General features: G+C 40.7%; 24 protein-coding genes across 41 annotated transcripts; 11 read left to right on the top strand and 13 right to left on the bottom strand.

Moving 5' to 3' along the window:
• Nucleotides 1-6,769: 6,769 nt before the first annotated feature.
• On the bottom strand, nt 6,770-41,311 carry LOC133151673 (B-cell lymphoma/leukemia 11A-like). The gene is made up of 3 exons (XM_061274895.1): nt 40,713-41,311; nt 37,914-38,303; nt 6,770-12,026 (listed from the first exon to the last, which is right to left on the bottom strand). Exons 1-3 carry the CDS (start codon nt 40,765-40,767, stop codon nt 10,024-10,026), a joined length of 2,448 nt encoding a protein of 815 aa, XP_061130879.1. The 5' UTR covers nt 40,768-41,311; the 3' UTR covers nt 6,770-10,023.
• A 3,822-nt stretch (nt 41,312-45,133) lies between these two features.
• On the top strand, nt 45,134-57,128 carry cep170ab (centrosomal protein 170Ab). The gene is made up of 19 exons (XM_061275594.1): nt 45,134-45,259; nt 46,977-47,121; nt 47,219-47,308; nt 48,377-48,455; nt 48,597-48,655; nt 49,011-49,170; nt 49,341-49,466; nt 49,585-49,962; nt 50,031-50,371; nt 50,455-50,583; nt 51,213-51,342; nt 51,426-52,841; nt 52,962-53,196; nt 53,652-53,760; nt 53,861-54,004; nt 54,511-54,599; nt 54,963-55,056; nt 55,730-55,781; nt 55,954-57,128. Exons 2-19 carry the CDS (start codon nt 47,017-47,019, stop codon nt 56,187-56,189), a joined length of 3,972 nt encoding a protein of 1,323 aa, XP_061131578.1. The 5' UTR covers nt 45,134-45,259; nt 46,977-47,016; the 3' UTR covers nt 56,190-57,128.
• Nucleotides 57,129-58,010: 882 nt separating this feature from the next.
• On the top strand, nt 58,011-67,279 carry pld5 (phospholipase D family member 5). Its single transcript, XM_061274769.1, has 10 exons — nt 58,011-58,363; nt 63,712-63,848; nt 63,927-64,110; nt 64,261-64,369; nt 64,434-64,561; nt 64,751-64,948; nt 65,450-65,601; nt 65,770-65,935; nt 66,039-66,129; nt 66,360-67,279. The coding sequence occupies exons 1-10, from the start codon at nt 58,205-58,207 to the stop codon at nt 66,590-66,592; spliced, it is 1,557 nt and encodes a 518-aa protein (XP_061130753.1). The 5' UTR covers nt 58,011-58,204; the 3' UTR covers nt 66,593-67,279.
• Nucleotides 67,280-68,360: 1,081 nt separating this feature from the next.
• On the top strand, nt 68,361-87,444 carry ccdc88aa (coiled-coil domain containing 88Aa). The gene is made up of 29 exons (XM_061274762.1): nt 68,361-68,423; nt 68,486-68,577; nt 70,031-70,136; nt 70,883-70,952; nt 71,170-71,228; nt 71,358-71,441; nt 71,568-71,708; nt 71,910-72,088; nt 74,933-75,014; nt 75,108-75,266; nt 75,707-75,853; nt 75,943-76,087; nt 76,269-76,907; nt 76,975-77,180; nt 77,264-77,458; nt 77,578-77,708; nt 77,775-77,916; nt 77,985-78,158; nt 78,266-78,427; nt 78,528-78,805; nt 78,915-79,058; nt 79,215-79,401; nt 79,501-79,646; nt 79,816-79,908; nt 79,988-80,187; nt 80,354-80,434; nt 80,642-80,878; nt 81,069-81,131; nt 86,234-87,444. The coding sequence occupies exons 1-29, from the start codon at nt 68,361-68,363 to the stop codon at nt 87,250-87,252; spliced, it is 5,424 nt and encodes a 1,807-aa protein (XP_061130746.1). The 3' UTR covers nt 87,253-87,444.
• An 868-nt stretch (nt 87,445-88,312) lies between these two features.
• On the top strand, nt 88,313-90,374 carry mettl26 (methyltransferase like 26). Its single transcript, XM_061274442.1, has 6 exons — nt 88,313-88,679; nt 88,784-88,946; nt 89,616-89,675; nt 89,779-89,846; nt 89,975-90,053; nt 90,127-90,374. The coding sequence occupies exons 1-6, from the start codon at nt 88,486-88,488 to the stop codon at nt 90,181-90,183; spliced, it is 621 nt and encodes a 206-aa protein (XP_061130426.1). The 5' UTR covers nt 88,313-88,485; the 3' UTR covers nt 90,184-90,374.
• Nucleotides 90,375-90,623: 249 nt separating this feature from the next.
• wfikkn1 (WAP, follistatin/kazal, immunoglobulin, kunitz and netrin domain containing 1) lies at nt 90,624-93,456 on the bottom strand. The gene is made up of 2 exons (XM_061275031.1): nt 93,020-93,456; nt 90,624-92,374 (listed from the first exon to the last, which is right to left on the bottom strand). The coding sequence occupies exons 1-2, from the start codon at nt 93,287-93,289 to the stop codon at nt 90,857-90,859; spliced, it is 1,788 nt and encodes a 595-aa protein (XP_061131015.1). The 5' UTR covers nt 93,290-93,456; the 3' UTR covers nt 90,624-90,856.
• A 942-nt stretch (nt 93,457-94,398) lies between these two features.
• LOC133151729 (ras-related protein Rab-40C-like) lies at nt 94,399-97,540 on the bottom strand. The gene is made up of 6 exons (XM_061275002.1): nt 97,387-97,540; nt 97,245-97,305; nt 97,104-97,164; nt 96,628-96,705; nt 96,193-96,415; nt 94,399-96,093 (listed from the first exon to the last, which is right to left on the bottom strand). The coding sequence occupies exons 1-6, from the start codon at nt 97,538-97,540 to the stop codon at nt 95,789-95,791; spliced, it is 882 nt and encodes a 293-aa protein (XP_061130986.1). The 3' UTR covers nt 94,399-95,788.
• A 451-nt stretch (nt 97,541-97,991) lies between these two features.
• Nucleotides 97,992-100,798, top strand: zp3c (zona pellucida glycoprotein 3c). Its single transcript, XM_061275001.1, has 8 exons — nt 97,992-98,784; nt 98,871-98,977; nt 99,459-99,562; nt 99,811-99,988; nt 100,057-100,174; nt 100,265-100,353; nt 100,428-100,498; nt 100,621-100,798. Exons 1-8 carry the CDS (start codon nt 98,236-98,238, stop codon nt 100,776-100,778), a joined length of 1,374 nt encoding a protein of 457 aa, XP_061130985.1. The 5' UTR covers nt 97,992-98,235; the 3' UTR covers nt 100,779-100,798.
• A 2,220-nt stretch (nt 100,799-103,018) lies between these two features.
• On the top strand, nt 103,019-105,571 carry LOC133151203 (calcium homeostasis modulator protein 1). Its single transcript, XM_061274022.1, has 3 exons — nt 103,019-103,147; nt 103,570-104,157; nt 104,766-105,571. Exons 2-3 carry the CDS (start codon nt 103,612-103,614, stop codon nt 105,273-105,275), a joined length of 1,056 nt encoding a protein of 351 aa, XP_061130006.1. The 5' UTR covers nt 103,019-103,147; nt 103,570-103,611; the 3' UTR covers nt 105,276-105,571.
• Nucleotides 105,572-107,430: 1,859 nt separating this feature from the next.
• On the top strand, nt 107,431-115,314 carry zgc:175214 (uncharacterized protein LOC557610 homolog). Its single transcript, XM_061274023.1, has 6 exons — nt 107,431-108,700; nt 109,937-110,090; nt 111,116-111,158; nt 111,471-111,512; nt 113,411-113,493; nt 114,474-115,314. Exons 1-6 carry the CDS (start codon nt 108,676-108,678, stop codon nt 114,592-114,594), a joined length of 468 nt encoding a protein of 155 aa, XP_061130007.1. The 5' UTR covers nt 107,431-108,675; the 3' UTR covers nt 114,595-115,314.
• Nucleotides 115,308-128,666, bottom strand: pdcd11 (programmed cell death 11). 6 transcript variants are annotated; one of them, XM_061274021.1, is made up of 36 exons: nt 128,614-128,666; nt 127,174-127,291; nt 126,890-127,036; nt 126,555-126,719; nt 126,272-126,433; nt 126,073-126,193; nt 125,809-125,984; nt 125,562-125,669; nt 125,174-125,386; nt 124,964-125,088; nt 124,825-124,885; nt 124,558-124,704; nt 124,209-124,460; nt 123,654-123,779; nt 123,161-123,355; nt 122,854-123,024; nt 122,530-122,743; nt 122,223-122,372; nt 121,639-121,751; nt 120,875-121,377; nt 120,708-120,770; nt 120,503-120,599; nt 120,325-120,414; nt 119,945-120,047; nt 119,691-119,868; nt 119,496-119,552; nt 119,290-119,412; nt 119,049-119,171; nt 118,074-118,242; nt 117,688-117,960; nt 117,465-117,605; nt 117,141-117,391; nt 116,603-116,771; nt 116,312-116,465; nt 115,890-116,055; nt 115,308-115,767 (listed from the first exon to the last, which is right to left on the bottom strand). In XM_061274021.1, exons 2-36 carry the CDS (start codon nt 127,270-127,272, stop codon nt 115,593-115,595), a joined length of 5,580 nt encoding a protein of 1,859 aa, XP_061130005.1. In that variant the 5' UTR covers nt 127,273-127,291; nt 128,614-128,666; the 3' UTR covers nt 115,308-115,592. The 6 variants fall into 6 exon arrangements, with proteins under 6 accessions (XP_061130005.1, XP_061129999.1, XP_061130001.1 ...); XM_061274015.1 differs by having other exon boundaries at nt 122,223-122,375; XM_061274017.1 differs by having other exon boundaries at nt 122,223-122,375; nt 128,556-128,658.
• A 108-nt stretch (nt 128,667-128,774) lies between these two features.
• atp5md (ATP synthase membrane subunit k) lies at nt 128,775-129,731 on the top strand. 2 transcript variants are annotated; one of them, XM_061275030.1, is made up of 4 exons: nt 128,775-128,882; nt 129,245-129,345; nt 129,428-129,532; nt 129,579-129,731. In XM_061275030.1, the coding sequence occupies exons 2-3, from the start codon at nt 129,259-129,261 to the stop codon at nt 129,515-129,517; spliced, it is 177 nt and encodes a 58-aa protein (XP_061131014.1). In that variant the 5' UTR covers nt 128,775-128,882; nt 129,245-129,258; the 3' UTR covers nt 129,518-129,532; nt 129,579-129,731. The 2 variants fall into 2 exon arrangements, with proteins under 2 accessions (XP_061131014.1, XP_061131013.1); XM_061275029.1 differs by having other exon boundaries at nt 129,609-129,731.
• On the bottom strand, nt 129,712-134,166 carry taf5 (TAF5 RNA polymerase II, TATA box binding protein (TBP)-associated factor). Its single transcript, XM_061275028.1, has 11 exons — nt 133,734-134,166; nt 132,906-133,137; nt 132,512-132,827; nt 132,164-132,327; nt 131,917-132,052; nt 131,698-131,818; nt 131,412-131,541; nt 131,146-131,310; nt 130,875-131,052; nt 130,589-130,766; nt 129,712-130,190 (listed from the first exon to the last, which is right to left on the bottom strand). The coding sequence occupies exons 1-11, from the start codon at nt 134,140-134,142 to the stop codon at nt 129,976-129,978; spliced, it is 2,244 nt and encodes a 747-aa protein (XP_061131012.1). The 5' UTR covers nt 134,143-134,166; the 3' UTR covers nt 129,712-129,975.
• A 16,105-nt stretch (nt 134,167-150,271) lies between these two features.
• On the bottom strand, nt 150,272-154,348 carry inab (internexin neuronal intermediate filament protein, alpha b). The gene is made up of 3 exons (XM_061274029.1): nt 153,274-154,348; nt 152,710-152,834; nt 150,272-152,582 (listed from the first exon to the last, which is right to left on the bottom strand). The coding sequence occupies exons 1-3, from the start codon at nt 154,315-154,317 to the stop codon at nt 152,306-152,308; spliced, it is 1,446 nt and encodes a 481-aa protein (XP_061130013.1). The 5' UTR covers nt 154,318-154,348; the 3' UTR covers nt 150,272-152,305.
• A 1,641-nt stretch (nt 154,349-155,989) lies between these two features.
• nt5c2b (5'-nucleotidase, cytosolic IIb) lies at nt 155,990-170,684 on the top strand. 5 transcript variants are annotated; one of them, XM_061274024.1, is made up of 18 exons: nt 155,990-156,220; nt 158,461-158,578; nt 160,262-160,335; nt 163,656-163,773; nt 163,929-164,024; nt 164,165-164,256; nt 164,341-164,398; nt 164,944-165,037; nt 165,667-165,720; nt 165,836-165,919; nt 166,090-166,131; nt 166,315-166,422; nt 166,684-166,750; nt 166,821-166,991; nt 167,520-167,571; nt 167,800-167,860; nt 168,437-168,613; nt 168,794-170,684. In XM_061274024.1, exons 2-18 carry the CDS (start codon nt 158,478-158,480, stop codon nt 169,040-169,042), a joined length of 1,698 nt encoding a protein of 565 aa, XP_061130008.1. In that variant the 5' UTR covers nt 155,990-156,220; nt 158,461-158,477; the 3' UTR covers nt 169,043-170,684. The 5 variants fall into 5 exon arrangements, with proteins under 5 accessions (XP_061130008.1, XP_061130010.1, XP_061130011.1 ...); XM_061274025.1 differs by lacking the exons at nt 155,990-156,220; nt 158,461-158,578 and adding an exon at nt 159,341-159,457; XM_061274026.1 differs by lacking the exons at nt 155,990-156,220; nt 160,262-160,335.
• Nucleotides 170,685-171,216: 532 nt separating this feature from the next.
• On the bottom strand, nt 171,217-197,928 carry cnnm2b (cyclin and CBS domain divalent metal cation transport mediator 2b). 2 transcript variants are annotated; one of them, XM_061275440.1, is made up of 9 exons: nt 196,292-197,928; nt 195,751-195,792; nt 178,504-178,647; nt 176,759-176,896; nt 175,975-176,144; nt 175,170-175,263; nt 174,564-174,623; nt 173,186-173,364; nt 171,217-173,089 (listed from the first exon to the last, which is right to left on the bottom strand). In XM_061275440.1, exons 1-9 carry the CDS (start codon nt 197,793-197,795, stop codon nt 172,829-172,831), a joined length of 2,592 nt encoding a protein of 863 aa, XP_061131424.1. In that variant the 5' UTR covers nt 197,796-197,928; the 3' UTR covers nt 171,217-172,828. The 2 variants fall into 2 exon arrangements, with proteins under 2 accessions (XP_061131424.1, XP_061131425.1); XM_061275441.1 differs by lacking the exon at nt 195,751-195,792.
• A 941-nt stretch (nt 197,929-198,869) lies between these two features.
• Nucleotides 198,870-202,921, bottom strand: LOC133151603 (arsenite methyltransferase-like). The gene is made up of 11 exons (XM_061274772.1): nt 202,784-202,921; nt 202,519-202,552; nt 201,972-202,099; nt 201,748-201,898; nt 201,385-201,521; nt 201,206-201,275; nt 201,036-201,117; nt 200,832-200,963; nt 200,546-200,685; nt 200,353-200,475; nt 198,870-199,593 (listed from the first exon to the last, which is right to left on the bottom strand). The coding sequence occupies exons 1-11, from the start codon at nt 202,798-202,800 to the stop codon at nt 199,486-199,488; spliced, it is 1,122 nt and encodes a 373-aa protein (XP_061130756.1). The 5' UTR covers nt 202,801-202,921; the 3' UTR covers nt 198,870-199,485.
• Nucleotides 202,922-204,031: 1,110 nt separating this feature from the next.
• Nucleotides 204,032-209,296, bottom strand: LOC133151602 (arsenite methyltransferase-like). The gene is made up of 11 exons (XM_061274771.1): nt 209,123-209,296; nt 208,799-208,832; nt 208,453-208,580; nt 208,219-208,369; nt 207,392-207,528; nt 207,236-207,305; nt 206,572-206,653; nt 206,359-206,490; nt 206,098-206,237; nt 205,900-206,022; nt 204,032-204,731 (listed from the first exon to the last, which is right to left on the bottom strand). The coding sequence occupies exons 1-11, from the start codon at nt 209,137-209,139 to the stop codon at nt 204,621-204,623; spliced, it is 1,125 nt and encodes a 374-aa protein (XP_061130755.1). The 5' UTR covers nt 209,140-209,296; the 3' UTR covers nt 204,032-204,620.
• A 501-nt stretch (nt 209,297-209,797) lies between these two features.
• wbp1lb (WW domain binding protein 1-like b) lies at nt 209,798-218,747 on the bottom strand. 2 transcript variants are annotated; one of them, XM_061274571.1, is made up of 4 exons: nt 218,348-218,745; nt 214,914-215,016; nt 213,860-214,021; nt 209,798-212,876 (listed from the first exon to the last, which is right to left on the bottom strand). In XM_061274571.1, exons 1-4 carry the CDS (start codon nt 218,429-218,431, stop codon nt 212,113-212,115), a joined length of 1,113 nt encoding a protein of 370 aa, XP_061130555.1. In that variant the 5' UTR covers nt 218,432-218,745; the 3' UTR covers nt 209,798-212,112. The 2 variants fall into 2 exon arrangements, with proteins under 2 accessions (XP_061130555.1, XP_061130556.1); XM_061274572.1 differs by lacking the exon at nt 213,860-214,021 and having other exon boundaries at nt 218,348-218,747.
• A 3,695-nt stretch (nt 218,748-222,442) lies between these two features.
• Nucleotides 222,443-229,231, bottom strand: poll (polymerase (DNA directed), lambda). 4 transcript variants are annotated; one of them, XM_061274676.1, is made up of 9 exons: nt 228,987-229,231; nt 227,238-227,388; nt 226,866-227,160; nt 226,559-226,670; nt 226,147-226,476; nt 225,887-226,060; nt 225,544-225,672; nt 224,037-224,205; nt 222,443-223,952 (listed from the first exon to the last, which is right to left on the bottom strand). In XM_061274676.1, exons 2-9 carry the CDS (start codon nt 227,350-227,352, stop codon nt 223,591-223,593), a joined length of 1,686 nt encoding a protein of 561 aa, XP_061130660.1. In that variant the 5' UTR covers nt 227,353-227,388; nt 228,987-229,231; the 3' UTR covers nt 222,443-223,590. The 4 variants fall into 4 exon arrangements, with proteins under 4 accessions (XP_061130660.1, XP_061130658.1, XP_061130659.1 ...); XM_061274674.1 differs by lacking the exon at nt 228,987-229,231 and adding an exon at nt 228,135-228,206; XM_061274675.1 differs by lacking the exon at nt 228,987-229,231 and adding an exon at nt 228,135-228,170 and having other exon boundaries at nt 227,238-227,384.
• dpcd (deleted in primary ciliary dyskinesia homolog (mouse)) lies at nt 228,536-232,097 on the top strand. 2 transcript variants are annotated; one of them, XM_061274681.1, is made up of 6 exons: nt 228,536-228,791; nt 229,141-229,210; nt 229,291-229,415; nt 229,521-229,654; nt 230,068-230,170; nt 231,225-232,097. In XM_061274681.1, the coding sequence occupies exons 1-6, from the start codon at nt 228,789-228,791 to the stop codon at nt 231,327-231,329; spliced, it is 540 nt and encodes a 179-aa protein (XP_061130665.1). In that variant the 5' UTR covers nt 228,536-228,788; the 3' UTR covers nt 231,330-232,097. The 2 variants fall into 2 exon arrangements, with proteins under 2 accessions (XP_061130665.1, XP_061130664.1); XM_061274680.1 differs by having other exon boundaries at nt 228,540-228,791; nt 229,130-229,210.
• Nucleotides 232,098-233,388: 1,291 nt separating this feature from the next.
• On the bottom strand, nt 233,389-238,575 carry fgf8b (fibroblast growth factor 8b). 2 transcript variants are annotated; one of them, XM_061274679.1, is made up of 5 exons: nt 238,027-238,575; nt 237,889-237,925; nt 237,204-237,384; nt 235,552-235,658; nt 233,389-234,156 (listed from the first exon to the last, which is right to left on the bottom strand). In XM_061274679.1, the coding sequence occupies exons 1-5, from the start codon at nt 238,083-238,085 to the stop codon at nt 233,866-233,868; spliced, it is 675 nt and encodes a 224-aa protein (XP_061130663.1). In that variant the 5' UTR covers nt 238,086-238,575; the 3' UTR covers nt 233,389-233,865. The 2 variants fall into 2 exon arrangements, with proteins under 2 accessions (XP_061130663.1, XP_061130662.1); XM_061274678.1 differs by lacking the exons at nt 237,889-237,925; nt 238,027-238,575 and having other exon boundaries at nt 237,204-237,567.
• A 9,098-nt stretch (nt 238,576-247,673) lies between these two features.
• On the top strand, nt 247,674-250,356 carry LOC133151689 (lysozyme g-like). Its single transcript, XM_061274931.1, has 6 exons — nt 247,674-247,784; nt 248,779-248,827; nt 248,911-248,988; nt 249,608-249,804; nt 249,954-250,092; nt 250,161-250,356. The coding sequence occupies exons 2-6, from the start codon at nt 248,824-248,826 to the stop codon at nt 250,295-250,297; spliced, it is 555 nt and encodes a 184-aa protein (XP_061130915.1). The 5' UTR covers nt 247,674-247,784; nt 248,779-248,823; the 3' UTR covers nt 250,298-250,356.
• Nucleotides 250,357-264,942: 14,586 nt separating this feature from the next.
• slc2a15b (solute carrier family 2 member 15b) lies at nt 264,943-276,626 on the bottom strand. Its single transcript, XM_061274761.1, has 12 exons — nt 276,491-276,626; nt 275,467-275,565; nt 273,095-273,255; nt 272,873-272,997; nt 272,583-272,728; nt 272,385-272,517; nt 272,024-272,211; nt 270,053-270,163; nt 269,804-269,905; nt 269,652-269,727; nt 267,511-267,638; nt 264,943-265,435 (listed from the first exon to the last, which is right to left on the bottom strand). The coding sequence occupies exons 1-12, from the start codon at nt 276,533-276,535 to the stop codon at nt 265,220-265,222; spliced, it is 1,530 nt and encodes a 509-aa protein (XP_061130745.1). The 5' UTR covers nt 276,536-276,626; the 3' UTR covers nt 264,943-265,219.
• Between the last annotated feature and the right edge of the window lie 5,171 nt (nt 276,627-281,797).

Consider the following 281,797-nt stretch of genomic DNA (forward strand, 5'->3'; position numbering starts at 1 on the left):
TGCAACAGCTGGAGTGGCTCAAAGAGCTCTGCTGGCCCCAGGGAGGCCAACTAGAGGCGCGTACACCTTTAATGTGCGCAGACGTAACAGGAAACACACCCGTGTATCACATAAATAAAGAAGAGGTAAACATTATTTTCAAGAGTTTTAGACTCATTGTCGCAAAACAATCAACGATAATCATCTACAAGCACATCCATTTCTCGAAAATCACATTTCATCTCTGTTTATGTACTATTTGTATGTGTGTAGTTGATAAGAGTCGATATCAGCCTTATTTCAAAGTACTCGCGACGTTGGCCATTATCAGCCGCCCTGATGTGGCCGTTTTACAATCAGGAACTAGAAATTAAAAGTTAGAATAATACAAAATAGCCTTTAATTTCATGCAATTTTAAAGACGATTGCTATAGGTTGTTTTATTACTGGGTATATTTTCCCAAAATATTTGGGAACATTTTATATGTAAAAGTGGTGTCTATGCTTGGTATCGGTATTGACAAGAATTTAGTACTCGTACTGGTATCGGTCGGAAAAAAAAGTGTTTTATATTGGCAGGTTTGAATAATGCATAAATGCATTCGCTGGACGCAACATGTCAGATTCATTAATTATTTTTATCTGTATTTGTTTCAGACTTTTACAAAATCTATATTGCATGGTAGAATGAATCCATCCCAGAAAAATAAAACATTTTCTGGCTACAACTTAGTCAAACATCAGCCACTTTTAGAATCCTGATTCAGCAACATTTGACAAGTCCTATACAGTAAATCGTATCTGCTAAATTACTGTCCAGCCCTGACTAACAAAATGTCACCAAAGGAAACAATGGCCTCCTCAGTAGGACGGTTAATGAACTTTGGCTCTTTATCGACAGGACACTAAACAGGTGCCTCAGTGAACAGAGTTGAAAGAATCTTCCTCCATGTGCACGGAAAAGAACACAGGAGTCAGAGAGTATAAATGATATGACCCTGTTTTACAAGTCATATAAATGCCGTCTTAAGTAGCGCACATGAAGGACACCCACGGCAACATGTAAATATCACCGTCTGAATAAAAAATACATCCTTACCCACATGTTATAGATTATCATGCACACACACACACACGGATATACTGTTTTTAGCCGTGACGGTTTTGGCAGTTACAGCACTCCGAGCAACAGACCCCAAGGTCAAATCTGATGATCTGTGGAATCCACTGGCCGGGATTTGGTTCACCTTACTCACACCTGAACCTCACCTGTCTATCAACAATCTCTGATATGAGACACATTTGGTGAGCTATGGATGAAGCACATGTACAGCACAAAAATGTAATTGGAAATTAGAGCACTCCTTTGAATGTACACATTACTTTCCTGATCCAGTATGTTTTTGAATGCATAAACCCTTCTTCTATGGACTACACTGCACACCCTATTTCAATACGCACTCCACGTGTATGTCAGGAATATTATATTGATGTTGGTATCTTTTCTTTGTGAATTACAATACTGCGTGAATTAAGAAAAAAATATTGTGACTCACTGTATAGTAATCCCAAGGCCAAACAATCCGTCCTACATGTTCCTCAAAATGCACAGCCATACATCAACCAGGGTCAAATGACAGAAGGTTTTAAATTATTTCCTCTTGAGGCTACTTTCACTCTCAGAGATGAGATCTCTGGAATTGTTACTTTTTAATGACTTAGTATTTTGGAGGGGAGATATGGCCTGGACTGATCAACGCTGTATCAAGCTGTTTAGTCCGAAATCTGAATTTTACCTTTCAAGTAAAAAAAACCTGACCGTTGTTTTTGTTTTGACTGATACATTTCCTGACCTTTCTGGACAGGATTTCAAGGTGCCGCCAAGGTATTGGAGGGGTCGAGTTTGGTGACTTCAGTGTTACATTCCTGCTTTTTGCAGATGATGTGGCTCTGTTGGTTTAGCAGCAAAAAAGTCCGAAGCCCTTCACAGAGACTGAGCGCTCGAAAAGGAGTCAAAGCCAGCCGAGAAAGGAACCAACGTTGGAGGTGGACATTGACTGTGACAGATGAAGGTTGAGCAGGATCCGCAGCATGGCAGATGACAAGAGCTAGCTGAGAGACAGAGAGAACTGGCTGCTGAATGAGCTGCTCTGTTTGTTTGAAATCTGCCTGCCTTTTGTAGTTTACAGTGTTTGGTAAACTCCACAGTAATTCTGGTGGTAATTCTACGTATATCACTCAAAGTAAAGCCAAGTCTCCTGCAAATGCCTTTGTACAAAGTACCATGATCCGTAAACAAAGAGCTCCTTGGTAAGGTGGCCATGTCACAAAGTGAATGTGAACCTTATGGCTACTTTATGAACTGAATGACAAAGAACTGAACAATGCGGTGAGAAGATTTTTTGAACAAACTTTTTAGGGCATATTTATATATTTTATTCATAATTTGTGGCTTCTTTGAAATATAAGGCTCCTCAGAGATACTATGTTGACAAGCACACACACGCACTTATACTCTTGCACCGGAAAAGCATGCCAAAATCTGAAAATTAAGAATAAAACCCTACGGCTGACTTTTGATTGCTCATGAAACGAAAATTGTTCCGTCAATTTTGGTCAGCGCATACTCAATGCATTCCTTCAGCGTGAAACCTCCACGCCTTGTCCTTCTATTTCAGTGCGAGGTCAAAGTTTTCACCTTATCTGGAAGCCATCAGCAGTACCAGTCCCACCACTGCGACTCACTGAGTTGAAACTGTTGCAGGTTGTTAAAATCTTACCCTTCTCTTGTTTTCTGAGGTGTTGAAATGACCAACATGCAAGGAAATCCAGATCAAAGTTATGCCACTTATTGTCTCAGCCACGACAATGTAGTGCGGGAGGGAGGTTGGAGAGGGGGATTTTTTTTCTCTCTGGGATCTAGTTTGCTATTTTGGCCGAGGCTTTCTTCTCACTGTGTGGTCATGTGGGAGATCAATGTTTCTAGTAGTGTCTGAGGACACTGGTTGATTGCAGCCTGACACAGAAGCTACATAGGCAGCGAGAAAGAGTGATGCAGAGGGAAAGAGTCAAAGCCAAGCTGAGCTATAGCATGAAGAATGCAGGTGAGGCTTTTCCGGTTCTTTTTATTCTTTCATTGTCCAACCTTCTCAACATCTCCCTCCTTGCACTTCAACTTCATTCTTGCCAAACTTCAAGTTCAACCATCCATCCATCCAAGCTCCTGTCTCGTCTTTCGCCCTCCCCCTTTCTCACTCTCCTCAGACAGACACAGCTACCCTCCTGGACGTTTCCTTTCTGCTGGCCTGCCCCAACAAAGGTGCTCAGTCATGTGAAACCTAATCTCAAGCCCCCCAAAACCTGACCCTTGACCTCCTCAGTCTTCACACAGCCAGAGGGGGAGGGGAGCCAGGGCAGGAAAGGGAGGCTTTTGGGGAAAGGTCACATTCCCGAAGACACTTTTGTGTATGCACGTGTGTGTGTGTCTGTGTGTGTGCGTCTACGTGCATGTGTGTGTTTGTGCGCGTGCGTGCGTGAGCGCATGTCTGCTTGATTATGTTTCCGCTCCAAATCTGCATTATATGACATTTAACTTACGGCTGCTTTATTTTAATGGTGATCAGCTTGGCCAGTAAACTCTGTACATAAATTGAGTCTCATGTGAACGTGTTTGTGACTCGGTGTACTGAATGTGCGTAGGTGCATGTTTGTGTGAAAGCATTTCAGCCCCGAAGCGTTGCTGCCTATAGACAAAACACAGACTTTGTTTTCTTGCTGGGCCAGACCTGCAAGTCTTGTCTGGGCAGAGCTCCTCTCCTTACACCCTACTGCAATCCTTAGATGTGTGCTTTTGTGTGTGTCCATTGTGCTTGCATGCGTGTATGTGCATGGCACTGAGTGTCAGCTGTCCTAGGTGATTAGTCCTTTTATATTGTTCCAAGTAGTCCGGACGAGGCCCCCTTCTTCAGTGCTCGACCGCACAGCTGCAGTCTGCCTCTCCATCTCTGCTCTTCAGCCTTCCTTTTCTCACTGACACTCAAAAAGCAAGACCAATACAGAGTCTAAAACTAGAGGAAGAAGAATGGAGGTAATCAGAAGAGCAGCAAATAAGGACTAGGGTCATCTTATGAGGATTAGAGAGGGGATTCAACACAGAGTTTCTCCTGGACAGGATTTCCTCAGCTATCCTTGGGAGGCCTACCTTGCTTTAAACACACACACAGGCAAGTCAGGACAAAATGATAAAGTAGGAGAGCAAAAGAGGGAGGGTGGTCCGTATGCAGTATCTTCCTTTTTTTTTTTTTTTTCTAGAGGAACCAACATATGTGCATCCCCCATAAGAACAACCAAACAGCAGCATAAAGTCATTGAGTATTGGATTTTTTTCAGTCAAAGAACAGTTTCTGTTCATACTGTGTAATTGGTTGGGTTAGAAGCAAGGTATGTGTTGTTGCTGCTTTAGAATTTGTGAGCTGGGCATTGTTGGGCTCTTGACATTGAACTTGGAAGATGGGGAGGGTGGGGGGGGAGAAAGCATACAAGGCAACAATTCCTCTCCCAACACTCACCCGACCAGTCCCACTTCCTTACAACTCTGCTTTATCTTAACTGTCAACACCTGGCCTAAGCAGGAACCTCTTTCTATCTGTGAACTTTAATCTGGCCCTGCTAGGCAAACAGCACCATGGCTAGGACAAGAAGAGTGATTACTCAGTCACAATGGCCTCCGGTGCCTCAGCAGACAGGAGAGGAAAGATGGGAAGAAAGGGGATTTGGAAATGGGAAGATATTTATAAAGTTGAATGCTGAATATCGAAGGAAAATGGACTGGCACATGATGTACGTTGAAACACAAAAACAAGCTGATTAAGTGGTGTGGCAGCAGGGAGGACAAAGATGAGAGCTGAGAGTGGAAGAAACAGGATGGAATAAGAAAGGCTCTGCATACAACAGATACGATACTTAGGTAGCTTGACATGAGAGCAGCTTCCTTTCATGAAGAATACGGAGGGTTTTAAAAAAAACAAATTCAGTTCTTAGATTGAATATAAGCAATTGCTTACATTTTGACTTGTTCATGTTAGAAATTTACTTAATCCAGCAAGATTGTTTAGGAGGGGTGGTAAAACATAGAGAAGAAACAAATTTCAGCACGAGCGATATATTGGCTCATTATGCATTTCTGTCGTTCCATGTGAACAGACAGCATTGTTACACTCCCAAACGTTTCCAAAACACAAAGTAGCATCAGCTCAATTTTACTTGATGTTTTTTTATTTTATTTTTTGTAAATGGAGCTCTATTTTCGTGACCAGCATAAATACTGGTGTATCCGAGCTGAGCCAGGTTGGACTCCATGGTGGTAATTTAACAGACAAGTGCAGGCTGGCAGATCTGTGAGACGGAGGGCTGCACCGCTGTGGGAATAAAAAAAAAAAAAAAGAAATTAATTAGAAGCTTCATAATTCACTGTTCTCAATAAAATCCATTCATTCATTTAACAAATTAGTCATTTTCAGAGCTACAATTAAAGCAATGCTTTTCATTTCAAATGCATTTCGGGCTGAATTTTGACTAGAATGAACATAATAAATCATGACTGTTTATTCCCCATCATCCTAAACACGTATTCAACCTGCATCTTAAGAGGACGATAATCACAAAGCTTTATTGACTGCACGTGAAAGTAGTCACTGTTTCTTGACTCAGAATTCAAATTCACCTGGCCCACAATAACATCAACATTTTTTCATCCTCTTATGAGTTATTTGTTTGACAGGTTGGACTTGGAATAGACGTCTGTAGCGATCTGCACACATGAATACATTGAGTGTTTGTGGTGAATTTGATGTTGTATAGTCCCATATTTTGTGTTTTTGCCAAGTTATTTAATTCTAAACTGTTCCAGACATTGACATGGCACAATGGTATTATAATTCATTTCTGATGGTGTGTTTATTTACAATGTGACTCAGCAATGAACAGAACTGGAATGTGAATGTCATGATTATACAGTGTGTTTTTGCCACTTTTGTGGTTGGGATTGGTTTAAATTAGTTTTGATCAGATCATGTTCAATAAAACACACGTGATTATTGTAACTAAGCGCATTGGGTTCAATTGATATAAATATTTCTATTGTGATGTGCCAAGTTGGAGCAAGATGTTTTTGACTATTTGCAACATTGCTTCTTCTGAGAATGTCCATTTAAAAGTGAAATTGGGACTGGAAATGTTTTGGGAGCTTAAGATCAGGGGATGCTTTGAGAATAACTGTCAATTTCTGTCTCTGTGAAGCCCTTTGAGACTGCTTGTGATTTAGGGCTATACAAATAAACTTGACTTGACTTGACTTAACTCAATTGAAAAACAAAGTAAATCACGAATCAAATTAGGCTCTAATCATATATGGCTCTACTATATCACAAAAAAATCTGTCCTCGCCCACCTGATCAGGATCTCCTTCAAGCTCAGGTCCTCTACCAGAGTCCAGGCAGCTTGAGGGTTCTGCGCAGGATCTTCTGTTCCCAGATTTGCACTCTTCTGCGTGGAGATGTCCGATGTTGTTCCTGGTATCTGCTGGAGCCATCCATCCAGCTTGGGGTTTACTGCCCACAGTGCCCCGGATCACTAGTGGCACCACTTTTGCCTTTACCCTCTCTAGTTATTCTTTCAGCCCTTGGTATTTTTTAAGCTTTCTGTGTTCCTTTTTCCTGATGTTGCTATCATTTGGCCGACTGAATACCGCATAATATATACACACACACACACTACAAGAGAAAACCAGCAATGTATGTATGTCATACGTTTTATTTTATCCCAAGACAAAATGGCTGAGTGAAGAGAAAAATGCAGGCAACAGCTGAAAACAGTGGCATTTCCATAACTGAAAAATAATAACGATTGTATGCTGAACGGGAACTCTTAAATGTTGATCTGTGACCTTTTGGTCATCAAAGACAAAAACCAAGCCAACAGAATTCATCACAAAGGAAGGGCTGGCGGTGAATAAACAGACGCATTTTGGGTGACGCTGTTCTCAGCAGAGCATATACTGAATGTGGGTGTACAGTCATAATAAATAATGTCAACCAATGTCAACTTCAAGTTCACTTGAGAGCAGATAAGAGTACAGAACACAGACTGGGATCAGAACCATCTGCTATTACAACATGGAGCAAACCTCTTTTTCATTCATCATTTTCTCATATTGACAATATAACTTGCATATGGTATGACATGTACCCTATGTAAATCAAGCACGGTGGTTGTTTTGGCAAAGTAAAATACAACAGGAAATGAATTCCAAATAACAAAATTCAGCAAAAGAAAAAAAAATTGCTTTTCAGATTTATGATGGACTGATTGCATATAAAAAAAAAACACGTTTCATTAACAGCTGGAATGTTATCAGGTGGTACATGCTTAAGGACAGTAAAAAGTTGGCTAACAATAAAACCCAACAATAGCTTGTATTACTGCATATAAAATGGCAGGAGAAAAACATAGAAAAAAAGGATATGTACAACCACCTGTTTTTACCTCATTGTGGTAAGTCCAGCAGGACTGCCTGAAAAAGTCATCATATGACCTCTCACCCTTGAAGAACACCACAACATTTTAGTTTTGAAAAACATTATTTTCAAGCATACAAATTATTCACACTATATTATCCTGCCAAATTAAGAAAATATACGGTGGCAGCTTGTTGGGATTTTTTTTCACTACAGAAAAAAAAGGGTACATTGAAACTTTTAAAGAGTACAGGCAAAACCATTAAAAATACAGGCTCCAACATAAATACTATAAGTGCCTACACTAAGTGAACATTAATTTCAAATGCAATTCTAAATACAAAAAAGTCAACCATAAATGTATTTTGAACTTAGGAACTTACATGAGTGTGCATCTTCCTATGTGTTTAAGTTCTCTCTATATATTTATTTATCATATATTTCCCCCATTGCGAAATATTTTGTTCAACCTGAAGATGCGTGTACAGTAAAGGCAAAAAAATTATACAAGCCATGTTCATTACAATTCAATACAGAGTGATCAAGTCCTGAATGTCAACAAGACAACAAAGAGAATCAACAACACAAATCAAAAACACAATTTAAATAAACTCTTCCCGTAAGAAAATTACATGTACTTAAAAAAAAAAATCAGCAATACAAATTATTTTGTAAAAAAAAAAAAAGAAGTACGTTTTTTAAGTTTTTACTGTACTGAAGGGTATATTTTAAGGATAATATAATGGGACATTTCAATAGCATTTTCTGCATCGATACCCAATTCAACCAGAGTTAGGTTTTGCTGTCAAGACATATTTAGCAAAGCATGTTCAACTTTGTTTAGTTTCAATTCAGCTTAGTTCTTTTTAGTCTATTTTTAAATGACACCACAGTTACTGCATTGATCAGCACAAGAGCCAAGTTTTTCCCGAGAGCATCCACCTGTAAACTGGGGAAATGGAACAGTGCACGTAAATAGTCCGGAATATGTAATCCGGTCCTCATTTTATACTCAACCGACTGTACCTCCGATTAGAGAGACAGATACAGACTGTAGGCAGAGTGACAAGTGCTATAATCATTTTTTAAAAAATGGCAAGGTGGTGAGAGGAAATACTACAATTAAAATGAGTTACAACGTTTAACTAAAAAGAAAAAAAATACTATGTGTATGTGTGTGGAGGAGGATGTATAATTTATATTTTAGTTGTATGACCAATGTGATTTTGAAAAAAATGTTGTCAAGAGAATTAAGAGGGCATAGAACTTTTGAATTGTAGAAACATCTGGTTATACCATTCCCGTAACCTCGAACCACACCAAGTATCCCCACCATCACCAAAATCAAAACCTGCCTGATGTGAAAAAGACTCCAACCGATTCTGTGGTCTTCAAGTTAATGATGGCTACACAGACTGCCCAGATGACACTAAACAATTGTGTTAAACACCACACAAAAAAAAAATAAACCAAGTTTCATTTTCAAAGAAAATAACCACTCTGGAAAATTAAGAGCTTCACGTTGGTTAAAACAACTCTACAGAGTACCCTCTCAGTATGATACACATGTACCAGAAAACGAAAACCTCCACAAACCTTTTTGAGCATGTAACATGCCAGTAAACAGAATGACAATCTGAAGAATGAAAATATACAGTCAGGCAGATAAATGATTGGCCAGAAAAAAAAACACAATCTTTTTTTTTTTTTTTTTTAATCTTTTCAATTTTGTTTCAACTGGTTTCTTAATGCTCTGCTCAGTCACAACACGGCAGGGTTGTTCAGGTGCTTGATGCAAGGACCTGTTTAATTCCATATGTGCACAAAATGTCCTGTAATCATCTACATCTGAAACGCCGAGTTTATAGCAAAAGGAGGATTAACTAATGAAGGTAAGATATCCAAGGCACTCTTTGTTGTCATTTTACACCATAGTATTATTTTCATTGTTTGTTAAAAGAAATAAGTCATGGTGCTAGTGCCTAGCATTTCATAGGCAGCCCAATCCTTGTAGATATATTTATGTACATATAGGTATTTTACGTCTATTTCGCATGGAAAATCGTTAACAAAAATCAGTTTTAAACATGACCCTGCTTTTTTTGTTTGAAGTTTGAATAATATGACACTGTTCCACTATGCTTGGAAACCAAACTGTACATGATATGTTAAAGAGTATGTACTTTCCGCAGCAAGGGTTCCAAAATGTTGGCTAAATCAAAAGGATCAACAGCAACACGAGTACAACCAAACCTACCAGTCACTGATAGTTTTCGAGTAGCCATGAATACACCGAGCATGCTGTCCAGTTAGAAAAAAAAAATATAAAATGTGTAAATTATTGCACAATAGAAAGGCTCAAAACGTTTTGTTTCATACACGAGTATTGCCCCAGTGGTTGGGAACGATAACAGGGCTGTACTGTGTACTGTTGTCTGACCCTGTAGTCCATTCCGTTCATCTGTTGGCTACATATCCAGGGTTGAAATTTTGCCAAAGGAGCTGAGAGAGAAAGCATGCTGTTCTTTGCCTACTCAGTCTTGATGTTGTTAGCTAAAGGACGGTCACTGTGCCACTTCTTCATGTGTTTCTCTAGAGTACTGTAGACAGTGAAAGGCATGTGGCATATTTCACATTTGTAAACGTCTTTCCCCATTTGTCCATGGGTTTTCATGTGGCGTGTGAGCTTGGAGCTCTGGGCGCAGGCGTAGCTGCACAGCTCACACTTGTAGGGTCGCTCTCCAGTGTGACTGCGTCGGTGCACAGTCAAGTTGCTGCAGTTCTTGAAAACCTTCCCGCAAAACTCACAGGTGTCGCTCCGGCGGCCGTCCTTGGAGCTCGGCCTGCCGTTCCCGCTGCCGCCGTGGGGTGTGCTGGCCCCGCTGCCCGTGCCGCTGCGTCCCGAAGCGGCCCGTTCTCCATCGAGCTCACCCGGCGGCGTCGAGAAGCGTAAGCTGCCGTTCTCGGACGAGTGCTCCGATGAGGAGGCAAAGGGCGATTGTCTGGAATCTCCACCAGTGAAGTTGATGAAGGGGTCCTTGAGTTGTCGCGAGGCAGCGTAGCCTGCTAGCCACTGGGAATACACGTTTTCTGAGTTTGCGATAGTGGGTGTCGGGGGGTCTAGATCCTTTTCCACCTTGATACGTTTAGACAGAGGACTCAGGGAGCCTGGGCTAATAATGCCTCCGCCCAACAACTTCCTGGATAGGCCGTCAGTGGATAAGGGTGCCAGACCATTCATTGTTGTCGTGGTCACGTCATCGGTCCGGTCTGACTCCATCGCTGAGTCATCATCAGGAGGCTCCTGCGAGGAGCTCCGACGCCGAGGGTGCAGGGCCACACTGTTCTGGTGATGGCGGGCCCCTTCTAACCTCAGGCTGAAGCGATAGTCATTCCTGTCCTCTTCGATGTCTCTAACCACAGGCTTACCTTCCATCTCCTCCTCTTCACCCTCTTCTTCCTCCTCCTCCTCCTCCTCCTCTTCTTCTTCCTGTTCTTCCTCCTCTTCCTCCTCTTCCTCCTCCTCCTCATCTTCCTCTTCTCCATTTTCAGCCATCAGACCATTATTTTCACTCTTAAACTTGGCTACCACTGACTTGAGAGCATCAGTGGCACTGCCCATCAGCTCGCTGGTACCAGGCTCAGGCGAACTGGCTGTTGAAAGGCCATCTTCTGACTTGGTATTAAGCACCAAGGACTTATTCTGACAGTGTGTCTTCATGTGTCGTTTTAGCTTACTTGCCTGGGTGCATGCGTGGTTACACAGATGACACTTGAATGGCTTTTCCCCTGTGTGGCTACGTCTGTGCACAATAAGGTTACTCTGGAACTTGAAAGTCTTCCCACAGAACTCACAAGACTTTGCCTTTAATGGTGTGCCTGGTTGAACTGTGTTGGATGTGGCGTTGGGGGTAGACCTCGAACCAGAAGGTGACTGAGAGGTGGAAAGAGGTGGGGTTGCAGAGAATGGAGGCTTTGAACCTGGCTGGAACGGTTGAAGAATGCGTTGCATAGGGTTGGGCCGATTCGGGGAGAGAGGAGGTGAGGCTCCCGTGGCATTTCCAGCTAGTTCACGGAGCCTTCTGGAGAAGTCCATGTTTGGGGGAGGTTCAAGTGGTATTGAATTGAGTCTCATCACCCTGTCAAAGGCGCTGGGATGGTGGGTTGCCAGGGCCAGGTCATCAGGACTGAGGTGGTGACGCGGAGGCGGGCTGAACAGGGGTGGGGTCCGGGGATAACGGCCCTCTCGAGGAGTGGATACTGAATCTCGTCCGGACCCAGAACCTGGCATTCGCAGAAGGCTGTAAGGACTACCTTCAGCCAGGTGCACGGCGTGAAGGGGAGGCTGCGACGTGGCACAGTCACCCCCCATCCCTGGAGCAGCAGCTACACGAGGGGTGAGGGGACTGCCTGGCTCACTCTCCAGATAGATGCGGAAACCGTGGGTGTTCTGAGCATGCTGGAGAAGGAACCAGGCACTGGTGAAGGGTTGCTTGCATGTGGTGCAGGTATAACTGCTGGGCTCATCTTTATCTGCCAAAATAAATAGAAAAATGTTATTGAGAATGTAAAAATAGGGATGCTTTGAAGGGTTTGTACATTAGATATTGGATGATTACAGAAGAGCTACGTATATCTTACAAATGTCGATTTGATGCTGTGAAATCAATTGTTAAACTCAGTCAGAGAAGCAACTACTGACAACTAATCGATCCCACACTCCCAGCACACAAGTCAGCTGTGTGTACCCCTAACCCATCAGCGACTTTGAGGTTAAATAATAATAAGTAATTTTAATTATAATTAATATTAAAATTATTAAAAATATTTGTTTAAGCACTACACATCTAGAAATTCATCTATTGTTCTTAAAGATGTTAATGAGTTGCCCAAACCAAATGTTCAAAAATACATTATAAGTACAAAAATCAATTTAATATTATTTATGTAGCGCAATAATAGACACAACAGAAGTTATCACAAAACACGTACATGGGGAGATGGTTTAGAAGCACACACTTTGTTCAATAACATACTGAATACCAAGTGAACCTTGCATGAGACAATACGATACTGGCGGTCAGCGAGGCAACAAAAAACAGAAGTCTGAGAATAAACCAATACGAGGATATTTGGACAAGATAAAGACGCTGGATTCTGGGAAAAATTAATTGATATATGAAGCATTATGCGATTTGTAATGGAAATGCAGTTAGTAGCATATTTAACATTGTTTGACATATAATTCGAGAACTAGTAATACTTATTTTATTTTACAACTAAATATACCTTTTCTATTAGACCCAAGAACCTTTTGAGCCTACTTTGACACGAGTTAATTGTAGGATGAAAATGAATGATTTGAAATGGTATACATTTTATAAAATTGCTGAGAGGCAAACTACAATGTGGGGAATACTGTACCATACAATAGAATAATAGACAAGCAAGAATTCTAAAGCTGCAAATACAAATACGATATTTTCTGCAATGAGTCCTTGTACACAGACTTGAGGTTAACCTGACAATGGACTCCCAATCTTTGCAAAGCACACTCACCCACCTCTCGGATTTTTTTTTTTTTTTTTTTACTGAGTAAGTGCACACAATGCTATTGAATGTTGAATATTAACGTGAATATAAATACAAGGCCACATGTTATTAAAATATAGCAGCAGATCCTCCCAATAAGCAAAATGGAAAATTGTTACTAAGGATGCACTTTTCAAAATGCATTTCATGCATTGCTTTTATATCTTCTGCTGTATGGATTTATTTAAATCCTCTCAGGTGAATCAAATAGGAGAAGGTGGGGAAAGCAGAAGTGAGAGATATGCTAAATAAAAAGCATCCGCCACTTGCAAATGTGCAACGTCTTTCATCTCTGGGCTTGCCTATAATCTTTTTTTTTTTTTTCCACTGGGGGACTAGCTACTGAAATCATTTGCAAAATAAAAAACAAAATGATTGTTGCACGCTGGTGGCCAAGGAGCGGTACGAGGCATACTTAAGATTGCCCGAGTGTATGATTGTGCGTATGAGCAATCCCTAAGATGGTGGACAGGCTTGCATGTTTTAAACCCTCCGTGGCAGCGAGACAAAGAGGTGAAGATGGGGCAGTAAGAGGAGACTGCCGCTGAGAGAAAAGAAGCATGTTGTGGATGAGTAATAATGGGAACCGAATGGTGTTTAGTATGCTTCCTTTCTATCTCGTGTGTCCATAACCGTCGTGGCCCCTTCCGAACAATCTCACTTAAAGACCAGAACATGGCATAAAATGTGCACCCAATCAAAGCGCCATGCAAACCTTTTTCTTCTGAAAGCAGTTGGAAGGGGGTATACGGGTAAATTATGGATCATTACAATCTGAAAAAATTACAGTTAATTGTTGCCACCTGCAAGGCGCTTTGACCCACTATGGAATTTTCAGCCATTTGTCCATACATGATTTCTCTCCCTCTGTCCCCAGCAAAAATACAATTTTCTCATAACATTGACTTTGGCTATAGATACGTTTCCCGAGACAGTGTGGAGTTTTATGGTTTATGGCTGCAATAACCTGACGTCTACTGTTCACTTCGATTTGATTAGCAGCCTGCATATATACGTATCTTCGCCCAGTGTGTGAACAGATGGCGTATATGCATGAGGAGGAAAACAGATATTTTTTTTTGTTATTGCAAACGACAAAAGATATATCGCAGGGAGCACGGAGGGGCGGGAGACTTGGGAGGTGGCTCCTCTGAGACACTTTGCAATTGACAAAGCACTGCAGGATTTGGGAAGTAAAAGAAGGCAAGCAAGGAAGGCGGATCAGAGCAAGGAGAGAAGTGTGGCGTGAAGGGGACATTCCTAATGACACGTTTCTGAAGGACACAACTTCCATGTCGCTAGTGAATACATTTTCCTGTGTGACAAACGCTGCATGTCTTGTGCAATCACAAAACCATCCCTGGAATTAGTCAGTGTTCATGTCACAAGCAACAAAATAATTGTTAGTCTCGCAAGGCAGTGGACACACTGATGGCCATGAAAAAAAAAATCGAAACCAAAGCAGGCCCAGCTGCATGACAGCGGATATCTTAATAAGCCCACTTTTTCCCCTATAATAGCTGTCCTCAAAAAGACGGAAGGACAGTTTTTAAAAAGGAGAAACATTATTCTGACATGCCGTTTGACGGTCTCGAAGGGCTTTTTATACCATAGGAAAGTAGTGAGATGTATGAGGCGAGAATGATCTTATAAACACATCTGTCCTCTAATGGAATAAAGAAGTACTCATTCTCTGTCTGGCTCTCCCCTTCCAGTATGTGGTGAGTTAGAAGAGCTTGGCCTAATGCTGGATCTCTTAGTCCCTTTGAAATCGGATCAGCCGAAAGGAGAAGCCACACTGACAACCCTGTAGCTACCATTTCATGGCAGGGGCTGAGAAAAGGGTCTTGTAATGGCAAAGAAGCCCAAGTTAAAAGTGGATAGAGAAAGATGGTGGATATGGAAGAAAGAGGAAACAGTATGAAGAAAGCTACGGGGCAGAGGACAGATATAGAACAGGGAATCAAGTCAAGTCCTGCAAAGTTAGAATTGTACTACATTGCACAAAGAAGTCTACAAAATGTGCGTGTCCTGGTAATTGGGAGAGAATATGATCCATAATGCCTTCTAAAATGTGCAAACACTGATTTATTTGTGTACTCCGTTTTATTTTAAACACTACAAGAGTGCAAACTGTGAAGGTTTGACACCTGTGTCGTTGAGTTGCCAATAATAGCCACCATCGTCCGAGGAACGGCGTTGGCACAGTCACAAATGTCGTGTGTTTCTCCCACTGGGCCATTCCGGAGACTTTAATTTATCGATATTTTTCGAAAACGGCATGAGTGAGCACATCACATTAAGGTGTGTCTGTGCTGCTTCAGTGTGGTTTTGCTTTCGCGGCAAAAACAAGGAGGAGGATAAACAGTTTTTTAGTGGACTGGCATGCAAATGAAAAAAATGTAAAGTATTTTGCAGCTCTGTGTGAATCAGGATCATTTTGATGACGTAATATTTAAAAAAAACACAATAAAACAATAAATTGTCACAATGTCATCTTATTGTGCCCTAAAACACGAATGCATACAAACAATCGACACAACAAATAATAAGGTGTAACCAATCGAAAAAGTACACAAGGTTAGTTTTTTCATCCAAGTCGTCTAACTTGATAGCCAAGTCCCAAAAAGTTTTGACTTGCTTTGACCTCCACGTCTTGTTTAGTCCTTCAGCACACCTTGCAGTGGGGTCTGCTTGTCCTGGTAAGGCCACATAGCTCTCAGTGATATTGGTCATTTAGCTAATGGAGGAAACAGCTAACAGGATTATCATGCAGGTCTTCCAAATGGAGAAGGAAGGCACCAGCAGAGGAGATGATGGGGACATCACATGTCATCGCCATTTCAAGTTATTAGTCGCCTGAGCTTGGGAGCACTTGCACACCTCTAAAGTGATTATGCTAATAGCAGGTCTTTGCCAATATTCAAAAGTGTTTATAGGTGTTGGAGTTTGTGCCTTGGGAAGACTGAGGGCTGTCAATACAGTGGCTCTTAAGAGCACCTCAGCTCTTATGCTTGTTAATGTGATTACTCCTCCATTTATGTCATTAGTGTATTCACAGGCAGGGATTGGACAGAGGTGAAGGGTGAACCAACACGGGGGTATGTAGACAAAGAGGAGGAGGATGCTATTAAAACTTTTTTCAATGATTTTTTTTTAATTGACATGACTTTCACATGACTTAGCCAAACAAGTGGAAGGTTGTTGACAAATCAACTACTGTAATTTTCGGACTATAAATCGCACCGGAGTATAAGTCGCACCAGCCATAAAATGCCCAAAAAAGTGAAACAAAACATATATATGTATATAAGTCGCTCCTGAGTATAAGTCGTCCCCCCACCCAAACTATGAAAAAAACGATTTATAGTCCGAAAATTACGGTACATTTATTCATGGATGTGAGAAAAGCTCTGTCTTTACAAACTTGGCTTTTATTTTTTTCTATCGAGGATTCATTTGAGGACGAAAACATCTAAGAGCTCTGCAGAGTGGCCTTGTTACTTATCTTTCCCCTCCAACAGACTGAGCCTGTATTTCTCTGTCCTACTACTACACACACACACACACACACACACACACACACACACACACACGCGCTTGCACACTCACTTCTTTGTCACGGGCCAAAGTCGGTGCGGCGTGCTGAGCCAATGGCCGCAGACAAAAGGTTTGTTTGACCAACACTTGTTTCTAAGACAAAGCCGGATACAGGGAATGCTGTTTACTAAATAGAAAGCCAGCCAGCCGACCACAGGCCTGAATCCAAGCCTTTTACAAGTCTGAAGTGGGCTGTAATACTGGATGTTGTTAAGAGTCACACACACACTAGACAGAAACCGACCGCAAACCACAACATACGCCACACACATAACAGTCGAAAGAGGGAGTACCAAGATGGTAAATTGTAGGAAAAGAAAAGTTCTACTGGTATGGAGGAGCACGAGAGGCAATGCAGATAAACCTGCATGGTGGTTATGAAGGGCACAGGACCAGGATAAGCAATATAGTCCATGTAATTTGCTAGCTGCGGGTTTTTATCCAATCGATTACCACAGTCCTTCACCTGTCCCCTTCTCTTTCTCTTTTGTATGTACTTTTGTACACACCGGTGGAGAATTCTCAAGTATTTTGATAACTTTACCAACTGCCATAGGTGTGTGGGGGGGGGGGGGGGCAGATATGGCCCGCAGCATCATCTAATGTAGCCTGCAAAGACAAATTGTGCATCAATTTCATGTGTCAATACTGAAATTACAAATTGTCTTTTCGCCAATATTTACTACCATTCACTTTTTAAAATATTTGATCAGTTTTTACTCATCTCTGATTCTCTGACAGTCATAATGGCCCTCTGAAGGAAACAATGACTCCAATAAAAATGAGTTTGACACCCCAGAACTAAGTGATGTTTTCAATCTATCACATATCCAAAGGTGCAAGCAAAGTGTGGATTTAAGGTGATTAAATAAGAAAACGTGTACTTTTGATAGATACACAAGCCACAATAATTTTAAAACAAGTACCACTGACTGCTTACTGTCTAATATTTTTGGGCCATTGAACCATGTTTGAACTGACCATCCATCCCCTCACATATTCATTCCTTCAGCCATCCATCGCTAAACCCTTTTCCGTCTATCCATCTATTCAACCTGAGCTCAGCTGGGAAGCATTGCGTTCGGGTGCCACTCGGTCCGATAGACCTTGTAATAATCTGGGCCAGACGTGCCTCATTATTTGTTCTCTGCTTACCAACAACAGTGGGAGGCTGGACGTTGTTGTTTCTCATCGTTGCTCTAATGGTACACTAAAAAAGGCCTCTGGGCCTCAAAGCTTAACTCGTCTAATTAAATGGACCGTCACTTATGCGAGCATCTGCAGAGATTATTTATTGAGTCGGGATGCGCTTCACAGGATCAAACCGCTGTCAGATGAGACAACCCTCACTGGAGTAGGCAGTAAAAAAAAAAAGACTCAAAGAAACTGCCAATTGTCAGTGGAAGCAGGTACATCGTAGACTTAATCAAGCAAGAGTATTTTTGGACTCGGGTAACATCCCAGATGGGCAAGCGGTGTCGGAGAACATCAGAGGGAATATGTGAAACGTTTCGTCAGATAAAGATGTATTTGAAATAGTGCATATTAACCGAAGCAAAGCCCATTAAAATACACTAACACAAACCTTAGAAAGAAAGTCACACATGATTTTTTTTTTCTTTTTAAAGCAGCATTCAAATTATAGAATGCTGCCTTTTTCTTACAAGCGAGATCCAAGTGCGGAGAACAAAGCCAAGATAGTCTCCGTATAAGACATGAGGCCAACAGCAGAAGATTCACTATCTCTGCATAGCGCAGCTTATGACAGGCTGGCATCCCCGCAGAAAGGATGGAGGGGGACCAGGAGGTCGGCGAGCTGCACATTTCTGCATAAATCTCTAGACAGATAGCATCAGGGGGGTGGAAACAGAAGAGGGAGGAAAGCAAGCAGCAGAGGATGATAAGGCCCCCGGGGCAGGGCATTCGACACTGTCAAAACTGTTTCGTCTCTGGCTATTGTATGAGTAGCACACGTTATGAGCCTGCATACCATTTGCCGGTACGCGATTCAGCTTCACGGGAGTATCGAGGGCTCTGGATCTGACCTCCCGGCTTTAGCTCTCTTCTGTCTTCACTGACATGTGGGAAGATAGACAGAGTAATAAAAGAACCCCATTCTAAGAGACTATGACGAGCTCAAGCGAGCATGTTGTATCAACAAGGCCAAAATGGTCAAGTTCTTCAGTTGTGAATTCTGAAAACAATGACAATGGTTCAGGCAAGGTGGTTAGGTTAAGACCCAATGCAAAAATAATTTGACCATACATATATATTCATTCATTCGGGCCTTTACACAAAGAATTAAACTTCAATTGGTCATAATTAATTCATTCCGTGGCTATTTTTGCTACTGCCTATAACATGTAAGGCAAAGCCAAAGTAAGGCAACGTTAATGTGGCTGTTTTAAATACACATGTAATTCTTTTTTGTTTGATGTTTCGTGGAACTTCAACTGGTGGTAGCAAACAAGACTGCTTGAAGCAAACATTTGGCCCCGTTTTTGGAAGTTAGCCGCTTCCCTCCAGCATTTCTTTTCACGTTTTTTCTCGAAAGTCAAAGCAAAAAATAAATAAATAAATCATTGGAGCAATGACTTGCTTTCTGAAAAACCCATTAGCTGGGGGCCGGGGCACGTGTCAGTTGAGGTATCACAGTACTCCTCAGATTTCCTCGTGCTGATGTTGTTGGATAAGTTTTATTGGCTCTCAAAATAAAGCTTTCCATACAGTTACCAGTAATAATACACAATAAAAATGCAAAATTACTCAGATTGCTTCAAAATATCACCTATGCAAGGAAGAGAAAATTCAGCAATGTATAGTTAACAGTAACATCAACTACATATGTTTCTTCCTGAACATGGTCAAAGTGGACCCAGAAGTTCTTCAAGGCATACACGGGCTATCATTCCAATTCAAGTCAACAAGAGCTGTTTTAACATGTGGTTATTTTTCACCATGTCGTACCACCGGCCAGGGCATGTGAGCTTGGGCCAACCATTGCAGCTCATTATGCGGGCCAGCCTTAAGGCATTGTGGTAGTACATGGAAGTTTAAAACAAGAGGACTTGTGTGTACCCGTGTCCCATGGCCCAAAGCTGTGGCGACTGAGGCTTTAACACGCGTCCCATCTGGTGTGTATGACTGTGCACACGGAAGTTGAGTGGTTAAAGGACAAGGCAACGTGGCCTTGTATTTAACCGTTACGATGGAACGGCAACTCAGGGTCAGAAAAAGCTCCCAAATGGATTCCTGTTGCAAGAGTGAATGTAAATGGACTGCCCAAGACTGGACGATAGGTGACACATTAGCTGCATCAGAAATTACATTTAACAAACCCGTAACAGTGACGCAAAGAGACCTAAATGCCCTCAAACGACTTCCATCCAGCACTCAACCAGTCCCCTCTTATTATTAATTAATTGAGGAGAAAGCATTGTTGTGCCACTTCCTAACCCAGTTACATTTCAAATCCTGATTAAAATTGCAAAATGGCCTCCTGTTCAGCTCCTTAAAGACATTCTGTTGAACACAGGAAGGGACATTGGCAGAATGAGGTGGTGGTCACGTATCGAAAGGTTCCTTTGGAGTTCACAGATTTGTTGTTGAGAAATTCAGTAGGCTTGATATCATGCCTTTAACATTCTTTAAGACAAATATCCGTTAACAGAATAATCTGCATTTGCCTTACTCGGTGTAAGAGGCAATATTCTTCAGTTAGCCAGCGATTAACTACAAGCAATGTTTACCATCAATAACTATCCATAAGATGGATGGCCCATATGTTTGGCAGTGGCAGGCCACACTCCACACAATTCTTCATCTTCGAAGCTCGCTGTGCCAGGTTCCTTGCCTCTAATTGAAGACATGTGGCATGATTAGCCACTATGGCAATCCACGGGAAGCATGTAGAATGGTGGACAACAGCACCTATACTTCGTAATTACCTCACTGGCCGTCCTTTTTAAAAGAAGGCTACGATTCTGTCTGTGTTTCCGAATGACAAGACTACCTGTGCCTATTTAGTTACACTAGACATGCATCCGCACCATTGACACGATGTTAAAAATACAGCACGTGGACGCTTCCGCTTATCCTACCTAGAGATATGCCAGGAACATACATAGAAGTCTAAGCAGCAGCAAGCATGATATTAATTAGTTATCCAAGCTGTAAGTTCCTTTGTACCCATCTGTAGAGCATAAATCAGGCTCTTAACAGGGCTATGGACTTTAAGATCTCAAACCAGGCTGGAGTACTACCTTCATGCCAAGAACCTGTCTTGGTCTTGGCCTCCTATAGATCGCTATGTTTATAAGGAGGTATAGCAACCTAGCCCAGGGGGGATGAGGAGGGAAACGGGAGGAGAGAAGGGAGTGGCAAAGTGTGTGTCTGTGTATGAGTGTGTATTTGTGGCTCGGGTGGGGGGGACTTATACAAGGGGGGCAAATGCTATTTCTATTGGGTCATCAGGTTTAAGCTAACATATGTGGTGTTGGCGTGGGAGTATGTATGCTGCATGCATACATATGTGCCGCACCACCGAACCATAAGGGAGGAAAAATAAGTAAAAATACAAAATTATTAGAGGACCAGTTTGCAACAGGTAGAAACATTCCCAATCTTGGAATCATCTGCACCACATATTTGTTCCCTATCCTTAAGACATGTCGGAGACAATTCTTTCGACCTTGGAAACGGTGAATAGGATATGCGCAGAAGGCTTGTGTGCTTATGGTGACAGAAGGATTTATTCACAGCCAGCTGCAAGTGAGGACACACGCATGTGCAGATGGATTGGCTTGCGAGCTGGCTCTCTGGCTTGCTCGTCCAACTAGAATCCATCGTTTCTGTACAGAGAGGGTCAATGAACTCAACATTCCTCAACAAGCAGTGACACGTCACAGACGCATATATACAGTAAATCCAGCCAATGTGTTAGTATGACGTATATGTATTTGCACTCAGCACTATTTCTAATGCCTACACACTAAAGGAGTCGGATCAAGCAGACACATTTTCTCAAGGCTGTCAAATGCATGTTACACCTAACGAACCGTATTCTTAAATGAATAGGTGTGTGTATAAATGTGGATGAATGGCTAATAAGAGGATGAGTATGAGGCTAGTGTCTCAACTCAAGCTACATTCTGCTTCAACAGCACCTGAGATTTATGGGCCAGATGTTTATGCCGTTGCTTCTCTGATGTGCTATAAAAGTTAATTTACAGTCGGAAATGTCTGGTTCTCAATGTAAAGGCTCGGGTGCTTGAAACTGCAACCAATTATAATTTTGTTGCTGGCCAATGAAAGACATGAACAGAACCGTGTTGTTTTACGGTAGTAGGAATGCCTTAAATAAAATACAATCTGGTATAGTGGACCAGCTTTTTGGTGAATAATATGGCCTTCAAAGAAATTGTTTGAAGTTTGAACTTTTATCATGTCACATGAATCGCCAGTGCAACTCGCTAGACCTGAGTTGAGTTGTCTAGGACCTGATGTCTGTTGCAGCTTTTCTTATCTTCAATAAAGAAGCTGACAAAAAGCACAGTCAAGCTGATTTCAGCCAGCACAAAAGGATTAACTGCGTGTGCGTGCGTGCGTGCGTGTGTGTGTGGTTTTCCACTTTGACTTATTTTAAGTTTTGCCCTGACAGTACAATGGTGGAAGAAAAAAAAAACTTAGACTGGAAGTTCCTGTGAAGTGGACTCACACTCTTGGAGGTGATCATGTGGAGGACTGATCAGATTATATTTGACAAGAGTGATGAGTAACAATAAAGGATGATAAAGAGCCACATTTGGACTAGTCGTCTGTTATTCAAAGTAAAAATGTAGAATGTTCCACATTAACAGTTACATCAGAATTACAATCGTTTTCTTTGCAGTATACATTGTGCTTGATTTAAGGCTTAAAATATCATCGGTCAATGACAACCAGCCAAAGTGCTACTGTATTCTTTTTGTTGATTTTCAGATAAAAAGAACTAGTTTATAAAGTAGAACCAAATCAATATTACTCATCTTTATATATCCCTCCCCCTTCCCCCCCCTCACCATTTTCCAATGACAGATTTGACAGCTATGAGCTTGCAACGTGAACTCAGGTTCTGGAGATGCATTCTGAAAGAAGTTGACAACCCTTGACTGGCACAAGGGTCACCGATACGTCCACTGCAGTGGACATCTTAAGTTGCGTTCCGAGAAATGTACCGAGCAGGGCAAGGTCACAAGATTCTATATGCTCCTTCTATCCATGTCTAGATGACACTGTGAAGGCACACAGAAATATTTTAAAGCTGCGGCATCAGTTATCCTTTGGATCTTTGACACTGCTGCAGCAATATATGTTGAAAAACATTCAAATACCGTAATTTTCGGACTATAAGTCGCGTTTTTTTTCATAGTTTGGGTGGGGGGGGCGACTTATACTCAGGAGCGACTCATATACATACATATGTTTTTTTTTTCACTTTTTTGGGCATTTTATGGCTGGTGCGAGTTATACTCCGGTGCGACTTATAGTCCGAAAAGTACGGTACATGTTTGCCCTTCGAACATATTGCATTTATTATTGTTTTCATCACCTTTTCAGCATTGGAAAAAAATCTAATTTGTAGAGAAATGAGGTTTGGAGGGTGTCAAGAATGGCGTGAAAAAAACAAAAAACAAAAGAGTACTGGACAGCTTTACATTGCAGCAACCTATTGTAGATTACATTAGTGGCAGCTGCTCTCTTTGTGTGCTTTTATGGCCTGGCCCCAAGAAAAAGCTGCTAAAATGTCCTTTAATCTGCTGCAGAAACTCAAGTGTCTGCCAGCCACTCAAACAATGGTGCCTAAAAGCACAATGCTCTCAGATAACTAAGGCAAAAATAACGCTAATATCCCTCGGCGTGGCCATGTGGGCAGACATTTTGTGTAACCAGAGAGGCAGCTCGTGCATGGGAAACTGGCCCTTTCACCCTGTCCACGGGCAAGGCCTTAATAGACAACGTCTCACTTCTTGCCTCCTTTTCTCCCCCTTTATCTCCACCTCCTGTTCATCTTTCCAAGTCATTAGATTATGTTAATCACCAAAACAACCAAGACTGACCCCCATTTTCATTTAGTACGCCATTGTAGAGCACACCAGACGATGACGCATCTGCTACTGTTGATTTATTAATGTGAAAACATTTTATGTCCGAAGCCTGAATGTAATATTTCTCCATACAATGCAGACAAGAAACTACAAACCTCACACCAATTTAATTTGTCCTCTCTTCACCTCCCTCAAACTGAACTATATTAGATTATACCCGAACAAGTTGGGTTTGTGACTAGATATCTTTCATCAATTCTATTCATTGTGATTATCGAATCAATTCCGATATCACACTGAACAGAAAAATGCTTTGCGGAGAAGATGTGCCACATCAAAATGGTTTGACTTCACATTTTAGACCATAAAAAAGGGTTGCATTATGTTTTGGCTCTGTTGCCTTAAGACGTTCCATCAATAAAAAAAAAATGCAGTTTTCCCTTAATCATATAATCACTTATTATACCTGAATTACGATTGAAGGCAAATTGTAAGAACTATAATTAAAATGGCACTTAGTGGAGAGCAACCACATGCCAAGGATGAAAAATCCTAACTTGGATGAGAACCAAATAGTACACCCATTAGAGTTCCCCCGCTTTACAGGTTAGTTATTAAGATTTAAGCATTTTGTCCCAGAGCTTCTTTCTTGGATGATGCTCGACCCCTCTAGAAATATTGACTTTTTTTTATAAATCAAACTAACAAACAAAAGGACTCGAAAGCATTAACAACAATAAAAAGGTTCCCCCCAAAAAATATCCCTGGATTCACCTTCACAAGCAACTGCCCTCTCAATATCCTTCAAGTAAAGATACCTTCAAATAAATATGAATAAAATTTTGCTGGCTTCGCTAGCCTGACACAGAGTGGGAGTTATGTCAGCAGTGGCAACAGACGGAAGGCAGCACCACAGGCAGCGATTAGGGGAAGCTTCCTTCCTGAGCTTTAGCTTCACAAAGAGCCCACATACATTTTATTCAGATAAAATGTGTGCGTATATGTGTGTGGGGGTGATGGGGGGCAGGGTGGATGAAGAAGGAGATGGGGATATTTTGCCTTGTGATGCCACTTCAGTAGCTCAACGAAAAAGGGAGATGAGCAAGAAATTCACAGGGCCCTTTTCCATCAACCTCTAACTATGAAACATTTTTCTTTTTAGTTTAAAATGGACTACCTGACCTAAAATCCTGCATTGCAATGTGACCAAAGGGAAAATTGTTTTTTGGTCATTTGAATAATAAATCTTTCTTGTGGCAAATGGCACATGCTAAAGATTGTGGCGGTATTGTACCAAAACCATATGGCAACTAAATTGTGATGTCATTTGTTTGCTGCCATGGATTTAAAATTTACAGTACCAAAAGGTGCAATAAGTGCAACCGGATTCTATCTTTGGACACGCTAAATTGACTAAAACAAGAACCCCTTTTCAATAAAGCACAGAGCAGGGCTTCAAATGAGTGCTAAATGAAGACACTGCAAAGCGTTGGTGGTGGTGGGGGGGGGAACATGCGAGGACAAATTAACCTTTTTAATTGGAGAACGGTCGCCTTCTTTGGACCATGCCGTTGAATCCAAAGTGCTGACAGATGATGAGAGGGAAATGGCAGGCTTATTACAGGCAATCTGGCCCTGCAACTTGGCAGACCAGAGCAGTGCCAGAGCCTGGGGAGAACAGGGCATGTCCAGCATGAAGAAGACTTGCTGCCAGACTGCTTATTGGCAGAAAAGGGCTTGCCTCAATAAAGATATTAACGAGTGAACTGTTATCATGGCACTTTGAACTAGGTGGCAAAATGATGTCATAGAAGAGTCTGCTTTCTTTCTTGATAATAGAACTGGATAAAAGAAAAAGAGGCCAGCTTTGGTTTTATGAAAGACAGAGACAACCAGTTTAAGTGGGAAATAAAAGAGGAAAGACAATCAAGGGGGGGAAAAAACACTCAAATATATTTAATTGCTTGTAGGACTTTACATTTATGCTAACCCAAATCCTAAAGATCTATGCAGTATTTATCAACGCACGAGAAATTAGACATGGGAGAGGATAACTTCCTTGCTTGCTGTGTCTGAATGCGCGAGCCGTGTTTATGTCTGTGGATACAAGGAAAACAAACATCAAGGTCAGAGAAGCTGGACTCGTTCCAATAGATAGCCCCTTCTTAACGAAGCTGTAAGCCTGTTTCAACATACAGCCGTAGGGGAATAATAAGATTTGGAAGGGACTTTAAGGCATGTTTTGTATTAAACCTTATTGGATCTTCCTTACCCTCTGAGGTGGAGACTTTTGACCACTCACTTCCAAGAGAAAACAAAATGATTAAATTGCTGTACAGTCACTGTCCAGAATATCAGCATATTTTCACAATAAGTCATAGTCGCACTTTGTGTTTTTCCCGGAATGTGCAGCAGGAATAATCCTGATGCCCACTCTTTAATGCTGACCCCATTAGCCATACGTCCATGGCTATCTTTAGGTCATCGGCACTAAGACAAAGAATTGCCCATGCGTACAATCTAGTTAACTAACTAACAAACCGTATTCCCATGTCCCCTCCTGCCCCTCCCTTCTCTTTCTCGTCCGTCAGTCAGTTCGTCCAGCTCTCTAGCTGCTTACCCTTTTTTCCTTTCTTTGTCCCTCTGTCTTGCATTATGTATTCTAATGCATCTGGAACAAGACACAGAAGACATAGCAAACCGCACTGGGTGGCTTTTACTCACGATATGCAAACCAATCTGTAAGTACAGACAAGTCTTGAACTCCTCAAGTGTGCACGCAAGTACACACACACACACTCTGCATCAGCATTTCACTTTCCCGCACAGTCTCACTTGCAAATTTCTCCCTCTCTCCGTCTTTGTAGCTGTCCCTGTCCATAAACACACCCACACATACACAGCAGACACATGGCCGAAGAGAGCAGACTACCATCTGGGAGTGGTGGCCGGCTTTGTCTGGGAGGGGCTGGGGGTCTCAAAGTGCCAACACAACCCCCCATCAATGTGCGCACACACATAAACAATATACACGTTGGCCTCACAACACCCCACCTTCACACACCCGCCCAACTGCTTTTAAGTGTGCGAGCACTTCTCATACAATCTGTACATATACATATGCAAATTTACTTGAGGCCTTATTTAAAAAAAAAAAAATAATGCACACAGAAGCAGGAAATGTATTTGGAGAGCACAATTTTTTGAGAACTACGGCAAGATCTGAAGCGCCGCAAGGAAAAAAGCAAAAAGACTGCAGATAAAAGGATGAATCTTTTTTATAAATAACAAATGAACGTGAGCGTGTGTGAACACATGCAAATGACATTGCATGCTTTTCCACGGGAACACATAAACACATGCACACAGCCATGCAAACATTCATTATCAATGTTTGCCCTACAGCATGCATGTGATGAATTCATAAAACTCCACCCATCCGTCAATGGTGGCATTTGACACCCACTAGCAGCCTTTAGAATCTCGCATTGGTGCTTGCGGGCTACGAACACGACAATGCTCCTATGAGCAGCTGATTCGATTTAGATACGCACGGCAGGTAAACATCTTGACACACAATGAGATCATTGTGTGATAAGAGTTAACATTTCCGGGCCAACCACTTTCATATGAAATTTAAAATGCCGCGATCTTTGGATAGCACTTGAATCTGACTGCGTATGATTCAACAAATATAAAAAGGACAAGAGACTACAATTCTGTCAGAAATGCAGAATGTTAAGGGGTGCTTTCCGCTGATCTAAAAGATCGACAGTAAGGTTGCTTGATAAATAACAGCATTGCATTTCTCATCTATATGCATCTTTAAGCCAGAAAATTTGCATTTTTTTTCCTTCATTCCTTCATTACACATAGTCTATTGTTTGAGCTTGGGGATAAAAAAAAAAACATTCATAATATTCAGAAAATATGTGTTATTTAAATCCACTTGAGTGGTGAATAATACAAATATTTTAACGCGCAATATCTTATCACTCATCTTACTCTGTCCACCATAGTCTATTTATGGCTAAGAAGAGACTAGCAACACCAAAGCAATACGTTTACGATGCCTTGAATTAATTCAACAAACGTTCATGATGCGTCAGATCTTTGCAATTTGACATCTAAAGGTCAGCTTTGCATTACGCGTGAGCTGCAAGCATTTGAAGTGGAGTGGTTAAAGAGCTAACAGTCAAAACTCAAGGGACACATGCGAGTTGTAATTGCGAGTTGAGCTATATCCATATTGTATGGTGGGAGACATAAATGAGGAATAGGGAAAGATAACGCTACAATTCATTACTCCCTCAATAAGGATTCTCTAACGTAATTCATCATCCGCCAAACTAGCCCACACACAATGTTAACTCCCGTCGTGTTCGCTGCAATGTTTTCAGTACACAATAGCAGAGATGGTGTTGTTGCCCCATCAAGAGGAGCACCCCAAACAACGAAACCCTTTTCCCTCTTATTCCAACCCTGATTTTGACAGTCTGTTCTGCTCTCATTTTTTTTTCCCATGCTTCCTCACAGTTTTCTATCACTTCGCATTGTCCTGGGCCCTCAGGTTAGAAGTTATTTCTTTATTTCCTCCTCTGAATCTGAAAAAAAAAAAGAAGAACAGGACAAGAAAAGCTGAGGAGGATAAAGAGAAGAGAAACTGAGGAGGGCCGGGCGACCACTAGACCTGTCCGTCTGCCTACTTTCGGTTGGCTGTCCAACCGGTCTGAACTGGTTCTGACATAGGTAAACCAGAGCAAGTCCTTTTTCGCCTCTGGACAGAAAAGAACTCTGGTGGCATTCCAACCACAGTCAGCAGGTACCAGGGAAGTGTGCATCCATGTGTGTGTGAGCAAGTGATTGTGTGTATGCCCATCTCCCAAGACCTTTGAGGCCTGGACCATTGCCAAGTTCATCTGTTAATGGACAGCTACGAGGAGACATACCCCACCCCCCTTCTTCCTATCCTCCAACAGCCATGCCTGCTCAGGATCCCCCCCCCCCCTTAACCTCCTCAACCCCCAGCCTGCCCTGCCCGGATACAGACCCTAACTCAGCCTCCTCCTCCCCTCCTTTTCGCTCCCTTCCTCTGAAAGCTATATCATTCCCTTTCTCCTCCTGCTCACTACTCCCCCCCCCCCAACACTCTGTACGTCTCCTATTCAAGATAAACACAGTGCTTCAAGTTCAGGGGACACCCTGGGACCCTTTAACAAAGCCATCTATCATGCTGTCTTCGTGAGATGCCCTAGAGCAGGCTCTGCTACCTTCTTCTCCGAAAGCACGTGAACATAAGCACATGCAGACTGGACATGCTGTACACGAGCCGTCCAAGCTTGCGACTTAAATTCCTTAGACTGAGCTAGAAAAAATTCTTGAACTCAACCTTGTGCATACAAAGGGGGGGGGGGATGACCTCTTTGAGACTGAGGCACATCACGGAGCAAAGAACAGTACATACACCTGGCCTTTTTCTTTCCGTGCCTCAGAGAAAGCATCTACTGACCTCTTTGTAATTCCCCTTGAAGTCCAAGCGCGGGGCGATTAACCAAACTGTCAACGGTTTAATAGTCTGGGAATAAGAGGCTGACTGAAGACCTCAGAACTGCAGAGATTATGAATCCTATATGTGAGTAGGACAGGAGAACCAGAATCACTTATGACTGGATTTGTGAATGCAACTTTATTTGTCATTTACATCGAATTTAAGTGGCGTTGAAGCTAATCTAATCACCGCTTACAAAATGTTGATAATTACCATAAAGGGTTTCTCAACTGTTTGCTCAGCAGTTAGATGTAGGGGTGTCGCACCAAAATCTATCAACCCAAAATAAATTGCCATGAAGGGCCCCTCATTGATGTGTGAGGGGTCAGTGCCCCCCCATACCACCAATGACCGGCAGACAGATATTTTACCGATCTGAAATTAGTTTCGGGAGGAACTCATGTGGGTGCAAAACATGCGTGGGTCTTCCTAGTTCCCAGCCCGAATAACGCCCCTGTCCAGATATATTATAGCAGGCTAATCCATTCATTTCTACACTTCTTATTTTGGGATGTGGTGGGCTGCAGCCTATCATGGGGCTAGTGCTACTCTACCGATTTAACAAAACCTTGGCATATACTGATGAGTGCCTGGCTATCCTATTTCATCGCAAATTATTTGATGGGGCTAGTGTACGGGCAGTTATATTCTACAACAAATTGATCCAAATATGTGAAATGATCTTGAAAGATTGTTTCCCTAAATTATTTTGAAAGCGTAGTTCAAAATGTTGTGATAAATTGGATAAATCAGATTTAAGGGCAACTAAGGGCCTATTTTGACATCTGACTGATAAAAAGGTTATGTTCTAATACTTTTGCTAATACATAAACTTGTTCTGTGACACAAATGTTATCTTTGTTCCTACTTCTGTTAACACGTAGAGAACAGATGACTGCAGGGAGTGGGAGTGCATTTAAGTTGAAGAAGAAGGATTTTTTTCATATCTTAACAACTGTGACAAGCTCTGCCTAATCAACTCTTGACATTATAAAGTTCACTCTGGGCACTAAAGTGGAGCTTCTAGTCACGCCATGGTCAGACACTTTGCTTCATTCCTCCTTTTCTCCTGTCCTCAAGTCTCCCTGTGACACTCAGTCAAAGCAGCACCCCCCCTCTCCAAAAGCCCAGCAGCTGCTGTCCGCTCCATCCAGCTAGAGAAGGGAACCAGCCTGCCGGTTTTAGTGCGTTAAATTATCCATTAGATGTTATCAAGTTGTAGCAGGGGCCGTGCCATTCTGCTAGGAGGCATCAATCTTTCATAAGTCCCAGGCACGCCGAGCATTGGGATACACCACCAGAAGTTCCCAACCACTCCCAGCACACCAGCAACCTCGCTTAACTCACCCGCCTGCACGCAAACCTGGACATGTACACACAGTCGGACGGGCAGCCATGCACACAATCAACAATTACATATGCTGACATAAATGAAGTCAGGTACACGTTCTTGCACTCAAGTGCTGGGGAAACAACCAGGATGAACCTTATTTAGAGTACATTCGGGCTGGCAATTTTTGTTTTGTGTCTCTCAAAAGTCACTATTGTTCCTTCCTCAAAACAAAACTTTGAATTCTGAGGAAATACTAAAAAAAAGCTTTCAGCCTATTTGAAAAAAAATATACATATATATGAATTCTGAAGAAATATTAAAAGAAAAAGCTTTCAGCCTTTTAAAAAATAATAATAATAATAATATACGTATATATCTATAAGATTTCACTACTGCTCATATAAAGCAGCAAACTAACAAACAAACGAGCATGCCCCCTGTGCACTCCCCTTTTTGTTCTCTTCAACTCATTTCAGCCTCTTGTCATGGCCTGGCAGGCTGGCAGGGCAGACATGTTCAGAATGCGCTGCAGTAATGGACTAATCAAAAATGCAAAACAATTGGCAATTACCGCACGGGGCCCTAATGGTCATTAGAATTTACAACAAGGTAATGAACTGAGAGTCAGCTCAGACCATGCATATTCATAAAGCAATCAGGCCTTTGAAGATTAAAGAAGCGCTTCAAATTTAAATGAGGGCACCAGCATGTTATCAGTGAGATTCAGCCTGCTAAAGTAAAGGGTGCCTGGGATAGTAGGAGTGTGCTTATTATGTTTGCAACAACGGTCATTCTGGTGTGGGAAACTGGATTCTTCACTTTGCCAGTATGGTGTTGTGTGCATGCGTATTTATCTCCTTTCTGTGCCAGTTTGTACCTTTTTTGGTATAAAAATGCACAAAAAGAAGTGCAGGGCAACCTTTAAAATCATTGCAAGCCCAGTCTTGTGATCATCATTTAAAAGACGTCGGTTTCGAGGTTAAAGATAAAAAGTACGGCTAACTTTGAGCCATCACTGGCAATGAATGGGCTTTTGAGAAGAACCTCCCCAGAGGAAAAGAGCATCTATTGGTATATAGTACTTGAAGCAGGAGCATCAGATACGGTTTGTGCACGCTGAGACGCTCTCTCACAAACATTCGGAGGGAGGACTGTGAGTTTTCACAAGTGTAAAGTCAGACACAGGGGCCCTCTACGCCTCATATCTACAGCATGTGCGATAAGAATGGCAAGACACAGCTGTACAGACAACCACCCGGTCAAATGGAGACACATCGTTACAGCACATATTATCAAACGTACACACTCAAGCAGAGAGGCCAAAGCCGGTCCTGAGACTTGCAGTGAAGAAGATAGGGGAGGAAGAAAGACTAAAGACAGATAGTAACCGGGATCAGTGGGTTCACAATAACACAGCACCCTCAGCACATTGATTCTCTGAAGGCCTCGGCATTTGAATGCCAACCAGGAGGAAGACAAAGCAAAAAGTGCCGCAGACCAGCCTGAAACTACACTACAAGGACACAATAAGAACAGAAGGTGAGTAAGTGACAGGCTGAAGAAAAACAGATACCAGAGAGACAAACTACCATTTTCCATCTTTAGTCTGAATGATCGCAATTGCATCCAAAAGTGTCCGTCGTATCGAATCAAATTGTCAAAGTTTCTTTCTGCCCCAACCGATTGAACCACTTCCTTTTTTTGCTCACATCTGCCGCTTCCGGAGGTACAGCTGTATGAAAGTCACTTTTTCATCTTCTGTTTCTGTTCCGTCTAAAAATAAAGTCATTAACCTGCAGGTGCTGAAGTGTGACAGGCTCGATGCTTGTCAGATGACCCCTGCCCCTGAGATATGACTGTCTGCCACGCTATTGACAGGACAGAGGCAGGACAGTCTTTTTTTTTTAAAGACGTTTTCACACAAGGCGCTTTCTGTTGTGTACTTTTGTTTGACAGCTGCTTGACAAGATGGATGGATAGAAATTGTGCATGCGTGTGTCTTTCTGCCTTGCTCCCTCGCCAGATCTGCCAAAGTGCTAATGAGCCGTAGAGTTAATTTTAAGAGGTGCGGACATGCTAATGCTTACCACTTCGTCGAAGTCGAGCAAGAAACATTTTGCAAAAAGGGAGGAAGGGGGGTTGAAATAAAGATCTCATCTGTGGGACCTCTGCCAAAACACATTTATGACAGACAAACAAACTGGTGGTTTACATCATGTGATGCGTGTGTGTGCGTGCACATCTTTCGAGTAAATATAAGCATTGTTGTCTTCATAAAGCAGCTGTGTGTCAGTGCACATTTGTGGGTGAGTGAATGCATTTGTGAGTTGCTGCTTTTTATGTGTACTGTATGTGTGTGGGTGCATACTTCAACTAGCCTCCACCTGAATGCCCTGGGGCTGTGGTACTAAGGTTGTTAGAAGACAAACAGAGACACAGGAAGTCCAATTCAGGAGCCCTGAGGACACAGCACACACACAGACATGCACACATTTTGTGGCATACCTACCCATAAGTACACATACGCTCCCATTGTTGGATACACACATGCACAGACACACACACCTGCCATTTTGCCATAGGTTCTGCTTCTTTAGCCCACTAAACATCAGTTTAACATACGGTATACACCGTGCCTCCCTCCCCTCCCAACAAGCATTTAGGCCCGCCGCGTCCCTCAGGAACAGTTCTCTGGGCCAAGTCTGGGCTGGCACAGTACACAGAGGGTTGTCCTCTGGCAAGGCTTGCCAAGTCAAAGACCCTTTCATGTTCAGCCTGCAGACCCATGGTAGTAAAGCTTTTTTAACAAACATCCCTCTCACACATGCGCAAGAAGCTATAAACTGTTTAAGTGGTCAAAACCGCACCTGTACACAAACTTGCACGCATATGCACACATTTTTGTTAGAAATCAGATTCTCACACTAGATGTTAATATACACGTCACTTTCCAGTGTTGCAACACCAACATCTGTGGGCACAGTGAGCTTGGCTTTGCTGAGGAAAATTAATCTGCAATTACTTCAATAGTTGCATAGTGGGAGGCCAATGCATTTTTCTAATTATAGAAGAAGCCTGAAAAGTCACATACACACTTTCTTAATTGCTAAAGGGTTCTTCCAAAAGTTGCAGGAAGAAATTGATTTGCTGCAGCAGCTGTGCACAAGTCTGGAAATGAAACATTTTTGAGGGAATTGAATAATCACATTGAGTACAACAAAATGTTTTCATTTAAAGTGGCAACGTAAGATGGCTGCCCTCTGGTTTCAAGGGTCCTATTGTTAATCTGTTCATCTATACTCTATGTCCGTGCATCTTCCACACAAGCGGCGGACTGATTTGCATTTTGCTTGCTGACAGCCAATCAGCGTGCTAACCATTTTTTATACTGTAGTCGATGCTCATACAAATTATAAAACGCAGAATGACTCTTACTTCTGTACCATTATAGAGCTTTATATTTAGGTTTGTTCCAGTTTCACTTCTCAGTTCTATAAAATATTATATTAAGCCAAACAAAGCGATCAGAAGAGATTGACTAGACCAGGGGTGTCAAACTCATTTTTTTCACGGGCCGCATTGTAGCCATAGCTTCTTTCGGAGGGCCATTATGACTGTCAACCCAAATAAATGTATGAGCACCTCATATTATTTACAGGAAAAGCTACAAAACAAACTGACAAATAACTCGTTTTCAAATAGGACAAGTAAAAACTGGTCAAATATTTAAAAAAAAAAAGATATTAAAAGTGAAGACAATTTGCAATTCTAGTAATGACACATATTTGATGCACAATTTGTCTTCGCGGGCCACATAATGATGTGGTGGGCCATATCTGGCCCCTGGGCCTTGTTTGACGCTAGTGGACTAGACTATATGCTATGGATATAATTTAAACTGTATTCTACTAATACTATACACATAAGATATGAGTATCTCGTAGTATTATTTCTTTCCTGCCCAAATGCAATGTATTGCAACCCCAGCCACTATATTTGAACTGAAAAAAGTTACATTTCCATAGAAATGTAATCTGTACGCTTTTACGGCCCCTACAGTGCCTGTGATTTTATTTTACAATATAAAACCAGTTCATTTAAAATTTGATTCCCAAATAAAGTAGACCAAATCAAGTAAAAGTAGGGTTTTTTTCAGTCAATATAAAATGATCACAAAAATTGAAAGTAAGAATACAGTCAATAATTTGTTAAGTGAAAATAAAATTCTGGGATACAGCGCTTGCTAGAAATGAAAATAGGAAATGATTTAGCCCGATTGTTTGAACTCAAACTGTGTGCAAAACTGCAGATAAGAGTCCCAACATTTTCTTCTTTTTATTTTAAGAATGGAGCACTCTGCATAGGAACACTCCAACTCCCTCCACTGCACCCCGTGTAATCAGTTTTCCTCTCATACTTGCCAAGAATTTTGGCTTTTTCGATGCCCCTGCTGTTTACCTTTATTAAAAATTATTGGAGCCCGCAGCTAAAAATAGAAACAATTTTTTATCAGAGCATGGTACAACTGTAGGATCTAATTATCATCAGTTTATGCGGACAATGGAATGAGTGTGCTGAAAATATTAGCTGGTGTACAATAATTACAATAGCATGCATCTGGGCCTATTCAGTATCAATTAAAGTGATCACCGAAACAAAGCGCCATATGTGAACTTGCAAAGCGACCCGGCAACACAACCCTGACCATACGCGTGCATGCACATATACACACACACGCACACACACACTGACACACAAACACCAGCCACAGGAAAAAGATGTCACGATTAAGGAGTCTTTTCATCCCCCAGCTCCTCCACATGCACACACACACACACACATTACTCACCCCCAGTTCTCCCTGAGAGATACCCAGTGAATATATGTGTATGGTGGTGAAGGACATGGGGGCTGGTGGTTTGGAGAAGATAAGTGGCAAGATGCCAATTTTGTGCCAGCTAAATACCTTTGTCTCCACAACACAGACACACTGTACAGGCAAGATGCTGCAAGAAGACGCACAAGCTTCCTAGCAATATCACAATAATGTTTTGTTACATATAAGAAAAAGTGTGTAAGGGGAGGTGGCTGCCATAATTACCTCAGTATTGATTCAGAGTCAAGGTTTCAATTGAGCAAGAGTATTGAAGGGAGACGGAAGTGGGAGGTGATGTTCGATTTTGCTACAGTGGCCTTATTAAGACACTAGTAAGGATAAGGTAATAAATGCAAATGGTGGGATGGTTAAATAAATGGGCCACAGTAATATTGCAATACCATCTTTCTTTCTTGTGTACCTCCTTCCTCACAGTTGGTGTTACTACACAGGGAATGGCATGAGTGAATGTGTGATTGTGTGGTGGTGCTTCTCAAATCAAAACAATGGGAAACACAAAAGAAATCTGATTTGCATTCGAGTTAAGATGAATGTAAACAAATATAAATCTTCGCTAATATGCCACTTTAATATTAATTGCATCATGTGAGAGACCTAATTTTGTATTTTTGTGTGAGAAACGGTCATCTGCTCTTTTTCTGGGCCATCCATAATCTGGAGACAAGCTACGTTGTCGCTATGCATATCTTAAATTGTTTATCATGCAAATGATGGCGAGCAGGCTGCTCTGCCCTCTTCTAACGGCCCAGGGCTCCAGACTGCAGACCGTGGCCCCAGCTGCAGCCATGGGACTTCCCAGACAGCCTCAGCTGTCTCATTGACGTACAGCTCCAGCTCCAGTTCTGACTGTTTTAGACACCATCATGACCCCCACAACCTCCAGGTTCAATCATCATTCTCACGCGATTTCAGTTTCTACGCCAGTAAATCATCTGTGTCAAATTACATTTCCAAAGATGCTGTTTGCTGCAAGATCCTCATTGGGAATATTCATATAGTATAACACCATCCAGTTGGATTTGCGTAAGGAGAGAATGCATGGAAATGCCTCATCTTTGTGTGTCCGCCTCGAGCTGAGTAGGGTGAGCGAACATGGCAGCGACCATATGTGGTAAGGGATGGTGCACTGGCACTGCCAGGCTGCATCCATCAATCACAGAGCGCAACAGAGGTGGAAGGAGTGCTGTTACTGCATCTGAATGGTATGGCGCCTTTTTGACACCGTAGCTGCGTCTACTTTTTACACTAAATGTTTCTCACTTTAAAATGACTTTTTCTTTTACCAGCAGAACTAATCAACCTAGACAGCGTGTGTCTTTGCACAGCATTCAGATGTTATAAATAACTCTCTACCCCGAATGCAAGCTCCTGACCCTACGACATCATGTGAATTGTTTTGCATGAGGGTCTAAATAAGCAGAGAAAAGCATATTCGAGCAGCTGACAAGGCCAAGAGGCAAGTGAGCTTTGTGCGTGCGTGCGTGTGTGTGTGTGTGCATGTGCGTGTGTGCGCACTCACACAGAGGGCAGATGTTTTGCAAACTCTACACTAATGAACAGTGGTCACTCTGTATAGCTGTAACTAGCTAACAACTGCTAAGAGACTTGCCATCTGCAGAGCAGCAGTTCTAACTAATAAAGGACAGTATCTCGCATTGTTGAATGCTGCTCTCCACATTTAGCTTGAATTGGCTCCGAAATGTAACTAGCCTTTTCGAGTTAATCTGGCCAAACTGGCACGAGGTATTAGGGAAATTAATAAACATCAGAGTAAGCTTTGCTGGTCAAAATCAAACCCGATAATGTAAAACCAGTCATAAGAGAGTCACGCTTGTTATCACAACAGGCCCATGAAGTCCCAGTGGACTGCCAATAAACCAACCAGCAGTATTAACAAGTCCTTAATTACTCAAATCGCAAGACAAGCAGATAATTAGAAGCTGCGCCTCTCTTAAAATACATGATTTTCTTCGAGAAAAAAAATGCGTCCATAAAACTATCGGTCTGTAAGGAGTGAGGCTTTCTTGGCACAGGTTTGAAGAAGCACGAGACGTGACAGTGGAACAATCCTGGGAGGGGGAGCGTTGCATCTCTCACCACCACATGAGGGCAACGGATCTGTACACATCTGTAATCCATTTTTTCTTTGCATAATCTGTGTCTTTGTGTGACTGCCTGTGCGTCGTTTTTCACTGAAATTGTTTCCGTTCCTGGCGATAATTGTCAGGATGGTTGCTCTTTATGTGAGTTCAGGGCTCTAAGTGAAGGACATTCAAAGGCCTTAAACGCGGCAGCAGATATTTCAAATACCACCCAAACTATACTCCCAGACCTCTTGCTTAAGCCTTGCGTGGCAGCCATTTACCTGTAATATTCTCCTGCTTGGGGATTATTCCTTGCAAGGGTGTCGATAAACAATCCTCGTCCCGCGGCGACACCTGAACGGCAACCTCCACCGGGCGGCATACCCTACGTGGGTGGTGGTGGTTCCTTGAGTGCGAGGATGACGTGGAGAGGGGCGAGGAGAGAGGCGAAGACGGCGGCCTGTCGAGGGGTTTGTCCGTACAGAGACTCCCGTGGCACTGCCTTCGTTTATGTTCAATGAACAGCAGGATGTCAGCCAAAGGGAAGCGGGACTGGCACTGGCCGCACGTCAGCAGGTCCTGGTCCCCTTTTAGGGGTTCGCCCTGAGCAATACTCAGCCTAGGGGACTCCTGACAGTCCTCTTCTGGTATAACGCCTGATAGGGGCTCAGCTGTGGGGGAGCATACAAAAAAACAGAATGTGAGTTACACTTCTTCAAGGAGACGGACAAACTACGTTACGTAAGCAGACAGCTATACCGATCAGCGCCAGAAAGAAAGAACAACAAAAAACAAAGACTGAAAAGAAATCAAGAGAAACAGAATCAACAAAGAATAAAGATTGAAAGACACAAAGAAAGAAAAGAAATCAAGGGAAGCAGTTAAAAAAAAGAAAACTTTGATATGGACTGCCACGCTCAGCTTGCAGGCAGCGGACAGACAGCGACATAGTTGCTTGACCCTCTTTATTGTGGTGCCAATCTCACTTTTTAATGAACCTAACACCTCAGAGAATCAAAAAATAGATTCTAATTTGAGTTCAAGATGATTGGACCCCATTTCGTTAAAAGTGCTGGGATCTCGTGAACCACGGTTAGACATGGAGGGGTTGGATGTGGAGTAGGTCCCTGAAGTACCAACAGAGAGACAGAATTCATCTAGCCACGTGGTAAATGACATTGGACGTTCCAACTGGGATGTCGAGATAAGATGTGATGAATTCTTGCCGCCGGTTCAACCTTTAATTCCATGTCAGGTCAGACAAGAAGGTGATGGGGGACTATGCAAGATAGGCCCGGCTATACCTGTATGTTCGACTACATTAAAGATGAGGGAATTTGCCGCTCTTTTGCTGAAGCTTATCTCGACCAGCTTATGCCATGGACATCGCTGGAGTATGTGAGGCTGAGTTAAGGGGAAAGATTTCCCTTCAAACTCAAAATAATCTCTTTTTTGATTCCAAGCACGAGTGAAATGAATAACTTTGAAAACTGTCATTTTATCTTTTTCAAACAACTGACTGCAACAGATTTCAAAGTGGTTTGGGTTTATGTAGTGAGGGGGCAGCGGGCAGGGAAGTGTTTGAGTATGACAAAAATCGTTTACGGAAAAAGATAAATAATAATAAACACGAGGCTGTCACTAAATCTTGGCACAGGAAACACTAAGTCGATGCTAATTATTTGAGAAATATAAAAATACATACAACGGCATCAAATACTGTATGTGGATATTTATTAAAAAAAATATATAAATTACAAACACACCTGTAAATTGTGGACATAAACAATTAAACGGAATAGAAAGGTACCATACTGGTGATAAAACCAGGAACTATGCAATTAGGTACTAGAACTACAACGTCCTCACACATTGGGTCAAGGTAATGTCTTAAATGATTGACAACTATTGAATTAAAATTATTATTCAAACTGCAGTGATGACATATGTTTCAAATGTGCTTAATGAGATGATTGAGTTGAAATGTTATTCAATACATTTACACTGGTGTTAAAGACGTACAAGAAACCAGGTCTTTAAGCACATGCGCTCCGCTCTTGCTTTCCTCTGCCATTTTATATTTGCATGAAGCATTACTTTTCTACGCATAAAAGAAGAATGTGGTTTTAACAAAACGATCAGATACAGTCGCTCGGTAGGTATAAAGTAGATCAAGTTCAAGTTCATAGGTGTCCTACAGGAGCACAATCATTGTACGCCCCCTACTGGCGAATCCATTTGTATCACACTCACTAAAATGAAGGCACGCGTTCTATGAGAGCGTCATTGGTTTCAGCCAACACGGAAGAAGCATGGAAACGTTTATATAGATCAGATTTAGGAAACAAAAGCAATATAAAATAATGTATGAACCAACTGTATCATGCATACTCTATACTGTATTGGAAATTTATTTAGTGCCCGAGCCATACAATTGAAGTGGCACAAAAAGCATCTTCAACGCCACATTTCTGGATGCATCCTGTTAAAGTTGCAGTGCAACGTCAATGTCTTTCAAGTCAGTGTCTTTGACAACACATGATCGTAAAGAGTTGAATGTGTTTCTTCTCTTTGAATCAAAGTGTGCCCTTTTAAAACGCTTTGAAATGGATTTATGGGATAGCGCCTCACTTTTACTATATGAGCCTTCCGCGGTAACCGCGCACACGAGGTCTTTGCGCTGCGGACAAGTGTGTATGTAAACACCACTTCCTGACCAAACAGCCTCTAACCTCGGCAAATTAAACTCTTGACAGCACGAAAAAAATGATGCTGGTTATATATTTGTATTCACTGCTTATGCAAACTTATCCAATTGATGCAGTCGGCGGTGACAAAGCCTATGCATGCTCTTTGATGGCAAAAATAAATTTACAAGGCACAAGACACAACGCGTTAACCGCGTTAAGTTGAACCTCTGCGCCGCGTTTGCAATAAAGCCTACTGTTTTGAAAAAGCGCTCCATGTAGCGAGTTCCCACACACAAGGACCATCTTGCAATTGAAATTCATCAAGGAAGTCCCCATTTACTCAAATAAGTGGTTCCATGGACAGCAACGCAACCGTGGACATGTACTTACGCGAAAAGTCCCGTTTGCTCAAGTGCTGGGGTTTGCCTTGTTTGCGGCGAGACATGTTGGCTGGAGTGGCGGCTTCTCAGCGGAGCTCACATTGGGAAATCCAGGTAGACTCCAAGTGAAAATCTCCTCATGGATGCATCTGACGTCCGTAATAATCACGCGCCGCGCGAGTGAGGCGCTCAAAACACACGCAAAAGTGAAGTGCGCGGATCACACGCGCACGAGCGAGGGGGAGTAACGCGCTGCGGGCTGCGTAAAGGAGATCCTCATGACTTTTAGCGCAACGGGAGAGTGGCGACGATGATGATGATGGTGGTGATGATGATGGTGATGATGATGATGATGATGGAGGTCGCATGTAGTGAGAGAAGACCCCGCTCCTCCTCCTCCCCCTCATGCCCTCCCCAAACCCTGAGCTGCAAGTTCAAGTGCGGACGTGACGTTCCAGCGAACTTGAACGTCAGAAGATAAACCAAAGTGAGACCTCGGAAACGTGGGCAGGGCCAAGGCGGTGAGTGGGAGGGGGCAGCCACTATAAACACCAATGGACACTCATTATGGACTACCTATAGAAACGGAGAGGGAACCCTGAGATGACACGCCAGAAGACTGAGGAAGAAGGGGGCTGGACCGAGAGAGAGAGAGAGAGAGAGAGAGAGAGAGAGAGAGAGAGAGAGAGAGAGAGAGAGAGAGAGAGAGAGAGAGAGAGAGAGAGAGGGCTGGACCGAGAGAGAGAGAGAGAGAGAGAGAGAGAGAGAGAGAGAGAGAGAGAGAGAGAGAGAGAGAGAGAGAGAGAGAGAGAGAGAGAGAGAGAGAGAGAGAGAGAGAGAGAGAGAGAGAGAATGTAGGCCTTTATAAATTATGTATTTCTACAACATAAGTGTATTAATAATAAAGAATTAATTAATTAGTACAATAGAAAACTACTGGACATGTGATAATGTGGTATATTGAATGCAATGGAATGATACACAATGCCCTGGAATGAACTGAACTAGAAATGCTTTGAATGGGTAAATGGGTAATACAAATATGGAAACTGGAGGTGATAATCACAGACATTTTGAATTTTTGGCCTTTGAAAATGTAATTTTTGCTAATGAAAGTGAACATACACCTTTAGTCAACATGTACAATTTGGTACAATTTGTAGTGCTGGAATGTACCTAATATTTTTTTACATATGGGCGCCTCATTTGGTACAAGAACTAAGATGTACCTAATATTTTGGCTAATATGGCCACGGCATTGTGGACAACCACACACATGGATCAAAGTTGTACCTAATGTTTTGGCCAATATGGCTGCCCCATTGCCCAGGATCGTCTCATCAATGGGTCAACTTACACACAAGAACATTCTGGTTTGTCTGAATTTTTGGAATGTTGAAAATCCTTCCCAAGGTGAATGAGCTGAATGTTTTGAATACCAAATGGACATTGGAAATGAATGGTGAATTTTTAGTTACAAAATATTAAATCGGAAGGAATGCATGATGTTTTTGGAATGGGAAAAATGCAAGCCCAGTAGGCATGAATTTTGGGAAGATGATACAGATTGATTGGAGAGAATCTGTAAAAAAAAATGTGGAAGGAGCAGAACACCAGAAAAGTGTGAGGAATAAAACAGCGGATATAATAATAATAAAGTTAAAGGTGTAGAACAGCATGTGTGGCCTTGCACTTCACACAATTATTCATATACTCAGGGTAAATCAAATGATTTATTTGAGGACAGTCACATGCCAAATACAAGACTGATTGTGACTGTTGAATACAATATGTTTCATTCATAGTCACAAGGTATCTTTCTCTTCATGTAAAACTTTGTATGTACACTATTTTTTTTTTCATTATTACACACATTCACTGATATGCGAGTGACTTTTGGAGCATACTGAGCTAAATTGTTATTGTGGAATAAAATAATTGTTCTTTATGGTCATGGCATATGTTACAAATAGCTACAGCTATTTACATTTATTTATTTAATTGATTTATTTATTATTTACATATATGTAAATAAGTTAGAATCATACAAGATCAAAGCATGGCATTTTTGTCATTGCTTGATTGCTTTACTTTGGAGACACATAGCTTATCAAGATACCAAATATTTCTCCTATTTTGGGCAGTAATTGATACTACAAAGACTTATTGGTTCATGGTTACCAGGGAGGTGAGGTAATTAACATGCAGCGTGTTTGAGTTCATATGATGAAAGATATTTAAGGGGTGAAAAAAAGCAACTTTCTGCTTTCTGTGTAAACAGTCAGTTCTGAGCAGAGGTTAAAGAGAACACTTACCTTCATCCCCCTCATCTGGTCATTTACGTCATTTCCACAAAGTGAATATTTAGATTTGTGGTGATCGTAATAATTCAAGGATGCAGATGGTTATGTGACATGCCATCGTCTATTTGTTGCCGTCTCCATAAAAAGATCATCAAGGAACGACAGTTTCATTTTTCCAAACATTTGGGATCTCCGTAGGGATGTGTTAATATGCAAACAGACAGAGGACAGACAAAGTCAGAAGTAGAGAAATGTTTTGAGCCCACAGTTCCATTATCATCATCCAGGCCCAGCACTACCAATTCTGAAGCCCATGAGCAGATCAGATTGACATTGGAGCGCATAGATACTGAAATTTGATCGCATTAAAAAAAAAAAAATTAGTTTTGCACCTTCAAGTTAACAAGTTAACAGCCCCATTTATTAGCCTGTCAAATACAGTATATGAAAGTGTACTGAATGAAATTAAAATAAATATCGTCCACTTTTCTCATCAAGATTGTTTACGTCAAACACCACTCCTCAATGTTTGGTTCTGATTAAAATCTTCCTTTCATTCTGATATTTATTACGTCAGTGAGTTCAGATTGTTTTCTTTGTTTTTATATAGACCAACTTCATAAAATAAATTATCAATTGATTTAGGGATTTTGAATGACAGGCAGAACAAACATAGGACCTGAATAATATTCAAATTTTGAGTGAGCTGATTTTTGTGGGGGAAAAAATGCACAAAATGAGTTCTTGCACAGTTTACTGTTGAGCAGTTTTGTGCTGTCCTTGAATGGTATTTTTTATGCACGAGAGCGTTTATGTAGTTATCTTTTTATTGTTCAAACCCTGTGTGGCTGAAGGCTGGATCTTTTATACATGAAGTGAGCATGTAATTTATTAAAATACTCTCATCTAGCCTACATTGGAGTCTGAAGGGGGGAGAAAAACAGACATTTGCATGTATTTTCTCCACTTTTAAAATAGCATTTTGGTCACACGTCTGGTTATAAATGTGAGGTCCTCTATGCCCCTCCATTAGCGCTGATGAAAAACTGTGGCCGCCTCCATCATTTAAATTGCCATGGATTAGACTGTTATGTGATGTACGCCTCTTTACCAAATGGATCTGATGTAGATTATCCTCAATGAAGAACTATTGTAGGATGATATATGATATATATGTATATTGTATCCAAAACTATGCAATGCCAATTCACTCAAGTGGTGTTTTTTTTTGCACACTCACCTACAATAATTATTTTATTAAAACCGTCACAAGTAATGTTGATGCTTATTGATGAATTTTTGCTGTGGTATTCAGTTGGATTAATTGTAGGTAACTTTAACGCTGTGTGTGGAGCTAAATAAATTATCAAAATATAACAAAAAAGAATGCACTTCATTTGGTGCAAGTCTAGTTGTCACTCTTCCAAGCTCACTATGAATGAGGGAAAAACTACACAAACAACAACTACAAGTACTGCGGTAAGTTTCACAGCGCATTACCTCAATCATATACTTGCCTCGATACTTGCAAACAATTCCCATCCAAATAGAATTAGAATTAGTATTGTATTATTTTGTGAGCGCTAGAATCGATTCCGCAATCGAGTGTGAGCAGCAGCCACTCAACAAGCTTAATACTTTGGCGTCATCTAGTGTACAAAATTGGGAAATCAAAATTCTTACGATAATGTACGGTATATTTCTAAAGACGCCTTTAAATTCCTACGCCTGCTGGGTTAAAAACTAATTTGACCCAACCTCATGTTTTTAACAACAAAATTTGGGGTTGTTATGTACCACAAAATGGATTGTTTTGAGTAAAAGGGGGTCCAATTTTAACCCAAACTGGGTTGTTTTCAACCCAGCATATTATTTAGTAATTTATATCGTCACAATTTGTGTAGTTTGCTAACCACTAATTCCAAACTACCTAATTAAAACACCATTTCAAATGCATGTTTTATTTTAATTAAGCACTACATTAAATAAATAAATAAATAAATAAATAAATAAATAAATAAATAAATAAATAAATAAATAAATAAATAAATAAATAAATAAATGCACTTTTTCTGCAATGTCAAGTAACCATGTATCGTGTTCTCCAAGATGAGCACACACCGCCACCGTGAGGCGAAGGCGCTATAATGCTTACTGGGCTTGGCGGCCAGCACGGAGAAAGAAGCAAACAGCTTCAGCTTGGTCCATAATTCTAGTGCGGTAAATTGGATGCTGATCGCCGTGGCAGAAGCTGGTGAGTGACATGTTTGCTCCTCCCGGTGTTATTTGCAAAACCCTGGTGCCCTGGTCCTGATGCGAGGGGCTGGTTTAGTTTCTTCAGAGGGATGTGGTTAAATGAGCATCGTTGTGTACGCGCATTATGAGAAAGCTAGCCTTATATGTCGACCATACTAAGATAATGCATGTCAGCTCCAGCCAACAAATTCCCGTTTTAAAATAATTGACGTTTGGACCAAACGAGGATGCATTTACCCTCATGGAGCAAGTGCAAAACCAGGAGGTACGCACTCGGATCAATGCTGCAGATCCGGGTCGCTTCCGGATAAAACACCGCTATCAACGCTCGTGTTAAATTCTAAACTACGTATAAACAGGTTATTTTAGGTGATTAGAACATCGTTTTTTCTCTATTTCTCGATATTATATGCATCTATGCGAACGATGGCCTAACTGGGCTAATTTTCAGGCGTTGTCATTGGCTGACTAGCCATCAGCTGCCTCCTCCCATGCAAGCCTCATTGATGTGTTGTCATCTTCAGAGAAGAGTTTCTGGACATGATCTCAGCATGAATGTGCAGTCAAGCGTCTAAACGGGGCAAACAGGCCACTGTAGCCAGGGCACTGCCACACCTCCCCAAGAGGGGGGGGGGGGGGTGTCAAATGATGCTCTATCTAAAATAAGACCCAGATAAGCCTACTGTATGGACAAACTTGGCTTCATCCCATTAATTCAGTCGTGAGTCAGCAATGAGGCCTGTGTGTCTGTGACGCTATTGCAGCATTCAGGGAGTCCAGCTGATTATTTGAGTCAAAATAGAAGCTTTTTTTATATATATAATGCTGTTCATAGGAGAGCTTCAATGAGGGGCATTCCTGCCTCTCTGTGGTCCATGTGTTCAAATGTTTGTTTGATGGACTTTCTCTGACTTGGCACAATATTCAGTCTTACTAAGCAGCTGTTCAAATGTACTATTTTTCTGAGTCATCTTCTCCTCACGGCCGTTGTTCGCGTATCTGAGGAAGATCATTTTTAATTTTAGTGTTACATTTTTTAGTTTTGTTTTAACATTTTGATTATTTGTCTAGTCTCAGGTTTAAAAATATAGGGGGTCACTAAGTAATAGTAATGAGGTAATAAAATAGGGATATTACTACACCAGGGCTGGGGGTGGGGCTATAGCTCCCGTCAGGAATAGTTTAGACCATCCAGTATTTTATTTGTTTCTGTTAATAAAAAAAAAAAATATATATATATATATATATATATATATATATACATATGTATATATGTATATGTTGATTCTTATCTCATCATGCATTGTTCAAGTCTCCAATAGCCATGGGAGAAAAATAATCCTAGCGTCGTTATAATTCTCAAATGCCCATCTTTCTATTGTACATACAGCAATCCTGAAAGAAATACATAACAAATTCATAGTGGTCATACCTGACAAAATAAAACAAAATGTTTTTGACCTAATAGATGAAAATTAACTAAACATTTTATAAACGCAAAAAGACGTGGAAAAACATACAAACCCCACAGAGTGAATAAAAAAACTGAGATTCGAACCTTGCACTTCAGGCGAGCAATGCTCTTTACTGTTTTTTGTCAAATTAAAAGATCTGATACTAAACATACACAGTTTTGTATTTGATACAGCTTTTGAATTCAATGTTATTAAATCGAGTAGGTATGCGTGTAGATTTAACTTCTCTTTCATTTTCAGCAGGATGCATTAAAGATCAAGAAGATCTTGAAAGGCAGCCATGAGTCTGACGTCCTGGTTCTTAGTGAGTGGTGGTGGGACACGTCATCGTCTTCCCAGAGAGATGATCTTCGTGGGGAGAGATGACTGTGAACTCATGCTGCAGGTACAGATTGACTCTACTGAGCTATAATTCCTGTATTATAATCTGACTGGGAGATTATGTTGGCTAACACTGATTGCCTGGATTTTATGTGATTTAGTCGCGCAGTGTGGACAAACAACATGCTGTCATCAACTACGAAGCGGCGACAGATGAACACAAGGTTAAGGACCTGGGCAGTTTAAATGGGGTAGGTCCCTGGTTAGTTGGCTGTTTTATGTCATGCTGTGATCTTTTTCATTTGAGATGCATGTCATTTGACTTTGGTCTATGGCAACTTTGATCTAAATATAATACACACACACGCACACACACACAATAAATACTGTAAAAAAGGCTGAACTGATCTAATGATTATTAAAGCCACTGAGTAAAAAATTGTCTTTATTTTACCATGGACAAGATTTTAAATATAAATTATTGTATGATTTTGCTGTACAAAACATAAAATAACAAAATTGCACCCTCGAAGCACAAAAACCTGCACTGGACTCAAAAGACGAGCTGTCTTTATTTTACCATGGACAAGATTTAAAATATAAATTATTGTATGATTTTGCTGTACAAAACATAAAATAACAAAATTGCACCCTCGAAGCACAAAAACCTACACTTGTCCAAGTTGATGAAGTTTCCCAAAAATTTGTAGTAGCCAAACGATCTACTACTACGACTATTGTGACAGTTTTTCTTGACACCGTGAGAAAAGTAAGAATTGAACAGTATATTTGTAATAATTTCTATTTGTGTTGCACTACACCCTATTGAGACCTGTTTGTAATGCCTTGGTTATTTATTTCAGGGGTCACCAAGCTTTTGGAAAGTGACAGCTACTTCCTGGGTACTTCTTATTGATGGGCTACAGTAGTACAGAAAACACTAGTCGTGTTTTCTCACAATAATTATCAACAATGAGTTGGCAGTGTTTTACTTCCCTGTCGTATCTCAAGCATTTACACTTTCAAATTAGCACGTATACAGCATTCCTAGTAAATCACAATGTCCGATCAGGTGTGAGCTATTTTTAACACAGTGCTGTGGTCCTTGGGGCCGACCCGGTATCCGAGTGCACCATGTTGCTCACCATTGCTTTATTATGTTAAAAATATAATCACAATAATTTTAAAATGTAAAGATTTATTTTTATACATTTGTTATCCTTATAAAGGTACACGCAAGAGCTCACAAATTGGATCTGTAATGGCTTGTGTTAAAATGCTGTGTGTAGTATTGGCTCAACTTTGTTGTTTTTTTGCAGACCTTTGTCAATGATGTCCGAGTACAAGAACAAATGTATGTCACACTGAAGATCGATGACAAACTGAGGTTTGGTTACGATATCCTTTGAGCGTGTTCTGTTGGGCAGTAGAGCAGAAGCCCAGTGAATTTGGACAACTCTGAAACATGAATTACTCTGAATATAACCACATCCCTCTCATCATGAAATATTTGTTGTCTTTCACCTTAACTTGTCCCACATACTAACTTGTTCACTGTTGTTCGTGGAGAGCTACACATACCAGAAGAGGCTCTAAAGGTGAGACTGCCTCTCTTTGTGAAGAAATCATGGACCACTATTATTATTATTAATAATAATATTATTTCAGTACCTGCTTTGGGTAGAAAGTTAAAAGTGTACAGGGGTGGTACGCTCAGTGGTCACTTTAATAGGCACAATGTAACGATATCCAATACCTGAGCCAAACAGTATTAATAAATAATGCCTTTTAATAAATTACAGTCTTCTAATTCTCCTTTATTTAAATCTCTGGCTGTTACTGGAAGGTTTTTCACTAAATTCTTTGACCTAAATACATGTGACTATCTCCTAATACTTGGATGTTTTTTTTAACTTATCTCCTCACCTCTTGTTGCTTTTCCACTTCTTTCAGCATGAGAAATTTAGCAGCCAGCTTCAGCTCAGCCAGAGAAGGCCTCTGGAGGGCGAGTCTTCAAAATCAGAAGGGAAACCCTCTGAGGCAGCTGCACCAGTGAGTGAGGCAGCCTCTGCTAAACCCACAGAGCCCAACAAGGTGGAAGAAAAGATGACAGGTTAGTTACCTGGACTCTGTGCAAGGGACTCATCCTGCAATGCTGCCTCCATTAGTGAATCATCAGTATCACTCATTTCCATTCCAGATGTCTGCTTGTACGAGCCCTGCTTTCTTCTGTTCACCCATGCAAGCCATGATGAAACATGCAATTTTTTGTTGTTGTTCTAGATGTTGCTGTTTTGAAAAGGGGAACACCCCTTTATGGACAGCCTGCCTGGTGGGGCGATGGAGATGATCACTCTGGAAGGCCTGAAGAAAAGAATTCAGATAGGAATCGTGAAAAACTTCAAACAGGTTCAACACATCTTAAATGTCCAAGTTCGGTTACTTGGATTGATGTCAAAATATACATTACAATATGACCAGTGAGTGTTACTTATGAACCACCATGCCATTGTGTTTTTTCTAACAGACACAAAGAAGAGTGCAGGAATGTCAAAGTCTGCAAGTGGTGAGGCCACATCAAGAGATCAAGAGGCTGGTGCTTCATCTGCTGCAGAGCCTGCCCACGGTCATGCATCCTACACCATTGAATTCGACCCGGGCGCATCTGGCAAGGTGACGGTCAAAGATCGAGTGGCAAAATTGGGCTTAGACACAAAGCCACGTCCAAAAAGGGGAGTGGGTGAGGAGCTGAGTCCACTTCAGACAGCTGTGATGGCAGCAGAAGTCAAAGTCGCTGACTGGCTGGCCCAGAATGAGCTGCCTTTGACTGTCAAAGAAAGGGTTACAGAAGATGGGGGGGAAAGTGTGAAGAGTGACGTACCTGTTCAACTGAGGAGTCTTAAAGGTACTGCATGTGCGTACGCCACCATTAGCGTAAAATAAGCTTATTTGTCATTTTTATTTCTATGCCAGACAGCACACATGAGGATGGCACACAGAGCGACTCAGAAAACGCACTTGGAGAACAACGCAAGGCTCTGGAGGAACGCCATTTGGGGCTTTGGGGTGTAAGAGGAATGAAGATCAGGGAAGCCCGTGCTAATGTGCCTGAGGGGCTCTTTGCAGAGGAGGAAAGTCCAGCACGCCGCCGGAGGTCTTCAAGTACAAAAGTGCCAGGTAGTTTTGTAGAAAGGCAACAGAGTCATGATGAGTGCTATCAACATGGAGATGATTGTAGCGACAGAGGCACATACACCATTGAGCTTGAAAATGGAGACCATGAAGAAGAAGAGGCTCGAAAAATGATTGACAAGGTGGAAATGAAGAAACAATATTTATCGGAATCATTTTAACATTTGCAGCGCAAATGGTTACTTTTTTCCTCTTTGTATTTCAGGTATTTGGTGTAGATGAATTAGAAGCTATGCATGTTTCCAGAGTTGGGAATGCGGACCTGAAAGAGAACCTCCCCTCCCAGAGGTCTGCTCCTAGAGAGAGAGGAAAACCTTGCTTCATGGAAACAGAGGTGCACAAACAAAGTTCTTATGACAACACTAGTGCTGAACCAAAAGAATATCATATCAACAGTGAATCATTGTCGTCATATTTTTTCCAGCTGGAAATTGGATCTTAGACAAAGTAGAGAGCATCATTGCACAGTTCCAAATACCACTTGGTGTTTGCTTACACTGGAAAAAAATGCTGTGTTGAATTTATTCAATTGTATTTCATCAAGTCGTTGCACAAAATAAGATTATGTGGATCCACCCTTAAATAAAATGTGACTGAATCCAGATGATTTTATTTCGTGCAACCACTTGACAAAATAAGTTTAATAAAAACCTTTTTCAGACTTCGGTTAGACAGAACTAAAATGTCAGGAAAAGCCAAGTAGAGCATTTTAATATTATTTGAGGTCAATCAGAGGCTTTTATATAGTGGTGAGTAAATGCTGACGTCCATTGAACACGAGTGCATAAGAGGGTGTGCACACTTGCGCAACCACATTATAAAAATAGCTAATAGTTTGAATGAAGTTTTGTCATTTCAGTATGACTCAAAGTGATACTTAAAATGAAAACTCCCATTGTAATTTCAGACTGAGCTATGCCATAGAATCCTGTTTTGGAGCTTTTCCATTCTGTCTCTTCCCAGGTGTTGCCTGAGGAACTGGAGGTCGGTGGTCCTCGCTGGGTCTCACAGTGGGCTATCCTCGCTGCCAGCCACATAAGGACAGACCCTGAGGGATCTGGAGGCGAGAGTCAGAGTTTGGTTTCTGACAAAGGTACCGAAGTGCTTCCGAGGAGAACATTACGCTTCATTAAAATACATCGACTCATTTGAGATCTAATTTTGTTTTTTCACCAGATGGAAGTGAATCAAGCCATTACTTTGCTTCATCTGGTCAAAAAGAACGTAAAAGAAGAACTCTGCCTCAGTTGCCTGGTGAGGAAGTTCCTCAAGAAAGGAGGACCCCAAGTTCTGTCATGCACACAGACATGGGAGAGAAACAGGACACAGAACTGCAAGAGAAAGAGAACAAGCTACCAAGAGGGGAGAATTTGCCCGCTCACAGTAGCCCGAGTCGCTCTTCACCAGCCAAGTCACAGGGCAGCAGTTACGGGAGCACGAGACAGACAGGTACGATGGCAAAGTTACCCCCTCGGCCAAAGACGAGTCGAGAGAGGAGAAAAGAGGAAGTGCAGATGAGGAAAAAGGAAGAGAAAATCCGAGACAGTAGTGGAAAACCCATTTTGAGACAGGAGAGCTTTACTGTGGAAAAACCAAGCTCCAACGTACCCATTGAGCTGATTCCCCGCATTGACGGCCTCACCGGTAGCAGACCCCCTAGTAGGGAGGCTGCCGTTGACACTGACACGCTACAGAAGGACTCTGAGGCAGTGGCAGCTTTCTTGGAGACCACTGTATCAGACCAAGGTGACCCGCCGAGTCAGTCCATCGAAGGTTCTGTGTCACCAGAGTCAGATGTGGACACAACTAGTACGGTAAGCCAAGCTGACGGAGCAAGGAAAATGGTTCAAAAACGGAGAATTCTTGTAGGACAGCAGAGAGAGAAAACCATTGTGTGCTCAAACAACAAAGGCCCAGCCGCTGGTCGAGAGACACAGGACAAGCGGGTTAAGACTAGACCACAAAGTCTTCAGCAGCCTTGGACGTCTCTGGATCTCACAGATGATGATGTCAATTCAAACTCGCTTCTTTCTGATACTCAGTCCACCACGCAGCAAAGCAGAGGTTCACGGGCCAGAACCCAAACAGCAAGCACGGCCGTGGGGGCCAGCACCAAGTCCAGTCGGGCTAAAATCAACCAAACCCCCTCTCCTCTTCCAGCCGCTAAAACCCCAAGTGCACCCAAGCCAAGGCCCACGAGGGCTTCCATACTGCGAAGAGCCCGACTCGGTGACTCAACCGACACCGAACCTCCAGATTTGGACAGGATGTCTGTGGCCTCTGAGGCCTCGACAACTAGTTCCACATCCAGGACAGGTCTGACAAAAAGAGGAATGTCTCGGATAGAGGCTCTAGCACAGCCAAGGAGACCAAGGGTCGGTTCTCCTTCTGCACAGAGTGACTCTGAAGCCACCGTGACCAGGAGTAGAGGATTGGGAGCTCGAAGTACTGTGGGTGATTATGCTGTTAGACACGGACTACGAGGGTCTAATGTGACCTCTGTCTGTGGACCCAGAGCCCGGGCGAACAGTGCCTCTAAGCTTCCTGACAAAAGTAAAGCCACATCCTCATATGGACCAGCCGCACCAGCAGGTACTCATTTGATGCTGAAATTTCACATCCTTCTGCTTAGAAACACTCATTTTAGTGGTATTGTTCAAATCCTTGAGTGTTTAAATTCTCAAAGATGGTCGAATTCTGCTTTTTCCATAGCCAGCACTCGATGGCGCCGCGTGCCCGTAGAGTATGCCTCCACCTCAGAAGACGAGTACGGTTCCAACCGCCATCTGTCCAAACGGGGACAGGCACGGCCTGTTCCATCCACACGAGTGGCACAGCTCGGAGGCTCGGGGCCAACTGTTCCTAATTCGGCAAGCTTGAAGCCAGCGTCAAGGGATCAGGATGAATATATGAGAGACTGGACAGCACATAGTGAGGAGATAGCCAGGTATGTAGATGGAGTTTGAAAACATTAGATGATTTAAACTGGTCATATTTTAAAGTGTGAAAACGCTTTTGGATTACCAATAAGAAATGGAAATATACGTACATAACGGTGTTTTATGATGAAGGGTATCAAGGTACAGTTCCATTTTATATTTGTCGGATCACAGGACACATCTCCAATTTTCTTTTCTTTTTTATGTCACACACAGCCCTTGTTTTACTGTCTGTGGATAATGACACCTTCTTACCGGTTTCAGGCAGCATCTTCAAAAGGATGTTTTTGCTTTTGTTCTTTGGTTGATATGCACATTTTAGATATGTTCATATCTGGGGCACCAACGTCTCCTTCTTGAGCGCCATTTTTACAAAGTTTCTCCCTATTGTGTTCTCTATATGATATCAAATTATTGGTTGACATTTTAGAATTGACATTTGGTATCCATATTTGTTCAACAGGATTAGCCAAGACCTTGCCAAAGACTTAGCAATGCTTGCAAGAGAGATTCACGACGTAGCTGGAGAAATTGACTCAGTGAGCCCTGCAGCCACTGACCCCGGAGTTGTGGTATTGTCCAAATATTTGACAGTTGCAAAATGTAGATATAGTTTGAATGCAAAATAAAACAGCAGCTTCAAATAACTGATATGAGCTGAATTTGTTACAGTTGGAGGAATGTGATGACAGCTTGGAGCAAAGGGGTTATAGCAGTGCTCTGGAAGCAAATGGGAAGCCAGTTGAAATGAGACTGAGGTCCTCCAGTTCACAGGCATCTCGTTCCATTCGTCGACAAACATGGAATCAGGATGAAGTGAGTCTCCTTTTGAAACTAAAAAATAGTTCATCTCCAGTAAAATCTAAATACAGTGCTGAAATGTATTTTGTCTTCAACCCATTAACAAAGCAAGGACTGCCCAAATATTACATTATGAAAATTAAAGTTTATTTTCCCCCTCAAAATTACTTTTTCATTTTTATGTAAAAAATGTTTCCTTTAGAAACGAGTTAATTGATTTGTTGTAAATAACAGACGCCTTGTTTGAAGAATACTGTACATACATACTCTAAAATAAACTGACCGCTAGAGGAAGCACTCACAAAATATACACGCTAACCTTAGGGCAGAGAGCAGGTTATTTGCCACTCACAGTTAATGAATGAATGAATGAATGAATAAAAAAAATGAATGAATGAATGAATGGTTTCTAATCAGAAAAATGCCCAATGGAAAGTTTCAATTTTGTTTCTTTCTTTTTTAAGATTTAGTTGTACTCGTGATGTAGCCGCAACAATTACATTAATGTTTTCATCCTCCAGGCACTGCTAAATAGTTTACTCCTCCCATCTGTGAATCAACTCTCAAATCGAATACGAAAATCTGTCGACAAAACAACCAGCAAAATCAGGTGAGTCGCATACTGCATCACAATAAACACTGATTATTGTTTAATTTATTGTAGAAAGCAGGATAGAAGATATTTATAACATCTTGAAATGTGCTTATTTGGATTTACCTTAGATTTTATTTTTTTATTTGCTAAAATTAGGCCACCATTATGAGTGACAAAGGCTCACGCCAATAGTCAGCAGCAAATCGGACCCATTATCACACGCAGAATGACAACTCACAAGCTTTTTCATTCATTAGTACCACAATGGGCATCACATTAATATAATGATGTATTCAATAGTCCAGTGGGATGGGCAATATAAAAAATTCATTTCATGTACTTTGCTTCTATCTATTTTTACCGCTTCTCAAACGCAAGGATCCTTTTCAAGGATAAAGACCGGAAATGGGAAGAGATTGAGAGCAAGCTTCAGGCAGAGCATGACTCCTTGCTGTTGAAGAGCTCCAACAAGGTGATCATCCTGTCTATTCACAATTTCATTATTTTATTGCAAAAGCAATTCATTTGCAAGCTTTGTTGTGAAATACAACCATGATTTGCACCAACACTGTAAAGACAAGACAGTAAGACAGTTTAATGTGTGTTGTCTGGTATCAAAAATGACGCTAGCAATTTGTTATGGCTTGAGCAATGCGATATGTTGTTTGTAATCTCTTTACAGGAGTAATCCAATTCCATTTCACTGAATGGAATTAATGCCATTCAGGAGAAAATCCATTCCCTTTAATAGTAAACACAAAATGCTGGATTACTTTTAGCGGAAGTCAAGGAAAGTGTTGACGGAATACATTTAGTATGTTGGAGGACAGATAGAAAGAAGGGTTTGCTAAATTCCTGCTTAAGAGAAGAGAGAAAAGCAGACATGTGATGCAACTCAAGTGTCCTCCTCGTCAGAGCTAATGCTACTCTAAGTGACATGGTTATGAATTCTGCCTTGACCCAGTCCAGCTGTCTCATCTGCTCTACTGAAGTGGTTTGTTTGTCTTGCTCGCAATGAGAGGACTCAAGGAGAAAAAGCATAGACGATGAGCGTGCACTTATGCACAAAGTGCTATTTTGCATGCAAGATTAAATAAACTACAGTCGTCACAAGAGTTAATATTTGCTGTTTATTTTTTCGCCAGGAGATTTCCACTATCATTCAAGATCTAAAACGAGTGGAAAGACAACTGCTGGGTATGGATCTAATCAATCATATATTTTTACGAGAATGATGGAAAAACGATTATATTCAGTTCATTCCGTTTACATTCCTTTTTGTTTGAAATTGACTGATGTCATGCATAACTGTATTGAACCTTATTTGCAAGCATGCCATATTAAATAGATGTTTGTTGTCCTTGGCCAGTGATTGATATGATGGTCGACCCAGACGGCACTCTGGATGCTCTGACCAGCTTGGGCCTCACCAGCCCACTAGTCACTCATCAAGTAGAATCAGCTCTTAGTACCTCTGGAGGAGAGGCTTCTTCCAGTGTATTGTTGGACTCAAGGCATGAAGTCGCCCCCGGTGAATCACATGGACAATCGGAGAGTTTACAGGAAGCAGAGCAAGTCACAGGGTCTCCCCACATCAGCGGATAATTGACAGCACGTGTCCATCATATTGGACTTGTCCAGAAGTGTACACATGATCTGTTGGATATCTATAAGTGACTTGAACCTTCTCAAAATGTACTATGCTTTACATATTTATTCTGTTGTTGATGCAAAGCGATTTCCTTTATATTATCCAAAGTCATGTATGTGATTTATAAACCTTTGTCTATTGTCAATGTAAATAAATAGTGTAACAGTAAGAAACTGTGCAAAGGTGTCCAAAAGAGAATCTCCTGTACAATGATATGATTTTTTCCTCAGTTTTTTTTTTTTGTGTATGAAAAGAATAACAAAGTACTTACCTTATAGGTGTTTCTTACAGACAAATCCCAAACTACTACATGCCTTTTACCCTGTGAAAATACAATGTGCAAACGTAGCGCTGAGAAAGATTTTCCTCTCCCTTCAGTATTTTGTCACAAGTGCCCTAACCCAAGCAATTATTGCAGGAAAAGAGTAGAAATAAATAATAATATAAATAATATGGTGAGGGAGTCATCAAAGTAGTTGCTTTGCACATGATGAAGCTGTTGTATGTTGATATTGGTATATAAAGGATGAGAAAATCCCTATTTATGGTGGTGGTTTGGCCAAAAAGTAGGCAAGAAAGGGAAAGGTTTGGTTCAATTATTTTCTTTTCAAGTATTGTGTTTGAACCAGCATATATACAGGGTTTACCTCCGAGTCCTGCGGTGGCATGCTGCAGTGATGCAAAGGAGGGATGCTTCATCATATTATTGTTTACACATGAATGTAACCTGATCAAATTCTACCCAACAAATGTATTCAATATTACTAACTGCGTGTTGTGCTCAGCACTTAGTGAAGTATATTTGTTGATGATTTTCAGATGATTTTGTTTGGATAATAATAATGATGATGATGATAATGGTTTGTAAAAGAAAAACATCTTTTTGAGGATTTTAGTATAATTGTTAACTCCGCAATACCTGTGTATTGTTTGCCTTGTTTCCAATAAAATGCATGATAATACAACTTTTACATTTTTAACTGAGCCCCACAAGCGTGATTGTAGTGGTTTATTTACAAAGATGTAACATAAGGTTACCACAATGTTACTGGAAGCAGAAACCATTCATTTCCAAAGTAAATTTTGCTGTTGGCAGTAAATAGAACACACCTAGGTAAATAAATAAATATATAGAAAAGAAAAAAAGTCACTGCAATTCTCTGGGCTGTCACATCAATCCAGCAAGATGTATGAGATATGTTCAAGCAGTAAAAGAAATATTCTTGTCTGCTGGAATTGAAATCTGTGGGGGTTGGCCGGGGGGGCAATGAGTGAACAGGGGTGGGGTGGCGCTGCTCTATCCCTGCATTTCACAAACACACATATATGTATATGTATTCTTATAAACATCACAGTTTATAGCGATCTGCCTACACAGTGTACTAAAGCCAGCAAGTGCCTCTTACACCGGCACCTTTTCGTAGCGATAAATAATGCAGGCTGTAAAAATCTCAAACATCCTCAGCAGGCATATGGTGGGTCTTGCTGCAAGATTTTTGGAGATGAAGTTTTCCTTGTACATTCTATTCTGTATCTCGGTATCATGTACTTATGTATGTTTCTGTCCGTGTCTAATATTCCTATCGGATGTTTCTCAATCAGATTAAGATCCACTTTCTGCGACTAGAGCCTCTCCTGTTGCATTTTCATCATGTCCAGAGGCCCACTCCACGCCCCTCCCTTTCTGCTACTAGACCAATGAGATACACATATAAACACACACACATACACACACACACAGTGTCCCTCCCTAACAAGCATGAGTAGTGTGAGAAGGCGTTGGTGCTCTGGCCACAAACAGAGCGAAGGGAAGCGCTGCAGCTTGCGAGTCAGATGTCTCATAGAAAGACAAAAAGCAACCGCAGCTCTAAATGACAGACAGAAAAGGACGTGTCAGCATCTTAAGGTAGCTTGAGGCAGACTGTCTGTGGCCCTGCAGGCAGGACAGACACAGACAAACAGGCCATCAATGGAACTGTCAAATAATCCAAGGTCGAGGGGGCAAGAGGAGGCACCCCCAACCCTGCTGTCTGATCTGTCCCAAGTGAAAAACAACAGCTTCAGTGCTGCCCAACAACAGGGCTACTCTGCAAGCATCTTTTTGCGCCGGAAAGACAAACCAGAGAAGGTAGGGCAACAATTCAAACTTTTTTTCCTCTTGTTTTTGTTTCCTTTTTCAAATGACATTTCATCAAGTCAATCACTTTTAAAATGTTTCTGAAATTGTGCATAACATAACCATTGGAAATTGTGTTTGTAAGAGTATCCAATTGCAAAAGTGTTTAAGGCTGGAAAACACAAGAGAACATTTCAATTAGTATCAAAGTGCAACATGGAATCAGGTTTATATCCATTGGAAGTGCGCTTAATGTCGGTGCTGCATCAAATTCAGCACAGTAGAAACACAAGATAGAGAAGGCTGAGCTCTGTCACAGATGAGTATTGATCACTAATTTCCTCATCGCTACCAGTGCACGCACGCACACAGACATATATGCCACACACCCCCTATTAAAGATGCCATGCCATATTTTTTATTTTGTCAACCTTTGATATCCTTTCATTGGGTTTAAAATATATTTCGGGTTGAATATGAGAAGTGCGGCACTTTGAGCTATTTTCTTGTGATTTTCAAGAGTCGGTGTTCCGTTTGGGTCTCTGGGGTTTTTGATTAGCAAACTTTGATAATTGCTTTCTTCTGATTGGTAGCAGCCAATGAGTGGGTGTCTTGTTGCCACTCTCTTCATTGTGCTGGCTCTTTTAGATTTCGGAAGGCCAGAATTGTGTGTTGTTGGGTATATTTTGTGGAGGATGGAAACCTCTGCTTTCACATACGCCCCAAATACATATGAAAGACGGTTGACTTCATGAAGTCATGCCGTGCTATTTCTGAAATGCTTTGGCATTTCTCCAAAAATAAACACTTAACTTAGTTACTTTAGTTTATTCCAGTTCTTCATCTTCTCATATGGGCTGTGATGTATTTTTCGATTGATTTTATTTTGGTGATGATTGGTGAAAATGAGATTCAGCTACCCATGAATCCTGAGGTATTACATCTCCCAGCTGAAGTAAATACAATAACTGTAGCCTATAACATAAATTGATCTGATGTATCCAATCCAATATTTGCAATACCCTCCACTAATTCAAGCATTGTTATTGTTTCTGGTGCCTTAATGTGAGGTGGTAATGTACAGTCAAGCTCATAAAAGGCTTAATGCATTCCATTAAGCATTCTACGTGAAATATTAATCATGTAACATGTGCAAAGAAGAAGAATGTAGCAACTGATAATTCACCCCCTGTTCTCCATTGGAGCGTGAAATGACACATAGGTATTCAATGGTACTATTTTGTTGCCCTGCTGAAAACCGCTGACATTTTTCACAAAAGTCATTAAAATGTAAAAAAATCAATGGTCAAACTTGTGTGCATGGTGTCGAATGCTGTGCTCATCCGACGAGAGTGAACATCAAGATTGATGGCTGCTTTCAGTAAATCGAGCTGACTGAAAGAAGCCTGTGATGGTGGTTTTCGCTGAACAAGTCAGCTGTGGCCACTCACTGATGGAGCTTCCTCAGACAGACAGACAGACAGGATCTTTTTTATTTTACTCCTAGATCCAAAACTCAAGCATTTGGCTCATGGCCCAGCAGCATATTAACATGGCATTGTGCCCAGTCAGCCTTCACTTGATACATCATTTTGACTTTGATACTCCGGTAACATGGACGACCCAAAAAATTAAATAAAAACAGCTAACACTTGCAGCGATTGCACTGCAACCAGCCACTGAGCCTCCGGTGTGAAGGTGAGACACCAACAGTGAAACGTCCTTCACTGGCATCCTCCAAGGTGTTTTTTGATGGGAGGTAATTAAGCGCTCCTCTCCAAACCAAGTTAAAAGCCAAAGTTCAGAATCATCATGCTGAAAGATAATAAAAAAAATATTATCTTTTACTTAGTCAATTTTAGACTGAGCAAATGTCACGATAAAGTTTACTGTATATTTGTAAAAGTTGCAGGTCTAGGTAAATCGTAGAATAATCAAAATGGCTTTGTAGCTTTTTGAAAAAGAGCTCTTGAAATGCAGAGTTAAATAAATTCCAATCAATATCTTATCATAATAGTTTTATTTTAACTATTTAACTGAATCTTAAGAATAATATAAAAAACATGGAATGATAAGATATTTGTCCCAATCTAGTGTTTTGTCATCAATCCAAAAAATGTTTTGAATTTGTAAAATGCTAAAATGTAAAAAGATTTGGAGTGGTTGTGTATTCATCTGGAAGAGCAGCCATCTCCCTCAGGATGTGACTCAGACATTTCTAGTCTCGCTCTCGCTGTCCTTTTGCTCTGTCACAGGGGAAAGAAAACGCATTAAGCAGCTCAAACGTTCACAGTAAAATGTGACATTTCCTTGTGCTATCTCACACAGTGTTATAATGTTCTTATTATGGCTTTGTATATATTGTTCATACACATTTTATCTGTTAACACAAAGAAAAGGTTGATGTAATTTTCAAAATAATTGGCCTATTTTTGAAGAATTTATTCACGATCGAATCGTATTTACGTCAATTCCCACGTTGCTTAAAGTTAAAAGGACATAAAATTGAAGTCCCCCCACACCTCTCTGTCTTGATGGTGCTCATAGGACTCCTAAAACAGCTTGCTGTCGGCAATATATTGTTGCAAGCTGTTTCCTGCTATTAGGTAACTATTCATTTGTGAGATGGGTTGTGTTAAATAAAAGCATCAAAGAAAGTGTTTGCACTTTTTATGTTGTTCCGCTGAGTTTGCTTAATGAGGTTCTGGGATAATGTGCATAAACATAAAACGGTACGGTAGTCTTTTTGAAAATTTCCCACAAAAGCCACAATTATTTAAGTGCTAGAAAGGATCACATACAGTAGATATGCTAGTTTAGTTCACTTGTATTTTATTATATGTTTTTTGTGCCTTGCCAATGACATGTTTTTAATTGATGATTTTTAATTTTAAATGATTCTTGTCTTGAATTCATAAAGGAGCAATAAGAAATGAAAAGTCATCATGTAGCCCTCTGAACACATTGAGGTGGTAATCACTCAGTGGTGAGGGAACAGAAATTATTATTATTATTATTATTATTATTATTATTATTATTATTATTATTATTATTATTATTATTATTATTATTATTATTGGGAAACATTTCTTTCATTCAATTTGTACCAATAGCAGCAATTATTTGACTGTGATTGGGCATCTATGCAATCCATAAATTTGATCCCAATGACAACAATTCATCCAAAAAATATATAAATAATATCACCAACCAATCACCGGGGATTTTCTCAAACACTCGCACTTAATAAACATGACATCAAGTAGTCAAACAGATTTTATTTTGGTCCTTTTTTGTTGTTGTTGTTTTTCCCTTTTCTTGTGATTACTGTGATTATCCTCAACCCAGCATGTAGAATTAGGTGCTGTTCAAAGTTAGGTACAAAAGGCATTCACATCCAGCATCCTCACCTGTGATTGGGTGTTTGTTGGTGGGAATATATCACTGCAGACAGTTTGTCAGTCAGCACACAGCACGTATCAAAGGAGAAAGATAGTTGACGAAGCTTGTGCCAATTTGATTTGAGGGGGCAAGGTCCCCTCTTGCACCCGCGTAAAGCCGGCCCTGGTTTCTAGAGCCTTCCTTGCAGGTGTATAGCAATTTAACTTGGATCATGGTGTAGCTATCGTACAAGATTAAAAAGCAATGCATGGGGGAGGGAGTCAGGGAAGGAGCGACTGGGGCTTTTGGGATTCAAAACAGCAGCTTTGCATTGGTGGCTTGAACAAGAGGGTTTGGTCTGTCTCCATCTCTCCCACAGCCTCAGTTGAGTCAGCATGGAGCTGCATACTTGCTCATTCTTTATCACACACACACACAGACACACACACTCTTCAAGCTGCAAATAAGATCAGGACATGAGATGCAAACACATACAGAGAGAGCCTCAGGGTGTCAGTGAGACATATGAAGTGTGAAAGTATGCGTATGGAGCAGAGCCAACTGAGCGACCCAAACGGACTGATGAAGCAAATGTACTGATGTCAAAGAAGTTTGAAGTGCAGCTATCATGGCAGGACCGACCACAAAGCAACCAGTAAAGGTGACGTTCCAATTCCCCGCCTTCAAATATGCATGGATATGTAAAATCTCGATTCCATTTTATTTTTGTAATTTTCACTGAGAATGTCTGGGCTGTGTTTTGAATATAATGTAACTTTGTTTCACACGTTCAGCAACTCACATTTATTTCCATAATTGATTTCTTTTCGGTGAATTTTGGATGATTCAGCAAAAAAACCTTTCTAACTTCCCAGGGCTCAGTGGAACTTTTCTTCAATGGCAATATCTGCATGTCAAGCACGGTCTGGTCAGACTAATGAAAATCCCCGGGTCTCCGTGGATTTAAAAAGGAGCGTACGGTACACAGGATGTGCTATAGCAGCCTAATTAACTGAGACATGAAGAAAGAGTAGACAATTAAACAGTAGCCTTACAGTATTGTAAGGAATAGAAATGAATAAACATCTTCAAACACAGCCAAAAAAGGAATATACTCCCATCCGCCACATTGGGGAAAATATTTGATTTTAAATTATATTGACGTTATTCTAAGAGCGTTGTTCTTGTTATTTTATTATTCCGATTATTTATAGTGATAAAATGCTCAGCCTTGATGCATATTTATTGTCATGTTAAAAAAGTATGACGCAGTTGAAAATTAAACAGTGAATTAATGTAATCACAATTTGTCAAATGGATTTCATTAAATCATACACAACAACCCAAAGTTGTGATTAGTGACTATAAACTCTAGCATTTCGGTAACTCATAAAACCGTCAAAGACAGAGAAAGGAATGATGAAAGTGTGCAGTGCTAAGCAAAACCAAAGCGCATCACTGCATTTTAAAAGCGCAAAATCAAGGCTTTTGAGACAGCGTCAGGACAATAGGGATGTCTGACTCTCCCACACCTTTAATATAGCCACAATATACACTCAAGTACACAAATAATATATATCTTTATTTTTCCAAGACATTGGCCTGGAGCTTGAGACAGAGATCATAAAAACCCTTTCAAGGGGGACATGCTTGAACAACAAAGCTGGCAATATACAGAAAAGTCAAATATTCTGAGCAATGCATTCTGGCTACCTTCAGTGTTGTAGGCAAACGTGTGATTTTCTGGTGTCCTATTGCCATTTTTTCAAAGCTGCAGTATTGCTTATCCGATATAAACACGCAGCGTTGTTTATTGATCACAAAACCTTCCTTCTCCCGGTATTGATTGAGGAAATTAACATTTATGGGGTCATTACTTTTCTTTCCCAAGGCCTTATAATAAATTACCAGGTTGTTGTCTTTTCATTCTGTTTATACCTTTGCAGTTTGTTGACTATAAGTTGTTGTTTGTGTGTCAGACTCAGCAGAAGTGCATTGCCATCTTTGCATTGCTGTGCTGCTTTGCTGTGCTATTGGTGCTTATCTTCTCTTCCGTGGATATATGGGGGGACGATGAGGATGGAATCACAGAGGAGAACTGTCGCACTGACTGTCGGTGAGATAACCAAGAAATTGAAAGCATAATAAAAGGACATACGAAGAATGTTGATTTGTTAATGCTCCTATATTGCAGCATTGTCCTTATGGAGACAATCCCAGAGGATCTAAAAGGTCACTTGAATGGTAAACGTAATTTGCCACTCTTTGTTGGCTTTCACACATTGCTGGACATAGCGAAGCACTCAGTCCAGGTAGTGTCACCTGTTTGGAACTTGACGCCCCCGGAAAAAGAAACTATGCCAAACACAGGACGGCAGGTACAAAGTCATCAATGTACCATTTGTATTTCCCAAGTGCTCCGAATGAAAAAAACTAATTATTTTGAAGATTACCTCCCCTTTTAATGAGTTTTGACCTGCTGAGCTGGAGCTGAAACAATGCCTAAACACTTATTACCGCTTCCGCAGGGTCAGCTTTTATTCCAGAGATTGCTCAACTTGAAATCCCGTGGGGTCAAACTAAAGATTGCTAGCAGTTTGACAAACTCTGCAGAACAGAAGATTTTGGCAACGCACAGTAAGTAATTGGCAAACTGGCATTTAGTTTGACTTTTAAATCATGTCTGTCTCTTATTGTCCAGATGCAGAAGTGCATTTGGTTAACATGACAGCTTTTACCAGAGGAGGACTCCATTCTTCATTCTGGATTGTGGATCGGACACACATCTACGTTGGCAGCGCTGACATGGACTGGAGGTCATTTTCCAAGGTAACATCAACATTTTGCACGTGTGGTGCGAAAAAATAATTGGAGGCCGTTATAGCATCTTTGAACTAAAGACTGAACGAGGATAAAAGAAGCATGAGATACTTTTATTCGGGCTCGATGTTGTGTTTTCACAAGCTCAACTTTCTTGCTGTATCACTGGTGGCACTGTTTCTTTTCGACATCCCACAGAGAAAGGAGCTGGGCCTGATGGTGTATAACTGCAGCTGTCTGGCTCTGGACCTCCACAGAGTATTTTCATTTTACTGGCAGCTCCATGAGAGGGACTACATCCCCTCAATCTGGTCCAAGAGAGTTACAGCACTCTATGGGAGAGATAAGGCCCTGGAGCTGGAGCTCAACAATACGCCTGCAGTTGCATATGTGTCTGTAAGGCTCTTTAGTATTTATTGTTTTGTTTTTTTAACCAGAATGCAAAGCATTACAAATGGAAAATTGCTTTGAATAGCAACTTAGTTTTCAAATGTGTACCATTATTTAAGTGACAAAGACCTCCATGTACAGAAATGTATTGTTGCTTTCATATTAGTACTACACATATCTGCACTAATGTCATGGATGGTTATTTTTTTTTCATCAGAAATGATTTGCACTGATGGCTGTAAAAAAACATCACAGGGTTACATCACTAAAAATAGGTTGAGAACTACCGGTCAGGTTAGCGTGTTACAATGCGGGGTGATTATTCATGTTATTTGCCCTTGTAGGCCGCAACCTGCTCTTGAGACCTCTCTGTAATATTTGCAAAAAAACTAAAATAGTTTTGCCTTGTAATTTCTATCACAACCAAAATTAACCATTTGAGTTTGCTTGACTTGTAAACTGTGTATGTGAACAGTCAGTCACTTTAGTGGTGTATCTTCTCTGCAGACCTCCCCTGATCTTTTCTGCGCTAAAGAGCGCACGAGCGATGTAGACGCCATCGATCAAGTCATGCAGAGCGCAAAGACATTTATCTTCATTTCTGTGATGGACTACCTCCCTCTGGTTAGCAGACGCCTCAGAGGAACCTCGGTCACAAGGTACTGAAATGAAAACAGATGCTTCATGTGACTCTTCTATTTCATGCCTGTTTTTGATGCTGTGAATTCACTTTGACTCACCTTGCTGGTTGTGAAAAGATGTAATGAAGATGGACTTGCTTCGTCCAAGCAGGGAGGAAATCCTCTAATTAATGGCTTCATCATTAGGTACTGGTCACCACTGGATGAGATGATAAGAGAGGCTGTGATTCTGAGAGGGATCAAAGTTCGCCTGCTCATCAGCTTCTGGAAGAACACTCACCCTCTCACCTTTAACTTTGTAACCTCTCTCAAGTCGCTGTGTGTTCAGCTGAACAACTGTTCTCTGGAGGTGGTATGTGGAACAGCTCCTTTTTCACTGTCTGGACATTGTGCTGATTAATATTTATGATGTCGAATTATTTTACATGATTTGCATTCATTCAATTATCTTTCAGAGGTTTTTCAGTCACAAGGAGAAAAAGGATGACATTCAACATGGACTCAATCACAACAAGTACATGCTGACTGATAATGCTTTTTACATTGGTAGGCAATGCATTTAGCATTTTTTACATTTTTAGTGTATTTTATAATAGTAATTTTCATAGATACTGTTTTAATTATTTCATCATTTTGTATGCTCAATTTAGAATGACTGCTTTGGACAATGATGATTTATAAATGCCGCTACAGCCCTTTGAGTTTATCCCCAAATGCGCTTTGTGAAGATATGTACACAAATTGTCATGATGACATTTTCTGCTTTACCTTCTCAGGAAACCACAACTGGGTGGGGAATGATTTTTCCAAAAATGGTGGAGTTGGGTTGGTGGCCCTGATGAAAAACGATGGAGGGAAGATCATGGAACAAATGAAAGCTGCTTTTGAAAGAGACTGGATTTATTCTAAAAGCCTGCTTGGAAACAAAGATCGATTCAACAAATATAGACATCAGCACCAAGCGGAGACTAAAGAGGAGGACAATTGGAATGACCCTTTGTCTTTGTAAATACAAACGACCTTTATGCAACTTCTATATTTAATGTGGAATTGCTGCACTATGCATTGCTATGAACGTCTTACACAGTACTTATATTTCCCAGTATCCAAATGAATTTATTTACATCTTGATGTAAGAATTGTAGCTGACTGCATCTTAAAATTATTATGCGAGTTGATAATGACATTAATGTACAATGCTGCATGAAGTATATTAGTCGATATATTGTCCGAGTCTATATTCAAACCAAAAAGACAGCCGTATTCAAATTATAGCCTACTAAAAAGTAGCAATATGTATATGCATGTATATGAGCGTGCAAAAACCACAAAGAAAGACTGAGGGTGGGACTCATATCCAGAAATGTGAGGCAGATGGGCTACCCACTAGCACACTGCGCTGCCCAGTGCCAAATTCCATCTCAATGTATGGTGCAAATTGAAAGTTCTATTTTTTTTAAATATGACCATTCTCCGGAAGTGGTATGTGTTCTTTTGGGGCCCATGATATGAGATTAAAAGATATCAATTTTTAAAATGACAAATTCTAATGAACAAAAGTTTTTTTTTTTAAAGTGTAAGCAAAAAGTGTCACATGCTCTTAATTAAACACAAACATATGAATGTCATAAGATTCTTGTTTGAAAATGTTTTATGTTGTTACAGGATATGCAGCAGTGTGTCCATTTAATTTCCCCTTGAGGAAGATAAATTGTTAATGAACTAAAAAAAAAAAATTGTCATACTGTTTCTATTTAGAAATTTGCGGTAACATTACTATTTTTTTAGCTTTGTCACCAATAATTTATTTATTTATTTATTTATTTATTTATTTATTTATTTATTTATTTATTTATTTATTTATTTATTTATTTATTTATTTATTTATTTATTTATTTATTTATTTATTTATTTATTTATTTATTTATTTATTTATTTATTTATTTATTTATTTATTTATTTATTTATTTATTTATTTATTTGACTAGCTTCCTTGAGAATGAGCATTGAGAAGTGACTGATTTGTGCTACTTGACGTGGAGTTCCCGGTCCTCAACACGTGGTGGCAGTCTTGGGCCACTAGAGGTGTCCCGGTCCAGTGCCAATATATATAGGTCAATATTCACTTATGGGACACTGTTCACGTTTTTAGAAAAAAATTAACAAATTTAAAGAATGTCGTGAAATGCATCTAAGGTGATCTCTTGGAACAGTACAAGTGGGTATACAAAATGAAAACAACCAAAATAGATGTCAAAAATAGAACGATCCTGACTATTAATTAAGATAAATGTACTAATCTGTAGTCCAGTGCTGTATTGAGAGAAATTTCTGAATGTGGAGGAATGTTGGTTGAGTCCGCATAGTAGATTGTGGGAAATGATATCCCAGACTACATTAACATTTTTGCTGCTGTTGATGCTGCTGTTGGTGCTAACTGAGCAGACCTTCAGGAATTATCACCAGTCTGAGGGTGAGCAGGAGGGGAGGGAGCTACACAATCACTAGTCTGAGGGAGAGCAGGAGGGGAGGGACCTACACAAGCCTTTGCAACATTTGGATCAGTGGAGGATGCTTGGTATTGTATCTGAACTGTTTGCTGAAGACAACAGACGATGTCATCGCTGAAGATGTTGAGGAGAGAAAGAACCAGGTGAACAGGCAGGCCTTGTCTACAATCTTAAAAAAAAAAAAAATTGGATAGTTCACATGTAAGAGCTAGTTAGACAAGTTGGGATTTTACAGTGGATGTATTTCTGACAAAACTTTGGGTGAAGATGGAAAGCGTTTTTTTCCAGCCCATCCTGGATCAGTTCATGATGAGCCCACTTGTCACCTGGGTATGTAATTTCAAATAAGCGAGTGATGATGGATTTTTCTTAACTTGGCCGCTTCTCTGCAGGTGAGGACTTTTGCTTCTCATGACGAAAGCCGTCATGCGGACTTCAATGAATTGTTGGATGGAGTCTTTTTGAATGAAGTTATGAGCCAAATGTAAGTAATGTTTTGCGTTCACTTTTTAAATGAATGAATGGTCCTATAAAACAATGTTTGAACTTTGGGGTGTGGTGTTAATTGACATTTCTCCATACCAGTAGAACACTTTTGGCAAACTAGTAGGACGACTACATGATACTAGTGAGGCAAAATTTGTGCACTAGTTGATAACTGCATGCTACTACGACTGCCTTGGGACGTTAAGAATACTTGTTTAATTGTCAATCAATCGATCATCAAATAATCAATAATTATTTAGATAATCAATTAATCACTAAGAGCACAGCTGTCAAACTCAAACTTCTTATCACAATCCAGTCTCGCCGCATCATCTCATGTGGCCGATGAAAGTAAATAATGTTTTTTAACTTGCATAATTCTTGCTAATATCTGCACCAAAATTTTAAATTGGCAAGTGTAATAAACAAGACTATTGGAAACCGTAACTGGCTCAGGACAGAAATGAATTTAACCCCCCCTCATTCAGAGCCATCCTGTCCAAATCCTCTGACTTCTGCCACACATAAGTAACTATTCTCTGACTTCTGTAATCCGTCATAAAAGCAGAATGATTACCAGGATAAACAGTTCTTACTAATTGTTTATCAAAAATTAAAGTAATGTGTACTAGTAGCACATTAATGTCCACTATATTGCACAATTTTGCTTCATTTAGTAACACGTGGTTGTCCTACTAATGTGCCAAAGTTGACCTTCAAGTGTGCAGAAGTGGGGAAAAAACTATCAATACGACTAACCCGTTCAATTTGTGCACCTTAGTCTTTCGACCAGTGCATTGATTTGCTTCTACTGCTGTTATTCATCAAGTTTAGATAAAATCCTGCCAAAACTGATGAGCCATCATAAATTTTATTGGGATGCTAGTTAAAGGATTATGATTTGAGCACCGTATGTTCAAAGGGAATTATCCCCACCCTCAAAAAACTGTTGTTAAATTATAGCAAGTGACAAACTGGATGCTTGATTCATGAAGGGTAAAATGGACAACGCAGGAGAGTTATGGAAAGCTTCTATTGTCTACCATTAAGATACAATTGTTCATTTATTCATTTTAATCAACCAGTCTCATAATAACCAGTTCTTTATGAGTACCAGCGCTTGAGTGGTAGGAGGGGAGGGGGCAGAGGCGGGATAATCTCTTGGATTGGGAGAGCCTCCGAGATTAAAACTGTGTTGCTGGTGTTTAGTGGCATTTGGACACAGATGGGATAGAGGAGCGAGGGGGGTCGCACAGAAATGGGGCACTAAAAAATGGGCGGGGACAGAATGACTGAACAGTGTGATGACGGAGCAGCTCACGGCATTTTTTGTATTGTGTATGTTGAGAGTGTCAAATTTGCATCAGCATTATTGTTTATTTAGGAGGAAATGCAAGCAAACATTTGGAAACTCTATTGTTGAACATTTCCTCTGTCATTTTCCACATCAGACATCCTCCAGCCGTACTTCAAACTACAACCAAAATGAGCAAGGATCCAAGTCAGCGAGTCCAGAACTTGACCTTTCTTGTTCAGCAAATCAAAGCATATTATCTGGTGAGTGAGTTTCCCCTGCATCCATCCAAGCTACATGCTGCTAAACCCTTTCACAACACCGGGATTATGAAATGGGAACATTTGCTTTGGATTTTTCAATTGCACCTCAAGTTTGCAGACACGCACCGAATATGTAACACGTGCAAACTTGACTCCTTGATCTGACTCATTTCCTCACAGATCGAGCTCTGTCTTATGATGCATGCCCTTAATATCGCCCCTCTCGACATCTGCGCAATCAGCACAAGATCAGTTGGAACGCAAGCGCCAAAGCTGCAGTCTGAGCCCCGACAGAGTTTTAGAGTCGCACATTTCAAGCACGAGATGCTGTGGCACACACCACTGCAAATAAGGCTTGGACTTTCCTCCTCTGTCAAATTAATTAACCGCAGTTTGAAATGTCTTCCATTCAAATCTGCTAACATTTATGAATATTACATTTCGATTTCAGTGCTTACGTTTGTAGGGTAAAAAAAAAAAAAAAAAAATTTAAGTGGTTCTGTTCAGGCTGGGTTTAGCTTTTTATCTTATAATGTTAATAAAGATGCTTTACTCCATTTGGATTCACAGAAACATTAGTTCATGATGGAAAATGGAAAGAGCATTGTGTTCAATATTTGTTTCTAATACATTAATACAGACTGACATACTGTATGAGGATTCGCATCTACAGTATATTTAGCCATAAGTAAATATTCTATCTTTATCCTTCCTTTCATCTATTTGGTTTGCATTTTATTTTACAGGAAAACCTGAGACAGTTGATTCTGATTCCTCTTCCAAATGTGCTGCAGCTTTCGAGAACTCCTCACACTGGTATGCCATCCATCATTTCTACAGTGTTTTTATTTTCACAGACTCGAAGGTGAGCTGAAGCAATCCTAGCTAACTTTCTGCAAAGAAAAAAAGAATGAAACATCTCAAATCAAATTTGGCACAAAACCTGTTTGCAAATAATGAATGTCTTTTGTGACATCAGTCCTGGATCTTTTCTTTATTTAATTATTACCTATTTTATCTGTTCTTGGAACAGAGCAAAGTCTGGTGGAAATGAAGAAACTATTGTTGTTACTCCTGGGATGTGCAGTTCAGGTAAACATTCAACTGGCATCTAATATGTACCATACCGCCATATGTTTTATGACAATATAGTTGGCAAAATAATCCCTTATCACATTACCTAAAGTGGAAAGCAAGAACTATTTTATGTTTCATTTTCAGTGTGAGAAGAAAGAGAAGTATATTGAAATAATCCAGGCGCTTGACTTTGACACAAAAGCAGCAATAGCTGTGCACATTCAAGAGGTATCTATATAATTTGTTAAATAATATTTTTGTATTGAGATTAAGATCACTTTTGCAAGAGCAACCTAACAAGAAATAAGTAGATCATTGATAATGTCCAAATGATCAAACCAACATATTCTCCAGCTAACCCACAGTCAAGACAACCTGCTCGACCTACATTGGTTGGAGTGCAGTAACATGCCCGCCCATGAGCTGGAGGTTGTAGCAAAGACCATAGCTGCCAATCTTCAGCACTTGCTGGTCCAGAGGGACTCCCATCTGGAGGTGAGGCATGATACGATTTGGAAATGTTGTAAAATAGCTGAGAATACCAAATATGTAAATGTACTTGGACTGTGAATTGTAAATGGTTGTAAATAAAATAAAAATACAACCATTGTCAGTAAAAGTATGAATGAAAGTGTTAGGATCCATTTTGAACAATCAGTCAATCAAATAACATAGGACATGTTTTCGTTTCTTAAGACGATAGCAGAGCTAACACAAGAAAGGGAAGGTGTGGTTCGTGTGCTTTGTAGCTCATCCGGCCCGCAGTCGGCCGTCTATCCTGCCATCATGCAACAGCAGCAGGCGGGAACTCAGCAACACTTGGTGGTGGAACTTGCAGACTCAAAAGCCAAGATTAGACGACTTAGACACGAGCTGTGAGTACGACAGACGACAATGCGTAGACAAACTACACTAGATATTTTCTTACCTACACAATTTTTTGATACGAACTGCCGTACCTTGGCAAACCTTTTACCTTGCAAGGTAAAATTAAGAAATAGATCACCGGTCTCGGGTGGAATCCTGAAATCTACAAAATCATCCCTTTTCAGAAGCCCACCCAAATGTTAAGTTTGTTGAACCATTAACATTTAATCGTAAAAAAGAGCAAGCCACTTTCAACACTTTGAATTGGTCAAGAATACGTAAAAGTAACACGAACATATTTTGACTAACCAGATTTTTGAAAAAATACAAAATTGACCAAAATGTGACTTGTTAGATTTTGGCCCAACACCAGCAAATACAATATACCGTATTTTCCGGCCTATAAGGCGCACCGGACTATAAGGCGCACCTTCAATGAATGGCCCCTTTTAAAACTTTATCCTTATATAAGGCGCACCGGACTATAAGGCGCACCATTAATGCATCATGTCAGATTTTTAATCCAAATCAAATCATTCTCCATTTTATCTTTTTTATTTCAACTTCAAACGGAAACAAATTACTTTATAATCATAAAATAATGATCCATAGTCTTTTTGAGTCATGATTCATAGTCTTCAGCGGGCCACTTTCATGACACAATGCTTTGGGCCAGTTTAAATTTAGGAATTTGGTCCATATATAAGGCGCACCGGGCTATAAGGCGCACTGTTGGTTTTTGAGAAAATTTTAGGTTTTTAGGTGCGCCTTATAGGGCGGAAAATACGGTAATTGTTTTTCTTTTGTGACGTCTTTTTTAAAGTTGTATGATTTCTTCCTTTTGGGGTCAATTTCAATTTTGAGCATCCATTTGAATCATCTCAAGTTTATAGCTCAGGGGTGGGCAAACTTTTTGACTCGCGGGCCGAACTGGGTTCTAAATTTGGACCGGAGGGCCGGACCAGGAGCAGATGGTATAGGCGTTGTGTGAAGTCATATAAGCGACCTGTAAAGGTCATTGCATAAAAGATCTTGGCCTTTAGTAGGTAGTAAAGCATGGATATTCCAAACAAGTTTTTTGAAAACAAATGCATTCATTAACAGCATTAAAAAAAAAAAAAATCACTAAAAAACTGCTATCAGTGATTCTCATAAAATACGACACTGTTATTATGAATAACAATCTCCATCACTTCAGTGCCTGCAGGTCAGATTAATGAAAGATGTTTATCTTATGGGATCACATCAAACGGCAAACATTCTGACCAAATATATCATCTTGAAGAATCGGTGAAAGCATACATCCAAATAAAGTAATCAAAACAGCAACACGGTGAGGGGTATCTGAAAATCAGAGCAGAGTTTTAACTCGCAAACACCTGGTAACAGAGGTGAGGAAACGGGAAACACTTAAGAACTTTACAGGTTAAGATTAGTCGCAAATAGGTGGTGCATCAATGTCCTTGAGCATCCTGCATTGTTTGAAAATGAGAATGGTCGCTAGTTTCAATCCCTGCTATGTGTACAAATCATATTCAAAATGCATTTTTTTACAATAAACTTGAGAGCCTCCCGTTCATTTTCAGTGGGAACAGTGTTGTTGGTGTCCCTTTTTTGCTAGTGCGTCATAGTCTGGAGTAAAATTTGTTGTGGCAATTCTTAGGCGAGATCCGAGGTGTTGGTCCGTTTACCTTGATCTGTGACGGGTTGATGTTGATGTGGCTGAACGTCACGTCGCGTACGTCGAGCCAAATCGGCCACTCTTTTTTAAACACTCGGCACTCACTTCTTTTTTTCGGGCCACTCATTTTAATGGAAGGATTCCAGGGGAAGGTTTGTGGGTGGCTTTAGCGCAAAACTGCATCTGAAAGCTCAGCGCGCGAATTATAAGAATGCTGTCGTCAAAGCCCACGCTCTAAATTCGGGACTGATACGAATAGAGCGAGAGTGCGCCAAGTCCGTACTACTGAGTACGTACACGCACTTGTGAGTGTGCACCGAGCTTTCTGACACGGCTTCCGGTAGTAAATGCGCAGGCGAGCGCTTCGCCATCTACTGGGAAAACGCAGTCATTGCAGGCAAAATGACCAAAAAAAAAAAAGTTTAATAATACAATTTGTTCAGGGTTGGCGGGCCGGATTAAACGGTCCCGTGGGCCGGATGTGGCCCGCGGGCCGTAGTTTGCCCACCCCTGTTATAGCTACATAAAAAGGTTACTTTTGTATACCATTAAAAAACAAGACCTACTACATACAGAAGTAGAAATGAAGACTTTGTAAAAATAAAATGAAATAATGTGTCTTTTGCATGGAGCATTAGTAGCTGTGAGGTACTTAAATGTAAGCTGTCCTCTGGACTCCCTCCAGTAGCTTCTGAATGATGTTACTACAGGATCAGAGATGCCCCGGGGAGTTTGGCCCACATTAATGCCTGCCTGGCAATTTCAGTGGTTGCACTATACCCCTGACCCACATTGGCTCTGTGCTCGTGCCACTCATGTACGCACATGCATACTAACCCCGATCTGAAGACCCTCTAATAGCAATGTTGCTGATAATCGCCCTCTCGCGTATTATCCTTGCTTGCAAGGTCAGTCGGACAGTTCCTTGAAGAAACACATTTAACCAATAATGTGTTTATTAATTTCTTTTTTTTTTCAATGGCCCTTGAACCAGTTATTTCATCTAAGCGGGTACGCTTTTGAATTTAAGTTTGCCCTTTTCAGCTGAGGCAGAACAAAATGTTTTGTTTCAACAATGCCCATAAAAAACCCATAAAATGTTATCATTATGGCATAAAAGATGTTTTGCTAATTGTGTCTGTGTCTCTCTGTACTGTATCCCTTCCTTCAGAGAAGAGAAGAGTGAACAATTGCTGGACAACAGACACGACCTGGAGAACATGGAGTCAGAGCTCAAGAGGATCCAGCAGGAGGTTTGATAAGACGATAAATTGACAGTAACACATAGTTAGCATTCTCTATTTTTTTTACATTCATTTGCTGAATCTGTGTGAATTTTTCATCAGAACTTGAAGCTGCTTGTCGATGCCCGAGCAGCCCGTGCCTACCGCGATGAGCTGGATGCTCTGAGAGAGCGTGCGCTCAAAGCTGATAAGCTGGAGTGTGAGGTCGGACGCTACAGGGAGCAAATGCACAAGATGGAATTTTACAAGGCCAAAGTGGAGGTTAAAACAACTATGAATACCATTTTTCACATACACACACAAACACACACTAATGATTACTTGATTAATAAAATAGTTGTTGATTAATCAGATAATTGATTAGTTGTCGATTGATTCGACAGCTCTATAATTGTCACCGATTTTTCTGCGTCTATTCTAGGTCCGAGGTTGGTAACCTATTTGGCGGACAGAACCATAGATGCCCATTTTTTACAAATAATTTCCCATGAGCGCCGTACCATTTAAAACAAAAAAACTTTATTTATTATTATTTTTAATAACGTCACCAAAAGAACCATATCTGGCTCGCGAGCCATCGGTTTCCGACGCCTGCTCTAGGTCATCTATAATATCGTACAATTACTTGGAAATGGGAATGTATTTTATTATGGTTGATGTCATATCAGCATTACGCAAATGTTTTTCCTCCTTGACTTCAGGAGCTCAAGGAGGATATCAGAGTGCTGCAGGAAACCAAAGAGGTACTAGAAGATCAGCTGGCAGGCTGGAGAGCACGCTCAGATCAAATCCACCAGCTGGAGAAACACAGCCTGCTACTGAAGGCCCGAATACATGACATGGAACAAGTAATTGACATTTTGAACGTCGTAAAAAACAGTGGCGGAGATATTGATTTCAGTATCTTCAACTTACCAATCGTGCATGCTCACTTTAGGGAAGAGATGCAGATCGTAAATGCATTGAGGAGCTGCAGGATGAAAATTTGACTCTGTGTTTAGCACAGAGGAGGAGCATGGAGGAGTCCCAGCACCTGGGATGGGAGTTAGAACAACTTTCCAAAAGCACCGACAACTCTCAGGGTAAGAGCTGGCCAAATAACATGAGAATTGCTTTCCACTGATGCGGTGACACTCACAATATAAAACATGTTTGAAATTAATAAATGAACCATAGTCCATATTTCCCATCACATAAATGTTTATTCCTACAATGTCAAGGTCTTGCTGTCGACATTGATCACCTCTCTGTGTTCGTCTAAAGGACAGCAAACTTTAAGTGAGGAGGTGAATGAGAGGATCCGAAGTCGGCTGTTGAAGTTGGAGAAGGAGAACCAAAGTCTCCTGAAGACCATCGAGGAGCTCAGAAATGCCTGTCTTCACCACAACACGCATTCCGACAAACGCAGCCACTACAGCGAGAAGGATCGTGTCCGGCATGTGGTCTGTTGCGCCGATAAATGGACCTCAGATGAAAACAAATCATTGACTTCCTGCTCACGTGAGCAAAACTGCAGAAATGCATCCAACCTTGGTACAATAAAAGACATTCTTAATACAGATGCTGAAGATCAAACACCAGAGCAAGACCATGCAGGCCTTTGCCAATCACCTAATACATTCAGTCATATTCAGGAGAAAGGAAAGTTAGAGGACAACAACAGCGGAGCACATTTTAAAGCAGCTGATTTGGAAGAAAATATTTCAAACATTGCTCATTACGCTGTTGCATCACATAATCCCTCTCCTGGTTCAAGAAGCAGCAGTTCCAGCCATGACGGCATTTTTATTAGCCAGCCAACACGCTTCACTCACGCCAACAAGCACACGCAGCATCTGGAGGCCAAATGCAAGGCACTGGACTCCATTAATCAACAACTGCAAACTTCCCTTGGTAACACAGGTATGTTTTGTAAATGGGGAAGGTCACATTTTGTTAGAAGACGCTTCTAGAAAATCTTCCTCTTTAGAGCGAAAAGTCCACCGATTGGAGACTGAGGTTCAAGAACTGGAGGCAGACAACCAAAGCCTCCAGGCCACATTAGAGGAACTCCGGATTACTGCACGCCGTCTGGACCAAGTGGAAACAGAGAAGCAGAGTTTGGAACAAGAAACAGCAGCATTGGAAAAGGTTAAGAGACAACTGGAAAAGGAGACTCGACGATTGCGCCAGCAGGTAAGTGCAGGGTTGCCAGTTTTGAGTACCGTTTTCATCATGGCTGAAACCAAAAGTAACAGTTGTTACATTTTCCATGTCAGGCTGAAATTCAAGAAGCCAACTTAGATAGCAGTAATGTCTGCATGGCGAGCCTGGAAAGGGAGATGCGCTGTCTGGTGAAAGAGGTGGAGGAGTTGAGGGAGACAGCTGAAAGGGTCAAGGGGCTGGAGAGAGACAACAGAGAACTGGCCAAGCAAGCTGCAATTGACCAAAGGACCTTGGACACCCTTAGAAAGGTCATAAGGAGGCTTAAGAATCTATTTGTTCTGACCTTGTCCCACTTTTTTTTTTTCACTTAACAGCACCGTTTTTTTTTTTTTTTGTCAACTAATCCTGACTTGTTGACTCTTTTTAGGAACTTGTCAGTGAGAAACTGAAGACCCGGCAGAAAGAGGATGAACTAGCGCGTCTGTCCCATGAGCACGAGATAAGAATTCTCAACAGAGAGAATAAACAATCTGTGGAACTCGACACAGCCGAACGCAGGTCTGCATTGTATTGTTTTGCTTTTAAAAATAAGGATGAAATATTGACATATATTTGTCCATGCAGAAGGTTCAATATGCTGGAGTCAGAGTTGGAGTTGTCCATGAAGAAGTGTCTTCAAATTAAAGACGACAAGTTGGCTGTGCTGGAGTCCCGTCTACAAGAATCCTCAAACCTTAACGAGCATCTTCGCCACGAACTCAGAACTGTGAATTACAAATCTCGTTTTGTAGTTTTGTCCAGTTGCAGGTGTTTTAACTATTTTTCTCCACACAGGTGAAAGTGCGCTATGAGGCCTTGCAGCAAAAACACGAAGAGGAGGTGACTGAATCATGCGCCACCCCTCTGAAAGAGAATGGAAAGGAAATGAGTGAATGGTTGCGTGAAAGCCACGAAGCCACCAAAGAGCTCCTGAGTATTAAAGACCGACTGATTGAAGTAGAGAGGAACGTAGGTAGCATTTTATTGCTGAACACGTTGTCAAAGCAAATAATGACATTTGAATTGAAGCAAATTATGGACCTCGTCAGCTCTTTAAACTCTTCTCCTCTTTCTAGAACGCAACACTGGAGACAGAGCGTCAGGCTACGCAGTCCCATCTGAAGCAGCTGGAGAGTCAGTCTGACAGTCAACAGGCTCAGATCCTCGCGCTGCAGAGGCAAGCTGCCACCCTGCAGGAGAACACCACCACTTTGCAGGCACTCAACGCGGACTTGCAGGTAAAGGGATGGATGAGAAAATTAAGCTGGGTGCGCATTCACGTGCATAACAACTGTATTTACTTTTTGTTTAAATTAATTAACCATCTTGCTTTTCCAGGTGGAAAAATCCACATTGACCTCCCAGAGTGCTTCCCTAATGGCTCAGAATGCTCAGTTGCAGCAGCAGCAGGTGGGAACAGAAAGTGAGAGGGACAGTGCCATACGGGAACGCGAAGAGCTGCGAGGTGCCCATGAGCAGCTATTACGGGATCATGAGCGTCTGGCGGCTCTCCACGAGCGGCAAGCCGCAGAGTATGAGGTCCTCATGGGGAAACACGGCTGTCTGAAAAATGCCCATCGGACGCTGGAGCTCGAACACCGCACACTGCAAGACAGGTAAGAGAAGCAAATGTGAACAAGCATTAACATAAATGTTGCTACCAGGTAGCCATCGTTATTATTATTATTGATTTGTTTCATGTTTGATTTGGCATATTTACTGTAGGTACAACAACCTGTTGCAGCAACGGACCAAATTAGAAGATCTGGAAAAGGCCCTGAAGGAAGAGCAGATGAGAATGAGTCTGGAGAAGGAACATCATAGGACCGCTGCCGCTGAATGTTGCAGGCTTCGGGATGAGAAAGACTGGTGAGGGACGCAAAAGGAGAACAAAGGCACATGAACAATTAGGCAAAGGGCAAATGTCATCGCAAGCAAAAATACATGTACCGTATATGCCCACAGGAATTTGTGATCATCATTATTACTCTATTATTTACTGCATACCACCCTTTTTCTTCACAGGCTGAACCAAACTTATTGTCAACTTCTAAATGACAATGAGCTGCTGAAAGCAGATCACAAGCAGCTGAAGAGCCAACTAAATGAGAGCAAGCTGGCTCACACCTGGCTGGAGGCCGACTATTCCAAGCTCAAAAAGGAGTACCAGCAACTTGATATCACCTCCACAAAACTCACCAACCAGTGCGAGGTGGCTGGCCATTCTATCTTAAAACACAGATCTTCTGATGGTTGCAAAAAAGCTTATCATCTGATTTATTGGATTGATTTGCGACAAATGTATTATTAGCTGCTGAGCCAGTTGAAGGGGAACCTGGAGGAGGAGAATCGTCATCTTCTGAGTCAAATTGACACACTGATGCTGCAGAACCGGACTCTGTTGGAACAGACAATGGAGAGCAAAGATCTGTTTCACATAGAGGAACGACAATATATGTAAGCAATGAGAACCACTTACAAACTACATAATTAAGTGGAAGAAGACACATTGGATAAGAGAGAAACAAATTGAACAGATGGATTTGTTGGAATGCAAGTTCTTGTTTGCTTAAGAGAATAATTTAAAAACTAACAACTTTTGTCAACTCTCTCATTGTTTGTTTAGTGACAAACTTAATGATTTGAGGAGACAAAAGGAGAAGCTCGAGGAGAAGATAATGGACCAGTATAAGTTTTATGAGCCCTCACCTCCTCGCAGGTGAGTTGCTTGACAGGTACATCATATTAAGAAATAATTTCTTTTCATCAGTCCTTTAATAAATGTTCATTTTCAACAGGCGAGGAAACTGGATCGCTCTTAAGCTGAAGAAATTGATCAAATCGAATAGCCGTGAACAGGGACTAGAACATTCACTCACACCGACACACTCGGAGGCTCAGCTCTCATGTCACGATAGCAGCTCCTTCATTAGTTCAGATGGCTCTGCAGGCTCCACCTCCACATCAGTAGGTGACATCATACCATCACAGCCTAGCAGTGAGTATGGGCTTCCTGACTTGAACTTTGGATTTGTGTGTCCAATAACTCATTCTTCATTTTCCACCGCATGCATCAAAATGTCTCTCGTTTGGTCTTGTTTCTCTTCACTCCCTTTTGCCATTTCACAATTCAATCCATCACATGGATGCTGTCTGTTCAAAAGCCACACGGAAAGTGTTTCCCCATATGAGAAGCAAGCCGAAGAACAAAGATAAACTGAAGTCTCTCATCCAACGTTCCTTGTGTAAGACAAACTGTGTTTGAGTTTGATCTGTTCTTTATAATAGCCTTAATTCAACTACTAAATAATAAATCAGAACCTGCAGTACCAATTAAAAGTAATTCTAATTTACTGAACATGCATAAGATTCAGACTGCATCACATTGGCTCCTCTACATCCTCACCCCTCTCCATCTCCCCACCGTCCTGTTCTCTTGTACAACATTGCAGCCCTGAGCAGCTTGCTGTACACCTCTGCCCCGTTGGAGCAGAAGCAGTTCACATCCAGCTCAGAGGAGTTGGAAGGCTCTGAAGCTGATGTGCAGGACAGGAAAACAATATCCACCTCATTCCTAAGCACATCTATCCTATCCACACGACACTTGAATCCCACTACTGAACTATTCATGCAACTCCACGCTACAGCCAGTGACACTGATGTCCCAGATGTGTCACAGCTACAGCTAGGTAGCAAGCCATTCATTTCACCATGTCTTTATTTGAAATCATTTAACTCATTCACTGCCAGCCCAGTTAAAATTGATCTTTGACGTCTATGGCTGTTCGTGGCAGTGAATGAGTTAAGAAGTGTAGATTAGGCTCTTGAATCCATGGAATGTTAATGTACGTCTTTTTATCAAATATTTGTGCTCCGCAGATAAGGATTCAAGCAATAGTGCCACACCATCTGGTTTGGAGGACGAAGAGCTGCAGCATCAGGGTAAAGCTTTTTGAATAGCCGTTTAGAGGATTCAGCAAATACAGATGTATTACCCTTGCAGGAATTAGAGTAAATCCATCAAATCGCTATCATGACCTTGTTTTGTATTAATCTGCATGCTGACTACAGAGGCAAAAAAAAAAAACAATGAAGTGTGGATCTGCTGCCCCCTTTCTATCATTAACACAATATGATACTTTTGAAAAGGCACTGTTAAAGAAATAAAAAACTAACCTGAAAAGATGGCAAACGTTTAAGACGGTGTAATACAGTGAATGGAGCTGGGCGACCAAATGCAGCTTGGACCAGGGTTTATTGAGGGAACTCAAAAGACAGACTATAAAGGCTCGACTAAAGACGAGAATAACTTAACAGACAGACAAAGACAAGAAAGACCAAACGAGAAACAAGACAAGAACAGACAAGTGACTAGCGAAACAAGAACAATCCGACAGGAGTGACACGCAGACAGGACTTAAATACATGACAGCAGTGACATGCGGTGAGGTTCATGACTGGCGAGGCGTTGCAAGCCTCCCTTGCCTCTTCTGACCCCACATCCCTGGCACATACTTACCCCCTGAGTCGCCTTGACCCTTTCTTAACGCCGCTAGGTATCCCAGTCAAGCCACTCAGGGCAGAAGAGCTGAGAACCAGCCGCGGTGAACCGCTGCCTTTCTCCTCCGATCGGGGTTCGAGGGCACTGGAGCCAGCCCTGACTAAGCAGTGCCTCCCCAGTGCTCTCCTCCCGGTTGTACCTACAAAAAAAAGGCTTCTTTCTTCTTGAGCAACCTTCTTTGTCCCATGTCAACGCACGACCTAAGGAGATGCTGGATCCATTCCTCCAACTTTGCTGTGCTTCCTCCATCGCGAGACTCCAGGGAAGTCAAAGTAACTAGAGGGAACTCACCTGTATTGCAATACCTGTGGAGGGAATGGCTGAAAAAGAAACCCTACTCTACATCGCCTAGGTCCCGGTGCATCCTCGGCCTAGTCACCTAAGCTGGACTAGGGGACGTGAATATTAGGGGCAAGAATTTAGAACCTGTTCCAGGTCACCATTTAGAGTTCAATTTTAACGTGTGTGGTGCAATGTGCTGTTGCATGAGCAAGGCTAACCCTCATAGAAGACTGAGCCTCGATTAAGGTCCTTCCGCTCTGGACCACCACACCCTGCGTGCATTGTTCCAAGAGTCGGAACTCAGGGGGGCCGCATACGTACCCCCTGAGTCGCATTGACCCTTCGTTAACACCGCTAGGTTTCCAGGTCAAGCCACTCAGGGCAGAAGAGCTGGGGATCAATCCTCCCCAATCAGAGTGAGAACCAGCCGCGGTGAACCGCTGCCTTTCTCCTCCGATCGAGGTTCAAGAGCACTGGAGCCAGCCCTGACTAAGCAGTGCCTCCCCAGTGCTCTCCTCCCGGTTGTACCTACAAAAAAAAAGGCTTCTTTCTTCTTGAGCAATCTTCTTTGTCCCATGTCAACGCACGACCTAAGGAGATGCTGGATCCATTCCTCCAACTTTGCTGTACTTCCTCCATCGCGAGACTCCAGGGAAGTCAAAGTACCTAGAGGGAACTCACCTGTATTGCAATACCTGTGGAGGGAATGGCTGAAAAAGAAACCCTACTCTACATCGCCTAGGTCCCGGTGCATCCTCGGCCTAGTCACCTAAGCTGGACTAGGGGACGTGAATATTAGGGGCAAGAATTTAGAACCTGTTCCAGGTCACCATTTAGAGTTCAATTTTAACGTGTGTGGTGCAATGTGCTGTTGCATGAGCAAGGCTAACCCTCATAGAAGACTGAGCCTCGATTAAGGTCCTTCCGCTCTGGACCACCACACCCTGCGTGCATTGTTCCAAGAGTCGGAACTCAGGGGGGCCGCATACGTACCCCCTGAGTCGCATTGACCCTTCGTTAACACCGCTAGGTTTCCAGGTCAAGCCACTCAGGGCAGAAGAGCTGGGGATCAATCCTCCCCAATCAGAGTGAGAACCAGCCGCGGTGAACCGCTGCCTTTCTCCTCCGATCGAGGTTCAAGAGCACTGGAGCCAGCCCTGACTAAGCAGTGCCTCCCCAGTGCTCTCCTCCCGGTTGTACCTACAAAAAAAAAGGCTTCTTTCTTCTTGAGCAATCTTCTTTGTCCCATGTCAACGCACGACCTAAGGAGATGCTGGATCCATTCCTCCAACTTTGCTGTACTTCCTCCATCGCGAGACTCCAGGGAAGTCAAAGTACCTAGAGGGAACTCACCTGTATTGCAATACCTGTGGAGGGAATGGCTGAAAAAGAAACCCTACTCTACATCGCCTAGGTCCCGGTGCATCCTCGGCCTAGTCACCTAAGCTGGACTAGGGGACGTGAATATTAGGGGCAAGAATTTAGAACCTGTTCTAGGTCACCATTTAGAGTTCAATTTTAACGTGTGTGGTGCAATGTGCTGTTGCATGAGCAAGGCTAACCCTCATAGAAGACTGAGCCTCGATTAAGGTCCTTCCGCTCTGGACCACCACACCCTGCGTGCATTGTTCCAAGAGTCGGAACTCAGGGGGGCCGCATACGTACCCCCTGAGTCGCATTGACCCTTCGTTAACACCGCTAGGTTTCCAGGTCAAGCCACTCAGGGCAGAAGAGCTGGGGATCAATCCTCCCCAATCAGAGTGAGAACCAGCCGCGGTGAACCGCTGCCTTTCTCCTCCGATCGAGGTTCAAGAGCACTGGAGCCAGCCCTGACTAAGCAGTGCCTCCCCAGTGCTCTCCTCCCGGTTGTACCTACAAAAAAAAGGCTTCTTTCTTCTTGAGCAATCTTCTTTGTCCCATGTCAACGCACGACCTAAGGAGATGCTGGATCCATTCCACCAACTTTGCTGTACTTCATCCATCGCGAGACTCCAGGGAAGTCAAAGTACCTAGAGGGAACTCACCTGTATTGCAATACCTGTGGAGGGAATGGCTGAAAAAGAAACCCTACTCTACATCGCCTAGGTCCCGGTGCATCCTCGGCCTAGTCACCTAAGCTGGACTAGGGGACGTGAATATTAGGGGCAAGAATTTGGAACCTGTTCCAGGTCACCATTTAGAGTTCAATTTTAACGTGTGTGGTGCAATGTGCTGTTGCATGAGCAAGGCTAACCCTCATAGAAGACTGAGCCTCGATTAAGGTCCTTCCGCTCTGGACCACCACACCCTGCGTGCATTGTTCCAAGAGTCGGAACTCAGGGGGGCCGCATACGTACCCCCTGAGTTGCATTGACCCTTCGTTAACACCGCTAGGTTTCCAGGTCAAGCCACTCAGGGCAGAAGAGCTGGGGATCAATCCTCCCCAATCAGAGTGAGAACCAGCCGCGGTGAACCGCTGCCTTTCCCCTCCGATCAGGATCCAAGAGCACTGGAGCCCCTGAGCACTTACACCCTGAATCACGTTGACCCTTCGTTAACACCGCTAGGTATCCAGGTCAAGCCACTCAAGGCAGAAGAGCTCATCAATCCACCCTGATCAGAGTGAGAACCACCCTACCAAAGTATGCTCATATATTCTTGAGCAATCTATTATGTCCCATTCCAACACATGACTTAAGGAGATGCTGGATTTAACTTCCACTTCCCTGTGCTTCATACACCGCAAGGCCCCAGGGAAGGCCAACCTGTTGTTGTAGTTGTTGCCAGAGGGTCACTATTTCAGAAAGTTCTTACACTCACGGTTCCCATTCATTCAGGTTCCTGGTGGCTCCCTCTTGTAAATCCCTTGTGTACTACCTCTCATCCTCCAACAGTTACTCCAGGTAATTTGGATATAATTTCGAGCGGCCCTGAGTGTGGCTTTATTGTATTTCCGATTATTAGTCAAAACCTATTTTAATATTCTCAACCCTGAGTAGTGTGTCTTCAAGTATGACTGCATCCTTTGTCCCTGTTGAGTACAAAAGTTGCTTATACATTTTATACCATTCACTATCTTAGATTTTTTTATCCCCTACACTTTTGATCTCATTGATTTAAATGTTCAGCTGTCGATTTTATTGATCAATCACTGTTTATCAGTATTGTACTTATACTTTAATTCAATCATCTAACCATCATATTCCATTATTGTACTTAAGGTTTGACATCTTGGGGTCACATTGGCAGAGTGTGCCATTAGCGGTGATCTCTTTGGATCACTGCAATTTCCATAGCATATGTTAATGACATCTGCTCTTACCTGAAGGTCCTTATTTTTGGTGTCCCTTACACTCACGGTGCCATGATTTTTCCAAAATGGCCGGTCATCCTGGTGGCTATCCCTGGCATTGCGTCCGATTGAATTTAGGTTGGTAGGTTTATTTAGATTTTTTAAGTAGTTTTTTGGGGGGATTTAATTCTTTTTTTTTTTTTTAAATTAGGATTAGGGTTAACCAAAACTAAATTCAAATCGATCATCCCTTATTTAGAATATTATTGTAATAATTGCACATTCACAATATAAGAATACAAGAGACGTGCGGTGAGGTTCATGACTGGGGAGGCACTGACGTCACACACACACCTGGGTAATATTTGTCCAACTGAGTCACAAAAATGTTGGGGAAAGCTGCTCTAGTGTGGCTTCTTCATTATTTAATTTGAACTATTTTAATTAAAATCTCATATCAGCAGTCTTCACACATAATAACACTCAATAAGACACATGGAATCAAAAACTTGTTTTCGATCGTGCGTACCACTCCGTTCCGTTATCTGATGATAATGATGATGATGATGATGATGATGATGATGATGATGATGATGATGATGATGAGGATGAGGATGATGATGATGATGATGATGATGATGATGATGATGATGATGATGATGATGATGATGATGATGATGATGATGATGATGATGATGATGATGATGATGATGATGATGATGATGATGATGATGATGATGATGATGATGATGATGATGAAACTTTATTCATCCCACAGCGGGAAAATGTACTTGTCACAGCAGCATACAAGAGTGCAAGAATACAAGTGCCAAAATTGTATTCTTGCACAATAATCTCATGACATTGTGCAGATGATGAATATGTAAGTGAATATCTCTGTTTAAAAATCTACATTAATTTTCATCCCAGGGCTCAATGTCACCCAGAGTCGAGCCGAAAGTGAGAGCAGCGGTGAGTTCAGCATCAGCCTGGATAATGAGCCCTGGTCAAATGGTAGCAGCCCTGTCCAGCAGCCACTGTCTCGCCACACCTCTGCCTCGTACCATCCGCCAAGAGACACCTCGACACCCCAACGCACACAGCAAACCTCCTCCACAGCGCACAAACAGAAAGCCTTGACCATCCCTACGGCAAACAGCCAGGAATCAGAGCTCAAACTAATTCATCAACAGAAAGAGCCTACAATAAGCCACGATTTCTGGCTCGCACGGGGAACAAAAAGCATCAGAAGGGGCTCTAAAGGAAAACGTCGCTCATCAGATTCAGTGGCCACGTTAAGCACAAATTTAAGATCCGATACTGATTGTACCCAGACTTTAGCTTGTTCGCCAGTTACAGTGTTTTATGTTCAGGGCAAGTCATCCTCTATGTCTGGGTGTCTCAATTGCTTCTCTAATCCACTGGGAAAAGAAGGGCGACTCAAAGGCTTGTCGAAAAGTCTTCCTCGTGCCAGCAGTGTCATTTCCACAGCCGATGGGTCATCTAGACATCCCACCATCACCAATGACTGCAGGGTGGTAGTGAAGACTGAGACACTTCCTGGTTCCATTTCAGATAAGCACAATATCCAGAAACAAGAATCAGCAGCAGCATCCAATCAGCAAGTCAGTGAAAGCAGAGCGCCTGAGCTCAGTCCTCCAGTCAAACCTCCAAGAGACCCAACAGTCCGTGTTGCCAAAGACCACTCGAAACCCCCTGTGCAGGAATCAGATTTAAATCCCCCATTTAGTCTTAACTCTGTCTTCTCAAACACAATCTTCAGCGATTCAGAAGGGAGTCATATGGATGCTCTTGCGAGGAACAACCTGATGGATATTTCCCTCAACAAGTCCACCTGCAAAGCAAAACTGCACTCCAGTGAGCCACAAGTCTTCTCAACACAGATTGCAAAAACTCAAAATGGAAAAAGTGAAGAATCACAATCTTGAGATGAGGAGCATAGAAAGAAGTATATCCGACATCTTTTGTCACTGCATTATTAACATTACCCATTTGTACAGTATGTAACAGATGTTTTAGTGATCTATGTTTATTTCTTTATTACAAGGAATCTGCTTAAATTAATATTAGTTATATGTTTTCATATTTTGTCTATACTTTTACAGGAAATGGGAGGGACAATTGAGTGAACCCTTGGATATTATAATTGGTTGAGCCTCATTTAGCAGCAATAAAGTCAACCAAACACTTTTTTAGCTGCAGATGAGCTCACACAAAGATCAGGAAGATCCATTTACTTTTTCTTCCATGTCCGGTGAATATTTACTTGTTATTTTAAATTCAAAACAAAAACCGTGAGGTGAGAAATACGGTTGTTTGTGTGGTATCACTCTGGTTTGAATCAGATGTTTTTGTTTATTGTTTTTTTACAGCACAAATATCAGCACAAAAATTCAACACATAAATGTCATGATCAGTATGTACAGAAATTTAAGAAAGTTCAAAGGGTCAACATGCGTTGTCCTCCCACTGTGGGTTAAGACATTCTAAGCAAATACAGAACAATAAGTTATTTTATTTTTGTTTGTTTGTTTGTTTGTTTGTTTGTTTGTTTGTAAACGGGTAGGTGGTAAAGCAATTTTTAAGTAGCTATGTTATACTTTTGCCTATCCCACAAAAATTGACCTGCTGAGATGGTATGTCATAGTTTCAACACCTCTGTGAAGCTCTGTGATGCAGCTATTTAGCTTTACTTCACCTTTCAGGCAATCCTTTGTTTTGAATGTTTTTTTAAATTGCCAAAATATTCCTTATCCTGTAGTTGTGCCCTGGTGCTTTTGACTTGTTGTGCCCAGAGTTCTATTCTATTTAAATGTGAACCTGAAAGAAATGTGATGTTTATATGTGATATCAGGTGTACATTATATCAACTATACCGAGGGCGACTGTGTTTTCTTCCCTTTAATAAAGAGAATTTATAAGGAAAATAGATTTGCGTCTTATTTTGAAGGTGACTACTTTTTCCGCCGCTCTCATTGGATACTGTGCTGACCACGTGACTAGTGACAAGCGGAAGTTGAGTGTTTTCTAGTGAAAAACAAAACATTCGAGGTTACGCTCCAGTTCTTCTATTAGGACTAACAAATCAACAACCAGGTGTCCTGGGGTGGCTTCGTAAATTCTGGTGTATTACCCGACAACTGTACCCAGATTTAAGCAAGATGCTGAATGCCGCGGCTGCGGAAAGAAACAAGGAGCCCATCCTTACGGTGCTGCGGGGATGCGTGAACACCGACAGAAGGCTGCAAGCGCTCGAGATCTCCTCCGGTACAGGACAACATGTCATGCATTTTGCTGGGGCTCTAAAGAACATTACTTGGCAACCATCAGAGTACGATCAGCGGTCTTTAGCCAGGTATTTTTTTTGACTTTACACCAATCACGAGCGGTGCTGATGATGTAGGCATGTGCGTGAGTTGTTAGACTAACAATACACCCACCGTGATTCTCTCTTTTCAGTATAGAAGCCTACAGAGCTCACTATCAATTGAACAATGTGAAGCCTGCCATCCACCTGGATGCTTCTCAGAATCATGATTATTGGGGAGGGATCCAAGCGGAGAGCCTCGATCTGGTCCTCAACATCAACATGATCCACATCTCTCCCATGGCTTGTACAGAGGCAGGTATCTCGGTGATGGGTCTAATTTTAGTTCATGGACTTTTCTTGCAATGACTGTACCCGTGCATACGCCCACCAGGCACTTTGCACCTGCATGATCTAGTAAGAGCTTTTCACAAAATTTTGCTTCGGCAACAGAAAGGAGACTATCCTCTCTTTTCAACAAATTTGTTAAAACGTACAAGGAATTTGTCCCCAGTAGTTTAGGTCACTCTGGTGCTTTCACTGAAAGACAATAATAAAGACATAAATCAAATGGTAAAAACATGCATGACAAAGTATTAGCAAATCCAAGTACTAAGTGCATCATTAATAAACGTATTGTTAAAAAGAGATGTCTGGAGTGGCTGACCACCCAGTGGTACCTTTCCTTGACTTATAAGCTTAACTTGTTCTGTCACCAAACTTGCAAATCTATTTACTTATACTATATGTGCAGCCAGTTTTGGCAATTGAAATATTTCTAAGGTTACTAAAAATAACATTGCATTTTTTGTTTATGTCTTTCATAAAGTAGAAAAGCGGGTTAGAAGAAAAAATATGTATATACCGGTAAAACCAAAATTAAATAACATCAAACACTGAACTGGTTAAATTTAAATTTAAAATAAACTGATTCATCTGCTCTTTGCCTTCCAACAATATAAGTCATGTTTATTTCCCTTCTAGGGTTTATTCAAAGGGGCTGGAGGGGTGTTGAAGCCACAAGGTCTACTCTTGACATATGGGGTGAGTTTAAATTGATTTTATCGAATCATAAATCTGCATTTCATGAAATTATGGCAGCAAAAAACAAATCATTATGTGATGCAATATCTTCTGCCATCTCCAGCCTTATGCGATGAATGGCACCATCACGCCACAAAGCAATGTTGATTTTGACTTGAGCCTACGACAAAGGTAAGTTAGTTGACCTTTCGTCTTCGTGGCCACTGTTTTGTGGGATTATGTCAGAGAGAATTATTTATTAATCATGTTAAATGCACTCGTGCAAAGTAAGTTCAGGAACAAAACATTTTCATTTACAGGAATCCAGAGTGGGGCCTCAGGGATATTTCCCTCCTCAAATCACTTGCAGAAATACATGGTTTATTCCTGGAGAAAATTGTAAGCTAGCAGTTTTTTCAAATTGATATATTTTTTTCCTGTGTATTATTAATGGTGATGTTTTCTGTGTTAGGTGGATATGCCAGCCAACAACAAATGTCTCGTGTTCAGGAAAGAGAGTTTGGTGTGACGTCCTTCTTTTGCTGAACGGATCACACCAGGATGGAAAAAAAGCGCCTTAAATTAACAAAACGCTCAAACGTGTTGCCAAATTCCTACAACTAATTGGACATTACGTTAAATAGACAGAATGATTGTATCATATATTGAGTACAACTATATTCCTGATTGCACGCAACAATAAAAGTGACTCACTTCTTATCCTGATTTAGCTCATTTTTGCTTTTCTCATTGTATAAGCTTTGGTCATTTAGCAAAAACAAAGGTTCAAATCACTTGTTGAGAGGTTTATAGGTGATATTGTGCACATTAGACATACATAGATAAGTAAAAGATCACTCAAAATATATATATCTATATATAAAGACAATTTAAGTGACATTATGCAAAACAGTACAAGTTGGACAATATAAAGATATTTTTCTGACAGCTCTAAAAGAAATAATCGTGAATGCTATCATACAAACTGCATGTGAAGGGAACAAGGACTAATCGACTTTGACTATTGAAATAATAAAACACAAAATAAGACCTCACAACACACTTCAAATGTAGTTTAAGTAGCGCTAGACGCCATGAGTGCTCCTGTATAATTTTTGTTGGGCTAACGTCCACTTGGGTGATAAATGTTTCACAGTGCCATTTGTTCCTCCAGCCATCTGTGTAATAGCAAGTCTGCAGTTTTACGATGTCCGGCAGGTCTTTTTAACCACAACCTCGCGGAGCTTTTTAAGTCTGCGATCGGTTATCGCTCTGACGTAACTGTCTGACTGGATGATGGCCATGCCGTCCTGCACCACCCCCATCACCAGCAGAGGGTTTTCCTCCACGGTGATGTTTGGGCAAGGACAAGTCCAGTCTATCTTGTCAATGGTCACCTCAAGGTGCTTGGTGTTGAGGAAAGTCAAGCCCATCTTTTCATCTCTGAGAACCTCTTCCAGGCTAAAGCGGGCCAATCCCGAATCCAGATCCTCAACGAGCTCGGTCAGCCGGCCCACAATGGCAAAGTCACTGCGACATAAACTGGGCACCATTTTGCCCTTAACCCGACACGTCTTGCAAGGTTTCCTTTTGGGCGTTGGGCAGTTTGCTTCACACTCCTTTTTGGTGCCAAAGCTGTTAGCATTCCCGTGGCAGCCACCGTAGGCGAACGCTTGGCAGCGTTTCATGACAGAATTCCAAGCCCAACGCACTTCCCAAGTTTTGCAGGGGCCCTGCACCGAAGGTAAGGAGCATATCCCCATCCCCTCTCTCTGACAGGAGGCCTTGCATTCCTCATAGGTCTCGAATCGGTTGCGGCTATCCTCGCAGCCGCCGTTGCTGAAGGTCACGCAGGAGCCCAGCTTGTTGTCGTAGTACCAATCCACATGGCGCTCACCGCTGCATACTCTCGTGTCCACTTCAGCCAGGCAGTCTGCCGGTGAGAAGGGTCTCCCCATGGGCATCTCTGGATCCTCGGAGAAGTCATCGTCAGACCGACGTATGACTGAGAGAGGGTAGTCCGCACGGAGAACCCCAGCGGAATTGCGTGCAACGCAAGTGTAGATACCCGTGTCCCACACTTGAGCGTTGTAGATGACGAGCTGTCCGATGTTGGTGATCACCACGTTGCCGTACATTTGATCCGGCCTCATGACGAGCCTTTCACGCCGCTCGCTTTGTTTCTCCCAGGTGACGTCGGGTCTGGGGATGCCAATGACATCACAGTGGAAGCTGACCGTGCCTCCAACATAAATGGACTGGTGGTGAGGGTTGGAGTACAGCGTGGGTGGCATCGGGTCCTCCTGAGAAGATGTTGGGGTGGGATAAGCAGTCGTGTCCTGAGGCAGCGGACTCGTGTGGGGTCCTGCTAGGTAGAATCGGCAGGTAACCACAGTAAGTGTCACCCCGCGGATGCAAGCCTCCGCATCCATGTAGCAGCGGTTGAAATACGTGAGGCCATCCGACGCGCATGTAAAGTTGGGCTCTTTCTCGCATCGGTCCTGACACTTGCAGATGGGCTGGCCGTCCCAGATGTCACAGGTGGCTCCCTGCTGGCTGCAGATAAATCCATCGCAGGTTGCCGTGGAGCCCGGGGCGGTGTCCCCTTTCCCTCCTCCAAGACCATCGGGCTGGGCGGTGGTGCCATCGGAGAATCGTGCAGCTACACAACTGTTGAGGCCGCACACGTTGGTGCAGCACTTCTCAAAGTCAGCACAGTCCTGCTCATACAATACAAAGCACAAAATACAAATTGACAGAGGTGGCAAAAATACTGACACCTAGAAGAAAAAAATATATGTAAAGAGGAAAACAAGTACTGAAATGTATTCACAAAAGTAAACAAAAAGGCTTATTATCTATTAGCTTTGGCAAATTGAGACATGCAATTAAAATTAAACAAAAAGATAAATATGACAAAACATAATTTGTGAATGCCACAAGCTTTTAGGCAAAACCCAACAATGTCAAACAAAGTTCCTAAAATTAGGCTGTGGATGGCAATTATCTTGTGTCTCAGAATTTGTTGAAATTTCGTTGTATCCTGGTCCACGCTGTCTCTTATGAGTCAACAAGATCCCAGTGAATAAATCAACCATCAATCTGTATGTGTCGTTTGTACAGTCATCTCTAAATGTTTTTGATCCAATTTTCAATTTTTTTTTTTATATATGTATGCCTTTTAAAATTGTGCTCAAGTAAACATAAAAATAATTCACTAAATGTATAGATACATGAAATACAGTATGCAGTGAGAATACTTGTACCCGTGTATTTTCATGTACAGATTCTCGGCTATATATGTATATATGCATATTTTTAAAACAAATAACATTGGTTAGGCTATAAAGTATAAATTACCTCACCTCATCAATGTTGCATTCTCTCTCGCAGGTGCTTTGTGCATCAACCCAGAGATTTGTGTTGATTTTATTGGGACAAAGTCCTTCATGTTCCACTTTGGGTGCTGACACAGTCGCACCCAGAGGAAGTCTGAATAATTGGCAAAGCAGGAGTGTTCGTAAAAACACATCAATCCATCCCAGTTCTTGTCTCCTAGAGTTGCGTGTATGACACCAAATTGTATTTTCCTTGGCGCATCTACAATCCAAAAGTGGTCGGTGGGTTTTATACATTGTTGCTCCTTTTTGGTCTTCGTCCTTTGATGATTAATTCCATATCTCATTTAGGTCAGGATAAGGAAGTAGGTTCTTGGAGCTTTTCAGGAGAGGTCTGGTTTGTGCGTCAACAATGTGCAAGTCAGTCGTTCTGCTGTGCGTAAAGACTATCCAACCAAGCTACGCGCGCCACGAAACTTCTGAAGCTACTCCAGCAATACCTTACGTAAATGTATTTCGATTCCAAGTCTTGATTTGTTTCCTTAGAGAAAAAAAATGCGTGTCAGTAGACAAAGTTTCGCCGCAGGCGATTTCACACAACCGAGAATTGAGCGATTGAAAAGCGCACAATGAGAAAGAAAGACGCAACATCAGGCTTTCAGAGCGTGAAAAGAGAAGGGGGGAAAGGGCAGTCCCCTCAGGCCCCCCCCTGGCCGTCCGGCGTCTCAAACTTTTATGAAGCACTGCCATGCGCTCAGCAACTGCACAAACATTGTAAAAACATCAAAGAAAACAAGCTGTGCCAACATCCCCGTGAGAAGTCTAACGTTAAAAGTGTCCAGACAATTTATTGCGGTGTCGTCTGCAAACAGCCAATCAACTTTTTTGATCACTCAAGTGGAAGTTTCAGCTTATTTGGCACGTTGTGTGGTTAATACAACTATTGTGCAATAAAGTTTGGAAACATTGACAAATGATGGCAGTGAGGAATTAATCTTGCAACATGTGCATCAACATGTTAGGAATTCCAGTTGAATACAACGTTATTAAAAATGCCATTTGTTAAAAAATACGTGCCTTCCCATGCGTCCAGACTTTAGGGACAGCCTTTGCATTGTCCCGATTCCGCTGCGAGACGCTGAGAAGCTGCCCCCCAAATCTTTTCATGACCAGTGACCCCGTAACCTTTGGGTGACTTTTGACCGCTGCATTCATTTTCCGGTTATCCAAAAATGGCCAAGACAACGTTAATCAATTCAACACCCCCTCTGGGTTTGAAGGTTCCTCAGCACCGCTGGCCCCTCAACACACAAAGGAAAGCAAACATATTCCCACAATGACCTTGATAAATGTTTGAATAAAGGTGGTGCAAAAAACATGGCAAATGATACACAGGGAAACAAAGATAGCTTTTAACCTTTTATTTGTCAAGGGAGTCTTAGTTTTCAATGCAGCCGGATGAGAAGGGGAATCATTGGTTCTCATCCAAGTCTTTACAACACAGCTACGTCAAAAACATCAACAGATTGTGCTTGAGAGTTTAGTTGGTCAATTAAGTCCAATGCACTGGTCTCAGTAGAGCGCAGTTACATTAAAAAAAGAGGCAGCAGCAGAAAATGTGCACAATTTTAATTCCTATCATATCACCACACATTTAAGTATTATTGGGAAGGTAACATCATGACTGAATTCAAATGGCAGACATTTATGCAGATTACAAAGTCGCTTGTAGAAAAGTTGTGATGAAGCATTTCGTGCTCTTACTGAGCTTTGGCTGTAAACTTGACATTTTACACCTTTTGTCAATTCTTTGACTGGTTACAAAGTGAAGGGTGCTAAATGTCACCAGGAACCGTGCACTGCTTGTCATGTGCCTACTTTCAAAGAGGCTGAAAGAAGGTCAAATAAGCAAATACTTGAGGCAGCGACAAAACATTCCACTGGTCCTCCATGGCCACAGAAAGGTAGCAGGTTACTGAAATCTTTACATTCATAAATACACAGCATGTTTACAAAAAATCTAAAAGCAAAAAAAAAATTTACAATTTTACTATCACAGTAAAAAACCTGTACATTTAGCTTGTACTTTTCCTCATCAGCACCACATAATTTCTAAAATTTTTAATGTAAAATATAATTTCACTTAATGGGCTAAAAGGCCAAAACAAAACATCCAATAAAGGATGAAACAGAAGCAGCAGATTAGGACAGAGAAAACGACATTACAAAACCGAAACAGAGCAATGCTGGTTTTAGAGGGCAATTTTGCTCACCTCTGTGCAGTTTATTGACCGCACCTTCCCCTGATATAAAAACGAAAGGAGTCACATTTCAAATGCAACGAAGCGTTAACCACAGATTTGAAAAAAAATAAAATAAATTAGACGAGTCTTCCTAAGGTGTCAAGTCCCAACAGGTACTTATGGCTGACACGTTAATTAATACAAATTTAATTTTAAATATAAGGCTAAACAAATAAAACAATTCAAATAAACTAAACTGAAGACCCCTTCCTTTTGTAGTGTCGGACGGTGAGTCACAATCCACAACTTAACTATCGGTTCAATGTTTTGATCAACTCGATCTTCTTTAATAAAAGTGGGGACAAAACAACCTCCAAAAATGGCACCAGCAAGTGCATTAAAAAGAAACAATAGTAATCCACCGGATTAGGCCAAAGTAAATTCAAGGTAGCATAACGTTTTTGTCTAGGTATCTTATTTCCAATTGCTGTGGCCTCGAGAGGCCTCTTGGAGCAGCGACACCCAAATACACAGGTTTCAGTGCACGCTTTCACTACGATATCTTACAGTTGCCCTTGGACGATGAGGACGGAGAGGTTTTTGGCGAACTCTGTGCGGGCCTGAAGGACTTGGAGCGCTTGATACTGTTGGCCTTGCTTCCAGCACTCGTGACGCCCGTGGCGGCACTGTTAGCGACCGAGTAGGAGCGCCCGTGCATCATGACCGCATTCATGCCGTTAGCCATGGAGAATGACTTGAGGTGGGATTTAATGGCCACGGGGAGAGGCAACTTGTCGATAAGGTGCACGGGCGTGCAGGAGACGATGGAACGGCAGCACAGATCTTGGAGGCTAAAAACTGCAGTAAAATTGTGAGTATGAATTTTATTCCCTGGTTTTGTGTGCAATCTAAAGCTAAACTCATTGTGCAATCTTTTTTCAAACGCAATGAGCTCACCTCTGTTGGGCCTCCAGAACTTCTCCATCCCGTGCCTCATCAGCACGATGCGTGAGAGTTCGGTGAAAGACTCGATGACATTGAAGTTGCACAGAGGGCTGACCTCAAAGAAAGTCATGTTGTTTTTCTCGGCATAAGCCCTTGCTTGCTCTGTTGGAACCTGCCGCTTGAAAGCCAAGTGAAGTCGGTTGCCAACCAAGATCCTGGGCACACCAGGGGCATGCTGAAAAACGTAAAAAAGAAAGTGTTTATTTATTTATTTTCCTTTACTGTGTAGAAATTGTGACATGCAATACAATAGAATTTTATTTATATAGCGCATTTTACTACAGCAAAAACAGCAATTTTAGCAAAAAGTACTAAATCGCTGAAAAGTTGGACATGCACATTATCTTTTGTTTTGAGTTGTGGATTTCTTAAGACTAAAACACTGACCTCATCAATTTCTCGAATCCAGCGGTCAATGCCATCGAATGACCAGCTATTAGTGATGTCATAAACAAGGAGGATGCCCTGTAGGGTAAAAATCTTTATGAGCACAGGTACACAATTGTTGGGACTCCTCTGCTGATGAAAGACAAACACTGATTGCTAAAAACAACCTTAAAACTGAAAACAAAAATAATAAGTTCTCCAAAATGCACCTAGTGAAAATTAGGTATTTTTTTGTTTCTGTGGTCAAACAGATTCACAATATTAATTCAAATAAAAAAAAAGACATGGACAAAAACAATGGACCACAAAAACAAAATAAGCATGTTTTTGATGGCCCAATTATCATTACATTTTTAAATTATTTTTGTCTGTTTCAAGTTATTTTAGCAATTATTGTGGGATTTTACCAATTAACAGAGGGTTATAATTGTGTCCAAGTGTTTATGGCAACACAACAAATAATCAGTAATGCTCACCTGTGCTCCTCTTGAATAAGATCTAAAGATGGTGCAAAATCGGCCCTGACCAGATGTATCCCTGAAAGAGAACCACATAAAGTATGCTGTTGTTTTTCACCCTACAGATATTTTGTAGCCATCACTCCAACTCCCATTTACCATAACTCTAATTTCACTCTTCTTCCATCCAGCAGTATTGTCGTTGTCTTGTAATCTATTCCTAAAATATCACATAATTCAGATCACTTGATGTTAGCCAGTTTGACGCATTTTAAAATATAAACCCACAAGAGCAACTCACCACTGCTGTAGGCAAAGGGAGACTCGACCGAGCCGTCCTGTAAACTGTCCAAAATTTCTCCCTTCCCGACGTCACTGTCTCCCACCAAGAGAAATTTAAGGAGATAATCGTAACTCTTGACAGGACTACTCTGGCTGCCCATCATCCCACGCATTGAGGCCGGGGCTCCCGGGGAGCTGGTGAAGCTCCGCCACGCTTTTGCTAGTTATGGCAAGGGACAATCAGGCGGCCCCAACAAGTAACTAGAACTACCCGTTTCTTAGCGCTTGCAAGATACACTGTGCTAATCGCACTCGCAAATATATTACCATTTGATCAAACTCGGGAAATTATACAAAATTAGTAATACGCACCACCACACACACCGACGTCGAGGCGTCAAAACAACCAAAACATTAGCTTAGCCACAGTAGCTGCCGTGTTAGCAAAAACGCCTGCTCCAACCTTTACCAGATTCAGATCACATAAAGTCTAAAGTTGTCTCCAAATACAAAGCAATATGCTTAAGCCCGTGGAACATTATATTAACTTAACAGATGGCAAGTTAGAGAATGAAGCACTTAAGCGCGCACGGCTTCCGTAAGGACGCTGTTGGATTTTTCCGGGTATGACGTCATCGAAACGCAACGTCCTCAATATAAAATAGAAATGTAAAATCCTCTTTACAAAACACACATCTTAAATTGTATAAAAATAATTCAAGATCATAATCATTTTTAAATTTGTTCAAAACACATGGCTTTGAAAAACATAAATACCTCTCATTGATTGCGCTCTTAGCTAATTCACTCCAGGTGTCAAACTGATCAGTAGAGGTAAGCGCAGCAAGAGCATTAAGGTGCTCAGAAAATGGGGTTGATGCGGATGTGGGCTTTCTTGCTTCTCATTTACTTTGCCAACTCTAATCCACTGGAAAGTGTGCCAGAATATGAAGATGCAGAATTAGAATGGGAGAGTTTGCATCCAGAGCTGGAGAGCGAGATGGATAAAGTTCCTCCAGGCCTTAAATCCAGATCATCCATGTTTCCTGACAGATTGCCCAAGAGTAAATCCTCACAACCTGTCATGTCTTCATGGCATAGAATTGTCTCTTTCTCGCAGGATCCAAAAGAGCTATTTATTCCAGAAAAAGGTGTTAGACCTCTCCCGGATTCGGTCAAGAAAATGCTCCTTGCACCACCTCCCACTGTTGCCTCAATTGGTGGCGCAGCCAAATCTAAGCTTGTTGAGGTCTTGTGCCACATTGACCGCATGTACGTGAAAGTAAGCAAGGAGCTTTTCTCAACGAGAGATGCATTCAAAGACTTGAAACTTGGCAAGTGTCCTGTAAACGAAGGCACTTCGGAACATTATTTCCTTCTGTACCTTCTGAATGCTGACTGTGGATTCGAGAGAGAGGTTGGATTATGTCAAGTTTATTTTATTTTATTACATTGTTTTGCCATTTGGCAAACCCACATCTTGTAAAAATGTCTGTGTCCTAGAGTACTGATGACCATTTGTTCATTAGTATTGTACTCCACTACAAGCCAACTACTCCAGTTGTTCGAGAGATGCCATTTGATGTCCTCTTGCAGTGCAAATACCCAAGGTAAAAACACGTTATATTTTTCCATACATAATGCTAATTGGGATTATTGCATTGTTAAAACTGCGAGCTAGAGCTATGAATATCACCAAACAAATATTTGGACCTGGCAATTTGGCCTTTGAAAATACTGCAGCGTTCAAAAAGGGTCAGTGAACGTACCGTGAAACTATGCTTTTAGAAAAAGTTACTTGGCGAACTCCAATGTTGATTATCATTGAGCTTTTGCCACCCTTTGAAAAATAATTGAAGAATCAAATCTTGACTTCTAATTTTGAAACTAATAATCTTTCAAGTTCTTGTGTATTATGTAATAATGTGATGAGATAATTTGGTTTCACCGTCATAACGACCGTCCGAGGGAAGTAGTAACTCGAAAGTGGCTCACGACAAAAATGAGTCTGACACCCCTAGCGTCATTACAACACGCTAATCTATTATTTAAAACATTCCATTAAAGTGGACTATTTTTGTCCTGTTGCAGGCATTTCCACTCATTCCATCCTGGTATCTTTATCAAATTGAGAAGGGGCACGGTTTACAAACCACTGCGATCAAAATATGCTTACGTCATCACTCCACAAGATGGTATGATTTTTCAAGAAGTATTGCATGTTGCCAAGATTATCTGGTATGACAAATGTTGACATTGCTTTTAAGACATTTTATACATATTGCTAGAAATGAGTTATTCCTGTTCAAATGATTGTGCAACCACTAGATTTGTCACTTTGCATTGACTTAACTTAAAAACTGCATTCATAATACGAGATAAATAAGTGGTAAATTTGTAATTTACACGATTCTTTACCAATTCACCCTTCTTGAATTATCAGCTTCAGGAAATGAAGTTGTTGGTGATAAAACGTTCATCCTGGGGCAGCCGATGTACTTTGTGGTGAAACGAGCAGACGACGCTTCTTCGGACCAGAGGCTTTACATCAACAAATGTTTTATGACTCCTCGCCAAGATCCTTACTCTGAACCAAAATATACAGTTATTGACAACCAAGGGTAAGACATTTAACTAGGTCAAAAGCAATATGGCACAGTTCATCACTAATTTCTTTCCATTTTTTCAGTTGTATGATTGATAGTATGGTGACAAAACAGTCCGCGTTTCTCAAGGGCCCCTTAAACATTCAAAAATTCTCAGTGAGTGCCTTCATTTTCAAAGACACGGCTGTTTCTTCATCATCGGTACGCTCAGTGCAATGCACTACAAACTAGATAACGTGGGATATACGTATCTGTTGCACTAACCGCTTTTAAAAAAATATATCTTTTCAGCAACTCTATCTGCACTGTGAATTCTCCATGGGTGATCCAACACCAACGTCAAGCTTAAAGGCTTGCAATTATCATCGAGCAACCAAAAAGTGAGTCAACTGTGACACACTAGATTATAGCAGTTTAAAAGTGCTCTTGGTTAGTGAAATCTTCTGTTGTTCAGATGGAAAGAGTTGCATGGCAATGACCGCGTGTGTGCCTGCTGTGAATCCTCCTGCTTGCCACTATCGAGAGGTGCAGTTTGCTTAAACCATTTTTTTTCTATGTCATGAAGCATAAGCAAATGTTTTAATTGTTAAAAATATATGGAACAGAAAATTTAATGCAATCATCTGAGTGAATTATCTTTGCAACAGCGTCTGTCAACATGGTCTCAAGTCCGTCTTGGAAGGTCAGCTTCAAAGATGAGGATGGAAAGCCGGACTTTGAGCTGCAGCCGAAATCTGCACTCTGGGGAGCCCCCAGCTTTGAGGACATGACTGAACATAGTGACTTCCTTAGCTATTGGGAGTAATTATTGAATGTCTTGTAAATAAAACCGCCCCACCTCTTCTGTGTTGTGCTGCAGTCACTATCCACCTATGTGAAACGATTATTATTGTTGATACAGTTTGGTGCATGAATCAGGTACAGTAGTATCTGCCTTTCTTGGCATCGCATACTTAAAATGTATGCATGTTTTTGTACGTGCACTAATTCACCACAAGAGGGTGGAAGAGATTCACAGTTTTGAAAAGACCCGATGCGGCAGGGACGGTCCACACAGCAGAGCATTGTATAGATCAGGGGTTTTCAACTGGTTTTGGCCAATTATAAACAAGGAGCAACTCTTGGACCACTGCTTAGGCGGAATATTTCATTTCGTACCAAAGAAGGATAGACTTATACAGGCTGTTTATTTGCCTCCGTATGTCAATTTTGGCAATCTCTGCTACATTTGACATAATTTGGATGGGTAAATGATTCACAAAATAAGCTTGAAAATGAATAAAATCTAAATAATTTTATTTTTACAAATGTTACCATTATTTTCAATTTCCAATTTCGCGGACCACCTGCAGTACCACTACAGACCACTAAAGGCAGCAGAACACCTGTTGACAATCGCATCTATGAAAAATATCAGGGCCTCCTGCACAAAAATACCAATATATCTACTTGTAATGAGTATAAAACAATAAAACTTGGGGAAAATCCGTGACTTAACTAAAAATCGATCATTCATTTTTGTAAGCAAATATTTTGTAAGTGAAGTCCACAAAGTACAGAAGAGATCAATACTTGCCATTTTGCGACATCATTAATGAAAAGGGAAGTTAATTGTATTTGAAAGAGGTCAAAGAAAGGTGTCACAAAAGTTAGCAGAGTTGACTTTTGGAATAGGCTCCATGCATGTCATCATCTGCATCAGGAGACTGTCAGTGGCACTTATTTTGAATTCTATTCTCCACTCCGTTTAATTTGACCCCAGACATCCTGCTCTGGAATCAGGTCAGCAACTTGCTTGTTCAAAAGTGCACACTCAGAGCTGCACAAATGAGGCGGGGTCAACAAGACAAAGACCTCATTGTCATCTACAAAATGAATATCCACAGTTCTCTTTTGCTTGTCATCAGGTCATAAATTGGCAGATGAAATTGTCTTGCTCCTTGGGGTTGTCTCTTGGATACTTGAGTAGGCCAAATGTGACCACAAACAGAAGTTGCTTTCTTTGCATGTCTGGCCCTCCTTGCAAATCACACATGATGCAGTTTTTATTTATTCTTCACAAAGTGCACTATTTACTTAAGTCGATCTATTTTCCGTACAGCTTATTCTGACTTTGGGCAAAAGGTCAAACACAGGGCTAATATAAAACTACCAAATTAGATAAATGGTAATGACAATGTGGCATACTATTTCCACAGCAAGGTGACTCAAAGAAAGAGAGAGGAAAAATCTGACTTACTAAATCTGATGTAAATCTTAAAGTATGTGCACCTCCAAGACACATTTCCTCATCTCACACCTTCTAGTAATACTGTCGAAATAGTTTTGATGTAAGTAACAAGACTTAACTTAAGTAGCCTCGGAACTTGCGTGCTATTTTAGATTGAACTTTGTTAAGGACTTATCTCCTGTGACTCTTTCCTGTTTAAGATGTACAAAAAAACCACAGCAACATCTTAGTGTAAAGTGATCTAACGCATACGTATACAGTGGGCCGACATATCAATGAGCAGATCTCAAAGTGTAAATAACTGATCTGAAAGATTACACGCAAGGCCACAGGGCAAGACACGATCCAAAAAGGACGTGGAAATGTAAAAGTCCCCCCTTTGCCTTCTATTTGATTGTTGATTTGAAATTCTAGGACTGCTTTTGTGCAATGTATTTTTGGACAATTTCAAACAATGCTTATTTGTATTTGCAGGAAGCTAAGCCTTGTCTGTTCTGTGTAAATAATCTTTCTCTCTTGGCTATCGAACACATTTTTTTCTCAAACAAAGCCACAGACATTTGAATGCTTTGTGAACATTTTTGCATGTCTCAGTTGCTCTGAATCCTTGACACATACACAAATAGACTACTACAATATAAGAACAAATAATTAAACTCTCAAATTGCCGTGTAAGTGTGTGATGAGAAATATTGTCTTTTTTTCAAGTCATACAATATGTGGTGAAGGAGAATCTTTTGTGACGTCACCATCAGCCCAGGTGCTTGCGAGGGGCGGGACCGAATAACCAACAATGTGGTGGACTGAACAATCCTACAGAAGGTTTGAGAAGCACTGTTCCATCAGTCTGAGACACAACGTGTAAACAGACCAAAAGGATTGCAAATGACTTCAAATGGGCAATTAAATGTGTGCGATTTCCATCTCTTCCATCTTTAAAGCAAGTAAGTGCTGCTATTTGCGTTCATTTTGTGCTCAAAATGGATCCACTTAAAGCCTATTTTCCGTAGTCTGTCTCACATTGAGCCTGAAGAACATAGGGTGAGGCTTTCCAGGCCAAACCACATCAAGTGTTGATGATTTTATCATCACTTAATAGCGCTTAAGGCTGAATATAACTTTAGGCTGTGTCTGCTCAATCTTTACTGTTCAATTTCAACTCAACTGTAACAGATTTTAGACAATTATCAACGGAAAATCACTGACATTTACAATTACAATAAACTTGCAGCAAAGCCATCACGGTAGTATTGATCGCCATAGAACTTGTGTTTATAACCCATTAAAGAGTTCATAAGACAGCTCATATGACCTTTTTTTTGTATCACCCATTTTTAAGAGAACTGTTTACATCCTCATTTCACAGATTGTATCACTTTGGAGCTGAGGCCTTGATATACACGCAAAGATGGATAAATTGCGTATGATGTTCCAGTTCCTTCAGTCCAACCAGGAATCCTTTATGAATGGCATCTGTGGTATCATGGCCCTAGCCAGTGCACAAATGTACTCTGCCTTTGAGTTCAGCTGCCCGTGTATTCCGGAGTACAACTACAGCTATGGGATCGGGCTTCTGATCATCCCACCTCTTTGGTTTTTCTTATTAGGATTTGTATTGAACAATAATGTGTCTGTGCTAGCAGAAGAATGGAGACGACCTACAGGAGAGAGAACGAAAGACCCGTCAATCCTTCGTTACATGTTCTGTTCAATCGCACAGAGATCTCTGATAGCGCCCGTCGTTTGGGTATCAGTGACTCTCATGGATGGCAAGAGCTTCCTCTGTGCTTTCAGCATCAATTTGGATATTGAAAAGTTTGGGAATTTTAGTTTCATCAAGGGGATGTCCGAGGCAGAGAGGATAAAACTGCTGGCAAAGATTCCATGTAAAGACTTGTTTGAGTATCAGGAAGTGAGAGTAGCGGCATCCCGATACATCAAGTGCATATCACAGGTATGCAGATCTTATTTTTCTTTTCTTCATAATTTTATGGATGTTAACATGATGGCTAGTTTTTTACTTTAGGGGACTCTTGTAAGACAAACTATTACTTCCTTAAATATTATTTTTCCGCATATTATCCTTTTATTTTATTTATTTACTTTTTTACATTTTATTTACTTTTATTATCAATTTACTTTATTTTATATATTTATACATTTTATTTTTTAACATCATGAGCTGATATTGGCCATCCAAGATAATGTTACAAGGTTGTTGGCCCAATGTTGGAAACATCTTCATTAAGTTTATATGATAACTAAAAAACAAGCCTCCATTTTATTATTCATGTAACTGAGGCCTCTTTCCATCCATCCAAAACACCCACTCTGTTTTTCTTTTTTTGTGTGCTTTGATGCCCTGAAGGGAATGTTATGATTTTAAAAGAAAGATAGAAACACATTTGAATGGGTCAGCATAAAATGATGATTCTTTCACGAGCAGTTATGAATCATCCTCATTATCAGAAACATTAAGATGCCAACTGGATGACAGCTCTTTACATACTTTAGATAACGTGAAGACTCAACCTTTGACTAATGCAAGTGTGTTTCCCACAGGCTTGCGGCTGGATGTTTTTACTCACGATGACCTTCACGGCATTCCTCATTCGTGCTATTCGACCTTGCTTTACTCAGGCTGCTTTCCTCAAAACCAAATACTGGTCTCATTATATCGACATTGAGCGTAAGATGTTTGATGAGACCTGTAAAGAGCATGCCAAGAGCTTTGCCAAGGTATGCATCTATCAGTACTTTGAAAATATTAGTGGAGAGATGCGCAACTTGCATCATCACTCCAGCAAGAATGACAGCGACGATGAAGATGATGATAAGAGAAGGAACGAGGAAGACAAGCTCTTGGGTATAAGGGTCCAGGATGACATGAATAAAGCTTTGTGCAACTGGCATACTTGCAAACCAGCTCTTGCACTGAGAAAAGAGCAAGTACATGGCCAAAACAATGACATACTGCATCAAGAAGGCAGTGGAGCAGCAAATGGCTTTGCAAATGGACACACCCATAATGTGGAAAAAAAGGAATGGGCGGTGTATTACAGTAAAGTCTGACCTCAAAGGGACAAAGGACTACATGTTTGAAATGCCTTTGGTTTCCAGAGAGTATCAGAATTAAGTTCATATGTAGTGACTTCATTTGCAGGATGTTAACAGACTTGTGTAATATTTTGTTCATACTTAATGCAAGCCAATGGAAAAGCAATGTACACAGTCTGTGTGTGTGTGTGTGTGTGTGCGCGTGTGCGTGCGTGTGTGTGCGTGTAAAAATGAAACTTGCTTATTGTGTACAATGACATGCATGTGGAGCATAGCACATTAAAAATGACAAACATATTGTTAAATAAATAACTGGCAGCATCAATCATAACTGAGCATCTGGTGGTGTGTGTTATTGTGGTATTGCACATTTTGTACGTTGTGTCAGTGTGGGTTGGTAGAGTTCTTTATAAATTTGGCATACATATGATGCATTACATACAGAGATATTACAATTACTATACTCATAAAATGTTTAAATGTATAGTCCAACTACCGTAATTTTCGGACTATAAGTCGCGTTTTTTTTCATAGTTTGGGTGGGGGGGGGCGACTTATACTCAGGAGCGACTTATATACATATATATGTTTTTTTTCACTTTTTTGGGCCTTTTATGGCTGGTGCGACTTATACTCCGGTGCGACTTATAGTCCAAAAATTACGGTAAGTAAATGATGCCTTAAGTATTAGCAAAACTATCATGTCTTACAAACAACAACTACAGCTCTAGGGCAACAAAACATTCTGCCTGTCCAAAAAAGGTTCTGAATGAATGAATAGTTGATAAATTAATCAATGATGACGCTTAAAATTATATTCCCTAAGGAGAGAGACCACCATAAAAAGTCCTGTGAGAACAGGACTGAGCTGTGCATGTTGAAATGGGGGCATGTAAACAAGACTCTGAGGGCAGCTAATGCTCCAATGGCGCCACATTTGCAGCCAGGCAAATGTGTGATTTATGCAAACGAAATGCTTGTTGCCATTCACCTGCTGCTTAAACATAAGGTCAACATTTGCATCTGTCTATCGCCCTTCTGTTCTTATTTAGTCAGGCAACTGGTTGAGCACTGAAGGAATTCATCATGTGTATAAACTGATCAGCAGTTTATATGCGCCCTAAGACGTCAGCATGAACAACAATGCTTTTAGCGTTTTACTCCAGGCTGCATGTAGTATGCACTGGGTGGACCATCCAGCTGTTCCTCTGCAATGACATTACCAACAGAGAAGGACAGGGAAGAGGGAGTTGAATGAAAATGGCTTGGTTGGATCCCATTGTTGTCCCTCCCTCCCCCTTGGGGATTAGTGGAGCAGCACTCCCCTTGACCGTCTGACAGCTCGCCCACTATCCCAGCAGCTGTTCTCCCCCTCAGAGGACTGGCACCAAGGGTGGCTGCCGGTGTGGGGGGGGTTGCTACTAAGCGCGTCTTTGTCCAGCTTGCGATTTCGCTATCAGAGGTTATTCTCTCTCACGTTGACACCTTCATGCATTGCTGACTTTGTTTGTCCTCTGCGACAATGATTGCTTGTATGCTCACCAGCCACAACGTTAAGGAGAGCCTGTGCATTAGTCTTATTAGAGAGTAGCAAACTATTTTGAAAGAGCTCTCGGCATGATGTAGAGCACAAGAAAATAAACGATAATAAACATGCTGTATTGCACTCGTGAAATAAACAATGTATTGACATTTAACATGGATGCTGAATTTGAATGTTTTGGCTCTCTCAGCTAAAATGGAAGATGATGGTAATGCTAGAAGACAATGCAGGAGGCATAAATATAGACTGTAGAAAGCACAATGCATCACCTCAAAATAGACACTTCGCTTGAATTGAATCAATACCTCACCAAGCATTGATTGTGTTTATCATTTTCTCTGAAGCTACGGTTGTTCTCACTGGATTGTATCCGATAATGGCACAGAAGTGAATTTAGATCAAATAAAGCCAGCTTGAGAGAAACTCACCACTAATAAAACAGAGAGAAAGAAAAGGGTTTTGTATGCGATCTGGTTGACGCCCACTTGGCAGAAATGACATTGTTTTGTTTGTCAGGACATCAGCCATGCATGCTTGCAGCTGACCGAGGCCTCCCTCGCTTGACTTTGCTGCAAGAGCCTCTTTGCTCTCCCTTTCACATACATGGGAGAGGTGTACAGACAGGACACATCAGCATGCTTGCAGGCGTCCCATTTGTCAGCGTCTGGCTCATTCTGCCTTCCTTCTGCCTGCAGATTGGAGGAGAAATGCAGAGGGAGGGCTGAGGCCGAGCAGAGTTGCGAGGCAAAACGGATGGTCACATGAGCACAGATCTGTTTACAAACCCAAGGCAGAGCAGAGCGGAGCGGAGCAGGAGACGTCAAAAGGCAGACTGCAGGCTTACTCTTAAAAGCGTTATGGACTGAAAGAGGAAGAGGAGAACCGTGTCATGACAAAGCCAGATGGAGGTGCGAGAGACTGACTGAGACAGATACGCTCTTCGCTGACACACATCGCCTTTGTCCATTTTTGTCTTCTTCTGAAGGAGCAGATGGTTGGAGGAAGAGGACCCCCATCTCCATACAAACACACAAAACCACACATGCACTGAGTGAGGAAAAAAAACACTCAGCAGCAATAAGGGCAATGCCAGCTTCAGGACTGCTCTGCTGTGGAGCTCTCCTCACTTTGTTTGGCCTTTGAGGGGTGCACATCTTGTGGAATACCCTCTGCAACATCAGTGGAGTGGAGGAGGAGACGGCAGAGGACATGAGAGGGGGGAGAATGAAAGCCGCCAAAATCCTCTGTTAAAAAAGCAGCTTTGGAGGGACAAGACAAAGCAGACTAAAGCCAGATTATTACCTTCATTGATCGACGACTGTCATTGTGATCGGCGGATGACATTGGAGACGATCCTGCAGCCAAGAAAAACACAAGTCAGAGAGGGTCTTTGTCTGCTTTGAGTGTAAACAACGACTGCGCTGTTGATGATGTGTTTATGACTGCGGATGATTCACATTTTGACGGTAACTTGCAAAATAGCCCAAGGTATGAGGCAAGTGACAGTCCAAACTACACAACAAGATTTCTTTGTTTTCTCTGATGACATCATTCATACTGGCATCCAGGAGCACATGAGGATTTTAGACGCGGTCCAAACTCTTGTCCCAAATATTCCAATCTTAACACCAAGTGCTTAATCCAGATTTGGGAATGCACAGACTGCTGAGCCAACAAAACCACACCTCTCAAGGATTTATGGAAATCTGAGCAAATCTGAAAAACTTAAGGCTTGTATTTGGAGGAGCTCAGCACACAGTGACTGATCCCAGGCTCCAACCACGAGTCCAAGAGTTTGGCCTCCATTCAAGCTCAGCCTTCTTCTTCTTAAAGGGTCTGAATTTATTGCTGCTGGGCCAGGAATCAAATTTCATGCAACCATTCCAATGGTGTAACGGTAAGTGAGTGCATTTCTCTGCCATCTGTTCAATACTAAAGACTAGGCCCACCATGTATTCAATCCATCCGTCCGTCCATCCATCCATCCATCCATCCATCCATCCATCCATCCATCCATCCATCAATCCATCCATCCTCATACACAATTAGCATCCACACTAAGTCTTGATCCTTCATCTCTTTCATCAAGATATTTTTGTCAGTTCTATGCTACCAAATTTGTGTGTAGAGTTTGGTTAAGGCAATGTTGTGTCCTCACATGACACACAAGGTAAATAATAATGGAGGAGTTTGGTGTTGATGAACTTGACGACTCATCAAATAACTTTGGTTTGGACCGGGATAGTACTTTTTATTTTTCAAATCCAGCATTACTAACCTCACACGATGTTCTAGGTCAATGATCGTAAAACACATATTTTTAAAAAACAGTCTTCCTAAGAAGTGCGGAAGTTGTTTAAGATGCAGAGTAGGGACAACCCCTTATTTCATTCCATTTTTAGTTCCTGTATGGCCTGGTATCCATTTTGCCCAAGCAGTTTATCTCTCATTAAGTTTCCCTGCCCCACCCCCTTCTTTCAAATTATCATACCTCCCACACAGTGCAAGCTGTACCCATTCATTGACTCTGAAGAGAGACACATGGACATTTAGAGGCTGGCAAAGAGCCTGCTTGCTGCAAATTAATAGGGTCACACGTAGCTAGTGGAAGTGAGTCTTCCGTTGCTTTTGTTTTGTCAAATGGCCCTTCGGTCACGACTTCATTCTCGTTTTAAATATACTCCCCTACTCATACTCCCCATGCAAACACACAAGTTTCTTTTCAAACAAACACAGCCATACACTGCACTACACAACTCCTCAACCCCCAAGTGGTGTCGCACATGCACACACTTTTCTAGACTACTCTATTTAGTCTGGGGAACAGATGGTGGTGTGTCGGTCTCCGTTGGCTGTGTTTGTCTACTTCACAGCCAATTAACGGGTAGCCCAACCACTGTGGGTTGCCACCACTGTGCCTCAGCCACATCTCCATGGACACATTTGCATCACCAATTTTTTCTGACCAAACAGGAAAAAACACTCAGAGAGGCTTTAGAGTAAACTAATTTAATATTCCAAAGTCTCTCTGAGTTTTCAGTTCCAGATATCCCTGCAATGGCCTGAATTTGATTTGACTTCAATAAATGTACATGATACAAGCATGATGATCTCTTTTTTTTTTTTTTTGCAGGATGCCTGTGCGGTTTGAATTCTCTTAGCTCTGAACACGACTGCAGCATGACATCTGACATGTATCACCTGCCACTCAATGTGTATGTCATTGTGCTGGGCATCGGCCTCTTCGTCTTCATGCTAAGTCTCATCTTCTGCTGCTACCTTTTCCGGTAGGTACGAGGGATGAGGGCCGAGCCTGTTCTGTATACCGGGAAAGGAATCGGAGAAGGGAATATCTAAGCGAGGACTTGAGACAGCAGTGCAGTCTCGCCACATAGCCACATATTTATAGTATGTAGTCCTATTGTGAACATTTTTTACTATACTTTATCCTATAATTAGAGTATTTTTTCCATTCAAAAATATCACAAAACCATCCCTAACATCAAATGTGACAGAATTTGAATGATAAAATACAGGAAGACACTTGATTAAACCTAATGGAACAGATAAGAGAAGGAAACTCTGGTGTATACTGCTTGAACATAGTGAGGCATTCGAGGAGTCTTCAATTTCACAGTCCCGTGCGAGAGAGTGATGTCACGTATGTGCCGTGTTACGTTTTCAGCACATCGACGACGCATGTGTCCATACCATGCCATTTATAAAGCAATTAGGGAAGGAGGGAGAGATGAGTGTTTTCATGCAGTCTTTATTTTGAATCGTCAGCTGAAAAAAAGAACAGCACACTGTGCTCTTAATGATGTAATCAAGCTACAATTACGCGTTAAAAAAACATGGACTGAAGCAAGGTATAACTACAAGTTTAAAGATAACATCCCAAAGGATTGTGTGGCTGCAGGAGGTCCCCAAATTTGATCATTCTTTACATCTTCACATTAAAATGGCCTGTGGCACTAAAAAGGGGCATCTGCCTTTATTTAGAAAAAAATGTGACTGTGCGTAATGGATATATTATGACCATTTTTAAATGATGGAAATTCAGATGAACTGTTCTGAAAATGAATTTCTATATCTTGGCAGCTCTGTCTTCATAACAAGTGACATTTTCCCCAAATAGACCTAACCTGACTCAACTCAGAAAGCATCTGCATCTGGCACATTTGCCCCAGTGCCAATAGAAATGTCTAAAGGCCGCTTTTATGCTGAAAGTCTTGACCTATGGAAATTCTTACCTAAGTAGTTTTCTGTGTGCCATTTACTGAGTGTACATTTTGTCTTGTTTCTGTCACAGATTGAAACAACAAGGGACGAGGGATCAGTTCAGCTACAACGAGGTATGCCACTCACTGCACGTGTAACAGCACACTCTGAGGCAGCCTCTAAATCCTACCACAGCATGTCAGCCTCTTTTTTCATTCAGCCGAGCAACATAACACCACCTTCCAGAAGAGTCCATCAGGGTCCGCTCAATGCGACAATTCTGAAGCTAATTTTAGACTAGCTTTTCTATGCGTCAAACTGAGGAGTAATATGAGGGCCTTCGGTTCAGGATAAATGCCTCATCTACCTATATATATATATGATAGTGCTGACATCCGAGTACGTACACTGTATGTTCATTCTTCCATACTCATTTTTCGCTGTAGGTGGTGCTGAAGGGAGCAAGCAAGAAACTCAGCCTGCTTGGAGTAAGTCATTTTGTTTTGTGCAGCTTTTATGTACAGTGATCCCTCGCTACTTCGCATTTCGTTTATCGCGGCTACACTACATCGTGGATTTTTTTTCCCAAAATTAAAAAATTTAAAAGTCAAAATAAAACTTATAAATTGAGGAAACTTGTGTCTAACCTTTAGGACAATATTGCTATTTCTTGTTGGTGACCGTATTTCGCGGATTTCACTTATCGCGATAAACGAGGGATTACTGTACATTCGATTTACATCCTCTGCATTAGGACAGATATTCAACCTCTGACCTTTTCAATAAACACATTTGAATACTCTAAAATATCAGTCGCTACGAGCGGTTGTACAAACAGTCGATCATTCTAATATTTGCAGCGGGCGTTTGACCTCGACGTATGTAGTGATGTTCACGTGAAGAACGGCAGTTTCATGACATCGAGCAACGTGAAGCTTGTCTCGGTCATGGGGTTAGCACATTAGCAAATACGTTTGAAGTTAAATAAGACTGTGCCCGACCTTGTACACAGGAAACACAACCAACTTTGTTACTGTGCGGGTATTGATACGCCTCAGAGCTTTTTAGACTCAGTTTGACGCGATAGAGTTCGTTATGTACTAGTTAGACATGTGACTGTAACTTGTTGCAGGATGCTTTTGTCGTCCTCCTACCTCGCTAGACTAGCAGGAAGCGAGATTGAAATGTTTTCTTTTATAAGCTGCAACAACTGGCATTCGCACATTGTTAAAGTTTGGAACTGTAATGGAAAGTTAAGTTGCACCAACAGTTCCAACAAAAGTAAAACGCTATACCGGAAATTCCTCCTACTTTTCATGCAAAGGATCATGGGGGTGTAGAAATAACGTGGATAGTAAATAGTTCAACCACCACCATAGTGAGAGAAATATAAATGTTTGTTTTTCACGAAATGGTGGAAATTAGTTACGCTTTGAAATCCACCTTTTCTGATATTTTGGTCTGGTGGCTTGCTGTGAGATATTTTAAATATGGAATTTGTGCCTTGGCTCAAAGCACTGGTGTCAAACTCAAGGCCCGGGGGTCAGATACGGCCCGCCACATCATTTTATGTGGCCCGCGATGACAAGTTATGCATCAAATTAGTGTGTCATTACTAGAATTGCAAATTGTCTTCACTTTTAATAAGATATATTTTTTAAATATTTGACCAGTTTTTACTCGTCTGATTTGAAAACGAGTTGTCAGTTTGTTTTGTAGCTTTTACTGTATATAATATGAGGTGCTCATACATTTATTTGGGTTGACAGTCATAATGGCCCTCCGAAAGAAGCCCTGACTACAATGCGGCCCGTGAAAAAAAATGGGTTTGACACCCGTGGCTCAAAGGTTGGCAAGGACTGCATAAAATGCAGCCCATGTTTCTGCCTGATCTAATAATCCAGGTTGAGCTATTTATAGTCTAACATACTGAAGGAGTTCAATCCTCACGTCGTTTACATGCAACACACATTTACTGGCCATGTCCTTGAAATCTCTTTCGTCTATGATAAGTGCTTCCCGATCTTCCACTGGCCGAATTTAGTATTGCTAAGATTAACTGTGCTTATTATAGACGCATCATACAGTAGGAGCTACATTTCTCTGTTTGCTGTCTTATAAATGACTTGTTGTAAAATTATCAAAGGTAGATGGAAGGGGAAGTTCAGTTTTTGAGAATCCAAAATAGACACAGCTATGTTAAGAACAATTAATAAACAACACTTGGTTTTATGCACTGAAACATGGCTACATTGAACATCTGGCAATTTACAAGTCTTTTCTTTTTATTGTTTGGGTGATTGACAAAACGTAGGCCTGTCATGAATTACACAAACACGAAGACACAAAATATGGCCTCATCTCATTGTTATTTTGCTTTTGGCAGCAAACCTGTGCTGTGTGTCTGGAAGAATTCAGGACCAGAGATGAACTGGGAGTGTGCCCGTGCTCACATGCATTTCACAAGAAGTGAGTGTCTGGAAACAAACAACACTATCTAATACTTGTGGAATTTAAAACTGTGTTAAAGTTGATTGTGTTAATATAAATCCAGTAGAAATTGCAAGGAAAAACTGTAATCTTCCTTAGAAATATCAGATCTTTTAGATTTTAAAGTGTACCTAAAGACGCATAAAGTGTTGGGGAGGGGAGGGGGGTGGTATTAAGCAGTTAACCTTTGACTCGAGCTACTTTAACAGTTTTTTTTCCATGTACGAAAGAATGTGAGTGACAATAACAAGAGCCAGGGCCAAAGTGGGAAGTATTCTCAGCCCTGGAGTTCCATGGCACAAACCAGCGCTCTTTTAGTCCAGTGTTTTAATGAACATGGATCATTTTGCCCATAATGAAGATGCATTTGTATTTAAATTGCAAATACTGCTGTGGAAAAAAAAAAAAAAAGGGAGTTGTTTAATCAACTTTCAGTTCATTATGAATGCTGAGTATAACTAAAAGTGCATTTGTTTGGACCTCAATCAAATAAAAACAGCACCTAAAATATGAATTCAAGAGCTGATTGAGACAAAACGTTTTGCTTGATAATTACCAAAATGACTTTGGAAGTTCTCACGTGGGTAAAACAGACATTTTTAGCATTTCATGTTTTCTTTTGTGTCAGTTACTCACCTGACACAGTTTAAGTGGCACCAGTCATAACAGACATTGAACAAGAAATTCAAGAAATCACAGCGGTCTCAATGTTTCCCGAGGCTGTGTATTATTTTAAAGAAACATCTGGGCCCAGATAATATACGTATATAATGTATTTATGATAATTGCTTCTTTTTTTTATATTAATTTTTATTTATTCATGGGGGCAGACAAGGCACCAATAGCCACCTATAAGCTCCAACAAGGCCTACATTTAAACGTATCATTTTGTGTGTACTGTTCAAAATGAATATAGTTCCTCCTCAGCCCTATTCTAAAAACAGTTTCCATGCTTTCAGGTGCCTGCTCAAGTGGCTGGAGATCCGCAGCGTGTGCCCAATGTGCAACAAACCCATCTTGCGGCTCCACACAGATGCCCCACAGGGTGCTGAAGGACCTATGGAGCCAGAGGAGGTGTGATCTTGGAACAGATGAAACCAGACTTCTCTTAGAAAAGAAAACCCAAAAACATCCATTTAAAATACGACGAGAGATGATCATCTCGCAGGCAATGACGTTTATCATCCCAAGTGGCTGTGTTGCCGCTGACCTTTGAGCAATATTCTTAGGTGGGAATTGGATGCTGACGGAAGCAAACTTGATTTGGTAGGGTCAGGAGATAGGGAGAGGATTTATAAATAAGACATTTTCATTACATTGGTCCTCGCTTAGCTTCCATATTGCACTGCTCAGCAACAGCCCGACTGGAGAGGAGGCACCAGAACTGCAGCACTGCTGGGCTGGACGCAACATAGCTACAGAAGCAGTACTGAGCAGGAGCAGTACTAATACCTCTACCATCTCAGGGGTGTTACCAATCCAGCCAGCACAAACCACGTCAGTCACACAGTAACCCACATGCATCTTACAATCAATACTGCCACTGTGTACGGTAGGAGAAATAATCAAGCAGTCAAGCGGTAGCCACGCCCACAGGATGACATCACAACTTCTGGATGACATCACGACCAGCATAAAGGATTTAAGTAGGCAGTTTTTTTTTCTGATTGTGTACCAGGAACTTTCCTTTTAAAAGACGGTAGACAACTAGCGTGTATGTATTGTATGTAAATGTGTCCCAATATATATTGTTATTTTGTATTTGTTGCTTTTAAATAAAATGTCATGTAATGTATTGTATTGATAGTATATTTATTGAGTCATGGCAATGCTCTACATGGTTTATTACGCATCAAAAGAAAAACTCATCCAGAGAATGGAATGAAATAAGTCCGTTCAATTCCCAATTCTGATTGATCCAATTAGATTTATAGAGGAATACATACACTGTGTAAAAGTTGTCTTCAAGGTTCAAGAAACCATTTCGACAGTAAAAAAGTCAACTCTTAATTAAGAATCTGTTTGCATTTTGTACCTGCAAGCACGGAGTCCACACGCAAATATACAATCTGGAAGATTCATGAGCTGGCAGCAACACTGACTTTGCCTTCCACAAACTCCACAGCCTTTTCTTTGACAGCCTGGATGCTTTGTGGTGTGCCGTGCTTCTTCTCGTACTCCATGTAGCGTTTGAAGAAGAACTTGATTTTCTTCACAGACACACTTAGATGGATCACACGATCAAAGAGGGCCCTGTGTGATAAATTAGAGGAATATGATTGTAAACATGCAATAAGCTTTCTTAACTTGTTTAGAACCAAAAAAAACGGATGTTTAGCTAGCTGAAAAACAAGTCAAACCAAATTTGGACTTACCGGACATCCTTCTGTGATCCATGTTTGACCATGAGGTCGATGAAAACAGACCAGAGATCTGTGCGTTTCGGGTAGCTTGTCAGGACTTTGTCAAACATCGCAAAACCCTTTTCCGTGTTTCCGTAACGAAACTCTAGTTGAGCAAACTTGGCGATGACATCCACACCTGGGGACAAATCACAATGTTTATAAATTGTTCTTGATAGCTGGAGTGGGGAAAAACACTCGAAATAGGCATACCTACGCAAGCTAATAAAAACGACATAATAAGCTGTATAAATATGAAGACTGAGAAAAGTACTAATTAAACAAGATTTTATTATTGTGGCTGTAGTTTGCATTAGTGTAGTAATACACTGCACGTTTTTCTGCCTTTGGTAACAAACACGTGAAAAGACCACAGAGCTTCGTGATATACTCACTTTCTTTGGATGGTAGACTTTTAAGCCCCCTTTGCAGGAGAGCACCGGCAGCATCACTCTGGCCTTGCTGAAGCAGGAAGGCACCATAGCTGAGCCACACTGCTTTGTTTTGACGAAAACGCTTCACCATTGACTTATACAAGTTCTCTGCCTCCTGACCAAAATATAGCAAGAGACACAGACAATGTTTAGCTTATACAACAAAAATCTTTTCACTTACTTATCTTGTTTTTTGAATTGCTGTTAGTTCCGACATATTTGTTGTCAAAATTATTAACAGGTAATTAATACCTTGATCTTGTCAGATTTGGTGTAGATGTCCGCCAGCTGCTGATAGACAGGCATGGGCTCACAGAACTGGAGGGCTCGCTCAAAAACTTTCTTGAGGCTATCCTGGGTGCCGTACAAATTTTCCAAGTTGAGCAAGGCCACCCATACATTCAGCTTCTCCTGCTCCTCTCTGGAGATAGAAATAGTAGTTTTAAAATAGAAAAACAACCACTGAAAATTGACTTGTACTGTACATCTTCACACCTGAATCCAGACCTAGCTAGTTTTTTTTTATTTTTTAAACTAAAACCCAGAATATGTTAATTTTTGGCAAAGACACTAACAACAAAGGCAACGACAAGCATACGGAAGTTGTAAACTTAGACTGAGTGAAGTAGAGTTAGAGGCAACAAAAGGTTATGCAAAGTGGTGAATAGGAATACAAGCTGAAATACAAAATTACATACGACAGCGTCCCATACAAATGCAAGCAATGAAATGTATTTTCTTTCCATTGCCAAAGGGAAAACAGCTTTTTATCGGCAAGATCTAATCTTACCTGAAAGAAATGGTTTTAAGTGCCCTCTCTGCGACAGCTCGCGCCTGCTCAATCTGGGTGGCCTGCAGGTGGTGAGCCATGTACTGAAGCCAGAGAATGGAACTGTTGGGAGAGGCCAAGAGTAGGCGCTCAAACGCTCCCGCATCCTGGGGCCTGAGCTGCGGGTCCATCAACTCAATTTCCCGCTGCGTCAAGGCTTTCTCCGCCGCCTTTTTCTCCTGCGCCAGCTCACGTCGAGTTTTCTTCTGAGACTGACAGGGAAAGAAGTCGTGAGATAAACGGTGGGAGTCGCACCAGCAAACACAACGCAAACAGTTGGCGTACCTTGCTGCTTTCATCTTGGTCCTCTTCATCACTTGAGTCTGCATGCTTGTTTGCTGTGGCAGGCTTCAATGAGCTCAAGCCAAGATCCCAGGAGAACTCTGCTGCAACCTGCAGTCTGATGGGACCTGAGGAACTTGAAACCTGTCGAGACATTTAGTTATGAGTTCATGCATGCATGATTAAATGGGACTGAAATAAAAACAATGTGGATGATTTCCCTTACATTCACAGCAGCAGATTGGGTGTCTTTGTCTTCCTGATCCTCCATCTCTCGAAAGTACACCTCAACCCCACTGTCATCGTCTGTAAGGTTTGTTGTTTTCTCCGTCTTCTCCGTCTTCTCTGTTTTCTTCGTCTTCTTCGTCTTCTTCGTCTTCTTCGTCTTCTCCGTTTTCTTCGTCTTCTCCGTTTTCTTCGTCTTCTCCGTCTTCTCCGTCTTCTCCATCTTCTCCATCTTCTCCATCTTCTTCTTTGGGGCTTCTGACTCATTTTTGTTCTGGTAATATAAACAAGATTGAGGTAGCCGAGCATGCATCACAGTTTTTGTTAAAAGAAAAAAAAAAAAAAAAAATGGCCAGACTCTATACTCTTTTCCAACTACTTTGTTACCTCTTCACTTTCTGACAGTGGGCGTTTCTTTTTCCTTTCAAGGTTGTACTTGTTCTTATCCTCTCCCTGGAGACGTAGCGGCAGATGGAGGGATTCCGGAAGGATGTCTGGCTTCCCAGTATCCATAGTAAGCAGGGACAGGTCAACTAACTTTTCCTTTCTGTCAATGCTGAAGTACAAGAACAGACAGGGCTGCAGTGTTACGTCTTGCACAAGCCATGGTGCACAAAGAGCCAAACTAAGGCAATATGCTTGCTGGAGCAATTCGTACAGTCCCATCAAACCCAATTTATTGTCATTTCACTATCTGCTACAAGAAACACTCACTGCAAATGCATGTGATAAATGTAGCCATTTTGTTTTTATACCGCTTATTCTCAATACGATTATCATGAGCGAGAGGCGATAAAAGATGACGAACTGGGTAATAGATGTGGTGCACCTTGGACTGGTCGCCAGCCAGTCATAGCACACATATTTGAGTATTTATCATCACATTCACACCTAAAGAGTCTTCCTTCAATACACCCAACGTGCATGTTTTTGGATACCACATAAGAATGGGGACAAAATGAAAGACTGGCGCAATAACTGACAAGTTTTCTACTTTGGGTCACAATACGATTCTTGTTAAGGTAAACCATTTTAAATTAAAAAGAAAACCTTTTCAGTGGGTCGAGGCGAAAATTTCTTATCCTTCTTTGGTGCCATCACCACAATTAGGGAACAGAGATTTTAGGAGCCAGTCTGAGCTCTACGGTTCTCGGTCGCTGTTTTTGTAAAATACATTTTCCCCAAAAATGCGACATACTACAGAGACAGAGCGACGTGCTTTGTCTTTGTGATTTTTTTTTTTACTATTAACAATTAATACGATAACTACATGACATTTATAAATGCAAATGTTCAATTTGGATTAAGTGTCAGAGGTTTTATTAGCAAATGAACTGTCGCAGTGTTTATGTTGCGGTTTACCTGACAATTTTTGTGGTGAGCAGGGTGCTGGGTGGCAGATGATTACAGAGGATCTTATGGTTGTTAACAAAGTACTTGGAGGACCGCTGAAGCTCGGCTCTCCCAATAATGTTGTTTGACAACCTTGGAAGAAGTAAAAAGATATCATTCACTTCAGGTCTTCAGTGAACCATGACACGACGTTTCTTATGCTAGTCCTGGGGTCGTCGGTGCAAATATATTCACAAACACGGTTGATTACCTTAGAAAGACCCCTTGCTCGCTGATAGACTTGACATAGCCTCTAATTAACTGGCCTTCTTGTAGATTGTCTAAGGATAAAATCTCGGTGTCTTTTGCTGGCTTCGCCTGTTGTGGGTTCAACCTGGAGAAGAGGAACATCAACAGCAGCACTAAGGCTACAAGTTCCAGAGCAGCATTTTCGAGTCTATCAGTCAGATATCATACCTTGATGGTCGAAGCGATAGCCTCCACTTGCCATCTTCACTGCCCAGAAGGTAACACCTGAGATAAAAGGATAGTGCTGACTGAGTGATGAAATCACTAAACTTGTATATCTCTAACGCCATCTTGCAACAAAACACAGAGAGTGGGGGGAAACAACATTGTTTAGTGTTTTAGTTGGCTGTTGCATTCACTGACCTCAGCAGCTGATCCTTGCTAAATGCAGCCAACGGGTTGGGCTTGTATGCATCAGCGAGGTCAGTGATGGCCACAGTTCCCGTGCAACCAAACGGGAGTTTGACCACAAGGCCGAGGTGTGGCGGCATACTTGTCACCATTCCCCAAGTGATACAGCCTGCCTCCAGTTTATAAATGTCTACAAAACAAACAGCAGCTCTTCAGCCTTTATTCATCATACAGCATGTGGGATTGAAAAATCGGGTGCATCCTACCTGTGAGTGACAGTGACAGTCGTTGAGGCTTGAGACTCACTTTAACCACTTTAGCCTGAACCGCCTGGCCAAGCTTGTACATTTTGTCAAGGCGACTGGAATCCTCAAATATGACAGATGAAGCAATATTAGGGCCGAGTCCTCACGCATAGTTTTTGTCACATTCCCTTTGTATAACATCACATATAATCTCTCCATAATAGAACACTTGGTTTCATTTTATGATTTTCCTTTCATTGACTGGACATATTATCTACCAAGTGGAACTTTCAAAACTGGGAGAATATGTTTAAGGCTTTCAGCACCACCTGCTGCTGAGGCATGCACTTGACAGCATGTAAATGCACGTTCCATTGCACAATAGTGTTAGAATATCTTACTTTCAGATCAGTAATCATAGCCAGCAGTTCCACTGTCCCCGAAACAAAAGGACCAGAAGTGACCTCCAAACTCTTGCTCTCTTGATGAAACTGCAGACAATCACAAACCCATTCACAGATCTCATCTCAGCTTTGCAGTAAGAGTATATGTTTGATGCAAAATTGTAACCTGGCCCACCTTTGAAACAAAACAGGTAATTTCCTGTCCAACCTTGTGACGACGCAAGTTCTCTTCAGCTGTATACGACTTGACCTCCAATTTACCATCCAGTTTGCTATTTGTGTTGTGGCAACATGTGAAAGACAGGAACGGCAATTACAAAATAAAATGTAGATTCGACCAATTATGCTGCTTTCCAATGAGTAATGAATCAATTACCTACCTGGGTATTAGTGTGAGCTCAGGGCAGGTGTATTTTAATCTTGGATGGGAAATGGGTAATAATCTAAAGAAAACAAACAACAGATTATTTAAAGTTCTGAAAAGAGACTTCTAAAAAAAAAAAAAAAAAACGTAAATAATGAGGAAGACAACATAAGCAGCAGTCACCCGGTACTGTTGATGTCTCTTCCTCCAATGACCCTGCCGGTGACCTCACTGCCCACTTTGACCGAAGACGTGGGGAAGGATCCTGGCGACACTTCTGCAGCCTCCATCACCTGAGACACATGCACATAGCCTGTGCGTCCATCCTTGAGTGCAACCTGAACGCTGGTAGGCTTTATTGTCCGAATTTTGCCCTGCAAAATTTCTCCAAATTGGTAACCAGTGTCAGCGTTCATCTGGTTTGAAACTGGTTTGCCCAGTCCTTTGGTTCGGGATCGCTTCCATGACAATAGAGGGAGCCCTTGCAGTTGCTCGCAGCTGGGTTGGACAACCTCAACGTCTAAAATTATTCCTTCTAACAGCTTCTCCGACGCTGTTAGGTTGACCTCATTGAAGTGGCTCTCTGTTTGAATAAAAGTCAGCTGAGCAGTGTCGTCCACCGAGATGATGGCTAGGTCTTTGTCAATGTGCTGCAAAATTGCAGAGTGCTTGCTCCCTTCTGTCAGCTGTAAATACAAGGGTGGGAACACACAAACAGTGATTATGACAGGTCCACATCAAAACACAATGCTTGTCTTAATACATATGTATTATTTCCTAATTGTCATCAATGGTCTGAAACCAATTCATCTTTGTTTTAGAAAACAAACTGCCTCCAGTATGCAAGGCAGTACAGTCTTCTGGAATACAGAAAACTGAAAATACACCCAGACTTTGTTTTTCAGTACAGTATAATAGGTAAATTAATGTAAGACAAAGTAATTTACCATTTTCTTTTTGGTAACCAACTTGGAAAGGAGGGAGACATGGACAGTAGTTGCCCGGATGTCAACAAAAAGGACAACTGCAGTAACCTTCTGTCCTGGGGTCAACTGAATGCCTGTAAGAAAGCAAGAGAATATAAAAATGTACATGATCTTACCTTTTCTTTGCAGCATTTGAGATCTCAAATCATTTTATTTTGAAATACAAGAATTGAACACATGAAGCATCTTCACCTCGCCACTGTGCTGATGTTTTGATTTCATTAAATGATTATGTGAAGCAACCGTGTCACTTGTTTGCATGGCATGCTATGAATGTTCTTCCTCATATTTAATTATCAATATCATTTTACTTTTTTTTTCTTGGTAATGTGCTCAGAAATCCACTTTGCCCTCCCAACCAACCATCCATCCCATCCACCCAACCCATCCACCCAACCCATCCATCAATCCATCCACCCAACCCATCCATCCATCCATCCCATTCCATAATTATATACTATACAGTATTTTGTCTGAAGCTTGGCAAGAAGGATTTATCACAGGATACCGATTCTTGACTTGACTTTAGAATCATGAAAACATACCCATCACATGGTGCTTGTTGGCCTGTATGGTGGCACCAACCAACTCATCTGACTTGAAGATGGCGCCTTTGTCATCGTTCTCTGTGTCAAAAACCAACTTCAGCCTCTGGCCAACAGACAGAGCAGCTAGCTGCTGATAAGGCTCCTTGGCTTCTGAGGAAAGAATGTTTTGATATGTAAAAATTAAGTAGCAGAACAAAATAACAGAACAAAAGTTAATAAAGGTTTATTCGCTTTCAAAATGAAAGGTCAGCCCTTGATTTGTCTTACATGGCTTTGTCAAGTTTATCGAGACAAAACGTCCCACCTTTTGTTGCAATCATTTCGGTCACAGCTCGTCTCTCTTGCACAGCATGAATCAGTCTCATCAGGGCAGATCCCTCTGGCATAGTGACCTCAGAAATCTGCAGTGTGACCAGGAATCGCTTCTTCTCCTCATCCAAATTAGTCACCTTAGCAATTACTGTCTGGCCCACTTGGAAGGTGGTCGCTATATTATCAATAAACTCATCAGAAATGGCCTAGAAGTGAGCAGATAGGAAAATCAATCAGTTGGCACAAAAGAGATGGTCGTTGAAGAGAGAAAAAGAAAACGCCAAACATTTACTGCTGATGACAACGCATCACTCACAGACTTTGGTGCTAGGCCAACAAGACCGTAGGGGAACTCAACAAAGACACCATAGGCAATGATGTTCTTGACCCAGCCAATTATCTGCATTCCAACTGTGATCTCTGAGAAATCCTTCGGAGCCTCTCCTTCCTCCAGTGACCAGATCACCATTGGCTTCTTGGTGACAATCTAAGAGAGAAACTTAAGGAAAACAAAGACAATTTCTGGCACACTAAAGGCCAGGGAAAGAAATCAGCACAATCTAAAAAATATATAAATCAAAGTCAAGATGAGAGTACATTCATAATTCCAATAACTAGGATACAATTTGTTTTGTCTTCTGCTGAAAGCAGACAAGGTCTGAAACGGTGTCTCCCTCTTGCAGGGTCTCCCGCAGCAAAGAGCAGTTAGACACGTGATCCGAGAGGTGCAAGGTGGGTAGGAGGGCACGGACATCATCGGGAAGAATGGACACTTCCAGACCACTGATTGACTTCTTAAGCACTTTGGCCTCCAGCCTCTGCAACAGAGACATTGGGCAAAAACTATTGAGCAGGAAGTAGCACTGTTACTTTCCATTACTTTGGTCACTAATTTGAATTCTAATTTTACCATATTTATTTGGCTGATAAACCACATTCCTCCTTAACGGCACAAATAGCATCTAAATCAAACAACCAACAGCCGCATTGCAATAGTGTAGAACTGCAGTATATATATGCAAATGTAGTAAAAACCTATTCGGTTTTACGTGAAGTAATTCAAAGTTAGACTGATAAATTGCTACATCTCGAGTCGCTATTTTGTCTTGAACATACCTTCCCCACTTCACGGTCAAATTGAGCGTTTCCTGTTTCTTCTGTCTGCTGCTCCATCGCACGCTTAAGGGAGAGGATCAACTTTTCTTTCGCTGGATCACACTGTAGTACCTTAGTCTTCAACACCTTTCAAAAAGGAGACATAAGCATTTTTTTCATCAATATAAAACAGTCAACAACCCTCATCCTGCTGGGCTAAGAGAGAGTCGGACTTTCATTTGATTGACAACTAGTAAGCTGCCGGTGTTTGGCAGTTTCCTCTTTCGCTTAACTGGGCAGGCACTGTTTGCAGCAGCTGGCTACTTCTTTTTACTAGCGGAAGCAGAGCTCAGAAGGTGAAAAGCAAGCGAGTGGCCATGGCTTAGAGTTAACGAATACATTTTGTTGCACGGACGGACACAGCAATTTTCTCGGTTATTTGGATATCTATTTAAATATTTGCACCGTCAGTTTTTCATATGTCTCCTTAAATCTAAAGAAAAAAGATCATCTATTTGCTTGCTGAAATGTAGCAGGATAGCAGCTCATGTATAGAGTCAGAGCTTAAGATCTTACCTGACCAACATAGAAGACTTCCTCAGGGTCGAGGATTACTTCAGAGCTGAGTTCTTTGGCTGGCACCAGGCCCTTTACATTGTTGTAGAACCGAACGATGCAGCCAAAGTTTTTGACACTGACAATGTAACCGTGAGACACTCGTCCAGGACGGGCGTCACTGTAGCTAAGGAATAAGGGCAGGGAGCTGGTTATGAGGGTCTTCTTTCGGGTTAAAAACAGCTTTTGGCTGTGTACGTCCACTGACAGCACCTAAGGACAGAAAGAGCAGAAACAAAACAAAGAGGTTTTGAAAGATGATCCGATTATCAGGAGGTTTTCTTGATTTTGATTTGAAAGGTGGACTGACCCGACATTTGATTTTCATCCCCTCTGCGTACACCTTCTCTGGGTTCTTTAAGACAATGTCTGATAGGTGGTTATGAGGTACCAGTCCACGAATACGGTTCGACACGTGCACCACCATGCCATGATTCAGCATAACAGAGACTTTGCCCTTTAAGGGAGAGAGATATGGAAGACTTGGTTTAGACAAAACAAAACAAAAATCAACCCATGCATACATTTTGTAGATAACTTCCAGAAGAAAGTAAATTTCTGGAGTCTAAGCACCTACCTCTACAATCTGACCAGGCTTTAGATCATGGTATCGAAAGAAGGGTTTTTCTATCACAGTCCTGAAAATCAGTTGAAATCAGTTGGACACTGACTGACGCCAAGAAGGCAAGATGCAGAAGACAAAAACATTCACATACCTGCGTAGAGTAGCATAGTGAATTTGCTCCATGGGGCTGAAGTCAACTATCCTGCAAGTATGTTTAGGTTTGGCCAGTATTTTGTTCTCACTAGATGGGTCCTTGTACTCCTTCAGGTTGTTCCTCTATCAAGACAAACAACAAATTGCATCAGGCAACATCAGATGAGTTTTTTCCAGGCCAAATATGCATTTGAATCATGCTACTCACATGTACAAATGCGACAGTTTTGTCAGGGAGTTCCAAAAAAGCTCCGGACATGTGGTGCATTGAGATTATTTTGCAGTCCTCCACCACCTCTCCGATGCGATCGCCACAAGCAGGGATGGTATTGATTCGAGATTCAGGCTGAACTAGGTAGCCACGCAAGCTTAATCCTACCAAACGGGTGGATGGCTCCATATACAGCACACGGGCCAGAACCTACACGAATGATGCAAAAATACACAACAACAAATATAGACACTTTAATCTAACCTAATTTAACAACAACATTAAGAGATAACGGTGGGAATTTCTCAAAGAAATAAAAATTGATTGGTTGCAAAAAGTGTTAGTAATTTGGTGTGTTAGATTTGATCACAAATAGAACCATCACCTTGCTTCCCTCGCTGTAACTGTCAGCCATCTCTTGCTCCATGTGAAGGATGTCTACCTGACCACTGAAGGAGGACAGGAAGCCCAAGAGAAGTCCGTGTTTGGTCACCTGCAATACAGGCTTGATTTTAGCATTGTCAAGAGTTAATTTGGCATCATAAATTGTCGTGAATTTATGCGTACATTGGGGTGTAATTTGAACAGAATTTTTACAGCATAGAGTAAGAAGGCATGAGAACTACCCCTACCCCTTTGACTGTTGCTTTAACAAGAAGTCCCGGAAGAAGATTAGTCAAGGTCCATCCTTGTTTGGATTCAGCAAGAGCTTGGCGAACAGCCGAGGGGTTGGCGACGAGTTGCAGCAAACGTCCATTGTTCTTCACTTCTTTTATTTGACAAGTTATATACTGGCCCACTTTGAGCTCTGAAAAGGCAAGGGAAAAATAGTCATTCTGGTGATTTTATAAAAAGGCTTGCAAGAGAAAGACTTAAACAATTCAGATTTGCGATACCATTGTTACTGTTCTGTTTATTTGTGTCAGCTTTCTTAGGAAGGAAGGCTTTGGTTCCCTTGATACCAACATCAATTATGCAGCCGTGATCTTCAAGACTCTCAACACATCCACTCAACACCTGAGACAACAAACAGTGACAATTGTTGAGTGGTGAGGAAATCATTTTGTGTTTAAGAGGTGCTGACTTCTGACTTACCATGCCAACTTTCATAGAATTTGACGTGAGCGCCTTGTTGACGAGCTTTGGATTGATGGAGAGCTGGATGCTAGCCGCACCTCCTTTGGTGGTCTCCAATTTGGCAACCACACATCTCACCACCATGCCCGGATGGAAGAGGTGTGGCAAAGCACAAATGTCCTGTCAAAAAATAAAAAACACAACAGCAGGTCAGACTATGTCCCTTGAACCATAGAACAGATTCCAATTGTGTGCACAGGATTTTACATTGTTGGAAAAGCTAAGAAAACTGAACACCCACCTCAACGTCAATTGAATTCAGTTGCTCAGTGAGCAGTTTGGTGTACGAGTCAGAGATGTTCTTGATGCTGAGAAACCCTTGCAGACCACAAGGTAGACCGACGGTCACCTCAAAGTCTGAAACATCTTTCACGCAGCCCAGCATTAACGTGCCTTCCTTTAGATGCTGTGAAGAAATAACACAGTTTTAAATATATTTTCTTTACGGTGAAAACATATAATCATCACTAGGGATGAAACAGTATGCGCAAAATAACTTCTCTAGAATTCCTTATAATTTTTTAATTCATATTTCCTTATTGGAATGAGTGTGTCTTTCCTTAATTGTGTTTTTACCTTGGAATGCAGTATTTCCACACACTTTGCAGCTTCATTGAGCATCAGGCCATCTTCATTCCTCTCAGCAGTCTTTTGCTTCTTGACTTTCTTGTTGGCATCTTTGGACTCCACCTTTCTCTTCTTAGACTCTTCTTTTTCATTTGACTGCAGTAAAGAAACAAACTACTTTGAGCATAGGAAAACAGTAAAGAATCAGCTTGAAAAGTGAGAGTACAAAGTTGTTTTTTAAGTATTTTGCACAGCATGCCCAATCTGGATCGAAGAAAGGCGATCAACCATACCTTGAAAAGGTTATCCACCTCAACCGGCAAGGCTATTTTACTTTCACTCGCCTTCCCAAGTGTCCCACCTCGAGGGAAGTCATCCTCCGCTGATGCCATGTCTTATTTTTACAGGTTTCTGCAAAACAAATTGAGTACAGCATAATGAAATTTGCAACTCAAAACCTGGTTGATAATTGGTGTCTCTTTTTTCCGGTTAAAATGAGAATGCAATTACATGTACGAGTAGAGATGCACCGATCCGATATCTGGATCGGATATCGCCCCGATATCAACAAAATAGATGGATCGGGTATCGGAAAATACAACCGATCTGTGAGCCGATACTTTCCTTAATGTATTGGGACGCGGGCTACGTCATACGTCAGCAGCACGTGTGCCGCATGCCACGAGAGTTTTCTAAACAAACGCAAACATGGAGCGAACGTTCGCTTCTCTTCCCCGGGTTGCTAAGCGGACGTCAAACCCTGCGCGTTCGCTTCTCTTCGGGTTGCTAATGGGACGTCAAAGGCTGCGCGTTCGCTTCTCTCCCGAATGGGGGGGGGGGGGGGGCGGAGGCTAATCGGATGTCAAACGCTGCGTGTTCGCTTCTCTTCCGGGGGGGGTGTTAATGGGACGTCAAACGCTTTGTGTGGCGGGCTCCATCTGTAATGTTTCTCTATACCATGAGAAATAACTTGACAAGACGACCAGGTTTTAGGGAAGCAGTGAGTCCATCATGTATTGATGTTCGTTTCTTTTTAGCCGCAGTCTCTCCTAGCTACAACATGCCATCCGCCCCCCATACCTCTAGCTCCACCCCCCAGTACGGGTAACCACACAGTCCAAATACATTACACCATCTAGTGTGGAAACTCAGAAGCTGAGCTCAAGCTTCTTGTGCGGGCCATATTCAATTATGTTTTCAGAATTTGCTGCGGGCCAATAAAAACTGGACCGTTAGTTTGGACACCCCTAATTTAGAGCAAAGAACTGTGTAGTCTGCCTGATGCCATTGCCTTTGGTTTTTTCTGTTCCACATGTAGAGTTATGTAGCTTGTTAAGTCAACCATAATATCGGATCGGTATCGGGTATCGACCGATACGCAAAGCCACGGCATCGGTATCGGAACTGAAAAAGTCGGATCGGTGCATCTCTATGTACGAAATACAAATGTGAACAATTGAAATCACACGGGATGTATACAATGGCCAATACGATAATAATGGGTTTATTACAATGAATGAAGTACTTGTAAACACATTTCTACGGGTTTGATCACACTACGATGCTGAAAGGTCTCACGAATGGTATACACGTGGAAAATATAAACGCGCATTACATTGAACATTAGAAGTGAACATAGTAACATTTTTACATGAGAATTTAACTGTCTTCTTACATGTGGTCACGAGAAGATTGCTTAAAGTAAAGAGCCTTTGGAAGATTTAAAAACTCACATGCTGTTGTTCAGCACGCCATTACCACGACCCGGAAGAAGTATTAAATTGGGCGGACCATAGCCTGGCGAATCACAAACACGTACAAGTTGTTGACATTACATTTGGCCAATCAGTGATCGTATTTGGTGATTGCCGTCATTTTAGACCAATAGTGACAAAGAACACAACTACTCTGAGTAGGCGGGATTTCCTTTCAATTCTAGCATCGAGGCCTCCGTTGAAGGGCACAGTCTTCTCGCAATCTTGTCAAGGGTCCTCTGCTCAAAGTAAGTATATATTTTGAATTTATGGTTGCTTGTCGTTTTAACTGCATGAATGTCATCACATTCTACTCGCGTAATTTAGAAGGTCAGATTGCCTTTATACATTCGCTAGCTAACGATAATGTTGTGTAGACGGCTCACGGTTAGCTTGGTATGCTCATAAGCGTGAGTGACCATCCCGTCAATGTCAGGCTGAATGAACCGTGGTTGCAATCCTTCGCTCACAAGAAAAAACAAACTCAGACAAGTGCAACAATTCCTGATTATGACACCAGTATAATTGAGCTGACATGCTAATAATGCTATAGCTGCATATAGGTGCTAGAATGAGTAATAGAACTTCCAATCCGATCTTTGTGATATAGATTCACAAACCATCATGGGAGGTCATGACGCAGGAACGGCGCACCAGTTTACTGGGTTTGCTAAGTACTTCAACGCCTACACCATGGTCGGCAGGAGAAATGTAAGTAACCGAATCCATTGCCTGTTATGCAACTCACATTTTAATATACTGTATACATTTGCTTTATGAATTACTTTCACAGTGTGTTTTGGCCACATATGCCACCCTAGCAGCAATCGGTCTCTTCTTTAAATTGAAGCCCAAGAAACAAGCCGCAGTCACTGGGAAGTAAAATGGGTATAAACAAGTAAGTACCTCTTGACTAATTGTACCAAAACACACTTTTGCATTAGTCAACTGTGTTGTGCTTGTGTCCTTTACAGATGTACAATTGATTTGTGTCTGCTGGGAGTGGAGTAGGCAGCTGGATGTGCTTGGAATATAATGTCTGCATAGTTTCTTTATGTTATCAATAAAGACCATTGATGCCGAAAACATAAAAACAATTTTTATTTACATGTTTATCTATAAAAACACTATAATACAAAAGTGGCATCCACATGTTGAGCTGTGCGCCTAATTATTTCTAACTTAGTCATCAGTTACAATGGCACCGTATTAGGACATTGTATTTAGGTCCTACATCACGGTCAAATTTAAGAGTTGACAAATATCAAACATTTATCATCAGAGGTTGTCACACTGTCCAAAAATATCAAAATGATTTCAAGCTAAATTCAGTTAAAAGTCTTATGGATTATAGCCACCGGCTGCCAAAAGCAGATTTCTGCGAGTGAAGTGAAGGTGAAGGACAGGTGAGGATTTAGTTGTGTAGCAGCCAAGCAGAAGCTCCTGGGAGTTATCCTGTAAATGAACGTGTCCTGTAGTTGCCGTGAAGTCGTCCGTCTCCAAATCATCGAATGCTTTCGTGGCATTCCACAGGCGAACCGTGTTATCCATAGAGCCTGCGAGACACAAGATTCATGTGTATTATACATTATAAATATACAGTGTAGAAATTAACCATCCCTGAAAAGGGAGTTGAACCCTAAATTATGACATTTATGCATTTGCTTAAATTTATTATACACATCTCTCGATTGAAAACTAAGCATGCACTGCTCTGTATATTTCTATCACGCATGCAAAAAGCGATGTCAGCATGAAATCGGTGCAAAGACAGTGTTACACCTCTTGACCTCTATTTGTTATATCAGTTGAAACATTTGCAATCAACATTTTGGCCTGTTTTCTGACATGTTATGGACCAAACAGTATTTATCAATTAGAAATAATGCCCTGTCTTTTAATCTGATTCATCCATTCATTGCCAACATAATCGACATATTTATTGACTACGCACCAGAGGCAAGAATTTCACCATCCCTGCTGAACTTCAGAGAGTAGATGGTATCTGTATGGCCTTTGAGCTCTCCAATCATGAGTCCGTGACCAATGTCCCAAAGAAGAACTCTGCCATCAGTAGCCCCCGAAGCCAAAAACTTCCCGTTGGGAGAGAATGTCAGAGCATGGATTGGACCCTACAAAATGCGTTACAATGATGTTAGACTTGTCTTCGGCAACACATTTAAAATACTCAATACATCAAATACACATTCAGAAAAGTAAGAGTTTAAAAAAAAATCTACCTTGTGACCAGTGAAGATGCGAACACAGTTTCCATTCAGGACATCCCACACGCGGATTGTACGATCAGAGGAACCCGTGGCCACATAATTGGAGTTGGGATGGAAGCGGGTGCAAGTGATGTCCGCCAGGTGACCAGCAAACATCCGCAGAGGTTGATAATGATCTGTAACCCACAGACTGAAGAGGGACATATTAGATGTGATTGATGATTTCTTTGGCAATGTTTTGCACAATTGAAATGCAAGGCAAACATGTGTCCACAATTCTTACCGGGCAACTCTGTCATGTCCCCCGGAGACAAAATAGTAGCCATGAGGAGAAAACTGGGTGTCCCACACAGGGTAGTTGTGGCCTTTGTAGCCCACCAGGCAGGTGAAGGTTTGGAGACTCCACAGCCTCACTGTGCCATCTTCAGAACTCGACAGCAGGTAGTTCCTAAACGTGCACCTCAGTCGTCATTACGCGGATCATATAGTGCTCATGTCTTTTGTGCTGAAACAGATCATTCAGGGCGGCATGGGATCCGTGCTTTTTACCTGTCTGGGCTGAAGCTAATACCATAAACCGGACCACTGTGCCCGTACAGGAGCTTGGACTCGCTCGCTGTCTTTTCATCCATGATCCTCTCCAGTACATCATCTGACTCTTTATCAATCAGGTTTAAGTCTTTGGCAAGAGAAACAATGCCAAGTTAGCTCCATTGCACAAAATACTATGATGCAATTTTGGCTCGCAATACAACTGTTAGGCAAACTATTGGCGCTGGGCCAACCTTAGTTTCCAACTGTTTCTTTGCCGACTGCTATTGTTTACTCACTGTACCTGCTGAAGACTTGACTTTGCGTAGTTTTTTCGGAGTGACACTCCACACTCTGACTGAGGAGTCAGCGAAGCCTCCTGCAATTAAACTGGAGTCATCCGTGAAGTCTACAGCAGTTAAACCCTGCAGGAAACATTGAGGAATAAATCAGGATACAACAATTGTGTTTATATTTACCGGACTTGAACTCCGACTGGAAAGTGAGTAGAAGAGATTCAGACCTGGTATGCGTTGAGAAAAGAGTAGAAGCAAACAGAAGGGAGGTTATCTGGTCCCAGTCGGATCCTCTTGGTGGCCTCCTTCAGGTACATGATTTTGTCCAATTTGTCCGAGTCTTTTAGTTCTGGAAGAGGTATCCTGAGAAACACAGTGCACTTTTCAGGAAATTCAAGAGGCTTGCATTGACGCTCAAAATAGTTTAAATAAAGTGAATCTTTTCTAAAACAATGACAAAGGAATCTACTATACCTTGTTTGTGATGGTGCATTGGGATCTTGCTTCTTGCTCTTGGAGCCCATGCTGTCCTTTTTAGGTTTCTTCTTCTTGGGTTTGCCCTCCTCGTTCTCTGCTTCCTCATCCTCATCATCGAGCGGCAGTTCGATTTCCGGTTCCTTAAGCAAGCCATAAAAAACCTGGAAGGAGGTGAATAAAAAAAATCAGTTGGCAGCCTGTTACAACAGGTCTACTATTTAATTAGTATTTTCAGACAAATTGAATTGTATTCAGTATGTGTGTTACTCGCTTATAGAAAGACTACTGACTTATAGAAAACTATTTTAATTCTTATCTTTTAGGCTTTATGAACAACATGCTAACCTTTGCCTTATTGGCCTCTCTCTTGCCCTCTCCAGCCAAACTACCAGACATGGCATCGATCTGGCTCTTGCTTCGTGGCATGCCATCAAAGATGTCAATGTAGAGGTGCTCTTGGATGATATTCCAGATCTGGTTGTTCTGGCGCTCTTGCAGGTGCCTCTTGAGCAATTGGTAGGAGTCCCGAGAGATGCGCAGGACAAACTTGCTGGTGCGAAAGTCGAGCAGAGTCTCGTTGCCTCTCATGTGCTCCCTTTTTGTCAAACCTGACAAGATTTGAAGGTCATCTCTGTAATAGCATTCTTGATCCCCGCTAAACCTGAAATGAGGGGGCAGCAGGTTATTAAAATGGCAAGCGCAATAGGAAAACAAAACAAATAATGACAAGAAAACTCACTTTTCAAAAAACGCCTTGGCTTCATTCTCGTGGTTGTTGTATACCAGTTCCAGGTACATGTGCACAAAGAGTGGATAGAAAACCTGGGACAGTTCTGCTCGATGACAGTCCAAAACTGTCTCTATAAACTTTTTTAAGCCGCTGTAATAAACCTCATAGAGAGGTGGGTCTCCCTGTTGGCTGTAAGCAGATAAAACTACACTCACATCTGGTTGGTCCTCTGCAGGTGGAGCTGAAACACAAGTTAGTATTCAATATTAGCATATAGTATAATAAAAACGCCTGCAGTCACTGGCAAATCAACTGGACTGCAAATCGAAATACTTAGGAAGTTAGCAACTCTAATCGAAGTAAAAATGAACTTTCTTTCATTCAAATTTATAGTTAATTTGCCTTCATTCGTCCATGAGTCTGATTTAAAAGTCCAACACATTCAAGTATAGTATTTATTGTAAAACAGATGAATTTGTTGGTTGTGTTTGTTGAAAAACATATGGGAAAGGCACCTTTGAAAAAAAATAATCCCATATTAAATCGCAAAATGGGAGTGGTGCTAAATTAGATTATTTTTCAAAATCGTCTACCCCCGAATTTTTGTCTATTCGCATACATCTGTATGAAGGAAAAAAATATTAAGTATTATTGGCTACAGTACACCTCAAATGAATGGGACATAATATCCTCTGTGTAGAACTAAATGAATCGAAATGGGTATGAGGGATACTAATTTACAAAAATAGCACGTATAAAATCATACACGTTAGTGTTTCGTAAAATGGAAATCACAAAACAAAACAAAATATTTGTGTGCAAAGTTGTATCACGCACCTTTGACTGGCGCCTGAGTTTCGGAAGAGGATGTCACTCGGCTCAGGAGAGAGTTGGCATCCAGAGCTCCTTCTTCCACTGTTCCTGATGCACCTCCAGATACCGAGGACGTATCACCAGCCTTGGAATCGAAAAAATCCTGCGGTAATCCAGCTTCTCGACGCAAAATGTCGACAGACTCGGACAGTTGGTTCTTTTTAAGGAATTGCAGAATTGCCAGCAGCGTCTGTTTCTCTTCCCGGGTTCCTGTTGCGGCTTTGTTACTTCCAACCGAAGCACCGGACCCTGGGGACGCAGAAAGTACCCTTCCATCATTTGCGTTGTTGTTTACGACGGCATCAACGGGTGGTTCCGTTTTAATGTCCTTTATTTCAACAGCGTCGGCCATACCGCCTTGTACGGCCGCCATTTTCGAAATGAACTGCGCATGCGCAATAGTACCAAAAGGTAAAGCCCTCGTGATGCAACATATTACCATTTGATTGGCTATCTATGCGGTATGTCAATACAAGACACCGCTATGGTCACATGCCACAATGCCCTTAAAAAATCACTATCCCATCCTGCAAAGTGAGTTACGCGATTTGTTTTTTGAACAATGTGCAAAGACTGAGTAATGCATAGGTTTTTTTTCATCTGAGGTATTAGGACAAAGGTTTAAAACATTACGCAAATATGATCTATAAAAAAGCTTAAACATGGTATTTTGTCATCTGTTGAAGACTTTGCAAGAATGTAAAGCTCTGAAGTTGGAAAATGAATTGAAAAGGTGTGTATCTTGTGTTGGAGTCTCAATATGTAGTGTTATTAAAATATAAGAGATCATTTTTTTGTACCTCTTCCCTCTCCTTTCAGCATGTAAACTTCGTTGAACTATGATATGTATATGACTTTCCTCTAAATATTTCTTTTTATCTTGTAATGTGTTCACCTAAATTAATTTGTGTATGAAGTGCGCTATAGAGATTCCTTCATTTCTTATAACTAATAATGGAGGTACATACTTAACCTGAGCTTAAATGAAGTTTTAGCTCACTGTCTCATCGTGTAATTTATGTTTACATATTTTATGGCACGTTCCATTTCATACCAGGTGGGGGCAGTTTAGTCACACATCACCCATTCCCAGCCCCAACACAATGACCTTCTTTACAAAGGTGTCAAAGGGGGAAAAAAGCAAATGCTGTCATCCATTTCTAAACAGATCAATATTTCACCGGGTGAAATTCAGCCAAGTCATCACATTTATTCCAACACACCATTCTTTTGTCACCCTTTCCAGTCAACATATAATGTGTGTTTTTTCTTGTGCATTTTACTTCCACAAATTGGAAGGCTGAGTTTTATTGTACATTATTTCATTTAATTTTCAACTTAATGTATGCAGTAACTCAGCACTCTTGATTTTTCAGTATTTTGCAAATATTTTCGATGACACACACAAGCACTTCATATAGATTCTTTATACATGCACGCATATCCAAGGTTATTATGTGCATTTACTGCCTCTTAAGAGCATGTTCAAACTACACACTATGGGACAAAAGAGGGTTTTCAGCCCAAGCGGTAGGGTGTTGTATAACATTGCAGGGGGGTTCTCAGTGTGCTGGAGAGATGGGGGTTGTGGGAGACACGCAAACATCAGCAATTCAGGGCGTGGTCAGAGCATACCCTCTCTTTAGGTCGTCTATTAAAAAAATATTTTTCCGATGGCAGTTTTGCATTTAAATCTAAAAAATGTCCAAAGAAATCAAGGACAAGCTGACGTGAGATGTTTTTAAAATAAATAGAAGCAAACATTTACACACAAATGAATCACTTTATAAAGCACTGCGATCCACAGCACCGCATCTGAAAGCACATATCCTGCAGAAATTAAAAGGAGGTATGTTAATAATAAATGTAAAACAATGTATTCCCAATTTTCTTTTGAGGGGTAAAGGGGAATTAGGGCTGGAACTCTGTGTTCTGAATTGTCAATACAGTATGTGGACATTGAAAATTGATTGAGCAGTCATTCCATTTTATGTACAACTGCTCACATGGTCTTCATAAAAAACAAGAAATGGCTGAGGGAGGAGGTGAGAGGCACGTGTTCATCCGTCCCCTCCCTTCACACCTCACTGATGACTTCACTGCATGTTGCCTCGTCTTTCTGTCTTTATCTGGAGGCAGCAGGGTGTGGCGTCATCCAGCACAGTCAGCTTTGTACACAAAACAGAAATTACAGCCACTTCTTGAAATTCATCTCAATTTATGTAAACATAATATCTTCAGATTATAGAATTCAATCATGTAAATAAGCATTAAGCAAATGTGCACTATGAAATCTTGTTCAAATTAAGAATGTCCTCTATGAAATATTTGAGAATCAAGAACAAAAATATAGGATCTAGTATCCAAATTGAGGCATATCTCAAAGTATATTTTATGCCCATAGGCTGTGAAATATTTATAATCCAAGCTGCGCAGAACAATGCGTGAGGATGCAGATCTTGTGGGGGCACAGGGTAGGGCGTGGCAGGTCTACAGAGCTTTTATTTCTGTTCCATCTTGCAGTGATAAGAGGTGCTGCATGCATGTGCCGCATGATGGTCACTTAAGACCAATTCATCGTTTTCGCGCTATCAGTTCATACTTCCATGCATCTGTCATTTGTGCGTGAATTACAATTTGTCGACATTGCCATTATATTATCTGGAGGATTTCCCACCGCTTTCTTTGTTTGGATGTTTTCCAGATAACCAATGTGATGACAATCAAACTCAGCTTCCCTGCAACTCACCAAGTTTTGTTGCATGATGCTTTTATAGCAGCAGAGCTTGGCAGACTGGTCAGAGAAACTCAACTGTCATGCTTACAAGGAAATTTAGGTGGTGCATTAATTTGCGCCCTTTGGAATATACTCTGGCTGCAGGTCTTTGAACTGTAAACGGTCAGGCAGTGCAACTGAAACCCCCTGTAGTGATGCAGGTGTAAATAATTCATAAGCTGAGACTCAGAAGAGGGAGAAATTGCTCAAGTAGAAGAGAGGAGCGAAAGAAGTGGTGGAGAGAGGCTGCATAGTGGGTGGGGGTCAGGGGATAGGAAGGGCGGGGCATCTGGAGGGAGGCAATGCCATGCTGAAGGTGGGGGACTCTCAGAAACCGTGAGAAGACGAAATGCTGAAATGAAGCAGCAAATAAGAACAAACTGTCCACGAGTCTCCAGTGTGATGATTTTTTTTTTTTTTTTAAAGAAAGGTTCCCTTTATCATTGCAGCCTTTTTGTCAGTTTCTTTCTCTGACATGCAGTACAAGGAATAGCAGTGGTGGTCTTATTTGTCTCTGTATGTGCATGAAGAAAAATTAGAGCCTATTGCGCACCCGGGCAGAATAATGGGTGTGACGGCAGAGCACTGGCACAGGAGCTTCTATTTGGGTGATGAAATGTAAGGGTCTGCATTATTCATTACTGACCCAACTGGAGAAGGGGATCCTGCACGAAGGTTGTCGACTGTCGGCCTTAAAGGCAGGCTAGCAAGAGCATGCCCTTACAATAGCTGGGAAGAAGAGGAAGGGCACATGTAGCAGTAAGGGTACATGTAGCAACATGACAAGTGACTGCCATCTTAGTGGCATTTTCTTCAAAACAATGAACACTTAAAACACGTAAGCAAATAGTCCTTATTAAAAAAAAGATGAACAAACATGTACACCCTTAAAATGCTGAGTTAAAAACAACCCAAATTGACCAAATTCCTATGTTGTTTTTGATCAAAACAAAACAATGCAATAATTATTCTCTTTTTTGCTAAACAATTTGACCCAATTGGTCGATTTAATTTTTAACCCAGCAGTGTAAAGGATATACAGTATATGAGTTATTTTACTCCCAATATTGTTCTTAAAATGAACAGTGGTCTTAAAGTGGACTCACGCTAACAGTAACTATGTTAAAAAAAAACTCAGTTCTGGTGACCTCACACAATCTATATAATTTCATTATTAATTTGCAGTGCCCAATCATACGAGTGAAAGGATTACCATCCATTTGTGCACAGCTCTGATTGCAATCATTTGGAAAGAAAAATAGAAAAATAAAAAAAATTAAAGAATCATCATAAACCATGGTTTATGAATGATTTATGATGATTCTTTATTTTTTTTATTTTTCTAAAAATGTTTTTAAAAAATTAAATGATATGGGGGTTTATTTGGGTGGGAGTCCAGATGGGTTAATGCAAGATACACCTTTTTGTTTTATTTGTACATTTTAAAGAAACATTGACTTGATAACAGACAATCTCACACACACACGCACGCACACACACTATTTATTTTTTCATAAACAAACATAATTCTTCTAATAGTGCACAAAAGTTATTAACATGCATTTAGTGTCAATTTGTGCTGATTTCAGCAGGGTAGTTGCTGTGGCCACTGAGCTCTAAATGTGTGAATACATTTGTGAAAAATCCAGATGATAATTGATAATAAATTATTGGGTTTCTTTTTCAAGGGTGGAAGCTGTATTAAGTGAAAAAACTGGAGGACACCTCTTGAAGGACATTTAGGATAATTAACTGGCTGATAAAGGTCGGCACACATATTTGATCAATTTGTAAAACCCAAACCTAGTCTTGAGCTGCTTGGATGTTTAATCTTAGAGCACCTCTACGTTGAAGGTTATCGGTCCGTTTGGGTTGGAAGGTAATAGGGTGGATTATAGAAGATTTACTCATTACATTGCCTTAGCTAAATGAAATAGATTTACAAAAAATCATCTAAATGCTCAAAAGTTCATCGTGTTTTAATGACAAAAACAAGAAGAGGGTGTTTTCCTTTGTTACAGCCAGTCCTTGTCACCAGAGGGACGAGCAGGTGGACGGGCTGATGGGAATGTCCTCCGGGAGTGACTCCTCTGGCAGACAGACGTGTGGTTGCATATGCGCAGCCTGGTAAGATGAAAAGGAGGACATTTCACACATTGAAGCACACGCATACTAGATCGTAAGTGTTTCTAGACCTGCCTGTGTACCGCATCGAGCTTCAGCTATAATAACAAAATAAAACAAAATGGCAACAACTGATCTACATTAGTTTTATGTCGGAATTGAGTTCAGACATGTACGATGGTTTCAAATCAGAACTATGTTTCCATATTGCTTTTATATCTTTCAGTCATTGGTTTGTACAACTAACAAATCAGAGTAATCAGCACATTTCCATGTGCCTGACAAATAATGGGTTGTCATCAACCTCTGAGAGCATGTAATTATAGTGGAGAAAAAGCCAATTGCTGTGTATTAGCATTTTCTGCCATTTTAGATCCAATAACCAACAGTGACATCTCATTCTCCCAGCTCACCCCACCCCTCTAATATGTAATTGAAACAAAAGCTAGAAAGCCCATCCATCTCTTTATAAGGTTAAATAAACTGCAGTCACAAGCTGCAGCCTCACATGCTCATCTTTTAACTTTAGGCTCATTGTTCTCAGATCATGTATGGAGCAATCGGTTGACCAAGACCACGACTTGAATTTGCGCTCTTTCCCCATCTAAAGCCTTGTTTCCATTTCCAATCAGTCCTGTAATTACTTGTCCTTCCCCGTGCCTCCTTAACCGACAAGCTGTCTACTTCCATTTGTCTTTGCATAAGCTCCTCACTGACAAAAAACTCAATTTATCAGAATACATTATTTCCAAACGATTTGCTGTCTATTGCAGCCAGTGAACCAGAAATCCATGGACCAAATTTCCCACAAATGTTGTTTCTGCCCAAGACTACGCTGACAAAAACAGAATGATATTGCCATGAAAGTTACGTATACACACATGTAAAATAATCATAAAGAACACTACAGACATCAATTTAATATTCAAATTAGAAAAGAAGCTAACAGCACTATCAAAGTGTCGACTTTATAAAAACTATATTCTGAGCCTCACTCCAAACTTTGGGAACTCCCTTACATGTGTGCATACAACTGCACTGACCCCAACAACATGACAACGTGAACATCTAATGAGATCCAACACAAGTGCAGTATCTAAAACTCTACCTCGTCACCTTGACAGTTATAATAATAATATCAATAAAAGTTACTATATTTACTAAGACATCTTTTTTTTTTTAAACACCTCATACTTATTAGACTGAACAAGTTGTCAAAATATTGTGGCTGATTCATGTACCCAGATGAGCCATAAAAAGCCTCTCTCCGTCGACTAGGCAGGCCATACAAGCGTTTCAACTGCTTTTTAATTAATAGCTGATCTGGGTGTATTGATCTCACTATGTGGTGTCAGCTTACATCCACAACAAGACATACCGTAAGCATTTGCACACTTCTGTTCAGCCCCGTAATGGTGGTAAGTAAATATTTAAGCAGATGACTTGCCAGACTTGCCTTTTAACCCCAAGAGCAAAAAAAAAAGCTTTAATTATGGCCGTGTCAAGGTAATGGAAAGCTTAGTGTTTTGTAGTCGCTCAATAGCTGTTTATGCGTGTGGAGTGACACAGTACAGTATATCAGCCTTTGGGCACACTGCCAGAAGGTGTAAGCACCTCTGCAGTCAGTGCTCAGGAGATGGAAGAGCAGGGAAAGAGAGAGAGGAAAACACACCCATGCTGTAGTCCTGGAGATGAGACGCTATGGGACTATTGTGAATGTAATGCTGCTGAAAAGCAGTTGGAGCAAAGATAGCAAACTTTAATAAATGATTCACTCATCTGATGGATTCAAATCATTACACAGATTTTCACAAAATATATATCAGTAAATTTGTTATTTAGATTTTCAAGTCCTCCATTACACTTACATGTTATGTCACTAGACACATGACAATTACTCTCTGGGGATTTTTTTCTACAAGAGGTTTTTGTTGTTGATATTTTTCCAGACGTGTTAATTTTGTCCGTTCACATAGCGGAACATTTGTGTTTGATTCACAAGTTAATTGCTCATAAACTAAAGGAATATCCTTGGTCTTTGTCACAAGGTCAGTGGCACATCTGGCAATTATCCCCATCCTTTAACTGAAGGTTTCTTTTTACACTCAGTTAACCACACTACTGCAACGCCTTCAATCAATGGCAGATGATTAATGAAGACATAAAATACGCATGATTGTCTTTATATTAATTCAGAAAACAACAGTTAATCCAGGTTTCCTTCAAGCCAATGTAGTTGTTTTAATCTCACATTTCTGGAAAATTCCTGACTAATGTCTTGTGATCACCCTGCACGCCCCCATGACAAGCAGGTTCGACAAAGCGACTCACTTCCAAAGAAGCAAATCAGCAGCAATCCATCGCTAATCATTGCTTCAAGCTCTAAGATACTATCACCTCAGAGAGTGAAGTGATGACAAGCAACCCTCTGTGACAGCTCAAGAAAGACCACATTATCACTGCCTATGCATTAAGGCCAAAGAATTGCAAATTGGACAAAAATGTAGACAATTTGGTTAAAGGAACATGAATGCAGGTAAAGTCAAATCAATTAATCATCTATCAATTTAAATGTATCTTAATTCGATGAACTTAATCCCCAAATGATCAATACCTACACACTAAAAAAACATCCAGCCATATATTTTCTGAAACGCTGTATACTCAAGAGGGTTGCGGGTGTTCTGGTGCCTATCCCAGCAGTTTTCTGCGGGGTACACCCTGAACTGCTGCCTACACATTAAGGCCAAAGAATTGCAAATTGGACAAAAAAATTGACAATTTGGTTAAAGGAACATGAATGCAGGTAAGGTCAAATCAATCAATTATCTATCAATTTAAATTGATCTTAATTCGATAAACTTAATCCCCAAATGATCAATACCTACACACTAAAAAAACATCCATCCATATATTTTCTGAAACGCCGTATACTCAAGAGGGTTGCGGGTGTTCTGGTGCCTATCCCAGCAGTTTTCATCCTGAACTGGTTGTAGGGCACACATAGAATTTAGAAATAAAGAATAGGGGGCAGCAGACCCACATGTTTTTTTATCACTTTTTTTTTTTTGACTCTTTGGCCGGCATGCAGATTAATATAAAACAAGGTCATGATAGCGATTTGTTGGATTAACTTCAATTCCTGCAAGCGTAATACATCTGTATTTGCTGAACAACTATTCACAAAGCTTTCCCGTGATGCTGCAGCATGTTGTTCTCAAAACTATCAATTGAATCTTTCTTTCTTGGGCACAAATACCTGATAAAAGACGCACATTCACAATCCATACATTCAAGTGCAGGGGAGTCACCAGACCTGTTTTAATGGGTCACGTGACCCAGTGTTAATGAGCTGTGCCCCAGTATCAGGCTCAGACTGGCCAGTATGGCTGAAGATAGAAGAAAAAATATATATCTTGCAGTATGTCGCACCCTCTGTGTTTCCCTACATTCATTAATTTGCGACAAGCTCATGCCAGACGCTCCCTTCCCTTGCCCTCCTCCTCTAATCCCCGACTTGTCCTCCTGCTGGGAATGGGCCCCACTTCTGACAGACGGCTGATACTGGTTTATATCAATGACACTACCCTAAAAAGTCATTGCAATGACTCGTGGGGCATCTGAGAGTCAAACCCCCTCCCCACACCTATCTAGCACGTGTGTTGAAAATAAGTCAATAGCTAATAAAAATGTATGGAGCAAATGTATTGATCAGGTCACACACACAAAAGGAAGAAAAAATAACAAGAAGATGAAGAAAAAAAACAAAGAGATACTGGTGTTTTGTATGTTACATAAGAAAAATAGAGCTCTCAGTTTGTCCAACACCAACGGGCGTGTCACACTGTTGACTTGCACATTACTAGTACACATTAAACAGTAGACCGACAGATGAGACAAAATAATATGCACAGTATTTGTTTGAATTTGTTGACAGAATTATTCTATTCTATTATTAGTCATGGTGCAAGTTAGTCCTGTTCTGACAATGCACATCTTTCGATTAGCAGTACAACGCAGTTGTTGTCAAACACCAACGTTAATTTCTCCACCAGTTTGATCTGTCCAAACTGTTACTAATCTGTGTTTGGGATAGAAAGGGATTACAAATATCTCCAGGGGATTTTCTGATAGAGACCAAATATTACATTGAAAAAAATTCTAACATGAGGCATTGGAGTTGGCACTGCTCATTATTCCATACAAATCTCAGTGTTTTATTTGGCAAACGTCGCTTTTACATGAATTTATTAAAGCAAGCTGATCAATTCTAATTATAGCATGCTCCGACTGATATTTCGTGGACCAGCAACCAGCAAATGGTCAGGATCGTTATCCAGCTCCAGCAGACTTTGCTGATTGTCTGATCAGGTGTACTGCAGCAGGGAGATATTTATAAATGTCCAGAAAATCGGCCCCCGAGGACCAGCATTCAAGACCCCTGCCCTGGGCTAACAACCTCTCCAAGAGCTAATCAGAGTCAGGATTCAACCATTCAGACCACTATGGAGAAAACAATGGGACAACAAATGGGATGGGTAACCTTGACTGGCCGTGATTGTTATGGATGCCCAGCAAAATAATCAAATTGATTTAAAATAAATTGCCATGTCACAGTCATTGGAAGACGCCACAGTAGAATCCCTAAATACACACAATGCATCTTCTCTAAATGTGTTTGGTTGTTATTCACTCACTGCATGAGATCAATCAGCCCAGAAATGTCGGTGCAAAAATGTTGAGGTGTGTATGTCTGCTTACCCCATAAAAGAAGGAATGATGAAGGGGGGGCTGTCTAACACCTCCCCCATCTGCAACCCCCACGTCTCAGCTGTCCAGTGGGTGTTTGAAGTCCATACAGTGTGGACATTTGTCAATAGGATGGCCTTTGGAGGCAGGTCTTCTTTATTTCTCAGTTCTGACTGCATAATGCACTTTGGATAGCAATGGGGGTGGTCTTCTTTGCTTTTGACTTTAATGTGAAAATATGCATGACAACAAATTGAGGACAATTGAAAAATAATATGTTGGCCTGCCTATTCATAAAAAGGTGTTCAAAATATTCTAGCTTTACATCAATAATAAACATGCTGATTGTCGTAAGGGATGCATTTATTTCAAATTGATATTTCAGTTTTATAGTTTGCTTTGTTGCGTAATCACAGTGCATCATTCTGAGAGGACATATTCATACCATATTATAGACAAGTTGATTAATTAATCACCTTTTGAAAATGTGACAGAATGTTAAAGATGTGGTCAATTGCAAGATCAATGCATGCAATAAAAGAAGCCAATTTATCAGAAAATCAATTCTTTGTCTGTTGCCAAGCGCACACAGTTAACATCTTTTATTCCCGAGCTACAAAAAACAGCAACAGTATGTTTGGGGTGATATAAGCAATTTCCAGCTGATTGTAGACATAGCTTCCCATTTCATAATATTATAATTTCTGCTTTAATGTGCATTATGATTTAGTATTATATCACCCTTCTGTTTACCCTTTGTCCATCTCTCGTCCCTCTAACGCTAAAGCCCTTATTCATATATAGATTCTATATGAACTGTACTGATTTGAATTATTAGGATGGTGTAATATTGCAGTCTTTGTATGCTTGTTTGTTGGTGTGAAATGAGTAATATGTATTTTCATTGGCAGTGGTCTATTTGTCCAAGGTGACCTGGTATATTTTGCCAGAACAATTGCTGACCCTCTCAGATCTTGAAAATCAATCATCACGGTAAAACAGGGATATAATTAACCTTAGTCTATTCTAGTGTTCTCCCGGGTTCATCTTCCCTGCACATCTGCTTCAATCAGCCCAAGAACGTCTTTTACTGACCAGCGGGAATTCATTTTGCTTTGAGTGTTAGAATGAACTATGGAGTGACTGTCAAACAGCATGGAGAAATTCTAACATTGTTTTATCAAAGAGTTTATGAAACAGTCCCTGCAGCAGCAAGATTAATGAGAAAAGATGATGCACTCTGACCTCACCCAGTTTCACATCTGTCCAGACACACAGGAAATTAGTGATCAAAATGATGAAGTATTGTTCCGCATCGAAGCTAATAATACCATCCCTTATTTAACGCCCGGGATGAAATCTGCAGAAGGAGCCAAGACAACGATTAAGTAATTTCAATATTTCAGAATATTAAAATAGCCAAAGCCAAGGAGCTCTCATTGTACTCTGTAACTTCTGTAACTTCACTTTTTCACTACCAAGGTTGTAATCTCATTCTGCACCATGAAGGTTGGGGTTAGATTTATTGTATTTTTAGTCTTTGAATTTTGTTTGGATCTAAAATGCTGTGTCATGGTCTGCAGTTCAAATTGAAACTCCTGAAATAGCTCAGCTGCTCTATTATGAATAAAGGCAGCAGCAGTAACATCAGCACTGCCGAATAGGCTGAATCATGCACGAATTTTACCCATCTCAATCCCAGAGTCTCGAAACATGTACTGTCGGCTACTCTATGCTATGTAAATGCTATGCTCTGAAAACTCAGAATAAATGGCCGATGCCAATCTCTATGTGTCAACCCTGTAAATGAGTGATGGCCCATCCAGGTTCCACCTCTCTATTAGTCATCTGACATAGCCTCCTATTTTTCTACGACCCTGAACAAGCAAACCGTACAGAAAATGACTGGATGGATGCATCGAACATGACTGCCACATTTACAGTATGTGTAGAAATGTATTATTATTATTATTATTATTATCAAGAATGTACAACATTTTACATATGAAAAGTTGACACACCCTTTCAACTTCTACAGCATCTACATGCAACATCCCTGTTGGTTAACCTTGTTTTGCAAGTTCTGCACCCTTCTCAACCTTCTCCAAAATAATGAGTCCCATCTGATTGCAAGGACCCTACAGAACATCTTGCACAGTCAGTTCATTTGTTTTACTGTAGAATGAAAATATTTAGGTTTGACATCAAACAATGAATATAAGACATTTCAACTTTTATTTGCAGGTAGTTGCATACTGTGATAAACATCTTGAAAGTAAAAAAAAAAATACTTTATCAACATGCATGGCATATGCTCTTGGTCCACAAACCCTTACTGAAAAGTGGCGTGTAAAATAGAAGAATGAGGCAGAAGTGGAAAAACAGGGTCTGTATATGCCTGATGTCTCTCAATCCTATATGACAAAATAATGTGACAAATGACAAAATAAAGGACCATTGCAGCAAGTAACAACAACAAGGACCGAGCCCAAAACACAGTTCCAATTGTCTATTACTTTATTACTGTCAGATTCAAGTTATTTCAGTGATCACTGTTAATCTTTCATTAACAGAGAATAATAACTTTGTCCTCATGTGTAATATCATGCAACATTGTCCATCTACTGTATAGGTCAAGAAGCAGGATGAGAAATTCCTTTCTTCAGAGAAAATAATCTTCCAACAACCTTCCACCTGCTTGTTTGTGCGGCTCTGCTGCCTCTGCTATTATTAGCACAGTTAGTGTGACGGCTTGATTAACAAGGCGGATCACACGGCCTGCCTCAAAATGATGCAGCACTTTATGCGAGGCAAGGAAATCGTTTAAGGAGGAGGTGATTATTTGCAAAATGCATTTTTTAAGGTAAATATTGGATGTACTCAGGTCAAGACTTGAATGTCAAATGTCTAATGTGCTCCTAAGCCTCTTGTTCCCCTTTTGTGTTTGTGCATTAAGCCTCACTCCAAACCTCTCCTGCTCTCAAAGCCGTCCCTCCCTAAGCCTGCCACAGCAGAGGGATGCTAGCAACAGATTCCAAGGCAACAGCAGCAAATTAACACTTTCTTGACTGGCACAAAGACAAAAATTAAAACGAAGGTCTGTCATTCAAACATATAATAGGATGGCTCATATAAAATGCTCTGCCTCTGGATTTCAAGACGCATTACATTGTTTTATATTAAGTTTGTAATGCATTACATCACTTAGAGCACATGTGTCAAACTCAAGGCCCGCCACATCATTTTATGTGTCCCGAGAAGACAAATTGTGCATCAAATTTGTGTGTCAATACTAGAATTGCAAATTGTCATCACTTTTAATAATCTATATATTTTTTAAATATTTCACTAGTTTTTACTCGTCTGATTTGAAAACGTGTTATTTGTCAGTTTGTTTTGTAGCTTTTATATGGAAGTTTATCTGTGCCATCGGATTTTGAATTCGAATTTGTAGCACTGAATTTTTTTACATCCAATTTTTAACACTGAATTTTTTTTTGCATCTAAATCAGACTTTGAATTTTAAAAGCCATCGAATTTCTAGCACTGATTTTTTTTTTCCTAAGACTTTTTTTTCAATGTCTCAAAAAATCCAGTGTCAAAAAATTCAATGTCTTAAAAAATTCAGTGTAAAAATATTCAGCGCGGACATCCGGGGTAACCAAGGGAGAAGTAATCGATCCCTGTATCAAATCATCCAACGTTCAGCCAATCAAGTTACGCTCCATTGGTCATGTGACGTCGAAACAGGAACGTCCTGAAGTTCAAGTTCATTACAGTATTACAGTATTAACTGTTACTGATACCTTTGAACTTCACGACGTTCCTGTTTCGACGTCACATGACCAATGGAGCGTAACTTGATTGGCTGAACGTTGGATGATTTGATACAGGGATTGATTACTTCTCCCTTGGTTACCCCGGATGTCCGCGCTGAATATTTTTACACTGAATTTTTGGAGACGTCGAATTTTTTTACACTGAATTTTTTTAGACATTGAATTTTTTTACATTGAATTTTTTGAGATGTCGAATTTTTTGACACTGAATTTATTAAGACATTGAATTTTTTGACACTGAATTTTTTGAGACATTGAAAAAAATGTCTTAGGGAAAAAAAAAATCAGTGCTAGAAATTCGATGGCTTTTAAAATTTAAAGTCTGATTTAGATGCAAAAAAAAATTCTGTGTTAAAAATTGGATGTAAAAAAATTCAGTGCTACAAATTCGAATTCAAAATCCGATGGCACAGATAAACTTCCATACTTTTACTGTATATACAGTATTATGAGGTGCTCATACATTTATTTCGGTTGACAGTTATAATGGCCGTCCGAAAGAAGCTATGACTACAATGCGGCCCGCGAAAAAAATGAGTTTGACACCCCTGACTTAGAGTCTGACGTCTTTTCACTCTTATAAGAGTGTGAGTTTGAAAGAATGCAATGTACGTTCACCAACCAACGTTTATGTTTGCTAATTTTAGTGGTGACAGGTAATGAGGCTGACTGTTTTCCACTTGATTGTGTGATGTCACTGTTACGCGACTGATTTAAAAAAAAAAAAAAATGTCTATCTCGTAATCTCGTATTTCTGTTACGAACCCAAACGTTTTTGGTTCAGAAATATTTGATGAATCTAATTAGTTGATGTCAAGGCATTCTTGATTTCATTTATTTCTTTACTTTGGCAACATCATCATTTGTTAAGTCAAACATATTTATACAGCAGTTAATCACAGAAACATCTCAAAAGGCTTTGCGTTTCCCGCAGTTAACAAATCTTAACATCATCTAATCTTAACCCCCAGGAGTGCAAGGAAAAAAAACAAAGAACCAAAAACCATCTTGGGGGAAAAATGATTTATTATACCATATCCTGTTATATATGAACCTGTCTGCAGCACACTCACACATACTGCTACACAGAGCACTCAACTTAAAAAGTAAATACATACTGTAATTTTCGGACTATAAGTCGCGTTTTTTTTCATAGTTTGGGTGGGGGGGGCGACTTATACTCAGGAGCGACTTATATACATATATATGTTTTTTTTTCACTTTTTTGGGCATTTTATGGCTGGTGCGATTTATATTCCAATGCGATTTATAATCCGAAAATTACGGTAGTCAAATATATTCACAGTTCATTTCTGCAGACAATCTTTGCTAACAAAAGGGAGACTGTAAAAACAGAGATTCCAGAATTATAACCAGACAGAGAGTAATTACAGCCATGCTGCACATTCAGAAATAGAGTCTGCCTTGGTAACAGAGTTGCCAACAATAGCACATTCTTATTTAAAAGGCTCCACTCAGCAAAGAAAACATGCAGGTAAGATCTGGAGTGCGAACATGATTAAAAAAGGCACAAGTAAATGCTGTTAAAGTGGAAGTCCAAAATCTTCTGATTAATTTTGCATTTGTAGAATAGGAATTGAGTACCAAAATATACCTCTGGGGTAATTTCACCACTTGCTGTCGACTGCAAATGACATCACAGTTCTCAGTGCAGAGCTTGTAAACACCACATGGCCAAATCCAGAGAACAGGTAAACTGTGATCCTTTTTAAAATTCAAGCAGAGATTCTGCAAAAAAAAAACCTCAAGATGAATGGATGCAAAACTTGCAAAGCTGCTATCAAATAAGAGGTTGTATGTTTAAATGTAATTTATTAAAGATGTTTTCGATAGAAATAGTTTTGGATACCTGCAAATACATCCTCCTGATGCAGAAAATCCATCTGATGACTATTTTTTCATTTTTATAACCTATAAAATGTCTGAAAACACTGCTGTGCATACCAAATTTCGAACAGTGCATTTGAACATAAAACATGTTTTCCTTTTTTTTTCTTTTTTTTTTTCTTTAAATAAATGCTGTCATGATTAAGAGTTATAAAGATTGAAATCATTATCTAACAGTTGAACATTTTTATAGACGACAAAAATAATTTGTGTAATGATTTGGAACCGGATATATATTGTCATAACGACAGGACGCAAATAATAATGTTAACAACACGCTTGAGGAATGATTTAACTACGATGTACATTGATTGCAGTGGGATTACAGACCACCGCAACTCTCCTTCAGTCTCAAATTAATCCCAGTTTGAATATTCTATATGAGCTCACATTTTATACAAGGTAGCAGCAATTATTCATGTCTTTTAATACTCTCATGTGTTTGCTGTAATTATGAGGAAGAGGTTGGGCGGCTGAGCTTTGGAAAGTACATTTTTATTTTAAAGCAAACCAGAGAGAGCTGTTTTACAGCAGCACTTTTATGGTGGCATTCGAAAAGCTGTTACCACACCGTCTGCTGGGAGCATTGCAGAGGTATAAATCTTTGAAGGGCCGCACCCTGCATTACGCATGCTCTACAAGCACCAAGCTTGTACCTTCTCATCATTGGCCAACAACAAAGAAGAACCGATCACAAAGAAGCTAAGTGATGCCTGAGGTTCGGGCTTCGTGTGTCCATTTGCCATGATCGAGGGGCTTGCTTCAAAGATGACTTCACATAGATCTGCGGCAGGTCACCTATTGTCTCTTTGATATGCATCTGGCACTTTGCCCCAATGTCTGGAAAAGAATCAATTCAAACGGAGATGCATCTCTGGTGTCGATAGATTTAAAGTGACACCTAATTTTGCTGCTAAATTAAAGTACAAAAAGAAGACTAAGAAACTGTAGCTTATGTATGAATACACAAAACGGGATGGGTTGCGCAGTATACATAATCGTAAATGTTTAGATATGCAACCCTTGTGTCTGAGCCAGACATAACCCCCCCCCCGCCCTAAGTAATTTTATAAAACACAAATAACAAAATCCTGTGCAGCCTCAAGTAATGTCAAATCTTTATTGACACAGTGTCTCACAGCAATACAGAGCAAGTTGAAATACTAACAAGAGTAACATATCAGCAACATTCAATCCCTAAACTTTACTTGTCATGGTAGCGCTAAATAAATGCAAATGATCAAACACCCCACTGGACAAAATCTGCACCATGCACATGGTCAGATACGAAGCTGCTGGTGTTTTAAGGCATTTTATATCCTATGTTATTTATTCTATGGCAAAATATTGATCCTTGTGTTTGTAATGTCATGCCATGACCTAGTGCTGCACATGTGATATTTTTGGCAGTGTTGTAGTGGTGGGATATTTAGAAACCCTTGACTTTTTATTTTCTTTGCCGTGTGGTTATAAAAGCTTTTGTTACTCTGGAATGCAGCAAACATACATGTAATATGTGCTCATGACATTTTTCTTCCAAAGTCCTTTTAGGATAGGCCACTGCATAGCGATACAAATACACACTCTCTACAGTACTGTACTAACATATCGACTGTTCCCAAGCCACAAATATAACAAGCCAATCCAGAACATTCTGTGTGAGTGCAGCTTGTCAGGGCGCGGTCTGCCATGGCGACTAGCATAAGAATAACATTGCTGTGTTTAATTCAACTGGTAGTAAGCGAGCAAAAAAAGTGAGCAAAAAGTGGCTCACTCAATCAGTTTTCTACTTGTGGATTCATACTATAACAGACTTTTTATCCAGTCATGGCCAAAGTGTGAAAGAGAAAGGTCACATTTTAAACAATCTGGTGCTTTTCGGCTGTATGGCGGCTTTATTTTAATTGCCCCTTGCAAAGTTTGGTCTTCAGGCTGTAATATAGTAAATTGTGGGTTCAAAATGGGCTTTATTCATCAATGTGAGGAATTGTGAGAAATGGAGCTACGCACGGTACAATTATCGCTCAGGTGCATCGTACAGTTAGCATTTTGTGCTTAAGCGTAATTTATCAAACAATTTTCTGTGCATTATTTTTGTTTGAATTTTCTTTTTCATCACATTTTTTTAGATTCACAGGCTTTATGATTATATCCTACAAAGCTAACAAACCATCTGCAGTGCAGTGATCAATGAATGCTTTGCATGATGAGGTTGTGCATGGTCAAAGGAGGCTGGTAGGGGGGTCATAGGAGCCCCGCCCTTAAATCCAGCCACTGTGCTGAATGAGCAATGGAGCAGGATGATTGACAACTAGATACGCCATGCAAATTAAGCTCGCTTTACACACTTTTCTTTTTTGCTGATTAAATATCACAACTATTATTATTATTATCACTATTATTCAAGAAGTAAGAAAGGGCAGTGTTCCTTTGAGGATGTCCACCCACCTTTGTGTTGCTGCCTTACAGACACAATTGATGCTCCAATATTGATTGGAAAATTTGTCTGAGGTGAAATTTGTATTGATTGAGTCAACTAGGCAATATTACAAGCTAGTTCTTTGGTCCAATCGTACATTGTTATTAACCTCGGAATGATTTCTTGTAGTTGTCTGTGCTTTCTTGCTAATCTGTTTAATCTTATGTAGGTGATGTGTTCAAAGCATTTGTCCTTTAAGTATGCAAAGTAATTGCACACATTTTTGTCTCGTGATTGTGGTAGTGGTGTTTGACCAGTTATGATCTACTGTGTGCATCTGTATGATGCAAGTGTGAAGAAGAAATTGAGTACTGTACCACGGTTCTAGCATGTGTTGCCTAAGAGCTTGTTCTTCTCGGGGAGTGACAAACAAACTAAAGGGAATTAATGAATAGAGTGACTGATATAATGGAATTATGGTATGATGCTTTCCTTTGGGGGATACGTGTGGTATTTAAGGGAAACTGAAAGCATCATGAAATTAACCTCTGGATCCCGAATTGTACTTCTATCTGCAAAACCGACACTTCAATACAAGAGGTTTACGAGAAGGCAAACTAGCATCTTAGGTCCCTGTGATGTAAGTGGATTTTTATTAGTATGGAAAATGATCAAAGAAGGGGGTGGAGGTTTAGTGGTCTAGCAGGCTTACACTAGGCTTCTAGTTATTCTGTTTGGTTGAGGTATCACTAGCATCTTGCTGTTTCTCCACCTTTTTAGTGGTGACCACTGTTTCCTCATAAACCTCGTGAGTGGCCTTGCTCCCAGCCTTGCTCTGTGGCTGGCTCTCATCCTTGCCTTCCCTCTTGGAGCCCTTGCCAGAGCTAGTGTAGATGCGGGACTGATAGTTGTAGCTCTGTCCACCGCCTGAAGTAATGGATGGGCTGGAATAGGTGATCCCTGTCCCTATGCGGGTCTCCTCGCCTTCCAGCAGCTTCCTGAAGATGACAATGAGAAGGGATTAAAAGGAAGGTTAACCATGGCTGCGAAAAGGGGTGCGGCGTGCTGTGCTGCATGTTTTTTGTTTTTTTTTAATCCTAATGGACAGTATGTTAAGTGACCTACCTATATGCCGCTATCTCAATATCGAGAGCCATCTTGACATTCAGCAGATCTTGGTACTCCCTCAAGTGACGAGCCATCTCACTTTTAGTGGTCCTCAACTCGTTCTCCAACTCTGCTATGCCATCCTGTGAAAAAGATAGATTAACAGGCTGCCTGTTAAATATTTAAATTCCATCAGAGCCAAGAGACATCTGTAGTTCTGAGGACATGCAATGCTGTAATAAGACAGCATACGTTGCACAACATTGTAATTGCACTTACTGCAAAGCAAACCTTTATTTTTTGATGTGTATCAACTGGTCATAGAGCTCAACTCTCTGTTCATATACATTAAAATCCCAAAGCGTATGAGCAAAATGAACGCGAGGAAATGCATGTTTTGCAAGCTGATGACAGAGAACAAGGACGTGGGCGTTGTCACTCGCAGATGCTTAGCCGAGATGTCCCAAGAGAAATTCAGAACCACGGACAGAGCTCATAGCTCACATTAGCCCTTCAATACTCTATTTTAAACATGAACCCAAATAAATGTTGCAAGATACAATGTGAAAAAGATTTTATTACCTGGTAGTTTCCAATCTCCACGCCGTGTCTGTCCTCCATCTCCCTGAGCTGCTTTTCCAGGGACTCGTTAGTGCCTCTCAGGCTTTCAACTTCAATGGTCTTGGACTGCAGTTGCCTCCTAAACTCGCTCATTTCCTCCCTGCTAGCCCGGATGGCATCGTTGCTGCGGGTGGCCTGCTCAGAGAGGTCGGCGAACTTGGTCTTGTACCACTCCTCGGCGGACTGCAGGTTCTTGGAGGCCATGGACTCATACTGACTTCGGATCTCCTTGAGGGCGGAGGTCAGGTCCGGCTTGGCGACCTCCATCTCCACAGACACCTGAGCGGCCTGGATCATGTCCGTGAGTTCGGCCACCTCCTCATCGTGCACCTTCCTCAGGAAGCTGATTTCATCCAGGAGAGATTCCACCTTCTTCTCCAGGTCTAAACGCACCATGGTGGCGTCCTCCACATCTTTCTTGAAAGCCTTGAGAGTGGCCTCCGCGTCCTCACGGGCACGGAACTCTTCTTCATATTTCCCCCTGAGCTTCTGGAGGTCATCATCGATGCTATCTCTCTCGATGAGGAGCTGGGACTTCTCCCCATTAAGATCATCCAGCTGGGAGCGCAGTTCGCGGATCTCCTGCTGGTACAGCTCGGCGAGGCGGGATGGTTCCGCCTGCCTCTGGCGCAGGGCCACCAGCTCAGTCTCCAGCACTTTATTCTGTTGCTCCAAGTTGCGCACTTTCTCGATGAACATGGCAAAGCGGTCATTGAGACCCTGCATTTGCTCCTTTTCATTGGTGCGTACAATTTTGAACTCATTATTGAGGACGCTGCTCTGGGCCAAGTCGAAGGTATCCAGAGGCATGGACGAATAGGCGCGTCCGGACTTTCGGGTGTACGCGGATGAAACGTTGCTCCGGGGTGCGGAGGAGGCTCGGTAGCCTGCCCGCGAGGAGGAGCCGCTCATGGCTGTCCGAGATGGTGAGGACGCATAGCGGGGAGATTCCCCGAAGATCCTTCGGTAGGAGGAAGAGGAGTACACTTCAGATCCGTAGTTCATCGTGGCTTGAATGGAGTCAGAAGAGTAGATGGGCGCGTCTCCCTTTTATAGGCGGGGGGCAGCGCGATCGTTAATGAATATGCATTGTGAGCAGCCTACCGCGAATTCGCTCACAAATTTGTTAGAAATACAAAGTGAATTTTAATTCATAAAACATAAATTACATATTGGTATTTGGTGTGTTGATTTTAGAGCAACACTTTGATGACAAATGCACATGGTTTTTTTTGTGTTAGTTGCGGGTAAAATGGTCATTTAGATATAAAACGTGATTTACTGTTATTTGTGTTATCCCAATGAATCAGTTTTGCAATCTGGATGCAATTTCTATTCGTTTTTCAACTTGATAAAATTGTTTTGTCATTCCCCATATACACTGCGCTTCAGCAGTTAAAAGTGTGACTTTGCTGCCCTCTGTTGGAAATAAAAGGAGCTCGGTAATTTGAAGTTGGTGAGGCGCATCTATGAGGCCCCGAGGGGCAATAAATTATGCACTTCCAGAGCTGGACTTATTTATTCTTTAGATGCTCTAAAACTGCAAAAAAAAATCTGCCGCAAAAATTTGGCAGCAGAAAAGTTTAATGCAAAATCCGAGCATTCATGGAGAAGCAATCGATTCCGTCTCTATTCGTCCAACGTTCACCCAATCAGGTCATGCTCGACTGGTCATGTGACACCGACGCGGTGTAGCAGCGTTGCAATGTAATACGATGGACGCAGAGTCCGACCGTCGTCAAACACGCGATGGCGCTGTCGTGAGTCTGTCTGCAGTTTGAATACAGTTATTACTTGACAAAATGTACAATCGCCCGATTTATTAAACAGACTGATCTCTTACTGAAGTGGCGTTTATTAAACAAGTGTGTACACTGATTTACGATTGAATATTGAGTAATAATATTGAGTATTATTTTACCAGTTGTAGAGATGAAAGTTCAAGAAAAACAACAATAATAATAGTAATTTATTATTATTATTATTATTATTATTATTATTATTATTATTATTATTATTATTATTATTATTATTATTATTATTATTATTATTATTATTATTATTATTATTATTATTATTATTATTATTGGCATAGTCAAGCACGTTTATTTAGCCTGAATTTATGTTTTTTCCTATGGAGCGATATTATGCTATTGTATGGTTATACAATAGGGCACAGGTGTCAAACTCAAGGCCCGGGGGCCAGATACGGCCCATCACATCATTTTATGTGGCCCGCAAAGACAAATTATGCATCAAATTCGTGTGTCATTACTAGAATCGCAAATTGTCTGTACTTTTAATAATCTCTCTCTTTTTTTTTTAGTATTTGACCAGTTCTACTCGTTTGATTTGAAAACGAGTTATTTGTCAGTTTGTTTTGTAGCTTTTACTGTATATAATATGAGGCGCTCATACATTTATTTGGGTTGACAGTCACGATGGCACTCCGAAAGAAGCTATGACTGCAATGCGGCCCGCGAAAAAAAGAGTTTGACACCCCTGCAATAGGGCATGCTTAAGTCGTCCCTTGGCTCACATCACGAGTACAAGATTAAGGACTATTATGTCCTTTGAGCTGTTCCTGTCCATTTATAACGAAGTCATTCATGTTGGTAGCTGTGCTGCGTGAAATCTCCGCCTCCTGATGAAAGACAGAAGGAGGTCCCGCCCTCTCAATATGCCTTCCCCTTGAGCTGGCAGCTGAGAGAAAGAAATAGAAACGCCACACAGCTGTCAACCGAGGAAAGGACATCTACGGCCCGGCCTCACGGTGCACTCATTCGGGGCCAGACTGCAGCTTTCTACCTCGACATATACACAGCCTTTCTTGCTCATACTTCCACACTGCTCAAGGCGCATGCTCCGACGTAGTTGCGGTGCCGTTGTTTGACAAGATATAGCAGTGGTGAGTACAGTCATGATAAGAACAGCTAAGTTAAATCCGGTGAAAGCACTCTTGTTGGCTGTTTTGATTATATCCCATCCAGCTATGTGTTATTAGCCTTACTCAATACATTACATGCTACCCGCATCATCAATGTCGAACAAGGTGCTTTAGCAGACTGTTAGCTTGTGTAGCAAATAACGAGATATTTGGCTGTCATACTCGTCAATAGATTTTCCTGTAACCCCCAGTTAATTTCACACCGATCGTCGGTGCAGTTCATAAATGATCTTATGTTGCACTGGCAATCCGATTTCAGGGGTGTAGTAGTGCTTACCGCTACGTGATCTACTGTATAAATGGAACAAAGCCCGTTTGCGTTTGTGCAGGCTTGTCGTATGGAATGCTCTGACATATTGAGTCTTTCGAAACCTGACACCCCTGGTCAGTGAGTAAACACAGGTGGCATTGACTCAAGTAAAGATGACTGCAACCCGGTAGTCGTTTGGGATTCTTTTGACACACGCAGATGCTCATCAAACGTGCAACTATGGAAAAGAGACAAGTGGTGATGTGTGTGTACCTTAACGCGACACATCATGTGTTTCATCTGCCCGTGCTGACACGAGAGCAAAAAAAAGCTGACTTAAACGATTGTGCAATGCAGCGTCCCCTTTCCTCCAGATTCCATTAAAAACAACTTACTAATTACTTTCAACAGCCCAAAGGTCCAGAAATGTACAGAGTTGACAGTGCACCCTGTAGGACAGTTTCTCACGGAGGCACAAGTGATTGCCCACGTTCCTAAAAGGTTGCAAAAGTTGCCAACGTTTCTTTGCGACAAGAAAAACTTGTCGACAATTAAAACTGTTGGCAAACATAATTATGGCTGTTTGCAACCTTGACTGAACCCTGATGAAAAATCAAACTCCAGACATGCGCAAACATTTGCTAACCTTTGCTGCTCCGTGAGTTTAAATAAGAGGAGGTAAAATGCCCGCTTTAAAAAAAAAAAAAAAAAAAAAAGACTTTTAGGAAAATCAAAATAATTTTAATAGCAACATAATATATAAACAAGAAGTATGTCAAAGTAAACACATCGGGAGGGTAATTAAATTACACAAGACTGCAACTTTGTTATCATAAAACTGATTGTAATACCTTGTAAAGAGAGATCTTAGGCCACAACCTGGGAAAAACATCCCAAGATGCCCCCGACCCCACATGTCATTTAAATCCATACAAAAGTGTTTAAATCTCATTTTCAAATTTTAACATTACACTTACCTCACCTGAAACACAATAGCTACATAGCACTAAAGAAAACATTTTTTTTTAATAACCGTTTATTATTGCCATTTTGAAAACAGAATGCCTGTGACAAATCCCATTTGCAAATATTTGTTAAAAAGATGTGCAATTATTATCCCATTTTGTTGTCGGTGCTATTATTGTTACATAAAGTCAGCTGAATAGCATAGTAATAATCCATTTATTGATGATTCGCCAAACGATTGCTCCGTTTGAGGACGCATCAAGCGATTTCTTTTTTTTTTGCGCTAACCATTTAAGTTATAGTCTGTGTGCTGTGATTCCATCAACTATTATATCCACGCTAACAGGATTAACAACACATTCAAGTAAGAAATTGTAATCCAATCAGCAGTGCGCCTCATTCACAAGAACTGTATTCATCCTCACACAAAGGAGTTTGCATTATTAGAGCAAACCAGTCGCTCATGTTACAGGAAAAAAAGTGTCATGTTGATTTCCAGTCGGAAAAGTGTCATTTTGATTTCCGGTCGGCATGTAAAAAATGTGTTGAGAGTGAAATCAACTAAACTTATACTGTATGACAATAAAAGCACAACCATAAAACTCAAACTTTATTGAAACTGTGAGCAAGTATAATCTTATTTAGCTCAATATTTTCAAGTCTGGTTTGCATGCCTGTATATTCAATATCAGCCTAACTGTGACAGATTAAAGACAGTCGGGCTATATCCATGATAAAATGCAGATTACTAAATGTAGACCACATTTAACATTGAGGTTATTTAAAACCTGCCTGAACATATGATTAAAAATTCTATAATCTCATTTCTATTTCATAATTTGGGTGTTTTAGGGTCTCAGAGTGGTATGTGCTCAACCTTAGCAGTTACACTTTATTAGGTCAGCTTCAACCTCCAGCTAAATGGAACCATGAATTACCTTAAATTGACAAAGTACAGAGATGGACCTGTTTCATTTCTCCTCAGACACTGAAAGACTAAAGATGACTACTTCATGGAGTGACAGACTGCAAAATTATGCTGACCTGCCTGCCAACATGGACAGAATAACAATGAAAAAATACAGACGAGAGCCCTACCATAGGTAAGAAACGTCTGTCTAACATAGTGATTGGTGATGCAATATTTTTTGGCTTGTTGGAGTTCTCTTAGGTAATCCTTGTTTTATTGCTTCCCATTATGGAGCCGGTAAAACAGGAAGGATTTCCGTTCTTGAATCTTCTCTTTAAATACCTGTAATTTTGAGACAGAACTGCTGGTCCAAATGACTTGTCAAATTCAGTGTCTTTTTTTCACAGTTGACAGAAATCGGCAAAAAAAAATCTGCCAACTTGTGCTGATTTTAACAGAGCCAATATTGTCCGATTGATCGGTGTGGCCCTAGTTAGAATGTTACTCTAAAAATTGGTTTATATAATTAAAAGTACTTTATGATGCCAACAGTTTGTAAATCATTGCATGAATAACTCCTTTTATTCTTACGAGTACAATTCTTTGTAAATACAACAATCGTTTTCTAACCCCAATAATGTGTAATCTAAGTTAAGAAAGAACTGTATATCCTCCACGACCCCTTCCGCTATATGAGTTACATAGCTGTTGCTTGCTTGGTTCTGCCGGACTTGTGATTGTTCTGGATATCTTTGAAGGGCCATAAATGTCATGCCACAGAACAACAACTCTGACGAACTGCACGCAACAACAGAGAATGACGTAGAATAGTCACAATCATTTTTGCAACAAGTCAGAAAACATCTGAATGGTAAGAAAGCAAAGAGAGAGGGGTGGGTGAGAGAGGGTGGAGTGGGGGGCTTTATTGTTTGTGGGTCCTGTTTTGGCCTGCTGGAGTGGAGCAGGTCCGAGAGTCAAAGTGGGGTTTAATTTCACATACTAGAATGCATCGCTACGGGTCTCCTGGACAAACATCGAAATGGGGGCTTTTTCACTACGGAACTGCTTCAAGGTATTTACTATCTGATTTGGATGAGTAGGGATGACAAATGAATATAATCCATTATGACATTGGAGTGTAACTCTGCTTTCTATTTTATGTTTAGTAGCTTTCTTTTGCTGATTTGTATCTTATTTTGACGAGAATGAAATAGTGACGCGTGCTAAAACCTGTTGACAACTAAAACAATTGCAAAAATCTAATGGAATTTAAAGGATATTGCTGTATAATCAATGTTAGTCCCAAATTTGGGGGCAATGATGCCAAACTGTAAAAGATGTACATCATAAAAGGTCTGTTCATAGCCTAAATGTCCAAGCAGTGTGAGTTAAGTGAGCAATGTCTGTGATGTAAACAATGTCTATATGTGAGGACACTGTGTCCCCATTGACTGATTTACGAGGCAGGACAGTAGAGCCCGTTTCCTGGCCGATTGACACAAAGTCTTAGTGGTAAGCATCGCCCGAAATAGTAGCGTACTGTCACAAATCACCGGACAGAGAGCAACTTTCTGTTTATTGATGGAAACTATAAACTCTCCATGATTTTTCCATACGATGCGCCGAATATTATAGAGAACAGAACATATTGGGGTGTTTTCTTTCAGATGTTGATCATTTCTCTTGGTGTGAAGCCTTAAACTAACCCAGTACTGAATGATAGATCCACTATGGCCTGGCCACTTGTCTGGCTTGAGTAATGTTTATTCTCAAATTAACATTTTTCACTCAAGAACACTATTTGCCATTGTGTGTGTGATTGTTGTTGTTTTTTGACATAGCCAGTAACACACATACCTTGGTGTGTCTTCTCTAGAGTGTTTGTCAACAGAAGTCTGGCAATGGAGAAGATTAAGTGCTTTGGTTTTGATATGGATTACACTTTGGCAGGTACGTAAGACTTCACTCAACACCGATGGGAGAAAAAAAACTAAGATAGGAAATTATTTCTTAACATAGAAAGTTTGTTAATGAATATGATTTCTAAAGAAATAATCACAACTTTCCATGTTCTTACATCAGTGAGCAGCAAATATGTTATGAATGTTCCACATAACTTATTGGCAAACCAGATCGGTAGCATACTTCTCCAACCATCTAGTAACTGCTCCAAAATTATCCTGCCATGTTGTTCTGTGACTCGGACCCACTTTTCTATCCGCGCTTCCCAAAATAACCAAATGAATTAGCTAAGTGGGTCACGTGTGTTTGTGAACTTCTTGAACGATGACTCCTGTGAGAACAGGAATCACTCTTAGTCCCCCTCTAAATTTGCTGCTAAGGCAGGGTGAAAGTTGCTCAGCTGTTGACATTACTCTTTTTATGAGAGCTCATACCCTAGTGTCAATGTTTACGAGAAGCACGACCATCACGTATCCATGGAGGGGCTGTCAGCTTTTGACCCCAGACGTGCTTTATCAAATCCAGACAACTAGAGTGCAACCACTGTGTGCTGTACTCGCATAAAGGATGTCGTTGTTACTACATATGTGGGTTTTATTGTTGGGGTAGCATGGTGTATTTGGGGGTAGCCTATTTTGCTTCACAATTCTGAGGTTTGGGGTTCGAATCCCAGCTTGGGCCTTCCTGTGTGGTGCAATCACATTGGCTTTTACCGCTAACTTTTGATGTTTCTTGAAGTCCAACCAGCTATACTCGACTGAGTTTGGAAAAAAATGTCTCTTTGAGGGAGCAACTTGTAAGCACAAGAACAAGTTTGTATCAGCCACCCTTATCTCGCAACGCACTTTGGAACTCCAGAGGTGATTGGGAGGTACACGTGATGGGTGTCCCAAAGGGTTCATTGGTCCAGTGATGATGGAACTTGAAGTTACAGACATCTTTCCTTGAAGCGCCTTAAACAGCAATATTGAGAAACAACTAGGCTAGGTTTGAGCTTTAGAAGATCCACAGTAATGCTGGAGTTTCAACTCTATCGATGAATCGAATAATCGGATGAAATTTTATATTTTGCATTAAAGTAACTTTCAATTTGGTTTTTTCCCAAATGACTGTTTATCAACCGATTATTGTTGTTTACTGCCTATGTGTATCTGTGTGTCAGAGAGTTAGTCCCACCCTCTGTGGGAGGAATAAAAGAATTAAAAGGATTTAAGGCAGCCGAAGACATTGTAACCAACAGTGGTGCAACTTCCGGTACAACCACCTGAGCTCTTTATTGCTGTCAACAGCCTAGCAGTGAAGTTTCTGATGCAGCAAGAGATCTACTAATAACGCCACAAAGAAATAGGGTCAACTAAAGTTACACCTGAGAGTCGAATACTCTCTGATACTATCTACACATTGCAGTTTCTTCTGTTTTGCAAGTCCTCTGTTTATCAGCAGAGGACTTGCAAAACAGAAGTGTTGGCAACACCGCCCAATCAAACATTTATTTATGAACAGGTTACATGGTTGAGCAGGCCTAGTCTTTTCTGTCATCATTTAATTACACATGCCTTACTTCCTAAATGACGACCGGTTATATGGTTGATTAAGATATTGAATGACACGCTAAATTGAGGTTTGTCAATTCAAGGTCAACATGTTGAAACAGACCTGGCAGTGAGCTACAGAAAGTGAGACTGGTGATCGCATAGGTGACCGAGGGCAAACAACTCTTAAAATAGGTTTCTTTGTAGCGCCTCTGAGCTTCGAGAAGATTTTCACAAAAGAGTGTGTGGTGCAAGGAAGAGAAGAAGCGATTGAAGCAAGAGGTGGAGAGGTGGAAAGGCAATGTAATTGGTTTGCGCGACTGCTCTGGGCAAAGGGCCCAGACCTTGTGTTTACTGAAGGGGTTGAGAACCAGATGGAGGATTGAGCTGCAAAAGGTGACGTGGTTCTAATGCACAAACAAACTCAGGATTAGTGGATTTTTGTCCAGGCCTGTTTCATGAGTCTGTTTTTGAAAATAATTTCTTAGAACCACAATTCAAAAGCAATGTCCAATTTAGTATTTCATTTACAGTGGCGTTACAACAATATTGTCGATGTCTGTGTGTGCATGTTTTACTAATATTTGCCACCATACAACCAGAAAGGGCAAATATTTCATTTTGGTTATTTTGTTATGTACATTTCTTCCAAACAATCCCACTAGGAGTAGGGAAAGCAGCCATCAACACAAGCACATTCTCCATTTTGTATTTATAACATGTGACATACCCCGTGTCCCAGTGTCAGATAGCATTTTAATCCTCTGCTGGCCTTTTTTTGAGCCCGGTCTTAGTTGTAGTTTGGTCCTGGGGTAAATATTGACGATGGTGAGGAGCGGGCTCATCAGCAAGCCCAAAGCTCAACTAAGATTCCACTGAAAGTTGGGCCATTTTTTGTTTTCACACCTGATCAAATGTTCCTGTTGAGTCACGTGGAACATCCTGGCTTGTGTTGACACAAACACATGTAGGGTACAATGTGTTCGCATGTACATGTGTGAAGGGGCTTTAAGAGGGAGTGGGAACATGGAGTTAACAAAAGTCCGAAACAACGCAGCATAATCTGGAGTGGATACTGTCAACCTTTTTTTGTGACTTCTTTGTGCTTTCAGTTTAAGCAACTGCTCTTGTATCTTGTTGTTTCCTAGTCTACTGACAGTAGTCTGAGTCAGCTCCAGTCCGTATTCCAATGTCCACAAAACATTGACATGCACCAAAAGCCTCAGCTAATTGTGTCGTTTGTCTTCCTTTGCACAAGAAATCAGTTTTATATAATTTTTGCATAATTCCGGTAACTACGTGTCCTGCTATTTTAGTATGTAAATCAAAACGACTGCATTAAAAAATGTCACTTAACCAAGAAAGCAAGTGGGATCTCAGATAGACCGTAATTTCTTAAGAATAACACTTAATTTCTGGTGAGTAAAAATCAACACAAATTGAGTCTTAGTTTAGTGAAAAACAAAAACACATGACATTACTAGACAGCTGAAATGTTCACCTGTGTTTTTTAATATACTTTTCTCGGATTAAAAAGACTACTTCCGAATATGAAAGTACCAGTGTCGTCAGTGAAGCAAGTTAAACATTTTACATTATGTTTTGGCATTTCCGGCTTACCGTACTTCAGAGAATTTTTAAATCCCTTTACCAAAAAAAAAAAACCCATACAACGCAGATATTTCAGTATTTGAACATGGATACAATGTAACGAGCATAGCCTGAAACGGGGCAATATTTGCTAAACACATGCCTGTTTGTGCATTTGCTTTCTAGTGTATAAATCACCAGAGTATGAGTCTCTTGGATTTGAGCTAATAGTGGAGCGGCTGGTTTCCATCGGTTACCCTCAGGAGTTGTTCAGCTTTGTCTACGATTCGTCCTTTCCTACCAGGTGGGCCCCACTGCCACTTTTATAGAATAACCGAGACCTCTGTACGACCTCTATTTGGTTACGATTAATGTAAAGAACAGCAGGACAAGTGATTCAACTGAGATTAACCCTGAATAGAGACATTACAACCACTTTTTTTTTCTTCCCACTTCTAGAGGCCTTGTATTTGACACTATGTACGGAAACCTGTTGAAGGTCGACGCCTACGGTAATATACTGATCTGCGTCCATGGATTCAACTTTCTCAGAGGGTGAGGCTTCTGAACATTCATCTCTCCTCGTCTCTGAGGAAGATTGTTAGTAAGACTGTCAGGTTTGTGTCCTCATACGGTTTGTGTGCCCGCTTCACCGCCCTCATGAAATAATCTCAATGGGTTTCCTCTTTTCCCAGCCCTGAGATCCGTGAGCGCTACCCAAACAAGTTCATCCAAAGAGATGATACAGAGCGCTTTTATATTCTCAACACACTCTTTAACCTGCCAGGTATGGCTGGAGCAAAAATAATCTCAGATAATGTCAGCATGCGTTATTCATGTTGGGTTTTTCTCATTTTTTTTTCTTTTCAAGAGACCTACCTCTTTGCATGTCTAGTGGATTTTTTCTCCAACTGTGATAGATACACAAGGTAAGAAGCTCCTTATTATAATAAATGTCATGTCATGCAGCAAGCTGCTGGGCCCTAGCGGCATGTGAAGTGACACAAACCAACCTGGGGAAAAAATGAAACCCCCGCTGCATGGAGGCTCCGCATTGCAGTCAACCAGTCAAAAAAATACATTTGCTTTGCTGAATTGTTTAAAAAAAAAGCACGGTTTCAAAAACACAAACGAACTTTAAGACAAGGGGAAAGAAGAGAGATAAACATTGGATGTTAACATTAGCGGAGAGTCCAATGTCCTGTACATTACTTGAGAATGTAATCTGGAATGGTTGCATGGTCTTTGTCCTCTGAAACCTGGTTGTTGGTCTTTTAGGGGAAGAATGCTTTCCTGTTTGGCTGGGGACCCCTCCATCAAGGGAAGGCTATCCCATTTAAAAGAAAATGAGCAAATAGTCAAACCAAGAGAAAAAACAAACTAGGAGAAATGTTTTGGAAATCCTTCCTTAAAGATTTGTCTTGTACTATGACAGCGGCGTATACATGTGCGTCTTTGCTCCTCCCCCTTTTAGTTGTGAAATGGGCTTTAAGGATGGCGACCTCTTCATGTCTTACAAGAGCATGTTCCAGGATGTTCGCGACGCTGTTGACTGGGTCCACTTCAAGGTACAGCATGCATTAAAGCTGCAGTGGCAGAAAAACAAGAATGTAAACCCTACTCTCTAATGATGAGCTCGTTCCACTCAGATGGTTTGAGAAAACCAATTCCGATGAGTCAGTACGTTTGAGTAAATATTACAAAAATATATTTTTATTTGACTACAAATAACTTGAAATTGATTATTTAAGTCACTCAGTGAAGTTAGTTTTAATAATAATGAATCCATGTCTTATATGATAATTATTCAAAATAAGGAAAGTAGAAATGAAAATATATTATCAGTATTAAAATATTCCCCAAGTTACTACTACATAGAATTGTCGTTTTTTGTATCAGTTTAATTTTTGGGAAGGACGATTTGAACTGTTTTACTCGTTTAAGATATGAAACTTTTTTATTTTTATAAAGACGTACTCTTAGGTTTTACTTTGTATGGAGTTGTGTGTATTTCTACACAAATTGGTCAGAAAATGAATATCTTCATCACCAAGATACAGCAATAATTAAAATAAACAAACACAAATATCTCTTAACACTGCACAACAAGCTGCTCTCTTGGTCCTGTCACTGAATCACTTTTCATAAGAGTGGTCCTATCAAGCAGTGTGAAGTTTTGACATCTTTTACATTTCAGGGCACATTGAAGGAAAAAACTGTGGAGAACCTTGAGAAGTATGTCGTGAAAGATGTAAGTAGTTTGTATTCATGAAGGTGGCTCTTTTCACATCAGCTTGAAGCATCAGTAAGGAGCCTTATTTCTAAAGAGCCTTAGCCTTCTTCTTTTTCCTCTGCATTACCACCAGGGAAAGTTGCCTCTTCTCCTCAGCCGGATGAATGAAGTTGCCAAGGTTTTTTTGGCTACCAACAGCGACTATAAATACACTGACGTAAGTAAGGTCATTAATATTCATGCCATCAGCCACACCAGCTACTTGTTGACTTCAGAACAGCCGCCTGTCACAATTGATGTATTTGCTGTATAAAAATAATTTTAATTAATTACATTTGAAAGTTTTAGGTTTGATTTTGAAGTAATTCACTATCGTTTTGCTCACAGAAAATCATGACTTACCTGTTTGACATCTCCCATGGTCCAAAGGTAAACACTCTCTTTTATGTGACAACACTCAAAATTGATAAAATATATAAATATCATAATATCATGAATACATATAATCCACTTCAGACTTTAGTACCTTGAAGCCCTCATTTGTTTTGTATAATCCCCATGTTGGCATGGCTTTTTACATGTGCATTTGTTTCCATCATTCATTTGTTTCAGCCTGGTACTTCACACCAACCATGGAAGTCTTATTTTGACCTCATCCTTGTAGATGCCAGAAAGCCACTCTTCTTTGGTGAAGGGACAGTGCTCCGACAAGTGGACACGGTGAGGGGATAGCAAGCTTACAGTTTGATGAAATTACAGAAACGTCCAGAATATATTATACTTACCAGTTGTGTGTGTGTGTGTGCGTGCGTGCGTGCGTGCGTGCAGACAGAGAGAGAGAGAGAGCAATATGCATACAGACAGACAAACACTATCCAAATATTTCTGCTAGCATAGAGTAGCCTCAAGGTTTGCTTTTTTTTTTAAGGTGCAGCGCCTCTGTGTGAAATTTGATGTAAATGTATTTTCCACTTATCTCAGACCACAGGACGACTAAAGATTGGCACCTACACAGGACCGCTGCAGCATGGCATTGTTTATTCTGGAGGTAAGACAGTTCATGTGGTGTCAGGTTGTTTGTGCTCACCGAGTGAGTGTCCCCTGGTACTTCGCCACAGGTTCCTCAGACATCGTTTGTGACCTGCTTGGGGCCAAAGGGAAGGACATCGTGTACATCGGGGACCATATCTTTGGAGACATACTCAAGTCCAAGAAACGCCAAGGCTGGAGGACTTTCCTGGTCATACCTGAGCTTTCCCAGGAGCTGCACGTGTGGACCGACAAGAGTTGTAAGACAGAGAGAAAAAAAAACCTCATATTGTTGGTATGCACACGTTATGAATTAGACAATGATTTGACGTATATTCCCAACTTGGGCGCAGAGTGAAAACCTTCCTGCGCGTTTATGTATTTGAGGGCCATTGCAGTATGGTTGCGTTCGGAAATTCACTCAAACGCCGGCGCACCACTCCGTATGCGTGTTCAAAGAGGCAGGGCGGACTCCTTTCCCATTATATTTACAAACACAGACTTTCAATCAGCAGCTCGTGCTTCAACTCTTTCCATCTGTAGTGTCAAACGTACTGGTGCAGATGAGATACCAAGTGTACTCTGGTTAACCGAACGGAACTTTTGCACAGCGTTGTGAGTTTCAAAACAGTCGATGTGAACCAGTGCGTGCTCAATGCATATTTCCCAACGTGTTGAACTGAAATTACTAAACCTAGGCCAGCATAGCATTGTCATGAGTTGCACAGATTAGGACATTGCACATGAGCAGTGATAGCTGATAATGTTTTTTTTTCTTTCCTTCTCAGCTTTGTTTGAGGAACTACAAGGTCTGGACATTTTCTTGGCAGAACTCTACAAGTAAGAACTTGAACTCTTTCAAACCACCTGCACCGATTTTACCACTTTGCAGAAAGCACGTGTGTTTCCGTGTATTATGAGGTCCTTTGGGTCAAGAGTGTAGGAGCGGGCTGAAAATTTACATCGCTGATGATATTTATAACGCAGTGTCAGCCTCTTTAGCAAACTGATATGACTCCACCCACCCATTTTATGCAACTTTAATTATGGGTCATCGTTCTCCTGCAGACATTTGGACAGCAGCAGCAACGAGAGGCCCGATATCAGCACTATCCAGAGAAGAGTCAAGGTACAGCTTTAATCGTCTGGGTTTCCATAGCGATACAAGAGGACAGGGCTTGTCACACATGTTTGTTGAGTGGGATTTACCTTTGTTCTGATTTCACAAGTGTTGACCCTGGTCCCTTCTTCACAAGCGCACCTTTTGGGGATGCTCCTTTGATACACTATCACTCGCTTGTTTCAAATGAACCTGTTCATCTGGGGAGTGTTCCAAACTGGTTTTAGTATCGCCAGTCTTTTGTTGCCTTGTCCCAGCTGTTTTGCCATGTGATGCAGGCATCTAGTTCAAAACGAGAGAATAATGGAATTCATCGATGAAAATAAAAACTCGATGCGAGGCCCGACCACAGAAATGCTCCTTCTTCATGCTGCACCACTGTCATATTAGTTGGAACATTACATTTCTTGTCTTTGTAATGTATTCAGTTGAATATGTTGTTTCCAAATCATTGCATTCTGTTTTAGTCACACTGTCCCTTTGGCTTTTCTCATCTTTATAGCATATCAGAGTATCCGTGAGGTCAATCAATTTTGTTCTGGGCAGATATCCTATCACAACTCCGGTTATTCATCTCTCCTTCAGAAAGTCACACATGACATGGACATGTGCTACGGCATGATGGGCAGCCTTTTCCGCAGCGGCTCCAGGCAGACTCTGTTTGCCTCCCAAGTGATGCGCTATGCAGATCTCTACGCAGCCTCCTACATCAACCTGCTCTACTATCCATTCAGCTACCTCTTCAGAGCCGCACATGTGCTTGTGAGTAGAGGAAGGAAACACATTTGCAGATTACATCTTGGGCTCGTTGAAGAACAACACGAGACTAGTTTCAGACACATGCACATATGTCTTCTTTCACAACTCAATAAGAAATCAGTGGAGGGAAAACTGATTTTTAGAAGCAACTAATCAAACCCCCGCTTTTATTCTGAGCTTCAGATGCCCCACGAGTCGACGGTGGAGCACATGCACGTGGACATTGGCGCCGAGGCGCCGATGGCCACGCGCAACCGCAAGGAATTGGAGTGCAAGAGAAACCAGCTGACCCGCTCCTTCAGTGAGATCAAGCCTCCCAACCTGTTTCCTCAAACCCCGCAGGAGATCACCCACTGCCACGATGAAGACGATGATGAGGAGGAAGAGGAAGAAGAGGAAGAGGAAGAAGAAGAGGAAGAAGAGGAAGAATGAAGTACTTTTGGTACGTCTTTGGGTTTTTGAAAAGCGTTATACAAATTTAATGAATTATTATTATTATTACGTTCAGTAATTAATAGGTTTGCTAGTTTGGCAAAAGTGGAAAATCCTCCACTGTGCGTTTGTTTCTGTGTGCCTGTGTGCGCACGCGTGCGTGCATGCGTCAGTACTTGACATTTTAGAGTAAAGTGTGACAGACCAGCACACAAAACGGAATCACCCGACCGTCACAAAACTGCACGCATGACTGCTCCATAAAAAAGAGCCTTTTGTAATTGTTATTTTCTTAATCGATTGGATTCAAATTGTCAATTTTTGTCAGTCGTCGAGACACTCCTCCACTGAAGTTTAACGTGACCTTTTCAGGCCTTAGTGTAGGATAAGCCGGCTTGAAGCATGACATACTCGTGTGTGTCAGCACGCTTTGTGAAGAAGTTCATCGATTGGATGCATCACAATTGATTTTTTTTTATGCAAATGGGAACAACGTGCTTTTCGTTTGGTTGATTTTCTCGACATTTTACATGTATTGGTTTTGCCAAAAGGCATTGTGCTTGATACTAATGTGAAGATTTGCAAAATTGAGAGATGACGTTGCAGTGTTCAGGTGGCCGTCGACCTGTTTTCTCGTTGCCGAGCAACATCCTGTACACCATGCTGATAATTGCTATAACAACAGTGAAGTCATGCTTCTGTAAATAGCTGAAAGGTGTAAACAGCTGAAGAAGATAAGAGGAGTATTTTTATAGAAACCTGAAATGTGAGTGTTACATTTGCATTTATTTTTTGGACAGCTCGGGGCAGTTTATTATCACTCACTCAACATGCAGCCTCCGTATGCAAAAGATGCATCCTGGAATTTTTAAACCTGTTTGTGCTTATGCAGAGCCAAAAAAGTTAAACTGAAGTTTTTTGAAAAGAAACTTTTGAAACAGGTTTTCTTTTTTCTCTGCTTGATTTGCAGCTTTTATTTTTAATTTCATTTTTTTTTTGGATGTAGTCACGCAAACGTACAGATATGACGCAACCTTTAACAACTTGAGGACAGATCACATCAGTATCTTTTTCTTCTTTATTTTATTTATTATTTTATACATAAGGAAGATTTTCATTTTCAGGCTTAACTGTGTCTTGAAACTTAAATGAAAGTCATTTGCTACAGGAGCAATTGCGATCTTTTCGTTTTGTAACTTTCAAATATGCACGTTTTTTACAGTGTATCTTGACTGTAAGCATTTTAGAAATTTATTCACTGCGGTTTACATAGCAAACATTTAACCCAACCTGTAACTTATGAATAACACATTCAAAGCTGTATCTAAATGTTAACTGCCATCAACAACTTCTTTTGAGGTCAGGTTATTTTTATTTTTATAAGCTAGTGTTTCGAGAACTATAAATGGAATATCGTGATTCCCCCCATTGTTTCTTAATTTTTTATATCACACCATGCAAGTGTTGAGCCTATCGACAATTAACTAACAAGTCAATGCTTGAAATGAGATTTTATTTGTTCTCTCATTTTCTAAACAACGGTTATCTTTGATTTTTATGCATATCCTTTTATGTTCTCATGCTCCCATTTGTACACTGAAGGAAATAACCTACAAATGTAAAATAAAGATAGTTTTTCAGAGTTTTGTGTTCTTTTCTTGAGCCCAAATATACATTGGCCACTTAATTTAGTATATTTCACGCAATCTAATGGAATCCAACTCAACATCAAAAATCTTACTGAACAATCATCACGTAGGCGGGGGACACTCTGAACCGGTGGCCAACCAATCAGAGGGCACACAGAGACAAAGAACCATCCGCACTCGCAATTTGGAGTGCTCAATCGGCCTACCAAGAATGTTTTTGGCGATGTGGGAGGAAACTGGAGTGGCCGGAGAAAACCCACGCAGGCACGGGGAGAATATGCAAACTCCACACAGGGAGGGTCAGAGGTGGAATCGAACCCGCACTAATTAGATGACTTGTGAAGATAATTTATTGCACTGGATTGTATTCGGTGGTATCAAAATATAAATTCTGAATACAACTGCACGCCACGCTTATCTGATTTATATTAATTTGAAGCATTCAAGTCATAAATATTTGCGATGATGAAAAAAAAAAAAACAGTTGTTACCTGTGTAAGAAGGCACAGTAAAAGTGAAGCAATATCACTGTAAATCTTTTAATGGCAGCCGCAGCAGAATGAAACATGAAACAACAGCTTTGATGTCACTGAACAGTTATTAAACATGGATTATGATCTGCATTGTGATAGCCGCCACAACACTCTTCTCACATTCACTGCTGTCAAAAAAACCTTTATGAACTAAGATCAGGCATGGTTGTGGAGTGTCATGTGACAAGAAGACAAACAACAAGAAACAAAACTACGGAGTGGATAAGGAATGTCATGTGTCATCTGTGGACATATTTAATGTCGAGGTTTCTTCTTGTGACGTTGATGATGCTCAACATGTTAGATGAGGTCATTAATACTGTGCAATAGTCAAGTTTGATTAAATGTAAAATTGGCACAAAAAAAACACTCTTACAAAACTTTACTCCCAAGCGCATTGGCGCTGTGATGGCGCTTTCACGTTGACATCACTGTTCCCACAACGCATCAGAACTCACACTTGAACGTGCAGTAGACTTGTCCGAGGTCACAACCACGAGAGGCCTCCAATTTGAAATTAAGGGAAATTTGCATGTGGATTTTGTATTTCCTATCTTTCAAACACAAACAGACAACTACAGAGCATACATACAAATACATATAGCTGTCAATTTACAATACAGTCATTTTTTTGTATTATTATTAATCATCTCTTAAATAAATTTCTCTTCATTGCACTTTGTTAAAAATAATTAAGGTTATGATTTGTTTTCTTAAAGGCAATAGTGTGATTTTTTTTTAAGGTGAAAAAGCCCAATTTAGAATACACAATAGTAAAAATAAGACAATCTGTAATATACATACTGTTTCTGTAAAAGACCTTTGCCCCCTCATATACACCAATGGATGTTTAGCTCCATATTATGTAGCATGTCCTCTCTGGTATGACGTGCATGCTTAATTGCCACTTTAATGTCACACCACATATATATCTTTATATATACATACAATATTATAAAATAAATAAATACAGGAAAACATTCTTGGTTTATGATGTAATGGTTTCTCTCAAAGCGGTTTTTGGTGCAGTCTTTGCCAAACCATTGCCCTCTGGAGTCCATGTTGATGGGATCAAACGTCCACTGAGTTTCCCTGAAAGATGCAAAAAGGTGACATTTATTTGGGAGTGTGTGTGTGTGTGTGTCCAGTGTAAAAAAAAAAAAAATTCACGGCCATTCACGGGAGGACCAAGGTCTTTGGCCTGGGTGGAAGATATGGTGTGTGTGTGTGTGCGTGTGAATGTGTGTGAGTGCATCTGTGTGTGTGGGAGGAGTGAGGGGTGTCAGGTTTGCATGCAGTCCGTTGTCCTCTTGTCCAAGTTACCGCTATGAAAGTGTCAAATCGTCCCAAAAGGAATTTCAGTCACAGCACCATCTTAAGAAGGTGTAGTGGAACAGGGCTGCCAACAGGTGGGGGAATTCACCACACGTCTCCCCCCCACTGCCCATCCTTTGTGGGGGGGTGGGCCAAGTGACTGAGGTGATGCAGCATCCTCACTCTGCTCGCTCACGCTCCCCTGCGATCTTTCTAGCTACACCACTGCACTGTGCGTCCGTCAGACAGGAAGGCGGAGGGTCCGGGCCTCCACCGAGCTGAGCGCCGGGCTAGATGGGCCACTCGTTGTGCGCGCTGTGGTTGCTCCTGCTCACACCCACGCAATTGTGCTGCTGGTTGAGAAGGTGGGAAGCCTCGTTAGCCAAGGCTACAGTCACAGTTGGGGCGTGGCCGGCGGGGCCGGCGAGCGTAATGGAAGTCTCCAGCTCGTTCGGCGTAAGCTCGATCTTGGTGAACTCGCTGTCTGTGGATTGCGGCGTCTTGTCCATGCGCGACGCCATCAAGGCATTCTGGTACTGCTGCCGTGTTACCTAGGGAACGGTACGGATAGAGACATCGGGTCAGATGGCAAAGCAAGAACCAAGCACCCGATACACAGGTCAAAGTGTCAATCTCCCTCGACTCACCTTTATAAAATATAGGTCCGAGCATGCTCTGACAGAGTAGTCAGGTACGTAGATCTGCAGGAAGGAGTTCAGTTGATTGTTACTGCTGCCCAAAGTCGGAGTGATGGCATCTATTCGATCGCTCCTGTTCTGGGAGTCCGAGTGGTTTATTCCAAACGGCCTTGGTGGAGATTTATTCTCTGTGAGAGAAATGATCAAATATGAATTTTGCACCAAAATATACTGCTATCAAATACAGATTACGTAGTTATGGTGTGAGGCCACTGAAAAAAAGGTATATCTGCACAAATGTGGATGGGCAGCATTTCAGAAAAAAACAACAACTGCTCTTTAAATGGAAATTTCTTCAAACAATTTTGTTTGGACATATTTTTGTGGTTGACTCATTTGACAGTGATCCTTCTACCTTAACATTAAATAGTGGTGCATTAAAACTAAATTTGCAATTTGCATTGCGTGAAGGTAATTTTAAGACACTGATAATATTAAAATATACTTTCCGTGCCTTTTTGGACTTCCAGAAAATATTTCATGAGTTGGTGAGTTTCACTGAGGCAGCTTGCCTGTGCCCCCACATAGAAAGTACTTGGTCTCTTTTTTTAATTAAAGCCAGATTATATTTTCCACTCCTTAAAGAAGCCTAGTGAAAATCACACACAACAAAGTGAAAACAGCTCGGCTAAAACCAGTGCTACTACGCTGACTGGAATGTATGTAATCCAACATTGCAATAAGTCAGTGTCTATGGGACGCACAAATAGCATTCGTGTGTGTGCGCGCGTGCAGACCAAGCACAGTGGGCCAAAGACCTGGCATGTGAAATCTTGCAGATTAGTACTCCACTTTCAAAAAGCAGCAGGGGTCAGGTCATTATTTAAACCCCCTGAAAAGTATTTATTAAAAATATATATATATACATATATATATATATGGGAGTGAATATATGTGTACGTGCTTCTCTTCGTATGTGCGCACAGTGGTGTCCAGCAGGGGGCTGTAGCTGTAGGTCTTGTTTACGCAGTCAGGGGGTTAAAGGTTAGGGGCGAGAGGGAGAGGGCGGAGTCTGGGGCCTCCAGTCTCCAGCACCATTGAACCCCTTGAATAATGGCTCAGAGGATGAGGGTGCTACAGATTTTTTCCGCACACTGATTCCTTTCTTTTTCATATACATGTATTGGACACGGTGCATTCAAGTACAAACCAATTTCTGGACACATCACCATCTACAAAGTCACTTAAAACATGACAAAAAGTAGGATTCATTCCAGTAAATACGGCGATGCTAAACCAAAAACTTAAAAAAACAGTACAGATTAGCACGTAGCTGAGAATTCAATGAGGAGACGGGTATGAGTAAAGAAAGAAAAGTATACTCTACCTGGTGATCCAGCTAATGAATCGCCCCTATTGACAAATGTTCGCGAAAGAGACAGCGGGACTTTTGGGGCAGGAGGGGGCGGTCAGAGAAAAGAAGAGGAAAAGAAAAGTAAAGAAAGGTAAGTAAACTAGTATACATATAATGTACATGTAAGCAAAATCAACAGCAAAAAATCCAATAATGACTAAAAGAAGAATGAAGGAGAATCTTAAGAATCACATTTGACTTGAGACTGCACATAGCAAAGAACACTTTTCATTTTCACCACTAGGTGTCTCTCAGTTTCTATCTACTGATCAAAATGGTTGTAAGGAATGGGGAATAGTTGAGAAGTTTATGAATGAACTGAGAAGAGTGAGGGCATCACTACAACTACTGTCACTGCGAGAGGGGTCACTAATCCATAATTTCACTAACAAAGCTTGTATCACTAACTCCAGCTTCTTTAAGATAATGTGCCTGATTATTCACATAAGGGTGAAGGCAATAAAGGATGTGCCTAAACGTTCTTATTGTTTTCCCATATTTGGCATCCATAAACAGTCAACCACAAGCAAATGAAATTAAAGCCACAAAAAACATTTGAGTCACATCATCAGAGCTCACCTGGTGAGACAGTGAGAGCCAGCATTCCATAGAAAGAGAATGGTCCAGCTTCAAACTTCATACCCTCTTTTCCTGCCTCCACTTCCACTTTGCCCTGTAGAAGGCAGATTCAGAGCTTTAATGAAAGAAGGACAATAAAAAAGGACTTTTTTCAACATAGCATCTGCTTTATTGATCTTTTTGTATTCAGTGAAACACAAGCCATTTCATGAACTGTATTTTTCGCCAATTTTCTCAGAGAAAATTACGGAAACATAAGCTGTTCCAGGGCAAAAGTGTAACTGTCACGCAAGTGTATAAATAACTTTATTCCTGGTAATATTAAAAGTAAAAACAAGAGGTCTGAGCTTGAAACGCAAACAACTGATGGTTAGAGATGGTTAAAGAAGAAAAATCAAGTTAAGTGAAAAAGAGGAGTTGACTGATTTTCATATTGCATACACAACAGAATCCAATAAAAAAAAAGTTCACCAATTTTCAAATTTATTTTGAAAGTGGGGTTTTACAAAAAATCGTAGCATTATCACACTGTTATTAAAAGGGGAGACAATTTACAGTCCTGTTATTGTAACAAGAAACCTTGAGTTGACACACATGAGTTGCCTTTGTAGGTCAAATAAAATACTGTGGTGGGCCGGATCTGGCTCCCGGGCCTTGAGTTTTATACCTTAGGTCTATGGCAATTGTTAGGCCGTTATCACTATTCAGTATCAATCAGAAAGCTGGAGTGCTTCACGTGAATTTTGACCCAGAGTTAAAGGACATGCCTTGAATAATGTTTCCAACTGTTTCGAGTCCCACCAACCTGCAGAATGAGGATGAAATAGTCCACAGGTCTGTTCCTGTGGAAGAGGTAGTGCTCAGGCGCCCGCTTGCTCTTCTCATCGTATTTCAGCTCCTGGATGACATTGGGATGCTTCAACAAGCGCAGTAGAATCTTTTCAGACATTTGTGGTGGTGCGAACAGGTCTACCTCTGCAGACACACAGAAGGGGGGCAGTGAGAATGACAGTTGAACAGAGGGATCAACACAAATGACTACCGTATTTTCCGCACTATAAGGCGCACCTAAAAACCTCCAATTTTCTCAAAAGCCGACAGTGCGCCTTGTAATCGGGTGCGCCTTATATATGGACCAATATTGAGCCACTACAGCAGGCGTATTCAAATATATGGACTTATGTATGGACAAAGTTTTAAAATGGGCCATTCATTGAAGGTGCACCTTATAATCTGGTGCGCCTTATGAATGGACAAAGTTTTAAAAAGGGCCATTCTTTGAAGGTGCGCCTTATAATCCGGTGCGCCTTATAGTGCGGAAAATACGGTATTATGTATTTTTGAGTTGTAATACAGTATTCCCAGTAAGCAACTAATAGCCACATCATTTGAGATGACATTGGTGATAAATACGACCACCGTGAACATCTAATACTTGGTTATGGCGATGTGGCGTATACTCACCCAACTCAGCAGCCATCTGTTCCAATACTCCAAGAACATGGAGACACATATGCGCAAAAACTTTCCTCGCGGTAAGGGGCTTAAGGCACACTGGGGGAAGTAAAGCAGCAACACCGACCACTTGCCTGTTGCTAGGAAACGCAGGGTAGCCAGCAGAAGCTGAGGTGATATTTTAACCTTCATTTCATTGTCGGTAGGCTTGAAGGCCGAGAAATCCTGCTTCCTGTCGCGATGGGTGATTTTCTTCTTCGTCTTGTTGTCAGCTGCAGACACAGAGAGTTGATGAGAAGACACACGATCATAGTTCTACAACAACAACAACAAGAAGTCAGTCCACCATGTCACTCCACTAATAAAGATACTTGTCGCAGGTCACGGGGTCACTAAACTTGAGTTACCCATACTTCTTAGCCTTTTCTGGAAACATAGCTGTGGCGTCTTTCTCAGAAGTAAAAGAGAACTATAGGGGGGCTACATTGTTAGTTTATCACATTCTTAGCATTACTTCAAGCCATATGTTATGGAGCAACAAATAAGCAGGCGCATTGGTGCAACCCCCAAATATACATTGTCATAGTATATATTTAATACAAGGAGGGAATACAAGTGAAAAACACCCACGGAACATTAAAAAACATTGAGTGGGATGTGCACATATTATATTTTTGTTTTTTTTGGATGGAAGGGAAAAAAAAGGTCGCCCACAGTTTGTTTTATACCTTTACTGTATACGTATTTGGGATTAAATTCATCACAAAGTATTTTTGGTGGGTCTTTCTGGGTGCCGTCGCAATCATTTCATGTCAAAAGAATGACATTGAATGATTGCAGTATTTTAAAATTATAGCCAACTTTGTTTTGGTCATTAGGCTGTGATAGTGAAAAAATAAAAACCGAAAACCACTGGAACAATGGGAGCATTTGGATTGCTTCAGGATGAGCTCGCCTGTGCATCACATCGTGTAAACTCCTAAAACATGCATCAAAGTGTTTTGTCGCATTAAATCTACTACAAAGAGCCCCACAAAAGAGAGAAACTATGATGGAGATCATTCAAATTTATAAGTGGAAGCCGTGACGTAACGTAGGTACATACAAACACACATGCATGGCACGAATGCATGCACACACACACACGACTAAATACTGTTACTAAATAGCGTGCAAATAGCTGTTGACCTGGAGAGGCTTTCAAATGAATGAGACCAAGCTCTCCATTCACAATGAATAAGCGCTAGCTAGAGGCAAGCTTGCGTGCCGCTCAAGAAAGCACTTCAGTACTATTTCATCCCTTGCACATATGAAATTGTATTATGGTTCAATGTAAAACATAAAGTATGCATTATTTGATAATGGATAATGATTTGTTAATGACGCTGATACTGCTTCCTGTTGCGGTTGAAAACAAAATTTTACGCCTGTTCCAATCACACCTCGAGTGTAATGTCACCGCAACTTAGTTTTAACTTGTCATCCAAAGATGAAATTAATTCTGAATGCTCATTTGTATGCCGTAGAAACACACACACCAACGACTTTAAAACATGAATACAACGACTAAGACAATAATACATACAGATCAAAACCACAGCAAAGTTATAGTAAAAGGGGCTGCAAAATATTTTTTTAGCTTTGGATCAGCAATCACAACTATTCATGTAGTTTTGATTCTGAAACCTCTGTGGGTTTTGGTATTACTCGTGGCAATGTGATCCATTTGGATAAAAATGACATTGTTGTGTTGTGATATACTGTATTTTACATTGTTTTGTGATATTTGGAACAGCCTACTGTGCTTTAAATACTTAATTACTTAATGTTTGGACCTTGACTAAGTTAAACTGGTATGAACTTTAAGAGGGCGACCTACTGTACAAGTCTGTCTCGTCCAGGATCTCTGACTTGATGATTTCCTCAATAATGTCCTCCAGGGTGACAATACCGAGAACCTCGTAGAAAGGGTCTCCCTCACCCTCATTGTTGACCCTCTGAACTATGGCCAGATGGGATTTTCCTAGCAAATCATACATGCACACACAGACACACAAACACAAAGGCAAGTTATAAAGTTAGGGTCATATTATGGTTGTTAGAGAAATACAGAGGTCAAGCAGTGGGTGGTGTTAGGGGTAGTGTTGTTCTATTTGGGAGATGGGTAGGGGAACCTAAAAGGGAACAAACAAACTGGGGCAACCTAGTTTTGGGGTCATTTTGACGTGACAGATTGGCATATGTTTAAATTGGACAATGACAACAGGCAGGTCGAGCTCAGTCAGCAGAGCAGTTTAAATAAGAACCATCCGTGTAGGTACCTGAGAAAGTATGTACTATGGGAAACGGGAACTTTGACATGTTAGAGCAAAATCAACAAGACACTGTGATCCAAGTAGCCTCAAAAGACTCGGGAATACAACACGTGACAGCCGAAGACAGTCATACTATCCTGAATGTCATCATTATGTGACCCGACTTATTCCCCCTTCCTCTGCATCTGTGTTCCCAGGACCCGCCTGTGTGCCACCCAGAAAAAAAGAGAAACAAACTGCATGTATTCAGTGAAGACTGTCAAGCAAAACGCTAAATAAATTCTTTGCCTTTTCTCAGCTTGTGATCATTTAAAAGGAATTTTCCACATGCCCAGGCTAATATTAGCCTCCTTCAAAATGAAGTTTCCATTCCGCCCCAGCGATATTCTCACCAAGCAAAGGAACAGAGCAAGGCGAAGCCTCCACTGTGTGATCAGATTGTCTCAGAATGGGTCGTTTGCATGCAGCTACCTGGGTTTAAATAACGGAGGGTGTCAAATGTGTTTGCGTGCAACTACTGCACATGTTAGTGAGCGCGTGCTAGCTGCGTGCATCCGTGTATTTAGTATTTCAATGAGACCACAGGTACATTACTCAGAGCATGACCCTGAGTGCTTTTGGCGAATGCAGCTTTTGTACGGAGAGAAAGGACGTCTACGCTCATCGCTGAAAGTTTTATTACACTGCAGCGCTCCGCTTCTGCACAACGCCATGACAGGCTGTCATTGACAGCACACTAATTTGCAGGGCACTCAACCCGGCAGTCGGAATACATCAAAAAACATGTGCATCCAATGCAGTTGATCCTTTGAATAAACACTCGGGTAACTAACATATGAAACCAGTCGAGAAGAATTCCTAGTGAGAACAAGGAATGCAAAGGGGTAGTAAGAAGCTTGCTAGAAATTGAGAAACAGGTAAAGTAATCGGCTAACGGTGGCACACATGCACGATATCAATGACTTCTTAAGAATTGTGCTTTATCACAAAGGTTTAACTAGGACAAACGTAAATGAAACCTATTGGGTTAAAGCAATCAGGCCTCATAAGTCCTTGAGCATGCAATTAGTCTAAACCGGCCTGGGAGTGCATTGCCCAAGTGGGGAGGTCTACGTAATACTGACTTTTGGAGCACAATTTCGGAAACTGTTACTATCTATCAAAAAACACTCACAAGTGGTTTGCAAAAGTCTCAGTACAAACACTGCTTAGCACTGTGTTTGTAGACAAATAAAATAACATAACTAATCATAATAACTAAAATATGACAGTATTGGGGAGGAAGATAAATTTGCAACATTCACAGGTGGATGTTGAACCATACTGTATGCGCACACACAAACACATGCAAACTGTATGCGCACAAACACACACACGCACACACAGTAACGTAGCGAAATATTGAGCATGTAATATTTCTCACCATGCAATTACAATTCTCAACAATTACACGATGAACAAAAATATTTAGGTCTATCGGGCCCTTTGCACATGTGATGCCCACAAATCACAATCGACTTATTTGGTCAAGAGTTTTGAGAGTGTTGGTATTTTATTTCCAATGCTAAACGCACTCTGGGTTACGAAAAGTACTGACTTTGGGCAATAGGTGGCAGTACAGGATCACAGTTTGGCCTGAGTTACCTGATACTGGAGCGAAGGCAACTTTCATGCCAATGCTCAATTCAGATTTTTGTGTTTAAGCGTTTAGATTCCATATTAAATTCGACCTTTGTGTTAACATATTCGGCCCTAGTGACCCGCATGCGCAGAAGAGAGAGACTCGCAACGTAGTTTTGAAGAAAATTATTTTTTTTTCATTATTGCATATACACAGAGGAGTGATTTGGGAAGAAGTGAAATATCATATTTTGAGGAAATGAGGCAAGGCTTTTCGATCGCATTTTAAGGAGACGCCACTAAAGATGATATCACGCCATTACTGCGCGTAATAAACGAACCATTGTGGCTGCTACTAACACCAACAATGTCCACTTGACGCTTCATGTGGGATTAAATTCCAAACAAATTTGCAGATTAAATGTGTCAAGGCCGTTCAGACTGCGATCGCATTGTAAAAAAATAGAAATATACATAAACTGAAAAAAAATCTGCAAATTTCTTAAAATCAGGCTTCGCATTGTACAGTAACGTTTCCGAACATGACAGAAAATTACATCATACCAAAAACTATGACTACCTTGAACTACTTCAGAGAGACTGATGACTAAGTGAGGGATTCAGCCAAAAGAGGCTGCATAGGGCCTCTCGAGGACCAGACTTGGAGTTTCGGTACAGTCTGACAAATTATCCAAACAACTCTGGATTTGTTGTCACGCTGTAATATTTCTCACCATGCATCATACGGAAAAGCAGCACCTGACCACAAGTTCATTCATTTTCTCCTAATGCTTTCCCATTGATGCGTGTCCTTATGACTGGGGCTCTAAGGAATCTCCACCCAGGGGACATTTCAACAACAAACGCAACTAGTTACGACAGCAAGCTGCATTCTCTGAATGAATAACAATGTTTTTCCAGCGTGTGTGTGTGTGTGTGTGTGTGCGTATGGGTGTGAGCGCGTGTCGCAGCTGAATGATCTTGTGACTAACGCCTCTTAAGGAAGACTAAGCTATGAACAAATATGACTTTTTTGTATTGACCATATTGTCTAGACTGTCTTACTTGACCAGATTACAAAATCTAATGATCATAAATGCAGCAAATGTTTTCTAGGAGTTTTCGGTTAATCAATGAACAATCAATAGAATTTACCGTATTTTCCGCACTATAAAGCGCACCAGATTATAAGGCGTACCTTCAATGACTGGCCAATTTTAAAACTTTGTTCATATATAAAGCGCACCGGATTATAAAGCGCAGATAATAAATAACTCAACGTTGCTCAAACGTTAATGCAATCACAATATAGTAACACTCGAAGTAGTGAAAACAATAACAATATATCAATAACTACAACACACAAAATAAACTCGTAAATCTTACTTTAATAAATTAGCCCTCATCCACGAATCCATATTGGTCTATATGTAAAGTGCACCAGATTATAAGGCGCACTGTCGGCTTTTGAGAAAATTGGAGGTTTTAAGGTGCGCCTTATAGAGCAAAAAGTACGGTATTCTAAAAAAAATATTATCGCGACAGCCCTACAAGTGTCAATTTTCTTTGTTTTTCAACCCTTCTTGTGCAACTTGCTGTTCTTTACCCTCTCACAAGTAGCTAGATGACAAAATTCAAGTTTAATCCATGAATCAACCAATAAATTTCATTCTTCAACTGAAATTTAAACAGTCGTTGACATTTTAACATCATGAGTCTGAGATGACACCTAACAAGTGATCAATACTGAACCGGTGTAAGGCTTCAGACAGGGTGTTCTCAGAAGGAAGTGGCTACTGAGCTTTGAAAAGAATTACAGAATATGCAATGCTTTCCCATCACCCTTACATTGCTCTATATTTGCCATTGCTCAAATATTTGGGGGGGGGGGGGGGGGGTGTTCAGTGGGACGTGGGGAGGGGGCCACTGATGAGCGTCCACAACAGATACTGACCCCTCATACTCCCACCCCATCTCCCCAAGCCTTAAGTGCCTATTTATAGGGTAAAATTACGCTATGGAAAAATATGACAAAGCTGCATTCCATAAATACACTGGGAATGGTGGAAAAGAGCAAACGGTTTAGTCTCTGAAGGCCAGAGTGGAGGTTCTCAGGCTTGGATTTGGAATATGGATAATTAGCTACATATATAGGTGGATCTTTCTTTAATTTGGATCAGTGAAACAATATATTTAAAAGACTAAACATACAGTATTTAAAAAATTAACGGGATGCATGTCTTTCCAACAGAAAAAGGAGAGAATACTTAAATATTGTACATTGTTAATCATAATTGTTAAATAGCTTCAAAATTGCATTTTATATTATATTATATTATTCTTTTGAAGATCTTTGCTCAGGGTGTGCTTTGAGTCTCATTGACGAGCAACGGATCCAGATTTCAATGTATGAGTTGATATGTGAACGTAAACAATGAAATTCAAAATGTTTATTTAACATTAAGTTACGGCATACACAAATCGATTAGCGTCAACTTTAACAATGTGCAATTTTTTAGAAATACAATTTTATGCAGATGTGATGATGCTGATGATGATAGAACTTTATTCCTCCCACAGCGGGGAAATTTACTTGTCACAGCAGCAGATACGAGTGCCAAAATTTCAAAAAAGGAATTATGTTATTATATCTAATGATTATATATTTTTGGGGAGGAGGGTAAGAAGTAGAAGTTTTTTAAAGAATGACTGGACACAACAGGTTTCCTAAATGGATGATACTGAAAATGCCCTCTGACCCTGGTGTGTGTAATGCGCCCGTGCGCTGGACTACCCAGCATGTATTCAGCGTCAGCCCAGCTCGACGGCCCCAGATGTGCAAAAGTGGTGGTTTACAGGATCCCAGACGAATGCTCCTCGCAAACACACACTTTCACCACAGCTTAGTCCCAAGTTGCAGGCTATGAAAGGTCCACAAGTTCAGTCTCATTTTTACTTTGCGTCTCTCCACTCAAAATCCCCATTTTTGAAAAGCAAGGTATGCAACTATACATAAACAGGCTTATACTGTATGTTCTTGTAACATTGTAAACAGAAGCAACAATAAATGTAAGAGTAGAGACGTATGGAGTGCAAAATGTTTCGTAGTTATTTCTGTATTCAAGCGAGAAAAAGTTGACCGGACGTTCAATGTCTGATTTGTATTTACCATTTGTTTTGGAGACCATACACAAAAGACAGCCTAAGGTGACATATGTCAGACAAATGTGAATGTAATAGTAGCTGGAAATGGTATACTATAACTCAAGGATTGTCAACCGGTGGTCCGCGGCCCTCTAGTGGTCCGTGATGGTATTGGAAATGGAAAATAATTGTATCATTTGTAAAAATAAAATTGATTTATTATTTAGACTTGATTTATTTTCCAGCTAATTTTGTGAATCATTTACCCATCCAAATTGTGTCAAATGTAGCTCAGATTTTCAAAATAGATACGGATGCAAATAAATAGCCTGTATAGGTCAAAGTCAAAAGTCAAAGTCTGCTTTATTGTCAATTTCTTCACATGCCAAGACACACAAAGAAATCGAAATACCGTTCCCACTATCCCACGGTGACAAGACATAGTACACAATATACATACAAGTAAACAACACAAAAAAATAAAAACAAGAAGGCGCAAATAATGAATAAATAAGAGTGATGAATAAATAATAAATAAACAAATAACAAAATAAATAAGAGGAGCAAAAATGGAGCAAGTGAGCATACAGCAGACAGTCAGAATATAGCGCAAAAGTACAGGACGCTACGCAGAAGGGGGGAGAGAGTTCAGGATCCTAACAGCCTGGAGAATGACGCTTCTTCGGTGCAAAATAAAATAATATTACGCCAAAGCAGTGGTCCCCGACTTGCTATTTGGTTATAATGGTGGGCCATTGTACAAAACCAGTTGAAATGCCCTATTATAATTTAGAGCAGAAAATGTGATTATATGGAGAAATAAGAGGTATTTAAGTCACAACAGGAGGCATAAATTGACAAAGGTATTCACCAAAAGTAAAACTTTTCTTATTATGACTGCGGTAGTACAGTAGATAGCAAAGGGACGCCTCTAACTACAAAACCCAAAATTTTCATCATGTCGTTTTGACAGAAACATTACCCAAAAATCAAGGGTTTGACTTACCAAGAAAACACCAGTGTGCTATGTCTGTTTTTAACAAGGAAACTTGAATTAATACATTTGCATAGTTTTAAAATAGTAAAAACATTTAGGCAGCATGGCGAAGCACTGTTTCAATGCTGGCTTTCCTTTGTGGAGTTTACGTGTTCTCCCCGTGCCTGCTTGGGTTTTTCATGGGTGCTCTTGTTTCCTCCCACATTCTCAAAACATACATGGTAGGTCTGGTGACCACTCCAAATTGTCCGATTGTGAGTTTTGTGCCTTTTTTTTGTGCCTTGCAATTGGCTGGCAACCAGTTCAGGGCGTCCCCCGCCTACTACCCAAAGGCTGCTGGGATAGGCTCCAACACGCCCGTGACCCTGGTGGGGATAAGCGGCTCAAAAGATAAATGAATCTATGAACGTATAACTCCACACAGGAAGGTCTCGGGCCATAAATCCATAACTCCTCAACTATGAGGCAAATGCTAACCATTAGATCACTATGATGTCGATAGTAGTAATAATATTAGAATCATAATTTTTGCATGTTAGTAATCATTGCTTTGGAGCTCAACGTGGGTCAGAATGCTACCAGAAATGCTTGATATTCCTTTCTTCAATTTTGATTAGACATCTTTTTTTTTTCCTTCTTTCAAGATAAATGGTACGTAGATTTGGTGCGGGGACCCCCTCACGTTCCCTTATTTGAGCACAGGCTGCAAAGTGAATAAAAGGTATGACAAAATTCACAATCTTATTTTGTTATGTGTAGTCAAAGATTTTCTATTTTTGTGCTGGAATGAATAGTATACATTGTTTATGTTTGCATTTTTTTTCAGTTGATTTAACTGATTAATCGTGACACGTCTACTAGCATCCTTAAAGGAGCCTAAATTGTGCCAAAAGCATTTCATGAGCAAACTCTTGCAATAACACCTTGACTACTTATTTTTACCTTAGCTGAGAACTGGTTCAACACCTGTCCTAGCTGACATGGGATCAAAAGTAGTCTGCACACTGATTGCAAGTTAAACATAGGGCAACTGCTAATACTGGGGTATTGAGTGGGAATGGACCCCCAGAGTGTGACAGTCAGATTAAAAAAAACTGCTACACTATGACCATGATTCATCTCTGCGCTTCTTGTGATCCAAGGTTGGGTGGCGGTAGCAGCAGCTTAAGGAGGAAAGGCCATTCCTTCTCCCTAGCTACTTTGTCCCTCTCCTCCTCTGGGAGTGACCCAAGGCATTCACAAGTCAGCTGGGAGACTGTCTCTCCAGTCTCTCTACTACTGGGGTGTCAAACTCACTTTTTCCGCGGGCCGCATTGTAGTCATAGCTTCTTTCGGAAGGCCATTATAACTGTCAACCCAAATAAATGTATGAGCACCTCATATTATATACAGTAAACGCTACAAAACAAAAAAGTCGTTTTGAAACGAGTAAAAACTGCTCAAATATTTAAAAAAAAAAGAAAAAAAAAAGAAGTGAAGACAATTTGCAATTCTAGTAATGACACGAATTTGATGCACAATTTGTCTTCGCGGGCCACATAAAATGATGTGGCGGGCCGTATCTGGCCCCCGGGCCTTGAATTTGACAAATGTGCTCTACTATAACCATTATTATTGAATAATACAGCAGAATATATGCCACATACCTTTTATCGGTAAACACCTTTGTATCGGTAAACGTTAGGGAAAGCGATAATACCTGGCTGGAATGTTTCTGTTCATTGGATAAAAATTGTGCAACAAGAAACAAGCAGTTTGATAAAAAGGGAACCCTGACAAATGAAGATTGTGTCAAAGAAGCCCCTAACAAACCAAATTCCCCCTGACTTCAATTTCCTGATATCTGTGTATACAATGTATAATTAGCAATTTGCATTATTCAATTCAAGTTTTTCACAAGGGCATGTGATGAAGTGAAAAATATCACGGAAATTATGAGGGGTCAGTTTGAAGAACACCTTGGAAGCTTCTATTGTAATGCAATGTTGTCACATGAGCAAGGAGAGCCACAGTCCATGATATTGAACTAGACAGTCAATACAAAATGGGACATTCACACGCACACAGGGTAACTCTAGCCTCTGACGCTACTCACAAGGCCATGCCCCTTAATGGGACGCATCCAAAACACCAACACCACAGTTGATTCATTCATAACACATCTATATTCATCTATCCATTCATTTTACATAACGCTTTCCCCCACGGGGGTCACAGTCGTGCTAGAACCTATTCCAGCTGATTATGGGCAGTAGACCGCCTATATTCATTTGTATTATGTTTTTCGTGGTTTTATTCAATATTGTGCTATTTCTCGAAACAAGTACCATTTTTTCTCGGATTAGAAAGAATGAATTGCATCTAAAGAAAAAAAAAGTCAACAGCCTTGGGACATATTTGGTTTTCTACGCAAAATGTTGGAAAATCTTTGTCCCGGTTCTCTGACAAAGCTTCAGAAACCAACCCGACCGACTCTTGAGGCTATTGTAAACAAAATTGAGTTCGTTCCACCTGGTGCTAGTTGACGTTGGCTGGCGTTGTTCTTTGGCGGATTGTGGACCACTGTAAGGCTGCACTGTACTCGAGAAAAAACATGGGTCCCAAAAAAGACGCAGAAGAGGAAAGTGGCGAGAACAACGATAGAGCTGAAAAAGGAGATCACAGACAAGTATGAAAGAGGCGTTTGTGTGATGGACTTGGGATCGGAATTTAAAGTGCAGAAATTGACCATAAGTTCATTTCTGAGCAATAGATAAAAACTGCTAGTGTTGCTAAGGGGGTTACAAGGTACAAATGTTCTGGCTGAGAACAAATTATTGTGTTTTCAGTTATTTCTAATGGGGAAAATTGCTTCGGAACTCAGCGGTTTTGCTTCTCAATGCTCCTTCTGGAACGAATTACATCCGAGGTTCTACTGTATGAGTAAATAGCGTTTCAATCTCGGTCACTGAAAAATTACAAGTCAAGGTATCACTGTATTCTGCTACTGAAATCAATCATTGTAACTTTAACAAGTTACAGACTTAAAACAGTAGACACCACTAAGGTATTTTGAACTTGTGGAGAGCCCGTCCAAAGCTTTTCTCGTGCCAGCAAGTGGAGAGACGGACAGTGTGCCCGGTGTTATCAATGAAGCCAGCTCTCGGAAAAGTCCGGCTTGGAACTCATCCATAGCAGGGCATTAGGCCTGGAGGTTTGTGTCGTTTGTAATTTATAACACTGGGGGAAATAGGCAAGAGGACAATATGGAGTGAAGAGGGAGAGGGGGAATGTGGAAGGAGGGGGATGGGACTTGCTGAACTAGCAGGCGACTGTGCCTCTCTGAGTGAGCTGCACAGACTGGAGGCCTTTCGGCCCCTCTTCAAGGCTCACCCTGAACAGGCCTTATTTTCAAGGCAAAGTTAGACTTCAAACTTAGTCAAGGTATTGCATCAACATTCATGCAGTCACGGCTCAGAAAGATCCTCCTTTGCTTCTGTTAAATACAAAAAAAAAAAAATGGAGGTAAATTGTAGCAATTACAGATGCTTTCACATGGTTATTGTTTTTTGTTTGCCTTGTAAAAGCACAAAAAGCCTAATCTGATCATTCCACACAGATAGGTGTGGATAAAAATATCGATCCAAAATGCATTGCAATAGTTTAGCAAATTCTTTGAATTGAAAGGCCTCCTGGCCAGTGAGGGGCGCTTTGCGTGTTTTGTGCATTGTACGGACGGAAGCTGCGATCAACCGAATTAAATTAAGTAGTAGCAGCAGCAGCATGAAAGAAGCACCTTTTTTTTTAATCTGACTTTTCGGATCACTTTAAATTGCCCTGTAAATGCAGAGCATAATAAATTGACAAAAGGTTTTGCTAGCGGTGCTCGGCAGAATTAAAATACACGATAAACCAGCGCAACCACTTTCGGCTGCATGCAGAATGAAGTTGCTGTGGCTGAACCTGTTGACTCAAAACTGGTGCGACTTGACAAATCATTTGGCTGAAACTACTGTCCACAAACAGAAGATAACCAAGGCGTTGATTGCGATCATGTGCAAAAACCTTCAAGATCAGAAGATCACTGCACAGGTGTTTCATGGGATTTAGATCTGTTCTCAACGTCTGGCCACATTAGAACTCTCCAGCACTGTAAGACCCATGACCTCTGATGGTGATGCAGCTTTCTGACACTGAGCTCTGCTCTCATTGGTATTTTTCAGATTTCATGATGCAATGCACATGGTCAAGGTACCAAGCAAGTCCAAAACAATCAATAGATCAATCTACAATGTGAATGTGAGACTTGCCCCCCCCCCCCCCCAACAACACAACACAACAATGGCTGTCAATACTCTAGATTGGCCCAGATTCAAAAGATATTCAACAACTCAAGATGAAAAAATGAACGACGGTCTAGCTGTGGAAGAGAATCACACAAATGAATTCTGACATTTCAAACTTGCTTCACTCAGTTAATGTTACAAAATAAGTGCAAACATGTGCAACATAACATTTTCCAGGATTTTGGAAAATAATTCATACTCATTTTTTGTACACTAGCCAAGCTTTACGGTGGTGTTTGTTTCACAAGACATATTAAAGCGTATTTTCAAGAATTTGCCACATACGCTAGAAAGAAAGCAAAAGGCCTCCGATGAAAAAGGACCTTTTTAGGACATTTTAGATGTTAATTACCCATTTTCTTTATCACCATGGGGAAACAAAATTCATTTTAAAGTAGTCAGCATTGCAGAGCATTCTATATTTTGGGCTGCTGTACTCTGCCATAACCACTGAAATGAAAAAGTCTACCTCTATAGTAATGCATAAAACTTAAGACTTCGTTTTGCACACTCGCATTTGGTATGCAACAAGCCTCTGGATTTTGGCCTGTCTAATTGCCACTTCCTTTCTCTTCTTCCCGCCCCTCTCCTCGTCAGAGAGGAGGCTAGATGATGATGAGGAGCTGAGTGAGGCTGTTACTGCAGTGGATTTGACATCAACGAACCGGAAATGGTCCTGAGTAGAGCCACTACCCAGGATGCATCTACCTGTGGTGCTACACTTCATTAAATGAACCCTCAAGCTGTTCAAACTATGACTACATTGCATCGTATCATGTAATTAATGTTGCCCACTCTGCATCCCGCGGCTCTCCGAAGCCCAAACTATTCAAATTAATCAAATTCAAAGAAACAACACATCAACTGCAACATTATTTACTAGACTTAAAACCAGGGTTGCTATACTTTTGAGGTTTCAAACTTTTTCCCAGCCCTCATTCAAATAATCTGTGGCAGTTGAGTAAATTGATGTCTATTGTTGTGATTCTGATCAATATGAATTCTGTCAACGATTGATCGGGTGCATATATGTCAGGATTAATGCCCGACTAGGTGTACAATTATTAGGGATCAACGGATGACGTGGAGGCATGAACCGACAGGCAGCCGAGGACGATTGCCTCTGTGCACTTGCAAGTGTTTTTTTTCACGACACTTCATGAACTTGACTTGGCTGATCAGATTTACGTAAATACGTTCATTTCAAATACATTATTCTGTATCGGATATATAACGTAACTACTGTAAAATACAACATGTCACGTCTTTTCTTCCAATAAAAACACATATGGCTTTTAACTTCATCATCCATCCATCCATCCATCCTTCCATCCATCCATCCATCCATCCATGCGAACTGCTTAGCTGCAATAACATGCCAACTTGGTCATCCCTCCAGTTTCTGTAACAAATTGTATCCGATCATTTGATTAATTGATGGAATAATTGATTGTAAATTATTTGATGGTGACAGACCGACACGAATTATTAGCAACTTTTAGTTTGACACAAAGATTTGGATCAGGACAGGATTGAGATCGGCCGATCCACGAAGATGCAGTATTGGTATTGGATATGAAAAAATGATCTCGAGCCGACTCCCTACTTTTTCAACCATGGCCACTCAAACAATGATCACAGGGATCGACATCAACAAGAGCACATTTCTTTGTGATTCAGGTTAAATTTTTCTGTAAGGATTGACTTGAACAAGATATGACGCCTATAAAATGTCAAAATGCAAAAAGAGGAACACAGAAGTAATCTTTTCTTAAAGGCTTAAAACACACCGTGTAAAAACACTAAATACTAAGTTATTTGGCAGAATGATTATCCTGCAACCTAAAAATGACACGTTCACCAAGTGCATCAACTTCAGTGATCTGATCTGGCTTGTGTTTTCTACATAGGATCATATTGCAATAGCTGTGTCAACAATGCACAAAGAGTGACATCAAACCTGATTAATCAATCAATTTAAAAAAAGAGGACATTTAAAAAAAAAAAAAGGACAATCTTGAGCATTTTTTGTGCTTTCTTAATAGCTTGTAATGGCAGCAGACAAAATTAACCTACAACCTTCTCTTATTTAAACTCCAAGTCAGGTTTACATTATTCAGTTTCACAAACGCATTAATTTGTACATAATACTTTAAGTTCTTCATCTGATTATGATTATAGCACCTTTGTCATATCCATTATCCAGAGAAATAAATCCAATGGTACTTGCCGAGTATATTGTGTAATATATATCAATTTCAACATTACATAAATGTATCGGATGAAAATTGCAGAAAGAATGTTTTGCACAAGTCCACACTTTTCTTTTCTTTTTTTTTTAAACATGGGATGAGTTGTGGGAGAGGGGTGATGTATGTTAAGGGTAGTCATAATGCCAGTTGGGAATGCTCTGTGGCTTGATTCACACTCCTGTTGTACTAATCGGGTCTTAAAAGGCCACTCCATTTTGAACCAGAATCTGAAGAATGTAGGCTAATTCAAAAGCCAGCCTTTTAACACAACAAACTTTGCCGAGGAAGCCCAAAAGGTCAAACTAGCCACTAAATCGCCCAATGTCAAACAGCCATCTTTTTTTTTTTTTTTTTTTTTTTTTTTTTTTGGGTGAGAGAAGAACTGAAAAATTAGCAGGCTACTATTTTGTGGGTTTTTTTTTCATTCACCTGTGTCTTAATTTTCTGTGTGATTCAGTGTGATTGATTTTTTAGGCACACACACATTATGGAATCATATAAAAAATACTTAAGTTGTATGACTTATTTACGCTCCATGTACAACACATTTGATGCAGCAGTGTTTGTTTGAGTCGGGTTGGGGTGAAATGAGTTGAGTTGAGATAAAATAATGATATACCCAGCCTGATCTGTGACTATCAGGAGACTTTTTTTGCAAAACTAAGCGACAAAGGAGCACTTCCGTGGTTTTACAATTCAAATCTGAAAGAAAAATGCGACTCCAAAGTTTCACAAAAGCAGGGAATTCAAAGTGCCATTATGTAAGACTTCACGCAAGACGTCAACACGTGTCACATGACCTTAGTTCTGTGAGCATCAAGGGATTTGACTGTAGCTGTTTTTCTTTTTGGGGGGGCTTGTTAACATAAGTGTGCGCACGGCCAAAGGCAGTGATATATACGTATACTATTATTTTATTTTTTTGGTGTACTCCAATTGCCATATTTAGCTACTACAGTGAATACTTTTCACAGAGAAAACTGAAATATTCAAAAGCGATTTTGGATGCCGACCAGTTCAGGGTAGACTAAGACTGCTGGGATCGGCTCCAGCACTACCGTGACCCTCGTGAGGATAAGCGCATTTTGGACGTGAGGGCAATAACACTTTGTAATTCATTATTTCACATACTAAAGCAGAACTATTTTACAGTTTTAATTTCAATAAATGTCGATACCGTTAATAAAGGTTTTAGGCCGGTGCACTGCTTGACACCGGTAAGTTTCTCTTTGCATTATCTCAGAGCCTGGAACAGAATTGATTCCATTTTACGTAAATGTTCTACTTGATCGGCAGAACAAGGTGTCTGGACTTTACAGGGGTGTCCCTCATAAGTGAGGATTAAGTCCTTTTACCAATAATGACGTCATTCAATCCCAACACTTGCACCAAGGGGTACTGAGCAAACACTTTGACTCACTTTCCAGTAAGACGCTCACCATACAAACACAAAGAAGGAATAATGTCATTGTAATCAAACCACAACATTACCGGTACTATTTCAACATGATCAACAAGGGGAAATAAGTAGCAAAGAGTCAGTGAAGAACGTTGGATCTGAACTAAGCATAGATTGGCCTATATTGCAGCAATCAGGGATCTGGATCAAGACGTGCTGGGCCGCATGGAGGCTTTTTCACTGAAGGCCTTCCTCCCAAACATTGCAGCAAATGCTGGTTGATTTATATATTCAATGGATTGATATGAATGGGAGAAATGTTCCTCTCAGCTCTATAGGGTCAAATCTCCCTCCCACATTCAACTTAGGTCAGGTGTCTTGCCTTACCCATGGAGATAGGAGGTCAGTGCAGTGGAGCCAAGAAACTGGACATAACCTGATTCAAACTCCTCAAACAGTCCTTCATCACTTATAGGTTGGTCGCACTGCATGCCAGTGAGCTTCCAGGAATATCATAAATGCTGGAAGTCATGGAGGGGGGCAAATTCCTCTTTCTCACTCTGCTACTTGGTTTGGTCCCAAAGTGAGCCTCTCATTAAAGAGCAAACCTTGAGCTGAGTGAACAACCCCTGGATGCCAGTCATTGTGGCAGTCACAGTGAGAAAGCGCAATTAGTGAAAGGGTCAGAAATTTCCAGAAGGGTGTCAGTCTCAATTTGTTAACTCCAAATGAAACCTCTGAGCCAAGCTTTGATACACACTTGGGACTGCACTCGCAACTTTTTAATTGTAAACTGACCTTTTGCATGACTTTATTTACTTCAATTGGTGGTTTCTTTAATTGTCCATGGTATACAATTAAAAGAAAAAAAATTCACATCTTCCCATTAGACCACTCCATAATAATCTGGTGCATTTATCTTTGATACCAGTTCTGAAAAGAATTGTACAGTTCTTTAATTATAAAACAGTTTTGTTCAGGGTTGTTCAGTTTCTATCAATTCACCGTGTAGCCTTTATATGACTCTTGTGTGTTCCGGCCAAAAAGATGGGTATTTTGTAGTCTTAGTTTAATAACAGCACTTGTCTTGCGACCAAAACTTTTACATTTTCTGATGTTCTTTTCATCCATATTGCCAACCCAGAAAGAATCAGTATCAGTCGAGGAAAAACGATGTTATCTCTGATTTTGTAATAATGGTTTTGCTACAGTGAAACTGTAACTACTTAAGCGATTTGTGAGACCATCTAATGCAGTCATAATTCATTACTTCACAAAATATTACACACATTAATGCCCCAACAAATCCTCTGCTGTCCAGAAACTTGGAAAGCTTTTTTTTTGCCCCTAATTCAAGTTTTTCTATAATGCTCCTATTCGAGCCTGTAACATTGCACATTTGTCACTTTTGCGACCAATATTAGACAACTGTCTACAAATAAATAAACAATGACTTACATTACAAGGCCCTTTGAACTGAGCGTGTGCGTTGAACAGAACCAGACTGACGAGAAACTGACCCTGTCGGCCTCCCTTCAACAGTTGCTTATGACCTCCGCAAGAGGCCGGAGGCAAATTCCTTCTGGTGCTGCTCATGTCGTAATAACGTTCTGTGCCAGCTGCTTATGGGAACCGGACCTACAGTATATAATGGCGCATTTTTCAACTATACAGGTGTAAAGCGAAAGATCCGAGCAAGTTGATTGTAATTGATGTACAAGAAAGCCCATGTGAAGTGTAACGATACCTGCTCCAACATAAGACAACAGATGAGAAAAATGAACATGGGAATTGACGACTGGCAAAATTAGAACTATATTGGATTTGTTTTCCTTGGAAAATCAGCTCAAAAGCTTCGCTACGTTTCATGCTTCCGTCAGCAAAGAAACAGTAAATGATGAAAATACCCCCGCCCCCCTGCTAGTGTATTACATAATGCTAATTTGGCAAGGAGAGTTACACCTAAATTCTGGTAATGGAGCTCAATGATTTGCTCTGTTTTCCACCCCAATTAATCCTCTTAAAGATAAGTGAATTTTCGAATTAACACAGAATGCACCTTAAGTGTTTTTAGGGATACTATAAGAATGAGTTCTATCAAACGTGAAGCATTTGCAAGGACAAGTGTGGAAGGACTTCAAAATGTTCTTGTTTGCTGAGGACTGTTTTATATATACACAGCGTTCCCTTGCTATATCACGGTTCACTTTTCACTGCCTCACTGTTTGCACACTTTTGTGGGGGTGTCAATGTACCATGCTTTGATTCATTCATTTATTTTACAGCATAGAAATAGTCAATGGCAAATGGAGTGAACTTATTTTTTTTATCGAAAAGGGAATGGATGAGGGCTCGCGATAAAAAAAAACAAAAGTTATTAGCGATGTTCTTTTGTGCTCGTCCCCTTCTGGGAGCCGAGCACGCTCCTCTCACGGCACGCAGCTTGTGTTTAATCTTCATTTTACATTTTAATTTAGAAGGAAAAAATAAATAAATAAATAAATAAATAATAATAATAATAATAAAATCAACGTCAACTCCCTGAATTGTACCTATTTTTTTTGAACGTAACAACCACAATAATGCCCAAAGAACACATACACACGTGTATTAGATAGATACTATACAGATTGATAGATACAGTAGTGTATATAGTAGCCGAATGAGGTAACAAAATCATTCAAAACAATAATGCAGTGCAATTCTACACCACAAATAATTCAAATTGATCTTTAGCTTGGTTGTAAATTCATGTGTAACTTGTTACGGTCAAATATACAGTGCCTACAGTAATAATCTGGCTGCAATTAGTATGGATAGAGGCTGAGGAGGAGTGACGTGCCAAACTTCAGGTAAACTGCGTGAGGTAAACATCTTTGTCAAACATCATGCGCATACACACAACACAGGAGGGGGGGGGGGGGGGTCAGGAGGGGCTTGAGGGTTTTAGAGGCTGTTATTCATTATCCACATGACTGCATTCCAGGGCTGGACAAAAGAAGTTATCACCACCATCACTCAGAGGCGAGTAAGCGAGAGGGATTTAAGCAGGTTCTCAAACAAGATGCCCCTACCTGATAACCTTAAGTCTTGCACTTCCACCATTCCCACGTGTCCTAATGCATTCACAAATTGGAGAGGGGCGGGGGTCAGGGCGGAGGGGGGCATAGCTAAAATATCTGAATGAGACTGACATGAGAAGGACAGAGGGCAGGAGCTGAAACATCGAGAAACTTTGAGAACATAACACCGAGTGGAAGTGATGGAGGACGATAAGGAGACAGGAAGTGAGCACCGAGGTTGTGTCAAGTGCGCTTCGTTAAAGACTGCAACAATGCTTTGTAAGGCCGAAATAAGAAAGGGGGGAAAAAATGTGCCTTCTCTTCTTCATCCCCGTAACGTTCAGATTTACACACACTTGACCTTTCACTTCCAGCCGCGTTGGAGAGAGGAAGAGAGGCGAAAGGTCAATATGTGAGGGTCAAGAGGGATTATGTTGAACATGTAGTGTGCTTGTCTTTTAGCATCAGTTCAGGGTTGAAGGGAGTGGAACAAAATGAAAAGAACTTGACATAATGCAAGCCAACATACAAGGAGAGTGTCAAACCAACTCACCTTTCTTAAACTCTTCCAGCATTGCATCCAGCTTGGTGTCATTGAAGACAAAGTGCAACGGGTGGCTATAAAACTTTGTGATGGTTTTGAGTGGCGTGCAATCATCCGGGTCAACAAAGGCCAGGTCCTTGACAAAGAGAAGGTCTACTATGTTGGACCTCTCGCCCTCAAAGACCGGAATGCGCGTGTATCCACTCTTCATGATTTCGGACATTGTGTTGAAGTCAAGGGTGGCGTCCCAAGGTATCATGAAGCAATCTCGAAGAGGCGTCATCACAACTTCCACGGTCTTAGTCCTCAACTCCAGGGCACCCTGGATGATGTTGAGCTCCTCCTTGACCAGGTCATTGTAAGGATCCGTAACACGCAGCATCTCCAGAAGCTTCTCCCGGTTGTACACGATTCCGATCTCCTGCCCCAGCAGGTAGTCGAGCAGTTTGCTCACTGGGTAGGAAGCAGGGAAGGTGAGCAACATAAAGAACTTTGTCAGGAAAATGGTGTTGGCACCCACGGCCAGGCCGTGTCGGGAGCATATGGCCTGTGGCACGATTTCCCCAAAGATGACTATTCCAATGGTGGACATGACCACAGCTATCAAGCCTGAACCAGCGATATCATCCAGCAGGATGGTCAGCGTCGTGTTCACCAACACGTTACCGAGCAGAAGCGAGCAAAGCAAATAATTCCCTTGGCTCCTGACAGGCTCGATCTTTTTGGCGTAGTTTTTCTCCCTTTCCGTGCCACAGTTCTGAACTATCTGGAGCTCCATGGGGTCCAGAGCCATGAGGCCCAGGTTCAAGCCGCTGAACATGCCCGACAGACACAGCAGCATTGAGATGAAGATGACCTGGAGCCAGAAAGGTAGTAAAAACTTTTTCTCCTCCACTACGATCACCCTGGTGTCGTCGCCGTCGTGGTAAATCCAGGTGTTCTCCGTCCACGGGTCATGCATTCCAGCCGCGGCAGGTGCGGAGGTGGCGATGCAAAGGTAATAGGCTTTGCTCCTCTCCGTCTTCCGCAGAGGTTTGACCTCGATCTCAACTATTCCTGAAGTCTTTCGGTTCACAACAATGTTTGGTAATATGATGATATCTGAAGTCCTGATGCCGCAAGGATGCGAGCCAGAGAAGTCCTCTTGGCTGTGGTTATCCCCCGAGGAGCTGTCAAGGCTCAGCCCCGCCTGGTTCCTCTCGTGCTCCGTGAAAGCAATCTTGGACCAGGTCTCGTTGTTGATGTTCTGCCCGTACACTCTTAATTTGATCCGAGAGCGCTCACTCACCCGCAAGTAGCCTTTATCCATGAAGGAAATGTCGTCCGTGTCCTCCAGACGCAGGCCACTGATGACGGTCTCCTCGAACCCTTCCTTGCCACTTGTCGAGGTGACAAAACAACCAGTGACAGTCAAGAAAATTAATGTCAACGCGCGGACCCGGTTCGCTGACGCCATTTTTGCAGCGGTGGGTGCAGGGGATAACGGCTCTGCCATAATGACCACTAGTGGCATGCAACCTGCTGAATGAAAATGACTTTGTCAAATCAGAACCAGTCAGAGTCCGCCTTCATCTCCGCAGAGGGTTGCCGTGACTCGCGCATCAGGACCTCTTCTTTCCCACTACGTGTACGACAGTGGTCCCTCCGCCAGACCAGGGTAAGTGGCTAACTCGTGCCTGCATTGATTTCGCGCAGACAGATGCCGTCGGGGGCCAATCAGAAAACGGCTCCGGGAAAGGGGCGGGGCGGCCGCTGCCACAGTGACGAATCAAATTCCAAAACAAGTGCACCTCATGTTAAGAAATGGACAAGAGCCACTCGTGACTTTTTGTACAGACTATATTCAAGTTTAGGAGCTCGACACCTAGTCTCAATTATTACAACGTGCGCTATGTCTCCGTATTGGCCAGATTTGGGTGACGTCAGTATGTTGTCAAATCGTTGGTTTTAAGCATCTCTTAGCTCTTGAACATTTAGCAAGCACAATAAGTTCTCACGCCCGATAGGTATAAACACGTTCTTCTCATATGTTTTAAGCCATTTTTGCAAGTGTCGAGCTGCTTTCCTCTTTTTTCTTATTAAGATGAAAAAAAATACGACTTTTTTTCCCCTTAAAACTGCGTGATGTCGAGCCCTTAATGCAATATGCTGATTCACCAATTGCACACATCTATAGTAACTCATAATCACTGCAGAAAGACTCATAACATAATGGGAATACTATGTCACGTTTTAGTTGAGATGATTTCAATTTCTTTTATGGAAATATGTATGTATAGACACAGTGGTGACAGCCTCATTATGTACATTGCATTCACAGACGGTACTAGATTATGCAGTGGGGTGTTTATCTTCACTCATCCTTTTACTCACTGCATCTATAATTGTCAACACTAATAGAATAGAATACAATAAAATGTTATTTATATGGCCCATAGAAAGTGTCTCTGAAAATATGAGGCATTGATGTTTACAAAGCAGGATCAGAAACATTTATTGTCATATTACAAACACAATGATTAATATGGACATTTTGATCGACGAGAACTAGAAATAAGGCAACAAAGAATAAAAAATTAAAAAAAACAAGTGCACAACTCAATTTGACCAATGACCCCAAGTAGGCAAATTTCATGTTGTTGTTTTTTAAACAGTAATACATTGTTTCTCTTAAAAAGGTGTGAGTTGGTATCCTTGTTACCCGCTACAGCTCATTGTTAACTTTCAAACTTGTAATCCACTGGTAAAAGGAGACTTTGAAGCAAACAACAAATGTATACTAGTGATAGATTTGGGGGTATTTGGGATTGCTGTTAATGTTTCATGTCATGTCTTCTGTAGACTGCTTTGTTATAGCTGCAGCTATGAAAGTGTTATTTAAAGATGAATTTAGTTCAATTAAAGATGCTCAAAAAGTGTTTTAAAATGTCTCAAATGATGTGCACCCCGTTAGAATTTGTTAAACAAGTCATGATTTCTCATGTTGCATCAAGAGACCTTAATGTCCCAACAACATGCCATGTCTTACCATATTGTATTTAATCCTTTATCCCTAAAGTGCGCTTCATTGAAATTGGACAGCGTAAACACACATCCAGAAACAGCAACGTGCAATTGTGACATTCACACTACTGTTACACTACCACGTGATTACATTATGTTGCCGAGATTCTGAACGTTGCAGCAGTGTTCTACTCCCAGAATCACTCGAAGCAGGTTGCAGATTGTGTACTGCAGCACCCCCCTGTGGCTAAGCCTGCACTCTGTTTCTGCAGCTGCGCGGCCAGCTCAAAAGGGTCCCCAGAGATTGCCTGAAGTGCAACAAGTAACAGGACATCACACTTTTGGATTATGTCACATTTCCCCCAAGGCAATTCTAACAAGTGTGCAAAAGTACATTTCAAAATAACATTCTATTGTTATTTTCTAAAGTCTATATAGCAATGTAAAAAAAAAATTAGTATCAACGGAGGCTCTGTGCCAGTTTACAAGTGGTGTAGTGTTTTACTTTTGTTTTAATCACTTCCAAACATTGTTTACTAAATTGTCTGAAAAGAGCCAAACAAAAGTATTTGTAAAACTAACAAACACAGTTGATTACAGTGCCAGTCCAAAGGTTCAACAATGAACTCTGATCTTCGACGTACTATGTAGGTAATCGAAATGCAACATCTGTATTATGTATCTAAAAATGCACTTTTGATGTGATTTGAACGATTGGATTGTTGATGAATCATCTGCTGTTGCTCATGAAATGTATGCATTCACAGAATAACCATGAGAGTTGATATGAAAGCATTTCATGAGCTAGAGAAGAGAGCATTCCTTCCTGTTAAAGGTTCCCAGCATGCCTCCGCAGTTTGGTTATGACTCTGAGACAGCTGCCTGACCTCGCGCTCGTGGATGAGTGCATATGTGTGCATGCAGTGTGTGTGCGTGCGTGAGAATGTCCAGCATGTTTCCTCCACTGTGAAGTTAAGACAGTGGGCCTCTGTGGGCATGTCCGCAATTTTTAATTGATGCTGCAGAGTAACAACACAAATGCATTTCAACATTAAAGTATCACTGACCTTCGGTTTTAGTACACAAGATTCACGAGAGTCTTCTGATGGCTGGAAAGTGAAGGCCTGTGCATATCTGGATTGCATCAGGATGGCAGCTAATTCGCCATCAACCTCTGCCACTTGATTAGTCTGTCAGATAGAAATATTTGCTGAACTTTAGTTCAAAATCAGCAAGAGCTGATGCTGAGGAGCTACATACCTTGAAGGTGTACTGACAGTCAAAGTGAAGGGAGTCTTCCGCCCCTGTAATATTTCCATTATAAATGACTTTACACGGCTTTAGGTTGCCTTTTGGAACTTTGAACAGACGATATGTAGCAGAGACAAACTTGAAGTCACCTGTAATGCAGAGAAAATGAAAAGAAATTATCGGTATGTCCAATGGTGGTACGTTATATTGGCAGAAAAGGAAGTTGGTATAATCCACACAGACAGGTTACAATAACAATACAAAAACAGCAAAAAGACAGAAACAAGCATCACACCCAGAATGGCTCGCATTTCGTTGTTGTTAACAGTGATAACATTGGCTTTGACGAGCCTCGGCGGTCTGAATCCTACTTCTTCGGCCAACTGTAGTAGATCTTTGTACCACAGCGCACCTCCGAATCCCTCACCTGTCGTGGAAAATTGCATGATCAAACTAGGGCACGTGTTCGCAGCATATACGGTAGAGTACAAATACACACCCCAAAGAACTTTGTTGTTTTTAATTTCCTCAGTTTGTCTTCCACTGCTGTACATGTCACTGAAGAATAACTCACCACCATCCTAACCATCGGTCGAGCAAGCACATTAAGTTGTTTGTTGGTCAGGACACAAGACAATGACATCAAAAGTGAGTTAAATATGAGTGTACCTTGAGCACGTTGTAAGCTTCAGTCAGGACTTGCTTCTTGTCTGGAGAAAGATTCACCACACAGTTGGAGCTAAGTAATGAAAGGGACTATTTCAAAACATTTCCACAACTGCAGGACTCAAATTTGAAATGTGAAACTAACTGAAAGAGAGCCGGAGGCAAGAAGAAGCACATCTTACATGATGATATCAAAAGAGTTCTTTTCCAGACCTGCCTCTGGTAAGGCCTCGATGAAGCCCTGGACAAAAGTCACATTGGGCTTCTTGTAGCCAAACTCCTTCATGTGAAAGTCCACATGTTTCCTGGCCACTTCAAGCTAGATGACATAAGAGATTTAAATTCAATTCAAGATGTCCATATGATAAAGCCCATCAATTATTATTGAGTTAAAATCAAAAACATGAAGCTGATGCATGCTTTGTGATGGCAACTGTTTTTCTGGTGATGAAACACATTACTTCACGTTTTCACAAATTGCACAAATTCCAGCCGGACATTCCTGACATTTTGAGTATAAATTCCTGGATTTGGCTTGACTTTACCTGATCCTCTGTCATGTCGATGCCAGTCACACGGCCTGCCTCTCCTACCAGTTGACTTAATATGTAGCAGTCTCGACCACTTCCGCAGCCCAGATCCAGAATACTGCAGCCCTCCAAACACGCTGGCACAGCCAGACCACAACCGTAGTATCTCACGGGGAGAAAACCACAGAAAATTACAGACTGCTTTGCCAATTGAGTCCATGAACATATTCAGCAGCAACCTGTCAGTCACGTCGGGATGGACTTTCTTCATAGCCTGGAGGACGAGTTCTGGGATGGGCCCCACTGGAGCCAAACAGACATTACTCTGTACATCTGACGTCTTCTGCAACGTCTTTCCATAATAATCCTACATGGAAGGTAAATAAGTACACGGCTATGGGAGAAAAAACTTTCTAATAGAGCACCACCCTGCAAAATCAGAATTAGCTTTACTGGCCAAGTATGTTAATCACATTAGATTTCATTTGCTTTCGACTTTTCGAGTTAGAGGAGTAGTTAACACGTGCTATTTGATCTAAATAAAAAAGGAAAACAAAGACTGCAAACACACAACTCATTTAGTTTAGTTGATTAGTTGAACATTAGAATTAGTCAAGTAAAGTGAAGTCATGATTCACTGTTAAATCAAAAACAATTAAGAAAAAAAAATCATTTTCACAGCTCACCAGTGACGCATATTGGTCAGGGTTAGGTGACTACCAAAATAATGATGATAATAATAAATTGAAACAATAATGATATTAGTATTTGAAGTTTTTATCCTACCTTAACATCCAGATGAACGGTGGTATCGACAAAGCTTTAAAAAAAAAAAAAAAAAGCATTGGATCAATGAATGCAATGAGTAAATACGACAAAAGCTGGCAAAAATTCCAAGTCCAACTTTGCTGCGTTGCACGTATTGTCACGATTTTTGACAGCATGCAGACGTTTCGACAACCTCGGCTGAAAGAAATTACGGCCGTACTACCCTGAGAATACCCGATCTCGGAAATAGAGACAGGTTCTGCGTGTTTGTGGGTGCTGTTACCTCGTTTTATCAGCCATTATTGATGGTCCATGAAAAGTCCACAACACGGTTGCGAAAGTTGTGTGGAATAAGAGCTCAGTTAAGATGTCCGTTTGAGGGAGGGTTCAAAAAGCACTTTATGCACATGACAAGAGCACACCCTGTGCTTCACTATATGAAATTACATGAGTTCCGATTGAAATCGAAAGAAACACGTCAGTGACTAATAAAGACGTTGAAAGAGAAAAATATGTTTTAGCTATAAGAAAAATCAATGCAATGCCCAAAATTGATGGCTTCCATGTATTTAGTGATGTATTCACTGACAAAAGCAGTAGGATTAATTCTTGAATGTTTCAGGAATATCTGCTCAGATTCTGCCAAATGCTTCAGAACTCATTGGCCAGCGTTTAACAATGTAGATGAAAAATGAGCCGAAGTTTCCCGTGAAAGCAGCCAAAATGCCTTTTAAGGCAATTAAGTGTGATGTTATGCAATGGCCAAGTCAATCAATCATCCATCCATTTTTTAAACCGCTTATCACTTGACCTGAATCCACTTGTTAACGGGACGAGACACAAAAATGGGAACACCAGATATTCATTACACTTTACAATATTGCTCCCTTTATATGCCATCAAGAGCACAATATGGAAGCTCCAGAACAAGACTTTTATAATGAGGCCTCTCACTGGGTGGAAACAGCTTTAATATTAATGTGTTAAAATGTTGTGGAGCTGGCTCAGCAGTCACTAGGAGCTACGTTTTTTGTTAATGACAACTGTAGTCTCTTTTATGACACATAAGCAAATTTCACTTGGAGATAGAAAACCCAAAACTAATGTTTTTGATTGTTTTTACGATGAATGTTTATTTCCCCCTGGAATCAATAAAGTATCTATCTATCTATCTATCTATCTATCTATCTATCTATCTATCTATCTATCTATCTATCTATCTATCTATCTATCTATCTATCTATCTATCTATCTATCTAGTGACCGATAATGTGTCATGCTGAATAAAAATCAACAGTGTACATTTAGCTGATATCCTACTCACTATACAATACGCCTTGAAAAAGTTCTTCAAAGGTGAGAAACGTTGCGCAGATTAGAAATGGAAGTCCATTTTTCAACATTATAGATATACAAAGTTATGCGTGTAATATACTCAGTATATAAATCCATTCATCTTATACTTGACATTTCAACCACATTAAACAGAGACCATAACTTTGTACATTACAAACTGATTCATTGCACAGTATTGTTGTTTATATCTCTTTGACCTCATAATTGTAGTAATGAGGCATAATGATCATTTTAATTTCATACTTCTGATTTACAAGAAAATAAAGCAAGTGTTACAGAACAAGTAAGGCCTTGAAATGTACTTTACACAATTTAAAATATGTACAATAGTAGCTGCTAGCTACAGCAGTTATTTTCTTGGTACACTCCTTTTTGCATATGTAAACAGAGCTGAAATTACACACCTAAAAGTTACAGTTTTGTCACAACTGTAGAAAAAGACAACATATTCCTAAAAGCTTGTTCGTTTACCTCTGGAAAACTTCTGTCATGTTACACATTCAGCAATCATTGTGTGCGTGTGTGTATTTACCCTTTAAACGGAAGGGTACCAACAATCTGGACGTCCAGACTCTTCATTCTAGTCTAGTGGAAATCACAAAAGATAAAATCTACAAAAGGTTTATTCTACTGGACTCGTCCATTTCAGACAAATTATCAGACTGTAATTAGCAGATAGTGATACAGTATGTGTTGTGTGAATAAGTAATCATTTTTAATGCAGGATCATTCTATACGGATTTCCTAATCTTAACAATAGAAAATCACTTGCAGCAAGTTGCAGACTTTGTACTGCAGCAACCACTTCCTGTGGTTGAACCTGGACTCTGTTTCTTCAACTGCGCAACCAGCTCGAAAGGATCCTCAGAGAGTGGCTGATTGGTGGGGAAGGGAGACAAAATAAAAATGACACTTTTGCATTCTACGATTCCAAAGCTGTTGTTGTTTTATCCTCTAGATGGCCCTGTTGGTTTAAGTAAAGTGGTTTAAGAAATGGCAAGCCTCATACAGTCTACTTTCAGTCCAATGTTGGACCGTAGAGGAGTCAAAAAAATGCAACTGGTTCATGAGGCAAATTTGAAGGTTCATTTTTTTTCTCCACTAATCTCAAAAATTCTTATTGGGGAAGCAGTGTGCAGTAAGTGCCTGCAAGGCCTTTTCTGCTGACCCAACCATTTGCAACTTAAAGTCTACCCCCAGAGCTCCCACATGGATGAATATAAATGCATATTGAATATTTATCAGAGATTTTGCAGAATTTAGGATTCATTAGGAGACATTATATATTTTTTTCCCAATCCCTGTCAATTATATGCTACTGTTCACTATTCGTGGGCCTTTTACTGTATTTTGTAAAACTGTAACACGACAGTGGTTGCATAAAGACTCCACTGAAGGCCCAGGGCTAAAACGGATCTCTTTCCACCATACTTAAAAGTGCCATCAACGAAATCCCACCACATATTGTCAATCAAGAAACTGAAAAATGACTTTGGGTGTGATTTAAAGATAACTCTTGAGTGAGGTTTGTGGATGTACCCATTCACAGAATAACCATGACAGTTGGTATGAAAGCATTCTATGAGCGAGTGAAGAGCATTCCTTCCTGTTCAAGGTTCCCAGCATGATTCCACAGTCTGGTTATGACTCTGTGACAGCTGCTTGACCTTGTGCTTGTAAATGTCTTTGAGAATGTTTTATTGAGTATGACTGTGTTTGGTTAGACACTGGACCTTTCTTGGTGTGGCTAAAAGATTTAAATTGAAACCACAAACATGGTGACCTCTGGTGCTCCAAGTAATTGAGTGTGAAACCATATCATATAGTAAGTATTAAATATACACAACACATTTCTGGATAGCTAGTTTAGAAAGCAATAGTGTACGTAAAATAGCTTGTTTGACTATTCCCTTTCTTTTTAAAAGGAAGGTTAAAAGAAAAACATGCACACGGTTGCCTTTAGCGGGCCACAGAAATGATGAGGCGGGCCACATCTGGTCCCCGGGCCTCAGGTTTGTCCCCTGTGTTTAAAGTGTTACTGACCTTCGGTTTGATGCCACAAGGTTCACAGGAGCCACTTGGTGGCTGTAAAGTGAACTCCTGTGCAAATCTGGAATGGGTCAGGATGGCTGCTACTTCACCATCAACCTCTGCCACTTCATTAGTCTGTCGGATGGAAATATTTGTGGAACCTCAGTTTAAAATCAACGAGAGCTGAGCTGATGCTGAGGAGCTACATACCCTGAAGGTGTACTGACAGTCAAAGTGGAGGGAGTCTTCTGCCCCTGTAATATTTCCATTATAAATGACTTTACATGGCTTTCGGCTGCCTTTCGGGATCTTAAACAGACGATATGTGGCAGAGACAAATTTGAAGTCGCCTGTAATGCAAAACAGGTGAAGAGAAACTTGTTAGCATGTTTAGGTAGAAAAATTGTATCAGAGTCTGCCTGCCCTTGACAGGATACAATGACACAACATACAAACAATTAAAGCCCAAACCCAGAATGGCTTGCAGTTCTTTGTTGTCAACAGTGACGATGCTGGCAGTTACAAGCCTCGGTGGACTGAATCCTACTTCCTCGGCCAACTGTAGCAGATCTTTGTACCACAGTGCGCCACCTATACACTCACCTGTAATGAGAATTTACACAGAGATATTTCGCGTATGTGTCGGCAGCTTACGTCGATCAGTAGAACATCAAAATGACTCACCCCACAGGATTTTGTGGTTTTTAATTTCTTCAGGTAGTCTTCCATTGCAGTAGATGTCACTGAAGTAAAGCTCACCACCATCCTAATCATCAGTAGAGCAAGTACAGTACAAGGTTAACACAAAAACGTAGTGTCTACTACTTTAAACAGGGCTCTGAAAATTGAGGAATTTGTGTAATTGCCAACTTAAATATCCAGTGGATTTGCTGATTTGCTTTTATTTTAAAATAAAATAAATATTGGTTTTGCAGGTTTTTCTTGTTAGTTTTATCCCCACCCATTTCCTCCTCGGCAATGTTTTTCGAGGAAACTGCTTATTAACCGTTCAGGAGCCTTTTTGAAAACTTTTTTTTTTTTTCTTTCTCCCAATGCATTTCAATTATAGGCAGATTTTCAGTATTCATGGGCCAGCCTTATCTCTTGCGAATGGTGGGGGTCCACTGTAGTTGAAAAGAACATCACAACCAGGGCATAGCCCAGTGGGGTGGCCAGGGTACAATATAAATGCTGGGATTGACAGAAAATAAACTTTGGTCAGTTAGAATAGCAAATAAGTCTGGTGTTGAACTTTTAATATTTCTGAGGTGTGACAGCTAATCCTGCCATGGGAAGTTTGGGAAATCGAGATATTGTTGTCCCACTTCAACAGTGATTAAAAGTGTACCTTGAGCACACTGTAGGCTTCATTCAAGACTCTCTTCTTGTCTGGAGAAAGATTCACCACACAGTTGGAGCTAAGTGATAAAAAAAGTGAATTAAGTGGAAAAAAAATCCACAAAGCTTTACAATGTGAGAGCAGGAGGCAAGGAGTACAACTTACATGATGATGTCAAAAGAGTTCTTTTCCAGACCCGCCTCTGTTAAGGCCTCGATGTAGCCCTTGACAAAGGTAACATTGGGCTTCTTGTAGCCAAACTCCTTCATATGAAAGTCCACATGTTTTCTGGCCACTTCAAGCTAGATAACATGCAAGATTTTAATTGTGTTTTAGTGTCCACATATATAATAAATAAGCTACTCAGTCAGGCCTTCTTTGCCGACATACATTAACAAAATAAATTCAAATTTTGTTTCATAAAACATGCGTATGAAAGAGGCTGATTGGAATAAAATAGAGGATAGGAATACAGGGAAATGTTATATATTAATATGCATAATGTTGTCTTGTCATGAGCGTTTGAAATCACCAGAGTTAGCGTGTCTAGTGTCGACAATTGGAAAACAAATTCTACTGACTTGCTATGTAGGTAGATAACATGGATCACAAGCATGACTAACTGATTGTTGTCTCTTTGACACTCCCTCAAAGTGCCAAAGAGCATAAACATAGCTATTCATTTTCTGAGAAACGTACATATACTGAATTTTGACTGTATTTAGAAAAAAAAACTCTTTTTTTTTATATTCACTAATATATCAAATGTTTTATATGTTGTTTTAAAATAAGATACAATGTATTCAACGGGAAAAAGTTATGACCTCAACATTTCAAAATAACATTTTTGAACTGCAATGGCATACAATGGCAACATCATTTGGTCAGAATCTAATGAACAGGGCACAGTTCAGTTCTGTTATATATTTCATTTTAGTATAGTATTTATAGTTTCTAAAATTGCAACATCCCGCCACTGATTCTCCAAGTACCTGATCCTCAGTCATGTCGATGCCGGTGACATGGCCTGCCTCTCCCACCAGTTGACTCAGCATGTAGCAGTCTCTGCCACTCCCGCAGCCCAGGTCCAGAATCCTGCAGCCCTCCAAACACTCTGGCACCACCAGGCCACAACCATAGTATCTGAGGGAAAGAGAAGCCCATTAAATCAATTATACTTTGCAAAGGTTTAATGAATAAATGAATGAAAGAATGAATGAATATACCTGTCAGTCACATCAGAATGGACTTTCTTCAGAGCATGAAGGATGAATTTTGGGTAGGGCTGGGCTGGAGCTACACAGGCATTACTCTTCAGATCTGATGTTTTTTGTAACTTCTTCCCATAATAATCCTACGAAAAGAGTACAAGGACGTTGATGTCACAAGAGGGGATAGCTTATAATAGGACTACTGTGGCACCCCCACAAAATGAGGAAGCTTCAAAGGTCTTATTGGATATTTATCACACTGTGATAAGACATTGTTTACGAGTGTTATTTTCGGTGGTGAATGTTACACTATGCATGTAAAGTTATACTATTAATCAGAAAATGCGATTAAAATGCTTACCTTAACATCTAGATGAACGGTGGAGTCCGCAAAGCTTTAAAAAGAATATTAAATGTATTAGAACCCATACCTGATCCCACATAAAGCAAAGTAAGTTATCTAGATACGAGCAGGAATGCATGAATGCTGCAAGGGCTGATCAAACTTAGCTATATATACATGTTTAAATAGAAACACTGTAAAATTCTGCAGAATTCTGTCACTCAAGTTAAACGTGTCATATAAAAACAGGTGATGAATCGTAAAGATTTAACGCCGCAAAACTCTCAATGCTAAAGCTAGGCTAAATGAAATGGAATAGAGATGTTTGCATCTTGTTCCTACCTTGTTTTATCAGCCATTGTCGGTGGTAAGTGAGATCTGTGTACGCCTTCAATGAGTACTCAGCGCAGTAGACAGCGAACTTGCAAAAAGTCCGTTTGTCAAGGGATAGTTCAGAGTTCACTTCTTGCACCACAGCACAGGATGTGCGTCAGTGACGTCACTATGCCAGGCAAACATGAGTCCTCATAGGGTTTGGCTATTTTTGGTGCGTACAATTCCACTTATGAGCGTGTGATCGCCCCAAATCTCAATTTCTGCTTATGTGAAAACATAAATTTCTTTTTTCAAAGTCCTCAAAGAAAACATATCTGCGTTGTAATCTAAACAACAGTCAAGAACAGATGATTTAAGTTAGGAAAACAGATCAAAATTGTTGCCTTTTTTTCCTGACAGCTTTCAAATCAAACAATTCTTAGTTATTCACAAGACTGTTCGGCCTAATTTAAATCTGAAAGCCAAGACTTGTATCACACTGAGGAGCAAAGGTTAGCGATTGAGGGTTTGCACAAGGCCTGAAATTAACAAACAAATTGATATCAGTCAAAGGAAGAGCCGCCTTGATCCATAAGTATCCAAACACACTTCATACTTCCATCAAGAGTTGGGATAAACCAGTCATTTCCCTTAGAATCTTTGTACATTCACCTTACCAAACATAATGAAAAACATGACAACTTTTAATTAAAATTGGAAATGTTTATTAAAAGTACATCCATGTTGGTTGGTGTTGACATAGTAACATTCAAAGAATATATGCAGATCCACACAGTGTGAAGTAAGCGAGTCTTTGGCATGATTTAACCTGATTAAGTTGAACAAGTATGTTCAATTATTACACTGGTCTGCATCAAAAGATAAATACAAATAAGTTCTAGATAGGTTTTTCACAGTGAAGACAGTGGCACCCTTCATTTTCTCTATATGGTTACCTTCCTTACTACATGCCAAGTAAATACAAGTACCTTTCTACCCTTGGCTGCACTGCTCTAATATGCCTAGATTTTTCTTGCACTTAAAAAAAAATTCAAACATATGGAGAAAAAAGATTGAGGTATTTGTATTCTACATCTAAAAATGCCCTAGAGAATTTTGTTGGCTACTTTGGTAGCAGTTTCTTATGCATATTTTGGGGTAGTGGTGGTGCTGGGAGGGGTTGGGGGGTGATGCAGACCAGTGTTATGTACCCTTTACACAACTTCACCACAAGTCTCAATAAATTTGACACTTAAGGACATGAATCAAATTGAATAAAGTTACTTGCGCCTGTCTAAAATCCATCACATGGTCGTACATTTGAAAAGAGTGGTTTCCCAATGTTTGATTGTTTTTTTATTTAAAGTACACTCACAATGATTTTGCTCTTATGAAAAATAGCTCATTCATGCGCTACATTTACCACAAGTTACATAAATTATACAAGACAGATAGTACCTACAATCAACTTTTGATTTTGTTAGGACATTAAAGCTTAATTTAAATTGTGCTTCAGAAGTTCTCTTTAGTGGGGGGCACAATTGTAATCGTTTCAGTGAACTTTTGTGTTGGCTGATAAAAGCCTTGTGCTTGGTCAAATTTGCTGCATGTTGCATTAGTCTGCATAAAATTTTGAGATAAACACCTTTTGTAAAGCTCTATCAAAGTATAATCAGTGTCCTTTATTCAGGTACATTCTTAATCTGGCTGTTAAAACGTTGCAATACTTGGATTTACGGGGCAGATGTGCAACATTCTACCAGCAGGTTAGAGATCAATAAATTGATCTTTTACATGTGGCCATTTTGTTTTTATAGTGCAGCGTTGTCGTCATTCATAACTCAAAACTGTTCACATTCCTGCACTCGGAACGTTTCATCCGTTCTAATCAATGTGAACTGACATTCAGTCTTCGCCCAGGCAATTGGTTAGGTGCTTATACAAAAATAATTTTGAGTCTGAGGTCTTGCCCATTCCATAGTTAGAGTATCCATTCCAGTCTATAGGTGTTGCGTTGGGTTATAAAAATAATAATAACAATTACAGTATGTTGTTGAAGGGATTAATGTACTGGTGTCATAACAGGCCAAGTAATATGCCTACGCTATTTTGACCCCCCCAAGCAAAACTGTGTCTGGGGGAGGGCACTTTGAAGCACAAAACAATTCATACCTCAGGTTATTATACAGCACAAATGTACTGTCGAAGATGGGAAAATGTTTGGCGTTGTTTTGTGCAAATGATCACATATTTAACTCTACACAAATATTTAAAAGTAACCTCTTAACATTGGAAAAGATAAGGAGGATGAATTTAAATGCAGCAACTGAAAAATCAATGCTTTCATGCTGTACTGCAAGTGAAAATGACAATCAGCTCAAATGGCTCAAAGGAGTTGACGTCCCCAACCCCATCACCTCTGTGGCTAGGCACATAATGCTAACATTCAGGAAGTTAACGAAATCTGATGCACTTGAAGCCTCAAGATATTAACAACGTGCTACAATTTAAGACATAAATTATGAAAGGCAAAACAATAGTCTCAGTTAAAAGCTTCATTTAGAAAAGATAAATACAATTTGTGCAAAGTAGGAATTGCTCACATAAAGACTTGTTAATGCGCTTATAGCTAGTGATTCGGATCAAACAAAAACACGACACAAGCATTTTCAAAATTGCCGGAGGGAAAATAAAGCATATTCAGGTCCATTTCAGATGGTTCTACAGTATATGCTCTCTTACTCAAACAGTGTGATGTGTGTTGAGTGTGTCTTAAAGTAACAATTTCCCTGCACCAGTTGAGTGAAATCGGCCATCTTCTCATTTCTGTTTTCACAGCCGAACCAGTTGTTTACATCTTGCAAACTGCGCGAGCTGCGTCTTATGCACCAATTGTCAAGTTAGTCAAGCCCACTTCATGTTCCAGCTCATTTCACCTATAGCTAAATTGTCTTGAGGCTTGAAAACCTTTGTGCCGCTAAGAAAGCTTCCACGTTCCACGGTTGGGCCTTTCAACCTTACGCCTCGGTGCTGGTGCTGTGGTGCGGACCCTCCTGCTCATTGATGGTGTGTAGGAGGAGGCACACTGGAGAGTGCAGTGAGGCGCCGCCTGTTATGTGCACCGGCTGGGAGGATCCTGGTGCCGGTCGTCTGTCCGACCCGCCGAGCGCCGGCTCCTCCTCCGCACCATAGGAAACCCGGTGAGCGCAGCTATCACAGAAGTCACCCGCCTCCTCCTCCACATCTCCCTCACGATCCAGCAGGCTCTCCAGCTCCCGCATCTCCTTGCCTTCCAGGCCACCTGATCCACTACAACCGTTGCTCCCACGTGAGCCGCACACACACACTTCGATTCCAGAGTCACCTGTAAACCGACGCCTTCTACCATTTGGGAGTCGATCTTTGTCTTCCGACAGGTCCTTCAAAAGAGGATCCTTGCAGTCGCTTCTCTTATCCTCGAGGTTGAGTCCCTCCCTACTGATCCCCTGTGACAAAAGTATCATCTCGGAATCCTGTGTTGTCTGTGTAGGCTTGTTATCAGCCTTAGGCATTAAATCAGTTGGTTGTGGCTCCTCTTGACTGGGCACGCTGCACATGGCGTCCGGATCAGGGGGTGCGGGAGCCGGTTGAACGGCTGGAAGGCATCCATCCTGCTGCTCAGGATGAGGCTGCGAGACTGCCGACGATGCTCCTGTGTGTAAGGCACTGTAGGGTGGTGGTGGCGTAGGCGGACGGTTCACTACTTCTTCGTAATCTGGCAGCAGGTAGCTTGGTAGAAACCCTGGGGGGGGGGGGGGGGGGGGGGGGGGGAGAAGAGATTTACGTCAAAGAGCTGTACCAACAATGTTGTTTTTACAAACATAACCTTTATCACACTGTAAACAGAAATATGACATGTGGCGCAATAAATACAAATAAAGAATACAAACATCATGGGAGAAATCCTGAAATACTACAAATAAAAAGCTATTAAGCTCTTTCTTTTTTTTTTTAAAGGTATTTAACTCTGTAACTTAGGGGCGTTTAAACTAAGGGTAGGCAATAGAAGCAAAAAAAAACGCAATTACAGTAATTTGCTTATATTCCACCAAATAAAAATGGACAGAGAGCATTTATAAACCAATTCACAAACCTGCAAAACATCATACCACAATGTTCTGCACACATATTTACCACAAGAACTTTAAATTACGCACAAGCTATATAGGGTGTTTTCACACGTTTTTATGAATATTTCTGTGACTTTAATATCTATTACGCTGGTCTATAATGACAGGGATCATCACATTTTGAGCTGCAGTGATTATGGTGTACCACGGCTGACTACCACAGTAATCGGAATGAGAAATGGTGTCCAAATACATTTCTGGTGAATATTTCAGACAATGTCGTCTCATCTAGTTTCTCCAGAATGAGCATTATCAACAAAGTCACATCAGAGTTCATTCAAGGTCACAAACGTTCATTTTGTTTGTTATTATTTTTGCTGGCAACTTGCATCGTCACCATCGACCTTGGAGAAATGTAATCAGACTGTTTCAATCGCTGCGTCAGTATTCTCAATTCATTCCACTGATGCTATCAAAACAGCTGGCACTCAAGAGGTTGTTTTTTTTCTCCTTCTAAAAATGTCTGACATTGAATGAATTAGGTACATGCAATAATAATATGGATGGATAATTCAGGATCATTCCATAATACAATTAGCCAACAAATAAGCATCAACATGAGCATGAATGTATACTGTGTGATGATATGTCTTACTGAAGTAGAAGGGCACTGAGGAATAGTTGTGTGCTTCACGATAAGCAATGAGGTTGATCTCGTGCTGTCGCTGCTGCTGCTGCAGTCGGTGTTTGGTGCGGCGATGGTGACACACACAGCAGCAGCTCAAAATGAAGATGATAGCCCAGACCAACCAAAACCCTACAGTAAGGCACAATCCACATACGTACATTCAGCATGTTTGAGAACAGTATGCTTATACCTTGTTAAATCAGATTTGAATCGTATCATGTCAGGGTGCGTGGGTTTGATTTATTTGCCGGTCCACAGTGGCAAAGCATCGTGCCTAGTCACAACTTTAAATATGTTAGGCCAGTGCACTCCCTACCTCTGGTTTTTCAAACAAGACGAATGCCCATGAACTGGAGTCTCTAAATTTGAATCCCAACCTTGCACCAATCTAATTTCAACAAAACATTTTGATGACATTGTGTCATGAGTTGCACAGGGTTTCAATTGCCATCTGATCTGTAACCAGTTTGACTACATTTCTATTGACATCATTTCCATTGGGGAAAAATGTGTCCAAAACAAAATTGATTGTTAGACCTAAGACGTCAAGTGTTTTCTTCCCCACTTAGAAAATAGGATGTACCTGCCTATGTTGTCACCTCGCCTCTTGGCTACGAATGTACAGTGAACTTCTGCATTCTCACGGTTTGGAACCCTCTGAATCACATATGTTGAGATTTATTTTCCCACACTTTTTATTCTGTACTTGAAAATATTTGCGTATATAATGTATACTGAATGTTTCAGGAAACTTTAACCCCACCCCCACCCATCTCTTCAATAATCCGCAATACCACCTTTAGCATTTAAAAATGTCAATTTAAATTCAAATTTTCTGGCACCATATAAAAAAAAAATTCTGGCACCATATGAAAATGAAACGAGCATGGTGGATTTTGAAAATGACTTCCTTGAGTCTAGCAATCCAGCTGCCTCACAACAACAGCAAAGCAGCAGCACGTAATCACATCCGGTATGTTTGTGTGTTGACAGTGTCGGCTCAAAATAGCAGGGGACTTACACCAAAGCTCATAGTAGTAACTGCAACACTGAGATTCTCCACAACAGTGACCCGATTCACACATGTAGCTTTGGTTGTTGACACCTTCGCAGAGAAGTAGGCTCTGCAAGAAAGAAAAGAATGGATGGAACCACATTTCATCTTGAAAGATTAAAACATCACAAAGTATCCACTTGGGACATGGCCTGCCGGTTTCCGTGGCAAAGTATGTGATCGGCATATGGCAATTGATGCACAAAATCTTTTCATCAGCAGGGCATACTTTCAACGAGAGACCGGCCTGTGTGATTATAGTGCGATTCTTTACAAAGTCTCACATTCAGCTTATGTATTTCAAAGGAAGGGAAACGTAAAAAAATGTTTAAAAAAATAATACAGTTTAGAAAATCTGCACCCATCACTAACTTTTCTGCAAGGTCACCTTTATAAAACTGTATTTTTCAGAGTCCACTTCTTTCATACACCATTTTTAATCAACGCAACCTTATTTCTAGAAATAGTACGTTACCAATATTTGGTAATGGCATTGAACTCGAATGAAAGGTCACTAACTGAACCCCAGTCATATCTTATCTGATGACAGAACCGAAAACACTGTAATCAAAATCATACGTGGAAGCTGTATAGATCTGTCCAGAGAAGATAATTTCTTTTAAATTAATGATTAGCTATCCAACGAAGTTAAATTATATTACCAGCACAGGTCCAGAACTGAAAGGCATGATAATCCTGGGTCCAAAATGCCAGACCAGTCCCTCCAGCTCTCAGGTCACACTCCCACACAAAAGCTCTCAAACATACAGTATTGCTTCTTCCCCCTTCTTGCCCCACACACCTACCCACCCCCACTAACACACACACACACTCACGTTGAGTCCAGGAAGGATTGCTCTACGGAAATTTCCAAGCAACAGCAGCGAGCAGGCCACACAATCCACTTGATCAGCACAAACTCAAATGCTGACAAAAAAGGTGCCCAGTCTTACATACCTGATTGTGTCATCATCACACACCAAATTGTTGATAATCTTTTCAACTATGACCTATTCTGAAATACTGCTGAACATAGAGACTAAATTCGCAGGGTAAAAAAAAAAAAAAAGATGGCCGCTCAGATAACCTCAGCTGTTTTCATTGCTCTGCTGGCTTTTCCCCAGTTTTTGTTCTGAACCTGGCCGCCTGGGCCTTTATTGCCACTTGATACCTAACCATCTTGCTTGTTTGGGTCTTCAGTCTTTATTTTACAAAAACACACCGGATTGGAAACCACAACGCGTTGAAGAAATTGACGTCATCTAAAAAGGCGAACGATAAAAAGGTCAGTAATTTAAAACCCAATAAACACTGAAAAAAATAATCTCAGAGAGACTAGATCAGATAAAAAATCATGGTCAACACACACTGTTGATGTAATGGTACTGCGTTTAGACTGAACATTATGTATGTTCTTTGGAACTATATACTATCTTGGTTACCATAGCAACAGTAATTCCATGCTCTTCCTGTTACTTTTGAGTCAATTAGGTGACAATTATTGGTCAACCAATCAACGGACAGCGCCACGTCAAGTGCTAGTGTACCAAATTCTGGGAGGCAAAACAAGCTTCTCATGCACTGGTTTTCATTTGTGGTCACTCTTCTGGGACCCTCGTTTTCCAACTGTTCCCAGGGTACGACCTGCAAACATGTATTGTTCAAAAACACCCTTTGGAAACAGTCGGAGCTGGATTAATTGATTGATTGATCGATCGATTGATCGATTGATCGATTGATTGATTGGGGTGCTCAATGCTTGGTGCACAGGTATAATATGATACAATGGAGTAGAACAAAGATATTCAAAAAAAATCACTTGTGAACAAAGAGGTGAGTGAACTATATTTATTCACAGCACACAGTACGAAGGTTTGACTTAAAGTAAACATCATTTTGACCTGGTTTTGAACAAGTTTATTTTTCAGCTCTCATGTCACATTACTGCACCGCACTTTCAGAGAGCCACCCGTTTACCGGTTACTTCCGAGCAATAATCAGCTGCTGTAGCGAGAGAGTTGCTCCACCGTCCATTTTCATTCAGCGGGCCTTCGCTGCATGTATGGTTAACCAAGATGCATCGCGGGCGGCCATGATGGCTATGCCAGGTAGAAAATGTACATTTTGGCTGAAATTTTTCAGTGCATTCCTACTCCACAACCACACACGACACTACCCACAAATACAATACTGCTCATCACCTTCAAGTGTGACAATATCTGCAACAACATTCTAAGATTTGTTCCGAATCCAATCTGAGAAATCAGATCGCTGACCCACTAAAATCTCGGTTTGATACCCCTTCCTGCACAACCTTACTTTCTGACTAACAGATATTTTGGAGCTAGAATATTTGCCTAAATGACAAAGCAGGGCGGGTAAAGGTTAACCGTTATATATGATTCATTACGACGGTACGGACTGATAATATACAGCTGATGTATAAACAGTGAAGTCATCAGCATACGCCTGAGCCATGTGACACCTCCTACTAATAAAGGGACATCCAGAAACAAAAAGAAATAAACACACAGACAGGATAGGCACCATTTCCTAAACACCTGCCATTTACCATCATTTTCACACTTTTATAGTTGATCAGCATTACTGCAGTATTACAATGGAACTGTTTGTCCCAAATCCTTTTAATTAGGATTCATTTCACATCATTACTAATTTGACACAAACCAAAGCAATACATTGCTTGCATTTCAAAATACTTGGATTTGAGAAGTGTTCACAAAGAGTAATGATTCATATGAAAACGTGAAACTCAACTAAATAGTTTTAATTTTGGTACTTTGTTCCCAAGCCAACTCTATTGCACTCGTGCATCATAACACATTCATCTCATTATGCAAACATAACCCTGTCTCCCAAGCCCCACGGTGAGGCAATTAGAAATGATTAAACATTATATATAACATACACCACAATGTTATAATAGAGTGTTACACAACAACATTGTGCGAACAGGTAGACTGTACAAGGCGCATCAAGCAATAAATGGCGAGTGCAGTTTTCATCTTCACTGTCTCTAACTACTGCATTTGAAATAAACCGCACTGAAGAGAAAGACTAAGCAAGGGTTCTATGATGACAGAAACTTTTAAACTACAAGTTGTAGAGCGACGTTCAAGTTTATTCAACAATCTTGTGGCTAAAATGCAAGGCCCCGACTCCTCGAGGCTTCTTTAACTTTAGCAACGCTAGGTTTAGTTAGCAAGCGCTACTAGCGAGCCTTGTTGTTGGCAAGGTGTCCTAACATAACATCAACGTGTTCTATACGACAGCCACCCTCTTTTTGTGTTGAACTAACTAGTGAATGTTTACTATGCTAAGGTAACTACCATCTTGCTAATAGATCTGTCAGAGGAGAAAGCTTGGTTCGAACCGCTTACCTTGTCTGTTGAGGAGGCTGTAGGGGTGACAGAGTCAACGTTGTGCAAAAACAATCCCATTTTAACAACCAAAGCGACTTTCATTCCGCCCAAAAAGTTGCGACGACTAGGACAATATGTTGTGGTTCAAAAACTTCACCCGAATATCATCGACTACTTCTCGGGCACTGTCTCGCTTAGAGGCCGCTGTGAGTGCCGCCTTCCCGACATTGCGGAGCTTGAAAGTAAGGCACAGAACGGAACGGGGAGAGCAACTGGTTGCTGTAGGAAACCCCGGCTCTTGCAGCTGTTACACAAGCTGTTTGTTCCTCCTGCGAGGGTTCGGCTACTGCGAGTGTCTATTCGGCTGGGGTGTGGCGTGATCGCCTCGATCAGATCCATGTGAGCAACGTGAAGGGCGTACTGTACATTTGCGTGGCCGGCACTGGTTGTGCGGACTGCGACGCTATTGGATAACTCGCTGGAAGCTAACCAATCACGATTTAATGCGTCTTCATCAACTCATGCCAAGCCACAGGAACAAATGCTCGTTTCTATTTTTAACCCTCGTGTAACGTACAAATTTACGGACATGATCTTGGATTTACTATGTTTAGCATGTTTAATATGATTAATGTTCAGTGTTTCCAGTGTAAGTGATGGATAGGGGTAGGACATGATAAGCTTAGGCTTCTTCCTACTCCTTCTTGAACAGTGATGTATATTGTTTGTTGTTTGTTTTTTTTGTTTTTTTATTTTTTTATTCTTTAAATCATGTTCGAAATAAAAAGAAAAAGTAAGTAAGTGTTTGTTCGTTTGTTTATATATTACTGGTGCGTGACACTTTCGTCTGCCTGTCTGTCTGCCTGCCTGTCTGTCTGTCTGTCTTACTTGGGTTCAATTTGATGCCAGCAATTTAAAGCTCCATAAAGTGATTAGAATTCAAACAGACCTTTACATCACATTTACGCTACACCCAGGTGGGTAGTAAGAGACAGAGCATCAACGTTGGCACCATTAGGAAATAAACCCTGCCAACGTTTATTGAAGTATCGGTCTTATCATTTGAATGTTTCTTTTACGAGAAAAGGGGGTGCTACGTCAGCCCTGGGGCCTCAAACCAGCCCCGCCCCTGCTATTACGTCACATAGAGTTTCAATTGACGCGTGGTGGACGACAATAAAACAACTACCAGCCTGTTATATTCATTATATCCATTTATTGCTCATCCTCAGATGGTGACAGGCTGCTGCTAGACTTTGAGCTAGATCGAGGCGGGGTACACCTGGACTTTTCACCAGCCAATTGCAGTGCGCAGATTGAAAAAAAAGAACAACTTCAACCATGAACATTTAAACTGGAGAGCCGTAGCCGAACTCCTTGCTAGTTGTTATAAATCTACGGCCATCATGCCGCCGAAGGCGAGTTGCCCAACTTGAACTTCATAATATGCCATTTTCTTACCATCTAACATGAAAAAAATGTAATTGTGCATGAATTCCCTATCTTCGGGTGCATCGTGTGACCCAGGTAAGAGTTCAATATGGCCACACTTGATACACTAATTAAGGTTGAACAACTGTTTAACTCTTGGAAAATTGCATGCCGATCGAAGATCGGACGTTTTGATAGCTGTTTGTGGTTTTGCCCCACAAATTAAGCCGTCTTCAATCGGGTTTTCCCATTATGAACTAACTGGTGTGAATCATCACAAAATCAAACACTGTAATTAAAGATTAATATTTTGAGCAAACAGACTAACGAATAATTGCGCATGCGCAATGGTTACAGTAAATTAAGTCGAAATGAGAACGTTGACGTGGTCTTTAAATCGCCGTATGCGTAGGGTGAACAATCCCGACGATTTTACCCTCGCAATTAAATGTTGGCCCTATTTAGTTCGTACATTGCATATGTTTACATGTTTCCAATGTAAACTAAATTTAAGTTCATGGCGTATTTAAAAAGGGAAATAAATATAAATACAATATATGAAGGAAGAGATTAAGAGGTTTAAAATAGTTTATATCAAATATTTTATAACGTGTGATATTTAGAAACTGTAATGTGTACACAAATTTAAGTCTTACCAGTCCCCTTTGTGCGTGTGTTTGATTTTATTTAACAATTGGAGATTACAGGAAGAGTAGATCACATTACAATATAAACAACATCATGCTCGAGGCACAGAAATGAAAATTATTCACATAATCAATGTATATTTAAACAAAAATATCAGCTTCAATCCAAGCAAATATGCTTGAACTCGAGAGTGAATCCAATAATGAATGACTTTCTTTCTATAAACGTACTTTTGTAACCATTATTAAGATGAACCAAATATACGTTTGATTTTTGCACATTTCCCCCAGCAAAACCAAAAAAACATTCTTCCAAAGTAACACAAAGGGGAGGGTGTGCTTATGTAAATGTCAATTCACATTGTGTTCATGACTTATGCTAAAACCAATTCAATGTGCTGAACAAATGTAAATTAAAACTAAGTCTGAATCTCACGCTGTTGTTATTGGGGACAAGGTTAAAAGTTTAGAGTAAAATCTTATATGTTATCATTATTCATTCAACCTAATAAAGATAGTGTGATGTCTTGGAACATACAAATGTATGCTTGAATTTCTTTTTTCATTTTACTCTGGACAGCAATATGTATCTATCTCTCTCCTCAGTGCTGCTGTAACATCCTGGCAGGCCAGATATTAGACAGCGACTCCTCGCCATACAGTATCCTGGAGTTCGTGGGTGAAGGTCGCTTTGGAAAAGTGGCCAAGTGCTTAAAAAAGTCCACCATGGACACAGTGGCAGTGAAGATTATTAAGAAAGGTAGAGCTTTTATCAGGGATACCGAGAAGGAGCTTGTCATGCTAAAGATGGTCAGTGACTTGAACCCAGATCACGCCAATATCATTAAATTCTTTGAGAGGTTTGAATGCATGGGTCATACCTGTCTGGTTTTTGAGATGCTCGACTGTCACCTGTTCAACTTGCTCAGTGGACGAGATTGGGAGCCAATGTCTCTGAGTGAAATCCGCTCCGTTGCCAAACAATTGCTGGTGGCCTTGGATGCTCTGAAGCGCCTTGGCATCCTACACACAGATATCAAACCAGACAACATCATGTGCGTCAACAAGCGTGACTGTCCCCTCAGGGTAAAGTTGATCGACTTTGGTCTAGCGCTCGTAGTGTCCAGTGTCCAACCTGGGATGAAGATACAGCCTAAAGGTTACCGAGCTCCAGAAGCCGCCCTTGGCCTACCCTTCACTGAGGCTGTGGACGTTTGGGGCGTTGGTTGCGTCTTGGTGTTCCTTTACATTGCTGACAACCTCTTCCCAGTTGACTGTGAATACCAGATGATGAAGTGCATGGTGGATGTTTTGGGTCAGCCAGATGACCACCTGCTCTGTGCTGGCAGATATACCAAATGCTTCTTCACTAAGATGGAAGCCGGTGGAAGTCCGCAGTACAGACTGAGCACACCAGAAGAGTACGAAGCAGTCAATCATACCACACCTCTTGAGTGGAACGGCTTCATTGAACCACCCAGCTCTCTGGAAGCCCTTATCACCTTTTATCCCGCACAGGCCGAGCTGGCGGAGTTGGCGGACCGGAGGGCATTTGTGGAGCTTCTGAAATACATGCTACATGTTGACAGAGACCAGAGGATCTCTCCCCATCAGGCCTTGCAGCAGCCGTTCATTACAATGGCTCACCTGAACGAAGATCCTGACCACCAGCGCAGTGGTTACTTCAGCGGCGCTTGCAGCATGATGAGCAACGTGCAAGAAGAAGACTGCAAAGACAAAGATCCAGAAAATCAGTGTTCTGAAATGGACAAACTCATTGAGTCGGCAAAGTCTCCTTCCCTGGATTCCAGTCGTACAATTTTAAAGAGAATTTCTAAACTATGTGGCCGAATTGCCCCGTTATTTTCTTGTTTTAGCTATCCATCGGATGACTGCACGGTAAATGCTTCTTAGATATTTTCTTATATATTTAAATGTATGTCTACTTCTAGTAAGTCCTATACTCATTTAAAAACTCCAATTCCAATGAAGTTGGGGTGTTGTGTAAAAGCTAAAAGAAAATAATACAATAATCTGCAAGTCTTTCTTGATCTTTATTCAACTGAATACAAAAACAAGATCTTTAATGTTCAAAATGATATTTTATTGGTTTCATGCAAATATTCACTCATTTTGAAATTGATGCCTGCAGCATGTTCCAAAAAGATAAGGGCATGTTTATCGCAATTACATCATCCCCCCCCTTTGTGTTTTCCACAACAGCCAAGAAGCGTTGGAAAACTGGAGATAATTGTTGTAAAAGTTGGAATTCTTTCCCATTCTTGCTTGACATACGATTAAAGTTGCTTAACAGTCCGGGGTCTCTGTTGTCATGTTTTGTGCTTGATAATATGCAGCACATATTTTCATTTGGAGGCAGGTCTGGACAATGGCAAGCCAGCCTAGGTAAGCTTTTACTATGTGGCAAAATCCTGTTGCCATTATTCAGAGGTGGGCATCGTTGGGCTGTTTCTGAGTTTCAGTCCTCAAATCTAGCCAGTCAATCCTTGGCAAGAGCCAATGGGTGTTGACAACATAATTTCCATGTCATGCACAAGCACACACTCAGCCAAATAGATTGAAAGAAACTGACAAAAGACTCACAAACAGGGGCACAGCGTGGTATCTGTCCGTAAATGGGATATTCCCAATGGTTCAGAAACTGGGATTCGGACCTTAACCCAAATATTGGGTTTCGACCCTTAACCAGGCATAACATTCCCGTTGGTGAGTCAGCAGCATTGCCCAGTCACGACCCATCAGCCATATCCATAACCGGGTTGATTATCTTTTGTTTCTTTCCATTTTTTCCTGCTGGCTATCAACATTCAACCTGTCTTAGATTTTAAAAATGAGTCCGGCATGGACTGTCAACCGGTGGTCCGCGACCCTCTAGCGGTCCGCAAAATTGGAAATGGAAAATAATTGTAATATTTCTAAAAATAAAATTGATTTATTATTTGGACTTGATTTATTTTCCAGCTAATTTGGAGAATTATTTACCCATCCAAATGTAGCTGAGATTCCCCAAAATAGACATACGGATGCAAATAAATAGCAGGTGAAGGTCTATCCTCATTCGGTGAAAAATAAAATAATATTCCGCCAAAGCAGTGGTGTCTAAATTGCCTCTTGGGTATAATGGGAGTTGAAAACCCCTGTTGTAATCCTGGTGATTGTACATCACCAGTCCCGTTCACAAGGCTCTCTGTATGGTATACCCAAAAGATTAAAAACGTCACTTTCTGTAGGTGTAGGAAGGGGAATGCCAGCATACACCTTGGCGCTACCTTGACGCACCACACTTTGGTTAAGCGAATGCTCTGACAAGCTCATGTTCTTTGTCTTTGCCAGAGCCCTCATGGAGCGGTTGAAGTGTGCAGATCCAGTGAAATACAGAAGCGCACAGGCAAACTCATTGTGGGGCACCACAATGACATCCAGCCTTCGATGGCGGCGGTCTGGTCCTGGCAGGCGGCATACGCCCATGTATTTCTTCTGCTCTCCATTCTCCTCATGACTCACTAGGTCATCAGTCAAAAAGCCTGAGGGGAAAAAAAATTAAATAAAAAAAACATCTTAACTCGAGTATGTATGGATGTCTACATCAAAATTTTGACAGAACTTACCAGTGTCATGGAGGTTCTGGAGCACTTTAGTGAATACACCTTTGTGGGATTTTCCATCAGGATGTGAAATAAGCACGTCCACATCTCCACATGTGCTCTTTCCTCTGCGGTATGAGCCGCATGCCATTGCCACCAGGCCAGGATCAATTGCTCGGGCAGCATCCCTCACCTGCACAATTGCACATATTCAGAAATAGTTTATGTCATTAAAAACCTGATCCTGTGTGATTCCTGGTCTTTGTTTTTAATATATTATGTCTATTGTCTACAAGTCATGTTTATACATAAAACTATCTGAACATCTGTAAAGAGGAGCATTGTTTTTTGTTTTGTTTTTATTTTGGGGTACGTGATTATACGCATATGAATAACCTACATGTGTATAAACATGATATGTAATTTATAAAGAACAAGGGCTAGGACGAGATCTGTTTTTTTCTACTTCTTCCTGCTCTTTTTGAACTCGGAAATTGCGCTGAACCAAGATACATGTTGGTGATGTTTTTGTTTCTTTCCATTTTTCTCCAATATCTTTGTTATATGGTCAAAAAAAAATCAATCAATCAGTCAAGACCAGCCAGGGCTGAGCCTAAAAGGAGCAGACTTTGAGAATGGGGAGCGAGGAAGTTGGTTTATCTGGAGAGTATGTTTATTGAGCTGTTTGGAGTGGTTGAACTGTGACCCAAGGTGGCATTTAGACAATAATAAAGGCTGGCCCAGAAGCAGCCATGCAAGTCCAAGCCATGACAACACTTCCAGCATTCTTCACAGATGAGCTTGTGTATTTTGGATCATAAGCAGTGCCTTTCTTTCTCCATAGATTGGCCTTTTCAACATTTTGGTAGAGGTTAATAAAAAATAAAAAACTTTGTTGCAAAATGTTAGTCTCAAATCTACTTCTCTGCTAAATCCAATCTGGCCTTCCATTTTTTTTTTCCGATAAGTGGTTGAACCTGGTGGTACGACATGTGTAATCTTTTCATGTCTTTATTGATGATGTAACTCGTGATGAACGCGCAGAATGAATTCTGAAGTCTACAAAATCAGATTTTGATGGAAATATACAGAAAAATGCATCTAAAAGCTATATCGTACAAAAATAAAATGACCCAAAGCATATTGCCAACACAACAAAGGACTTCATCGGGGTTAGACTGGCCAAGTTAGTCACCGGACCTTAATCCAATTCGGCCTGTATTTCACCTCTTAAAGAGGAAACTGAAAGGAGAAACCCCCAGAAACAAGTGAACTGACAGTATCTGCTGTAATGTCTGTTCCAATACTTTTGCTTTCTTGAAAAGTGGTTGGCATCAAACAAAAGTTGCCCTGTCCTGAGTTTTTTTTTCCACACATCTAGATCTCAATACCGTGAAAGAACAGCTGGACGGCTGAGCTTGTGTCTCATATTCATCTTTTGTTTTGCAACCCAAATGTCTTCAGTATACATACAAAAGACTTGAACTTGCCATTCCAATAATTTTGGATGGACAAATGAATATCTATTTACCACTTTCTCAATGGCTGCAGCTTCATCCCTGGGCATTCTGTCTAGGATGTCTTCGTAGTGCTTGAGTCCTATCTTCTGACAGTTGCTCAAGTGAGCTTTTGTGCGAATGTCCTCCAAAGTGCGGAATCCCTGATGAATAAGAAAACATTGACAATTGTCTTGATTGTCTTTATACTGAGATTAGACTTTTTTTTTCACAGCAAGGATGTTCCGGCTTTAAATCTTAGCTCCTTTTGGTGCGGAGTTAGCACATGGGTTTCTCCAGACTGTAGCCTTGCCTGTGACCTAGTAGCCAGCACGTAATAATCTCAATACAGTAAAGGATGGAGAGTGAATGTTTTACCTGTTGGTACCAAAGCTGTGCTGTCTTTGCTCCTGCACCCCAAATGTTAGTGAAAAGCTCCAATATTGGCACGGCCTCGCCAATGTGATCAAGCTTGCGCAGATGACCACTTTCCATGATCTCGTCAATTTTGTCCGCCATGCGTTTGCCAATTCCTGGGATGAGACATGCCTCCTGAAACGGGAGGGTCGGATGGGGGTAAAAAAGAGAAATTGAGGGCATCGTTACATCTTGTGAGTATCCTGCATCTGTTTGCTTACTTGATACGATGTAACCGGCTTGTGATAGCTCTTCAGTGCATTGACAGCTTTGGAGTACCCCAATGCCCTCCACTTGTCTCCCTGGTGTGTATAAGCCTTGGCCAGTTGTTCTAGTTTGTCGGTGATGTCTTTGTTGAAGTTATTACTTTTGGACTGAGAAGACTGTGCGCAGACCCACTTCCCTGAGACCGCCGTTTGAGTGGTAGAGCCTTGACCTGGCTCAACGTTGAGCGCCTCTTCTTTGGGGCTTTGGCCTGTGATGAGAGCTTCCAGGTGACTCTGACTGACTGCGTCATCTTCTCCCGGCACTACTTCTTTGTCTGATACACTCTGAAACGGTTAGGATAAAAAATGGTCTGACTTAGAGAATAGTGAACTTGGTATTTGTTACCCGCAACTACCAGCCACTGACCATGTCTGATGTCTCCCCTTGCTTGCTTGGATCACACTCTGGCTTGAGAGATGCTTCCGTTGCACATTTGTCATCCTTCAGCGAGTCTTTTTCTTGTTGAGTTTCAGAATTCCTAAGAAGAGAGAGAATGTCCAAAGACTGACAATAACAGGACCAAGATAACATCTAAGTCAAACAGGCTCCTCTGGAATGTTGGGAAGACAATAAAACCAATACAACTAGAGCATCTATACTATCTATAATAAAGCGGGTAAACCTGTATTCGATGAGTTATAGACATAGCAGACAAAGCATTGATCGGCGTTACCTCTTTGGTAAAAGACTGTAGTTTGATTCATCCAAGAGTTGCTTCTCACTGATACATGAGCTTAACCAACTGCATTTTACAAGATGGACCCCAGAGGGCATTGCATCCACTTTGATGAGACGCAGAGCCCTATCACACTCCATGTTGTCATCAACAACAACATGAGTGACACCAACACATAGAGATCTCATTGTCTGGCCTCCATTCTGTTGAATTTGTCTTTGGAAGATCTGACATCTTGCATTTCCTATGCCTGCAGGTAGGATGTACACTGAGGTACCATTAAAGGTACTCCCTAAGAAAAGGGAGACAAAAAGAACATGAAATGAGGAGCATGATATAACTTGGAATCAAAACAAAAAAAGTACAAACCTGTCACATCAAATTCATCAGATTTCTTCTTTAAAGGAGGAGAATCCTTTCCTTGAGAAGCTCTGGTCTTTTTAACTTTGGGGAAAGCTTTCACAATCCCGTGACATGATTCCATCTTCAGAGTGAAATGGGCAAGCCAGGGGCCTGCTGCCTAGTTTATGTGAATTAGAATAGACAAGATCCAGTTATATATGAGAAAATATAAGTATAGGTTGTTTTTTGATGGCCATATATGTTGTTTCTATAAATATAGGACAGCCATCAAAACTATTCTAAGTACTACACATATTGTTTTATTTTTTACAAAGTTGAACTGACATTTTCCAATTTAGGGTGTTAGGCTCCAGCACATCCGCGACCCCCGTGGGGACAAGTGATATGGATAATGGATGGATGGAAGATTAGTTTTTAACATACTTTTTCTCTCGAATATATTATTATAATCATTTGTTTCAGATGTACTGTAATTATTTTCTGTATAAAAATTAAATTTGGTGTTCAAAAAGTCTTTTTTCAAACTTGAGTCTTGAAAAAGAGGGGGTCGTCTTATAATCAAGGTCGTCTTATATTCAGGCCAATACGGTATAAAATGTTGACCTTTTGTGAAAGGCACTGATCAATACATGCCGATCATGTTCTTTTCCGCGGCCAATTACTATCCTAGGCAGAGCGATCGGAGCACTGCTTACGTATATACCAAATTAATGTTAAAATAAAATCGTAGGTTCGCTACATTATCTGAACTATTATATTAGCGAGGAGCCAGTAATGTGTTCGTGCACACAAACGTCATCGTACCAAACATGTTTTCTTATTGCATGTTTGACAGGTCCACGATCATGTCTTACGTCGTATCATAAGCATTTTAAAAAAGCATTTGCAATGTTTTGCACTTACCGCTGCCACAGGAAACTGTTCCTGGTCAACAAAAAAGAGCGAACATTTCCGGTTCATTTGATTTGAATCACTGATTTGAATTTGAATTTTAGCCCCCCCCCCCCCCCATGCGTTTAAATTATATTATTGACGAATAATTGGTTATTTTAATTTATGTTCTATTGTAATTCATAAACAACACAAACACAAAAAGATTTAGAAATAGTGGAGGAGTTGAGCATCAAACACTTCCGGGTGTTTTTGTTTTTACGCAAATATTTTTATGCATTGTTGGAAATTGTAAGCGATAGTTTTTTTTAAGCACAATGATGTGGCTTTTAGGCTGTGACTTATTTTTCTTTGTGTTAAAAATGCAATAAATGCATCTCGGAAAATATGCTGACAGAACCTTTAACACATGTTGATGACGTCTGATGACATTTCTTTCAAACCAAACATATTCCTTTACAAAGGTGTGAAGTTTTTTTTGTTGTTAAAATAAATTTAAACTTGATTTGTTTTCACTAAAAGCTAAAAGCTCCGTGTTAATTTTGTTTACTGTGAGTTGCCGTGGTTACGGGTTGATTCCGGAAGTTTCTTTGCACAACACAACAATGGCTGTGCAAAGCTGGATCGACAACTTAAAATCGTCAAAGAAAACTGCATTGATTCACGATGGTGAGCATAATGAGTTGAAACAACATTGTGTGTATCCGTGTGTGGCTGTGCACTTTTATCCAGTGGTCCTACTCGTCAAATATGTGTGCATCCACTCTTTGGATATTTCTTTCCACTTTGAGACGACACTGCATAATATTCAGTTAATTTGCACATCAGATCAATGTCTCAAAGTGTTGGACATATTGCACTCACCGTTTGAATCTCCGTCCCTTCCTATTTGGAGTTTGCATGTTCCCCTGATTCTCATCTGGTACTCTGAACATTCCAATAACCTCCATATTTTGGTTCTATGAAAACTAAGATGGCCATACGTTTATATGTACCCTCCCCATAAGGGAAAAGGAAGATCCACTACCTCTTTGGAGATGGAAAAGAAATGGCAGAAGAGTATGACTTAAGAACAGATGAACTTGTTGGTAAGCAGTGCACACCACATGCCAGCCATGATTTTGATCCATGAGATGATTGATGTTGTGGAACATTTGGTGCGTTGCAGTGCGGAAGTGGCGTCACAAAAACTCACTTGGAGCGCAAGGTCAATGGCAGGTCGAAGTTGGGGAGCCGCTTGTTGGTCCCGTCGTCTCTTTGGATGCTGAGATCCTAAAAGAGAACTGCTCCAATGTATGGTTTCTCTCTGCAATGTTGAATCTAACTTTAGGACTGTTTTTTTTTTACCGTTTGCACACACTGCCTAACTCTTAAGAGACATCTCTTTTATTTCCACAGCCTGTGTTTATGCGTAAAGATACAAAGAGCAGTTTTCAGTGGAGAATCCGGAACCTCCCCCACCCAAAAGATGTCTTTCAGGTTTCGGTGGAAGCACCTGAAAGATGCATTGTCATCAAAACTTCCAACAAAAAGTAAGTATGCTTGAACACACTCTCATGCCACCACTTATTGCAACTCCATTGTTATTCCTATAGATGGCACTGTTAGCTCTACATTACTCCTACTAATGTTTACCCAGGTTTTTTCAGGCTCAAGCATGTATTTTACATTAAAAGAAAATCATTCAATACTCTGGCAAACACAAATGTCACAAAAAGTGAATACCCAGGTGAAATATATATAATATATTTTATGCCATTGAGTGCCAGAGCAAGGATGCAATATTTGTTTATCGTTTTTGTTTGGACCAATAGAGTGAAATAATAAAAAGAAAATTTCAGGACACATCTGATCGATGATCTCACAGCACACAGATGTGCCAAGGCACACTGATTTGGAAACATTGAGACTGTATATAAAGCTGTCTATACTTCTGCATTTCCAGGTATTACAAGAGGTTTGATATTCCTGATATGGATCGAAGTCAACTCCCGCTGGACAGCTCTGCCTTAAGCTTCACTCATGCCAACAACACTTTGATAGTCAGTGTAAGTGTCCAGTCCAACAAAAATATCGATGCATAGACTGTCTTCTGCTTAAGACCTGTCTCAAATCCCACTCATGCTTTTTTTTGTTTTTTTTTAAATACAAGTTGTATTTCCGCATCACGCATATCATGTGCCGATTATAAGAGGGAGCCAATTAAACTGACATAGGATGAGAGGCAGGGGACACCTTGGACTGATCACCAGCCACCAGCAAACCACTCAGATACAGAGAAAGACAACAGATGACATTCACGTCGATGAGGCCGTCATACTTACTGTGGACGTTAACGTGTTTGGCATCCATGCACGCAACTGGGAAAATGTGCAACATAGAAAAGTCAGAGCCGAAGTTTCAAACAAAGAATGTAGCCTGTTTCACTACTTATCCATCCTGTGATGATGACTTAAGCAATTATGCTCTTCAGCTAACAATAACTGTGTTTTACTTATAATATTGATAAGAAATCAAGCAATAAGCTAATAAAAATGCATATTTTTCAGCATATGCATTGTCGATTTATTTGATTTGATTATGTTTGTTTTACAATTAATATACCAAGTACTTCAATAATGAAATAAATATAAATGTGTATATAAAATTCTTCTTTATGGATAGGTTAGGCAGTTAGTTATTTCTGAGATAAATGAACAAAAAAATACAAATGAGTAAATACATTCAATCTGAGGACAAAATCAAGGCAACTGAAGAAACTTTCAATGAAAAAAACCCACAATTGTTTCCTATATTTAATTGATTCATTAATTAATCTGGGGGGCAGCCGAATGAATGCCTCTTTTATTGCAGGAGTCTTGATTATGTGAATGCTCTGTAGACTGGAATAAAAAATTGGAGCTGGCCCACTCTCCCACTCCCTATCCTAGAGCAAATCAGGATTTGATTAGTCATAATTGAATTGTAGTTGTGCGGTAATGCATCTTTATTCTTTCTTCGGTATGCATTTATACAGTTATCTTCTTATTTGTCTTTATTTGTGTGTGTGTGTGTGTCTATTAGACTACAATGACACTTTCCTCTGTCGTTACTCTTGTACAGTACAAGAAACCCAAAGAGATTTTAACCCTCGAGCAGGAGCTGATGAAGGAGCTGAAGAAGTTAAAGGCGACGAGTGAAGGTGACATCGACTGCAAAACTCAATGAATTCCGAAAGACAGAGAGAATGCCATATTCTGGTTATTTTTTTTGGTTTACGTTTAAATGTGTTGAATTCATGCTTGATTAGTCTCCTGACATGTTTTCCATGAATACTTCAAATGGGAAATACTTTCTTTCTTGTGGTTTCCGCCAATATTTGAAAATTCAAACCACTGACAAGCCTTGACAAATAACATTTCTTTCATCAAAACATTAAAATTGTGGAAAGTTTAGAACAGAACACTGTTTTAATATGACTTTGTTCCATGCTTTCTGGCTCCCTCTCAAAGCCAGCGCCCCTGCGGTCTTGATGGGAGTCACACAACCGAGACAGCCTCCTTTCATTGATGTGCTTGTAACACACATTGACCTGTTCGTTACGGGGTCACTCTTACGAGCACATCCCGTTTGTGTTAACTGAATACCTTCATGTTCCTTGCGTGTCACAGGCCACCCTGAAAGCCATTAGTGGAGGTTTGGGGATGGAGGTAGCTCGTGCATGTGGAACTCTTTCCATTTTACCTGAGAGGTTTCGTGAGACTTTGGGCTTGTTGTCACCATCACTCACACAAATTTGGGTTAAATACAAAACAATACACGAGACTATGTTCCACATTGTTAACATGTTAGGGTCCTCCAAACAACCTTTTTGATGTTATTTATCCGTCCGCCCATGTTCTGGAATTTGATCAATTTCCCCATCCCCATTAATGCTTTGAAATGAAAGCCGAAAATCACATTACTGTGTCATAATAAAGTTTTTTGCACGGCAAATTTGCTTTCCGTCTATTATCTTCATGTAGAATTTGTGCTGTGGAAGCATTTGGTACAAATCGCTGCCTTTTGTGCGGGCAGCGCGGGTTTGGATTGCCAGCCGTGACCCACGGCTGTTCCCAAGCTTGGGCAAGTCATGTCTGGGTTGGGTTAGGAAGGGCGTACTAGAGCATATCAAATATATTGCGATGGAACAAGTTGAAAGTAACAAGTGTTGGGGAAGGACATGCCTTGGTTCTATTTTTTTTTTTTTAAAGCAAAAATTTACATTTTTGGGATTAAAAAGAAAAAACGTACCCAAAACAGTAAAGTGGAACACATTAAAAAGTGTTCTAAGTTAAAACCCTTTGAAATGTTGGCTTATGATTACTGTTTTTAGAACAGCACGTTTGCTGTGTTTGTGGAGTCACTTGCTACGAGCAAGATTGCTTCAATGCAGCTCAAGCAGGCGTAGTGACAATAAAAATGCAAAAAAATTATTCACTCACTTTATTATGTTTGGGATGCAGTGCTTAAGGTTTGTTATAAAAACAGACAATACTTTTACATTTTATTTTCCAAAGGCAAAATAGTATTTAAATATGTATGTACTCTTCCGCTACACCAAGACTGCAAAGGCGTTGTCAATTCCTTGAAGACATTCCAGTGTTCCAAGCTCAACAAATTGACCATCCAGCTCATGCATTGTGAGCCAGCGCATGCAGCCAGGTCCTTGTGTTCAGTCTTGCTTCACTGTCGTCTGGCCTCTGACGGTCATGCTCAACTGCTTCTGGGAAGAGGTTTCCTTTTTCTGCCTCCCTTTCACTCCCGAACGCCTCTTCCCAGCCTTTCGCCCGCTTTCAGTTCATGCCACATATTGCCACACAGGCCCTGATGTTCCCCCCCCCCCCCTTCTTCACCCGGCCTCCCCTCCAACCCCTCCCTGTGTGACTGCCTTCTTTTTGATAACTGACCCCTCCTCGTGTTATTATTCGAACCCACTATTGTATAACATGGCCTTTTATATGAGCTTTCACAAAGGCCCATTTGATCAGAGGGTTACGGTGTGCGATCGTGAGAAATGCAACTACATGGTGGTAACCTTTGTTTGGGCCAAAATGGTGGGCTGACCTCATCGCTTTTAACGCGTAGCTCCAGCCTTTCAGATCCAAGTCTCACTTGCTGAGCACATTCAACTCTGTGGCCTGTCACAGATATTGCCCCTCAGTTATCTGGGTCTCCAACTTAAAGGGGGAAGACAACATTCAAACATTCATTCGATTCCAAAACAATCACGAGAGAAAAGCCAAGGTTCTTTTGAGTGGATTCTTTAGTGCTTTTAATATACACTCTACAATAAATATCCATTTGATGTAATTTACATTTTTACAGTAGAAATATATTCATAGATATTGAAAAATTCCAAAATTACCTCTTAAAGGAAATTAGTGTCAAATGAAACTCAGATGCTTTAACCAGAACAGTAAAAACAGATAGCTGCCTTGTTTAGCTTCATCGTACTTTAAACATTCTTTACCACTGAACATTTAGCCTTGAAATCTCTTCCTAAAAATTCAATGTCCCACTAATTCAATGAGAGAAATCATATCTCACTAAATTGGACACAATTATCATATTTGACAGTCAACGTGTACATAAAATCCAGAGCAAAGAATGACACCAGGAGTCCACAATCTGAGAGATAGTTACATTTGACTGTGAAATGTGAATTGTCCCCCCCTAATTTCAGAGTGGTTTGTCCATAATGGTTTCTCCACATCGTCGTACCTCAGCGGCCCACTGAGCGCTGCTGATGCGAATTTTTAGTCCGCTTGCTTAAAGGAAGAACAGAGAGTGGTAGAACATCAAATGGTCTCTTCTCACTCAACAAGTGGCCCCGAGGTAACCGCTTCATGAAGTGGGCCTCTCTCTGGTGCTGCTTGGTCTTTGAGGCCTTCCTTGGACGGCCCTTGCGTGTAAAAGCCATGTACCAGCCTTCGTATTTGGCGTTCTGGAGCGCCGTGTAGTTATTTTCCAGAACAATTTCGGTGAAGATACAATCTTTACCTCTTCCCTTCTTCTGTTGGTGGCATAAATCAGATATATTTTGACACCCAGAAAATGGAAACATTTATACTATCTCACACTAAAAATAATATAAATAATGCAATTTGAAGTTGTAAAAACTTTTTTTTTTGTGACAAAGGGACAGAGCCTTGCCGTAAACAGTCAAAATCCAAGAGTCATTGATGCCCCCAGAAGCTGGATAATTGCCAACAGATGCCACAAGATGGTGGCAAACCACTACATTTGTCTAAATAAAGCTCCTCAACTCACAGTGACATTAGTTGCTTGGTACCAAGATGCCACAAGATAGCGCTAAAGCGGTAGTTTAGTTTTATAGCTGCGAATCCTATGTGCAGCAGGTCCCTTAGTTTGGGTTTCTTTCCTGGGTTTATTAGGTACTGTACATTTGATACAGTGCAGCGATTGAAATGTGAATCCATACACTTGTCTCCTTATCCGAACAGTAATGTATTTGGAATAAGTTTGTCCCAATTTCTGTTTCTGTCAGATAGTTTGTTATTTAAACAGTAGAGTGGGCATGGGTGGAATATGCCCCCTTTTCTTTCTGCCTATCATAACTACCTCACTTATGATTGAGCCTTAAAAAACCTGCTTAGAAATAAGTGCTGGGCAAACTTTTACATACATGTTCCAAATTATTATTCAAAACTTGTTTTTGAATGCAAAAACAATTGCAACAAATGATCAAAAAAATCTGTCATTTGTATCATTACCTAAAGATCAAGTTAGATTAAATAGGGGCAGCGCTTCAGTACCACCTTGATTATTCTCATCCAGCTATTGTCTTGCATAAGAGTTTTTTTGCATTTTTTATGTATCGCTATTTTATACCATGATAGGAAGTATTCTGTTTGAAAGGAACTCAAGCCTAGCATCTGACTTCTCTATTGTTCCTTGCCGAAATGTCTGTCACATGTTTGTTGATGTCAAAGCTTTGTTGGGATATTGTGGTCATCCACCAACCAACCATCATTTTTAACTATTCTAAAACTGCATTGATCCACGAATAAAACTGAAAATAGTTTCCAGATCTGTTGCAAAGGTTTCTCCTTTTGAGCAGTGCTTAGGTGTGGCCGAAATACTGCTTTACGCATGACTGCAAGTTTTGGAAAGATCCTGCATTTTTTTGTGTCTCTGGAGATACCAGCAGCTTCAAATACCTGCTTGCTGCTCGTCGGTGGCTTTTCAACAGCTGCTCTCTTAAAACAAGACATTGGCATTGCAAAAACGTTCCTTACTACGCCTGCGAATTATTTCACAGGACTAAGATTTTCTTCAATTGTCTAGTGTTGTTTTTTTGCAAGCCATGTACTATGCCACCTTTTTCATTACAAAGTGGTTTCTTCCACACCATTTTTGTCATTTACAAACTCATTGTGCTGCTTACCTTTCCAATCAGCTTCCCTCGCTTATTCATGCAAATGTAGTATCCACTCTTCACCCCTCTGATCCGCACACGACTCCCAAAAGAGTCCGTCTCGACCTCGAGTTTAGCTGTACAAGTAAATGCAAAGCAAACAATGAGAAGATGTGGTTTAAGCAATCATTTTGTGATGTCTTTTCTCTGAATGAACTCAATGAACAGTGGAGAATGTCATATCCATGTCATGAAAGAGGAAGTCAACCCGCACATTATCTTTACAATAATTTGTTGTATGTGCCCCCACTAGTCTAAGCACGTCATTTACGCCGTTTTTATCCAGCAGCGGCCATTTTGCCTCTTGCTGTCAACTGAAATGACATCACAGTTTCTAGGTCACAGGTCACAACCAATCATGGCTCAAATTAAAAAAACTGGTGAGCCGTGATTGGTTGTGACCTGAGAACTGGCAACTGTAATGTCATTTTCAAATTGCCACCCGTTGAAATGGATAAAAACAGACGGATTTTGCCTAGTTCATATTCCACAAATGAAACATTAATCAGAACATTTGTTTTGATTATTTGGGCTGCACAAAACATATTATTGCAAAGAAAAGTTTGGGATTGACTTCCCCTTCAAGGGACTCGACTAATATTTAAAAGCATCCTGTCCAATGAACCACAATTGCAAAGATGCCATCCATTCACTCTTGTTTTGATGTAGCAGGGTCAGTAAATGGTGTACTTTGATACACTTCAAATGAGAGAGGAAGGAAAGCGCCGCTGGGAGATTTGGGCCACTTACAAGAGTGACACCCACTTTTATAGGTGTGTGTTAGGACAAGTGTGTGGGTAGAGAAATCAAAAAGACAAAAGAGTACATGATACGATGAAGTGAATACACGGTCCTCGCTTGCTTGTATAAATTGAGTTCATGAGGAAAGCGATACGATTCATCCATATAATGAGTCTCCAAAAAGCAGACATTCACTGGATAAATGGAGGCTGTGGTGGAAGCCAACCCGCTAGGGGTCAAGGCTTTTGTTACAATATTCTTTTCGACAATAGTCTGCCTCCAGGTTCTTCAAAGCAAACCGCAAGCACATAACTTGTAAGAAATGATGACGCTTAACTTCCAGCTTCTCATAGGTCTTACTCTGTCAAACGTTTTCAAGAGGCAGCCAACATCGATGATAATCTTTTTCACCACATACAGTGTGTGCACTGCAGGTGAATTTCAAACACTGCTTTTCTTTTTCTGTTAAAGTACTGTATTAACTTAAGTCTTGCAAAACTTAACACCATCAATCCAAGGCTCTGGAAAGTCTGACATAATCAATTTAATAATAGTTACAAAGGTCAATTTTGCAGACATTTTATTCAAATATGAACGTTTTTGATGCAATTACACATATATTAGTGACTCCTGGTGTCAAGCTTTCTTGTCCCCCACCCACTGTTTCTAAAACCCATGAAATTAGAAAATAATTGACGCTGTTAAACGTCCTAGGTGTTCCTAATATTGTGAACGCGTTAATGCAATGCCGACGTTTTTGTATATCTGAATACATTTTCAATTCTCCGAGTGTAGATGGAAAATTGTTTAAATTGAATTTAGCTGTCGTTAAAAGTTCTTTCAAATTTGGATGCGGTGTGCTTGTTTTTTTTTTTTTTTACCGTGCGCCGCTCCATCGTCCCCGTTAGCGTTGATCCTCTTGTTGGACAGCACCTGGACGTGTTTCCCGCTGGTTCGACTGTACAGTTGATAGGTTCGAGTCAACCGGCGGCTCATCCGGTCCGACAGCCGACTCTGCTCGGTGACATGGTGCTTGAAATTAGGAGGAGACTGCACTGTGTTCTGCAGGACAACAGTAAGCACACGCATTGATTTAAATTGTAATATTCTGCAAATGTGGAGGACCACACTATTGTAAAATGGTTTTAATTCAAGTAGATTTTTCTTCTTCATTGAATTATATATTACTTTCCCCCCCCTTTTTTTTTTTTACAGTGGCGTTTGCGGCTCTTTTAATGATTCATTCGGGGACCCTCGGGGATGACAATTCCCCTGTTGGTTATTTTCCTTTACCAGCAGTGATCTTTCACCCCCTTCTTGACTCCCCCCCCCCCCCCTCAATACAGCCGTCCACATATGTTTTAACAATCACCTGTCAAAGTGGGGTCTTGCCACTTTTCAAGATGTTTGAATTTTTGCCAATTGCCGTAGCCGTTCTAATAAAATGTTTTCATTATTATTGCAATCCAGTGCAGACGTGTGCAGACGTGCAATGTACGAACGTTACGTACCAGTTTACTCATTTGAGTTATTATCAGGAGGATTTACTGAAGTGAAATGCGTTACCTGTGCGTAAAAGCAAAGCGCTGTGAACTGAAGTAACCTGTTGGAGGAAGAAAAAAAATGAAAAAAAGTTAGATGGTCTGGCCAGCCTCAATTTAATAACATTTAATAATAATCTAAGTAACATTTTTTTGTACTTACAGATAACCAAACCTCGATGCTCTCAGCCTCATCTTGTAGTAATTCAAATATTGATTCATGAATATTCCGCTGATTCGCTGCTGGAAGGTCTAAAAAGTTAAGCTCCCCCTGCTTCGGAATCCTCTCAGATTCAAGTTTGGCTGGAATTAATAGGTCCAAAACCCCTCAGTGTCCCTTGCAGGTGAAAGTCCGCAGCTTGATTTCATCCATCCAAATGAATCAAAATACGGCAATCCAGAATGAAAGTCCGGCATTAGCGCTGCTGTTCACTTATGACACTTGGTAAAATATTGTTATAAAAGTTGTCCCCCAAAAAGTATCCAAATACATCGTGAAATCTTCATCAATTTGTTGTGACAGTTCTGTAGTGTGACCGTTTACGCACGGAACTTTACGCACCAGAAATACGCACAATAAAAATGACGAGATCCACAAACAGCACTAAATAATTTCGAAGTATGTGTCTCCTTCGTTGTTCAAATAAAAAAAAAGTCCAAATGTCACTCTCCTCTCGCGCGTGTACGCTCTCCGGTCCACCAGCTGGGTCTGCCTCCCTCCAACATTTAAATAGCTAAACTTGCGGGAGAGTCAACATCCTCGGCGAGAGCAGGCGGGGCCTTCAAGCTGGAGCGCATTTGAAACCAAATACTTGTTTAAATTTTTTACATGGACCAATTTGCCTCAGGAGCGAGGTGAGAAGTGAACCAGTGGGTTTATTTGTGGCTTCATGTGCAACCGCATGGCATGTATCATTGGTGCCCCTTTCCCCACACCACAAACCACACTAACCATATGCCAATGACAATGGAGTGTGTCTTCGTCCATGCAGAAATCACTTTGCAATTGTTTTTCTATTAGCACAGATGTCCACATGGAAAACTTTCTTGGCATGTACTTAAGAACATCTCCAGTTACGTTAACATATTCCCTGGCTGCAGGTTAGAGGTGCTCTGCCTGTCCCATAGTGCAGACCTCGATGTACTTTTTCATCCTACATATGTAAGTAATATGTATTCCATGTGAACGCATGACACAAAATGGTTTTCTCATGACATGTAGCTGCATGGATACAAATGAATTCTCTCACAATGATTCCCTGTAGTTTGTCACAATCCTGATTTGATTTTCAGGAGTTTGTGGAGGACCTGCTGTGCTTTTCTTTTCAGCTTTGTGCATCCAAAGCATGCAATTACATTGTACCTGTTTGAGACACAGATGGCTTCCTGCAGAGGCATACGACCGTTTGACATTTGTTTGAGCTCTGCTGGAAGCTGGAACTGTGGACTGCATTGTGTGAACTTTCAATTAACATTTAAAAAAAAGTTCTCAACTGAGGTACGATTTTCATCAGTCAGATATACTTGGAGGATAATTCTCCCAAACGAGAAATTTGTATTCTGTTAATCTGTCAAATATATTTATTGTTCAACTTTCTAGTGAATATGTAAGACATAAGTGTTACATTTTAATTAAAGCGATAACATTCCCCTTTAGAAACAATAAAGCATGTAAAATAATAAAAACAATCCCTGTAGGAGACATTGAACACATTGAATGATGTAAAAATGTACTGTCTACATCTCTTTATCCAAAGTCTTTTATCTTGGTCCAAATGGTCCAATCAAATGCTTAGCAACTAAATGAGCCATAGCACATTGTATGACCCCTGCTTTTGCTTCATAAATGCAGTCCCATTTTTCACATACACACGCACACGCACACACACACAGCAGCTGTGTAAGAGTTACATCTAAAATATATATTATAATGTGAGTTGAAGCTGTCATATAGTCGTAAATCAGTCATTCTAACCAATGCAGGGGATTTAGGGGGTGAAAATAGACCTGCCTCATTAGTTCCAGTGGGACGCTGGAACAATGGATTTTGACACCTGGAACAATTCAGCACCTTGTTCAGCTTTGTGCTGACCCCCCCTCAAGCAATCCACCCACATGCTTGATAACTCATCATAACATCAGGTTAGTTTATGCATCAGTACTTTCATGAAAGAAAAGTCTTCTTGTTAAAGGATATGACATTTTCAATAATAATAAAAATGTTATTTATGTTTGTCAACCATTTTCTCTTTGCTCAAGAGACTATAGAGTGGATGGATACACTTTGTTTCTTTCACCTTTTTTTTTTAGAACTTTACTATAAGAAATTGTAAGAAAGTTTTTGTAACAAGCCACTATGCTAAACAAACCTTCTTTTTGACTATGCTAATCTGTCACACCAATATGGTATCATTGCTGTTGTCCATGGTCGGAACTGTGATGTTCAATGCAATATAGGCAATAGAATACATTTAACCTATTCAGATTAGCCATAGTGAGAATATAAATAAAATAACAATAAGCAGTGCAATCTGTAAATTTGAATTTCCCCCATGTCAAATGTACAAGCCTTGTTGGGAAAATATACAACGTCTCCATTCTGTTGCTTAACATCTTGCAAGATTTCAACAAATGTTGTGAGATGATAGATGTTGCGCATGTATTTTGCTCTGTTTCTTTGACTTGTTGCTGTGAGGTTGTCATTCTTGATTGCAAGGCGAGAAGAATAAGTGAGTTAATGTGAAGTAAGCAGAAAGACTCAAGTTGAGTGTGACGTGACACCAATCACCTTCATACGCCGTTAGAGTTATGTCACTGTTTTATTATTTGAGATCTTAATCAATTATATTTTTTAAAATATACGTGCCATAGTTTTGAATGTTAAATGTCATTTAAATACTGAAATGGAATTATGACAGACGCCCATATAAGATAATTTCTATTGCCAACATCGCCTATGGAAAAATTGTTTGGGAGATCAAATTGTCCCCAGAGATTCCACTTCACCTATTATTGTAGCTGTAGTTTGCTGCAGGTAGACCGATGACTCAAATAGTCTCCCAAGATATATTAATATACACTACCGTTCAAAAGTTTGGGGTCACAAAATTGTTTGGGTGACCCCAAACTTTTGAACGGTAGTGTATATATTTATTTAGATAATTATTTATAGATTATATATATAATCTTCTGTGTAAAAAATCTTATAATATATATGTATACTTATATCCATAGATTATATATAATCTTATACAAATATAAGATATAATTTATAATATTTAATTCATAATATTTTATTATAATAATATTTACACTACCGTTCAAAAGTTTGGGGTCCCCCAAACAATTTTGTGACCCCAAACTTTTGAACGGTAGTGTAGGTCAGCTCAAGTAAAAGTTGACGAATGTAAAATATACACCGTAGACACTAAACATTACCTTTTAATGAATGAATGAAAATATCTTAAATCAAATACATAAAAGATCTATGCGGACTGAAATCAAAAATTTCGAGTCAGTGAATATTATCTTAATGTAATATTTTAAGCAAGAAATGTATGACTTCTAAGACATCAAGCTGATATTCATTCACAATATATTTAATGTTACTTTTTAGCTCTGTAGACTTTAAATCATTTGTATCAGTTCTCAGTAGGGTGCAATAGAGTTGCAAACTCTAAAACACAACACTAATCATCACCCTTGAATTTTGATATAGTTCTTGTTTTGATCTCTTCAATGGAGTGCATGTGTACCAAATGAAGTGTCCGGTGAGTTTATAAATATATTTGACATACCTAACTGCCTCCTGGGATTCCCTTAAAACTTTCAGCAGTCCAAGTTTTGCCACAGATCCCCATTCTTTTCCTCTTCTCCCTTGGCCTTCCCAACGCTGCTTTTCTCATTTGGATCACGTCACTAACGAATACTGTATCAGTGAGTAAGGACAAAGACAGAAATCATTGGGAGCTGAGAAAAAGGAGAGAAACATTTTGGCAAAGATGCACTGCTCTTATTCTCTGGGGATGACTGACTGAATGTCTGAGACTGGACTTGAGTAGACTACCATTAAGTGAGAGGGTTCGTTCCCCTCGCTAATGCGAAGCATAAAAATACACACCCTTAAATGAGGCCAGGGGAAAGGTAGATACAATAGATGAAGAGATGAAAACAGTCAGAAGAGAGACACGGTGTGGGAAAATGTGGCGTATGGACTTGAGCGACAGTGACTCCCCAAAACCTCAAGCATTTTAGTGGAAAGCTTTTACCACCTACATTATGAACTACAAATTGAACTCATTCAACTGCTGCTCAGCTTGTAGTTGTTTCATAATCACAACAAATAATAATATTTGGAATTTGGATTTTTTGAAAATGGTACTGCAACAAACTATATTATCATTGATAAACAAATATTCTGCTTTATGATATTGAATCGGATCCCTTTTTATGTAAGTATCCTCATCATTTTTAGGTAATAGTTGTCATCTTGATTTTTTTCCCTTTTTGTGTCACTATTGATTTCGTTACTCTGAGAAAATCCATCTAAAGCATTTTCATTTTTATTTTATTTCATGAAGGAACTTTTTCCCCCCAATTTAAGTTTGAGTTACCGCAGTAGTTGTATTCACGCACCTTGGTTTGAATTGAATTATTCTTTGTTCTGTTCCTTAAAAAATAATCTGGAATATTGATAAAACAGTTTTGGATTAATTAACCCCAACAGTTAAAGAGTTAACCCCGCAAAGTACTATTTAAAAAATATACAGAGAAATGGGGACTCTGGATAATTTTCCATTAATCTGACCAGTTTGATAGCAGATGATTTTGTCATCATGTGGTGGCAAAATTCCTTGGGAAAATCTTTACAGTGAGAAAAAAATAATAAAGTCAGTGTTTTCGCCATGCTTATAAAACTCAAGTTTGAGCTAAGATCTTGAATTATTTCTAGTTTGAATAAAATACTGCAATATAAAAGGGTTCCTAAATCAAATAATACAAAATGTAGCCAACGCTTTTTTTTTTTCACGTGCACGGGTGGGAGTCTAACCCAGCAAACCTTTGACGAGAGACGAACGACATACTGGAACGGTTGCTCGTCAATGGGGCATTGAGTGAGAATCAATTTCACGCTAGCTGTAAGTCAGCTTTCAACCATTTCATTACCAATGGCCCCCACAACGACTGTTAAAAAAGGTAAACCATTGCTTCATAAAACACTAAATGAACAGTCAATTCTGGTTTTTACAGTATAATGAAATCCAAAGTGTATTCTATTCCAACAAATCGACCACCACAGTCAAAGTTTGACTAAAATTTTTAGAAGAAATGTTGTACATGACATAATCCAACATTCAAGAGTTCTGCAAATATTCTAAGAATCCAATTTTACTGCTTTCAAGCTGGGACCCACATTTTCCTATTGTCGCAAAATATAATGTTTGGTGTAATTAACTTTCAATAATTTTCTATTAATTGTCATTTTTGTATTATATTTGTGTCAACCATTCGTCATCAGAGTTTGGGTTTGGTTCACATTTTATGATCTCGGATATCATTTGAGAAGGTTAACCTTGTCCATTTTCCTATTTAAAAACATCTTTAGAGTTGGGTACTGCCTCTAGAATTGGCTTGCAATCCTTACCATGAAGTAGGAAAATAGTTTGGGGACTGCGAAAAGATTTTGCTGAATGACAACTCCAGCGACAACCGCAACAGGTTGCTTCAGGCCAACGTCACTTTTTTTTTTATTGAGAAATTTGATTTCTTTTGTGACCATATGGAATAAAACTATCCATCTTCTTTTTTTCATTGTAGACACCTACATGGAAACTAGCCTATTTAAATGAACAACAATATTTCCTGTTAAAGATTCATTATGATCATATTGTAAAGTAGATGCACAAAAGAGAGTTAATTGTTTTCATTTAGATATGGATCATACCAACACTGGCTGACTTTACACTCCATTAGCTGGCATTTTCCAAAAGTCGGCAACGATAAGCTCCAACTTGCTTGTGACCCTAATCAGGATGAATACGATAGAAAATGAATGGATGGATTCTCAGGACTGACCCAGCTGCAACATGGATCCCAAACGGAGTAGTGAATTTCAGCACCAGCCATGTTTTACAGTAAAGACTCCCCAAGAGTCCACTTCACGAATTGATGTCAGTAAAGATGCTGAGTGTTATTGTTTTAATTGAGAGAGGGAGCCACCAGGGACCCTAAAAGAGTTTATGGATCCAGACAGCGAGTCTTTCCTGTCTTGTGTGAATATATTCTACGATGATAGCAATGAAGACAAAGAAGACAAGGGTTGTATATTTTGGCTCATAAGCCTTGCCACACACAGGCCGCGATTTACTGTCTTGTAAACACATAAGAAATAGCATTGGAAATGCTTTAACAAAGTCCATAAAAGCAGATATCGTTCCAGGTATCAGGGGTGGCGAGGAGGCGGGAGGGCTGGGTTGGCCTCCCTCATTTTTTCCCCCTTCACTCCATTGCGCCATCTCCACATTTTCTCAGCTATACCCTTTCTTCCATCATTCCCTCTTAACTTTCTCTTCATCCATCTGTTTTAACAGTGTCCTTGTTTTCATTCGCACCCTCTATATTCCACAGTCCCCTCCTCTCCTTTTTGGTTCCCATTCCCTCGCTGGCGTTTTTTTTTTTTTTTTTCTTCTTGTGGTGGGCAGTGGACAGCCAAAGCGATGGCTTTAGCAGACCTACCTGCAGGGCTGCTTATGGCAGCTCTTTCATCTGGGCCCTGGAGAAAGAAGCCCCTGGCCCGCAAACAGCTGTGCAGACTTGGGAGTGAAAGGGCCATGAAAAAGCACAGACGAAAACGGAGAAAATTCAGTGGCCCTTTGGGAATCAAACCTCCCTCTCCTTTTCAGTCATCTCTAACTTCACTGTTCTCTGGAGCTTTATCTTTACATGTTTTGTTGTTGCACGAGCTGTCGGTTTTGTGGTTTTCTTTTTTGGGGGGCAGCTGCGGAATGTCGTATGTATGCTAGGTCTACACTCGTCTGGCCTCTTGGGTCAGGAAAACTGCAGCGAATCCAGAGGCTTGTTGGGACATCTTTAAAAAAACTCCACAATGATGGTAGAACACGGCTCATTGAGTGTGGCGATGTGGTAATGATGGACAACTTGCAGGAAAACAAGACCCTTTCCTTTCTTCAAATTAGTTTCCTTGGTATTGCATCAACACATCACATTTAAAGAAGACATTGCAATCTACTGCCGTTCCCAAGGGTTCTTAATATCATGTCTGTGACGTGCTTCTGTTAAATCAGTCCAAGTATCAAGAATTATAGCAGACTATACACACCCTATTTTCTTTTGTCTAGCTGAATTTGCAAGTGAGCCGGCTCACATATGAATTTCATCACCATGAAGATTAGGGCAGCCGAAACACAAAATATCCTCCGCCCCCATTAAATCGACTTCATCAAGCAGTCAAGTATGTGTTATTATTACTTATTAGAAGCAAACTCCATCAGGTTTAATCTCTCTAATCTGTACATCCAACAAAATTCCTTGCAGCTCTGCTTCCCTTTTGTTTTCGATGCAGTGTTATAAATAGCGTGACTCCGACTGTCACCTGAAAGACTCAGCCTAGTTAGTCATGTCGTGGGCAGAAAAACCGTGGCAAATGGTTACTAACAAAATATTTTCTACTCCGATTAGCTTAGCCAATCTCTGTGTGAATTGACAGCAAGTCCCAGTGAGGTGTTGAGCTATCACATGGCTTGACGTGTGCACAAGCAGGCTACAGTCTTCAATGGGCCTAAGCAGATGAGGCCCGCATATGGGACTGGTGCAACCTGCGGTGGTCCTCACACACTGACGTAATCACGTTAAATTGTATCTTTCAATAACATTTGAACTCCTGGGTGTGGTGTGCAAAGTGTTGCACGTGTGAAGTGATAACAGCTGCACATTTTATATCTCAGTTTATGAGAGTAGCGAGACCCTTGCTAGTCACATGTCAATTGTGTCATGTTTTTTGGGAGGGGGGATTGTGATATTCCGTCTAAATCTTTTTGGGATAAATGATGAAGTTTGCTTAACTAAATATCATAAGTACACAAAATCAAGACAGTGATAAAGACATAGAGAAGCCGAGCTTTTATCTGCAAGATGGGACTTGGTCACCTTGGCCCTGTTCTAGCTGTTACACAAAAGACTGCACATGATCTGGATAAATATGGCACATTTTTAGAAATAAACAATAACAAAACTGATGGACGTTTTAACAGAAGACAAGTACATTGTCTAATATCCAAATTCTGCATTGTTTGCTCTTCGTGGTATAAAAAGACATGCTACAGTGAAATTCCAGATTTCTTTTTTTTTTTTTTTTTTTTTTTTTTTTTGCATTAGCATATTATTGGTGTTCAAAACTTCTGCGACTGGTTGACCAGTCCAGGGTGCGCCCTACTTCTTGCTAGCTGGGATGGAGTCCGCCTGTGAGCCTAATGAGGCAGAAATTGGATGGATGTAAAATGTCACACATGTACCATTTGAAAATATTAAAAACTAATTGGGAAACTGATGTAATAATAAGAACTGGCTAAGTGAATTGAAAGCTAAAAACAGCAGATTTAAGGGATAAACAAATACATTGGTATGCTAATATGGCCCTCAACACACAAAGATGGCAGCTTGAGAGCCAAACTGTAGCATGAATATATTTCAGGCTTACCTTCTTTGAAAAGAAAGAAGAGGACCTGGAATTTTGGAGCCAAACGTAATTCCCTCATGCATCATCACCATCAGTCTACACTGTGGTGAGATCACTGGCCTACTTTAAGATTCCTCACAGTCCTTCAAGAGGTGTGATTCAGTAAAAATAAATAAATAATTAAGCAAATAAATAAATAGGATGGAAACATCTGCTAGAACATGTACTACAATCCCAGTGACTGCAACTTAATTTGGCCCTCTGCTTGATAGTTCCTTATGCTCCTCTGTATTCTTGGATGGTGTTTTATCTGCTGGAATGTTGTGTATTAATGGCAGTCATGCCATGGTTGCTTGAAATTGCATCAATATGAAGATAGAGATGATGTGCGTGGGTGTTTGGAGTAATTTATTACATTATTGGAACCTTTTAGGTTAGTTTATAAAATGGGATTGTGTAGTGTCATGCAAAACACTTGATATTTTCTTTTTCTGTAGACTTGCTGTAAAGTCCACTTTTTCAATTATTTCATATTACAATTGTAAATTGTCATGGTATTGAATTAAACGGTGATGAGTTAAAATATGTATAAATAGTACATGTTGTTATATTCAACATATATTGGACATGCGTGTGTCTTTTTTATTATAACAGTACTTATGAATAGGAACAACAAAATGACACAGGGCAGGTCTGCATTCATACATTTTCCACAATAGATGTTTTTGTGGTGGCTCCTCTTTACGCAGACTTTTTTTTAAATGTGTTTTTCACATGACACATGACGTTTTTTAATGTGTCGTTCACAGGACACCAACGAAACTGCAAGACATATTTTATTTCTTCATGATTATAACGGGAGTACTTGTGAATAGGAACAACAAAACAGGGCAGCATTTATACTTTTTCCATTATAGTTGTTTTTGTGGTGGCTCCTCTTGACGCAGACGTTTGAATGTGTTGTTTACATGACAGCGACGAAATTGCAAGACATTTATTAACTAGCCACTTCTTGAACCTATGTCAGATGACTTCTCGGAAAAGAGCTTTTTCAGTCAGAAGGAAAGTGGAAGTGAAAGTAAAGACAAAAGTGAAAGTAAACATAAAAAGGGGAGGACATGATCCTCCACAAGAGTATATAAACTGCAGTTTTGCCCATAGAAAAATACAGAAAGCTGGTCGGAGCAAGGCTGACTGCAAGAAACTCGACACCATCATCAAGACAGGTACCGTTTTTTTCCGTGTATAGTGCGCAAAATTTAACTAATTTATTGTCCTAAAATCTGGGGTGCGCATTATACATGGGTACAAATTTTTTTTAATTTTTTAAAAAAAAAAATTTTTTTTTTTTTTTTTTTTTAAAGAAAGTCATGGTACAACATACGACCGCAATGCTCTCGTATCAGACGCTTGCTCGATCACCTGCTCGTTTGCTGTCTGTCACAATGTACCCTACACAAATCCGAAACATTTGTTGCGGCTTCGAGTCACAACGAGGTGCAAGTTTTGGTTTCCAAGGGTGTTTTTATTCCTCTTCAACGTCTCTCCCATACAGAGCCGCCTTTTTCACGTCCGCACGCCTTTTTCACATGCGCGCACGGAGCGCGGTGGTGCGTTTACGGGCAGTCGGAGAAATCAACGCCAACAAAAAAAATTACATCCAGCCTAGTTAAGACCATACCGAAGACTATAAAAATGGGACCCATTGCCTCCCTGCGTGTGTGACGATCATTCGGACTTAAAAAAAAAAAGATATATATATATATATATTTTTTTTTTAAAATTCATAAAAATTGGGTGCGTATTATACATGGGTACAGGCTTTTTTCCAGCATCAGCATGCCGTTTTTAGAGTGCGTATTATACATGGGGGCGCATTATACACGGAAAAAAACGGTAATTGTTATCTGCTTATTCATAACACAGCATTTTCATTTTAGACGTAACATGGGCACACAAAAGGCAGAAGAGAGAGAGGGGAGTAAAAAGAGAACATTCAACTTGTGATTTAGAAATAAATGACCTAAATGAGAATATCCCCAAGCACATCCGCATTAGAGAGTTCATTTGCGGATGTGGCGGTGCCTTTAGGACGGTCTTGTTTATGCCTATCAGGAAATAAGGAACGGCTTCTTCCTGTTATGGCATAACAGGCATAACAGTTATGCCTACTACAAATGCTCATTTGTGTGTGTTTTTTTCTCTCTCCTGTGAAACTAGATTGTTTCCAACTGTGCTGTAGGTGGTCGCACATTGACGAGGACAATGAGTGAGAGTGCCTTTTCTTACGCCCAAATTTCCTCTTGTGAGCTGCAGATGTTGACGTGAATAAATTGAAATGTGCACGTTTAGGTTACGGGAACATCATGTTGGTTGATACAAGTGGAGCGTCCAGGGAAACAGCCAATCAAGATCGCCTGTCGTGTGAAGGTAAATGTCCACTTTTTTTTTTTTTTTAACCTAGATTTCTTTATGGAGGCCCTAATGATGACAGAATAATTAATAAAACAATATTCAATGCAATATTTAAACAGACACATCAACTGAGGCAGTTTCAGTAAAGATAATTGTGATTAAATACACCATATTATGGACACTGCAACATTAAGGACAATAGCCCAGAAAAAAATCATTTTTAAATTCAAATAAGTCAAAGTAAAATAATTCTTTATTTTATTTGTAATAAATCATTGTGGGGGTCAAGCGGTTCAGAAAATGGATGCATGGATGGATTTAGTCTTATATGTCACTGTTAAAAATTAGTGTGTCGGTACTATAACTTGTAACTTAATCTAATTTAGTTACTTACAAGTAGCTAGGAAAGAAAGTTAATTCTGAAAGGTAGTTATCAGTAAAGTATCTAAGTTGCTTTTTTTAAGGTAACTGTGGCAACACTGTGAATGTATACATTAGATAAAGAGACTCAAATTAAAATTGTGCTGCAGTACTACACCGTCGCAAATTAATTGTCAGCCCAGGTTTAAGATTAGATCATTTTGTTACTTTTAAGTAATTCTTGTATGATACTGTGTGGTATCTCTCTTTGAAGGAGTGGCTGCATCCAACGCCATGGCACAAACAGATCTGGATAGAATGAACAGATACAAGAGCATCATCCAGAGAGTAGGAGCGCAAAAGGGAATTGATCCTGCTATTATTGCTGGCATCATTTCCAGAGAGTCCAGGGCTGGAAATACGTTGCAAAATGGCTGGGGAGACCATGGCAATGCCTGGGGACTCATGCAGGTTGGTAGCACGTTATGGCGATGCGATAGTCGAATGGCTTGAAGTGGTTTTCCAGGTCCAAGGTTATCTTGTCCAAAGTCAGCTAGGATAAGCTCCAGCTCGCCCGTGGCTCTAATGAGGACGGTTTAACTGCAATACTGTATGTGCAGGTTGATAAAAGGTATCACTCTCCACGAGGCGGATGGAATAGCGAGGAACACCTCTGCCAAGGCAGAGACATCTTAATCGGTGTGATCGGTGATATCAGAAGGAAGTTCCCGAACTGGACTGCAGAACAACACCTCAAAGGTTTGTTTGTCCGCTAGTAAATGACTCACACGTTACCTTCTGTCTGATTTTGTATTGGACCTCTGCAGGCGGGTTGGCAGCCTACAACATGGGCCCCCCTTGCGTGGAAACGTATGACAGCGTTGACAGGAAGACCACTGGACACGACTATTCTAATGATGTTGTTGCTAGAGCTCAGTGGTACAAACGCAGAGGAGGCTTTTAGAGTTAAATTGCTACAATGGAGAAACCCTCTAAGCATCGAATAAACACGAGTCAAACTGATACTGTGTTCTAGTCTTGTTCATCAGCAAGTCCAAGTCTGTTGTCGTCCCTGATCCAAATTACAGAAAACATCAAGGGCAGATCCCGCACATGTATGCAAGAAAGTCGACCAAAAAGTCTCTGCTTCTAAAAATGACTGCTAAGCTATTTGTGAATTTTATTTGTACTTTCTCCTCGTCTTTGTAACATTAGCATATCCTGAACATGAGACTTTTTTTTCCATCCTGCTGTTATCAGGTCTTTAAAAGACAGTCTGAGACCCATAACAGTATCATGACGCGATTGGATTCCTGGCTAAATGCTGCAGCCACTCTGTTCCTTCAACACCCCCTCAGTATAAAATCCATTCCTTCAAAGCTATTAAAAATGACTTGTGCAACACCTGGTCCTGCTCTTCCTTCCACCATTCTTACCTGTGAAAGTATACAGAAAGCAAAAAAAGCTGTGATAGGGCATAACGTGAGGGGTTAAGTGTGGCAGGTAAAAGGGTGGGAAAGGGGATCTGCAAAGTCCACTTGAAGACAAGGGAGAGAAAAGACAGAGTGTGGGGATGGGGCTAGTGTTGAGTGCCGGTGTGTTTATTTAGTCTGCTTCAAAGGCAAGCCTAATTATTTTACCATGCTGTGCCTATAGAGACTTCAAGATTCATGGGCTGCTCTCAGCTTCTATCTCCCCCAACTAACTGACAGCTTAACCCTTCGCCTCCCAGCAAGCATCTATCAAGACTTTGCCTCCACAACAGAACGCATGCTGACACTTTTCCTAAGTTTGCTCACACTAGTCTTGAGACATAGAAGATCGCTTTGTGCTCATCAAAGTATCTTTTTCATGTTCTTGGTATCCACGTTTGGAGGACAAAGTGTCTCATTCCATCACACGTTGAGAGCCAACAATGGCGTCTTTGGCTGGACTGATGTTTGCTGTCTGCTGAACAGTTTGAACCTCACAAGTGGGAGCAACTAAATGGAAAAAAAATGAAGTAACTTTCACTGGCTTCACGTGGACTCCAACGATCTACCACTCTGTAAACCAAACAAACACTCGGAAGATTATTGAATTATTTCTTGCAGTTCTAATTATTCTAAGCGTATTGAATTTGTACGAGAATGCTGTTTATTTGCTCACACATGCAGGCGTATATTTTTTGGTATAATGCCCACCCTTATGTTGACTAAGATGATTGCCATTATCATTGTCATCTCATTACCACCAGTGGTGAAAGGAGAGTTTATAAGTTTGAAGATAATATTTCAATCAAAATATGGATAATGGCTAATTGGACATTAAAACAATTATTCGGAACCAATACTGTCTCTAAAGTATCACTGGTACTTCACGTCCCAGAATGCTATGCAACAGCTAGTGCTTGTCACATCAGCTGGATGATGATAGATTAATAGAAAATTGATGTCAGAAAATCAGGCAAATAATATTCTATTCCTACCACGGATAAACATGAGATGGCAGTTGGGTCACTTTGTACGTAAAAAATCTATTGAAGAAAATGTGAATAAAATGTGGAAAATAAAAGAGGTGTATGTTGAAAACCCATTAGCGAGATCTAGCACATGGAGATGTAGATCTGAATTATCTAGTGCTGAAGGGGTAGGGACAGCTGGGGCAGGAACAATAAGAATGACTAAGTCCCTCATATAATAGTGAAAGAGAAGTATCAGCGGTCTTGTTCACTCATTCCTGGCAAGCGCGCGGAAGATCACTTTACGTCGAATGGGAATGCCAGTCACTTTAGGAATTTATATGTGTTATTAGTCTGGTCTAGACTAGTTGAGGACAAATGTCATAGGCACGAGAGATGGACGTGTTCCAAGCAATAAACTTTGAAGGATGGTAAAGGTGTAATGATTAGGAAAAATCTGTGTTAAATAACAAAGATATGACAAATTAAAACTTTAAAGCTTCTGCGTTTTAATCAGACTTGCAAGGATTTTTGCAGTACCTGAGCATCCAAGGCGATGTTTCTGGGAATATCATTTGTTGGTCCATACTTACCAATAATACACATGACGCTCATCTGAGTATAAAAAGAAATAAATACTCAGAGGACTCACAAAGTGACTCCTTCATCTACTGAGCACTTCCAGATTTCTTTCCTCTTAAAGTTATCACAGATTTCTTTGTTCTGTGGCTTGTTTCTTTTAACACACCATTTTTAAATCCAATGCAAAATTACAAATGCATTTTATTATTACTAAACTTTGTTTTCAATGTTTTTGTTTTTCATGTAACGTATAGACTAAGATTATAACTGGAAATATGATTTATTTTCCATGTCTGACATTTATGAGTAAATTCAGACTGCTACTGTGATGTTTTTCCATCAAGAATAAATCAGAATAGAGCACTCACATACCAAAAAATATCTCCAGATTCCAAGTACAGTTTGCAACAGTTGCTTTGCCAGGTTACGTGTTCTTACTTTGTATGTGTTACCTTCCATTTCAGTGCATGTTTAAGACTTCCTGCTGATGTCCTGCCAGCTTTGCTTTTTTGGGGCGGTGGTGGAAGCCGGACACGATGTAGTAAAATGTGTCAGTTTGAGATTGCACGGAAATAGAGGCCTATCCGTGTAGGTAAATTTTAGCCAGAGCAAAAAGCTGTTTGGGCAGAAATGTGCCCAAAATTGTCAATTTGTGTACGCAAAGCATCTATCATTGAAAACTACCGTAATTTTTGGACTATAAGTCGCGTTTTTTTTCATAGTTTGGGTGGGGGGGCGACTTATACTCAGGAGCGACTTATATACATATATATGTTTTTTTTCACTTTTTGGGGCATTTTATGGCTGGTGCGAGTTATACTCCGGTGAGACTTATAGTCCGAAAATTACGGTACTGATCCACCAGCTCTCACTGGCTCAACAAGTCTTGCTACCGCTGTAAAAGTCACCGTAAAATCAAACAGCTTAATCATGGGAACAAGTGTTTTCTACCATTCTATGTCCTCCTGTTTCACCTCCATCCTGCCTTTATCTTCATCCTCTGACCTTGTGTCTTTTCCATCCATGTGATCCAACTTTCTATCTCTGTCTTAAGCCTCCCCCCTGGTGTCCATGTTGCCTCTGTCTGATCCCTCCTTCCTGCACTGACCTCTCCCTGTCCTCCCACCATTTATCTGTCTCTATCTCTGTTGTAGCGTTCCCCTTTACCCCCCTTTGCCTTTTTTCCCCCTTCTCCCTTCCCTGCTTTCCTGTGCAGTTTGCGGCCTGTGAAACCAATTAGACCTTGTAAGCGGGGGCCTTTTGCCCCTGTCGTGTGGTCGGTTTAACCTGCCGCTCCAAATGGACATTGTTGGAGAGCTCGACCACCACCTTCCGTGGCTCGGTGGGTGGGTTTGAGATGGTGGGGAACTCGGGGGATAAGAGGGAAGGGAAAGGTGTGCGTGGTGGGGCCACTAAGCTTCTTTTGAAATGATAGTCAGTGCTTTGAAACGGATAGGATAAGGGTCTGTGATTTTTAATAAGACAGTGGCTGGAAATTATATTCATTTTTTTCCAGCTGCTGTATTTTGTGCATCAAGGCTGCATGGATACTCTTCAGCCTCTTTAGGAGTAAACAGACTCCTCTTTTGGCAGTAGACCGTCTCCTTTCACCCTCCTTTCACCCTCACCCTAACTGCCAGGAATGCTTTTAACAATTCACCATCAGACGCAGGCAACATAGGACACTGGGAGATCGGTGCATTCCAAAGGGAGCATTCTTTTTTTTTTTTTGCCACTCTTCACATGTCAATCAGCAACACTATCTCCTTGTCACCCCTTCAACCACCAACCCTCCCTTTGTCCCTAAAAACACACAAACGTACATACACCACTTGGAATCGCAGTTTTGCTTTGCTACATGTCAATTTAAGGGATTGTCATCAAAGTGTTAACTACCCAAGAATGTGGCCTTTAAGGCGAAGCTCTCCCACCTCCATCTGTGCTTGGGGTCTCTGAGGAGCACCTGAAAAACTAACTGTAGCAGAACCTTCTTTAACAAGTAATCAAGGAAAAAAAATGGAAGGATTCGTTTCCATCATCATAATTTGAGCTGGTCCCTTTCATCAGATTGAATGGCTACTACAGCTTTTTCTTAATTCAAAAATGTCCACAGAGCAGGAAAAAAAGAATTGAAGCTGAGCATCACACACACACACACACACACACACACACACACACACACACACACACACACACACACACACACACACACACACACACACACACACACACACACACACACACACACACACACACACACACACACACACACACACACACACACACACACACACACACACACACAACTTTCAACACCTCGCCTCTTGACACGTACTAAAGCCCCCCACCCACCCACTTCCCACTTTACAGTCCTGGTGAAATTCCTTGGCACATTATCAGTGCGTTGAAAGCACGTGACTGGTATGTGACAGTGTCAGCTCGTGACAGTTCTCCTTCAAAATGGGGGCAGGGAGGTGGGGCTGAGGGATACGAGTCCTGCTGGATGCATGACAGAACCTGTCAGTGGACCAAGGGGGGGGTGGCGCTTATCGATCAAACACCCCGACTATCTACCATGCTGACCTTCATGTCCTAAGAAGGGCCATTTGAGTGTTGAGGCTGTAATGGGAGATGTGGGCAAGTGGGGGCTGAGGGGGTGTCGCCTTCTTCTTGTCATTCAGTGCAACCCCTGGACTACATATGACAGTTCCTGGTCTTCCCATCAGTGCCAGTCATGTTGATTTAGTTTGTCTCTGCAGATTGACATCAGCAGCCACATCAATTCAATAAATTATTTCATTGTTGTGACATGAACTTAATTTATCAATTTTGATTGGTAGTGAGCTCAAAAGTTATACTTTTGAAGCCTGCAACTGTTGACCAGGGGTGGGGAGTGGGTGGAGTCCCCTGTTACCCAAAGTCAGCTGCGACCCTACGACCATGAACCGGATAAGAAAATGGATGGTTGAAGAAGTTGTCATCATATGTCATGTTTTTATACATTTCCATTATACTACATATTGACTTTCTCTAACAAAGGGAAATGGGTAAAGCGTTACATCAACCAGCCCAAATTTCTTTTAAATAGCTCATCGAATGAGAAGATTTATTGCGATGTGTATTAGACTTTGCAGCCCAAAAGCCAGAAAGTTAGGAAGACTGCACTGTAATTGCTAAATCACTGCATGTGCAGTTTTTGTTATTTTTACATTTTAAAGTTTTGTCTTTGCTATGCAGTGTTTTCTTTTCCATTCTGTATTGCAATGGGATGGTCTGTCAACAAATTGCAGCACAAAAGTAAATGTAAAAGTGAATCTTGTCCGCTCTCTCGGAATCAGTCTAGCAGTGATCCCCAAACTTTTTTCCGTCTGGATCCGGTTCATGGTAGTATTTTTTTTTTTTTGAGGACCAGCAACTATTCATTGACTGCAAGGGTGGAGGCGGGGTGTTGGTCTGCCAATGTATATTCCCTGAATGGAAACTAATCGCGGGGGATGAAGATGAAGTCCTAAAATACTAAACTGCTAAAATTGCTTAATGTCGTCACATACGTATGTATAAGATATATAGGTAGGTAGGTAGATAGATAGATAGATAGATAGATAGATAGATAGATAGATAGATAGATAGATAGATAGATAGATAGATAGATAGATAGATAGATAGATAGATAGATAGATAAAGAGATAGAGAGATAGAGAGATAGATAGAAACAAAGAACGTATGTTCTCGCTCATGCAATATGTGGGCAATGGGCGCCACCTGCTGGCTGTTTGTCTTTTTACAAGAGCGTGTCACCAAGTCTTTGAGCAAATTACGCCAACCATCAGCACTGTAAATGATCTCAAGTTGTATGTGTTTGCTTTGACATGGATGCATTGGCATTAGTTGTTACGTTATGTGCTTCTCTGCGCACTCACAATAAGCTGCAAAGACGGACTGCGCGTCCAGTCTGTTCCTTTCTCCCTTCCTTCCTGACCTATAAATACTCTCTCATCAGCAGAGGCTGGCTGTGAGACGCACTGACCCCCTTCCTCTCTCCGTCCAGCTCAACAGTGATTGATGGCAGCCTGTGCTGCTGGCGCTAACCTTGCACTTGGGCTCTGGCAGTATAAATGATGGCAGGTCAGTGGCACCAAGCGTGGATGGAGGCTGGAAACGCTCTCTCTCTCTCTCTCTCTCTCTCTCTCTCTCTCTCTCTCTCTCTCTCTCTCTCCTCCCTCCTTCTGTCCCGTTATCCTGATGCAGACATCATCATCTCCACTGAGTATAAATAATAGTGGATCAGGTGACAGCGCCTGCCCAGGCCATTGATGGGGGCTTTAATTTCATGGCTAATTTCTCCAGGCACACAAAGGATCGATGCTGCCCTGCTCATGCTCTTCATCCCTTTGCTTCCTCTTCTGCAAAGGCAGGGCGCGTAGAAAGACGAATGCAGATTTACGGACATTGAGCTGATCCATAAGCACGTGCGCTACAACTGTATGTTTGGCATCCTTCACGGGGTACAAGAAGGAACGCGTCCAGGAACCCAGGATGGCCTAACGATCGATGCGGCTGCAACGGATACTAGCTTTGGAAATAAGAGCAACAAGCAAAATATGAGCACACAGCTCCCCACCTGTGTGTTAAAGTGTGTTAACCATCGCCATAGTGATAAATATCAAGCCTCAGTCCCTGCTCGCAGCCTCAGTGGGAGACGTTCAACGCCAGCCCCTCCGTAATGACTTTGTCTACCTATCGATCCAGCTATGATCCATGTACTGTAATTCTTATAGCATCAGGCCCGGCCCCAGCAATAACTCCCAGTCATGTTTCGGCCCGCCCATCCACATGACACCTTATTAGTTTGAGTTTGGACTTTTACCTCGCTTCCTCCCTTCCTTTTCTCGTACTAGCTCCTTCCCTGCGGGCTTCTAATTTTTTTCTCCTTGTTCTTCCAAACTAATACCATCAGCGGTGGGCCCTTCTCTCTGAAGACATCTCACTTTAGTCTGAGCCACATATCTTCCTCTCCTCACTGCGTAGCTCGCAGTATGATACGGGTTAGTGTCTGCAACGGTGCCTCATCTGTCTTTCGTTTGGAGCACAGCCCCTGCGGGCTCCCGCCGAGACTCCGCCATCCCTCTTTAGACTCTGTTCTTTTCTCCCCTTTGAGCCACAACTATATTTCACTTCATTTCAACCCTTTCTTTTTTAGCCTGGGTGTAATAGCCGCAGATATATGGCTTTGCTTCTGTAGCCTTTTGAGCTTCCTCTGCCTTTTATAAAACATTGTCAGAGTGACAAAACAGCCGCCCTTGGGTGTCCTGGAACAGGTGCACCGTCATCCTACGGCTATTTCTCAAGATCCCAAACTGATCCTTTTAGAAAACGATAACATCTGGGTCCTTGGACAGGAGTTCCAACAGCCTGGACAGAATCATAGCTCATCTCTTTTTGGGCCTGTCTGCCGTGAGCCAAAGATTGTCTGTCAACTCGGGTTTGTTTTTTATGACGGCTGATTTAAAGAGGAGGGCTTGCCATCTGAGCTAAACCTGTTCTTTTTGCTGACACGCCTGATAAGTGCTAATCAAGGAGCAGAAGATGAGCAGTTGAAGCTGTCTGCTGAATGAACTATTTCATCGTGTGAGGGTAAAGGCATAGAGATGTGGGGGTTTGTTCATTACTGTCGCTGTTAGAGAGACTCTAATGATGTTCCTCCTGGCCACTGAGACACATAACAACCTACTTCCTCTGAGGCATGGCTGTGATTGAGATGTGAGTAAAAGCGAGGAACGAAAGGAGGGAGCAGATGGGCCCTGCGGAAAATTAAAGCGCCATGTTCTCTACCTCTACTTTATCTCGGCCCCCGGCCCCGTTCTTCCTAACATGCGAGCTTTTTTTAAACGATTCTAAAGGCTCATTCAGCCTCATAACCTTCACCGAAGGAGTTACTCTTGTGTATGAGTGTATGTTTATTTGTTTGGTTAAATACAACTTCCCACTATCTGTTTTTAATACAGTTTATTAGCCTGTTGTTTTTTTTAAATGGTAAACATTTTTCCACAGCTCAGATATTATTTAACAGACTATAATATTGTATTTTATAAATAATAATAGTAGTAATAATAATTAACTAAAATGTAAACAATGAAGCAGTGCGTCCTGATGAATTAATTGCATTTTCTTTTGGTCACTTGGCCACTAGGGGGCAATACAAGCGTTTCATAACACTTTCAAGCTATTCAGTCATTTAAATGTAATATTAGCGGTTTATCGCAGAGAATAAAGAATATATGCCAATAAGTATTACTATATTGTCTGTCTACATGTGTTGATGCACTGGTTGTGTTCAAACACCAGTTGCTTAAAACCTTGAGACCCTGACAGATTATATAAACAAGGAACGACAAGCACACAAAAGCTGCTTAGAAAGCGGTTGTTCAAAAGAATACTTCTCTGAAGTTCTGTCATTACTTCACTTAACAAGACTCCGATCTGACAACGATTGTTTTCTCTTCTGCTTTCTCTTATCTTGCTTGTTAGGTTTTGTTCCACCTGTTCTCGTCAGCCTGGTCCCTTGTATTACCCAATCTGCTAGTTTTCTTGTATTGAATTTCCTGTTTCTTCTCAATTTTTGTTACTTGTGTAACTGTTCTTAGAACAGGAGTTCTGTTGGTGTCTGTCATGTTCTGTAACTTTATTCAGATTTTTGCTTTGCTACTTTGTGTCTTGCTTTTTTGGATTCTATTAAAGCAATCCCAAAATATCTTTACAATAGACTTTTTATTTTACTATTTATGACTCACACATAGCACATCAACACTTAAGATGTCTACAACGGCTATTCTTGCAAGCCTCTGGAAACTCATTTTCAAACTGAATCGGGTTAGAATTTCTTGTGTTCTTTCTGCGAATATGACATCGAGCGCTTTCTCAGAAGAAAAGTCAAGTTTTTTTTTTTAATAAATAAAATGTGTGATAAACTGAGTTAACAACAAAAAACGTGATTAATCACGATTAAATATTTTAGTCGCTTGACAGCATTCGTATTTTTTGATTCCACTTGCTTTGTTTGTCCAATAACCCTCAACCAGTGGCACAAACTGATTAAAGCACAGTTAATAATGTATACTAGGGGTGTAAATCGCGGGTTTTGTCACGATACGATATCATATCGATACAAAGAACTACGATACGATATTTGCCGATATCTTAAAGCCTGCTGCGATTCATTCACGATATATCACGATATAGTGCTCTACGATCGTTTTTTTTTTTTTTTTTAAATAAAAAATATAGAACAATATGCTGATTTATAACAATTCATACGCAAACTCTTTATTTAGGAAATGACAAGAGTATTGTAGTATACAAAGTGCTTATTTTAACACTGAACTTTGATGTTGTGTTTTTTCTTTAAATGTGCGGCGAGATTTGTGCTCCCTGAATATTTGATCACCGCATGGCAGGATTTACAAACTGCACGTGTCTTGTCCGTTGAGCCATCTTTTCTTTGGAATCCAAAGTGCTTCCAAACGAATGACTTGAAGCCTAAAGGGGAGCAAATTTCCTCGTCTTTTTGGACACCAGCCATAGCACTAGCCCAGGAGCCGCGTACTAGTTGTCGACTCCCCTTTCACGTGCCTGCTCTGCTCACAACACAACAACGCCGCGCACTGCTCCCGGAAAGAGGAAGCGAGCAACAATGAACTGGATTTCAAAATAAAGTCGCGTCTAATGTCCGAGGTCAAACACGGCGATATAAATCGATGTTTACCTTTAGCATCGATGCCAATAAATCGTAGAGCATTATATCGATTAATCGATGTGTAGCAATGAATCGTTACACCCCTAATGTAGGGATTCAGGATTCAGGATGGGGGAACTGCAGCTCAACCTCCTCGTAGACACTGCCAGGACAATTGAGGGCTCCTTCGGCAGCCCTCTGCTCTGACATGGACATCCATTTTTTATTTCATTGATGTTCATGTTGTATCATTTGTGCACTCTCTGCATCCATTCCAACCTGGTGATCCTGAAAGGGGGATCCTTCCATCTGTGGTCCCTTCTCAAGGTTTCTTATTTTCCCCCAGTAGGTTTTTTTAAGTTTTTACTTGCCCTTTTGGGAGCTTAAGATCAGGGGATGCTTTGAGAATAATTGTCAATTTCTGTCTATGTGAAGCCCTTTGAGACTGCTTGTGATTTAGGGCTATACAAATAAACTTGACTTGACTTGACTTGACATGTATACCTTTCTTGGGCTAACTGATATCATCATAAAATATTACGCGAATTATGAACCTTCAAATAATTCTAACTTTGACACAAATGTATGCAACCATTCTCAGAGGCACGTGCTTTGCTCACAACAGCTATTACTGGATCTTACAATAGTTGGGGACCTCTGGCCTTCTTGCTCTTAGTGTCATGGATCGGAATGGAGCAGGGCGACCAAATGCAGCTTGTACCAGGGTTTATTGAGGGAAAGGGTAGTTGGAAGGGAGGATGAAGGGAACAAGACCAACAGAACCGGCAAACTAACATAACTTAACGGACCCACTGACAGACTGGCTAACCGAAACAGAACTGACAAAGACAGGAACCAAGAGACGAGAAGACATCACGACATCATCGATCCGCCAAGAGAGTGAGGGGCAGACAGACTTAAATACATGACAGGTAACAAGAGGCAGGTGACTGTGACTACATTGATTGTGAGGTAACACAGGAGGGGAGGGGCGACGCGAACAGAAACCATGGTAACAGTCATAATAATCGTGACACTTAATCACACTGCGTTTCATCCAGTGAAGCTCAATGCTGGTTGAGATGCTGCTGCGCAACGCGGCCCTACCGCAACAGACTTGCCCTTATAGTACTACAAAAACTCATAAATTGATTGCATCAAAATCGCCAATGTAGCGGGGAACGAACGCTAGTGGGTGAAACGCTGTAAGTATACCACATTAGCCTTGGCGGAGGTCTCTGTTGAGTTTTACCATGCCTCATGTTTCTCCATCCTGAGACACTCTCATCCACAAGACACACAGTCTATCTCCTCTCTCGACACCCCCCAGCCTTAATTGGGAGTCAGGGAGAGCAGTGGAAATCGCATTAACGTGGGCCCTGTCTGGGTGTGCCATCCATCTTCTTTTTTATTACACCGCGCCGGGGCTGCCTGGGCGCTGCCGTTCGATTTGTCACCGGCCTCGTTCGCTGATAACAGGCATTTGTCATCGCCTTGCCTCCCTGTTAATGTCATCATCTCCTCCCTGACAGCGGCGGCCCTCCGCTGGGGAGCGCTGGCGACAAAGCACATCCGTCACGCGAATATTTCCACGGCTAAAGGGACCGCGCACCGCAATAAGCCACATTAAGGCACTTATGAAGGCTGCAGCGCCGATGCTCTTCCGTCAGACACGCACGCGAGGAGTGTGCTCGTTAGTGCAGTGGGAGGGAGGGGTAGAGGTGGGGGCAGACTGGGAGAGGAAGAGGTAATTTGTTGCAATTAATTACACAGTGAGTGTGGCTTTGTTGTGTGGGAGAGCATTTTATCTGTTGGACTTCTTCCTGCGCCAGCCTGTGATGCTATTTGGCTGATTTATCGACTGGCTCTGCCGGAGGGCCTGTTCGCTCGCTCTCACGTGTTCCATAATGTTATCCATGCACTCATGCGGTGTGCAGACTGAGTGACAAGGCACACTTTGTCGGAAAGGCCGTTTCTATTATGTGCAGACACACATTTTGGTCATATCTCTCGGACGGAAACATTTTGTCATGCAACAACTCCAGAGGTTGGACCCCTCCTCTCCTTTTTCAGTCCTTCTTTACGTGACAGCAGATCGTAGCAGAAAATGCTGGGATGCATTCGGTCAAACATTTAAAATTAGTTGATGTTTATAGTACTAGCCAATGAGGGGTCATCAGGGTCATCACACGCGCACTCGTAAAACACTGTTACAGGTACTACAGATTTCCCCCCCCCCCACACTTGTAAGTGTATGATAGGATTTATATGTGAATTACATAGCAACCCCCTTCCATCTCGTACATTCAGTCCTCTCTGAGTAAGATGGACATGCAAGCATGTGACAATATTTTTTTGTCCTTGTGCGTGTTAGTTCCGCAGGAGGTCTGACAGATGGATCAAGTAGCCGAAAGGGATCCTTCAGTATTCCGAATGGCTATCACTGTCACATGACACATGCATGGCGCATTTGTTATTCAGTCTGCAGAAGAGCACGTTTATGACATTTACGATCATGGCAGCTTTCACACACTGGGAGAGAGCAAGGTTGCACAACTCAAGGGGTGGACATTACGTTTTAATGTCTCATTTCCATGTTGATGATGGAATAGCATGGTTGATTCTCATACGCTGTCTGTTGCCTTATCGTCAAATGTAACATTAAAACATCAAGTCTTTGAAAAATATTTGTTTTCTCGTAGAGATAACTATTTTGCTCATTCATTATTAGGTCCACAACTGATGAATAGATAAATGCGCTCTGACCAACTACTTATAGTTCTTCTTAGTTATATTCTTGGAGCAGGCTTCATAAGCAATAAAAACATTCTTCAACTTTAAAGCCCAAGAAATGGAGCATTATTAAACAATAATGCTGCCCCTTTGGCAAGTGACACAAAGAGGAGATTGTCAAAACGTTGTAAAACAGTTGAAACATTAATGGGTTTTAAATTCCTAATTTTATTGGATACTTCTTGTCTCTGACTACACATTTTTTATACAAAGAAGTATTTTCATACACACGACTCCAACAAGCATTTTGATAAATAACTCACATAACAACATAAAATGACTACTACAGTAGTCACAATATCTCTCTTAAATAAAAAGAGATAAACATCACATTCGGAGTGTGAGAACTGTAGGACAAAATTACATTTTGGGGTGTCAGGACATTCAAAATGCACTCGACATTGACATGTCCCCCTTCTGAGGTGTTATATTTACACTACCGTTCAAAGGTTTGGGGTCACCCAAACAATTTTGTGACCCCAAACCTTTGAACGGTAGTGTAAATATTATTATAATAAAATATTATGAATTAAATATTATAAATTATATTTGTATAAGATTTTATATAATCTATGATTATAAGTATACGGATATATTATAAGATTCTTTACACAGAAGATTATATATATAATCTATAAATAATTATCTAAATAAATATACCGTTTTTTTCCGTGTATAGTGCGCAAAATTTTACTAATTTATTGTCCTAAAATCCGGGGTGCGCATTATACATGGGTACAAAAAAAAAAAAAAAAAAGTTTTTTTTTTAATTTTTTTTTTTTTTTTTTTTTTAAGTCCCAATGATCGTCACACACGCAGGGAGGCAATGGGTCCCATTTTTATAGTCTTTGGTATGGTCTTAACTAGGCTGGATGTAATTTTTTTTGTTGGCGTTGATTTCTCCGACTGCCCGTAAACGCACCACCGCGCTTCGTGCGCGCACGGGACAGCAAACGAGCAGGTGATCGAGCAAGCGTCTGATACGAGAGCATTGCGGTCGCATGGAGCGTGTTTGAAGTGAACAGCAGAGAAGAAAGGCAAAGTGTTGTGAAATAAAATGCACAGAACGGATGCGCAAGACACGTCAGCTATATAAAGAGCGAGAGTTGTTTTCTTCCTATTAGTTTCAATTCACAGTTTAATTAGCAGTTTCAATCAGCAAATAACAAAATGCGTATTACAGGTAATATTTTATTTCACAACACTTTGCCTTGTTCCTTTGGTCTCTGCTGTTCATCCTAAAACACAAAGGCGCTCGCTCTTTAAGCAATGCGACAGTGAGCGCCCGCCCGGCGCGCTGCGGTTGCGCGACCGCACCAAATTAAGCTCCCTGCGCAGTGCGCACTGAGGTCCACTTAAATTTTAGAAAGTACATCAGGACTTTAAAAATATCTTCTAAATTTCAGCGACGGCTCTGTCACAATAATCGACCAGCCCGGTGCAGTTGGGCGGTCGGCGGCGCGCTACGGTTGATCGTTCTCTCGCACGCTCTCTCTCTCGCTCTCTCTCGCTCTCGCACACACGCAAACGGGATATCATACGGAGGCCGCCATTACAGATGCGCAGAACGGATGAGCAAGACACGTCAGCTATATAAAGAGCGAGAGTTCAGTTCTCTACCTAAATCCGTATTACAGGTAATATTTTATTTCACAACACTTTGCCTTGTTCCTTTCTTCTCTGCTGTGCACTTCAAACACGCTCCATGCGCACGGAGCGCGGTGGTGCGTTTATGAGCAGTCGGAGAAATCAACGCCAACAAAAAAAATTACATCCAGCCTAGTTAAGACCATACCAAAGACTATAAAAATGGGACCCATTGCCTCCCTGCGTGTGTGACGATCATTGGGACTTAAAAAAATAAATAAATAAATAATTTTCTTTTTTTTTTTAAATTCATAAAAATTGGGTGCGTATTATACATGGGTACAAGCTTTTTTCCAGCATCAGCATGCCATTTTTAGGGGTGCGTACTATACATGGGGGCGCACTATACACGGAAAAAAACGGTATACACTACTGTTCAAAAGTTTGGGGTCACCCAAACAATTTTGTGACCCCAAACTTTTGAACGGTAGTGTATATGAATGCTCACAAGATGTGTTCAGATATGTGCAGATTGGGTTGTGGAACAAATGTCCTGGATAAATGGCGATTAAATTTCTCAGACGCTTAATTGCCATGTGACTTTGGAGTCACACACAGTAAAGATTCTCTTAAAACATTGTTGATTGGAACACGGAAGGATAGACATGTGAGTTGAGCCCATAATGTGCCTTATACACATCTGTCAGTTTTATAAAAAAAAAAATGTAACGGTCCGCCTGCTACTTTACATCTCAATGGCCCAGCGTCCCATAGCCGTTCATGTGAGACATTTTCAGATGCTCATTGGATGTCAGCTCCTCTTCAAGGAGGTTGTTTTTGGTGGCAAACATTTGACTGATTTCCATGAAGGTTTTGTTCTTGGTCTCGGGAATGATGAAGATGATGTAGACGGCCATTCCCAGGCATATTGCACAGAAGATGAGGTAACAGTAAGGACCGGTGGCCAGCTGTGGAGGACACATGAAGGAAAAAAAAAAAATCTATTGCAGTGTGGCCACGTTGTTCTACTCTATCCCGCCGGCTGTATTATTATAACGGTCTTATCTCACGTGTTGAGGAAAATGCTTTGTTACAGCTGCAGCAGTTGTGAAAGGACCATACAAATAAAGTTGAGTGAATAGGACTGTTTTAATTGTTGTTCATCGCAGAGGATTGTTTATGTATAGAAACCCCCCCCACTAATATTCAAAGAAATAAGATGCCAAAACATTTTGTTTGGTTTGTACCATTTTATAATGATACATGCTAACAAATAGACGTCGTCATCGTCAAATTCGAAGAACTCTGTTTTCATAGACGACCCATGCGGGAATGCTTTTAGTTTATGTTTTATGTAGTGAACTTGCTTGTACCCGTTTGGGGCTTTGCCTGACCACTCAGCGCCATATTGGCTATTGCGACATAGCGAGGGTGTGTCCTTTGACGTGTGCCTGACGCACCTTACAATATGGTAGATGGAAGTCAGTCTAAGGTTTGCTGCGTTACATTGACCTAAAAAGTCAGTGCTGGGAATGCCATGCTGGAATTAAGCTGGTGACCATCATTCAAGCTTTTCTCATGCTTGCTTTGTCCGAATATAAACAACAAACATGCAACCTTCATACACGGCGGATGAAGAGGAAACAGTAAGATGCAGAAGGGGTGCCTCTAACGCTTTGCCAGTGTGAGGACCCCAGTTCAAAATCATCGACCCCCAACATCCTCTGGACACACAGCTGTGGTGTCCTTGAGCAAGACAATGACATACTGGACTGCCCTCAAGCCATTTCAGTTGTCCCTCGTTGCTACAATGTGTGCCTTTAACGATGTGTGTTGGCCTTGTCCATTACTGCGACAGGTCAAATGCAGAGGTGCAGATTTTTTGCGTGAAGATAATAAATAAAGATTATTATTCTACTCTATTGTTTAAAAAGTAAAAGGGTATTCATCACAGCTTATATATAGACTGGTGTCTTTTTTTTGGTCTGCGTGTGTGTTTGTCTCTCTCTCTTTCTTTAGGTTTCTACTGCAACAGAGTAGGAGATCATGCTGAACAAGACAATGCAGATGAGAATGACTTAGAGCAGTGTTTCCCAACCTTTGTTGACCCATAGCACACCCTTAAAAATGCTGGGTTGAAAACAACCCAACTTGGGTTAAAAATTGGACCGACCCAGGTGGCCAAAACAACCCAACCGTTGTTTTTTTTTCTTGCAAAACACATTTAAATCAACTTTATAAGATGTGATAATCTAGTCACAGACTTTCCCAAAAAGTGGTATGCTTTTCTTTCAGAAATGAAGGAATGACATTGGGTTCAAAACGCACAAAGCTGTAAACTGTTGCTTTGCCTTGCTGGGAGCTAAGAAACTCTAATTCTCTGATTTTAGAATTGCCCCAGGCGGAATATACTCACTCTCTCGTTTTGGTTAATGTTGCAAGACAAGTGTGCTCTTAACAATCTGTTAAATGTGTGTTTGTGTTAAGTAATTCATTTTCAGACTTGACCCAATAGCCCATACTATTCTACCGTCGTTTGTTTTGACAGCCAAGCAAAAGTGAAAATCGCAATCGCCACGATGGACAATTTAGAGCAGCGGTTACCACTGGCAGCCCCCAAGTAATGAATCACACACAGACCTTTTCTAAAATCAGCTCACCAGAGAAATTACACTCCCGATAGCCTAATAATGATTCAATCATTGTGGATAATGAATGTGAGAAATCATTAAACTGATCAGTGTCTTCACATAGATTCCTATTATTTACTTAAATATGATCATTTAAAGTCATTCGAGCAAATCTGTTATTTCCAAAGTGTGGTTCAGAATGGTAGCGCTTCATAAGAAATAGTATCTCATATGTTTTGTGGTTCTGAAATGTAATTCCTTAGCATTTGCAACTACCAAAAGGGTCTCCAATATATTTTGGGGGATAGTTTTATGTCAACTCACGAAGTTCACCAGATCAAATTGAAACCTTTACATGCAAGCCAATGTCTTTAGCTCAATAATTAAGAGTAAAAAAATGAAAGTGTTCTGACCTCAAGAAAGGGAAAGACAAAGCCAATGGTGAAGTTAGATAACCAGTTGAGACAACCTCCCATCGTGTAGGCTGCTGGTCTGTGCGACTGTTTGAAGAGCTCCGCCGTGATCAGGAAGGGCACGCCGGCTACGAGAGATTGTGAAAAATGTCAGATTTCTTAATCTGATCGCACTTCAGAAGATACCAGTTTTACTCAGCGGACAGAGTCTGTCTGTCTTGTAGTAAATAAAGTGAGTTACCACAGACAGTTTGGTGCTATCAAATTTAATCGGCAAATCGTTTTCCAGAAATTAAAGCAGTGACTTTTCTTAACGCAATAAAAACATTCCGTTATGCTCCTTTTCCAAAATGTAATTTATTATGTGACGAGGAGGACATTTTCCAAGTTGGAAATGGGCCAAACCACAAGAAAACCACCTTAGTCAGTAATTTTTTTGTTCACTGATTTTTTTTTCCAGATTGTCTGTTGGCTTCAAATACACAATTCTTCATTGTTAAAAGTGATGAAGGAGAAAGATGCATTTTCTCTCCAATGCTCCAACGATAAGTATTACAAATGCTGTCCTCGTTATCTGCGCATGATAATTGCGCAGATGAAGGTTTAATATTGCCGGGCTAATAACTAGGCCATAATTTGTCAACATCTGCGGTATGTATGGGAGGCGTCACGGTGCGTGCAGGCTTTAGTCTGACGGAAGCTGCATTCATCATGCCGAGCTGATGAACAATGAGCCATTAAAAGTCTAATTGCGGCAACACAAACCCTCGTCTGTGCGCCGAAGTATAGATTTTTGCCTGCTTGACGAATGACGTCGTGTATGCCGGATTCTCCCCAATTCATCATCCTCGCAGGTCCGCTCAACATGGCTTCCAATGTTGTAAATGATTGCCTCTTAATTCACTTCACTCAACTCTTTCTCTTGTATAAATGACTGTGGGAATGGATGTAGTGTGGCACTTAAGACTTCCTAATTTACAAGACTAATGAATTACAATATCGGTGTGCAGGCGAGACGGAGAAAGAGAGAGGGAGGGGATGGCGTTGGCTCTATCCTGTCCAGGAGGAGGCAGTGTTACCTTGCGCACAGGACATGACCTAGTTGGCCTAAAATTGGGCGGCTTGAACCCAAATGTTAAGTATCTGGACTGGAGTCATCCTACAGTCTTGCATGAACCAATTATATCCACCACATTGACAACTGTGGGATTGTCCCTCAAAATTTGCAAAATAACTGCTCCTGTACTTAATATTTTTAACAAATCAATACATCACAAATGTATCTATATGTAACTGGAATTGCCGTAATTCCCGGACTACAAGTTGCTGCTTTATAATCCAATTAGAATTCAACTGAATGACCAAACAGAATGAAAATTCCGTTTACTTGTGACTTGATCTATTCTGATCTGCTGTTGACATGCGCCACCACATTAATCAGAACAGTCGTTCTACACCCATGTGACACGGGGGAGATCGATGTAAACATCACGTGATTTATCAAGATGAGTTCAAGTGCATCAACAACAATGTCACCACCCATTAAAAAAAAAAAAAGTATGCACTGACTAGTTGCAGCGATCAATGACTTTTCTGGGAGGCTCCTCTGTCTAGCAATGTTCAAATGTTTATGGAAATTATTATTATTATTTTTAAAACCATCTGTGTGACATGTTTCTTTGTACATATCCCATTATAAAGTGGAGACGCACAGCAATATGTACCCATTTTTGTGTGTCTAAATTGAGATATTGCGGCCTCAAATCAGGTGCGTTTTGTAGTCCAGAAATTACGGTATGATAATAATAAAAACACATTTTGCTCTTGAAATAAAATGTACGGTGATGGGATGGATGGGTGACTGGGGTTGACAATCTGAATGTTGAAATGTACGTTTTGTGGATTAACATTTTAGACAAAGTGGCACTGTTGTTTGTGCATTCATTTTGCTGCACAATGAAATTAGTAGCAATGTTCCTTTCAAAATATGATGTTATAATATTGAGTCTGCGTTTTGTTTTCAAGCCACAGACAAAAGTGTAAAAAGAAAAAGTCATTAAAGAACTGTAAGGGAAGACGGTAAGCAAAAATATAAAACTGGAAACAATTGTCGCTAATTGGTACTTTGATATAGTATTCACCTGGACCGATGCAGAAGCCAGCAATAATCCCAACCACGCAGCCCACGCTGATGTAGCGCATAAAGGACAGCTGCTCCTGTAATTGGTCAAGCAAGTCATCATATTAAAGTTAAAAACCAGGATTGAAGTGGTGAAATCAAATGTTGGTGTACCTGGAAGAGGACCGACACAGTGATCCCAACACAGCAGAGGCTCATGAAGATGTAACCACCAATCATCAGAGGTCTTCGACCTACACGCTCAATTGCAAAACACTGCAAGATAGGAAACAAGGTGGCCATCAACTGTCTGCATCTAACAACAGTTTCATTATTTCATCTCTAAAACAACCATACTACACAATACAATGTTTTTCTCTGTTATTCATATGTGGCAGGTTTTCTTAGCATGTGTGCACTCACACCCAGCATTCCGGAAATGACCTCGACGGCTCCAGTTCCCACTGTGGTATACTGAATATGGGGTTCTGGAATCCCAGCATTCTTGAATATATCATTTGTGTAGAACCAAATCTGAAATTGAGAATAACAAGACAACATCATGTGAAAAGTCTCATTTGCATGCATCTCATTATTGTGATCATTATCATCCCAGCCCACATCACTCACTCATTCATTTTAGTGGCAGCAAATCATCTGGAGCAACATGTGACAAGCACTCCCTTTGAAATGAATTTATGCATTGTCATTAATAACATTCTGCTGATGCAACATCTATTTCTTAGATGAAGATGGACAATAAAACCAAATGATTAAGTGTCAAGGAATGACTTTGTGAACTCCATCCTTAAGTTTTAGACATTTTTCAAGATGAGCAGAGCAAGCAGTGAGTGAGCTCAACAGCTCCGAGGCTGATGTCATCCCTCAAGGTGCAGCACAAGGCTGGCACCCTGAAGGCTCCTGGCACTTGCCTGCAGGCACTCATCTGAATCTTCTGAACCCACCTGTCCTCTAAGCTCCATTTGGATCCCGTTTATAACTTTGCTGTCAACTAAAAGGTGAGCCGCATACTGCTGTGAATATCATAAAACTGAAGGTCACGGTCCAAATTTAACATTCAAAGGAAAGCGTAAAGAATATAACGTTAATGCCATTCATGTTTTATAAGCATGTTCCCTCCTTTGGTTTCTAACACGTCCAATTAACAAGAAAGTAGCCTGTAAAGTGGCAGATGGAATATGGCATAAGAAACAGCACGTTTCAGGCATCCGTGTGAAGTGTGCATGTTCTGCCTTTAGTACATGTGGCACTCGCTTTTATTTACCGTATTTTCTGGACACACCTAATAACCTAACATTTTCTCAAAAGCCGACAGTATAGTCCGGTGCGCCTTATATATGGACCAAATTCCTAAAATTAAACTGGCCTGAAGCATTGTGTCATGAAATCAATCATAAGTGGCCCGCTGAAAACTAGGAATCATGAATCAAAAAGATTATGGATCATTATTTTGTGATTATAAAGTAATTTGTTGCGTCTGAAGTTACGTGCGTTACTGTGGACTGGTCGCCAGACATTCACAGAACATGAAACACTGTATATGTAGTATAACTACACATACAGTACATCCGTTCTTTCCACTCAGCTGTTTTTTTCATTTTCTCTGCTCAGCTTTTCCCTTTTGTGCCAGTTGGTATAAAGAAGGAAGGAGCGTTTCTTCTTTCTAAGCGCAACATCCTGAGACTGTACACTCAGCAGAAAAGGGAGTCTTGATGACATGAATCAAGAAAATGGTCCCCAGTGTTGAACAGCTAAGTGAATGCCTCAAGAGCAGAAACCCCACGATGTCAAGCAAAACTAATGTGAACCACTAACGTAGAGGGGTACAGTGGATAGGGAAGACCAAACGCTAGTATGAGACACAGTTACAGAAACATCTGTCGAGAATTGGCAGCAATTATGTTTAGGGGTAGAAGTGGGCTTGATCCATCCAAGTCCTGCCTCTCAAGTAAGTTACGACATGATACGTTGCATAGGAAATAGATGGCTGGATGCAACTCGCATGTGTTCATTATGAATGCTTGAAAATGTAAAACACGCTCCATGTTCATGTTCCGGTGTGGCAGTCTGGAACATCTGGGACTGGCAGACCCAGCGGGGTGTACCCCTGCTGGGATTTGGTTGTAGCACGTGCCTGAAGCTTCCACTGGAACAGTGCAGTGAGTGTTGCCTGTATGTAGATGTATCAACCCTCCAATGGGGGCCAGCGCTCTGAGAGGAGACCTGAAGATAATGAGGCGTGGTTGTTTGCCCCCTGCTTAGTGGGACTGTGATATATGGACAGGAAGGCATACAGATGGAGGGAGCACAGCAGGAAGCTGCCATAATAACTGCGCAAACATGAGCAAGTCAATCCAACTTTCCTCGACTCACCGCATCAATGCCAGACAGCTGCATGCCAATGTTGACCACCACAATGGTGATGACTTGCCAGCGAACGCAGCGGTCCATAAGGAGTCCACACACAGATACAGTCTGGGTGGAGGACAAAGAGCGTTGTTCCTCCTGCATCTCCTCCACCTCCAACTGGATGTTGCCTTTAGCGCGGAACCTCTTGAGAGCTGGAGGATAGAAGACATGCCATTTTAAATCTGACAGATAAACTATTTTAGTCAGACATCCTGCAAACTGATCGCTTATCAAGGCGAACAATGATGTCATTCTTAGAAAAGAACTCAAGTGGGATATAATATGTAATGAGTTCAGTCATCTTAATGAGGACATAATTCCAAACCTGCAATTGTGGCATGAATATTTCCTTTTTCTATCAACAGGTACCGTGGGCTCTCAGGAAACCATGGCAACAGCATCAGCTGGACCAGGGTCGGAAATACTATCAGGGACATGAGCAGAGGCCAGTGCTCTTCCTGTAAGGAATCAGCAACTCAAACGTACAGTAGAAGACTCATGTTGCACACCGTTATGTCAGTACCTTTCCCATCAGCTCTTGGAGCCCCAGGACCTGAGCAATGAAGACCCCAAGACAAATATGGATGCTCGGAATAAGACCCAGGAAACCTCGTAAATTCTTGGGAGCAATCTCACCCAGGTACATTGGCACCACACTGAGAGAGATACCTGTTCCATCAAAGAGAGAGTTTCAATGCTTTTTTTCAATTTGATGATATTAGACATATTTTCCGATTTTCTTTTTTTTTTTTTTAATGACATAATCCTAATAATACGGCATGCTTTTGGAATTCGGGGTACAGATGGTCTTACCGGAATGTACTCCAACAATGAAGCGCCCGATGATGACCATGGCTGGTGCCCTCCATGCTCTGCTGAGGCCCATAAGACCTCCTCCAACAAACACAAGCACAGTTGATCGCACCAACGTCCCCTTCCTGCTCAGACACATACATTTTGATTGAACAATAGGTGTTGTTAGCCACCAAATTGAAAAGTATTTGATATTGACTATGACACCATTAACACACTGACCTTCCATACTTGGTTACGAGTCTTCTCACTAACAAGGCTCCAATCATTCCACCAATAGCAAAGATAGACACAGTGAGGGAATATAAGACTGTGAGGTGGCTCTCATCTGGAATCCAGTTATAATTTTCTTGAAGTGTTTCGTTGTAGAAGTTTTTGATGTACTGGTGGAGGAAAAGAAGTTACTAATGCTACGACTGTATTTGAGCTGCCAAGCATTCATAAAAGGATCAGAGTGAAAACGCTAACATGATGACTAACCAATGAGCGGTGACTATGCTTTTAGGTCCATAGAATCCATTGCGTGACAACAACCTATAATATGGCAACGGCCCATAACAAAATAAATTTGCCCTTTTTAAAAAAAAAAAATAGGCCCATAACCTGATAACTGTTCAATACTGTAATAAAGGTCTTGGACCTATAATGTAACAACTTACCTTTGACCAATACCATAATAACATGTTATTGGCCTGGTAAAAAAAAAAAAATCTTTTCAAATGTTATAACGGAGCCCATGATGTAATAAGACACTAATATATATATAATAATATAAATAAATATATATAATTTAACTTTTTCATTTTCGCATTCACAGTCTCTGTGCCAAACAACTGATTGTCTACCAGTCCACGTTAGTCTGCTTTTTGGCCAAAATCAGATGGGTAAGACTTTTTCTCGAAGTCAGATGAAGACCACAACAATAAAACAGACTGGATGGATGGATGGATGGAGCAACAGGTCAGCAACACAAAAAAGGTGGCTTGGACAACACTGGTGTAACAAATGCATAATGAACCCTACAAGTCACATGTACCGTGGTTAAAGCTTTGTCCTGATCACATTAACCGCATGTCTATTAGTAACATTGCATGACATGTAGTTCTCCGGAGAACTTGTCCTAGACATGTGGTGCGTAAAAATAAGAAGCTGCTTCTGTGATTAGCTTTGCCACACAAAAAAAGAAAAGTCATGAGATGTTACTACAAAGGGTCAGATATACATATTTTATCCATGAACCATTCAGCATTTTGTTTATCTATTTTATATACGTATATCAAGGTGATGACCTCAGAGCAACATGATAGGATTTAACTGCAGTGCTTTGGTTAAATATGGTAAAGCAAAGCACACAATGCTTAGAAAATGACCTGGAACTTTCCCATTTATTAAAATAACTTTATTCTTGGCTGCACTTGTGATTATTACGTCTCCTTCTCGGTTACAATCTCACCTCTGACTTTTTAATGTGGAAGTTACGTGTTCCCTCTGTGATTGGGGATGTTCTCCTGCTACTCAGGATTTCTTTCACACGCCGAAAACATGCATGTTGGATTACTGAAGACTAGAAATTAGTGATCAACAGAAGGTTTTTATGCCGATATTTGAAAGACTATAAAACAGATTATCGATTAATACAAAGAACACATAAATAAAAATGTTTGATCACTTCCACTAATATGTGAATTAAAGATATAACATTTGACTGTTTTACAATACTTTGCCCGTCAGTATCAGATTTTTAAACAGAGCAAAATTTGAGGACAAAAACATGCAAAAATAAAAGCATTTGAAATATTTCGGAAATTATTTCACGAAATTAAAACTAAATCAACTTATAAATAGAAATACTTCTATCTTGTACTTGGTGCTGCAAACTGGAGGTAGGTTAATGTATAGGTGGAACAACTTGAAAACCTTAGCAATGAAGATAAACAAAAGATGGACAAACGAAGAACATGTTGCCAGGCACACATGACCGAGTTTTTGTCATGTTCAAATTCAGTGTGTATGTACCGTTTTATGAGACTAATAGAATAATTGGCCAAATTTGGGCCGATGTTTATTATTGTGAAAAGAACTCTAATTTAATCGGTTGGGCACCACTAGAAATAAATGTGAATGGTGTGAAATATTGCTTGTTTTTATTTGTTTGGTGGTAAGTCCAGGGTACATTACTGCACTGCAATTGTAATATGCTCCAGCATGTCTGGGATGATAGCGATATTAACCAGAGCTTATATTTCTATTTATATTTGACTATAGTCAAAATGACGACGAATATAAGAAAGTACTACATTTAGCGCACTACGCTAACCATGAAGCCCGGGAGCTTCAGCATGGGGTGAAATGGAAACCGTTCTCAGTTCTCTCCGGTTGAGCACCGTATCAAATCAAGCATTGACGGGTTGATCAAGACACAGAATGGAAGCGCTTTTCAATTTAACACGCAAGGCCGCATGACCCCGCATGACAACTGGACACAACGTCTTGACACGTTTGCTTCAAATGGTGTTGGTTCATAAGAGGTATTTGAGGTTTTCTAAAGGATTAGGCATTAAAAGAATGGAAACATCTGCAGCAGTCATACAAACCTCTGCAGGCGAGTTGACCACAGCAAGATTGAATCCATAGAGCATGGAACTGCCAAAGGACGCCAGAAAAGCCACCGCCAGCAGTGACTTTGAGAGGTTCTGAGGAGTAGACAAAAATTTAAAACACATGAAATATAAAGGATTTTTTTTCAGCAAACATGAGACGTAGAGTGACTTATTCCCAGTACGAGCAAAGTCATACGTACATTTTCTCAATGTAGGGAAGCTTTTTTTAATTACTTCTGCAGGCTATTTACAAGGCCACGTTTGGTGTTGTGTTGACATCGTAAATTGGCAACAACACACAAGTTGAAAAGGTTACCAGAAATATCTGTCTGTCCAGCAGAATGTCAGTCAGTCAGTCAAATGAAACAAGATGGCATTCAAATCTGAAAGCTTGATTGCAATGGAATACCCTGCTTTTGTCAGTCTATTCAATCAGATGTCACCAGGATAAGAACTACACTCAAAAACTAAAAATGAAGATCAGAAAGCTCAGTGAAGAAATCAAAAGTAAGCTGCTTTCCCATAAGGTTTACTCTTTTGAAGTCCATCTTCAAATTTACTGTCTTCATATTATTTGATGGATTGAAGCTATATTTACATCACGTTTCCTGTGTAAGAAGTTTCCCCTTGGAGACACAGAGATTGAACAGACAGGAAGCAGAGAACAATTCATGCATAGACATAAATAAACTTAATTTAGCAACAAAAAGCCTGCTGGAGCGTCACTACAACACGTGGGCTGCTACAGGATAATGCTGCCCAGTCAGCATTTAATTTAACTTCATTAGCGGCAACATGAGTGCTTTTATCTTTAGAGGTCACATTTCCACATATTCTTGTTGTGGTTACTGTCTTTTCCCCCTTTGTATCTGAGTTTGTTTTCCCCATGATTTATCCTCCTTTAAATGGTTTGCTGAAAGTAATGCAAAAGTTTGAGCACAAAACAGTGACGTGCAAGTTTCAAATACCTCCACCATGTTCTAACTTTCTTCATCAAATGTGATATTTCAGTACTCACCGAGTTGGGTTTTGCATCGCTTAACACCAACAGTTCCTCCACCATTTCGACGGTGCAAAGCAAGTCCCTCCGTAAGAAATAAGGAGAATGTGAAATTCATGACCAACTTTATTAGGACACGCACATTTGTACTTGCCCGCCGCTGTGACACTGATGGGGGCGTGTTGGGGGCGGAAGGTTATTCAACTCCAAACTTGTCACGTGGTACAACAACGTGTGTTTCGTCATTCCATTCTAACTATTATTGAGACAACAGACAATATTTTAATATTGAGAAATCTCACAGAACATTCCTAAACCTAATGACACATGTTGTTGGTTTCCAATTCCACGATTGTAATGATGTGCTACTGAGTTATGTGACATGTCTCAAATACCGATGAGTGGTGACTGAAAAACTCCCCGTGATCTCGAATTTTAGACAGAAAACCAGTTATTGAAGAAAAGTTTGTCTTCTTTACATTATTCTCTATAAAAAAAGTTGTTCCGCTTAATTAATGCATGGCTGAATCATTGTCCCCAAAAGAGAATCAATTGTAGAGTCTTCTGACTGAATAAACTGACATTTGCTTTCTGCACATGACTGTCTTGCGTGAGGTGGCATGTGGAGGCCTCCTTATGGCCTCCTTTAGTTCCACTGCTCAGAACTTCCCATATGACTAGCCATCACCACTCTGCAGTTGCTTCATGATTTGCTCTTTAATTTTTCGTACAGCATACACGACCTCTGCAAGAGAAAATATGCTTACACAATGACATTTTTCATCAGTGGCACTTTTCAGAATGCATGCTGTGTATTTTTCTTTATTCTACAAGGGGAAACCTAACATAGTTGCTGTAGGGAATTCATTTTAAACATGGCAACGATTGGCCTTGACTGATGGATCTATAAATCAGACGCAGTCCCAGGTTCTCACACAATCGGTGAGCTAATTCCCTAAATCTTCTGGATTTCCTGTCATCCATCAGACTTTGTAGCCCCAGCCAGTCATCTGAGCCTTCCACACAAGTGAAATTCTTTGTGCCTTCTTACGTGTCTCATTGTGAAATATTTGCAATGTCATGCTGCTTTGGCGTGTAACATCAATCACATTTGCTGCAACAAAGGGCAAAATGTACCCGTATAGTAACATTTGATAAAGAGAGCCCTTTAACCCTATCCTACATAACCCTCCATGTTAGATGTCAATTTTGTTATGCAACAATAAGAGGTGATTCTCTCCTGTGTTTATCAGAACACAAAATCAGCACATAATACTTCAATCATTAGGACTTTCCTGCTGTATCCTCCATTTAGTTGATTTAGGATCACCAAATTTCAGATGAGTGTGATATTGGCAAGATTTCCACCAGAAATTTGAGTAGCGAGAAATTATTATCTGAATTCTCTCTAGAAAAACAATTACATAACTCCAATAAAAGATGACTTGATATCGATACGTGTTTTGATTCAATTTTATCTAAAAGTTTGAATCATTCGATGTGATTGATTGCATCGTTAAATTGCTTTAATTTCACTCAAAGAGTAACCTCAAACTGAAATTAAGGCTAAAAATAAACTAAATAGGCTTTCTTACTTAAATACGTTATTAGGCGCCTTCTGTGTGCAATGACGATACTCAGCATATCAATAATTAACGAGTGACTTTTTTTTTTTAATTTGCCCTCCCTCAGAAGATCATGTTAATCAATGTGAAGGTGTTGGCACAAGCATCATTTTGACTACATCAAACATGAACTTTAAGTTCTAGTCTCCCTACTCAGCTAATGATTGTCGCTGTAAAATATCATTGTAAAATCGGAATTCCGCGTAGTGTGTCAGTCTGTTTAGGACATGGGTGTCAAACCCATGGCCCGGGGGCCATATGCGGCCCGTCACACCCCGTTTTATGTGGCCCACAAAGACAAATTGTGCATCGACTTCATGTCAATTGCTAATTGTCTTTACTTTTAAAAAGTAGAGATCGCTAGCTTTTTTTAAATATCTGAATAGATTGACTCATCTCTGATTTCAAAAGTAGTAATCAGTTTGTTGTGTAGCCTACATTATATATAAGGCGTTGACAATCTTAACACCCTTTCGAAGGAAATTACGACTACAATGCGGCCCGTGACACAAAGGAGTTTGACACCCCTGATTTAGGGTAACTGACAAACATGACATGGTGAGAACACACAATGCTAAGATTTGTATTAATATGAAACATTAAGGGGCCCTGTGCTGAGGAATACTTGGGGGATAAAAAGACTACCGTAATTTTCGGACTATAAGTCACACCGGAGTATAAGTCGCACCAGCCATAAAATGCCCAAAAAAGTGAAAAAAAACATATATATGTATATAAGTCGCTCTTGAGTATAAGTCGCCCCCCCCACCCAAACTATGAAAAAAAACGCGACTTATAGTTTGAAAATTACGGTACTTATATTACCAACACCTACACCTTTTTGCGATAGTCAGAGTCAGCTTTATTGTCAATTCCTAGCAGCCCATTATTTCAATAAACCTCCACTTGAATACCACTGACAGATCATCTGCTCAGAAAAGTAGATATTGAGGCCTTTAATCAGCCAGCCCCCTCCGTGCCACTGTTGTCTCTTGTGCAGTATTTAAATTCCTCATTTGCTCAGACAGGATGGGCTTGTCCCCCATTGTTCTCTCCAACAAACTGGGGAGATGATCGTGTTAAGTGCGCCCATGATTGATGACTGCTGATGAAATCTAATATAGTCACGGCATGTCATCGTTTAGCAGAAACAGAATTAGAGCCTGCGACGCTCGCTGATAAAAGTATGCAAATGTACTTAATGTTGCTGAGTTGGATTTGCCGCAAGAGAAGTGTGAGGTATGAGCCGTGGAAAGAACGATCGTGTGACTCCCTTACAAGATTTGACACATTTAAAAACCTTGAAGTGGAGTGACCGGGCTCCCTAGCTCTCCCCGGGGTTATCGGGAGCTCAAAACCAAAAGACTTTGAAAGACTTGGAAGATAAAGCTTTTCACCGGCGACCCGCAATGTTGCATTGATGCTGCGAGAGAAATAGCTCATTGAGTTGATGAATAATTGAAAGCTCTGCTGAGCTGAAAGCAAATGAGACTATAAAGACTCCATGATTGCTCGATGGCTCTGAACAAGTCCTGGAAAGGACAGACAGTCTTTAAGCAACCTGTGATGTGGCAATGTTCCACAGAGCAATAACAGCCATAAGAATTTTTAAAAAGCAAACATCTAAAGGCGCCAACTATACAAGACTGCTTCTCAGTAATGGATTTTGAGTTTTAAAATTACAAATACATTTCAAAGACAGCATCTTTACATTTTCTGTGTAAACCCAAGAAACGTAGTACATGATTTTTATTTTTTTGGCCCAACTGACATAGCATGCAAAGCTGTAATTGTTTGAATGATTTTGGGATAGTCCATATAGAAGGATAAAAGAGGAACCCCAGCAAATAACTTTCTCACATTCACTAGATTGTTGTCGTGTGGATTTAGAGCCTTGTCAGAGCAGTCATAAGTCTCAGCGACACTCTGTCATCCTCTCTCCTCCCTTCCATCCCCTGCTCAGGGTTTTATCCACTCTACAACTACATTAGCAGTTGATTTGGGTGGAATGGATCTCCCTCCTCCCATCCCCGCCTATTCCCATTGGCTGCGACTGGCCCTCAGCCCAGCCCACCTGCTCGGCGGCGCTCCCCTTAATGTGACTGGCCGAGGATGATGGATCACCTCTTGTCACTTCCACCTCCTCTTCCAATCAACAACCACCCATGGAAATTGATTGTTCTAATTTGCTCTCATTATTATTATGATATTAAGCACAATATACAGACACAGCTCACTGTCAGATCTGGGCAGTGGCATCATTAGTTACTGGAGCTGGAGAATATGCCTCGGCGGGATTTCTCCTTGCAGACAGTGAGATGTAAAGGAATCAGCGAGCACAAGAGAAACACATTGCTTTGCTTAATAAGATTTGCCGCGCAGACCCTCGCTGAGGTGATGTAGCATCTAATTAAGTTCAAATACGAGCATCTGGGAAAGAGACTAGGGAAGATATGATTAAGTTCCTCCGTGTTAAGAGTGGGAGATGCAAAAAAAAAAAAAAGAGTCAACTCTTATCTTAGTTTCAGCAAATGATGCAAATACGCTGGAGGATCTATATTAGGGACAAGTGGGGCAGTGTCCTACTAGATCCAGCAGATGGTGCTTGGTGATTAAATTGGGAAATGATTGCATTCAAATAATGTTCTCTCACAATCTGTGTTTTGGAGTCATTTACTCTTCCGTTCATGTTTAAATTTGATCATGTTTGCGTTCAATCTCTCTGTCCTTAATAGGCCGTTTATGACAGCATAGCGGGCTTTTAAACGAGCTATAAAATTAAGAAGTGAATAGAAAATATAGTGTTTGTGGTCTGTACTTGAGTAGAAGTGCAGGGGAAAAAAACAGACTGGAATGTCCTAGTTCAATACAAAAGTGTAAATTATTGATCGAACTGTCATTATACACAATTTAAAAGCTGTTTTCCGTTTTTATTAAATTATATTATGTTCACACTGGGAAAAAACACTGTTGTAGCTGTCAGATGATTCTCTTAAATAAAGCCATGGATTGGAAATATCCTGCCTCTCCAAATCTATTACATCATTGTCTTCACTGCTTTCTGGTATTTTGCTATTGTAACGGTCCTTTTTCTAATTTAGAATTAATCCATTTCTTGTTCAGAATTAAGTTTATCTCTCTTTTTTTTATTTTTTTTATACTTGCAGAATATGACAAATAATAAAGCAAACCTATTTGGCTAATTTGTGACAAGTTGCCAGGAAACAAAATACAGAAGAAAGTACGGATACCAGAAGTACAATAACAAAATATTTATACTTTTTTCCTCCACATCACGACACAAATGGGAACATTTTAGCCATTCAGCATTGGATTAGAATTTGAGTGTGAAGGATTGTTTGTCCGGTGTGATTTTGTGCACCTGCGACCTGACAAGAGGGATACACAAAAATCCAAGGCTGTTTGCAGTTTTAGTTTTACCGAAAATCCCAGAGCATTTGTTGTTTGTGCGGTTTTGTACAATGCTGTTAGAAGAGAAACTAAAGTGGAGGGGAAAAACAGCAAGTGAGTGGAGAGTAGTTTTCCCTGTATGTGGCCTTCTTAAGTGGATGGTGCCCCATTTTCCAATATAAAAATGCCACTGTGCAAATATACAGATATTAAATGCTTAAGTCCAATTAAGCTCCCTTGGTTTACTTCACAGAGGGGGAGATGTTCTAAATATTTTGGATGGTTTGGA

The sequence above is a fragment of the Syngnathus typhle genome, linkage group LG3, assembly GCF_033458585.1.
Source record: "Syngnathus typhle isolate RoL2023-S1 ecotype Sweden linkage group LG3, RoL_Styp_1.0, whole genome shotgun sequence".
NCBI classification, from domain to species: Eukaryota; Metazoa; Chordata; class Actinopteri; order Syngnathiformes; family Syngnathidae; genus Syngnathus; species Syngnathus typhle.

What these genes read in the sequence shown, in the direction of transcription:
- wbp1lb (XM_061274571.1), bottom strand. Translation starts at nt 218,431, where the DNA reads ATGAAAGTCGCTTTGGTTGTTAAAATGGGATTGTTTTTGCACAACGTT. An exon ending in CAGCCTCCTCAACAGACAAG is followed by an intron (nt 215,017 to 218,347) that starts GTAAGCGGTTCG and finishes TCTTTCTTGCAG; the next exon opens with AGCCTACTTCTCTGCGAAGG. An exon ending in CTCAGTGCCCTTCTACTTCA is followed by an intron (nt 212,877 to 213,859) that starts GTAAGACATATC and finishes CCCCCCCCCCAG; the next exon opens with GGTTTCTACCAAGCTACCTG.
- cnnm2b (XM_061275440.1), bottom strand. Translation starts at nt 197,795, where the DNA reads ATGCCACTAGTGGTCATTATGGCAGAGCCGTTATCCCCTGCACCCACC. An exon ending in GCAAGACTTAAGGTTATCAG is followed by an intron (nt 178,648 to 195,750) that starts GTAGGGGCATCT and finishes ATGATTTGCTAG; the next exon opens with GAAAATCCCATCTGGCCATA. An exon ending in GGACGAGACAGACTTGTACA is followed by an intron (nt 176,897 to 178,503) that starts GTAGGTCGCCCT and finishes CTGTGTCTGCAG; the next exon opens with CTGACAACAAGACGAAGAAG.
- wfikkn1 (XM_061275031.1), bottom strand. Translation starts at nt 93,289, where the DNA reads ATGTATAAAACCCACCGACCACTTTTGGATTGTAGATGCGCCAAGGAA. An exon ending in GAGAATGCAACATTGATGAG is followed by an intron (nt 92,375 to 93,019) that starts GTGAGGTAATTT and finishes TTGTATGAGCAG; the next exon opens with GACTGTGCTGACTTTGAGAA.
- zp3c (XM_061275001.1), top strand. Translation starts at nt 98,236, where the DNA reads ATGGGGTTGATGCGGATGTGGGCTTTCTTGCTTCTCATTTACTTTGCC. An exon ending in ACTGTGGATTCGAGAGAGAG is followed by an intron (nt 98,785 to 98,870) that starts GTTGGATTATGT and finishes TCTGTGTCCTAG; the next exon opens with AGTACTGATGACCATTTGTT. An exon ending in TATCATCGAGCAACCAAAAA is followed by an intron (nt 100,354 to 100,427) that starts GTGAGTCAACTG and finishes TCTGTTGTTCAG; the next exon opens with ATGGAAAGAGTTGCATGGCA.
- taf5 (XM_061275028.1), bottom strand. Translation starts at nt 134,142, where the DNA reads ATGGCGGCCGTACAAGGCGGTATGGCCGACGCTGTTGAAATAAAGGAC. An exon ending in GCCAAGGCGTTTTTTGAAAA is followed by an intron (nt 132,828 to 132,905) that starts GTGAGTTTTCTT and finishes CCCTCATTTCAG; the next exon opens with GTTTAGCGGGGATCAAGAAT. An exon ending in CTTTTCTCAACGCATACCAG is followed by an intron (nt 131,819 to 131,916) that starts GTCTGAATCTCT and finishes TGTTTCCTGCAG; the next exon opens with GGTTTAACTGCTGTAGACTT.
- fgf8b (XM_061274678.1), bottom strand. Translation starts at nt 237,495, where the DNA reads ATGAAGAAGAAAAATCTACTTGAATTAAAACCATTTTACAATAGTGTG. An exon ending in GGACGATGGAGCGGCGCACG is followed by an intron (nt 235,659 to 237,203) that starts GTAAAAAAAAAA and finishes TTACTTGTACAG; the next exon opens with CTAAACTCGAGGTCGAGACG. An exon ending in GAGGGAAGCTGATTGGAAAG is followed by an intron (nt 234,157 to 235,551) that starts GTAAGCAGCACA and finishes TGCCACCAACAG; the next exon opens with AAGAAGGGAAGAGGTAAAGA.
- LOC133151673 (XM_061274895.1), bottom strand. Translation starts at nt 40,767, where the DNA reads ATGTCTCGCCGCAAACAAGGCAAACCCCAGCACTTGAGCAAACGGGAC. An exon ending in GAGCAAACGGGACTTTTCGC is followed by an intron (nt 38,304 to 40,712) that starts GTAAGTACATGT and finishes GCTCCCCCACAG; the next exon opens with CTGAGCCCCTATCAGGCGTT. An exon ending in CAAGCAGGAGAATATTACAG is followed by an intron (nt 12,027 to 37,913) that starts GTAAATGGCTGC and finishes TTATTTTGGCAG; the next exon opens with ATAAAGATGAGCCCAGCAGT.
- zgc:175214 (XM_061274023.1), top strand. Translation starts at nt 108,676, where the DNA reads ATGCAACCATTCCAATGGTGTAACG. An exon ending in ACCATTCCAATGGTGTAACG is followed by an intron (nt 108,701 to 109,936) that starts GTAAGTGAGTGC and finishes TTTTTTTTGCAG; the next exon opens with GATGCCTGTGCGGTTTGAAT. An exon ending in TTCTGCTGCTACCTTTTCCG is followed by an intron (nt 110,091 to 111,115) that starts GTAGGTACGAGG and finishes TTTCTGTCACAG; the next exon opens with ATTGAAACAACAAGGGACGA.
- atp5md (XM_061275030.1), top strand. Translation starts at nt 129,259, where the DNA reads ATGGGAGGTCATGACGCAGGAACGGCGCACCAGTTTACTGGGTTTGCT. An exon ending in CCATGGTCGGCAGGAGAAAT is followed by an intron (nt 129,346 to 129,427) that starts GTAAGTAACCGA and finishes TTACTTTCACAG; the next exon opens with TGTGTTTTGGCCACATATGC.
- LOC133151729 (XM_061275002.1), bottom strand. Translation starts at nt 97,540, where the DNA reads ATGCGTGGGATGATGGGCAGCCAGAGTAGTCCTGTCAAGAGTTACGAT. An exon ending in AGAGTGAAATTAGAGTTATG is followed by an intron (nt 97,165 to 97,244) that starts GTAAATGGGAGT and finishes GTTCTCTTTCAG; the next exon opens with GGATACATCTGGTCAGGGCC. An exon ending in GTTCTGGAGGCCCAACAGAG is followed by an intron (nt 96,094 to 96,192) that starts GTGAGCTCATTG and finishes ATTTTACTGCAG; the next exon opens with TTTTTAGCCTCCAAGATCTG.
- ccdc88aa (XM_061274762.1), top strand. Translation starts at nt 68,361, where the DNA reads ATGGAAAGCGTTTTTTTCCAGCCCATCCTGGATCAGTTCATGATGAGC. An exon ending in AAATCAAAGCATATTATCTG is followed by an intron (nt 70,137 to 70,882) that starts GTGAGTGAGTTT and finishes TTTATTTTACAG; the next exon opens with GAAAACCTGAGACAGTTGAT. An exon ending in TCTCATCCAACGTTCCTTGT is followed by an intron (nt 80,435 to 80,641) that starts GTAAGACAAACT and finishes ACAACATTGCAG; the next exon opens with CCCTGAGCAGCTTGCTGTAC.
- LOC133151203 (XM_061274022.1), top strand. Translation starts at nt 103,612, where the DNA reads ATGGATAAATTGCGTATGATGTTCCAGTTCCTTCAGTCCAACCAGGAA. An exon ending in ACATCAAGTGCATATCACAG is followed by an intron (nt 104,158 to 104,765) that starts GTATGCAGATCT and finishes TGTTTCCCACAG; the next exon opens with GCTTGCGGCTGGATGTTTTT.
- mettl26 (XM_061274442.1), top strand. Translation starts at nt 88,486, where the DNA reads ATGCTGAATGCCGCGGCTGCGGAAAGAAACAAGGAGCCCATCCTTACG. An exon ending in CTCCCATGGCTTGTACAGAG is followed by an intron (nt 88,947 to 89,615) that starts GCAGGTATCTCG and finishes TTTCCCTTCTAG; the next exon opens with GGTTTATTCAAAGGGGCTGG. An exon ending in GTTTATTCCTGGAGAAAATT is followed by an intron (nt 90,054 to 90,126) that starts GTAAGCTAGCAG and finishes TTTCTGTGTTAG; the next exon opens with GTGGATATGCCAGCCAACAA.
- dpcd (XM_061274680.1), top strand. Translation starts at nt 228,728, where the DNA reads ATGGCTGTGCAAAGCTGGATCGACAACTTAAAATCGTCAAAGAAAACT. An exon ending in AAGAACAGATGAACTTGTTG is followed by an intron (nt 229,211 to 229,290) that starts GTAAGCAGTGCA and finishes GGTGCGTTGCAG; the next exon opens with TGCGGAAGTGGCGTCACAAA. An exon ending in TAAAAGAGAACTGCTCCAAT is followed by an intron (nt 229,416 to 229,520) that starts GTATGGTTTCTC and finishes TTATTTCCACAG; the next exon opens with CCTGTGTTTATGCGTAAAGA.
- LOC133151603 (XM_061274772.1), bottom strand. An exon ending in CCGTTCATCTGGATGTTAAG is followed by an intron (nt 202,100 to 202,518) that starts GTAGGATAAAAA and finishes CCTTCCATGTAG; the next exon opens with GATTATTATGGAAAGACGTT. An exon ending in AAGCTTACAACGTGCTCAAG is followed by an intron (nt 201,118 to 201,205) that starts GTACACTCATAT and finishes ACCGATGGTTAG; the next exon opens with GATGGTGGTGAGTTATTCTT.
- nt5c2b (XM_061274024.1), top strand. Translation starts at nt 158,478, where the DNA reads ATGACTACTTCATGGAGTGACAGACTGCAAAATTATGCTGACCTGCCT. An exon ending in AACTGTGATAGATACACAAG is followed by an intron (nt 164,399 to 164,943) that starts GTAAGAAGCTCC and finishes TCCCCCTTTTAG; the next exon opens with TTGTGAAATGGGCTTTAAGG. An exon ending in TTGACTGGGTCCACTTCAAG is followed by an intron (nt 165,038 to 165,666) that starts GTACAGCATGCA and finishes TTTACATTTCAG; the next exon opens with GGCACATTGAAGGAAAAAAC.
- cep170ab (XM_061275594.1), top strand. Translation starts at nt 47,017, where the DNA reads ATGAGTCTGACGTCCTGGTTCTTAGTGAGTGGTGGTGGGACACGTCAT. An exon ending in TGGACCAGCCGCACCAGCAG is followed by an intron (nt 52,842 to 52,961) that starts GTACTCATTTGA and finishes CTTTTTCCATAG; the next exon opens with CCAGCACTCGATGGCGCCGC. An exon ending in CATAGTGAGGAGATAGCCAG is followed by an intron (nt 53,197 to 53,651) that starts GTATGTAGATGG and finishes TTTGTTCAACAG; the next exon opens with GATTAGCCAAGACCTTGCCA.
- inab (XM_061274029.1), bottom strand. Translation starts at nt 154,317, where the DNA reads ATGAACTACGGATCTGAAGTGTACTCCTCTTCCTCCTACCGAAGGATC. An exon ending in TGGAGATTGGAAACTACCAG is followed by an intron (nt 152,835 to 153,273) that starts GTAATAAAATCT and finishes TCTTTTTCACAG; the next exon opens with GATGGCATAGCAGAGTTGGA. An exon ending in ATTGAGATAGCGGCATATAG is followed by an intron (nt 152,583 to 152,709) that starts GTAGGTCACTTA and finishes TGTCATCTTCAG; the next exon opens with GAAGCTGCTGGAAGGCGAGG.
- slc2a15b (XM_061274761.1), bottom strand. Translation starts at nt 276,535, where the DNA reads ATGGTGGAGGAACTGTTGGTGTTAAGCGATGCAAAACCCAACTCG. An exon ending in TCCAAGAGCTGATGGGAAAG is followed by an intron (nt 272,518 to 272,582) that starts GTACTGACATAA and finishes GATTCCTTACAG; the next exon opens with GAAGAGCACTGGCCTCTGCT. An exon ending in TCATTTCCGGAATGCTGGGT is followed by an intron (nt 269,906 to 270,052) that starts GTGAGTGCACAC and finishes CCTATCTTGCAG; the next exon opens with TGTTTTGCAATTGAGCGTGT.
- LOC133151602 (XM_061274771.1), bottom strand. An exon ending in AAGCCTACAGTGTGCTCAAG is followed by an intron (nt 206,654 to 207,235) that starts GTACACTTTTAA and finishes ACTGATGATTAG; the next exon opens with GATGGTGGTGAGCTTTACTT. An exon ending in AAACCACAAAATCCTGTGGG is followed by an intron (nt 206,491 to 206,571) that starts GTGAGTCATTTT and finishes TTCTCATTACAG; the next exon opens with GTGAGTGTATAGGTGGCGCA.
- poll (XM_061274674.1), bottom strand. Translation starts at nt 228,191, where the DNA reads ATGAACCGGAAATGTTCGCTCTTTTTTGTTGACCAGGAACAGTTTCCT. An exon ending in AACAGTTTCCTGTGGCAGCG is followed by an intron (nt 227,389 to 228,134) that starts GTAAGTGCAAAA and finishes CACATAAACTAG; the next exon opens with GCAGCAGGCCCCTGGCTTGC. An exon ending in CCAGAACCTCCATGACACTG is followed by an intron (nt 223,953 to 224,036) that starts GTAAGTTCTGTC and finishes TTTTCCCCTCAG; the next exon opens with GCTTTTTGACTGATGACCTA.
- pdcd11 (XM_061274015.1), bottom strand. Translation starts at nt 127,272, where the DNA reads ATGGCATCAGCGGAGGATGACTTCCCTCGAGGTGGGACACTTGGGAAG. An exon ending in CACTATGCTACTCTACGCAG is followed by an intron (nt 124,886 to 124,963) that starts GTATGTGAATGT and finishes ACTGATTTTCAG; the next exon opens with GACTGTGATAGAAAAACCCT. An exon ending in AAGTCTACCATCCAAAGAAA is followed by an intron (nt 116,056 to 116,311) that starts GTGAGTATATCA and finishes ATTTGTCCCCAG; the next exon opens with GTGTGGATGTCATCGCCAAG.
- pld5 (XM_061274769.1), top strand. Translation starts at nt 58,205, where the DNA reads ATGGAACTGTCAAATAATCCAAGGTCGAGGGGGCAAGAGGAGGCACCC. An exon ending in GGAAAGACAAACCAGAGAAG is followed by an intron (nt 58,364 to 63,711) that starts GTAGGGCAACAA and finishes TTTGTGTGTCAG; the next exon opens with ACTCAGCAGAAGTGCATTGC. An exon ending in GAAGATTTTGGCAACGCACA is followed by an intron (nt 64,370 to 64,433) that starts GTAAGTAATTGG and finishes CTTATTGTCCAG; the next exon opens with ATGCAGAAGTGCATTTGGTT.
- LOC133151689 (XM_061274931.1), top strand. An exon ending in ATGCCTGGGGACTCATGCAG is followed by an intron (nt 249,805 to 249,953) that starts GTTGGTAGCACG and finishes CTGTATGTGCAG; the next exon opens with GTTGATAAAAGGTATCACTC. An exon ending in TGCAGAACAACACCTCAAAG is followed by an intron (nt 250,093 to 250,160) that starts GTTTGTTTGTCC and finishes GGACCTCTGCAG; the next exon opens with GCGGGTTGGCAGCCTACAAC.